Below are 281,996 nucleotides of genomic sequence, written 5' to 3' on the forward strand. Positions count from 1 at the left end.
TTTACTTTACCAAAAACAAACTCCCACAGCAAGAGCTTGTTTTTGGAAATGTAAAAACTAATGGCCTAAGCACCATTGGACCTGACCACCGTACTATGGCGGAGTCTTTTTTTTATTTTTACTGGGCCTCATTTCTAGGATTTTCCTGGCGGTTATGGATAGTAAAAAAAGTCACAAGACTGCCCGCTCGGAATAGGGCAGACAGTCAGATGGATTACTTCTGATGGACCGTACTCCCTCGAGCCATCAGAGGAAAGTTTCTGCAGTTGCAGAAAATTTTATTCTGGCAGAATAAACCTGGTAATCAATACAAGTCAAAATTAGGTTGGCGGACTGAGAGTTTGGTGGATGGGGTAATCTATTGCTATTGCGACTGTGTACCCTGTCCATAAAAATTCTAAATCAGGCCCTTTATCCCAATACAACCCCTTAAGCAACTTGACATCACCCTATTGGCACCCACTAACTGCACCTAAACTATCTTGTGCAGCATCCTTATTCCAGCTTCTTGGACCCTCGCATTGCAACATTCTGCCTCAGCAAATCAGAGTCAGTCCAACATTCACCACTAGAAAACCTTATGCTGTAGAAGTTAAATATTCTCACCATGACCATACATAGAAAATATATCATTTGTTTGTCAAGCCAGTAAGCATTTGTCCCTTTCTTCTGGTCGATTGTATATGATTTGCATTGTACTCTATACAGATATCTGTTAGTACTTGCTGGGTTCTGGCTCTAATATAACGACCCATATAACACATGTCATCTATAACCACACTTGGGGGCATATTTACAAGCCCCTATCGCCACAGGAACGTCACTTTTAAAGATGTTCCTGTGCGGATACGGGCTTCACCTTATTAACGAGGCAGTGTTAAGCCACTTAACATGGCTTAACACTGCCTTGTAAATAAGGCACCCTTTCACGCTATACTTAGTGTGAAAGGGGTGGGCAATGAGTGTTGCGGTGGGCGTTCCACCGCAACACCTATTCATTTTGATGCTGCCCCCTATATTCAATGGTGGCGTAAACAGGAGGCAGCACAAAAAATTAAGACAAAAAAAAGCTGGTCTAAACACGGCGAAATGAGGAGAAATGTTTTATTTCCCCACATTTTTGTTGTTTCTATGTGTGCTGCATTGTGCTGCACACATATAAATAGCAAAAATACCATGCATGATTCTTTATGTGCAGGAAGATATGCCTTCCTGCACGTAGACAATCATTTTAAAGCTGACGAGTTGTAACTTATATGTGTGCTGCCATTTAAGATTGTTTATGTACAGGAAGGGGCACCTTCCTGCACATAATCATTCCCCCCAACGCAGGCACCCTTGCACTATGGTGATAGGCAGCTGAAATTAGTTATTAGATATTGTTGTAAATACGGTGCAGCCCTGCGTTTCAGAAGGGGTCGAGCACGGCGTTAAGCACAGAAGGCTAACGCTGCGCTCCGCCACGTCTTTGTAAATATGCCCCTTGGTTTTGTACTATCACATCATCCACCTATTGCCCAGGTACTGAAATGAAAAGCTTTTTTAATGTACATTTGTGATTATAATCATTGTGATGCGTCTTTTTGCCATCAGGACTGCAACTGCCAAGCATTCTATATAGATAATTCATAAAAATAATAATATGCAGACTAGACAACAAACTGAATTGTTTTACGTATCTTATATATGGATATTACCAAACTTGACATTACTAATTTCATGGGCTTAAAGAGGGTGAACGGCTGATGAGAAATCAAGGTCATTCAAGCATACTACTTGCTTCTAACAGAAAAAGTACTAATAGGTTACTAAAAAAGCCACATATACATTGTCTGTGAAAAAAGTTGCACGTCAAAATAGTGTAATGAAAATAGTGCATTTGAAAGAATTGAGGAGGTAGTTTTATATAGGATACAGATATCAACATTGTCACAGGAAAACTAGTATATTATCTTCTCCTAGAATGTCCTTTGTAAGCCTGTATTTTAACCTATAAGAATTATAGACTGTGAGCATTGTTTACAAATCTATTTGCAAGTCACTTAGTTAATATGTAAATGTCTTACTACATACTGTTTTTCAATACGCTGTCTAGGTCAGCTGTTTTAGGTGTAAACTATTAACACAACAACCATCACAACTCACCAAGCTATCTCACAGGCTATCTTCAGTGGCGGCTGGTGACATTTGAAGTGGTGAGCGTAAAAGTTCAGGATGAATGCCCTGTGGTGAGCAGGAGTAGGGAGAAGATCTGAGCATCAGAAGGGGGAAACGTTTGTAAAAGAAGTGGGCAAATGGAGCATTTTTAATCAAATTTTAGGAAGCAAAAAGTGACTGTGCCACTGAAGTAGGCCTCAAATTCATATGTGATTCATGTGCTTTTCCACCAGGCCATTTCAAACTGTCACCAGGCCATTTCAAACTGTCATGAAAAGGAAAGGCTCAAAAACAGCTGTGTTTGTCTTGGCAAGGGGATTTGAGTAAGTGGACCTTATCTGAAAGGTATACTGGAATAGAAGGTCCTCCTATGCATGTCCATGTTGATATGTATTTATTTGCTTTTTCAGATAATTACCTACAAATGAAGCGGGATGAATCTGATTATCCCAATAGAATTGTAAGGATCTGTTAAGAGACCTGAAAAGTAGATTTGGTCAAATGGCAAAAACAGCCAACTTTGAAACTAAAAACCCAGTTCGTGTGCCGGGGTGAGATTCTGGGTGAGTCACTTGGGGAGGGAATGCGGTCCGTCGGCTTAAACTGCCGACTTTGGTGCTGGAACCCAGGGTTCGAGCCTCGGGCTCGCGTCCACATCCTGTGATTCTGGGCAAATTTCCCGTGCCTGAATGTGTAATGTAAATACGGTGCTCGTGTAAAGCGCTCCAATACCTTCGGGTCGAATTTGCGCTATATAAATATGCAACAAAAACAACAACAACAAAAAAACTTAATCTTTCATCATCCCGCGTCTAAAAAAATAAAATATGTAATGAAACTGGTTCTCATGTTCAGCACCCTAATGCCCTTGGACCAAGTTTGTGCAATAACAGTGTGAAGTCTACAAACTTTTTCTTAATCCTATTTTTTGTGCTGCAGGCCCGTAGGTCTGTGGGCACAGTTGCAGTTCTGTGTGTAACCTTTCGGCGTATATACTTGTCACTTCCCCCCAGTACCGCAGTGGCACAAACAGCTTTGGAAAATGCGTGGATGAGAATAAGGGAATACATCAGGATAAAGTGTCATTAAATATTATGGTGATGTGTGAAATAAATGAAAAAAACTACTCTTTAAAGAACACTGCAGGCCAAATACTACTAAAAAAAAAAGAGCAAACCTAGTAATTGGATTCGTAGTCAAATCCCAAAAGTAAACTTTAGCACTGTGTGTTTAGCAATCACAAGTAGTTATTTCTTTCCCAGGACATTTTGTCAAAGAAAATCAAAAAGGACAGTTATTTGTTGTTTACCGAACTGAAAACGCAGCGTTATGAAGAGTAGGGCCAGGGTGGGAGGAAAGATAGCAAAAAAAACATAGGAGGAGTTTAATCCAGTCAATTTATACAGAGAGAAACAAAATCCTGTCAACTCATACAGAGAGAAACAAAATCCTGTCAACTCATACAGAGAAAAACAAAAGCTTGTTCACCTTGGCAGAGACGAGAAAGTCCAAAGCAAGGACATCTGTGTATAGGTTCCTTGCAGGGCCGTTTCTAGGTGCTTTGCTGCCCTAGGCGAGAATGGAAAAATGCCACTCCCTCCCTTTTACTACCATCACTCTCTCCCCCTGTCATCCAGGCTAGAAGAATTAATGCATTAGATATTCCCAAACTCATGTTTTTTGCCGCCCACCCCCTTTTGCCACCCTAGGCAGCCACCTAGCCTTGCATAATGGTAGAAACGGCCCTGGTTCTTTGAAACCAGTACCTTGAGAAGTTGGGCAATGTGTGTTAGGCAGTGGCTTCAGTAACCAACTAAAAACAAATCTTGACGGGCCAATGGAGAGCTGCTGTCTGGCGGTGAGGAGAAAGGTCACATGACGCAAGCCACATACACAAAGGACCGTCTGAGAATCCAAGCCACTTCCACAAGGAGGGAGGGAGAGGGGGCTGGTAAAGGCACAGTTCTCTCTACTGCTTGCTTCTGAGTTATGAACAGCCCAACAAGGGACCTGCTCATTCAGTACCAGGCAGGTGTCTGTGGGGATTCATCTGTATAATTGCAAAGCAGGGGCACGCTCTAGAGCCTATAGGGCAAGTTGGCGGTAGAATGGCTGAGAATTTTGTGCGTTTCTACTTGACTTCTGTTACACTGAGGGGTATTTTGCGATGCAGAACAAAAAGTTATGTGGTCACCGAAAGTGGACATTTCACACTTGAGTAGGAAGATGCATTTCTATACGTGGAGATTAATTCTTACCAAACTCAAAGATGCATACTCTCCTCCCACCGAAACAATACACCAATCGAAGCAAACATAAACTAAAATAGTGATCATGCAATTCAGTGCAGTGTGTATAGCTATGGAGGGGAAAAGGCAATCTTTTATTAAGAAGAAGTTTCCACAACAATTTCAGTCTAACACAGCAGGAAGACATAGCAGAAACCCAGTCACTCTTAAATGGTGTACGCAACCTCTACCTCCCCCTCACTGACAGTGTCCCTGAAAAAATGTAAATAAAACTTACCTGCTGCCTCGCCGCCTCAGTGCTCTGCTTCTCTGCTGGTGCACAGTTCCCAAGACTCCCGACCCCTAGGCCAATCTAGACACTGCTCTCATTCTGGTAATACTATTACCCAGCATTAGAGAAGCGCCAACATTGATCCGAGCAGCCTGGTTTGATGCTCAGTCAGGCCTTGGAAGCCTGTGCCTCTTCTCCACCCGGCTGTGCAGCACAGCTTGGGTGGAGAAATCTAAGTGCACATGTCAGTTTAGCTGTCCTACGACGGCCGGCCAAACCGACATGCGCACTTACAGTGCCTACGACTCCTCCTTCCTGCTGCTGTTCATCAGGATGGCCTGCCCCTCCTTGAACTGTGATGGAAAAAAAATTAATAACATATTTTTATTTTTCATGTTTGCACTGCTGAAAGAGCAGTGGGGCAATGCTCCTCCGCCTTAACAGAGGGGCCGCCGCTGGCTATCTCACCAGGATTCATCCTTGAGCCCTGCAGCATACACACACCTAAGCAACTGATAATTGATGATATTTCAAACATGTGAGCGGCAGTTTATACACAGATATCTGCATCAGGTAATCAACCAATGGAGCTATCACACTCAGGCCCTCATTATGAGCAGCCTATTAAGATCCCTTTTAATTCCCTGCCATGGAATTACCTATTCTGGGCATCCCAGTAATTCCTAGGCAGGGAAACAACAGACATAAGGCAGCTAAAATCTCCTTGTGAAAAAACTAGACTTGTAATTTGGATGGGCCTGTTTACTCCTTCTACCAGGGCCATCAGAATTTTAGGACCACGTTGTGGTGTAGTTCCTAGATCCCTGATAGGCTCTGCGCATTGGAATAATATACACTATAGATTTTGACATAGGACTGAGGTCAGTATGTCTCTATCGAGTACATTAAACCTAATTACTTGTGTGTGCCAGCTAACTCAGAGGTCACTAGAAACTTCTCAAATAAACAAGAAGGGATTAGTCTCTGGCAACCGCATAAACATGACAACTTTGTTTCCCTTAGAATCGGAACAATCTCTTCAGAGTCGTGGAAACAATAGATTACAGTTTCACTCAGTCAATGGTGCATGCTTCGTTTCTACAGAGTTGCACAGAAATAGTGAGACGGGCGTTTCAATAAAAGGGTTTATTGAGCAGTCTTATTTCTCATGCAAGAGATATGAACTGCTACAATCGTAAGACAGAATGCGAAGTATAAAACATACAGCGTTAGCAGTAAGATAAAATAATACTGTAATATCATGGCTTGTAGCTATGACATATATTCATAAAAATACATACATAAATAACATCGGCTAAAAATACTTATCTGATGCTTCTAGAATGATCCTACCCCAGTGTACCTAACTTAAGTTCAGTAAGAGGGAAGAAGTAGATGCTGTTTTAGCTATAGTCTAGTTTAGTTTTGCCAAGAGTTGCCAAAAGTTTCTCTAGGTTCTAATCAGCTCCATACCTTAGAATGAGATAGGTTGGTATCTCCTTCAGGGACTCGATCTCTAGCACCCCGCAGGGGGAGTCAGAAACACTGGAGCTGGATTCTCAGCGAGGAGGATGACTGTGTCTGGTCAGTGCGCCAGTTGGGGACTTGACTTCCTTCCGGACTTGCTGTGGCGAGCCGTTTCGTGCAAGTAGGTAGCCGAACCGCACTGTGGTTTGCCATAGCAAGTGAAGGTATATTTATACCTTGAATCTGTTTAGAAGTGCCAGTATTTACGTACAAGTCAGGCATAAGAACGTAAGGAATAGATGTTCATGCATAATAAATGAGTTCTTGGAGAAATCAATATCCAGGCAAGGGGAAGTCCTAAAGGCTTAAGAGTCTGGTTTTCCAATAACTCGTTGTGACAAAGATGAACGGATGTAGTTGACCATGCCTGTATTTGGTTAGCATGAGCAATGCCTAAACAAGGGCTTGATTTCTATGCCTAAATAAGGGCAATGTGGATTGTACCTATATAAGGGCATATATCGTTAAATATATATACGGTGTCTAAATCGACGCACAACACCCACTCCACTTTCGTATGAACGACATTACTAAATCCTAAACATGATAAACATATCTAAAATAGCTACACACAAAGTGACAAAAATATGTTCTAATATACATCATAGAAATGCAGTAAAACCGTTGCGCATGCATAAAATGCAATGGTGCTGTACATATTAAAGCAATGTATCATTCCAAGCATATATTTACAGTGAATGCTAAATGAATTAACACGCATATATATACATGATGAAATGGCTCGTAAATACAGAATAAAAAAGGCCGAAACCATTTCATGTCAAGTTTCATAAAACAATTGATAAGGTGACATAATGTCTCTGAAAATGTTTCAAAGAATTCTGGTCTCTACAAATAGTTCTACTATAAACAGATTACTGTGGCAAAAATGAAAAATACAAATTTGGAGAAAAAAAAATAATCATAGGAAGAAAGTTCCAAAATTAGTCTCTTGTTTTGAAAAATGAAGGCCAAATTCAGAGTCTTCCCGGAACACTGTGTGCTGAATCAAAAGTCAGTGTATGGGGATGGAGAAAACATAAAATCTTCTAATCCTGTAGACAAAAAGGCGTCTACCGTTGTAGGTGAAAGTTGGATTACCTTGTTTAGAAGATTACCCGCACATAGATGAAAAGCATCGCCTTCAGCATTGGTCGCATCAGCAATGTTCGAATCGGATGTTACTTGCGTGCCTGTGCCTCAGCAGTAGCAATTTGCATCTGTGAGATCTCAATGAATGCCGTCATCAGGATTGGTAGCCGCTGGGGTCAACACCGAGCATGGGCCGTTACACGGTCCAGCAGAGTATCGATATCTGTAGGCATGACTGATGGGAGTGTTAGACAGATGTCTAGCACACATTCTTCACCGCATAGCAGGCAGCGTAGAACAGGTAAGATACAATCTTGCCAGACTGGTCTGAATGACAGAAACCATGTGGTATTTAATTCCCGTAGACGAGGTAAACCCAAAATTTGGACGCTGCGCTCACGACACTTCATCCCCATTAGAGCTCTCTCCATGGTGAATTGGGTATCACTGGTGATTTGGCTTGCCATATCGTAGCAGTAGGAGCAAAAATAGGATCCCTGCAACGAGTGCTAAAAGGAGCGGCAGTCCGCCAAACACAGAGTGCATGAAGTTGGGAAATATTCCGAGGACTGCTTGAAAAGGTGCTAACAGTCCCAAACACACGTTCTTAAATACATGTACAATACCGCTCGTATCAGACATGTTTAAGATACGACCTAAAATTTCTGAGAAATGTGTAGGGCAGTTTGTATTAAAAAGGGCATGTATCTCGGCAGAAGTCCTTGCGACTTGTAGATCATAGGTTTCTTTGGCCGAGGTCAGTGGCACTGTTTTTTGAAAAAGAATGGCTTTCATTCTGCTTAGAGTATCAATTTGTATCGAAGAGATGATCAGTGAAGGCCATAAAGGCAACTCCCTGGCTGTCTTAGTTTGTGGAAACAATACTTGCAGACAGCAATTGACCCTGGATGTAACAGTCACTAGATATGGGATACCTGGCAAAATGCCACAGCAGCTGTGATTGTTCAACATGAGGTAACTTCCATTTGAAAGTTGTCCAAAAATTGGATCAATCACTGCAGCTGGTGAACCTTGCAGGTGACAGGATAAGTTGGTAGTGAAACCATCACAGGCCCCGTGTAAATTAATACCCTGACAAAGGAGAAAACCGCTTAGTGCATTTTCACAGTTAGTGCCGCAAAGAAACACTTCACGTCCTCCACTCCAACATCTGTGTGTGTATGGTAAAACCCAGGATGTTTTGATGTATTCTTTAGCCAACCTTTCATATTTGCCTGCTGGTATGTGTTTTAGGCAATACTGAAAATGGAAAATTGTAACAGGCAGAGTCCTTTTACCATGTATTATCCACTCAGTAGCTGGTTTTTCTGCCACTGAGAATGGTAATTTTTCCAGTTTTTTAATGCTTAGCACCATACAGTCTGCTCCCCTTTGTGTCAGTTTGATCTGTTTTTCAGTGAGATTGAATTCTGAAAACAGTGACGTAGTGCTGATTAAAAGCCAAGGCACATAGCCTGAACACAAGTTTTGTAGTGTCCAGCCGAATAGCATGATAGAAAGCATTTGAGACTGACCATGTTGCAACATGACCAAGTCTTGTTCCATGATGTCTATGGCAGAAGACACAATGCTGTCCAAAGAATATATCCTGGATGACAGAGTCGTTAACCCATTGTCTACTACAGAGAGAGATTTCTCTAAATTAATATGATCAATTTCTCGTATTCGTTCTGCAGTCTCTGCTTGGGTAATCTTCCATACTTCGTTATATGCAGCATAGATACCGGCATCTATGAAACGTTTTTGACGCTGTTTTCTTGGTCCTAGCAAGAATTCCCTAAGGTCTGCGCCATCTTTAAGTAAAGATAAGTGTTGCTTTACATCCTCAAGTGTAGATTTCTGTAGCCAATCAAGGCAGAGTTTCCCTACACTGTATGTTGTTACTACCCCTGGATGCTGTCTTTGAACATATTTTGGGTCTGGCCTATTGATTTTAAAACCTTGTGTTTTATTCAGGAATCGATCTTGACAGTTGTTTGTGTCTGTGGGCCAGAGCAACCATTTGTTCCAATCTGGATCTGTTCTGTTGTGATGCAAAATAGTATATGCGTCGACCTCCCCCTGTGTAGCGCTATCACTTGTAGGTGCAGGTATGGACAGAGTGTTCATATATTTGATCTTGGCTATACCAAGGCAAGATGTTTGTTGGACAGTGTCATTCAAAAACATAATTTGCTCAGGGATGATACAGGCTCTAAACATAGCTTCTACCCCCTGTGCTTGCCAATCTTTTGTACCCCAGACAGATTTTGTCTCAATGTTGTATTTCTAAAAGTCAAAACCCTGTCTAGACAGTTGGGCAATAAAGGCTGCAGAATAAATCTGTTTTGTATTGGTTAACATATTTTTCGTTCCTGTCTTGTTCAAATTTTCAAAGCAAAACGTTTCTGGATTTGACAAATTGAACCCTGAAAAATATGGAAATTTCATTGCAAAAGTTTTTGAGCTACCCTTCGGAGGTGCAGGACAATGTTCCCATTGGTTATACATAAATACATTTCTAGGCATTGCAGTCTTGTGCAAGAAATGATGACCAGAATGGTTATAACAATACATTTGTTCATAGTCTGATGAACCCTCTAAATATTCATGGTTTGTGAATACTGCAGACATTTCTAGATCAGACATCATGTTCTTAACAGTCTCGAAGTCCCAATCATCAGAAAAGGTACTAGAGGTAATAAAGTCCCTTAATGAAATCTGGAACAAGTGTGGAATCTTCAAAAGCTCAGACGGGCCAAAAATGTCATATTCGGTTTTGTCCCAAACTATACCATCTGGTATTGGAACGGCTGTGATGTTCACTGCTGACATGTTTTCGTTCACGATGGGATGATTTGTGTGGCTAGAGAAGTAAGTTGACTTTTTTACTTGCTGTGTCCATTTGAATGTATCTTCCATTTATCAGCATACCCAGAGTTATTACCAGAGTTAACCAAAGTAGAAAGAAATATATTCCCAACACAATTCATAGTTCGATCCATGGTGAAACAAGATAAGTCTTTTTCAGGTAATGAAAAAAGTATTTTGCTTGTTCTTTGAAAGTTCATTGTGCTGGCGTCGTTTCAGGTTCGCTGGGATCCTCAGAAAACATATCAAAGTTAATGAAATAGCCAGAGGCAGTTCTGTCAATGGTTGGAATTGCTTCAGGATCCGTTGAAATCGCTGGAACCAGTTGATCACTTGTTACTTCGTTGTAGCTTTGATGCTTAGACCTTCATTTCTCACTGTAGAATCTTCAAAGGTGATGAGTCTCTCAGTTTGAACCTCTTGGATTGTAGCTAGAGGAGTGCGTCTGCGCCTACTGCTTAGTATCGGCCACATTGTGTGGTTTGATCAGGTGAATAGACAAAATCTTCTCTACTTTTTACCAGCAAGGGGCGGCAGTAGTACTGTTCTTGATCTGTGGATTGCTAGGACAGGTACTGGTTGTCTGTAAGAAGGCTTAAATACCTTCTTGTCCATGATCTTTTCTCTGACTAGATCACCAAGCTTTGGGATCCAGACAGGCCTTGCTGGGACGGTTGTTTTTCCCAGTGGTGGTTGGCTTCAAGAACACGTTGCTTTGTTTCGATCTTAGTTCATTTAAGTCCTGTAAACCAGCCAAACGATCTTTGATATCAAATTTCTTATTTTCCACCACTGCTCCATGACAATCAAGATCCGGAACCAACATTCTTGTCCCAAATAGGACCTCATATGGAGTGACACTCCCTAGAGAACTTCTTGGCAAGTTGTTTAAAGCACGTTGAACCCCATAAAGATGTTTGACCCACCCATCACCCAAACCTAATACCCTAGCTTTTATATACTGCTTTATTACCTGTTTTTTTCTTTCCACAACAGAATTTCTCTCAGGATGGAATGGAGAAGAATACTGCAATGCTACGCCCAAACTGGCCATGGCTTCTTTGTAAGCTCGAGAGCTATACGCAGGGCCCTGGTCAGAGTGTAGTGTGCCTATTGCAGATGTGCCGATAAAGACTCGCAAATCTTTTATAACAGTTTGAGCGTCAGCCGAGCGCTGAGGCCACATCCAAATGAACCTTGAACACGAATCCACTGCGACCATGATATATTTGCAGTTACCATCCCTTTGTAAGGGACCGCAGTGGTCCAGGTAAACACACGCTAATGGTTTATCTGAGATTAACAGGGGCGTCTGCGCAGGACGTTTCACAGTAGAAACTTTCATCTTTTGAGATATTTCACAGTCCAAAACATAGTTTCTGGTCTGTTTCTTAATGCCTGGCCACCATTACCTCTGTTTTAGTAAGGATACTGTGGCGGAAACACCTGTATAAACAGAGGCGAGCCCTTCATGTGCTGCTAGGATTAGTCCTAATCTATGTTTCATGTTTGGAATTACCCTATCCCCCACTCCAGGGATTTGAGCAAACGGAACATTGTTTGTATGAGTTATATATGAATATTTGAGTGGAAACCCTTTAGGTAATGCTGCACTGCTGCCTTTGCTTGAAGCATTGACAGCCAGTATTATTTCACTGTCTATTTTCATTTTTGAACGAGTGATTGCAGCTACGGAAGCCGTTTGCACAGCCCCCTTCACGGCTTCATCAGCCAATGAATTCCCTTCAACGTGAACGTCATCACGTTGGTGACACAGCGTGTGTATCATATGGCTGTTTTGTAGTCCGTTTCGCAACTGAAATACTTGTTCCCAAAGCATTTTATGCTTGATTGTGCCACCTTTTACATCTTTGAAACCGTTTTGAAGCCAATTCTGCAAATATTCATTGTAAGATTGTACACAGTAAAAGGAATCGCACACTATGAGTGTGGGGAATTCATGATCTGTATTTTCAAGTGCCATCTTGAATGCTTGTAGTTCAGCTCGCTGAGCTGTACAATCTCCTAGAGATTGCGTTTTAGTGACCATAGGTCAGAATTTGCCTTCGCGCATACGACCTTTAACGATCATGCATGCAGCACTATAAGCTTGTTTACCCCCCGTAGCGGGTTGTGCTGATCCATTAGTATAAATTATACATTCATATTGATCCAGAGGGAGAATTTCAGTAGGCAGAGGACATTCTTGTTCGTATTGCAGGAATGCTTGTGTTTTCAAATAAGGATCAAAAACATATTCAACATCAGTTGCAGCAAGTGAATTAACCCATTGTATCCATCTCGGATGTAAAGCTTTTGCATTCGTAATGCTCGCTTTTGTCACTGCCTCTAAGGCTGATATAGGAGTTACGACCATTATGCGTTTCCCCTGTGCCAGGGCTCTTTCTTTTGCTACAGCTGTTTGAACTGCTGTCAGAATTTTTTCTGTAGAAGTGAATTTCATTTCTGCTTGTGTGTACAAATGTGATTTGTAAGCAGTTGGTACTTTTTCACCTTCATTAAAAGCTAAGTAGGTGAATCCGCATTGACCCGGAATAATTCGAATCACTAAGCTGCGTATGTTTACGCATGTTTGCAAATCTTTCGTTGCTAACATGTCTGTTTGAAGTTAACACAAAATTTCTGTGTATTCTTGTGTCCAATTTGTGTTTTTAAAATCAGGTTTGATTAATTCGTAGAGAGGTTAAACCCTCTCGGCGTAGTTTAGAATGTAAGTTATTCCAAAATTCAGGAAACCTAGAATCAACTGTAAGTTTTTCAGCGCTTTTGGTGGTTGGAGCAGCACACACTTTTCTAAAATGTTGACTGCCAGGCTTTTGCCTTCACTTGATAACTCATATCCTAGGAAAAGGACGTTGAAATGGGCAATTCTTGATTTTTTAAAATTGAATTTATAACCCTCAGTGGCAAATCCCTGTATAATGGGGCTCACCCTGTTCAAGTGCCTGTCCAGGTCATCGTCTGTCAGATAAATATAATCGACATATGACAATGCCTCATCAGCATAAGTTTGTAGTAACTGTTACCCGAGCTGAGAATAACCCCGGGCTGTTCTTGAACAAAATTGACGCTGGGTCCCCATTATTGAGAAAGTGGTCAAATATCTACTTTCAGGTGCAATGTTTTGACAAAAGAAACTGTTAGAAATATCTAATGTGGTTTTATATTTTTTACGCAAAATGGTATTCATTAATGCTGTACTGTGTGCATTTTGTACTGCAAATGTTTTGCAACAAGAGTTTAGGTGTCTGTAATCCAAAACTAGACGTTGTCTGGTTTGGAGACAGTAAACAAAGGATTGTTCATTGATGAGATGCATGTTTCAAACACCCCCTGGTATTCAAGTTGATCTAAGATCTCCCTGACCTGTTTTTTAGCTTTTTGCTTAACTGGGTACTGCCTTTGTGCAGTTGGTTGATTTTTTAACTGGATTTTATGGTGAGGTGAGTCCTCATCCCATCCTAAATGATTTTTATATAATGCTGGGGCTTGGGCCACTGCCCATTTCCTGGCATAAGTATATTTTAAATGTACTGGAACATGGTTGGAGAAGGCTGGCATAATGATGTCTTCACCATGTGGGCACTCCCTGACAAATTCTGGTGGCCAGACCCGTTCTGCTAGAAGTATGTCATAACCCTTTGAAAGTCGCTCCCAAAAGAGAGCTTTCATTTTCCTTGGTATGTTTCCCTCCATCCGGAGTGTTATTTCATATAACCTTTGTGGAGAACTTCTCCTGGTATCTGCAGCTTCAACTTGAATGTCTTCATTCAGGTTCACTGTCTCCAGAAGTCCCTTCAGGTTCTGGCGAGCTATTGTTACTTCTGCTGCGCTGTCCAACATTGTCTGAGCCCATTCTCCGGTCTTGAGCTGAGTTCTCAATATCCTCGGCATGTCTGATTTTTAGACCTGCTACTTTCTTCTTAGAGAATTGAGGTTTTGGTTTGTTTTTCTGAACGTGTTGATCGTCTTCGGACTTCACGCGTTCTTCTTTATTTTCTGACCGTCCTCTTCTTTCGGATGTCTGTGACGATATCTAAAAGGTACGAGAGGAACGTGTATCAGTATCTTGATATCTATCAGGTTTTCTCAAATTATCCCTATTCCTGAGGTTGTACCTCCTTTCAGAGCGCTCCTTTTGAGGAGACCTAACATAAGTGTAGTACGAGGGAAGAAGTAGGTGCTGTTTTAGCTATAGTCTAGTTTAGTTTTGCCAAGTGTTGCCAAAAGTTTCTCTAGGTTCTAATCAGCTCCATACCTTAGAATGAGAGAGGTTGGTATCTCTTTCCGGGACTCGATCTCCAACACCCCGCAAGGGGAGTCAGAAACACTGGAGCTGGATTCTCGGCGAGGAGGATGACAACGTCTGGTCAGTGCGTCAGTTGGGGACTTGACTTCCTTCCGAACTTTCTGTGGCGAGCCGCGTCGTGCAAGTAGGTAGCCGAACCGCACCGTGGTTTGCCATAGCAAGTGAAGGTATATTTATACCTTGAATCTGTTTAGGAATGCCAGTATTGACTTACAAGTCAAGCATAAGAACGTCATGAATGAACCCCTAAGGAATAGATGTTCATGCATAATAAATGAGTTCTTGGAGAAATCAATATCCAGGCAAGGGGAAGTCCTAAAGGCTTAAGAGTCTGGTTTTCCAAGAACTCGTTGTGACGAAGATGAACGGATGTAGTTGACCATGCCTGTATTTGGTTAGCATGAGCTATGCCTAAATAAGGGCTGGATTTCTATACCTAAATAAGGGCAATGTGGATTGTACCTATATAAGAGAATATATTGGGAAATCTATATACGGTATCTAAATCGACACACAACATAATAAGGAATTAAGATTCAAGTTCATGAGCTGAAGATTATGCAGACTGGCAGGTAGCTGCTGCATTAAAACAAGGGGAGGGCGAAACTTTTTTTTTATAAACAATTTTTATTGAACATTTCGTGTTTCAATGACAGTTCGGTTCACCTGATATGCAGACATATATCCAGCATTGCATAGACATTCGATCTTACATTTCCTGCGTATATACCTATCAGTTCTATCCCATGCGCCCGGGTAGTTCCCCAGGGTGGACTCACCAAAGAACCCTTGGCAGGGTGTGTTCACTCACTAGCGTCAAACTCGGACTCTTCCGAAGGGCGGGGCTTGCAGATGTTTCCACGGTAGGCGTTCCAACCTCCCCAGACCCTACCCCACTTTTTAGGACACCCTCGGTGAATATACACTGACTTTTCCGCCATCATTGCCATGTCCATATCTTTGCACCATTGATTGAGAGTAAGGCTAATCCTGGATCCCCAGCGTTGTGCAATATTTCGCTTTGCCACTGTCATGCCTAAAGTTACCCAGTCCTGAGCAACCCTGTTCATATCTGTGGGTTCCCAGATGTTGAGGAGACAGCATCTCGGGTCTGGTAGTATTGTGACTGTCATGTGTGACCTGGGAGAGTGTGCGCATCACCGCCTTCCAGTAGTGTACCATTTTCGGGCAGAGCCAGATTCTATGGTTGAATGTGCCTGTTTCACCGCATTGCTTGAGACAGAGTGACGTATCTGCGCGGTGTATTTTATGCAGGAGTGTCCTAGTGTAATATGTGCGGTGTAGATTTTTTAACTGCACTAATCTTAGTCGTGATGGAATTGCAGCATCCCTGGGGGACGCAAGTGCCTCCCGCCAGTCAGCTCCATCAATGTCTCCCAACTCCAGCTCCCACGTGGCCTTCAGTGTTTCTGTGGAATCCGAGCGGTTATTCACTATTTTACGGTAAGTCAGCGAAATTGCCTTTTTGTGGAGATGGTCAGTTAAAAGCCTATCCTCTAACGGGGAGGATTCTTCAGGCCGCGCACCTGCTGGCAGGAGGGACTGAAGTGCATACCTGATCTGCATGTACCGAAATAATTCTGTCTGCGCTAAGCCGTATGTGTCCTGGAGGTAAGCAAAGGTAACCACTCCTCCCCTCTGCCACAAGTCCCCAACTTTCAATATTCCTATTAAATCCCAGCTATGGAAGCCCTTGGTATTACCCAGCATCCCAAGTCGCTGAGTATCCCATAACAGCATTGCTAGTGTGACCACCCCTTCCCAGCCCAATGTTCGTTGCGCCTCAAACCATATGCGTAGTGTGTGCAATGTTGGACCTGTAAGATTGCGTCTTTTCTTTTTGTTGTAGAGTGCCCCCATGATCCCAGACGGGGCCAGAAGGTGTCTATCCATCCGGAATGCCGGATCCGCTTGGGGGACATGAAGTCATTGGTTGATAGCCACCAGCTGGGAGGCCCAATAGTATACTTTGATGTCCGGGAGTGCAATCCCGCCATCATACCAGCTTCTGGTGAGCTTGTGCATTGCTATACGGGGTGCTTTTCCATCCCACAGCAGCGTCGTCACTTCCGCATTTATTGCTGCAAAGTAAGTAGAGGGGACACGGGAACGGTGTGTTCTGTAACGCGTATAAAAACCTGGGCAGCGCCATAATCTTAAAGAGGGCAGTCCGTCCCAGTAGCATTAATGGTAATGTACGCCAAAACTTGACGTCTTGTTTTAATCTCGCCAGGGGCTGTGTCAAGTTTTTTTCAGTAAACTGTGCATGGTCATGTGTGACGAATATCCCAAGGTACCTAAACCCGTCTGTGACTACCTGAAGCGTGCTCCCACACAGGAGTCGCGGTGGGGAGCCACGCAATATAGAGAAGCGACTTGTCCCAGTTGATGGTGTATCCTGATACACATCCATAAGCAGCGCAGATATCCAAGAGGCAGTTGATGGATCGTGCTGGGGACCCTAAGTATAGTAATATATCATCCGCGTATAGCGAAATACGGTCCTCCCAGTCACCGGCCCACCGCATCCCTCGTATCGTCAGGTCCTGCCTGATCCAAGCCGCCAGAGGTTCCAGTACAATTGCAAATAGGAGTGGCGATAGCGGACAACCTTGTCTCGTCCCTCTACCCAGTGGGAATTCAGCCGATAGATGGCCGTTTACTACTACCTGCGCTATTGGTTGCGTATACAATAGCTGAATCCATGCACAGAATTTTGGCCCGAAACCCATATGTTTAAGAACAGCAAACAGGAAGGGCCACTCCACCAAGTCAAACGCCATTCGCGCGTCTAGTGAGAGTATGGCTGCATCCTCTACTAAAGTCGATATGCGCTCCATCACGCCATGCAGTCTTCTGAGATTAAGAGCTGTGTTGCGGTGGGGCATAAATCCGGATTGATCCGGATGTATCACCACTGATAAGTGTGGTTGCAGCCTCAGCGCTAGTGTCTTGGCAAGTATTTTTACCTCCGCATTAAGGAGGGAAATCGGTCTGTAAGATGTACATTCTGCCGCCGGCTTGCCAGGTTTATGTATTGTAACGATAGTGGCAAGACGCTGGTCTCTCGCTAGGGTCCCTTTGTCTAAGCTCTTCGCGTACATGGCCAAGAGATGTGGCACGAGTTGGGGAGCTGAACGTTTATAGAATTCGATCGGAATCCCATTGGGTCCTAATGCCTTCCCCGTGTGTAGCGCTCTGATTGCTTGCGTAAGTTCCTCCGGTGTGATGTCCGCCTCTAGGGCTGTTGTGGCATCTGCGCCTAAGGTGGGCATGTGTATGTTGTGTAGAAACTCGAGTGTCTCATCCACCGTTGCAGTGGCAACTGGTGTGTAAACCGCCCTGTAATGCTGTGCAAGTGCTTCAGTAATTTGCTACGGTGCAGTAACTAGGCCTTTGACCGTTGTTCTGACCTGAGTTATCCAATTATTCGCCCTTTCCTTCTTTCCCAACCATGTCAATAAACGGCCTGCTTTATCTCCCTGCTCATAAATCATATGTTGTGTTTTGGTCAACCTATTAGAGGCCTCTTCACGCGTAAATGCTCTATATTCCTGCAGTGTCAGGTGTAGTCTGTGCGTCGTCTCGTCGGTAGTGTCTGCTGCCTGGGCCGCCGCCGCTAACAAGACCTCGAATTCTAGCCCATCAAGGTGTTTTGGGCTTTCCCTCCTCTGTCCCACAATTAAGGAAATGGCATGCCCACGGAGTACAGTCTTATATGCCTCCCATAGGGTTGTTGGAGAGGAAACTGAGTGTTTATTTTCTTGAAAATAGCATTCTGTCGCCTTAATGACGCCCTTACTTATTTTTCGATTTGTAAGATGCCCTGGGCGTATTGGAAACAACCTTTGGTTTTGGGGACAAACAGTGCATATGCAACAAGGACTAGGGAGTGGTCCGATATACCTCTAGGCAAATGCCTGATCTCTGTCATGCCTAGTAGCCCTGTGGCTAAAGTGAAAATGTAGTCGAGCCTGGAAAGGCTATTATGTACCTCCGAATGAAATGTGTATTGTCTGTCCTCTGGGTATCTAGTCCTCCACACATCTAGCAGTCCCAGCGCCTCCACAAATTCCTGAAGCCTATGGGTGGGTCCCCCGGGGTCTCTAGGGGGATGCCGGTCTATCGATGCATTCATGGTGGCATTAAAGTTCCCGCCGATAATTAGTTCTCCATATGGAAGTGCGAGTAAGAATTTCCCAAGATCTGAAAAGGCAGACTGATGTAGTGTCGGAGGTATGTATACTGATATAATATTGTATAGCCTACCATCCCATTGGCATGTGATTGCGGCAAATCTACACTGATCGTCTTTGTGTGACCCAGTTACTATCAAAGGGAAGCGCTTGTTTATGAGGATACCCACCCCTCTGGAACCAAACGGTAAAATCAGAGTGGATTACCATTCGAAAGCCCCACCGGTCCAGGGCCTTAGCAGTCGTTCCCTGCAGCTGCGACTCCTGGAGGAGAGCCACCGCCGGATTTTTCCATCTAAGATAGCACTAGTCCACGTTTAATTTTGTCCCCTAGCCCATTCACGTTCCATGAGATCACTGTCAGTGGGGGGGCCAAGCCGCTGGGCGGTCTGTATCTGCGGGACAGTGTCCTCATCGTCTTCTTGTCTTGTGTCTGTCATAGTGATCCCTTTTTGTCAGTCCATCTACCTTTGTCTGCTGTGTAGTATCCTATATTGATCCTTGCAGTACCATCACGAAATAAGACTTCAACCTTAACGAAAAACCCCAAAGATAACTGATCCCAGCCCTCCACCCCCCACCCTGCCTCCCTGCCTAGCGGATTTAAAACTACCTGCCACCCCAACTCAGCAGAGTGCTTTGGTCCCATGACTGTGTACTTGTGTAAGGGGAGGAGAGTCGCTCCGTGACCTTCACGCACCCCCGAGAATGTCCTCGTAGTCTGCGATGTGCGATCTGCACCTTGCTACTGTCCCATCTGTGGTATGGTATTCAGGCACCGCCTCTCCAAGTCCATTATAGTCTTTGTTTATATCCTACAAGCGCGTAGACCCTTCCGCCGCCTGGTATCCTGTCTGTAGATCCTTAGTGAAATCCTGGCGTGATGCAAAGGTATACACTGCCACGACAACTTAGTTTGGATCACATCTCATGGCCTTGGAATTCTTCCCCCGAATGCAAATCAGCGTCACTTCTGGTCTCTGCGCCAGTGCTTGTCCCTGTTGATCCCTCCGTCACCACGGGCAGGGCAGTGTGTGAAGGTTGTTGTCCTCGGCTCGCCCCCTGTCTATTGCTTCCATTGGCCGGGTGCCAGCCCTCCAGCCAGTCCTGCGCCTCCTCCGGCAACGCAAAGAACCAGCTTCTGCCTTCTGCTTCGACTCTCAGCTTTGCCGAAAAGAGCATTGCATATTTAAGTTCTCTATTGCGGAGCTCCCGTTTGACATCTGTAAAATTCCGCCGTTGTTTCGTGACTGCCGCTGTGTAGTCCAGATAGAGGGACACCTCGCTGTTGTCAATCCGTAAGGGTGGTGCAACGCGGGCCGCCTGCAGGATCACGTCTCGGTCCCTGAAATTGAATAGTCGCGCCAGGATAGGTCGCGGGTTTTGGTCGTCCACCCGGGACACGATGGGCCCTTTCCACCGAAAAGAATTTGGATAGTCCACGAGGCTGTAGTTGTGCTGGCCCTTTGATGATTTCCGGCACACCTACCAAGCACACGTTATTGCACTGCGAGTGCCCTTCTTGGTCGTCCAGTTTCTATGCCATTTGCTTGGTTGTAAGTTCTAGGTAGCGTACCGGCCGCTGCAGGGTTGCTGTGTCTGTCGAGAGGGCCGCCGTGGTGGTTTCGACCTCTGCCATTCTCGTGCTCATTTTGGAAATGTCCACTCTGAGCAGCGTTATGTCGCAAGATATAGTCCCAATGGAGGTTTGCATTTGCTGAAGCATGGTCATCACGTCATGTAGGGTGATCTCTTTTGGGTGTCCTGGCTGTTGACTGTTTGTAGCGCTTAATGTGGTGCCGGGTGTCTCCTGCTGGTCTCTAGCGATAGCATACTTGTCTATTCGGTTGCTCTGCACCGACCTCTGTCCTTTGCCGCTCATGGCGCTCTGAAGTGCAGGAGGGTGGATCGTTCTCAGGTGGCTTGAAGAAGACAGCATATGTCACCCACCGCCCGCGCTTGACCAACCTTGGGGATAAGTATCTGTCCCTCTCTGTCACTGACGTCTGGCTGCGCTTCTAATCACCTGTAAATTGTGCCGCGTTTATGTGGCTTAGTGTCTCCCGGCTTAGAGTCTACTGTTTGCCCGCTGGGGAGCAGCCTGCAAGGGCGAGAGAAAGGGTCCTCAGAGCCCAGCAGACTGGCACTGTAAATTTATTCTATGCAGCCTCCAAGTGTCTCTGCGGCTGTATCTGTAGTTGCTGTCTGGTGAACTACTGGTCCCCCACTACCGGGGATCTCCTTTTTTGGCCATAAACCATTGTTACACTGCTCCCTGAGGCAATTGTACAGTTCTGTGGCTTCTCCTCATTCGCCGTCAATGCGGGGCCCCAGCTGCCCGCAGCGCTAATTATCTCGTGGTAGACGCGATCCCCCGCAGGCAGTCGTCCTTAATTAATACTGGGCCGCCGATCTCTGCCTCCCTCCACCATGCGGCGCCGTACGCCGCTTTGTGTCCGCCATATCAGATCTTCCAGGGGGTCTCCGTCACTCCTCTTGGCCCTCGGCTCTCGGCCCGGACCCGCCGCGACCCGGGCCCCCCGCGCCACCTCACCTCCGTGTTTATTTGTGGTCCGGGCAGTCGCAGCGGCGGTCCCATTGCTCCTGGGTCCCGTATCCGCACCACGTCCCCAGTCGACGTGCAATCTTCCGATCCCGCCCTTTACGTGCGCGGCCGTTTCTGCCACGTCAGGTCCCCGCCTCACCGCAGGATCCAGGCCTCAGAGCCTCCCCTCCATCTTCGGCGTCTTCCCTGGCGCGTTTTTCTCTGAGACTTCAGCAGCAGCTGTCGGAGGTGTAGCGGTGCCCTCGTCGTCTATTTCCAATGGTGCAGAGTGCGGATTGATGCCAGGATTATCGGGGCATGCCTGGCGGTCTCAGGAGCCCTCTTAGGCTGTGGCCATTTTCGTAGGTCGCAAGCCACGCCCCCCGGGAGGGCGAAACTTGCGGAATTTCACTCCGCAGAATTCAGTAGACTTAAAATAAATTTCTGTGAGTTCCGCCAATGGGTGGAAATAGGTCCATCGTGCAGCTCGCTCAGTGATCAGTGTGAAGGGCACCACACGGTGTGCAAGAACAAGCAGCTATTTGAGTTGATTTTGCTGCTGCTCAAGTAGAAAATCTACTCAAGAAGTAGCTCTCTGACCACAACCGTTCGCAACCACTTGCATTAGAAAATCATGGGAAATCCTCTCAGTGATCGAGAATCGTGCTATGGGATGCCAGCTCTCACTCGCACTAGCCAGTAGAGCCTCGCATGAGCAAAAATTCCACCATGCGGCAATTTAAAAATGTGTCCAGAACTCCGTGTTACAGCGGAGTTGCCAAATTCTGTCAGTTCTGCAATCGGAACAAAACGTTGCACCGTGGCCTAATTAAAATGCTGACCTACCTCTATGGTACAATGACCTCAGCAGCACTCAACCAACATTGCACATGCACAAGCATTCACACACACATACCCATTCCAACTAGGACAGTGCATTCACTCATGTGATTCTCTTTGCACTGGGTACATTCCACATAAACTGTGAACATATCACATAGACATTACTCACGGCTAGCTAAAGCAGGTGAATTATCTCCTTGAGATTTCTTATTGTTATTTATCCTGCGATAGGATGGTTAAACAAACTATAGGCTCAGGTTTTATCACAAGGGCTGTGCTCTGCATCAGGCAGATATCACTTCTCTCTCTGCTGCAAGTACAGTCATCTCTTGAGCTGTACTGTGGTGATTGAAGAACTTAGCAAGGCGAAAAAATTGTTTTGAGGGTTCATGTACTAAAGGCATGAGAATGTGTGGAAAGTAACCGATTGGTGAAAGGAAGATCTGCCCCTCTCAGAGCTGAGCTATAAAGCACTGAGCATCTGCACTTCTGCATCTGACAATGTGTGACAGATCAACAAGAAAACAGAACTGTGACTAAATAATTCAAAGAGAATATGGAGTGAAGAGGCTTGAGCCTCGGTATCCGAAACCACCACTGTCAGATCAACTCAGACAGCCAGAGAAGAACCCTGTCCTGTGGGTCAGAAGAGAGGAGAATGGCTGGACCAATGGCAGCTCTCCTCATCTTGCCGCTGATGCTACACACAGCCACAGGTAAAAGAAGGGAAGCATCACTGCTTGTTCAGACGGACTGTGGGGAAAGGTGTGGCTTAAAAGAAATACGTGTTCCTGAATATGGGAACATATTCCTGTCAGTTAAATGTTCTCATGACACAAGTTACTACCATTTTGAGGCTGGCTTTACCTGTGGTGAGATGTTCTTATCAGGGGATCGTTTATTTAAGAAGTTGTATATCTTTGTTTCTGGGTGAAACTTAAATTATGCCAGCGTAATTCATGTAATTTTGAGAATTCCATGTTATGCTTCTTAAGCGAAATTCCCAAAACTGCACCATAACGGCAGTTACATATTGATTGCTCTAGTTGCTCTATGTTTTTAGTGCAAAATGTATCCTCATTTTGAGGACACATTTCGTGCTAAATGCAGCACTTCATGGATTTGCAATTCACGTAATTACAAGTCATTTTCCTGGAATTTTACACAAGTGGATTAAGTGAATTTTGCACACTCCTAGCTTTGGGTAGAACTGGGTCAGAGGTTGGAGTCACATGCAGATCTCTGTGAGTATGTTGACAATATGGCACCTTCAGGAATGTTTGATGTTACAACGCAAACATTTACAATGCATGCCTTTACAACGCAGTTTTTACCTCGCAACATCCATTACAATGCATGATTTTACATCGCATGCCATCACCACGAAATTTTAGAAACTACATTTACAGCGCATTCCATTACATCGCATTATACCATTACAACGCATACCATTACAACCTATACCATTACATTGCATTTAAGGTAAGTGTTGGATAGTGTAGGGGTAAAATTACTATTCCCACTCCAGTGAGTGCAACAGTAGGGTAAGTGTTGGATAGTGTAGGGGTATAAATTACTATTCCCACTCCAGTGAGTGCAACAGTAGGGTAAGTGTTGGATAGTGTAGGGGCAAAAATTACTATTCCCACTCCAGTGAGTGCAACAGTAGGGTAGGTGGTGGATAGTGTAAGGGTAAAAACTTTGCATTGTAAGGGTATGCGTTGTAATGGTATGCGTTGTAGTGACATGCGTTGTTATGACATGCATTGTAGTGACATGCGATGTAAAGGATGTTGTGTTGTAATGACTGCGTTTTAAAGGTAGTGCGATGTAATGACTGCATTGTAGAGGTTGTTTCCCCACCTTCATTGGTGAGTGCACACCTTTCACAAGGGCTCAGGCACTTATTCCTTTACAAATTATGCCTTGATATGGGGTCCATCGGGTGACTGTGCCACCAGATGACGCCGCCGCACTTTTGTTGTCCCCTTCCCCCTTTTTCACCCAAGTTGTCTTGTCTCTATTCCTGATTTGGTGGGCTCTCACTTTCACGATATGGGCTTGAGTTTAGGGCAGTGGTGCTGCTATTGGGGGGGGGAGGGGAGAGACCTTCATTGGAATGTTTGGTTATCCCAACTCCTCACGTGAATGTACGGTGGGGGACTCAAGTCTCCCATATCTTATATTTAAGCGTGGTGCCTGTTTGTCCCTCCGAACAGGGAACCAGCACAGAATATCTGCAGCTGTAAGGAAATGTGCATGCAACCATGATCTTGGGATTAATGATCAGCAGGGTTGGGTCATGGGGCGGGCGGTCTGATCTTTCATGAGCTCGCGTTCGCTTTACACGCTGTTATCAGAAATCATACACTTCCTGCCTGCCTCCTACAATTATAGCATGGGCAAATGCTTTGAGGGGATGTTTTAGCACATACGAGTAGTGAAGAGTAACTCCAAGGAGAGACCAAAAATCATAAGGAATAGAAAGGTATACAATCAACCTGGGTCGCCTGTCCCCTATTTGGATCAACTTTGTGTTTGTACAGGACGACTAGCTCATTCAATCTTCTACATATTATTATTTGCTATGCCAGTGGAAAGGGAAAGCTCAGAGGGGGGACCCACAATTTTCACCCCTGCCTCAAAAAAAAAAAAGTTTCAGTGATCCACACTTTTAATAGTTGCATCAAGCTTTATATGTACAGCCTCCTTGAGTTAAAACCTCTAGGGATTATGTACCACCCCGGAACTTTTTAAAGTGCTGCAATTGTCCACTACTGCTAAATTACCTGTGCAATATTTGACAGGGTGGTTCCGGGCGCTCGGCACCGTCACTTAATGTTAACACCGGCGCTTGGGGACAGTCTGTCACAAGTTGGCGCTGTCTGTCTTTTGAGACAACCACAACAGGTGTTGTGATGTGATATGAGTGGCAGCACGACAGGAGCAACGTGTGGTGCGAATGAATGGGGCCGCCTGCCGCCAGCCCTGGCATACAGTTGTCTACAATGCAAGCACTTGACGTTTGGAATCTGTGGGGCTGTGGGCACAGCTGGGCTGTGGGTAGTTCAACGATAGTGGGGTGTGCCGCATGTCCTCTCCTGCTCAGGTCTCAAGACAAGGGGCAGCTACAGGGGCATAGCTCCTTGCTGAAATCAGTGCGCCAATCTAACACAAGTTTATGTAAGGGCATAGCATAGCACAAGAATTGCAAAATTACATACACCCTTCAGTACCTTCAATATACAAGCACGTCCATTTCTCACACTTCATGTGGAGGGCTAGCATTCTGGGGGATACTAAGCGAACCGGGGCCATTGTTGGTTCAGCACCAAGGGTCACTGTTGGTCAGCAGGTAGGGTTACCTGGGATAGGACTACAGCAAGTAAACAGGATGGGCTGTGTAAGGGTCACCCCACATCGGGTGCCGTGCCTGCAATAGTGGGCGCATTACGAACCTTCCCTCAATCCAGATTGACTCCATTCATGAGTTCGCCAAGTTACAGGATGCTTCAGTTAAACAACATTCCCTTCCGGGACAACCATAGACATAGGTGGGGTAGGAAGTTGAATTCTAGCAGTGGGGCTGCTGTCCCACAATGGGGGAAACAAGGTGTTTAAAGCACTAATGGCTACAATGTTGAAGAACTGGTGGCATGGCCATTATTCAAGCGAAGTTAGGTAGCTGGAATTATAGTCCCCCCCTGTCCCCACATACTGGTCTGCGACAGGGTTCTCACTGGCAGAAGTTTGAAAGTGCATGACTTGCACAAGGAAGGGATATCAGCCTGGAATCACAGCAGTTACATTCACAGGCAGAAGGTGAGTGGGTAACATGCATTATGGCCATGCTAAGGAGCAGGTCTATAGGTATACATAAGCTCAGGTCTCAGATTTGAATACTAGTACATTTCTTAAGGGTCCTTGCATTTGGCATAGAGATTGAGGTGTAATCTCCAGGTCAAAGATCCTTTCTCTTTGAGTGTGATAAAGTTATTACCAGAATGCTGCATTACAATTAACAGCTTTTATTAAGCATCAAGGAAAAAATACGATTGTACTAGGTGTACTTTGCACAGATTAGTGTTATGATTCCTCTAGACCTGCACAACATCACATATATTGTGCATTCAGGACACTTGCACTGGCAATTGGGTTTGAGCCAGAGTAATACCGGTTGGGACAGCAATTTTGCACATGAATGGAAAGAAACGCCATGGCTTGCCGGGCGCTCTACACCACCTCATGGTGGTAGACGGGGCGGGCCATAGAGTGTTGCCGCCGCACGGGGCACAGACGTCAGGCAACACGGGCATGTCACTGATCGCCTCAGCTAGGCATATTCACCCGCGCTGTAGCCAGGGCAGCAGGCGGGTTTTGGTAGAGGTCATCTTCAAGTGGACTGCAAGGCAAAAGTTGGTAAATACATCATTAGAGGACATAAGACGACAAGGTATTAGAGACCATTTGGCATTATCAATATCCAGACAAGGGCAGTTTCTTGCACATACTGTTCCCTTCCAGATTCCACAGACTTATCTGCCTCAGGGATATCCTTCCTTGGGCTAATACTGAAAGGGGCATCTTCTGCGACCTGTGTCCCAAATATGTCAGTATTCTACGCTGGGGTGGATGTTCCATAAGGGCATGGTTACTAAGGTTGTCCTAATGCTTTGTGGTCAAATTGGGTTGGAGCAGCAAGTCTACAGTCCTTAGGAAGCAATTCAACATGCGGTCGATCCAGTAGGGCAGTTAGCTTGCATAGTATCAGCAAGTGCGCCTCTCAGCATCTGTTTTCATCCAGAAGGGTGCCAAGTGGCAAAAACCAGGAAATAGGTTTAATATGTGCCTCTGGCCTTACAGCTGTGTGAAGCCAGTCTCATTGAGAGGTGCGCCTAGGTGGAAATTGGGTGCTTTTTAAGGTTCTCATGACCTTTGCGGTTTGTGGTATCTCCCAGCGGATCCATTGTAGGTGTACTGCGGCCTACATGAGACTGGGAATCTGGGATGAGTTAAGCAAGCGGGGTGCACTGCATAAGTTCGCACTACACGAAAGGGAGAGGTGTCGCCAACAGTGGGGGTCAGGTGCGATGCCATGGTATTACTGGGCCATGCAAGGGCAGATGGGTACAGTGCCAGGAACCGCGTGATCTCTGAAGCTAGCTATGGGCATTCAGCAGCGAAGCAGGGGGGACTATGAGAATCCCAAGGTTTTATAAGGTACAGCTGTATGCAGCCATCCTGGGGAGTGGCCGGAAGATAAGTTAAGGTATCATGTGCGGGCAAACTTGGAGCATTCCACAGGCACACTGTGAAGCACCAGAGGTTTGAGGGAGTGCAGTGTTATTGTGCAACTATGTGCCAGCTGGAGTAGTTGTTTATACTGGTGTGCGGTTGTCAATAAGGTTGTCAATAAGGTTGTTAGCAACCTAGTTTCACCTGCTAAAGGTGGCCTTGGACTTGTTTGCTGGACCGGGGAGAGGCTCAGGTGTCAGCTGGATGTAGGTCAAGATGCCTACTCCTGTTAGAGGGGGCATGGACAGGTTTGCTGGACCCGGAGAGGGGCTCGAGCAGCAGGATGTAGGTAAAAAGGCTTAGGTGCAAACTGGAGCAAATAGAAAGGTGTGTAGTGCTCAATTAAGGGTGTTAAGCAAGCCAGCATTTCTTTATTTTGCCTGGACCAATGGTTAGGGATATGGCCTTTTGTGAGTCTTCAAGGTGGCACGAGGGGCGGAATGCAGGAATCAGAGACAGGTTTTCACCACTGAGTTAATTCGGTTTGGGGGCCTAGGCTAGCACTGGGACAGCTTGCTGAAGATAGCTGCGGCACTGACCGGGGGGGGTTGTCACCCCTCCTAACAGCGGGACATACGGGGCTATGAGTTGTCTTTCCTGGGTAGGCAGGCACTGCTGTAAGAAATTACGTTCTCCATGCGTAAGAAAGCAACTATTGAGGGACATGTGAGTTATAGGGGTCAAGGATAACCCCTTGCTTAGTGAAGCAAGGAGCCCGGTCTAGGGAGGCCCGGAACCTCGCGCAAATGAGCTAACCACGTTATGCGGAAATTCACTGTTCAAAGTAGACTTTATTTGGCTAGGATACCCAGGCATTCGCTGGGCCGGCTTGATGAAGAAGCAACAACAGAGTCTTGGGGGGGGTTCCTCCTCCTAATGTGCTGGTCATACACTTGGGAGGGAAAAATCTGGCATCTCTGGGGAGAAGGGCACTGCTTCAAGCATTGACGGTCACCATGTGTAAGTTGAGCAACTGGCAGGGGACCTATGAGATATGGAGGGCTGAGAATACGCCCCAGCAGGTGTGGCGGGCGCACAATCATGGGAAGCCAGGGAGGTCTCTTGCAGGAAGAGAACAACGCCATGAGGAAATTCTCTGAGCTAAGGGGGTTTTTCTTCATCCGTCATGGGTTACAGCACACTAAGGCCACAAGGTGTTTTGATGAAGATGGGGTACACCTGTCCAGAATGGGTTTGGACCTGTTCTTACTTGTTCTGGGTGAGGCCTCAGAGACATCAGGGTGTAAGTAAGGAAGCCTATCTTGGTGGGGGGCTTTGGGGTGACGGTAGCCACACCCAGAGCTGTGGCAGAGTTACAGGGCGATCCAGAGGCTGTAAAGTACAGAAGGGTACCCTCTGCACGAGCACAGTCAGGGTGCTAAAGCCAAATATCCTCAGGGAGGTCCTCGCATTGGACCCTGGAGGAGCGACGGCGCCCCGTTAGTCTTACGGGCGGTTGTGGACCTGGGGTTGCCTGGAAGGCTCCGCCCCCTCTGGGGCGTGAGCAAGGGAGTGGACTGGCGGTCCACCGGTGGGAGAGGTCGCCCCTCCCCCAAATCTGACTGACACCGATTGGATTGGCCACGGTGTAATTTGGCTCATTAAGTGGCAGGCGGCGAGGGGCTGCCTGCCTTGGGATCGCCCGTGAGCTGACAAACCAATCTTGGCATTGTGTAATGCTAAGAAACCAGCAGCAATTTTCTCCACAAAGAAAGTGTCTTGTCATTTCGCTGAGAGATTGCTGTATGGGGGGATAGTGAGTGTTGCCGATATTGGCACTATGCTCTGCCTCTAATCTGACGAGACGTCAGGGCTTTGAAACATTCTCTATAGTTTTCATTCACACTCTCAGAGCCCTGTAACTGCAGATGCCACATTCTGTATCAGCATCTCTAAAGGGGAACATGTTCCTGAAGCTGAGTTGTGCAGGACTCTACCTGTGGGCAGCTGCCCCCTCCCTCCAGTCATGCAGTGAACACATGCTAGCCACCAATAGGGACCTCTTTAGCAGCTGATAGTGGGACATTCAACCAGGTCACTCAAGGCGTGCTGTTGTGCAGCTCAGATCATTCCGACGAGCTTTTCTCTTCCTTGCCCTGAAAGTCCAAAAAAGTGGGACATTTGGCACCCTGTAGAAACTTAGGGCGGGGAGCAGGACTACCCATGCAAAAGGAGGGGTAACCTGCAGGAAAAGGGACACTTGGCCACCCTATTATGCATAAACTGCCTTTGTTTACAACTCCCTTCCTTATTTAAGAGTCTGATTTTATGTGTTCTAAATTTTCATGAGCTAATTGAAAATATGTATAGATGCATGTGCACCATTGGGACTGCTCTTGTTTTTGATGCAAATTCCATTAGTACTGAAAAACGGCCCTAGTTGTAATTTTTCAGGAGTAGACAATATTTAAACGAATGCATGCACAATTTTACCAAGGGGAAAATTCTGCATAGAAAAATGGGAATTTGCACATCTAACTTTATTTTTGCTTCTTCACAGGGAAAGTGTCTTTCCTAATGAATAAAGCTTTTCCCAATATAACACCGTTAGTTTTGGCGAAACAACTGCATCTGTGAAGGGGAAAAATACACTCTCATTAACGATAGGGCTGTTCCTTGCATATTGTTATCCTGGAAACATGCTCAATCCCTGTCATTAACAGGAGTAAATTTACATGTGCTTCTAAAGGTGCAAAACTACTTGAAGAGAAATACGAATAATCACAAACTTATGGGTGTGTGTGTGTTCACCTGCTTCATTTACTTTAATAATACGCCTGAACCAGTGGTATATTTGTGGAATTCAGCCACACTGCTAACATTTCCGCATTCACAAATGCCATTGGCAAAGGCAACAGATTGCCAATCCCGATTGTGGCTTTATTTAAGCAGATGGCTTTCTTATACACCCCCGTTGATCTTAGATGAATTAAAACCGGGGCCTCTTAATCTCTCGATGCCTCCTTCCTTTTTCAATTCTATTAAATGTGATTCCACCCACCAGGGATGCTGCCAATCCCTGAGCAAACAGAGGTACTACCTTACGGGGCACGCAAAGATGAATAGATGTGTGGATGGTGAGCTCCTACATTGCCATGGAACTGATTGTAGCGAGGCGGGCACCAAAAGTCACTCACTTATGTTCACCTGTCTGATATGGGAGTTAAGGCAAGGAAGCCCCTTCTGAGAGGGGACGTCATGGTTAGGCGCTGAGCACGAGGGTAAATCGTATATGGGTTGCTGACAAGATACCTCAATGGTTACGGGAAGGGGGTGGGAAGGATGTTGGGGTTGTTCATGTATTAAGTAGGAAAATGTGTGCCCCCCTGTGGGGTAAATGGCTACAAGAAATGACATACAAGATTGCCAACCTGGCTAGACATGTTAAAATGCAACTTTTGAGCGCAGCGATGCCCGGCCTCCGGGATGTGGGATAAGCTGTGATGCAACGTGCTTATAAGTGACAATGCCGCCGGCCTTAGGGTTGTAGGCGCACAGTACTGTATGTCAGCATGTGTTGTCAGTTACAAAATAAATTAATAAAAAAAAAAAAACTGTGATTCCACCTTCAACCTGTAGACTTTTTCTCAGACGTGTCTCTTGCTCTGCTGCAGCTTGCTCTACGCTCTAGCAGCCCCACTCCCTTCTTGTTTGGCCAATGTACAAGACACAGCTCTGAATGTAGGAGCTAAACTAACTGAGCTGTTTCATGTATCTCCTCTTTATCTGGCTTGTATACCTCCCCACTAGAACCCAACTTGTACCTAAGCGCTCTAGCAGAATGAGGCAGGGCTCCTACGAAGACAAAGGAAGAAAAGAGGGCAGAGTTTGAAATTTTAAACGCCAATTCTAGACGTACTGCAATAGAGATTTGTGCGCCTGTAAATATTTTAGAAAAGTTTGGCTTCATTTTTTAATATTTTCCAAATATTACTGCTCCTTGAAATGGCTCGTAGTGTGACCGAGGCACCTGCCTGTTCAGGGTTCCAAATTGTTCAGGTTCTGTCTTCACCTGGGATAAAAGCCATCAACTCAGCTGGCAATGACGTCAGCTGCCTGGCACTTCTTCATAGCCACTACATAGTCTTTGGCCTCTACTTCCACTTAACATTGCAGAACCAGGACAGATTTACTATTGTAACTCCAGAACCAGGACTTTGGACATTAGAGTAACGTTGTGGACCCTTTACATTCCACAGCTCAACAGTTCACTGTATGTCACCATCTCGGTGGAGCTGGGCAGGCGGGTTAGTGAGTGCTAGTCTCGGCATTCTCCATACATGCCAACATTTTGAAGCTGGTAGGGGGATGATTTCGGAAAAGAAATGGGTGAATATTCTTGTTTGCGAATTGATACAGGCAACCTCAGTGATGGGTGGAATCATAGCATTTGCAAAGCAAGGGCCATGCACATGCGTTGAGACAATCAAAATAAATATTGCAAAACATATAATCTAAATAAACAGAAGGGACCTTGTTTTTCCTAAGTCTCGAGCCAGGTCTTCCACAGACTAGGTCAAAGAGAAACTGTGGATCAGATTATGTGTACAGCAGTCCATTGGCCCACCTATCCATGGTGGCGGTCTGATGACCGCCACACTGCGTGACTGGCCGCAGTATTACAACTGCAGCGGTCGGATCGCCACAGACCACCGGCATTACTGGGACCAAGGATCCCGCTGGGCGGGCTGTCTTTCACCAGCAGGAAGATGCTGGCAGTGCTGTAGCCACATGTAGTCCTCCCCGGATTTGCGCCCTCCCTTCCTGCATGGTGTGGCATATATGCCACACCGTGCAGGAATCTGCAGTCGGTATCAGTCTGCATGATAGGCTTTTGTATGAGCCTAGCAGACCACTTCCATAAACCGCTGCAGGCCCGCTTGCCAGAGCAAGATTTTTTATTTGTTTAACTTTATTTTCCAGTTTACATCATTTCAAAGGATACATACATGCAAATCTGTTCACGAGTGATTACAATGTCATTGTTGCATAAGAAAACATTTCAACAATTTAGAATTGCAATAGGTACTATGCCTGACAAGGCTGGTACAAAGAATACGGTAATGCAATAACGTCGTCATTCCGAAGGCCATCCCCTGCCCCCCAACCATCTTTGTTCCCCAGCGCCGTAAGTATCCGAACATAGTAAACAACAAGGACCAGCCATTCGGGACATGCCATTTCTGTCGAGTGTTACTTGTTACTAAGTTAGCCCAACATATTGAAATTTGTTACCCCACTCCCTCTGGGACAATACCATTTTCCAATTGAGAGTTAGAGGGCCGCCGTAGATCCTCCATATAGGCACGATATGGGCCCCATATGCCTTTAGGATGGGAAGAACTGGGCATTATGCCGGCATAGATCTCGCTATTTACATTACAATAGGCTAAACTGTTCAGCCAACTCTGAATTTTAGGTGCGGTTTTTCTGCCCCAATGTATTGCGACCTCTCTTTTCGCCAGTAGCAGACCCAGTGATGCGAACCATCTGACCCCCCTGTGGAAGTTTACAGTGTATCTCAATAGGGCCCCTTCCGGAGTTGGAATGAGGGGCAAGTTAATCATTTTCCTTAGAGTGTAGTGAATGTGTTCCCAGTAGGACTGTAGCGGAGGACATGTCCATGCTAGATGTGCAAAGTCAGCATGGGGTGCAGCGCATTTCTGGCAAGTTTGTGGTCTGGATGGATGTATCCTGTGCGCTTTAGCCGGGGTGAAGTAAACGCGGCGTAAACATGTTAAATGAAGAAGTTTGTGCTTACTGTTGAGTGAGGCTCCTTTTGTGACTGCGCAACACTTGGCCCACTGATCATCGGTTATGGGGCGGCCCAAGTCTATCTCCCAGTCATTGCGGACTTTGTTGTCACTTACAGGCCTCACGTTAGCACATGCTTTGTACAATTTAGAAATTAGATGCGCACCGTTTGTGTTCTCAATTGTCATTGTAAGAGGAGGGAACGACTCTGGTTCAATCGGGAAAGTAGGCAGTGTGGCACGTAAAGCGGACCGGATGCGTCCTAGGACAAATCTATCCATAAAGCTTCTGTCTTGGTAACGTGTATCATCCACTAGCAAGAAGACGTGGCCCCCAGGATATAAGTCTCCCAGTTTGGTCATATTGAATGTCATCAAGGTGCGCTGCACCAGTCGTTCACCCGATATCGGGAATCAGCAAGCGTTTGGAAGAGGAAGGGCAAAAGAATACAGTACCCCGGTGCCGGTTAGCCATCTCAGATTATCCCATGTCCAACTTGTAGTGGAAACAGTTTATATGTCATGGGGGTCCCTAGGGATGCCCTTGGGCAGGACAGTGGATAACCGCTCCGGAAGAACTAAGTCAGAGTGAGGCCAAAGAAACGGTATCCTGGGATCAGGATGAAACCATGCATGGGCATAGCAGCATTGGGCCACCAGGTAGTACAATTGTAGATCTGGTACGCCGTACCCTCCCCTGTCATATGGCAGTGTGAGCACAGGCCACCAAACACGTGGCTGTTTCCCTTCCCAGACCAATCGCGTAAAGTGTGTGCGCAAGGTCCGAAAAAAAACATTAGTGAGGGTTTGGGGATAATATTAAATAGGTATAAGAATTTGGGAAGTACCACCATCTTTAGAATTGCCACTCGGGCACCTGTGTCTCAAGTGTGCTGATGTCCTGCCCATAGTTTAAGCGAATGATCAGTGTAGTGTCTAGATGGATGTGGATCCCCAGGTATTTGAACGAGTCCGTGCACCCTTCAAGTGGATATTCACACTCGCATGGCTTCGTTCTCAAAGTTAAAGGAAAAATTAATGACTTTTTCCAATTGATGCCTAGTCCAGAGAAATGGCCAAATCTGAGTATCTCTCTAATGAGAGGTTCTAAATTTACCTGGGGTTCCCTGACATATAGGATTGTGTCATCCGCGTAGAGCGAACCCAGGAGAGGACCAGTGTTAAATTGTAACCCCTGCTGCAGATGTCACTCCTGAAAGTGGCGTATCAATGGATCCATAGCCAGGATGAACAAGAGAGGGGACAGAGGGCATCCCTGGCGGGTACCGCAGGAAAGCTTGAAGGGTCGGGAGAGCGTGCCGTTCAAGCGGAGTCTTGCCGTGGGTTTGCTGTATAATAAGGCAGTGGTAGCAATAAATGCCATAGGCATGCCCATACGCTGCATCACTGAAATAAAAAATGGCCACTCCAAGGAGACGAAGGCCTTCTCCGCATCTAGAAGGATTGCAGCAGCAGGGACCTCTGGATCAATCCTGCGAAGGACTGCAAATATTGTCCTGAGATTAAGCGCGGTGGACCAGTGGGGCACGAAGCCAGATTGGGCTGGAGATATTATAAACTTCATTAATTGAGACAGGCGATTAGCGATGACCTTGGCTAAGATTTTATAGTCTAAATTTAGAAGGGACAGAGGTCTGTATGATTTGCACAGAGATGTATCTTTGCCAGGTTTGGGGAGCAGGATAATAACTGCCTTGCGAAGTGTGGGGGGAAGCACTTGTTTCTCCAAGTCCTCCGCGTATACCTCGATCAGCTGCGGGGCAGGTGGGTCTTTGTATTCCTTATAAAAGTCACCTGTGAAGCCATCTAACCCAGGGGCTCTAGAGCCATGGAGGGTGTGGATGGCTCCAAATACGTCCGCAACAGAAATAGGTTCAGCTAAAAAATCTTGCATGTGTTTTTCAAGGTACACTAGTGCGATCTCAGACAGGTACTCTTCCTGTGCTGTGTGGTCACGCCCTATTTTTGTGGTGTATAGTGCAGTGTAATAGTCTAGAAATTCATTTCGAATTTCCGATGTGGAGGTGAGGGTTTGGTTAGTAGCAGAGCGTATCTCAGTGTTGTATGCCTTGCTATACGGTGTCCGCAGCATCTGCGCCAGCACCCGGCCAGGCCAATCACCCTCTCCGTATCGCCGGGCTGTCTGGTGTTTGCCCAAGTACAGTATCTCCCGGTCTGCAGTATCCCTATATTCAGTCAGGAGGGCCAGGCGCTGTCTCTCCACAGCAGAGTTTGATGAATGCAGAGAGGCATCATCTAGCGCTGTGAGGTCACGCTCAATACGCAGTAACGTGTTACGGAGATCCTTGAGTACCCCAGCATGTTTGGAAATCCAAACGCCCCTGATGACTGCCTTAGAACCTTCCCATAGGATTGCCCAGGAGTCCACTGAGCCAGTGTTGATAGCAAAGTAGTCCTCAATGGCTTTGCGTATTTCTGCCTTAAAAAGGCCGTCGTGTAGAGCGCGGCTCGGGAAGCGCCATTGCCGTTCAAATCCCTCGAGACGAGGGACTTTCAAGTGGGACACTACCGGGGAGTGGTCGGAGTCTCAAGCGTGCGAAACAAGCCTGCAACGTCAGGGGAAAGTAGCCAAAAACCAATTCTAGTCCAGGTGTTGTGCTGGCAGGAATAATGTGTGTAATCTGTAAGGGTGGGATTGCGCTCACGCCAAATATCTAGAAGCGAAAACTGTTCACAGAGTTCTAAGAGGGCACGACGTGACCGTGGTTTAGTGTCAAGAGACACGGAAGTGCTGTCCAGCCTGGGGTTAAGTAGCAAGTTAAAGTCCCCTCCCACTAATAGTAACTGTGGCTCCAACTTCGCCAGCTGGGCATTAAATCTGTGAAAGAAATCGGGGGAGTCCATGTTTGGGGCATACACGCACACCAGGACAGCACTGTAACCCACCAGAGATCCCGTGACAATGATGTATCTACCCTCGGCATCCCGCACAACAGCGCCAAGACTAAAGGGGACCCTTTTGTGGATGAGAATGGCTGTTCCCCTGGCATAGCTGCTATAGTTGGCTAAGTATCTATGTGCACCCCTGCCTGACCATGATTTAACTCTTAATCTGGCAGGCGGTCACACCACGGCTTTAGCGGTCCTACAGCGGACGGTGCCTTGCACCGTCCACTGTAGGACTGCCAAACTCGGAATCTGGCCCTTAGTCCTTGAGACTACAAGACAGGGAGACCAATGAAAAATCTCCTGACTCAAAGTGAACCAAATGTGTGTTCTTTAGGAATGCTAATTGCATTTCAGGAAGTCTCAGTGCTTCAGGGACTGTTGACAAAAAGCAAAAAGACATAGGAACCTTCATGGGCAAAAGAAAAAATGCAAAATTAGCACTGAGGCACAGGTCATCGGAGGCTTTCATCCCTACAGCATGAACGTCATAAAAAACTAAAACAGAAATGTAGTCATCTGCAGAGTAAACTGGCCAGATGGCAAATTTGGTAAGCTAAAGGTGAGCATATGTTCTATAAATTGTAAGCCAAAACATGTTGTATAAGAAACAACATTTTTGGATCTCATTAAAGATTGATCCCTTTTTGACCATCCATCACAAAATGTCTTCAATAAATTCTGAAATGGACATTTTTTTTCCTTGGAAACTTTGGTGAGAACTATGTAGATGAGGCCCAACTATTAGGTCTCTTGGAGTAGCCTCACAGATCAAATGTATGATGTAATCATATTTAATAAGTAAATATTTTGTTTAGAACCCTAACAGGACTTACTGAGCTTTCTTTTCTGGGGCAAATGAAATTTGAGAATGGTTTTAATATTTACCTGTTTATTTCTGAACCACATTTGTGGATCACTTAGTATCCTTGATGTCTGTGCTTTGGTGCAGCGGGGAAGGTTGTGGAGCAGGTTCATCTGGAGATCCCTAAACTATGTCAACAAGGGCCTCAATACTGGTGCCAGAGTGACAAGACAGCCTCATTATGCATGAAAGAAGATTTCTGCATGGAGCTCTGGCAGAATGCTGCTGCCGAGGTAAGTGTTTCAAAAAAAGATTATCTCCTTGAAGAAAAATTCTGTTGGTACTTGGGTTGACTTAAAAAGGATGCAGAAAAATGGAACAGGGATCTTCTTTTCTGATCTTTAGGTCCAGCCTGGAGAAGGCTTTAGCTATATGTCAGATTATTTTAATTAATACAACATAATGATACACGCTCGTGATCCTCCCATCATGCTGGCTTACCTCACAGCGCTGTAGGAAACCAAGGTCACAGTGGCTATGCCTTCAAGCAACGGGAATCTGACACTGGCAAAGCAAACTTCATCCAGTTTAGGAAGCACTATGACAATCAAAAGTGCAACACACTCCTCTTGGTAGCAGTACCGGAATTGGCAGCAGCGAACCATTCTAAACACGGACGATTACAACACACATAACAAAACTATATGCTCAAAATCAGCTCATTAACCGCATCCACACAGCTCATTAAGACAGAATCCTCAACACTTGAGTGTGAATGTTCTTGAACTCCTACAGTGTTGCAAGTGTATGAGGATGAAAATGGACAAGTGTACAAGCAAATCTGTTGCGAACCCCATTTTTCGGGGGCAGACCCAGGTGGAGGAATGAGACACAGCATATGCTCTTCAGAGAATAGGAGAATGGATAGGTGTCTCTCGTGTTTCACCATAACAAGTTACTCTCATATAGATATGAAATGTTAGGAGTGAGACAGCCCTGAGAGTAACTCTTATCTACAGGGAAGCATTGTATATAGGTATGGATCCCCATTCTGGCACCTGGAGACAGTAGAAATGCACAGTTGTTCAGATTTCACATAAACGGTTATTTATTATGCACAATTCCTACAAAATGTTTATGTACCAGAATGGCGGTAATTATCACGATAATCTCAGTAGTCATGTTACGAAACAAGGTACATATGAGAAATATTTCAAACATGAACACTCCTGCTCTCTTCATTAGAGCAGTCTAGTCCCTACATAATATTTACATATATATCATCAGGTTATTGCATTGACTGAATGGTTATTAGAATTCTATAACTATTACTATAACAAGCCACTCAAGTATCCCCGCATACCTCAGAAACCTGTTGGGTCCGCAGCCCGATAGCAGTGCTTCGGCATCAGCTATGAAAATAAATGTGACCTTGCACACACTGTTAACATTACCATTCCAAAAAACAATTTTCTAGGCCGCAAGCCTGACACACACAAACACACACACAAACACACACAGTAAAGTAATGCTCTTATGCTGGCATACAATCAGGCCTGACTTGTATGTAACATGTATGTATTACCACGAACGCCCTGCCACACATGACAAATCAATGTAACATTACATAGCATTTTAGCACGTGCTGCAGAGCAGCATTCTGCTCTGTTGCCCATTGCCGACACTATAGTCCTGCTCGGGGGCATGACCAGCTGCTGCACATGATTGTTTAAATTGATGTTTTAATGTATGCTTTCTCTGCGTTACTTATAAAATGTCAGGGGGCCTAACTGCAGGCAACCCAATTGCCATATGAGCTTTAATGTAAACTGAGAAGTATAATTTTCTGTTAAATTCAACTGTGTTAAAAAAAAAAAAGCAACTTCCTATTAACCCTCTCAGGCCCCTGCCCTAGTGACTCTTGGATTGTGCCGTCACTCACAAAAGAAGTGGCTGAGTGACACACTGGAAGGCCTCTGTTTTGATAAAAAACGGTACACAATCATTCAATCAGGGTTTTTAAAGCGTGCTACTCACCCGTGAGGGTCACCTCTCAAGGCGCTGCAGGGTGGAGGGGGGTTGCAGCTCCGGTCATAAACTCACTTTATTCTTTTTAAAAAAAACAAATTTTTAAGGAATATAGGAACGTCTTAATATCATAGCAAGACAAACTATTAGGCAATTTACCCAGATTTTCTCCTGTGTAGTTTCCATAATATGACCCAACAGGCATTTAATTTACAGTCCAAGCACACCTTTTTCCCTTTTTATTCTAGCTCTGCCCCTCTTGTCCAACCACCAACTTCTAAAAAGTTGTTACTCAATATCCTGGAATCTGGGGATTGCAGATTTTAGATTTCATGCCTGTCATTCTCCTAGCAAGTGGAAGGTTTTCTCTCACATTTAGTGCAACTTTGAAATTTGCAACATGGCCTGTCAACTGCCAGTTGGTCTTATGGTGGACAAATACATCAAATATCAGAGGACCCTGAAATGAGTCCTTAACCCCTTCAGTGCCCATGACGAGCTGGACTCGTCATGGGCTGCGGTGGCGCTGTGCCCATGACGAGTCCAGCTCGTCATGAACTCCGCCCGCTAATGAAAGGCGCGGCACTGGGCGGGGAAAGGGGCGGGCATGCAAGGGGTTAAAGCTTGTGGCAGGCTTCTTGTTGGCAAAGGTACGGAATGGGTACTTCCTGATCATTAAATTGTACTTAATTTTGACAAAAATGAAAAATATATTTTCAAATTGAAAATGTGTAAAACTAAAAAGAGATTAAATGTTATCAAGCAAAAAAAAACAAGTACCTTTGCTCTTGTTGTCTATTTGTTATCACTCAGGACAACAGGTTATTCGCTGTTACCCTCTATAATTCTATATGTAATAATTAAGGCTCCCTGTTTTCCATTTTTAGTGGTTTTTACAGATAATTAGAGACAGAAAAACATTTATTTTCATATCTGTATTCCTTTTAAATATGGATAAATTCAGAAATGGGGTTGCTTTTTGAGTTATTCTAAATACTGTCTGCCTGGAGTACCAGATCAATATCTGTGTGGATTGATAGGTAAGGGGGTTAAAAAGAAAGGATTTTTAGAAAATAGGCTTAAACAGCAGTAGATATGCACAAGGCTGATACTGAAATCAGCATATTTTCTTGTAAGTGCATTGATGTATCTTCTGCTGGTGTTCATAGCATTAAAACCTGATAGGCATTTAAGCATGAGTGCAACTTTATTGGTTAAATAAATGTGGAAATATACTAATTTCAGTTTCATTTTTCACAAAACCCAAAATAAAGATGGATAAATACAGATAAGATTAGAAAAAAATAAATATGGATGACTACAGATGGAAATGTAGAAAAATAAATAGCATAATCCCCGGAGCCTTCGAAATAATTAACATTCTATTCAGGATTGCAGTAAACTATTGATTCAAACTAAAGTGGAGCTAAACAAAACCATTTTTACTGTTCCCTGTCCATCTTTAATATTTCCTTTACCCATGGTTTTTAGCTGCTTGTTTCTTGTTGTATTGTGGGGGATTCGTACTCATGGAGTGTGGTGTTGCTCCTTTCAACTTCACTTTACACCTCCTTCATCTGTTTAATTGTTTTAATTTTCTTACCTTTTCACTGAAACACCCCTGTCTGGTCGCCAAAGTAGTCGACACAGAAAACACACTGCAGCAATGGTACACTTACATAGGAGCCCTGTCTTTTATTTATTTTTGCCTAATTGTTGTTACAGTACTTAATATTCAATTGATTACAATATGATTTGGCTTTTTTTTTTATATACCTAACCTGGGATTTCACCCTATGTCCTGTTTCATTTTTCCCTGTACTTAGTTATTTTTCATGAAAATGGTTTGTCTATGGAAATCATTTAGTAAGAAAATTGGTTATTATTTAAGGAGGATGTGAGTCATTCCTAAGTAATAAATCCCAAAATCCTGTAAGATAAAAAAAACAGCTTCAATTATTTAAAACTGTCCCCCACCATTTTAGCTGTGGCACAGAACAAACAGGCTTAGTTTTGAAAATTGTGCAAGCATTTTGCAACACTAATAGAGTTAAGAACAGACCCTCCAGGATTTCGCGATTTCACGATTTGCCGCAAAATCGGCACTTTTGTAAAAATGCCGCGATTTTTACATAAGTGCCCGCGAAATCGGCACTTTCGTAAAAATTCCGCGATTTTTACAAAAGTGCCCGCAAAATTGAAGGGTAGCGGCTGCTGGCCCAGGCTGGAGGAGGGGCGATTACGTCCAATTTGGTCTTACTTGGTTACATCATGCAGTGTGCTAGTACAGCCAAGAAGGTGAGCCAAACTTGAACATCTAACGTTAACGTCGGTGATCTCGCTCTTCCCCTCACAATCACTTAAAAAAATACATCTAAATTGGATAGGAAAGTTAGTTGAGCACACAGCACGCCACACGGAGTTTTCAGGATGGTGTCAGTTTTCAGAAGCGCTTGCGTTCCTTGATAAAGGCAATAATAATAAACTTTATTTTTCAGAAATAGTTTTGGAGCGGCTAGCAGCAATCGCCTAACTATACAGAAAAAATAGCTCATAGTGCTGTAAATGCTCAGGCTATATGGTTTAACGCACAGTATGCCCAAAAGAACCATGATATTTAATAAATGAGGAAAGTACCCAGTTCATTTATTTGAGCTATCCATGTCACTATTTAAAAAAAACAAATCTGTTTTACCTTCCATGCTGGCGACTAGCGCCTTTCGTAGCTTGTTATGAGTGTGCAACAGAGACAATAATTTAATACAGTTACTTGCCTGGTTGTAGTTACTTTAACACTTGTTGAAACGTATGTAGAATTGTACATTTACATACATTTACATACGTTTTAATTTTGGGATTCACTTTTTAACCTACATGAAATAAATTATATTTAGCTTGAACAGTAACTTGGTCAGCTAGATACGCAGTGCTGATCCCGAGAGCCAGCATCAAGCACGAGTACCGCTGTCAATAGTCATTGTCTTACTTCCCCATACAGACCCTCAAGGATTTCGCGATTTCAGGCTGAAAATGAATGATTATGAGTAAAATAAAGCGCCGCAAAAATACCGCTAAATTTCCATATTTGTGCCGCTAAATTTCCATATTTGTGCCGCTAAATTTGCTAAGCCATGCCGCTATATCCTGGGGGGTCTGTAAGAAGTCTAAACACAACACAACTAAAATAATCTCACAGCCAATTTCTAAGAATTATGAAAAATAATAATTACAAAAATAAACCAAAACCACTATAATCCTGTTTTGGGGGCAGGAGATATGAATGTAAAAATATTTTAGGACAGAAAAGCACCCAAAAACAGTAAAGTTTTCATCAGAAATCACTGTTCCTGGTTGACTGGGACCTAGGCGCAGCTTCAGGCTGATTGTGATGGAGCCAATCGGGTCAGGCTGGTCAAAGTTTTTACTTTCTAACTTGGCCAATTTTGCCATGTTTTAGGTGTCAGAGCACATACACTCGAGAGTGAGCAGCAGTGCCTTACTACACAGAGCTAAGGTTGTGTGAGTTCAAGTACCAGGATGATCAGCCCTCAAAACATGTGGGGACCGAGCAAAAAGGGGCATGTTCTCGCACATTTGTATTTTGTGGACATGGTTTTCCAAGCCTTGGCATTTCGCCAAATGGAATGTGACTAGCCAGCAGTCGTTGCAGTTGAATTTTCCATTTCAGAGTTTTATCAGTTTGACGTAGGCCTGTGAAGCAACACTGCTTATTGCGACAACCAACCTCATGGCAGCATTTCTAATCCCTTTTATTTTACTTACGCCATTTATAAAAGAGACCAACCTTACGCAGACAAGTCAGCCCTGCTGCGAAGCTGCCAGGCCACATACTCTATGGAATAAAACATCTCCAGATTTATTTTGTGATAGTGAAAATACAGGCTTGAAGAGTTTATTAGATATTTACATCACAATATTTCCCTCTTTTCTCCAACTACTAGCTGTTTACAAGTTCTGTCTCGCATGGGTTTCAATTGGCTTTGCCAGCTTTTCAGAATTACCAATCTGTGACTAACTCTCCTATCGCAGCCCATCTAGTCTCCAAAAAACAGACCCAGAATGCCACTTATTCTTCCCTCTCCTACCAGCCTATTAAAGCCACTGGCATGACATACAGCTGATTTGTTCCCAGTCCTGGAGGCCTCTGATTGACACCAACCTGACAGAACTGAGACTGTCCCAAAAACCCAGAATTTTTGAGCCCCCAGGACAACATATACCTGAATTCTCCTGCTTGCACAGCGTTTGAGTGGCACCCCAGTGTCATGTGACTGACTCTACCCCAGGCTTAAAGGGCCTTCAGTAGCAGCATCCTCCTGCAGGGAAATCTCTCAGTTTTCTTTTAGACTGGTCGGCCTAGTGGGCACTGAAAGCAGCGCCCCACCCCCAGTCCTGGGTCTGTAGAATGAACTCTTATGCACTTTTATTATTATTTCATTTTGCCCCAGACGCTGATTGGCTCCGGTGCTGAAGAGTCTGCTGGAAGTCTGAAGGACTGGAGGAGAAAAGACGGTACAAACCCGCTGAGTGCTGACTGGGGATTCCGGTGCACTGCCTGCAAATCCATATTCGGCTTTTTGAAAAAAAACGTGACTAATGATCAGAGCGATGTGAGTTTCAAAGCATGAGGCTGTGCGTGAAGTCCCCAAGTGCCCTCAAAAACCCCACTGTAGGAGCGCCTGAATGTTTCCCATCCCGGAGTCATGCAGGCCTCGGGGTGACTGGCCCAGTATTCCTGTGGACGCAGCACAAGGATTTTTGTGGGGTTTGGAAAGACACATTTTAAAGTTTTTTGTGAGAATCCCTTTCTGAAAGTTTGTTTGACATCATGAAGGCTTCGATTAGAAGTAAAATTATGAACAGAGACCTCCAAATATGTCCTGCCCAGGGCCCCAAAAATTGTTAAAACAATACTGGTTCCATGTGTGTGTCCAGCTTTCGCAGTGACTGGCTCAATAGCCGTGTTCCGACCCTGTCAGCCATACAGCCCTATAGGATATAGGGCATAGGTTCTGTACCCCAGGACCTTGGGCTCATACAGTCTAAGAAGGCAGGCTCTGTTCACCTCTATCAACCCAGGAGCAGCCTTGTTCTAGAGGTGGCTTTTTAACCCAGCGCCAGTCACTTCAGCAATTCTGCCCAGGGTCTGCCTCCCTTCTCTTAATCTTAGCCCCATCCCTTTCAGTGTGCAATAAATAAAATTCATATTTCACAAATAAACACATGCATGTGATTAAACCCACCTTTTGTTTTCTGTCTCCTTGTTCCCCCGACTCCCCCTCACCTGCTGCAGGCAGAGATCAGTAGAGCACTGGACCGCGTGTGCGACTCGTTTTCTTTTTTTATTAGGTGGCCCTGCAGGTGGGTGATCAGGAGATTCAAGACAGCGATTATGAAGGCTTTCGAAGGCCACCAGGATTCAGCAACATTCTGTGCGAACGTGCGCCTGTGCAGCAGAGCAGGTGAGCACCATTCAGGGGCCTTAGATGTGATTCTACTCCAGCAGTCACAGGTGGGTTACTCAAAACATTGACCAGGTGGGTAGTGCCACAAGCCGATTTCCCTGAGGTAACAGGTGCCTGTTTTCTTTGGCTCAATTTCTAGGTATGCTAATAACAACTTAAAGATGATGACAGAGGTAGGTGCAGTGTGCACAAGTATCTACTCAGTTGCCTTAAGCACTACAAAACCTCTGGGTTCTGATGACATTCTCAAACCGCTTGACTTTTGGCTATGTGGCTTATGAAGGGCTTTAAGTGGGATGAAATAAGCAAGGTGTATATATATTGGGCATGGCCTATATAATTAAGAGCATGGCTTAAACATGTGAACTCATTTTCTGTGTGCTCCCAACGGTATTTTGGTTCCTCTCTGAGCTTTCTGTTATTGCTTCCAGATATATATCACAACAACTACATATACCTAAAACCGGCCAGAGTTATTGGCTTTGTCATTGGTCGGTAGCTGTTGAAATTAAATGAGTAATTGATATTGAAAATATTTCAATTCTGTAATCATGAGACTGTAAATTAAACATTAATGAGGCCTAACAATTGTAACACATAACATTTTTATGTCAATGAAAACATATTAAAATACGATATTTGTAACCACTATATTAGTGAAAACTATATTAAAAGCATCAATAATATTTGCAACTATATTACTTACATCAAACAACGACAATCTTGTCAACTATATTTGTGCATCATGATATTAGTTTGTCCCGATATTTAATTCATGATATTTCTGTGTCCCGATATTTTTCAACCAAATTTTGCCCAAACACTGGTTGAGATGCTGTGCCAGTGCAGCAACTATGTCTAGCTTTTGCTCTTATAGGTAATATAGGTTTTTGGTTAAATTAATTTTATAATTCCAGAACCGCTGTGTTTGAATGGGAAATGTGCTGCTCTGTTAAAGGGCATAACCCAGGGGTGAAATGCTGAGCCCCCTAAAAGACACATCTATAAGCTTTAGGGAGGGATACTACTAAAGCGATATTCACATATTGCATTTTGAAGTATGTGAAGTAGTACTACTCACGTACTTCAAAATGCTAGTATCATATGCAGGGATCTCCTTCAAAGCGGCGAAGATCTCTGCACACGTAAGGTTTTCATTTACGTGTAAATGCGGGCGTGACCAGGGGAAGTGATAGAAAAATGGGACATATTTACTCGAAAATAGGAGGACTTTGGGGAAGCATAGAGCAAAGGTTATGGAGGGACATGTAAATAAAAACACACACCCATAAAAGAGTAAGGCTATTGCTATTCACAGACTACACTTCCAAAGCTACTACAGTCTTAAAACAATGTGTGAATATACAGCAGCCTAGCATTGAGGTAGGCCTAGCACCACAGATGGCCACTCGCAGGTACTGCAACACACTCCCATAGAAACTAATGCATTCAGGGGCTTGAAATATAACACCATGGGAAATAATGTTGCAATCAATAAGGTATTTTGACTTTTAAATGTAAAGAGTATTTATTAGTGTTAAAAATGATATACATTTATGATGAAATGTTTTAAATTGTAAATTGTTAAAATAAACACACGTGAAATTATATCATGGAGTAAAACATAAATGCAGATGTGTAGAGGCTTCATATCCCATAAATCCTGGCTCCTCTCCACACACTCAACAATGGTAATAAGCTTATTACACTCTACTCATCTGCATATAGTATTTAACCCCATATTTCACAGGGAACTGCAAATTATGGGAAATATTTCACCATTACCTGTGAAATATGGATCCCAAAGATGAACAAGATGGCGGCGAGTTGGAGAGGAGCTTGAGGAACAGTCTCCCAGGCTGGGGATTGCTTTTGGTGAAACTCCCTGCGAGATTCGCTCACACATGCTCCCATAGCAGCAAGGAGGAACTGTAAAACTCTACTCACCATTCTTGGCTTCGAGGAGTTTGCGGGGACGGTCCGGATAGGCGAGGCTTGAATCGAGTCGACAAGGAGAAGAGTGGGAGAGGAGGAGCCAGCCTGGAGTCAAGGTCTGCCCTGGGCAAGGGGCCGGTTCTTGGTGATATAAAAAAAAATGAAAGGTGTATATAAAAGGGAAATTCTCATCGCTGAGATCCTAAGCATTGGTTCGCAGCGGGTACTGGGGAGATCGGATCGTTCCTCCACCCCCGCTCCCAGCACACAAAACTTGATGGAGAGAAGGTGCTCATTTGACTCTTCTCGCTTTGATAAATGTGGTTGCTGTTGCTCGGGTGCGGGCTGAAAAAGTACGGGAAGAAGGATCAGAAGAGGCGCAGCGGTGCACGGCAGCTAGGTCGTATCAGGATGGCAGGAGTCACCACACTGTCAGTGTGGCTATGTTGGCGGGTCCGCCCACCGTAGGGCTTGTGAACCGGAGGATCGGTACGTTGGTGGTTGTTGGATGATTTAGGATCCTCAGTCTTGATCGCTACCATAGACATTTTGGTGGGGTTTGCTCTAAGGGAGACTTTTCATTTTCACCAACAAGACAATTGAAACAAGAAAAATGACCAGTCAACGGGTATGATTGTAATTGCCCCACCTTGCAATAGACACAGAAAGAGGACGAAGATTATTGTGAGGTTGGGTGAGAGAAATCAAAAAAGGACTAGGTTTAAGGGAGGTAGGAGAAGAGAAAATGAAAGAGGACAGGAAGCAAATGAAACAGACAGAGGAAATATTTTATCCAAACCTTGGATAAAAATAGATGATGTTTTAGGGCTTCGAAGATAGTTAGGATGATCCAGTATAATTAATCAGACACATAAATAATTACATAAAGAATTTATGAAGAGCGTCACTAGTTGATTGAATTATATAATTAGATTAAATAAACTAAAATGAATAGTGTCACTAGGGATTTAGGATTCAAATCTATAAACAAAATAGGAACACATATGAGTACAATTCTCGAGTAAATTAGGGAGGTTTGTTTAATGTAAATAGTCGGTCATGATTTGATACTTATTTAAGGGCTGCCATACTTCATGCTAAGGACAGTGATTAACGTCTGAGATAATAGCACCAACCGCTGTACACCCAAGGTAGTTTTTACGCCCTATTATTCGGCCTTGAACATTAGTCTCAGTCAAGGTGTTGGAGGTAACCTCTAAGCAGCAATAGTACATTCTAAATACACAATGATAGGGTCAAATCTGTTACCTGTAACAAGCAACTCTCACTCTATATCATACACTTCCAAGCTCTCTAGGGATGCAACCAAAACCTTTAAATACAACTTGCTCAGGAAGAACCCTGAAACACTCATCTCAGATCCCTCCTTTAATTCTAAAAAAGGTGTAATCATTAACGTCTTAATTTTCTTCACCAGATCTCCGGCCAAATGGTGCACTGCGATCTTTAACCTGCTATACGTTAAGGAGTCAAAAAACATCCCAAACAGCACTAAGTTGCTTATAACACCATCTAAAAATGCTAGGGCTACACTGAATATATCATTCTACAAAAATGGCACGGTACTCGTGCAAGAGGCCAACAAAGATCTGGAAGTATTTGATGATTATTATTCCAGCTTAAAAGATCATTTTCATAACATAACTCGGGTAAACCACCGCCAGGGCAACACGCCAAACACTATCACCCACTCTCCTCGGAGTGCTCTGGTTATAAGTGAATGGAGTACTAATCAGGATAGTTATCATGCACAAACCCCAAGTACTAGTGATCAGGAGAGTCAGCAACCTTGGCAGCACCCATCTACCCCCAGTACAAGTCACAACTCAAGGCCAGGACACATAGCCATGAATCCGTTACTGGGCATTCACAAAACAGTTAGTACTAATATTCCAAAATCAAACCAAGCATATTCTAGAGTGCCGTCCATTCTTCAAACACCGGGAATAAACACCCTTACAACTGTTCAAACCGCTGATCTTGGGGATGAAGCATCCATCGACCAGAACCTTAGGAGGATAAAGAGCAATACCCCTAATAATTCAGGGCTAGCCCTTCAGTCTAAAATAAAACGACAGATAGAACTAAGGTTATCCACAAGCCTGTTGATCGTGAAACAGCCAGCTTACTGTTCCACAGTACAGAGCTCACACTACACAATCCTCATCTATCGCCTCCTTTGAATAAGGAGTTAGAAAATCTCATTGCCCAGACAGATAGGTTAGCTATGGATTTACAAAATGCCACTAAGAAAATGAAAAATGTTTTAACTCTCTCAGAAAGCTATCTCTCCAAAACTATCCACATAAAAAAATTCAGTTAACACACTCCTCATTAATCATCATTATTCGACCCCCCTGCCTTTGTCTAACAGGATTTATGATCCTCGTAAGTTCCTGAGATACCTGACGGACATTGAAACACTGGCATTACTACTATCCAATGAGACATCACCCACTTTCACCGCCAATATAATTGATCAGAAAATTAAAGTTGTCCTAATTGATGTTAACAGAACAACTCAATCAAATGGCAGGAAGCTAAACCCCAGTAACCTGAAAGAATTCAAGAGAATCCCAGTGTGGCAGGACACTAACCGAGACAACCCTCTTAAATCGATTTCTTGCCTTTGACTTGATTGCCTTTCAGCAGTAAAACATGAGGCTGACATTGCAGACCTAAAATTGAACCATAACATATACGTGGCTATTCTAACAGAATCGTGGCTCACTGAATCCTCTTCACCGAGCCTTGACTTAATTGTGCCCCCAAAGTACAACATTGTAAGACTAGACAGGCTAAACAATACGGGTGGAGGGGTGGCTTGTATCCACAGATCGGACATAGTCATCTCCAAAGGGCTCACAGACCCCATGGAATCTTGTGAATACCTCATGCTCTCATTAAGATCTTTGAACAGTCAACTCTACAAATTGCACACGTTCTGCCACCCCCCAGGAAAAAACATAAACTTCATAGACCAGCTAATGAAAGTCACTACAGCAAATTCTGATCCTCACTCTATTGACATTTTCCTTGGAGACTTCAAGCTGCATTGGAATGACCTCAAGGACAATCAGATCAATATTCTTAAAGAATTCCTAGCTGTTCATGATCTAAGGCAAGCGTGTGCCCTCCCAACTCACTGTAACTGCTCAATTTTAGATTGTATCATCTCTAAAGAAAACGTGGTGGAATCAATTTCAATTGTACCTTATGACTGGTCAGATCACTGCATCATCAATTTCCGAATATCTTACAGAAAGAAGAAAACAGTGTCACAATTTGTCAAATCCAAGCAGTGGATTAGAGACAATAAAGTCCTGAACATGGAGAGTCTGTCAGCGTAGTGCGAGATTGAATTTATACCGCCTTCTGAAATGGAAAACATCAGTGATCTTACGGAGCATTACAATCTTATGATGTCAAAATGAATTGATAATTTAGCTTTGCTAAAACTTAGAAGAATACAGATTAGGGATACAAATCCATGGTTCAACGGTTCTCTGAATGAAGAAAGGCGGATTCTCAGACTTTCTGAACTGAATTGGAGACTACATCCATCATGCCACCATCTAACACAGTTAAGGAAGACCAGGAAAGCATACAATAAAAGCGTTCTTAATTCAAAAAGAGAATTTTATGAGAAGTTAACTGGATAACGCAAAGAACAGTCCAAGAAAGCTATTTGAATTGCTAAAAGATCAATCGAACAAGCGGGCTAAATCCTCACTTCTAACTAATAAATCTGAATTGAGCTGCGATGATTTTTCATCATTTTTAACAGCTAAAGCCAGTTCACTGGAGAGTGAACTCTTGAATACCACCGACATAACCTTTAATTCAAGGAGTACACTAGAGGAGCAACCAGCACTCACAGCACCATCACGGCCTAAAATAATGTGCAATGGTCAACATTCAAACTATACGACCAGGAGGACATAGCCAACATTATAATAACTTTGAAACTGTCCAACCATTACAATGACATCTTCCTACAAAATGCTGGCCCTCATTCAATCATAAGGTCAGACCAATTTGGACTAAGATAATTAATGCTTCGGTAATACAAGGATCTGTTCCGGAATGTCCAAAAATGGGCAAAGTCATCCCTCTACTGAAAAACCCCACTGAGAACCCTTTGGATCCTAACAATTTTCGGCCGGTAACAAACTTTCACTTACTGGCCAAAGTTCTGGAAAATGTGCTCATCATCAATTGGGACAACACATTACGGACTTTAAGTTACTAAACGACTGCCAATCGGGGTTCGGACCAGATCATAGTACAGAAACTGCGATTCAGCATATAATGGATGATGCTCTTCTCGCTCCTGACCGTAATGAAACTTGTCTCCTTGTCCTTTTAGAACTATCATCTGCATTTGACACTGTGAATCATGCCAAACTTTTAGCTCATCTGGAAAACAGAATGGGCCTATTAGGAACAGTCTTATAATAGTTCTATTCCTTCTTAGAGAACAGATCTCAGAGATTCATAGTGAACCACAAGCTATCTCCGACTACCTCGATTGAAATTGGAGTTCCTCAAGGATCAACTCTATCACCTTCCCTTTTCAATCTATACATTGAACCATTAACAGAAGTACTACAACACGCTAACATTTCCTTCCGTATGTATGCAGACGACACTCAGCTGTATTTGAAGAATACATTAAAGGAAGAGATCCTCATAATGAACCAAGCTCTTCAGAAGACTGTTCTCAATCTTAACCCACAAAAAACATAATTCCTTCTGATCTCCACTCCCAAAAGTGACACCAGGATTAAGGAATGGACCAAGATGATTACTGCGCCAAACGTCTCCCCGATTATAGTAGAGTCATCTAAGTCTCTAGAAATCACACTGGATAAGGAGCTAAACATGCATACCCACATCAACACAATGGCAAAAAATGCCAGCTTCCATCTGAGCTACCTTAGGAAGTTGAATGCATTCATTGACTCAGAGGACCTGAAATCGTCAGTCCAGGCATTGGTCATTTCTAGAATTGAGTACGGTTGCTCAACTTTATCTGGTCTTCCTCAGATTTCAACAGGTCCCCTTAAAGCTTGTCTCAATGCGGCAGCAAGACTTATATCAGGATCCAAAATATTTGACCATATTACTCCTCACCTGAAAGCTCTCAATTGGTTACAGTTTGAGGCGAGAATACAGCTAAAGATTGCATGTATAACACACAAGGCTATTCACCACTCAACTCCTCGTTACCTGGCCCAGAAAATTACATTATCTGGAGGTAGTAGATCCTCTAGAGGGGCGGGAGATTTTTTTTTACTGAAACCAGCTTTCTTCCAGAAGAAGAGATCATATGATAGAGCGTTCACAGGAGCTGCACCTAGGATTTGGAACTCACTATCGCCGAATATCAGAAGGATTACCCACGCAACATGATTCAAGAAGGAGACTAAGTCCTTTCTGATGAGTAAATTCCTCCTTTAATAATGGAGCGTTATAAGGTCAATTCATAGGACGTGCGTCAGGTTCCTTGACCAATCTATTGTCGTTCTGGTCTTCTACTGTACCTGTCATACAATACGTCACCATTGTGTATTCCTAGTAATGCTTACCATTGGTTTTGGTTTGTAAATAAGGGTTATGTGATTTGTTTTAAGGTTGGCTAATACTATTAAGTGAGTGTTACTGTAACTATTAGAACATGCAAAAGGGTTAAAACTCCTATTCACGGACGTAGGGGTATTAAAAAAACTGATTTTATCTGAAAATGTAGTGTGATCTAACTGTAAAGTGCTCAGACACTCAGTTTTTTGGGCCATGGTTGCGCTACAGAAAACACTGAATAATTAAATAAATAAATAAATAAACCACTCTGCGGAGCGTAAACATTGCCAGAGATAGTAGGATTATACAGCATGGAGGATCAAATTATACAGCAAGGTTATCAAAATTATGTAGCAAAACATAGAACTTATGTGGTACATTATCTCTCAGTATTATTTTACTCATTTGAGATGGATACAAAATGTCAGTGAATTCTCCATATTTGGCGAATTATGTGGCAAACAAACAGAATTCATAATTAAACATTCAATACCTTTAGCCTTAGAATCACCTATATCCACTGAAGATCACCGTTACCCACTGAATTATTATTAGTTTATTCAAGAAAGGTAACCAAAGCCTGACTATTATAATTCCAATAAGTGATCATTGCTAGCTGGACTTTGAAAAAACAGACTTTTAAACCTTTGAAATAGGCACATCATGCAGCTCGCTCTGTAATCAGTGCGAAGGGCACGACCCAGTGCGCAGGAATGTGCAGTCATTTGAGTCGATTTTGTTGCTGCCCAAGTAGAAAATCTACTGAAAAAGCAGCTCTCTCACCACGACCGCTTGCAACTACCCACCGTAGAAATTCACAGAAACTCCTCCTAGTGACCGAAATTCATGCTACGGAATGTCAAAATCTCACTCACACTAGTCACACAGGAGTATCGCGGAGTCGCCAAATGCCACCAGTTCGGTGATTGGAACAAAAGGTTACTCCTGGGCCTAATTAAAACACTGACATAGCTCTATTAAATCAAAGCAGGTGTTCTACAGATAGCACAATGACCTCAGCAACACTCAACCAACATTGCACTTGCACAAAAATTCACACACACATATCCATTCCACCTCTGACAGGTGCATTCATCATGTGATTCTCTTTGCACTGTGCACATTCCACATAACCTGTGAACATATGACATGGACATTACTCACGGATAGCTAAAGCAGCTGCATTATCTCCTTGAGATTTCTTATTGCTATTTATCCTGTGATAGGATGACTAAACAATGTGTAGGCTCTGGTGTTATCACAGGGACAGCAGTCAGCAACAGGTAGATATCACTTCTCGCTCTGCTGTAAGTACATTTACCTCTTGAGCTGTACTGCTGACATATTGAGCCCTGTAGAGAGATGATGGTGGAAGAACTTAGCAAGGCGAGAAAAGTGTTTTGAGGGTTCCTGTACTAAAGGCATGAGAATGTGTGAAGAGTAACAGATTGGTGAAAGGAAGATCTGCCCCTCTCAGCGCTGAGCTATAAGAGGCTGTCCATCACCCCCTTGCGTCTGACAATGTGTGACAGATCAACAAGAAAACAGAACTGTGACTAAATAATTCAAAAAGAATATGGAGTGAAGAGGCTTGAGCCTCGGTATCCAAAACCACCACTGTCAGATCGACTCAGACAGCCAGAGAAGAACCCTGTCCTGTGGGCGAGAAGAGAGGAGAATGGCTGGACCAATGGTAGCTCTCCTCATCTTGCCGCTGTTGCTACACACAGCCACAGGTAAAAGAAGTGAAACATCACTGCTTGTTCAGACGGACTGTGGGGAAGGTGGGGCTTAATAGAAATACGTGTTTCTGAATATGGGAACATATTCCTGTCAGTTGAATGTTCTCATGTCATGAGTTACTCCCATGGTGAGGCAGGCTTTTGCTATGGGGAGATATTCTTATCAGGGGAATGCTTGTTTAAGAAGTTGTATATCTTTGTTTCTGGGTGAAACTTAAATTACGCCAGCGTAATTCATGTAATTTAGACAAGTTCAGGGGCAAACGTTTGTTTGGAGCTTCTAGCAAATTTGAACTGTTCCTACTTCCCACACTTCTCTAAACACAGGCATATGGTTTTGCAAATGAGTTTAGCTGAGCTCTGGTTTTCTGGTTTACAAATTGTTGTAGTCATGTTTGCCCAAGAAACAGCACCGCAGGAAATCCAGCCCACCATACAGCTGACCATTTGTTCATCTACTACCAGTGTAGTCATTCCTGCTGCAGCATTTACGTAGGTCTGCGATTTAGGGCGTCCATTAACTTTACAAGCATCGCTCCCAGAACCCTAAATCCTAAACCAACCACCTTGTCGTCTCTGTGGGTAAGTGTGATGTGCTGCTCCTCTGCATTCACCCATTGAAGAAAATAGCCCTTCCCAGCTTGGATCTCCGGCGCCCAAGGCACCTTAGATCAGATGGCAATTCATCATCGCGCCAGAACAACCCAAGCGTCAGCATCAGGGCTGGCATTTTCGGTACACTACTCCGCAGGAGTACTCCCAGCATGCAAAGTTTCACCGTTCCCATCCAGGTAACCACAACTACATGAGACAGTAGAGTGACTACTTCTTTTCAAAAGTCCATGAGCCGGGTGCAGGAGCATGTCATATGCAAAGAGTCTGCCAAAGGCTGGCTGCACCGGCCGCACTTGGCCAGAGTTGCGGGATATATTTTAGGGAGATTCTCAGGGGTTTTATAGGTTTGATGCAGAAAGTTAAACAGAATAAGTTTGAAATGGCCATTGTGCCGGACTTGCACACATACCCTCTGCCACGTTGTATCTGGCAAAACATCCAGGCAATCTGCATGTCACCTATCCAGGTGCCTGACTGGTCGTAGTGGGCATCGGGTGTTTCCCCGGGAGGCTGGAAGGGTGCAATATCAGCCACCCAGTAACAAAATCAGCAGCGCTTCATGCTTGCACCCCCTTCCCCTATGGGCTGGTCTAACAAAACTGCCAGGGCTGTTTGAGTTCCCAGTCCGCCCCTGTCCTTGGCAAATGTCTCCCCCCTTTATCTGCGAGCAGGGCCACCTGCAGGTGTGTAGTGAGTTTCCTGAAGCCTTCCAAACCTACCAGCTGTGTCATCACGGCATGATCCTGTGGCTCCTCCAGGAATGAGGTCCAGAGCCCTCACTGTATAAGCCAGGTTACTATATGCAGGAATTGTCCCGAGCCCTCCCCAAACCGGTTTTGACCCTTCTCAAAGGAGAGGAACTGCTTGTTAAGATAGAGATGCACTCTGTTCATGTAGCCTCGCTCCCTCCATCTCACAAAGGACATATCTTATAGGAGCGTGGAGAACAGCCTCAGGGCCCATAGGGGCATACCTTCAGCAGTTTCGGATTACCAACTAGGTAAAGCAGGCACCGGTTTATGGGCCCCACTCCTTTCAGGGGCCCCACAGCAACTGATTAAAATAATATTAATTTGATCTTGAAAGAAAATTAAAATCAAACTTTCTTAAATATTGTTTCCAAAGATAGAAAAAACATTGTCAACTCAAAGAAATGAAAACTTTCCATTAAAGACTTTATAGAGAAAATACTGTATTAAAGTAATGTCTCCATTACCAACTTAAAGTACATAAACCAGAGACATCAGATTCACATAACAGTTTCTCTCTTAAATGCTCATCTTCTGGCAGCTGACAGTTTGTAAAAAATTTGGTGCATTTGGTACTAGGAGATAATTTGCGAGGGGGCCCTGAAATTTCGACAACCTAGGGACCTCCACAAGGTTTAATCCTGCACTGAGCTTATATGTAAGATGCTCTTCCCAGGATCACAGCCATCACCCTATGCCACACACAGCTGCCTGTTTCAGTAAGTATGCGAGGGAGTTCCGAATTTCCCCATCATGATTACGTCTAGTAGGGTATGCGGTTCATGTGTGCTCGGCAGCAGAGTTTTTTCCTAAGTCGGGTCCTGATCGAGCCATTGCGCCACATATTGTAGTTGTGTAGCTGCATAGTATAAGAGGAGATCTGGTAGCCCAAGGAAGCTTCAGTGTATCCATTTTCTCACCCACACCAATGTCTCCAGCATCTTATCCGACTGTGCTAATGTGGAAGGTAGGTCCCGGCACATTACATTCTGTAGTACGTATAGGCAGAGTGGCAAAAACACAATTTTAGCTATAGAGATTTGTCCTAACATGGAGACCGTGAGAGTTTTCTGAAATCGACAGACCAAGTCAGTGCCCCCAGCATCCTTCCCACTTTAAGGTCGAAGTGGGTTGCAGGGCATTGCATGATCTAGATCCCGAGATAGTGGAAGGTGTCTCACTCCCCCTTGCAGGCTTGTTTCACTCAGCTTTATAGAGGTTGGGGAAGGCTCATAGTTCAGCTTGTGAGTTGTAGATGAGTGCCGGACTTGCGGAGCACCGTCTATACCATGTGGCATCTCTGGCACTTGTTACATTAACAGAGGGAGTATTTTGGCTGCTTGTTCAGTTCTGAAAAACACCTGCTCTCTTGGTTGTGGTCCTTATACGAGAGGTGGTCTCAAACATAAAATCTTGAATCCTACAAAACAGAAATGGTGTAGTGACTGTAAATGTAGGCCCCAAGGGATTCTCACACACATGGTCCGCATTGCACTGCAGTTCTCATTCACACACTCTTCATTAGTAGTTCGCCATGATGGCATCATTGGTCCCTTCACATTCCACAGCTCCACAGTTCACTCTATGTCATCATCTCGGTGGAGCTGGGCAGGCGTGTTAGTGAGTGCTAGTCTTGGCATTCTCCGTACATGCCAACATTTTGAAGCGGGTAAGGGGATGAAATGGGGGAATTGATTTTCCCCATTGACTTAAATTGAAGCAGAGGAGATTTTAGATGGGAGACACCTAAAATTAAGCCATGTTTGGCTTAACACATTGGGAGTCTCCTGCCTGAAATGAGTCTTTTGTCATGTATGAGTCTCTGTAGAGCAAGACTCTTCACTGCAGCATTAGGGTGAGCAGATGTCACGGATTAGCACAGACAGTTCTTTTCAAGGACTATCCCTGCATCCAAACACTTTTTGCGAAAATTAATACATGTCCCTGTTTTAAGAGAGGGTCGGTTGAGCACTCGCATTTATCGCAGTGCTGTGAAGGGTCACATTCACACCAGACCTCTGTTTGCAACAGGGCTGCCTAGCCTCAGTCATGCAGCACAAAAGGATCTATTGAGGGCTGAATGAGCCTCCTCAGGTGGTGTGTTTGTATGCATAAACATCTGATGCAGAATACATATATATATATATATATGGTCAGGGCAGTGCACGTCAATGTCTGTCCCGGTTTTTGTGATGAAAATCTGGTCACCCTGTGCAGGATGCTGGACAGCTATGCATAAGGCATTCTATCTCCTACTCTCCGTCAGGTTGCAACTGTTGCTTGAGTATTATCTCCACAAAGCCATGGAAAAAAAGAACCATAGCAGAAAGATGTAGGAGATGAGATTGTCATCTGTGGGCAGTGTCCGTACTCTATCTTGCAATCATTATTTCTAGAAAAATTCTTGTTTGCGAATAGATACGGGCAACCTGAGTGATGGGTGGAATCATAGTATTTGCAAAGCATGGACCATGCCCACACGTTGGGACAATCACAATGAAAATTGCTAAACATATACTCTTAATCTAAATAAACATAAGGGACCCTGTTTTTCCTAAGCCTCTCGCCAGGTCTTGCACAGACTAGGCCAAAGAGAGACTGTGGGTCAGATTATGTGTACAGTGGACCATTGGCCACCACACTGCGGGACCGGCTGCAGTATTACAACTGTCGGTCGGATCGCCACAAGACCACCGGCATTACTGGGATCAAGGATCCCGCTGGGCTGGCTTTCTTTCACCAGCCGGAAGATGTAGTCACTCCCTGGATTTGCGCCCCCCTTCCTGCATGGTGTGTCATATATGCCACACCGTGCAGGAATCTGCAGTCAGTATCAGTCAGTATCAGTCTGCATGATGCCGCAGGACCACTTGCCAGACCATGATTTAAATCCTAATCTGGCAGGCGGTCACACCACGGCTTTGGCGGTCCTACTGCAGACGGTCCATTGCACGGTCCACTGTAGGACTGCCAAACTCGTAATCTGGCCCTTAGTCCTTGAGACTACAAGACAGGGAGACCAATGAAGAATCTCCTGACTCAAAGTGAACCAAATGTGTATTCTTTAGGAATGCTAATTGCATTTCAGGGAGTCCCAATGCTTTAGGGACTGTTGTCCAAAAGCAAAAAGACATAGGAACCTTCATGGGCAAAAGAAAAAATGCACGGTTAGTACAGAGGCACAGGTCATCGGAGGCTTTCATCCCTAAAACATGCATGTCATAAAAAAACTAAAAAATAAATCTAGTCATATATAGAGTAAACAGGCCAGATGGCAAATTTGGTAAGCTAAAGGTGAGCATGTGTTCTATAAAGTGTGAGCCAAAACATGTTGAATAAGAAACTACATTTTTGGATCTCATTAAAGTTTGATCCCTTTTGACCATCCATCACAAAACTTCTTCAATAAAAACCTTCCCATAGGATAGCCCAGGAGTCCCCTGAGCCAGTGTTAATCGCAAAGTAGTCCTCAATGGCTTCGCGTATTTCCGCCTTAAAAAGGTTGTCGCGTAGAGCGCAGCACGGGAAGCGCCATTGCCGTTCAAATCCCTCGAGGCGAGGAACTTTCAAGTGGAGCTCTACCGGGGAGTGGTCGGAATATGTCAGAGGGAGAGTCTCAAGCATACGAAACCAGCCTGCAACGTCAGGGGAAAGTAGCCAAAAATGAATTCTAGTCCAGGTGTTGTGCTGGCCGTAATAATGTGTGTAATCTGTAAGGGTGGGATTGCACTCACGTCAAATATATAAAAGCGAAAACTGTTCACAGAATTCTAAGAGGGCCCGATGTGACTGTGAATCAGAATCAGAATAAGCTTTATTCGGAAAGTTAATTTCTATCCATAAAAGCATGTACAATTTAACAGAACGTCTTAAACATTTAAAAACAGGTAGTTTAAGAAAAATATATATTTACACACCATATGCCGACATAAACTCATTTACAAGGCTCTAATTAATATTAATACAGAGTATAGCAGCAAGTAAATACAAAAGGACGACATATCATTTTAGTTGTTAGAGAATTAAAATGATGAGTGGGCAACGACGATGATAAAAATACATAAAATTAGTCCCATACTTAGCATTAATTTTCCTTGGGCAATAAGGTTAGATTACAACTTTAGAACAAAAGAAAGAAACAGGCGCCCCCTACTGCATTATTATGGTGCTTAGGGGGATAATCCAAAGCAACATTTGGTTTTGTTTGTGTGACGTTCTACTTTTGTCCTTGTCACAATGATCCTGCATCAATATTATTTCGACATTTGATCAAACTTTTTAAAAAAACAATGATATTGTAATTTACGCAATCATTGTCGAGACATTGAAGGGCCAGAAATGCTGGGCGGCATTGGCGGATACCCCAAATTTTGAGTATTGGTTTTATCCATTTCCTTCTCAAATCTTCATAAAATTTACAGAATAAAATTACGTGAATAGTTGATTGCGTGGAGACAGAATCACATGGGCAGAGTGGTAGTTCATTTGACCAATTATTAATAGTTGGAAATGTCACCAGCCTATGAAAAATGTTCAATCGAAAGCGAGTGAGAACAAATCTATCGTATCTTCTATCGGATTTGTATAGGTACGATTGCATACCAAATGAAGATGATATCATGAGATTTTGGTAAACAGATGGTTTTGTGGCTTCACTCGTAAATCTCAGGCTCTCCATGTGATACATACAACGTTTCTTAAAATCTTTCCTTGAGATAGGTAACATAGAAGGAGGATTATTAAAATATTCAGGGTTGCCAATGTCTGTCATAAAGTCCTTCACATATTTGATCCATTTTATATCGAGACAATGGTCCAATTTAAGGGTGTCGAGAAGGACTGCCTGATTAAGGCGGTTTGACTCAGACTTCCAAATTCGATGCCAGAGAATCGGGGGTTGGATTTTTATAATATCCGTGATATATAAAACTCCCAGCTCAGCATGGCAAACGTAGGTGGACGTGGAAGCCGGAACCGCCAATAGGTATCTAAGGAAAGCATTTTCCACTTTTTGCAATTCGGAAACATTCCGATGGCCCCATATCCCTGCCCCATATGTTGCTACACTTGTACATTTTACTTTGTATATTTTTATCAGTTCCAGGGGCGGTCTTCTTCCTAATTTTTGGGCAAAATTAACAAGGGCGGTTGTGGCTCTAACAAAAAGAAGTTTTCTTGTTGCAATTGCTTGGCCCCATAGGCCCTTGTCATCTATTAGGATTCCTAGATATGAGTAGGTGGATGTAGTAGCCAATCTGCTTCCATTTAAATAGACATCTTTACTCTTTTTGCTGCCTTTCCCACATTTCATCACGAAGGTTTTTGAAGCATTGATTTTTAAGTCAATGTCTTGCATATAATTGTTATACGAGTCCAACGCCTGTTGGAGGGCTAAAGGGGTCCTGGCTAAAATGACAGCATCGTCCGCGTATAACAATGCTGGTATGCGTCTTAGGGCCTGATCTTGTTGGACCTGGGGAACGTCCTGGCTTCCTTCTAATAGGGCCTTCTCAAGGCCATTAGTATATAATGTAAAGAGAAATGGAGCCAAGACGCACCCCTGTCTTACCCCTCTAAGAACTTTAAATGAAGAAGTGCATTCACCAGCTCTGCCAAATCGGACTTGCGCTGTGGCGTTACTATATAGGGCCTTCAGAAAATCAATTAGTGAGTCTTCTACTTGCATTTCTTTTAGTGTATGCCATAGTTTCCCATGGGAAACGCAGTCGAAGGCCGAAGAGAGATCGACAACTGCTAAATAAATTTTCCCTCTTTTCGCTCTCGTGTATTTGCCCATCAGGATCGCCAGGTTGAGCCCCTGGTCTATTGTCCCCAGACCTTCCCTAAAGCCGAACTGTAGGTCGGACAATACGTTCTTTTCTGTGGCCCAAGATTGTAACCTTGTGAGAAGAATCCTTCCTGCTACTTTACCTAGTGAATCTAGGAGGGAAATTGGTCTGTAGCAAGAAGGATCCTGTCTGTTGCCCTTTTTAAAAATAGGGACCATGATGGATTCTGACCAGGTGTTAATAAGGCCTTGTGAAGAGGTTGCGTTAAGGACGCGAGTCAGAATTGGGGCCCATAGATCAGTATTATATTTATATATATCTACGGGAACCCCATCAGGTCCTGGGGCCTTAGAACCTTTACTTTCTTTTAGTGCTTTTAAAACCTCATCAAGTGTGAAAGATATCTCTATGGGGAAAGAGATGTTATGTACGTATACTGCTGATGGTGAGAGGGCTGTCGTGTCTATTGGCTCTTGAAGGCCAAAAATTTTTGTGTAATGACTCACCCATTGCGCCTCATCTATTGCTATCTCTATAGAAGGAGAATCATCGGAGAGAAGAAATGGGGACCTGATTACTCTCCAGAATGCCTTGCTGTCATTCTGGTTACTAGCCCTGTGTAAATCTTCCCACAGGGATTTTTTTATTGACTTTTTCCTAGTTGTGAGTGCTTGGTTATATAATTTCCTTGCCTGTTGCACTCCTAAACCAGCTCCATCCCTGTTGTATATTGCTTTTTATAATATACGGTGGGCATTCGTACAATTGCTATCAAACCATCTTGGTTTTTGAGGATCACCATTTTTCCTCTCAACGGATAAGGAACTTTTTATGATTGCCGTGATATGATTAAAACTTTCAAGAATTAACGAGGGCGCAGAGTTCTCATTCAAAGAGGAGAGGATATGCGGTAGGGCTTTAGCCACTACAGAATGTGTAATAGTGTCTGGATCAACTAATTCCCATTTCAATGAGTACCCATTCATCTTATCCATAATGAGATTTGGATGGGTATAATGTAATTTATTCTTTTTATACTTTTTATTGGGAATGGAATGTTTCTTCTTAATTGTTATAGTTTGTGGAAAGTGATCGCTTATGGCTATCTTGTGGGTGGAAAAGTGCTTTACCCTGTTACCGAGGTTATTTGATGCCAGAATAAAGTCTATCACCGAACCTGTCCCATTCCCATTATAGGTCGGTGAAAAGGCAATTTGTGGATTTGCTAATTCATTCGTGAAACTCAAATTCAGCATGAGTATAGTCTCGTTCAGGGCACTCCCAAGGATATTATGTGGGAAGTGAGTTAAGTTGCAATTTTCCTCATCATTCATGCCGCATATATAGTTATTATTGTTTGAACACAAATTAATATTAAAATCCCCTCCCCAGATGATTTGAGTATTACCTGGATTAGTCATCTGGATCTTGTATACCATATGTCTGAGTTGATCGATGACTTCAGGTTCGTTCTCTTTAGGGATGTTATTATAAAAATTCACAAATGTTATAGTGTTGTTCCTATCCATAGTAAGAGTGAGGATTTGATAATAGGGGTTAAGTGGCTCAAATACAAATTTTTTCACTATTATTAAATTGGAGACATATATACATAGGCCTCCCTTAGCCCTTCCATGGATTGAAGGAGTGGCTGGTGTGTGAAATGTTTTGAAGCCATTAATATTGATAGCTTTTTTCAACCAGGTCTCTTGGAGACAGAGTATGTCCGTATTCTTAACAAAATCAAGAAACATGTCATTATGCAGTTTAGAGTGTAGGCCCCATATATTCCAATATGTAATTTTTATGTCTTCTTCCTCTATTCGAGATAGAGGATTGTTATCCTCCCTAATATAGCGAAAGACAGGACTAATCAACCGCGTTACACCATTCTGTATTTGCCCCAGTGGACAATTAGATTTAACTGCTGGTTCGATCTCGGGCTCAGGTAAGCCCCTATGTGAGGAAATAGATGAGCTTATGTCAGGATTCCCGGCCTGACTCGTTGTTCTTGTTATTGTTGTTGGGGGTAGTCAATCTAGATCCTCTAGGGAGGTAAGTGCACTAAAACGGTTGTGTGTGGGAATGTTAAAAATTTGGCTGGGCGTAAGCCGGTGGTAGGTTGGTTTCATTAATTCAGGAGGAGGATGATAAAAGAAGCCCAAGGGAAGTATCTTAATTCCTGGATCAAGGATATTTTTGGGCATTAACCCCAAATGTGACTGTGGTTTAGTGTCAGGAGACACAGAAGTGCTGTCCAGCCTAGGGTTCAGTAGCAAGTTAAAGTCCCCTCCCACTAATAGTAACTGTGGCTCTAACTTCGCCAGCTGGGCATTAAAATTGTGAAAGATATCGGGGGAGTTCATGTTCGGGGCATACACGAACACCAGGGCAGCACTGTAACCCACCAGAGATCCCGTGACAATGATGTATCTACCCTCGGCATCCTGCACAACAGCGCCAAGACTAAAGTGGACCCTTTTGTGGATGAGAATGGCTGTTCCCCTGGCATAGCTGCTATAATTGGTGAAGTATCTATGTGCACCCCTGCCAGACCATGATTTAACTCCTAATCTGGCAGGCGGTCACACCACAGCTTTGGCGGTCCTACAGCGGACGGTGCCTTGACTGTCCACTGTAGGACCGCCAAACTCGTAATCTGACCCTTAGTCCTTGAGACTACAAGACAGGGAGACCAATAAGGAATCTCCTGACTCAAAGTGAACCAAATGTGTGTTCTTTAGGAATGCCAATTGAATTTCAGGGAGTCCCAATGCTTCAGGGACTGTTGTCAAAAAGCAAAAAGACATAGGAACCTTCATGGGCAAAAGGAAAAAATGCAAGGTTAGCACAGAGGCACAGGTCATCGGAGGCTTTCATCCCTACAGCATGCATGTCATAAATAACTAAAACAGAAATCTAGTCATATTCAGAGTAAACAGGCCAGATGGCAAATTTGGTAAGCTAAAGGTGAGCATGTGTTCTATAAATTGTGAGCCAAAACATGTTGAATAAGAAACTGCATTTTTGGATCTCATTAAAGATTGATCCCTTTTTGACCATCCATCACATAACTTCTTCAATAAATTCGGAAATGGACATTTTTTTTTCTTTGGAAATTTTGGTCAGAACTATGTAGATGAGGCCTAACTATTAGGTCTCTTGGAGGTGCCTCACAGATCAAATGTTAGATGTAATCATATATAATAAGTCAACATTTTGTTTAGAACCCTAACAGGGCTTATTGAGCTTTCTTTTCTGGGGCCAATGAAATTTGAGTATGGTTTTAATATTTACCTGTTTATTTCCAAACCCCATTTGTGGTTCACTTAGTATCCTTCTTGTCTGTGCTTTGGTGCAGCGGGGACTGGTCTGGAGCTGGTTGATCTGGAGATCCCTAAGCTATGTCAGCAAGGCCCTCAATACTGGTGCCAGAGTGACGAGACAGCCTCATTATGCATGAAAGAAGATTTCTGCATGGAGCTCTGGCAGAATGCTGCTGCTGAGGTAAGTGTTTCAAAAAAAGATTATCTCCTTGACATTTTTTTTTCTGTTGGTACTTGGGTTGTTTTTAGCTATATGTCAGATTATTTTAATTGATACAAAATAATGATACACGCTAGTGATCCTCCTATCATGCTGGCTTACCTCACAGCGCTGTAGGAAACCAAGGTCACAGTGGCTGAGGCTTCAAGCATCTGGAATCTGACACTGGCAGAGCAAACTTCATCCGGGTTTAGGCAGCACCATCACAATCATAAGCGCAACACACTCCTCTTGGTAGCAGTACCGGAATTGGCGGCAGCGAACCATTCTAAACACGGACGATTATAACACGCATACCAAAACTATATGCTTAAAATCAGCACATTAACCACATCCACACAGCTCATTAAGACAGAATCCTCAACACTTGAGTGTGAATGTTCTTGAACTCCTACAGTGCTGCAAGTGTATGAGGATGAAAATGGACAACTATACAAGCAAATCTGTTGCGAACCCCACTTCTCGGGGGCAGACCCAGGTGGAGGAATGAGACACAGCATATGCTCTTCAGAGAATAGGAGAATGGATAGGTGTCCCTCGTGTTTCACCACAACAAGTTACTCTCGTATAGATATGAAATGTTAGGAGTGAGACAGCCCTGAGAGTAACTCTTATCTACAGGGAAGCATTGTATATAGGTATGGATCCCCTTTCTGGCACCTGGAGACAGTAGAAACGCACAGTTGTTCAGATTTCACATAAACGGTTATTTATTCTGCACAATTCCTACAAAACGTTTATGTATCAGAATGGCGGTAATTATAATGATAATCTCAGTAGTCATGTTACGAAAAAAGGTACATATGAGAAATACTTCAAACATTGAACACTCCTGCTCTCTTCATTAGAGCAGTCTAGTCCCTGCCTAATATTTACACATATATCATCAGGTTATTGCATTGACTGAATGGTTATTATAATGCTATAACTATTACTATAACAAGCCACTCAAGTATCCCCGCATACCTCAGAAAGCTGTTGGGTCCGCAGCCAGATAGCAGTGCTTCGGCATCGGCTATGAAAATAAATGTGACCTTGCACACACTGTTAACATTACCATTCCAAAAAACTATTTTCTAGGCCGTAAGCCTGACACACACAAACACACACACAAACACACACAGTAAAGTAATGCTCTTATGCTGGCATACAATCAGGCCTGACTTGTATGTAACATGTATGTATTACCAGGAACGCCCTGCCACACATGACAAATCAATGTAACATTACATAGCATTTTAACATGTGCTGCAGAGCAGCATTCTGCTCTGTTACCCATTTGCCCCACTATAGTCCTACTCGGGGGCATGACGAGCTGCTGCACATGATAGTTTAGATTGATGTTTTAATGTATGCTTTCTCTGCGTTACTTCTAAAATGTCAGGGGGCCTAACTGCAGGCAACCCAATTGCCATATGAGCTTTAATGTAAACTGAGAAGTATAATTTTCTGTTAAATTCAACTGTGTTAAAAAAAAAAGCAACTTCCTATTAACCCTCTCAGGCCCCTGCCCTAGTGACTCTTGGATTGTGCCGTCACTCACAAACGAAGTACACAATCATTCAATCAGGGTTTTTAAAGCGTGCTACTCACCCGTGAGGGTCACCTCTCAATGTGCTGCAGGGTGGAGGGGGGTTGCAGCTCCGGTCATAAACTCACTTTATTCTTTTTAAAAAAAAATTTTTTAAGGAATATAGGAACGTCTTAATATCATAGCAAGACAAACTATTAGGCAATTTACCCAGATTTTCTCCTGTGTAGTTTCCATAATATGACCGAACAGGCATTTAATTTACAGTCCAAGCACACTTTTTTCTCTTTTTATTCTAGCTCTGCCCCTCTTGTCCACCCACCAACTTCTAAAAAGTTGTTACTCAATATCCTGGAATCTGGGGATTGCAGATTTTAGATTTTATGTCTGTCATTCTCCTAGCAAGTGGAAGGTTTTCTCCCACATTTAGTGCAACTTTGAAATTTGCAACATGGCCTGTCAACTGCCAGTTGGTCTTATGGTGGACAAATACATCAAATATCAGAGGACCCTGAAATGAGTCCTTAAAGCTTGTGGCAGGCTTCTTGTTGGCAAAGGTACGGAATGGGTACTTCTTGATCATTAAATTGTACTTAATTTTGACAAAAATGAAAAATATATTTTCAAATTGAAAATGTGTAAAACTAAAAAGAGATTAAATGTTATGACGCAAAAAAAAAACAAGTACCTTTGCTCTTGTTGTCTATTTGTTATCACTCAGGACAACAGGTTATTCGCTGTTACCCTCTATAATTCTATATGTAATAATTAAGGCTCCCTGTTTTCCATTTTTAGTGGTTTTTACAGATAATTAGAGACAGAAAAACATTTATTTTCATATCTGTATTCCTTTTAAATATGGATAAATTCAGAAATGGGGTTGCTTTTTGAGTTATTCTAAATACTGTCTGCCTTGAGTACCAGATCAATATCTGTGTGGATTGATACGTAAGGGGGTTAAAAAGAAAGGATTTTTAGAAAATAGGCTTAAACAGCAGTAGATATGCACAAGGCTGATACTGAAATTAGCATATTTTCTTGTAAGTGCATTGATCTATCTTCTGCTGGTGTTCATAGCATTGAAACCTGATAGGCATTTAAGCATGAGTGCAGCTTTATTGGTTAAATAAATGTGGAAATATACTAATTTCAGTTTAATTTTTCACAAAACCCAAAATAAAGATGGATAAATACAGATAAGATTAGCAAAAAATAAATATGGATGACTACAGATGGAAATGTAAAAAAATAAATAGCATAATCCCGGGAGCCTTCGAAATAATTAACATTCTATTCAGGATTGCAGTAAACTATTGATTCAAACTAAAGTGGAGCTAAACAAAACCATTTTTACTGTTCCCTGTCCATCTTTAATATTTCCTTTACCCATGGTTTCTTAGCTGCATGTTTCTTGTTGTATTGTAGGGGATTCCTACTCATGGAGTGTGGTGTTGCTCCTTTCAACTTCACTTTGCACCTCCTTCATCTGTTTAATTGTTTAAATTTTCTTACCTTTTCACTGAAACATCCCTGTCTGGTCGCCAAAGTAGTCGACACAGAAAACACACTGCAGCAATGGTACACTTACATAGGAGCCCTGTCTTTTATTTATTTTTGCCTAATTGTTGTTACAGTACTTATTATTCAATTGATTACAATATGATTTGGCTTTTTTTTTATATACCTAACCTGGGATTTCACCCTATGTCCTGTTTCATGTTTCCCTGTACTTAGTTATTTTTCATGAAAATGGTTTGTCTATGGAAATCATTTAGTAAGAAAATTGGTTATTATTTAAGGAGGATGTGAGTCATTCCTAAGTAATAAGTCCCAAAATCCTGTAAGATAAAAAAAACAGCTTCAATTATTTAAAACTGTCCCCCACCATTTTAGCTGTGGCACAGAAAAAACAGGCTTAATTTTGAAAATTGTGCAAGCATTTTGCAACACTAATAGAGTTAAGAAGTCTAAACACAGCACAACCAAAATAATCTCACAGCCAATTTCTAAGAATTATGAAAAATAATAATTAAAAAAATAAACCAAAACCACTAAAATCCTGTTTTGGGGGCAGGAGATATGAATGTTAAAATATTTTAGGACAGAAAAGCACCCCAAAACAGTAAAGTTTTCATCAGAAATCACTGTTCCCGGTTGCCTGGGACCTAGGCGCAGTTTCAGGCTGATTGTGATGGAGCCAATCGGGACAGTCTGGTCAAAGTTTTTACTTTCTAACTTGGCCATGTTTAATATGTCAGAGCACATACACTCGAGAGTGAGCAGCAGTGCCTTACTACACAGAGCTAAGGTTGTGCTAGTTCAAGTACCAGGATGATCAGCCCTCAAAACATGGGGGGACTGAGCAAAAAGGGGCATGTTCTCGCACATTTGTATTTTGTGGACATGGTTTTCCAAGCCTTGGCATTTCGCCAAATGGAATGCAACTACCCAGGAGTCGTTGTAGTGGAATTTTCCATTTCAGAAATTTATCAGTTTGACGTAGGCCTGTGAAGCAACACTGCTTATAGCGACAACCAACCTCATGGCAGCATTTCTATTCCCTTTTATTTTACTTACGCCATTTATAAAAGAGACCAACCTTACGCAGACAAGTCAGCCCTGCTGCGAAGCTGCTAGGCCACATACTCTATGGAATAAAACATCTCCAGATTTATTTTGTGATAGTGAAAATACAGTCTTGAAGAGTTTATTAGATATTTCCATCACAATATTTCCCTCTTTTCTCCAACTCTACTAGCCGTGTAGAAGTTCTGCCTGGCATGGGTTTCAATTGGCTTTGCCAGGTTTTCAGAATTACCAATCTAACTTGTGACTAACTCTACTATCGCACCCCAGCTAGTCTCCAAAAAACAGCCCCAGAATGCCACTTATTCTTCCCTCTCCTACCAGCCTATTAAAGCTACTGGCATGACATACAGCTGATTTGTTCCCAGTCCTGGAGGCCTCTGATTGACACCAACCTGACAGAACTGAGACTGTCCCAAAAACCCAGAATTTTTGAGCCCCCAGGACAACATATACCTGAATTCTCATGCTTGCACATCGTTTGAGAGGCACCCTAGTGTCATGTGACTGACTCTACCCCAGGCCTAAAGGGCTTTCAGTAGCAGCATCCTCCTGCAGGGAAATCTCTCAGTTTTCCTGTAGACTGGTTGGCCTAGTGGGCACTGCAAGCAACGCCCCACCCCCAGTCCTGGGTCTGTAGAATGAACTCTTATGCACTTTTATTATTATTTCATTTTGCCCCAGACACTGATTGGCTCCGGTGCTGAAGAGTCTGCTGGAAGTCTGAAGGAATGGAGGAGGAAAGACGGTACAAACCCGCTGAGTGCTGACTGGGGATGGCGGTGCACTGCCTGCAAATCCATATTCGACTTTTTGAAAAAAAACGTGGCTAATGATCAGAGCGATGTGAGTTTCAAAGCATGAGGCTGTGCGTGAAGTCCCCAAGTCCCCTAAAAAATCCCACTGTAGGAGCGCCTGAATGTATCCCATCCCTGAGTCATGCAGGCCTCGGGGTGACTGGCCCAGTATTCCTGTGGAAGCAGCACAAGGATTTTTGTGGGGTTTGGAAAGACACATTTTAAAGTTTTTTGTGAGAATCCCTTTCTGAAAGTTTGTTTGACATCATGAAGGCTTCGATTAGCAGTAAAATTATGAACAGAGACCTCCAAATATGTCCTGCCCCAAAAATTGTTAAAACAATACTGGTTCCATGTGTGTGTCCAGCTTTCGCAGTGACTGGCTCAATAGCCGTGTTCCAACCCTGTCAGCCATGCAGCCCTATAGGATATAGGGCATAGGTTCTGTACCCCAGGAGCTTGGGCTCATACAGTCTAAGAAGGCAGGCTCTGTTCAGCTCTATCAACCCAGGAGCAGCCTTGTTCTAGAGGTGGCTTTGTGACCCAGCGCCAGTCACTTCAGAAATTCAGCCCAGGGTCTGCCTCCCTTCTCTTAATCTTAGCCCCATCCCTTTCAGTGTTCAATAAATCAAATTCATATTTCACAAATAAACACATGCATGTGATTAAACCCACCTTTTGTTTTCTGTCTCCTTGTTCCCCTGACTCCCCCTCACCTGCTGCAGGCAGAGATCAGTAGAGCACTGGACCGCGTGTGCGACTCGTTTTCTTTTTTTATTAGGTGGCCTTGCAGATGGGTGATCAGGAGATTCAAGACAGCGATTATGAAGGCTTTCGAGGGCCACCAGGATTCAGCAACATTCTGTGCGAACGTGCGCCTGTGCAGCAGAGCAGGTGAGCACCATTCAGCCTTAGAAGTGATTCTCCTCCAGGAGTCACAGGTGGGTTACTCAAAACATTGACCAGGTGGGTAGTGCCACAAGCCGATGTCCCTGAGGCAAAAGGTGCCTGTGTTCTTTGGGTCATTTTCTAGGTATGCTAACAACAACTTAAGGATGATGACATAGGTAGGTGCAGTGTGCACAAGTATCTACTCAGTTGCCTTAAGCACTACAAAACCTCTGGGTTCTGATGACATTCTCAAACCGCTTGACTTTTGGCCATATGGTTTATGAAGGGCTTTAAGTGGGATGAAATAAGTAAGGTGTATATATATGGGGCACGGCCTATATAATTATGAGCATGGCTTAAACATGTGAACTAATTTTCTGTGTGCTCCCCAATGGTATTTTGGATCCTCTCTGAGTTTTCTGTTATTGCATCCAGATATATATCACAACAACTACATACACCTAAAACCAGCCAGGGTTATTGCCTTTGTCAATGGTTGGTAGCTGTTGAAATTAAACGAGTAATTGATATTGAAAATATTTCAATTCTGTAATCATGAGACTGTGAATTAAACATTAATGAGGCCTAACGATAGTAACACATAACATTTTCATATCAATGAAAACATATTAAAATACGATATTTGTAACCACTATATTAGTGAAAACTATATTAAAAGCATCAATATTATTTACAACTATATTACTTACCTCAAACAATGACATTCTTGTCAACTATATTTGTGCATCATGATATTAGTGTGTCCCGATATTTAATTCATGATATTTCCGTGTCCTGATATTTTTCAACCAAATTTTGCCCAAACACTGGTTGAGATGCTGTGCCAGTGCAGCTACTATGTCTAACGTTTGCTCTTATAAATAATATAGGTTTTTGGTTAAATTAATTTTATAATTCTAGAACCGCTGTGTTTGAATGGGTAAATGTGCTGCTCTGTTAAAGGGCATAACCCAGGGGTGAAATGCTGAGCCCCCTAAAAGACACATCTATAGGCTTTAGGGAGGGATACTACTAAGGCGATATTCACAAACTGCATTTTGAAGTATGTGAAGTAGTACTACTCACGTACTTCAAAATGCTAGTATCATATGCAGGGATATCCTTCAGGGCGGCGAAGATCTCTGCACATGTAAGGCTATGATTTACGTATAAGTGAGGACTTGACCAGGGGGAGTTGTAGAAAAATGGGAAATAATTACTTGAAAATAGGAGGAGTTTGGGGAAGCATAGAGCAAAGTTTATGGAGGGACATGTAAATAAAAACACACACCCATAAAAGAGTAAGGCTATTGCTATTACAGACTACACTTCCAAAGCAACTACAGTCTTAAAACAAGGTGTGAATATACTGCAGCCTAGCATTGAGGTAGGCCTAGCACAACAGATGGCCACTCGCAGGTACTGCAACACACTCCCATAGAAACTAATGCATTCAGGGGCTTGAAATATAACACCACGGGAAATAAATATAATGTTGCAATAAATAAGGTATTTCGACTTTTAAATGTAAAGAGTATTTATTAGTGTTAAAAATGATATACATTTATGATGAAATGTTCTAAAATGTAAATTGTTAAAATAAGCACACATTAAGTAATATCATGGAATAAAACATAAATGCAGATGTGTAGAGGCTTCATCTCCCATAAATCCTGGCTCCTCTCCCACACTCAACAATGGTAATAAGCTTATTCCACTCTACTCATCTGCATATAGTATTTAAATCCATATTTCACAGAGAACTGCAAATTATGGGAAATATTTCACCATTACCTGTGAAATATGGATCCCAAAGATGACCAAGATCGCCATCTTGGTCATCTTTGGGATCCATATTTCACAGGTTGGAGGCAAGTTGGAGAGGAGCTTGAGGAACGAGCTCCCAGGCTGGGGATTGCTTTTGGTGAAACTCCCTGCGAGATTCGCTCACACATGCTCCCATAGCAACAAGGAGGACCTGTAAAACTCTACTCACCGTTCTTGGCTTCGAGGAGTTTGCGGGGACGGTCCGGATAGGCTAGACTTGAATCGAGTCGACAAGGAGAAGAGTGGGAGAGGAGGAGCCAGCCTGGAGTCAAGGTCTGCCCTGGGCAAGGGGCTGGTTCTTGGTGAAATAAAAAAAAAATGAAAGGTGTATATAAAAGGGAAATTCTCATCGCTGAGATCCTAAGCATTGGTTCGCAGCGGGTACTGGGGAGATTGTATCGTTCCTCCCCCCGCTCCCAACACACAAAACTTGATGGAGAGAAGGTGCTCATTTGACTCTTCTCGCTTTGATAAATGTGGTTGCCGTTGCTCGGGTGCGGGCTGAAAAAGTACGGGAAGAAGGACCAGAAGAGGCGCAGCGGTGCACGGCACCGAGGTCATATCAGGAGGGCAGGAGTCACCACTCTGTCCGTGTGGCTATGTTGGCGGGTCCGCCCAAGGTAGGGCTTGTGAACCGGAGGATCGGTACGTTGGTGGTTGTTGGATGATTTAGGATCCTCGGTCTTGATCGCTACCATAGACTTTTTTGTGGGGCTTGCTCTAGGGGAGACTTTTCATTTTCACCAACAAGACAATTGAAACAAGAAGAATGACCAGTCAACAGGTATGATTGTAATTGCCCCACCTTGCAATAGACACAGAAAGAGGACGAAGATTATTGTGAGGTTGGGTGAGAGAAATCGAAAAAGGACTAGGTTTAAGGGAGGTAGGAGAAGAGAAAATGAAAGAGGACAGGAAGCAAATGAAACAGACAAAGGAAACATTTTATCCAAACCTTGGATAAAAATAGATGATGTTTTAGGGCTTCGAAGATAGTTAGGATGATCCAGTATAATTAATCAGACACATAAATAATTACATAAAGAATTTATGAAGAGCGTCACTAGTTGATTGAATTATATAATTAGATTAAATAAACTAAAATGAATGGTGTCACTAGGGATTTATGATTCAAATCTATAAACAAAATAGGAACACATATGAGTACAATTCTCGAGTAAAATAAGGAGGTTTGTTCAATGTAAATAGTCGGTCATGATTTGATACTTATTTAAGGGCTGCCATACTTTATGCTAAGGACAGTGATTAACGTCTGAGATAATAGCATCAACCGCTGCACACCCAAGGTAGTTTTTACGCCCTATTATTCGGCCTTGAACATTAGTCTCAGTCAAGGTGTTGGAGGTAACGTCTAAGCAGCAATAGTACATTCTAAATACACAATGATAGGGTCAAATCTGTTACCTGTAACAAGCAACTCTCACTCTATATCATACACTTCCAAGCTCTCTAGGGATGCAACCAAAACCTTTAAATACAACCAGCTCAGGAAGAACCCTGAAACACTCATCTCAGATCCCTCCTTTAATTCTAAAAAAGGTGTAATCATTAACGTCTTAATTTTCTTCACCAGATCTCCGGCCAAATGGTGCACTGCGATCTTTAACCTGCTATACGTTAAGGAGTCAAAAAACATCCCAAACAGCACTAAGTTGCTTATAACACCATCTAAAAATACTAGGGCTACACTGAATATATCATTCTACAAAAATGGCACGGTGCTCGTGCAAGAGGCCAACAAAGATCTGGAAGTATTTGATGATTATTATTCCAGCTTAAAAGATCATTTTCATAACATAACTCGGGTAAACCATCGCCAGGGCAACACGCCAAACACTATCACCCACTCTCCTCGGAGTGCTCTGGTTATAAGTGAATGGAGTACTAATCAGGATAGTTATCATACACAAACCCCAAGTACTAGTGATCAGGAGAGTCAGCAACCTTGGAAGCACCCATCTACCCCCAGTACAAGTCACAACTCAAGGCCAGGCCACATAGCCATGAATCCGTTACTGGGCATTCACAAAACAGTTAGTACTAATATTCCAAAATCAAACCCAGCATATTCTAGAGTGCCGTCCATTCTTCAAACACCCTTACAACTGTTCAAACAGCTGATCTTGGGGATGAAGCATCCATCGACCAGAACCTTAGGAGGATAAAGAGCAATACCCCTAATAATTCAGGGCTAGCCCTTCAGTCTAAAATAAAACGACAGATAAAACGACAGACAGTGGAGAAGTGTGGCTCAATGGTTAGAGTGGCAGACCTCGATGCAGAGCACTGGTCTGGGACCAGGGTTCGATTCCCGACGCGGCAGGGTCTCAGGCTATAAATTCCTCAGACCTGATATTCTCGCATCAGTGCCTATTCTAATCATGGGTCCCACGCTGCAACTCTGGGCAATAGCTTGCTTAGTCTCCACAACGGCCCCAACAGCGCTGGGATGCCTGGCTTCACCATGGGGGTGCCCAGGAGTGGACACTTCACACGGATAGCCAGGAAGGGTTCCTACAGCGGTATGAGTACAGCGCGGAGATACCCCCAGGGGTGATTTGGCGCTATATAAGCACATACACATTTACACACATTTACATTTATCCACAAGCCTGTTGATCGTGAAACAGCCAGCTTACTGTTCCACAGTACAGAGATCACACTACACAATCCTCATCTATCGCCTCCTTTGAATAAGGAGTTAGAAAATCTCATTGCCCAGACAGATAGGTTAGCTATGGATTTACAAAATGCCACTAAGAACATGAAGAATGTTTTAACTCTCTCAGAAAGCTATCTCTCCAAAACTATCCACATAAAAAATTCAGTTAACACACTCCTCATTAATCATCATTATTCGACCCCCCTGCCTTTGTCTAACAGGATTTATGATCCTCGTAAGTTCCTGAGATACCTGACGGACATTGAAACACTGGCATTACTACTATCCAATGAGACATCACCCACTTTCACCGCCAATATAATTGATCAGAAAATTAAAGTTGTCCTAATTAATGTTAACAGAACAACTCAATCAAATGGCAGGAAGCTAAACCCCAGTAACCTGAAAGAATTAAAGAGAATCCCAGTGTGGCAGGACACTAACCGAGACAACCCTCTTAAATCGATTTCTTGCCTTTGACTTAATTGCCTTTCAGCAGTAAAACATGCGGCTGACATTGCAGACCTAAAATTGAACCATAACATATACGTGGCTATTCTAACAGATTCGTGGCTCACTGAATCCTCTTCACCGAGCCTTGACTTAATTGTGCCCCCAAAGTACAACATTGTAAGATTAGACAGGCTAAACAATACGGGTGGAGGGGTGGCTTGTATCCACAGATCGGACATAGTCATCTCCAAAGGGCTCACAGACCCCATGGAATTTTGTGAATACCTCATGCTCTCATTAAGATCTTTGAACAATCAACTCTACAAATTACACACGTTCTGCCACCCCCCAGGGAAAAACATAAACTTCATAGACCAGCTAATGAAAGTCACTACAGCAAATTCTGATCCTCACTCTATTGACATTTTTCTTGGAGACTTCAAGCTGCATTGGAATGACCTCAAGGACAATCAGATCAATATTCTTAAAGAATTCCTAGCTGTTCATGATCTAAGGCAAGCGTGTGCCCTCCCAACTCACTGTAACTGCTCAATTTTAGATTGTATCATCTCTAAAGAAAACGTGGTGGAATCAATTTCATTTGTACCTTATGACTGGTCAGATCACTGCATCATCAATTTCCGAATATCTTACAGAAAGAAGAAAACAGTGTCACAATTTGTCAAATTCAAGCAGTGGATTAGAGACAATAAAGTCCTGAACATGGAGAGTCTGTCAGCGTGGTGCGAGATTGAATTTATACCGCCTTCTGAAATGGAAAACATCAGTGATCTTACGGAGCATTACAATCTTATGATGTCAAAATGAATTGATAATTTAGCTTTGCTAAAACTTAGAAGAATACAGATTAGGGATACAAATCCATGGTTCAACGGTTCTCTGAATGAAGAAAGGCGGATTCTCAGACTTTCTGAATTGAATTGGAGACAACATCCATCTTCCCACCATCTAACACAGTTAAGGAAGACCAGGAAAGCATACAATAAAAGCGTTCTTAATTCAAAAAGAGAATTTTTTGAGAAGTTAACTGGATAACGCAAAGAACAGTCCAAGAAAGCTATTTGAATTGCTAAAAGATCAATCGAACAAGCGGGCCAAATCCTCACTTCTAACTAATAAATCTGAATTGAGCTGCGATGATTTTTCATCATTTTTAACAGCTAAAGCCAGTTCACTGGAGAGTGAACTCTTGAATACCACCGACATAACCTTTAATTCAAGGAGTACACTAGAGGAGCAACCAGCACTCACAGCACCAGCACGGCCTAAAATAATGTGCAATGGTCAACATTCAAACTATACGACCAGGAGGACATAGCCAACATTATAATAACTTTGAAACTGTCCAACCATTACAATGACATCTTCATACAAAATGCTGGCCCTCATTCAATCATAAGGTCATACCAATTTGGACTAAGATAATTTTTTTTTTTTTTTTTATTAGAAACCGTTAGTACACAATAAAATACAGACAAGGGCCTACAACGACCAAGGCCGGCCGCTATAGAGCCCGAGGGCCCGCAATGCAACGCCACACATTCAAACGAACCAGAGGCAAAGCTCCCGGCCGTCCGTGAGCACATATAGCAGGCCGTGGCCATAGGCCAGGAGCAATCGGAAAAAACAGTTTCATTTTCTATTAAATACAAAACACACTCAAGGCACTGAGAGTCCGAAATAGCAGCGTGCTCTTCCCAGGACGGGGAACTACGTACAGTGTCCATAGCAGTTCTTGTCTGGAAGCGGTAGTGGGGGGCAACGGGAAGACAAAGCATGGAACACACCTCACACAATCCTGCAGAATGCGTAGCTAGGGGGACAAAGCGATATCGACCTCTAATGGCAGAGACGGGGTGCAGATACGTCCACGATATAAATTCCATGGACCCCATACCTTAGTCCATTTCCCTGGCTTGCCTCTCGCCACATACACCGTCTTTTCCCTAAACATACACCCGTCCATATTCTCCTTCCATACCTCGATCGTGGGCGGCCTCGGGGAACCCCACAACTGTGCAATGTTACGCTTAGCCACCATGTACCCCAAAGTCACCCACAGCGTCTGTGCAGCATTATGATCATTCGGTTCCCAGACATTCAACAAACACCTCCTAGCCTCTGGCAACAGAGCAACGTGCGTGACCTCTTCCATTACGGTGTGGATACCGTTCCAAAATCGCACAACCTCCGAACACTCCCATAAGATATGAAGAAAGGTACCCGGCAGGCCACATCCACGCTTACACAGTCCATCCCCCGAGTAGCCCATACGCAGCAAACCGGGCCCCGTAACATACACTCTATGAAGAATCTTCAGCTGTACGAATCGTAAGCGGGCCGGGATCGCCACCTCTTTTGGGGATGCCACCGCCGATACCCAGTCCTCATCGTCCAGTTCCAAGCCATCGCCCGTCCATGCCTCCCGCAAACGGAGAAGCAAGCCCACACGATCATTAATGAGTTTCTTATAAATCAGGGAAATAGTGCTGTCGGGCACGTAGCCATCCAACACTCTATCCTCCAATGGGGAATACTCGGGTATAGCAGCAGTGTCCGGAAAAACCGAACACAGCGCATGGTATACTTGCGCATACCGGAAGTACTCTTTATCATTTAATTTGTATTCAGTTTTAAGCATGTCAAACGTTTTGAAAGACCCCTTCGCCCAAAGATCACCCACCTTACATATACCAATCATATCCCATTTCTCAAAGCCTTTCGATCTCCACAGACAGCCCAACCGCCCGGAGGCATACAACGGCGTCGCCCGAGTCAAGCGATCCCTCCACCCCATCGCAGCACCTGCGTGGGTCCTGTCAACCGCGTATCCGGGGTCACCGAGTACAGCGCCCTATTATAATCCCCACCCGGGAGCAGAAATTTATCCATCTCGAAGGCCGGATTCAAGGCAGGACCGTATATCCCGTGGTTCACCGCCGCCAGCTGAGACGCCCAATAGTATCGTTTAATATCGGGGAGGGCGACCCCCCCATCGTACCAAGGGAGCGTCAACTTAGCGAGAGCGATCCGCGGCCGCCCGTCCCAAAACAGTTGGAGCTGAAGACCCTCCACCTCACGGAAATAACGGGCTGGCACGACATCTAGAGTATTTTGCAAAGCATACAAGAAGCGAGGTAGCGACATCATTTTAAACAATGCCACCCTGCGAGCGGCGAAAGCGGAAGTCGTCGCCACCTCGCGACGTCGGCCTTCAATCGCTGGAGGGGAGGGAGAAGGTTTCGCTCATAGCGGACCGCGGGATCCAGAGAGTTAAAGATTCCCAAATATTTGAACCCCAGTGTAGCAATCTGGATGGGGCAATCCCGTGGCAGGAGGGGGGCCTCGCCCGAGAGGACGTAAACACACGACTTGGCCCAGTTGATGATTAGGCCAGAGTTGCGACCAAAGGAATTCAGTACGTCCACCAATACAATAAGCGACTGTCGGGGAGAGGTGAGATACAAAAGGATGTCATCCGCGTAAAGGGAGACACGGTCTTCAAACTCCGGCGTCCATCTGATGCCTCGCAGCGACGGCTCCCAACGCAACCAGGCGGCGAGAGGCTCCAAAGAAAGTGCAAAGAGAAGGGGTGACAACGGACATCCCTGCCGCGTACCTCTCCCCAGTGCGAAGGGAGCCGACACCCTACCATTCACCACCACTTGAGCCAATGGGCCAGCATATAGTAATTTTACCCAACCAATAAACTCAGGGCCGAACCCAAATTTCGCCAACACGGCCCAAATATACGGCCACTCCAAAGTGTCGAACGCCATAGTAGCATCTAATGATGCCAAGATGGCCGGCTCACGTATAAAGTTCGCTCTAGCAAGCACGCCATGCAACTGCCTCAAATTCAGAGCGGTATTCCGATGGGGTATGAAACCGGACTGATCCTGATGAATCAAGTCGCCCACGACCCGAACCAGTCGATTAGCCAATACCTTCGCCAGAATTTTGGGCTCTGCGTTCAACAGCGAAATGGGCCTATAGGAGGTGCAGCGATCTCGCGGCTTCCCCTCTTTGTGTATCACAACTATGTTGGCGAGGCGTTGGTCAGGGGGGAGGAAGCCCACCGCATGTGCCGCGAAAAACATGTCCCGAAGATACGGCGCTATCTTATCGGGACGCAACTTATATAGTTCGATGGGAAGACCATTAGGACCCACAGCCTTACCCGATGCGATCGAGCGAATGGCCAGAGCGATCTCATCTGACGACAACTTCGCCTCCATCAATACTGCATCAGCCTCCGATTGGGTTGGCAATGCAATGTCTCTAAGCAACAGATGAGAATCCTCCTCCGAACGCACAGAAACCGGAGAGTATACCCCGCGGAAATAATCCGCGAAGCAGTCAACGATCTCCACCGGGTCAGTCACACGCATTCCATCCATTCTCTCCACAACGGGCACCACCCTGCTCGCTCTCTCCTTCTTGTCCAACCAAGCAATCAACTTTCCGGCCTTATCCCCCACATTATACAATCGTCCTTGCTGCTCTCTACTCATCCCTTTAGCGGCTTCCGTGACCAGCGCTCTATAATCTGATTGTTTGAGGCTGAGAACGTGCAATTTCTCATCAGTAACTCCCCGCTCCAAGTCCTCCTCCAGTTCAGCTATGTCAGTTTCCAAGCGAACCACCTCTGCTCTCTCGCACCTCTTAGTATGGGAGATAAGGGACAAGGCCTGCCCCCTGATCACCACTTTGTAAGCCTCCCATAGGGAGACGGCCGATGACACCGACCCCACATTATCATTAAAGTAGTGATCAGTGGACTTGACCAGTTCCGTGCGGATCTTAGGGTTACGTATATACCAGGAGCTAATGGGTGCTACTCTCCCCTCTGCCCCAGGGACAACCTTCAATTGCATCCATATGGGGGAATGGTCAGAAATACCCCGGGCTAAATGACGCACCTCCCCAATCATACCAGCTTGGATCGCCGGCATAAGCATGTAATCAAGTCTCGAGAGACTCCCATGGGCCCCCGAGTGAAAGGTATATTGCGCCTGTCCCGGGTGCATCAATCTCCAGCAATCTACAAGTCCCAAAGTGTCCAAAAAGCCACCCAACCAGGCCTGAGCCCTAGGGAGATCCCTGGGTGGGTGACGGTCCTCCAACCCGGAGACAACAGCATTAAAGTCACCCCCCACCACCAGAACCCCCCCAGGGAGTAACAGGACCAAACGCCCCAAATCGGCAAAGGTAGCCGTCTGTAACCCCGGAGGTGCATACACAGCAACGAGCGAAACAGTCCTACCCTCCCATCTCCCCACCAGTGCCACATAGCGCCCCCTATCATCGTGAAGCACCTCGTCCACCTCCAATGGGAGAGAGGCCCTAACCAAAATGCCCACTCCCCTAGAGCCAGAAGTGAAACCAGAGTGAGCGGCAAGGCGATAGCCCCTCCTATTGAGGGCATGGAAGGAGTTCCCAATCAGATGTGTCTCCTGCAGGAAAACAATGTCGGGCGAAATACGTTTCAAAAACTGCAACACCACCCCGCGCTTGATCCTGTCCCCCAGTCCATTCACATTCCACGAAAGGATTCTCAATCCCCTATCCCCCATCCCACTCCCATGCATGATACCCACATCCCGGAAAGCACAAACCGGATAAGTCAGCAGAGAACTTCACATTGCCTTGCGAAACAAACAAACAATCCCCAACAACCCCCCTCCCCCACAATCCCAAAACCACAACTCCCCCCTCCCTGCACCCCTGCTTGAGCCCAAACAGCCCCCCCAACTCGCAGCGTGCCTGTCGCCCTAACATATACCACAAAAAGAACCCCAGAAGGAGGAAAGGACCCCAATAAGCTCCCCACAACCCCCAGGCATTTAAAGGGCATATCGTGCCAAACTATGGTCCAGTTGAGCCAAGGTACAAAACGTCACCAGTCCAGTCCATCACCGGGAACCAAGTTCTAGTCCTGCGCCACCAAATCCTGTCCGCTCTCCGTCGTCCGACTGTCTCGATCCTGTCCCCGAGGCAGGGCATCCAACCAGTCTCCAACCGCCTCCGGCCGGTCGAAAAAGTGTGAGCGACCCCGGAACTCAACCCGCAGCCTAGCCGGGAATAACATCGCATATTTCAGCTCCATGGCCCTCAAGCGCCGTTTGACACCCAAAAATCCCAGCCGTTGTTTTTGGACCGCTTGCGTGAAGTCCGGGTAAAAGCTGACATTAGAGTTCTCAAACTTCAGCGGCCCGGCCACCCTCGACGCCTGAAGGATAGCGTCTCTATCCCGAATAAATAGTCGGGCGATGATAGGCCGCGGGGGAGGACCCACTTTGGGCGCACCACCCGGAATCCTGTGGGCCTGCTCCACCGCAAAGAACTTGCTCAGTCCCTTGGGCGCGAGACGATTGGTCACCAGATCCTCCACAAAAAGATCCGCAGCAGATTCCTCCGATCTTTCCGGCACTCCAATGATACGGACATTGTTCCGTCGAGCCCTGCTCTCGGAGTCCTCAAGCCGACGGTCCGTCAGGTCACTAGCTAGCCGCAACCTACGGACCTCCGTCTGCAGGGCAGCCACGTCCACAGTTAGGCTCGACGCCGCTTGACTCAAGGAGTCGACCCGCTTGTTAGTTTTGGACAGGTCTGCCCTGACCAAATTCACATCGATCAGAACCGCGTCCAATTTATGAGCCAGGGTATCACACTGCTGACCCACAGAGGTCTTCATCTCCTCAATGGCGCCCATGACGTCCAGCAAAGTCAATTCTGACGATGTATCTGAGACCTCTTTAGACCTCTCAGGCGATTTATGCGAGCCGCTAGGGGATCCCTTTGCCTGCGCGTATGGATCCATATTATTGACCTGGGTGTAGGCACCCCTCCGGGTTGACTTGGGTTTCGACTTGTCACCGTCTAGTCTCGCCGCCATCGTCCGGAGGCCACCAAGGTTGGCACCCGCCCGCACCAGGAAAAAAGGGACCAGGTAGCTAATTCACTTGAACACAGCCGTCGCCGACAGTAAGCCCATGTATAGTCCGAGAGTCAGGCCAGACACTCCGCCGTCCGCGCCCCCCTGGAACACCAAAGTCTCTCAGCCGATATCAGGAAACAAGCTTGAAAACGAAAGTGAAAGTGCGGGGTCCGCGACAGGGCAAGCCCAGCCCGCCGCTGTTGTTCACTTCGTACCCGGGCACTTCACCGGCTCGAGATCGGCACCAAGGCAAGAGCAGGCCGCAAACTTCGGAGTGCAACCATTCCGGTTCCCAGCGTCCGATCTGACTTTGGAAAATGGGTGACACCTCAGCGCAAGTTGATCTGCAAAAGCCCGTCAAATAAACCAGGATGAAGTCAGGATAGACGTGGGAGGTTGCGGAGGCCCTCGAGAGCCGTAAGCCTACGCGGCCATCTTGGTTGCGCTGGACTAAGATAATTAATGCTTCGGTAATACAAGGATCTGTTCCGGAATGTCCAAAAATGGGCAAAGTCATCCCTCTACTGAAAAACCCCACTGAGAACCCTTTGGATCCTAACAATTTTCGGCCGGTAAAAAACTTTCACTTACTGGCCAAAGTTCTGGAAAATGTGCTCATCATCAATTGGGACACCACATTATGGACTTTAAGTTACTAAACGATTGCCAATCGGGGTTCGGACCAGATCATAGTACAGAAACTGCTATTCAGCATATAATGGATGATGCTCTTCTCGCTCCTGACCGTAATGAAACTTGTCTCCTTGTCCTTTTAGAACTATCATCTGCATTTGACACTGTGAATCATGCCAAACTTTTAGCTCATCTGGAAAACAGAATGGGCCTATTAGGAACAGTCTTATAATAGTTCTATTCCTTCTTAGAGAACAGATCTCAGAGATTCATAGTGAACCACAAGCTATCTCCGACTACCTCGATTGAAATTGGAGTTCCTCAAGGATCAACTCTATCACCTTCCCTTTTCAATCTATACATTGAACCATTAACAGAAGTACTACACCATGCTAACATTTCCTTCCATATGTATGCAGACGACACTCAGCTGTATATGAAGAATACATCAAAGGAAGAGATCCTCATAATGAACCAACCACTTCAGAAGACTGTTCTCAATCTTAACCCACAAAAAACATAATTCCTTCTGATCTCCACTCCCAAAAGTGACACCAGGATTAAGGAATGGACCAAGATGATTACTGCGCCAAACGTCTACCCGATTATAGTAGAGTCATCTAAGTCTCTAGGAATCACACTGAATAAGGAGCTAAACATGCATACCCACATCAACACAATGGCAAAAAATGCCAGCTTCCATCTGAGCTACCTTAGGAAGTTGAATGCGTTCATTGACTCAGAGGACCTGAAATCGTCAGTCCAGGCATTGGTCATTTCTAGAATTGAGTACGGTTGCACAACTTTATCTGGTCTTCCTTAGATTTCAACAGCTCCCCTTAAAGCTTGTCTCAATGCGGCAGCAAGACTTATATCAGGATCCAAAAAATTTGACCATATTACTCCTCACCTGAAAGCTCTCAATTGGTTACAGTTTGAGGCGAGAATACAGCTAAAGATTGCATGTATAACACACAAGGCTATTCACCACTCAACTGCTCGTTACCTGGCCCAGAAAATTACATTATCTGGAGGTAGTAGATCCTCTAGAGGGGCGGGAGATTTTTTTTTACTGAAACCAGCTTTCTTCCAGAAGAAGCGATCATATGATAGAGCGTTCACAGGAGCTGCACCTAGGATTTGGAACTCACTATCGCCGAATATCAGAAGGATTACCCACGCAACACGATTCAAGAAGGAGACTAAGTTCTTTCTGATGAGTAAATTCCTCCTTTAATAATGGAGCGTTATAAGGTCAATTCATAGGACGTGCGTCAGGTTCCTTGACCAATCTATTGTCGTTCTGGTCTTCTACTGTACTTGTCATACAATACGTCACCATTGTGTATTCCTAGTAATGCTTACCATTGGTTTTGGTTTGTAAATAAGGGTTATGTGATTTGTTTTAAGGTTGGCTAATACTATTAAGTGAGTGTTACTGTAACTATTAGAACATGCAAAAGGGTTAAAACTCTTATTCCCGGACGTAGGGGTATTAAAAAAATGGATTTTATCTGAAAATGTAGTGTGATCTAACTGTAAAGTGCTCAGACACTCATTTTTTTGGGCCATGGTTGCGCTACAGAAAACACTGAATAATTAAATAAATAAATAAATAAACCACTCTGTGGAGCGTAAACATTGCCAGAGCTAGTAGGATTATACAGCATGGAGGATCAAATTATACAGCAAGGTTATCAAAATTATGTAGCAAAACATGGAACTTATGTGGTACATTCTCTCTCAGTATTATTTTACTCATTTGAGATGGATACAAAATGTCAGTGAATTCTCTATATTTTGCGAATTATGTGGCAAACGAACAGAATTCATAATTAAACATTCAATACCTTTAGCCTTAGAATCACCTATATCCACTGAAGATCACCGTTACCCACTGAATTATTATTAGTTTATTCAAGAAAGGTAACCAAAGCCTGACTATTATAATTCCAATAAGTGATCATTGCTAGCTGGACTTTGAAAAAACAGACTTTTAAACCTTTGAAATAGGCACATCATGCAGCTCGCTCTGTAATCAGTGCGAAGGGCACGACCCAGTGCGCAGGAATGTGCAGTCATTTGAGTCGATTTTGTTGCTGCCCAAGTAGAAAATCTACTGAAAAAGCAGCTCTCTCACCACGACCGCTTGCAACTACCCACCGTAGAAATTCACAGGAACTCTTCCTAGTGACCGAAATTCATGCTACGGAATGTCAAAATCTCACTCACACTAGTCACACAAGAGTATCGCGGAGTCGCCAAATGCCACCAGTTCGGTGATTGGAACAAAAGGTTACTCCTGGGCCTAAGTAAAACACTGACATAGCTCTATTAAATCAAAGCAGGTGTTCTACAGATAGCACAATGACCTCAGCAACACTCAACCAACATTGCACTTGCACAAAAATTCACACACACATATCCATTCCACCTCTGACAGGTGCATTCATCATGTGATTCTCTTTGCACTGTGCACATTCCACATAACCTGTGAACATATGACATGGACATTACTCACGGATAGCTAAAGCAGCTGCATTATCTCCTTGAGATTTCTTATTGCTATTTATCCTGTGATAGGATGACTAAACAATCTGTAGGCTCTGGTGTTATCACAGGGACAGCAGTCAGCAACAGGCAGATATCACTTCTCGCTCTGCTGTAAGTACATTTACCTCTTGAGCTGTACTGCTGACAGATTGAGCCCTGTAGAGAGATGATGGTGGAAGAACTTAGCAAGGCGAGAAAAGTGTTTTGAGGGTTCCTGTACTAAAGGCATGAGAATGTGTGAAGAGTAACAGATTGGTGAAAGGAAGATCTGCCCCTCTCAGCGCTGAGCTATAAGAGGCTGTCCATCACCCCCTTGCGTCTGACAATGTGTGACAGATCAACAAGAAAACAGAACTGTGACTAAATAATTCAAAAAGAATATGGAGTGAAGAGGCTTGAGCCTCGGTATCCAAAACCACCACTGTCAGATCGACTCAGACAGCCAGAGAAGAACCCTGTCCTGTGGGCGAGAAGAGAGGAGAATGGCTGGACCAATGGTAGCTCTCCTCATCTTGCAGCTGATGCTACACACAGCCACAGGTAAAAGAAGGGAAACATCACTGCTTGTTCAGACGGACTGTGGGGAAAGGTGGGGCTTAATAGAAATACAAGTTTCTGAATATGGGAACATATTCCTGTCAGTTGAATGTTCTCATGTCATGAGTTACTACCATTGTGAGGCAGGCTTTTGCTGTGGGGAGATATTCTTATCAGGGGGAATGCTTGTTTAAGAAGTTGTATATCTTTGTTTCTGGGTGAAACTTAAATTACGCCAGCGTAATTCATGTAATTTAGACAAGTTCAGGGGCAAACGTTTGTTTGGAGCTTCTAGCAAATTTGAACTGTTCCTACTTCCCACACTTCTCTAAATACAGGCATACGGTTTTGCAAATGAGTTTAGCTGAGCTCTGGTTTTCTGGTTTACAAATCGTTGTAGTCATGTTCAAACATCACCGCCGGAAATCCAGCCCACCATACAGCTGACCATTTGTTCATCTACTACCAGTGTAGTCATTCCTGCTGCAGCATTTACGTAGGTCTGCGATTTAGGGCGTCCATTAACTTTACAAGCATCGCTCCCAGAACCCTAAATCCTCAACCAACCACCTTGTCATCTCTGTGGGTAGGTGTGATGTGCTGCTCATCTGCATTCACCCATTGAAGAAAATAGCCCTTCCCAGCTTGGATCTACGGCGCCCAAGGCACCTTCCATCAGATGGCAATTCATCATCGCGCCAGAACAACCCAAGCGTCAGCATCAGAGCTGGCATTTTCGGTACACTACTCCGCAGGAATGCTCCCAGCATGCAAAGTTTCACCGTTCCCATCCAGGTAACCATAACTACATGAGACACTAGAGTGACTACTTCTTTTCAAAAGTCCACAAGCCGGGTGCAGGAGCATGTCATATGCAAAGAGTCTGCCAAAGGCTGGCTGCACCGGCCGCACTTGGCCAGAGTTGCGGGAAATATTTTAAGGAGATTCTTAGGGGTTTTATAGGTTTGATGCAGAAAGTTAAACAGAATAAGTTTGAAATGGCCATTGTGCCGGACTTGCACACATACCCTCTGCCACGTTGTATCTGGCAAATCATCCAGGCAATCTGCATGTCACCTATCCAGGTGCCGGACTGGCCGTGGTGGGCATCGGGTGTTTCCCCGGGAGGCTTGAAGGGTGCAATATCAGCCACCCAGTAACAAAATAAGCAGTGCTTCATGCTTGCGCCCCCTTCCCCTATGGGCTGGTCTAACAAAACTGCCAGGGCTGTTTGAGTTCCCAGTCCGCCCCTGTCCTTGGCAAATGTCTCCCCCCTTTATCTGCGAGCAGGGCCACCTGCAGGTGTGTAGTGAGTTTCCTGAAGCCTTCCAAACCCACCAGCTGTGTCATCACAGCATGATCCTGTGGCTCCTCCAGGAATGAGGTCCAGAGCCCTCACTGTATAAGCCAGGTTACTATATGCAGGAATTGTCCCGAGCCCTCCCCAAACCGATTTTGACCCTGCTCAAAGGAGAGGAACCGCTTGTTAAGATAGAGATGCACTCTGTTCATGTAGCCTCGCTCCCTCCATCTCACAAAGGACATATCTTATAGGAGGGTGGAGAACAGCCTCAGGGCCCAGAGGGGCATACCTTCAGCAGTTTCGGATTACCAACTAGGTAAAGCAGGCACCGGTTTATGGGCCCCACTCCTTTCAGGGGCCCCACAACAACTGATTAAAATAATATTAATTTGATCTTGAAAGAAAATTAAAATCAAACTTTCTTAATTATTGTTTCCAAAGATAGAAAAAAAATTATCAACTCAAAGAAATGAAAACTTTACATTAAAGACTTTATAGAGAAAATACTGTATTAAAGTAATGTATCCATTAACAACTTAAAGTACATAAACCAGAGACATCAGATTCACATAACAGTTTGTCTCTTAAATGCTCATCTTCTGGCAGCTGACAGTTTGTAAAAAAAATCTGGTGCATTTGGTACTAGGAGATAATTTGCGAGGGGGCCCTGAAATTTCGACAGCCTAGGGGCCTCCACAGGGTTTAATCCGGCAATCAGCTTATATGTAAGATGCTCTTCACAGGATCATAGCCATCACCCTATGCCACACACAGCTGCCTGTTGCAGTAAGTATGTGAGGGACTTCCGAATTTCCCCATCATGAGTACGTCTAGTAGGGTATGCGGGTCATGTGTGCTTGGCAGCAGAGTTTTTTCCTAAGTCGGGTCCTGATCGAGCCATTGCGCCACATATTGTAGTTGTGTAGCTGCATAGTATAAGAGGAGATCTGGTAGCCCAAGCCCCCCCTCCTTCCAAGGAAGCTTCAGTGTGTCCATTTGCTCACCCACACCAATGTCTCCAGCATCTTATCCGACAGCGCTAATGTGGAAGGTAGGTCCCGGCACATTACATTCTGTAGTACGTATAGGCAGAGTGGCAAAATCACAAATTTAGCTATAGAGATTTGTCCTATCATGGAGACCGTGAGAGTTTTCTGAAATCGACAGACCAAGTCAGTGCCCCCAGCATCCTTCCCACTTTAAGGTCGAAGTGGGTTGCAGGGCATTGCATGATCTAGATCCCGAGGTAGTGGAAGGTGTCTCACTCCCCCTTGCAGGCTTGTTTCACTCAGCTTTATAGGGGCAGGGGAAGGCTCATAGTTCAGCTTGTGAGTTGTAGATGAGTGCCGGACTTGCGGAGCACCGTCTATACCATGTGGCATGTCTGGCACTTGTTCCATTAACAGAGGGGGTATTTTGGCTGCTTGTTCAGTTCTGAAAAACACCTGCTCTCTTGGTTGTGGTCCTTGTATGAGAGGTGGTCTCAAACATACAATCTTGAATCCTACAAAACAGAAATGGTGTAGTGGCTGTAAATGTAGGCCCCAAGGGATTCTCACATACATGGTCCGCATTGCACTGCAGTTCTCATTCACACACTCTTCATTAGTAGTTCGCCATGATGGCATCATTGGTCCCTTCACATTCCACAGCTCCACAGTTCACTCTATGTCACCATCTTGGTGGAGCTGGGCAATGTGTTAGTGAGTGCTAGTCTCGGCATTCTCCGTACATGCCAACATTTTGATGCGGGTAAGGGGATGAAATGGGGGAATTGATTTTCCCCATTGACTTAAATTGAAGCAGAGGAGATTTTAGGTGGGAGACACCTAAAATTAAGCCATGTTTGGCTTAACACATTGGGAGTCTCCTGCCTGAAATGAGTCTTTTGTCATGTATGAGTCTCTGTAGAGCAAGACTCTTCACTGCAGCATTAGGGTGAGCAGATTTCGTGGATTAGCACAGACAGTTCTTTTCAAGGACTATCCCTGCATACAAACACTTTTTGCGAAAATTAATACATGTCCCTGTTTTAAGAGAGGGTCGGTTGAGCACTCGCATTTATCGCAGTGCTATGAAGGGTCACATTCACACCAGACCTCTGTTTGCAACAGGGCTGCCTAGCCTCAGTCATGCAGCACAAAAGGATCTATTGAGGGCTGAATGAGCCTCCTCAGGTGGTGTGTTTGTATGCATAAACATCTGATGAAGAGTATATATATATATATATATATATATATATATATATATATATATGTGTGCTCCTTTTGCCGTTTCCCCTCGATTGAGAGCACTCAAAAACAGACCAAGGTGGCAAGCCTTTTAATTCAGGGTATGAGCAAGACGTGGCAAGCAGTTGCAATCAGACAGTCATGCACGCGATACGCCTGACGCGTTTCGAGGATCATCCCTCTTTCTCAAAGGCAGTCGCGTTTGTGAATACGTGCTCCGGTCTCGGTCCATTAAAGCCTGTATACGCCCCCAGATGGGCGGGTCAGTTGGCCCAAGGCATCATGGTACTCAGAGTCCTGTAATAAATCCATGTATGGTGCACTAATTTCTGTCACCAATGAAAAGCCCATAGATGGGCCACTGTCCGCTGTATCATCTCTCATCCCAGGTCTGTGATCCACTTGTCGGCTCCAGGCATATCGCCCGCCATGTGGCCCCCTCACTTCGCGGGGTGGTGCTGCTCAGCTGACAGTGGCCCATCTATGGGCTTTTCATTGGTGACAGAAATTAGTGCACCATACATGGATTTATTACGGGACTCTGAGTACCATGATGCCTTGGGCCAACTGACCCGACCATCTGGGGGCGTATACAGGCTTTAATGGACCGAGACCGGAGCACGTATTCACAAACGCGACTGCCTTTGAGAAAGAGGGATGATCCTCGAAACGCGTCAGGCGTATCGCGTGCATGACTGTCTGTTTGCAACTGCCTGCTACGTCTTGCTCATACCCTGAATTAAAAGGCTTGCCACCTTGGTCTGTTTTTGAGTGCTCTCAATCGAGGGGAAACGGCAAAAGGAGCACACATATCTGGCGGCGATCCGGCCGTCGAGCAGCACCACCCCGCGAAGTGAGGGGGCCACATGGCGGGCGATATGCCTGGAGCCGACAAGTGGATCACAGACCTGGGATGAGAGCTGATACAGCGGACAGTGGCCCATCTATGGGCTTTTCATTGGTGACAGAAATTAGTGCACCATACATGGATTTACTACGGGACTCTGAGTACCATGATGCCTTGGGCCAACTGACCCGCCCATCTGGGGGCGTATACAGGCTTTAATGGACCGAGACCGGAGCACGTATTCACAAACGCGACTGCCTTTGAGAAAGAGGGATGATCCTCGAAACGCGTCAGGCGTATCGCGTGCATGACTGTCTGATTGCAACTGCCTGCTACGCCTTGCTCATACCCTGAATTTAAAGGCTTGCCACCTTGGTCTGTTTTTGAGTGCTCTCAATCGAGGGGAAACGGCAAAAGGAGCACACATATCTGGCGGCGATCCGGCCGTCGAGCAGCACCACCCCGCGAAGTGAGGGGGCCACATGGCGGGCGATATGCCTGGAGCCGACAAGTGGATCACAGACCTGGGATGAGAGCTGATACAGCGGAGAGTGGCCCATCTATGGGCTTTTCATTGGTGACAGAAATTAGTGCACCATACATGGATTTATTACGGGACTCTGAGTACCATGATGCCTTTGGCCAACTGACCCGCCCATCTGGGGGCGTATACAGGCTTTAATGGACCGAGACCGGAGCACGTATTCACAAACGCGACTGTCTTTGAGAAAGAGGGATGATCCTCGAAACGCGTCAGGTGTATCGCGTGCATGACTGTCTGATTGCAACTGCCTGCTACGTCTTGCTCATACCCTGAATTAAAAGGCTTGCCACCTTGGTCTGTTTTTGAGTGCTCTCAATCGAGGGGAAACGGCAAAAGGAGCACACATATATATATATATATACATATTACCTACTGGCGGTCGCCAGTAGGTAGTTATAGTTAGGACCCTGTTTCCATAGGAAAACTGCAACATTCTATTTTGAATAACTTTGGCGCCGGTCGACGAATCCTCGCGAAATTTTCAAAATAGGTGGGGCGCTACGCTCCGCTCCTACCCTGAAAGTCTCGGGGGGATTCGTCAAGTGGGGGCTGAGATAAAAGGGGGGTCCCAAAACGCGTTTTTCCCATGCATTTTTCCATAGGACCTTTAGACACAGCTACAGCCCGAACGGCTGAACAGAGTTCCTTTAAATTTGGCAGAGAGGTAGTCTACAGGTCAAGGAAGTGCCTTTTGTAGGTTTGGTGTAAATCTGTTCAGTAGACTCTGAGAAAATAGCCTTTAAATCAATATATATATCTGAGCCAGCTTACGGTGCGCTTACGGTGCGCTTACCGTACGCGTACGGTGACGTGCGCGAGCGCGATTCTGATTGGCTGTTTGATCTAAGTAAACATTCGAATCGGTCGAAACCAGGAAGCGGCGGCCGCCATTTTCTCTCTCGCACTCTGAGGGGGGCAGCAAAAACAAAGACAAAAAACATCTAAAGGGGCAATATATTCAGTTCTTAACCACCCAGCATTGATATAGGTGTCCCCAAACAACCCCCAAGGCCAAAAAAACAATTTAATTTTTTTTCGAAAAATCGCCGATTACGCTTACCGTACGCGTACGGTTAAAATTATTAAAAAAAAAAAAAATATTCACACTATCCCCACCCCGTGTGCAAATGGTGCCCGAAGTGCACCATTTGTGCGCGGCATATCACTCAGCGAAAAGTACAAATGAATACCTTTCACAACGATGCGCATAATATATCCCCCATGTGCGCATGGTGCGCGAAGCGCATCGTGCTTACATGGCCCATCCCGCGTAACGTGGGCATGCGGTGCGCGCAGCGCACCGCGTGACCACCGTGCGTGCACGGCACTAACTGCGTAAAGTGGGCGCGCGGTGCGCGATGCGCACCGCGTGCTCACTGTGCGCGCACGGTGCACGAAGCGCACCGTGCGCGCACGGAACGAACTGCGTTCACAGGGCGCGCACGCCACGAATGGCGTAAAGTAACTTAGCATTTAAAAAAACGTACAAATTCACTGAAAAAACCATAGGTTTCACACATGTTATAGTTAGGAATTAGCATTTAAAAAACCTTGCAAATTCACTGAAAAAAACATAGGTTTCACACAAGTTATAGTTAGCTGTACATTTCACTCGTAAAAAAACAATGAAATTCCCCCGTTATAGTTAGTGCAGGCAACTATAACTCACGCGACCGCAATCCTCTGCTGATGACATATGTGTCTTTATGAAAAAAAAATATTTGTAATATATGTATAGCTAAAATTTAATGGAAGAAGACATGGGCAAATAAGTGTCTAAATACAGTATTAGCATCAGCAGAGGATTGCAGTCGCGTGAGTTATAGTTGCCTGCACTAACTATAACGGGGGAATTTCATTGTTTTTTTACGAGTGAAATGTACAGCTAACTATAACTTGTGTGAAACCTATGTTTTTTTCAGTGAATATATATATGGTCAGGGCAGTGCACGTCAATGTCTGTCCCGGTTTTTGTGATGAAAATCTGGTCACCCTATGCCGGATGCTGGACAGCTATGCACAGGCTCCTAGTCTGAAGCCGGTATATTCTCTATACATGAGGCATTCTGTCTCCTACTCTCCGTCAGGTTGCAACAGTTGCTTGAGTATTATCTCCACAAACCCATGGAAAAAAAGAACCATAGCAGAAAGATGTAGGAGATGAGATTGTCATCTGTGGGCAGTGTCCGTACTCTATCTTTCAACCATTATTTCTAGAAAAATTCTTGTTTGCGAATAGATATGGGCAACCTGAGTGATGGGTGGAATCATAGTATTTGCAAAGCATGGACCATGCACACACGTTGGGACAATCACAATGAGTATTGCAAAACATATACTCTTAATCTAAAAAACATAAGGGACCCTGTTTTTCCTAAGCCTCCCGCCAGGTCTTGCAGACTAGGCCAAAGAGAGACTGTGGGTCAGATTATGTGTACAGCGGACCATTGGCCACCACACTGCGGGACCGGCTACAGTATTACAACTGCAGCGGTCGGATCGCTACAAGACCACCGGCATTACTGGGATCAAGGATCCCGCTGGGCCAGCTTTCTTTCACCAGCCGGAAGATGCTGGCAGTGCTGTAGCCACATGTAGTCCCTCCTTGGATTTGCGCCCCATTCCTGCATGGTTTGGTATATATGCCACAACGTGCAGGAATCTGCAGTCAGTATCAGTCTGCATGATAGTCTTTTCTATGAGCCTAGCAGACCGCCGCCATTGGACCACCGCAGGACCGCTTGCCAGACCATGATTTAAATCCTAATCTGGCAGGCGGTCACACCATGGTTTTGGCGGTCCTACAGCAGACGGCACGTTGCACTGTTCACTGTAGGACCGCCAAACTCGTAATCTGGCCCTTAGTTCTTGAGACTACATGACAGGGAGACCAATGGAGAATCTCCTGACTCAAAGTGAACCAAATGTGTGTTCTTTAGGAATGCTAATTGCGTTTCAGGGAGTCCCAATGCTTCAGGGACTGGTGACAAAAAGCAAAAAGACATAGGAACCTTCATGGGCAAAAGAAAAAATGCAAGGTCAGCACAGAGGCACAGGTCATCGGAGGCTTTCATCCCTACAGCATGCATGTCATAAAAAAACTAAAACAGTAATCTAGTCATATTCAGAGTAAACATGCCAGATGGCTAATTTGGTAAGCTAAAGGTGAGCATGTGTTCTATAAATTGTGAGCCAAAACATGTTGAATAAGAAACTACGTTTTTGGATCTCATTAAAGATTGATCCCTTTTTGACCATCCATCATATAACTTCTTCAATAAATTCGGAAATGGAAGAAAATTTGGTGAGAACTATGTAGATGAGGTCTAACTATTAGGTCTCTTGGAGTAGCTTCACAGATCAAATGTTAGATGTAATCATATACAATATGTCAGACTTTTGTTTAGAACCCTAACAGGGCTTATTGAGCTTTCTTTTCTGGGGCCAATGAAATTTGAGTATGGTTTTAATATTTACCTGTTTATTTCCAAACCCCATGTGTGGTTCACTTAGTATCCTTCTTGTCTGTGCTTTGGTGCAGCGGGGACTGCTCTGGAGCTGGTTGATCTTGAGATCCATAAGCTATGTCAGCAAGGCCCTCAATACTGGTGCCAGAGTGACGAGACAGCCTCATTATGCATGAAAGAAGATTTCTGCATGGAGCTCTGGCAGAATGCTGCTGCCGAGGTAAGTGTTTAAAAAAAAGATTATCTCCTTGACATTTGTTTCTGTTGGTTCTTGGGTTGTTTTTAGCTACATGTCAGATTATTTTAATTGATACAAAATAATGATATGATACATGCTAGTGATCCTCCATTCATGCTGGCTTACCTCACAGCGCTGTAGGAAACCAAGGTCACAGTGGCTGACGCTTTGAGCATCTGGAATCTGACACTGGCTAAGCAAACTTCATCCGGTTTAGGCAGCACCATCACAATTGGTAGCAGTCTGGGAACCGGTGGCACCAAACCATACTAACCATAGACGATTACAACACACATAACACAGCTAAATATTTAAAATCAGCACATTAACCACACAACACAATGAGACAAAATCCTCAACACTTGAGTGTGAATGTTCTTGAACTCCTACAGTGAGGCAAGTGTATAAGGATGAAAATGGACAACTATACAAGCAAATCTGTTGCGAACCCCAGGTCTCGGTGGCAGACCCTGATGGAGGAATGAGACACAGCATATGCTCTTAGGAGAATGGATAGGTGTCTCTCGTGTTTCACCACAACAAGTCACTCTCATATAGATAAGAAATGATAGGAGTGAGACAGCCCTGAGAGTAACTCTTATCTACAGGGAAGCATTGTATATAGGTATGGATCCCCATTCTGGCACCTGGAGACAGTAGAAATGCACAGTTGTTGAGATTTCACATAAAAGGTTATTTATTATGCACAATTCGTACAAAAAGTTTATGTATCAGAATGGCGGTAATTATCACGATAATCTCAGTAGTCATGTTACGAAACAAGGTGAATATGAGAAATACTTCAAATATTGAACTCTCCTGCTCTCTTCATTAGAGCAGTCTAGTCCCTACCTAATATTAACATATATATCATCAGGCTTGTGGTTATTGAATTGGCTGATTGGTTATTAGAATTCTTTAACTATTACTATAACAAACCACTCAAGTATCCCCGCATACCTCAGAAAGCTGTTAGGTCCGCAGCCAGATAGCAGGGCTTCGGTATCAGCTATGAAAATAAATGTGACCTTGCACACACTGTTAACATTACCATTCCAAAAAATAATGTTCTAGGCTGTAAGCCTGACACACACAAACACACACACGAACACACACAGTAAAGAGTTAATGCTCTCATGCTGGCATACAATCAGGCCTGACTTGTATGTAACATGTATGTATTACCAGGAATGCCCTGCCACACATGACAAATCAATGTAACATTACATAGCATTTTAGCACGTGCTGCAGAGCAGCATTCTGCTCTGTTGCCCATTGCCCACACTATGGGCATGACCAGCTGTTGCACATGATAGTTTAGATTGATGTTTTAACGTATGCTTTCTCTACGTTACTTCTAAAATGTCAGGGGGCCTAACTGCAGACAACCCAATTGCCATATGAGCTCTAATGTAATCTGAGAAGTATCATTTTCTGTTAAATTCAACTGTGTTAAAAAAAAAAAAACTTCCTATTAACCCCCTCAGGCCCCTGCTCTAGTGACTCTTGGATTGTGCCGTCACTCACTAAAGAAGTGGCTGAGTGACACACTGGAAGGCCTCTGTTTTGATAAAAATGGTACCCAATCAATCAATGAGGTTTTTTTTAAAGCGCGCTACTCATCCGTAAGGGTGTGAAGAAGCTGGGGGGTGGGGTGCAGCTCCAGTCATAAACTTACTTTATTATTATTGTTTTATTGAAAAAGAATATAGGAACCTCCTAAAATCATAGCAAGACAAACTAATAGGCAATTTACCGAGATTGTCTTCTGTGTCGTGTCCATAATATGACCCAACAGGCATTTAATTTACAGTCCAAGAACGCTTTTTTCTTCTTTATTCTAGCTCTGCCCCTCTTGTCCACCCACCAACTTCTAACAAGTTGTTACTCAATATCCTGGAATTTGGGGATTGCTGATTTTATATTTCATGTCTGTCATTCTCCTAGCAAGTGGAAGGTTTTCTCCCACATTTAGTGCAACTTTGAAATTTGTGACATGTCCTGTCTACTGCCAGTTGGTCTTATGGTGGACAAATATATCAAATATCAGAGGAGCCTGAAATGAGCCCTTAAAGCTTGTGATAGGCTTCTTGTTGGCAAAGGTTGGGTACTTCCTGATCATTAAATTATACTTAATTTTGACAAAAATGAAAAATATATTTTCAAATTGAAAATGTGTAAAACTAAAAAGAGATTAAATGTTATAAAGCAAAACAAAAAACAATTACCTTTGCTCTTGTTGTCTATTTGTTATCACTCAGAACAACAGGTTATTCACTGCTACCCTCTATAATTCTATATGCAATAATTATGGCTCCCTGTTTTCCATTATTACTGCTTTTAACAGATAAATAGAGACAGAAAAACATTTATTTCCATATCAGTATTCCTTTTAAATGTGGATAAATACAGCAACAGGGTTGCTTTTTCCAGTTATTCTAAATACTGTCTGACTTGACTACCAGGCCAATAGCTGTGTGGATTGATAGGAAAGGGGGGTAAAAAGAAAGGATTTTTAGAAAAACGGCTTAAACAGCAGTAGATATGCACAAGGCTGATACTGAAATTAGAATATTTTCTTTTAAGTGCATTGATTTATCTTCTGCTGGTGTTGATAGCATTGAAACCCGACAGGCATTTAAGCATGAGTGTGGATTTATCAGTTAAATATATGTGGAAATATACTCATTTCAGTTTAATTTTTTACAAAACTCAAAATAAATAGGGATAAATACAGAAAAGATTAACAAAATATAAAAATGGATGAATACAGATGGAAATGTTAAAAAATAAATACCATTATCCCGGGAGTCCTAAAAATAATTAACATTCTATTCGGAATTGCAGTAAGCTATTGATTCCAAACTAAAGTGGAGCTAAAGAAAACCATTTTCACTGTTCCCTGTCCATCTTCAATATTTCCTCTACCCATGGTTTCTTAGCTGCTTGCTTCTTGTTGTATTGTGGGTGATTCCTACTCGTGGAGTGTCGTGTTGCACCTTTCAACTTCACTTTGCACCTCCTTCATCTGTTTGATTGTTTTAATTTACTTAACTTTTCACTGAATCCCCACTGTCTGGGCTCCAAAGTAGTCGACACAGAAAACATGCTCCAGCAATGGTACACTTACATAGGAGCCCTGTCTTTTATTTATTTTTGCCTAATTGTTGTACTTATTATTCTTTCTTTCCAATCTTTATTTCGGCCATTTGGCCATAAAAGAAAAACAATGCACATATACAATCACAATAAATCCAAACATTAAAACATTGGAAGTACATATTTTAAAAATACAATAAAAACTGTGCATCTAAAATTTTAAGGGGGACCCAACACCTTTAAAATGCGGTTGCGCGTATGCCAAACATTAGTAAGAAATTTTGATAATGCGAGGACAGTTGGACCAGAGAGATCAGATTTTAAAATCCTATACATTGGGGCATATTCCCTGCCGCCCATATTCCTAATCAAGGGAAGAAGCCAGTATTTCCGCGCTGCCCTGTAGGCTGGGCAGAAGAAGGCCACGTGTAAATCGGTTTCCTCCAAGGCATCACAAGCCGGGCACTGCGTCGTAGTGGGGGGCGATGACCAAGTACTTGTAAAGGACCGAAAGGGCAGTGAGCCGTATCTCCATTGGAGAAACAGCTTCCTAGCAAGTACCGGAAAGATAGGATCCAATACCCTCTCAAACCTATAAAGGTCCTTGCTTTGGAAAAACACAGATGATAGAGACCCTTCTGCCTGGGTAACTCGGGCCCTAGCTAATTTGCGTTCGTGGTATACGTTAGTCAGGGACCTTTTAGAGATATTCAGTGCGGCATTCGCAGGGTCAGTCCATAAGTCGGGGAGCCCTAGTTCCATGCAGGTGGATTGGATGTTTTTGACCCAGGGGATACGGAGCGCTTTTGGGTGGTTCAATAATTCTGCCAGTTCCGCCCTGTATGCTGCAAGATCATTACTGCTCCACAACCTACGCCAGAAGGCTATTGGTCTCAGGCTTATTTCATCAGATAATGGTCGTAGACCGAGGTCAAGCCTCAAGGGGAGGAGCAGGGTACTGGGGGGAAGCGCGGTTATCTGTCTTATAAACTTGTTTTCTGTTAATGACAGGCTATGGCATGGTGTGTGTCCCCACAGTTCCGCCCCATACATGATCGCTCCCCTGGCCTGGGCCTTGTATATCTGAATTAGGGCCCCCAGCGGGCGGTATGAGGAGCCGGTCATCATCCGGGCGATACCCCCAGTAATTTGTGTAAGTTTGAGGTTCGCCCTAATCTGGTGGGATCCCCAAGTCATGGTTTCATTGAGAGTCACACCTAGATATTCAAAGGTGACAACCCTCTCGAGCCGTGCTACTCCCAATTGCGGATTCGGCCGCAATTTTTGGCTCGGATTTAAAACCATGAATTTAGTTTTGGCCGCATTGATTTCTAGCCCTCTGTCCGTACAGAAGGCTACAAATGAATCAAGGATCCTCTGTATCCCCATGGGGGTTTTAGATAGCAGCAGGGTGTCGTCCGCAAACATGATTGCGGGCACCCTGCTGCCATTAAGTTTGGGGGCGTCAGTATAATCGGTGGCATTTAGGTGGGCGATTATCCCGTTGACGAAGAGGCAGAACAGGGTCGGTGCCAACACACAACCCTGCCTTACCCCTCGGTCAACGGGGAATCTATCGGTCAATTCCCCCGACCTCCCACACCTCACTCGGGCATAATTATTATGGTGAAGCCTCTGTAAGATTACTAGGATGTCCGGGGGGACGCCCATCTCTGCCAAGACGCTCCAGAGTTTTCCCCTGGGCACCAGATCGAAGGCGGCCCGTAAGTCCACAAAAATTGTGTACAGACTGCCGCCCTCGAATATTGCTGCCCTCCAATAGATGAGATTCAACCTAAAAGCCTGGTCCACTGTGGATACCCCCTTCCTAAATCCCGCCTGATAGGGACTAAGGGCACCCACCTCTTCCATCCAATCCTGGAGGCGATTCAGCAAAACCCTGCCAAACAGCTTCTGTGCTACGTCGATTAAGCTGATGGGTCTGTAGTTGGCCGGGAGGAGAGGCGAGCCCTTTTTAAAGATAGGGACCACCTCTGCCCCCAGCCAAGTACCAGGGATTTCCATGCCGCTTAGAACTCCATTGAAAAGGGCAGTAAGGTAGGGGGCCCATACAATGGGCTCCTGTTTGAACATATCCCCAGGTAAGCCATCCAGTCCTGGCGCCTTTCCAGAAGCAAGACCTGAGATGGCAGCGGTGACCTCACCCAGCGTTATCAGCTCTCCTTCATAGCCTGGCCAACCAACCTCGGTGACAGTAGGAGATTCTCCCGGCTCAGAACTGTAAAGAGACTGAAAGTGAGCCTGCCACACCCCTGGGGCAATATTGGGCTCTATTGCCGATTGAAGATGCCCCGACCCCCCATTCACTATCCTCCAGAACAGACGTTGGTTTTGGGTCGCTAGGGCCTTGCTAAGTTCTTCCCACTGATTTTCCTCCCACTCGGCCTTAGCGTGGGTAACTAGTTTCTTGTAAGCCCGCCTGCTTTGTCTTAGGCTATCCCCCCCTAGTCCCTCCTTAATAAGTCTGAGGAGTTCTGCTTTTGCCCTTCTGCATGCCGGACTATACCATGTTGTTTTGCCTTGTCGCCCCTGTCTAGGTTTTCGTGAGCTACTAGAGAGATGAGGGGCCGCAGCCTTTATAAGGTCCTCATGAGCCTTGTACAATTTAGCCAGGGAATCATTATTGCTTGCCTCGTTGTCCAAACTCCCCACAGTTTCCAAGATGGGAGTTATCCCGTCATAGAGCATGGGGAGTTTGTTCTTACTTGTAACCAAGTGCTCCCACTTGATTCTTCTCCTACTATTTTCCAGGAGAAGCGCAGGTTTGTTCCCTTCTACATTGGTCACAGGAGCATGAGGGCCAGGGGTGACCAGGTCGAGCTCGAGCGCATTATGGTCGCTATCTGACCGTTCCATAACCCTAAAATCCTGAATGGTCGGCCACTTCACTATTTGGGCCAGGACATAATCCAGGCAGGACTCTCTTCCCAGTCTGTTGTAGGTGGTTTTACTGGGTATATCTGATTTCATTCGCCCGTTACAGGCTCTGATTCCGAACTTTAGGGTTAGAGCTGTGATTTGTAATGCAAGTGGGGTCCAAGCCTTCGGGGGGGGAGCTTCCACTGGGGGGACTGCCCATCTGGCCTCTTCTTCCGATGAGAACCCCTCCCAAAGACCAGGAAGTGGCTCAAAATGAGAATTAAAATCCCCTCCCACCACATAAAATAAATCACTCGGTAGTTCAGATATAAAGTTCGTGAGTTCATCTATGGTCGGTGATTCCTTTGCAATTCCCACTGGCCTAGAATAGATGTTAATTAACACAAGTTTGGCTTGGTTAGGCCAGGATAATGAAACCACAAGAATGTCTTCTGAGTTAGCCGGCAGCCGTGTTGCCGTGCAGCCTAGATGAGATGCAACCCAGATTGTCAGCCCCCCTGACGGACGGCCCTTGCCTTCCCACCTAGCTGGGATGGAAAAGGACATGTAGCCTTGATGACCATAATTCTCTCTAGCCCAGGTTTCCTGGAACATACATACATCTCCAGACTCGATGTAATTTACCCAGTCCGGGTCACCCAGTTTGTTGGCCAGTCGAGCAACATTCCAGCAGATTAGCCTTAGGTGTTCGGAGGTGTCAGTTGCCGTGCCAGAAGGGTTGGAGGAGAAGGTTACAGGTGCCGCTTCGATCAATAGTTCTGGGACATTACCGACGGTGGGGGCAGATGGCTCAGGGAGACTGCAGGGGCCATTATCCAGGAGCTCTGGACCATTTAATAGTTCAGGAACATTGCCAGCACTACGGGCGAGTGGATCAGAGGGTCTGCAAGAGCCATTGTCCGGGGTCACCGTGACATTCAATAGACCAGGAATTTTACCATCGATCGGGGGAGATGGATCAGGAAATCCGTCGGTGCCATTATCCAGAGTCACTGGGCTGTGAGCAGAGAGTCAGTCAACCCCATCCAAGCTGTTCAAGCAGTTAAAACGATTGAAGTGGAAATAGGGTGTATCAGGCACTTGGAAGTTAGGGTGCTGTGCATAAGCTTTGTGTCCGCGTCTACGTTCCACCCTTATCCATTCATCATGCATAGGAGCATAGTGCATGCGAATAGGAGGGAAGAAAAAGGATACTGGGCGGGTCTGGATGGTGGAATCCAATGAACGATTTACTCCTTCACAAATATGCAAAACGGTGCCCGGATCTTTAAAAGTTACCAGAATGCAGTCCCCTATTATTGTTTTTCTGGTCTTCCCTAGCCAAGGGACCCTTCTAACCATAATATTCTCGTTGTTAAAATGAGATGGTAAGGGTCGGTTCCAATTTAGCCACTTGATCACCTTTTTCTTTAGGGATTGGTAATCTTCATTTTCGCCAGTTCTTAGTTGAGGAGCACCTGCTAACACCACCGTTAGATTATTAGCTTCTGGCGGCAGATCTGGTCTCCGTGGTCATGGGACTGGTCGCCCCGGGGGAAGAAGGAGGGTGCTTCCAGCTTCGGGGAGGCCATCATTGGTCCCTGTCTGATAGCTTTGAGGGGCAGAGTCTGTTGGTTGTAAAGGCCTATAAGTTGGATTATTACGCGGTGGCTGGACTGGAATAGCCATTAGTTGCTGCAGGGGGTGAGCAGTAGAAGCACCCCGGGAGGGGACTATGTTGGTACCCTGTAAAGCTCCTGTTTTAGGGGCGTTTCCTACAGGGAGATGAGGTCCCACATTCTTGGATTGCTTACTAACTAAGGTATTTAGGGATGTCTCTAGTATAGTCAGCCTTATCTCAACCTTTTTCAGGCTGTCACTAATAGGCTGCAAGAGGGAACGAAATAAGAATTCTATACTCCCTATAGATGTGAGAGGGGGGTTTGTGTTGGATGTGTTGGCCACTGGATCGCTGTTAATAGCAGCTGTGTTGGGGCTTGGATCTTTGGGGGGGACAGCGATAGGCGCAATCTCATTGTCCTTCCCAGATTGGAGTGCATTTTTATGTTTTTTGCCAAAATCTTGGTGAGATAGTTTGGTTTTCCCCCGCCCCCCCATGGACTTCCTACTGCGTTTGCTAGGTGGAGGCATGTGCATCTCCACCACAACACTTTGCTTTGGCTTGCTCTTCTTATTTATATTCGAGGGGGGAGATTGGATAACCAGGTTAACTGGAGTGTCAGATGACAAGAGTGGAGTTGTGTCTACGACTTTTTCAGGCAGCATGCCAGGGGTGCTTGGGATTTCCCGAAGTAAGAGGGGGAAGTCCTCAAGGGTCGTCGGATTCAAGCTATTGGGGGGAGTACCCTCCTCTTGAGAGATAGGATACGGGATAATTTCAGTCAGGGGTCTACTCTTCATTGATTCAATGGATCGCCGACGGTCCGCCCTACGTCTCTCTAGGGAGTTTTCTTTGCCCCCATCTCCTTTGGCGGGTTTGAAGTAATTGTCCAGCGTCCCAGTATTGCTACCCCCCTCCCTTGCTGGAGTTTCACGTACTGCAGGTGAGGGCATCACCTTATGCACAAGCAGAGTTCAACCAGAGTTTGGGTGGAAAGGATAAGGGGTATGGCCCAGCCCGGCCTCCTTTGGCCCCTGACGGCCACAGACGGTCCCGCCCTTGTCCCGGGCTTCTCCCGGCGAGCTCCCGCGCGCTCCCGCGCAGCGGTACTCACGCGTTAGTTTATAGCTGTGGTGGAGGTGAGCAGGTTGTTGGGGGCGGGGCGGGGAGGGAGAGCAGCCCAGGTGGAGCGGGCGCGGGTTGCTGGGGCTCCTGGGAAATGGAGTCCCAGCCCTCTTGCTTGCAGCCCTCGGCCCCTGGTGTACCCCCGCAGCAGCTTCAGCCCAGGAAAGCGCCCCTCTGCGAAGCGAGACCCGCGCAGCGGGTTCCGCGAGGCGTGGACAAAGTTTCACAGAGTGTCCTCAGGAATCCAAAACGGCAGAGGCAAGTTTGTTGGAAGGTCCCACGAACTGCAGGGCAAGCCGGTATTTAATTCACCTGGTCGTTGGGGGCGGGGCGGGGCGGGGAGGGAGAGCAGCCCAGGTGGAGCGGGCGCGGGTTGCTGGGGCTCCTGGGAAATGGAGTCCCAGCCCTCTTGCTCGCAGCCCTCGGCCCCTGGTGTACCCCCGCAGCAGCTCCAGCCCAGGAAAGCGCCCCTCTGCGAAGCGGGACCCGCGCAGCGGGTTCCGCGAGGCGTGGACAAAGTTTCACAGAGTGTCCTCAGGAATCCAAAACGGCAGAGGCAAGTTTGTTGGAAGGTCCCACGAACTGCAGGGCAAGCCGGTATTTAATTCACCTGGTCGTTGGGGGCGGGGCGGGGAGGGAGAGCAGCCCAGGTGGAGCGGGCGCGGGTTGCTGGGGCTCCTGGGAAATGGAGTCCCAGCCCTCTTGCTCGCAGCCCTCGGCCCCTGGTGTACCCCCGCAGCAGCTTCAGCCCAGGAAAGCGCCCCTCTGCGAAGCGGGACCCGCGCAGCGGGTTCCGCGAGGCGTGGACAAAGTTTCACAGAGTGTCCTCAGGAATCCAAAACGGCAGAGGCAAGTTTGTTGGAAGGTCCCACGAACTGCAGGGCAAGCCGGTATTTAATTCACCTGGTCGTTGGGGGCGGGGCGGGAGAGCAGCCCAGGTGGAGCGGGCGCGGGTTGCTGGGGCTCCTGGGAAATGGAGTCCCAGCCCTCTTGCTCGCAGCCCTCGGCCCCTGGTGTACCCCCGCAGCAGCTTCAGCTCAGGAAAGCGCCCCTCTGCGAAGCGGGACCCGCGCAGCGGGTTCCGCGAGGCATGGACAAAGTTTCACAGAGTGTCCTCAGGAATCCAAAACGGCAGAGGCAAGTTTGTTGGAAGGTCCCACGAACTGCAGGGCAAGCCGGTATTTAATTCACCTGGTCGTTGGGGGCGGGGCGGGGCGGGGAGGGAGAGCAGCCCAGGTGGAGCGGGCGCGGGTTGCTGGGGCTCCTGGGAAATGGAGTCCCAGCCCTCTTGCTCGCAGCCCTCGGCCCCTGGTGTACCCCCGCAGCAGCTTCAGCCCAGGAAAGCGCCCCTCTGCGAAGCGGGACCCGCGCAGCGGGTTCCGCGAGGCGTGGACAAAGTTTCACAGAGTGTCCTCAGGAATCCAAAACGGCAGAGGCAAGTTTGTTGGAAGGTCCCACGAACTGCAGGGCAAGCCGGTATTTAATTCACCTGGTCGTTGGGGGCGGGGCGGGGAGGGAGAGCAGCCCAGGTGGAGCGGGCGCGGGTTGCTGGGGCTCCTGGGAAATGGAGTCCCAGCCCTCTTGCTCGCAGCCCTCGGCCCCTGGTGTACCCCCGCAGCAGCTTCAGCCCAGGAAAGCGCCCCTCTGCGAAGCGGGACCCGCGCAGCGGGTTCCGCGAGGCGTGGACAAAGTTTCACAGAGTGTCCTCAGGAATCCAAAACGGCAGAGGCAAGTTTGTTGGAAGGTCCCACGAACTGCAGGGCAAGCCGGTATTTAATTCACCTGGTCGTTGGGGGCGGGGCGGGGAGGGAGAGCAGCCCAGGTGGAGCGGGCGCGGGTTGCTGGGGCTCCTGGGAAATGGAGTCCCAGCCCTCTTGCTCGCAGCCCTCGGCCCCTGGTGTACCCCCGCAGCAGCTTCAGCCCAGGAAAGCGCCCCTCTGCGAAGCGGGACCCGCGCAGCGGGTTCCGCGAGGCGTGGACAAAGTTTCACAGAGTGTCCTCAGGAATCCAAAACGGCAGAGGCAAGTTTGTTGGAAGGTCCCAGGAACTGCAGGGCAAGCCGGTATTTAATTCACCTGGTCGTTGGGGGCGGGGCGGGGAGGGAGAGCAGCCCAGGTGGAGCGGGCGTGGGTTGCTGGGGCTCCTGGGAAATGGAGTCCCAGCCCTCTTGCTCGCAGCCCTCGGCCCCTGGTGTACCCCCGCAGCAGCTTCAGCCCAGGAAAGCGCCCCTCTGCGAAGCGGGACCCGCGCAGCGGGTTCCGCGAGGCGTGGACAAAGTTTCACAGAGTGTCCTCAGGAATCCAAAACGGCAGAGGCAAGTTTGTTGGAAGGTCCCACGAACTGCAGGGCAAGCCGGTATTTAATTCACCTGGTCGTTGGGGGCGGGGCGGGGAGGGAGAGCAGCCCAGGTGGAGCGGGCGCGGGTTGCTGGGGCTCCTGGGAAATGGAGTCCCAGCCCTCTTGCTCGCAGCCCTCGGCCCCTGGTGTACCCCCGCAGCAGCTTCAGCCCAGGAAAGCGCCCCTCTGCGAAGCGGGACCCGCGCAGCGGGTTCCGCGAGGCGTGGACAAAGTTTCACAGAGTGTCCTCAGGAATCCAAAACGGCAGAGGCAAGTTTGTTGGAAGGTCCCACGAACTGCAGGGCAAGCCGGTATTTAATTCACCTGGTCGTTGGGGGCGGGGTGGGGAGGGAGAGCAGCCCAGGTGGAGCGGGCGCGGGTTGCTGGGGCTCCTGGGAAATGGAGTCCCAGCCCTCTTGCTCGCAGCCCTCGGCCCCTGGTGTACCCCCGCAGCAGCTTCAGCCCAGGAAAGCGCCCCTCTGCGAAGCGGGACCCGCGCAGCGGGTTCCGCGAGGCGTGGACAAAGTTTCACAGAGTGTCCTCAGGAATCCAAAACGGCAGAGGCAAGTTTGTTGGAAGGTCCCACGAACTGCGGGGCAAGCCGGTATTTAATTCACCTGGTCGTTGGGGGCGGGGCGGGGAGGGAGAGCAGCCCAGGTGGAGCGGGCGCGGGTTGCTGGGGCTCCTGGGAAATGGAGTCCCAGCCCTCTTGCTCGCAGCCCTCGGCCCCTGGTGTACCCCCGCAGCAGCTTCAGCCCAGGAAAGCGCCCCTCTGCGAAGCGGGACCCGCGCAGCGGGTTCCGCGAGGCGTGGCCAAAGTTTCACAGAGTGTCCTCAGGAATCCAAAACGGCAGAGGCAAGTTTGTTGGAAGGTCCCAATATGGTTTGACATTTTTTTGTGTATACCTAACCTGGGATTTCACCCTATGTCCTGTTTCATTTTTCCCTGTACTTAGTTATTTTTCATGAAAATGGTTTGTCTATGCAAATCGGTTATTATTTAAGCAGGATGTGAGTCGTTCCTAAGTAATAAGTCACAAAATCCTGTCAGATAATAAAAACAGCTTCAATTATTTAAAACGGTCCCCCACCATTGTAGCTGTGACACAGAACAAACAGGCTTATTTTTGAAAATTGTGCAAGCATTTTGCAACACTAATAGAGTTAAAAAGTCTAAATAGAACACAACCAAAAAAATCTCACAGCCAATTTCTAAGGATTATGAAAAATAATAATAAGAAAAAATAAACCAAAACCACTCAAATCCTGTTTTGGGGGCAGGAGATATGAATGTAAAAATATTTTAAGACAAAAAAGCACCAAAAAACAGTAAAGTGTTCATCAGAAATCACTGTTCCTGCTTGACTGGGACCTAGGCGCAGTTTCAGGCTGATTGTGAGGAAGCCAATCGGGTCAGCCTGGTCAAAGTTTTTACTTTCTAACTTGGCCAATTTTGCCATGTTTTAGGTGTCAGAGTACATACACTCAAGAGTGAGCAGTAGTGCCTTACTACACAGAGATAAGGTTGTGCGAGTTCAAGTACCAGGATGATCAGCCCTCAAAACATGGGGGGACCGAACAAAAAGGGGCATGTTCTTGCACATTTGTATTTTGTGGACATCGTTTTCCAATCCTTGGAATTTCTCCAAATGGAATGTAACTAGCCAGGAGTCGTTGCAGTGGAATTTTCCATTTCAGAGTTTTATCAGATTGACGTAGGCCTGAGAAGCAAAACTGCTTATAGTGACAACCAACCTCATGGCAGCATTTCTATTCCCTTTTATTTTACTTACGCCATTTATAAAAGAGACCAACCTTACGCAGACAAGTCAGCCCTGCTGCGAAGCTGCTAGGCCACATACTCTACGAAATAAAACATCTCCAGATAAATTTTTTGATTGTGAAAATACAGTCTTGAAGAGTTTATTAGATATTTCCATCACAATATTTCCCTCTTTTCTCCAACTCTACTAGCCGTGTAGAAGTTCTGTCTGGCATGGGTTTCAATTGGCTTTGCCAGCTTTTCAGAATTACCAATCTGACTTGTGACTAACTCTACTATTGCTGCCCATCTAGTCTCCAATAAACAGCCCCAGAATGCCACTGATTCTTCCTTCTCCTACCAAACCTAGTAAAGCCATTGGCATGACATACAGCTGATTTTATCCCAGTCCTGGAGGCCTCTGATTGACACCAACCTGACAAAACTGACTGTCCCAAAAACCCAGAAGTTTTGAGCCCCCAAGACAACATATACCTGAATTCTCCATCTCTAACATTCCATAGGTGGTATATTTACCGGTTGGAGGGTTTAGTACTCTCATACTTCTCATTATTTTTTTAGTTAGTAAATTCTGACCCACAGAAACACAGTTAACTAAAGAGTGACCTGCAGATATAGCAGATCTATAAACATTGATGGTTCTGTATGACAGGCCTGATGTAAACAATTCTGAAAGATAGTTAACGACATGCACTAAATCAGTTGAAACGGGATCAAAACATTGTTGAAGACACCAGCAAACCCATTTGTTCCATGCCAGTCGATATGCTTTCCTTGTGCCAGATGCCCATGACTCGGATATGAGTCTGAAAGCATCTGTCGAAATCCCTGGGATTCGCCACTGTCTCCTGCTCAGCAGTAACAATGAAGAGAATATAGAACTCAAACAACATTTCAATACAGTATATAGGGCGTGAGCACACATCCATCTTCCTTCTTTCTTTAGACCAGTCCTGCGAACAAGGAACATAACTTTGAAATGACGTGAAGAATTTTCTTAAAACAATCGAAATCCAAAGGTGACTTATTCTGAAAGAAAAGGAGACACAATAGGTCAAAAGGAATAAACCCAGGGCGGGTTAATAAGAGTGGGATAATCTTAGTCTCCGTATCCTTAATAAAATCCAGATTTTCTGCCGACCAGGCTGTGAAAAATCAAAATGTTATGGCATTACCCAGAGGCCAACATTATGCAAGTTTAAAGTGATTTGAGCAAATTATTGATTGGTCTAAAATAAACAATTTTAAACATACTTTCATTTGACCAGTCAGCGGCTCTAAGAAAATCTTGGAGCCCTCCACCTAACAAAGGCTTTGGAAGCCAAAGCACCTCTGAGGGAGTGTGCACCGAAGATAGACACATCCACACCATTCTCATTCATCACTTCTTTCACCCATCTTGCAAGTGTGGGGGATGAGACAGCTTTATGAGGGGATCTGTGAGAGATCAGAAGTTGAGTTTCAATACCTCTCCATAAGGGGCAGTCCTTTTTCATTACTCTTTTAGGCACTTGACAACACATAGACTTTCATTCAAAGAGAAGGAAGGGTTAAAGATTGAAGATGACATAGTTTTTGTCCTTTTTTAAGATAAAAACAAACTCCTTCAGGCTGATAAGCTCTGCTAGTAACGTCTAAAGCCTTAACATCAGACGTTTGTCTAAAAGAAACTAAGCAAAGTAAGACAGTAAGTTTATAAGAGATACGTTTAAGAGAGAGGTTAATGTTATCACCCCAAGAGGATAAAACTTGTAAAACATTTCTTACGTCCCATAAGGCCGTGTATTTAGGAGTTGGAGGATTAAGAACCCTCATACTTCTCATAATTTTCTTTGTCGGATGGTTTTCTCCCACCTAGACACCATCAACTAAGGAATGACCCGCAGCTATCGCTGATCTATAGACATTAACTGTTCTGTAAGATAGGCCAGAAGCGAAGAGTTCCGATTAATTAAAATTAACTACGTGAACTAAATCAGTTGAAACAGGATCGTAGTGTTGAATACACCAGCGAACCCATTTATTCCACGTCAGTCGATATGCCTTTCTTGTTCCAGATGCCCAAGACTCAGATATGAGCTGGAAAGCATCTTGCGAAAGTCCTGAGATTTCCCATTGTCGCCTGAAATCTTCCATGCCATCAAAACCAATAGGCCTTGGTCTATGAGAGGATGAGATTCGCCCTCTGGACCCAGAAGTATTTCCCTGAAAGGTGGTATGAGAATTGGGAAGTCTACAGACATCTCTAGAATGACTGGGAACCATGCCTGCGACCTCCAAAGAGGGGTTATCACTACCATGTTCTGCACGTAATGACGGGCATGCAAGAGAAGGCGTGGAAGCATGACAAATGGCGGGAAGGCATATGGCTTTAAGCCCCACCGGTCTGGAGGAAGGCATCCACCCCCGAAGCTTGAGGATCCGGCTTCCAGCTGAAGAAGCTCTTCAACTGAGTATTCAACCTGTCTGCGAAAAGATCTTTCCCGAACAGGCCCCATCTGTCTTGAATTGCTATAAATACTCCTCTGTCTAGTTTCCAGTTGCTGGAATCCTTGAAATTCCTTGAGAACCAATCCGTTACACCATTGTTCAAACAGGAATGTGCTCTGCTGTAACTGAGAGTCCCTTGTTCAAACAATAGCTCCAAAACCCTTTCGCTATTTCCGTAAGACCCTTTGAGTGTGGACCCCCCATCTTTTTGACGTATTTCACTGCAGAAACATTGTCCATGCGCAGCATAATGCAGCATTTCACGGAATTCTGAGTGAAATTTCGAACCGCAAAGGAACCCGCCAGGAGTTCCTAGCAATTGATGTGAAGATCCTTCTCGAGTTGTGTCCAGCGACCCCCTATTGATGTGTCGCCACATGTGGCACCCCAACCTTCTAGGCTTGCATCTGATTCTATTACTAACTCTGGGGCTTCCTCAAAGATTGCCCTGCCATTCCAGGCTTCCGCGTTCTTGAGCCACCAAGTCAGTTCCTTCTTGGAATCCTGATCTAGGCAAATCAATTGTGAGTAGGAGAGATTGGTCTTGAGAGCTTTCGCTTTCAGTCTCTGAAGGGCCCTGTAATGTAGAGGTCCCGGAATAATTGCCTGGATGGTTGAAGAAAGAAGACCCAGGATTCTTGCCAAAAGTTTCAATGGAATGAATTCCATTGATAGCATTTTTCTGAGCTCTCTCCAAAGTTTTTTTATCTTTTCCCTTGGTAATTTCAATTCCGCATTCAGAGTGTTGACCATAAAACCCAGAATTTGCGTTTCTTGGTTTGGTATTATACAAGATTTCTTTGTGTTTATTACGAAGCCTAGATGTTGAAGTAGGCGGATGGTAAGATCCGTGTGACGAGCTACCGTTGCTTTGGACTGACCCATTATAAGGATATTGTCCAGATAAATAATTAACCTTATGCCCCTTTCCCTTAGCCATGTTACTACCGGACGAAGTATCTTGGTGAAACACCAAGGGGCTGAAGAAAGGCCGAATGGGAGGGTGCAAAATTCCGAATGTTTTCCTTCCCATGTGAATTGCAGGAATTTCCTGTGTGGCTGCCAAATCGGGATGGTCAGGTAGGCATCCTTTAAATCTAGACGAGTTAACCAGTCTCCCTTTCTCAAAACATCCCTCAGGAGGTATATTCCCTCCATTTTGAAGTGGTGGTATGTTACCCATTCGTTTAAGCTTTTCAGATTTATGACAGGTCTCTGTCCTTTGTCTTTATTTTCTACTAGGAATATGTTGCTTACAAAGCCTCTTTGCGAGCTCTCTTTTATTGCCCCTTTGGCTAACAGTTCTTTTACTTCTTGGGAGACTAGTTTCTTCTGTGGTTGAGAAAAGGTTATTTCTTGTGGTTTTTTGGTTTGGATGAGGGTAACTGCAAAATATAATTTTGTAACCCTTGACTGTATCTAGAACCCATGGGTCTTGAGTTATCATAGTCCAATTCCCAGAGAAAAGGGCTAGTCTCCCTCCCACATTTATAGGGGTTTTTAAAGGTCTTTCAAAGTTCTTACCTGTGGAAAAACCTCTGTTTTTTCTCTCTCTCCGGAATGGTCTTGTACGGTTTCTCTGCCTTTGCGGTTAGAAAAATTGGTCTCCATAAAAGGATGTCTGCTAGAATTTAGAGGCTCGTCCAAGAAAGGGTCTTGAGGATGATTGTCTGCGACCGGGGAACAGACCCCGCATTCTCTTGGCCCTTCCAAAAATTTTGTCTCGAAAAAATACTTTATGTTGCAGTGCGACTTTTGGATTGAGCTGAAGGCCCGACGTATTTAGCCATATCCCGAATAAACTCCTCTCCAAAGAGGAGTCCTTGACAAGAGGGGCCTCCATCTTTATTCGCTAGTTCAATTAGTTTTGGGACAATTTTTAGGAGAATTCCTTTTCTCCGTTCATTAGAAATAGCAGTATTAGCGTTGCCAATCAGGCAGATGGTCCTAGTCTGGACCCATTGGCGTAACACTTTCGGGTCAACAGGTATGCCACCAACGTAGGCATTTTCTGCTAGTTCAAAGATGATGGTTAATGGGCCAATTGTGTCTAAGAGGCGATCCTGACACTATCTTAGGCTTTTGTCAATCCATTTCCTACGGTCTTTGGCACCCTTGGCTATAAAGGCCACAACTTTAGGGTCAAGTTCAGGGGTCATAGCGATTTTATCAGGAAGGGATGGGCGCGGGCACTCAGACCTCAGTCTTGATCTGACCTCCTTAGGGATTTCTCTTCTTTGCCCCTTCTTTTGCGCCCAAAGAATGCGCAGTACTGGTAGAGGGCCATGCCCTTGTCAGTATTTTAAATTTTTTATTGATTGTCTCGTTAAAAGAGTCCATAGATTTGTCCATGGCCTTAGAGACCATTGATTCAAGCTTACGTTCAAGGTTGGAGTCTGGGTTAAGAGACATTGTAGGGGAATATAAATCAGTAATTAAATAAGAAATAATCTACCTTATGTCTATATTAATCCCCCTTTTTTTTTTTTTTTTTTTAAATAAGGGCTCAAAGGATTAGGTAGGTAACAGTCTTTTTTTTTTGTTTGATTTATGATTAATCGGTATAAAAAATAAGGTAGATGGGAAGGGGTTAAATTTGGTTTGTGGCCATAGAAAAAGAAGGTGGGAAGGGGTTAATATACTGGTTTTATGCTCGAGGAGAAGCAGGTCGTGTCACGTTGAAACAACAGCAGCAACTGCCAAGGGTTGTCTGCTGTTGAAATGGCAACCTTGCACGTCCTCTGCGTGCGTGGTTGCTCCTTATGGCCTTTCCTTTAAGCAGTCTCCCCCTGCGATGCACAATAGAAAAGTGTACCGCGGTGGGGAAGAAAAGACATGAGAGTGAAGCGGGGAAGTGTGTTAAGGCCGCAGTCGCCGAAGGAAACAGAACAACATGACCGCGCAGGGTGCGGGCAGAGAAGAGAAAACGGAGAAGAAATAGACACATTTGTTTGCAGGCCTGGCTCGCGCTCACAGCGCTGAAGAAATATACGTGTTAGGCTGCAGGCCTGGCTCGCACTCACAGCGCTGCCAGGCAATGGTAAGAGATTGGGTCTTTCAAAGGACGCGTGTGTCTATTTCATGATTATTGAAAGAAAGGAATTAAGCGTTTGCAGGATTAATGAGCACTGCATTAGCAAGATAAAGTCCCAACATGGGAAGTTGAAAGAATGGTAAAGTACACATAGTTTTAAATAAGATGAAATACACACACAGTCTAGCTTTAAATAAAATGGCATGCAAGAAAAAAACATTTTTAGAGAAGAGATATCACACAGTAGGATCAATAGGACCTAGTTATGTGAAAAGAGTACAAACAGGTAGAGAAATAAACTGTATAACACAAATGTAATGAGGGTACTTATCTTGTTGAGCAGCAGCAACAAAGAAGGAAGATGGATGTGTGCTCACGCCCTATATACTGAATTGGAATGTTGTTTGAGTTCTATATTCTCTTCATTGTTACTGCTGAGCTGTGGCAATAAAGGAGATTTGCATAATCTTAGCCTCCGTGTCCTTAATAAAATCCAGATTTGAGAGGGACCGTAGTGTCATGTAACTGACTCTACCCCAGGCTTAAAGGTCCTTCAGTAGCAGCATCCTGCGGGGAAAGCTCTCAGTTTTCCTGTAGACTGGTCGGCCTAGTGGGCAGTGAAAGCAGCACCCCACCCCAGTCCTGGGTCTGTAGAATGAACTCTTATGCACTTTTATTATTATTTCATTTTGCCCCAGACGCTGATTGGCTCCGGTGCTGAAGAGTATGCTGGAGGTCTGAAGGAATGGAGGATGAATAACGGAACAAACCCGCTGCGTGGTGACTGGGGATTCCGGTGCACTGCCTGTAAATTCGTATTCAGCTTTTGGAAAAAAAATGTGGCTAAGGATCAGAGCGATGTGAGTTTTAAAGCATGAGGCTGTGCGTGAAGTCCCCAAGTCCCCTCAAAAGCCCCGCTGTAGGAGCACCTGAATGTATCCCATCCCTGAGTCACGCAGGCCTCGGGGTGACTGGCCCTGATTTCCTGTGGACCCAGCACTAGGATTTTTGTGGGGTTTGGAAAGACACATTTCAAAGATTTTTGGTGAACCCCTTTCTGAAAAAGAAAGTTTGTTTGACATCATGAGGGCTTTGATTGGTAGTAAAATTACAAACAGAGAGCCCCAAATATGTCCTGCCCAGGGCCCCAATAATAGTTAAAACAATACTGGTTCCATGTGTGTGTCCGGCTTTCGCAGTGACTAACTCAATATCCTTGTTCCGACCCTGTCAACCATACAGCGCTATAGGATAGAGGGCTTAGGTTCTGTACCCCGGGACCTTGGGCTCATACAGTCTAAGAAGGCAGGTTCTGTTCACCTATATCAACCTAGGAGCAGCCTTGTTCTAGAGGTGGCGTTGTAACCCAGCGCCAGTCACTTCAGCAATTCAGCCCAGGGTCTGCCTCCCTTCTCTTAATCTTAGCCCCATCCCTTTCAGTGTGCAATAAATAAAATTCATGTTTCACAAAGAAACACATGCATTTGATTAAACCCACCTTTTGTTTTCTGTCTCCTTGTACCCCCGACTCCCCCTCACCTGCTGCAGGAAGAGATCAGTAGGGCACTGGACGGTTTGTGCAACACGGTATTTTTTTTAATTAGGACGCCCTGCAAAATGGGGATCAGGAGATTCAAGACAGCGATTTTGAAGGCTTTCGAGGCCCACCAAGATTCAGCAACATTCTGTGCCAACATGCAGCTGTGCAGCAGAGCAGGTGAGGATCATTCAGGGGCCTTAGAAGTGATTCTCCTCCAGGAGTTACAGGTGGGTTACACAAAACATTGACCAGGTGGATAGTGCCATAAGCCGATGTCTCTGAGGCAACAGGTGCCTGTTCTTTCGCTCAATTTCTAGGCATGCTAACAGCAACTTAAGGATGATGACAGAGGTAGGTGCAGTGTGCACAAGTATCTATTCAGTTGTCTTAAGCACTGCAAAACCTCTGGGTTCTGATGACATTCTCAAACCGCTTGACTTTTGGCCATGTGGCTTATGAAGGGCTTTAAGTGGGATGAAAAAAGTAGGGTGTCTATATATGGGGCGTGGCCTATATAATTTTGATCATGGTTTAAGCATGTGAACTTATTTTCTGTGTGCTCCCCAACAGTATTTTGGTTCCTCTCTGAGCTTTCTGTTATTGCATCCAGATATATATCACAACAACTACATACACCTAAAACCAGCCAGGGTTATTGGCTTTGTCAATCGTTGGTAGCTGTTGAAATTAAACGAGTAATTGATATTGAAAATATTTCAATTCTGTAATCGTGAGACTGTGAATTAAACATTAATGAGGCCTAACAATAGTAACACATAACATTTTTATATCAATGAAAACATATTAAAATACGATATTTGTAACCACTATATTAGTAAAAACTACATTAAAAGCATCAATATTATTTACAACTATATTACTTACCTCAAAAAACTACATTCTTGTCAACGATATTTGTGCATCATGATATTACTGTGTCCCGATATTTAATTTATGATATTTCTGTGTCACGACATTTTCAACCAAATTTTGCCCAAACACTGGTTGAGATGCTGTGCCAGTGCAGCTACTATGTCTAACTTTTGCTCTTATAAATAATATAGGTTTTTGGTTAAATTAATTTTATAATTCCAGAATCGCTGTGTTTCAATGGGTAAATGTGCTGCTCTGTTAAAGGGCATAACCCAGGGGTGAGATGCTGAACCCCCCAAAAAGACACATGTAGAGGCTTAAGGGAAGCATTCTGCAGTGGTTTGTTCAAACTACTAAGGATCGTAATCACAAACTGCATTTTGACATATGTACAATACTACACACGTACTTCAAAATGCTAGTAACATATACCGAGGTCTCCTTCAAGGCGGCGAAGATCTCCGCATTCGTAAGGTTTTAATTTGCGTGTAAATGCGGGCTTGACCAGGGGAGTTGTATAAACATGGGAAATAATTATTCAAAAATAGGAGGAGTTTAGGGAAGCATAGAGAAAAGTTTATGGAGGGACATGTAAATAAAAACACACACCCATAACAGAGTAAGGCTATTGCTATTCACAGACTACACTTCCAAAGCTACTGCAGTCTTAAAACAAGGTGTGAATATACTGCAGCCTAGCATTGAGGTAGGCCTAGCACCACAGATGGCCACTCGCAGGTACTGCAACACCCTCCCATAGAAACTAATGCAGTCAGGGGCTTGAAATATAACACCATTGGAAATCATGTTACAATAAATAAGTTATTTCGACTTTTAAATGTAACGAGTATGGTATACATTTATGATGAAATGTTCCAAAAATGTAAATTGTTAAAATAAGCACACATGAAATAATATCATGGAATAAAACATAAATGCAGATGTGTAGAGGCTTCCTCTCCCATAAATCCTGACTCCTCCCCACACTCAACAATGGTAATAAGCATATTACACTTCACTCATCTGCATATGGTATTTCAACCCATATTTTACAGGTAACTGCAAATTATGGGAAATATTTCACCATTTCCTGTGAAATATGAATTCCAGACCACTCTGCATGTGTGCTTATTTAACAACATTGCCAGAGCTAGTAGGATTATACAGCATGGAGGATCAATTTCTACAGCAAGGTTATCAAAATGATGTAGCAAAACATGGAAATTATATGGTACATTCTCAGCCAGTAATATTTAACTCATTTGAGGTAGATTCAAAATGTTGGTGAATTCTCCAAATTTGCCAAATTATGGGGCAAATGCACAGAATTCATAATTAAACATTTAGACTAAGAATCACCTGTGTCCACCGATCCTCACCGTTACCCACTAATTTATTAACAGTTTATTCAAGAAAGGTAAACAAAGCCTGACTATTATAATTCCAATAAGTGTTCATTGCTAGCTGCCCTTTGAAAAAACAGCCTTATAAACCTTTGAAATAGGCACATCATGTCGCTCACTCTGTAATCAGTGCGAAGGGCACCACCCAGTGTACAAGAACGTGCAACCATTTGAGTCAATTTTGGTGCTGCCCAAGTTGAAAATCTACTGAAAAAGCAGCTCTCTAACCACGACCGCTTGCAACCAGCCACGTTAGAAAATCATGGGAACTTCTCCTAGTGGCCGAAAATCGTGCTACGGGATGCCAATTCTCACTCGCACTAGCCAGTAGAGCCTTGCACGAGAAAAAATTCGGCCATGTGACAATTAGCAGAATTTGTCCAAAACTCTGCTTCACAAGAGTAACGCGGAGTTGCCAAATTCCACCAGTTCTGCGATTGAAACAAAATGTTACGCATGGGCCTCATTAAAACACTGAGCTAGCTCCATGGGTTCAAAGCAGGTATCCTATAGATAGCGCAATGGTAGCAGATGGTCCTACAGATAGCACAATGACCTCAGCAGCACTCAACCAACATTGCACATGCACAAGCATTCACACACACACATACCTAATCCACTTCGGACAGGTTCATTCACTCATGTGATTCTCTTTGCACTGGGCACATTCCACATAAACTGTGAACATATCACATAGACATTACTCACGGCTAGCTAAAGCAGGTGAATTATCTCCTTGAGATTTCTTATTGTTATTTATCCTGCGATAGGATGGTTAAACAAACTATAGACTCAGGTGTTATCACAAGGGCTGTGCTCTGCATCAGGCAGATATCACTTCTCTCTCTGCATCAAGTACATTCATCTCTTGAGCTGTACTGCTGACAGATTGAGCCCTGTAGAGAGATGATGGTTGAAGAACTTAGCAAGCCGAGAAAATTGTTTTGAGGGTTCATGTACTAAAGGCATGAGAATGTGTGGAAAGTAACCGATTGGTGAAAGGAAGATCTGCCCCTCTCAATGCTGAGCTATAAAGCACTGAGCATCTGCACTTCTGCATCTGACAATGTGTGACAGATCAACAAGACAACAGAACTGTGACTAAATAATTCAAAGAGAATATGGAGTGAAGAGGCTTGAGCCTCGGTATCCAAAACCACCACTGTCAGATCGACTCAGACAGCCAGAGAAGAACCCTGTCCTGTGGGCCAGAAGAGAGGAGAATGGCTGGACCAATGGCAGCTCTCCTCATCTTGCCGCTGATGCTACACACAGCCACAGGTAAAAGAAGGGAAGCATCACTGCTTGTTCAGACGGCCTGTGGGGAAAGGTGGGGCTTAATAGAAATACGTGTTTCTGAATATGGGAACATATTCCTGTCAGTTAAATGTTCTCATGTCATGAGTTACTACCATTGTGAGGCTGGCTTTAGCTGTGGTGAGATGTTCTTATCAGGGGAACGTTTGTTTAAGAAGTTGTATATCTTTGTTTCTGGGTAAAACTTAAATTATGCCAGCGTAATTCATGTAATTTTGAGAATTTCATGTTATGCTTCTCACTCGAAATTCCCAAAACTGCACCATGACGGCAGTTACATATTGATTGATTGCTCTAGTTGCAGCAGAAGGTTTAGCATGTAGCATGGGTACAACCAGAACTCAAGTGGCTGATGTTGGAGTCAATTCTTCTTTGCGTGCTATGTTTTTAGTGCAAAATGTATCCTCATGTTGAGGACACATTTCGTTCTAAAATGCAGCACTTTATGGATTTGCAATTCACGTAATTACAAATCATTTTCCTGGAATTTTACACAAGTGGATTAAGTGAATTTTGCACACTCCTAGCTTTGGGTAGAACTGGGTCAGAGGTTGGAGTCACATGCAGATCTCTGTGAGTATGTTGACAATATGGCACCTTCAGGAATGTTTGACGTTACAACGCATGCCTTTACAACGCAGTTTTTACATCGCAACATCCATTACAATGCATGATTTTACATCGCATGCCATCACAACGCATTTTTAGAAACTACATGTACAACGCATTCCATTATATCGCATTATACCATTACAACGCATACCATTACCACCCATACCATTACATTGCTTTTAAGGTAAGTGTAGGGGTAAAATTACTATTTCCACTCCAGTGAGTGCAACAGTAGGGTAAGTGTTGGATAGTGTAGGGGTAAAAATTACTATTCCCACTCCAGTGAGTGCAACAGTAGGGTAAGTGGTGGATAGTGTAAGGGTAAAAACTATGCATTGTAAGGCTATGCGTTGTAATGGTATGCGTTGGAGTGACATGCGTTGTAATGACATGCGTTGTAGTGACATGCGATGTAAAGGATGTTGTGTTGTAATAACTGCGTTTTAAAGGTAGCGCGATGTAATGACTGCGTTGTAAAGGTTGTTTCCCCACCTTCATTGGTGAGTCCACACCTTTGTTAGGCTGCTATGACCAGTGACTCATTGCCTGATCCATAGAGTGGACAACTTTTTGTCATCACTTTGGATGGCGCTTTGCGCGTGGAAACACTTTGCACACTGGAGGCATGAGAAGGTGTTTGTTTAGGAGCAAGGGGCCTATGAATCAGGGAGCACATTTTTGGTCTTTCATTTCATAACCTCATTTATCTAAATCGGGCTTTTGATATAATTCAGCCAGATATTTGGCGTATTGAGTGTGATGACCGTGTCACTCTGTGTTTGAGTTCTATTCTCTTTACCGCCATTTGAGTAAACCTTAACAGCTCTTATTGCCAGCTTTTGAGATTTATATTTACACACTAAATAACTCTGTCTTATAAATGTACTGAAATAGTATTAGACCCTTAAATGCAACTGTTAACAGTATACATCACGGATACTGCTCAGTAGCCATATACTGCTTAAGGACCCACAGAAAAGGTCTCAAAATCTACTTCTGCCTTTTACCCATTACATTAAAATATTTGTTGTAAGGGCCAGAAACAAATAGCTTGTCAGGACCCCAAACACGTGGAGCAGTTCACTAGGGTGGGCAGGCATCACTGCTAGAAGTGGTCCAGGGAGTACATTTTGGCCATGGACCGAGGAACATTGCCATCTAATCTTGGGTTTAGCACTTTGCCTAAATATGCTGGAAATAAACACTGAATTATACACCTTGGCAAGGTCGACTACACCCTGACTTTTTTATCCGAATAGGGTGGATCCTGGACCATATCACAACAAAACAGGAGACATGATTTTTAATCCTTACCTTTACATTTGATGAAATTGTGTGCGCTTGTCCAAACACCTTTTGAACTTATTCCTCAACTACCATATTTTGTTAAGATTGAGATATTTTATATCCATTCTAAAAGCAGTGAGTAAAAAAGAAACATCACTATAAATTACCTTGAAGTAGGCAGCCTCCAGTCTCATGGTCTATGAGCCAAAATGCAATATGGTGCTAAAGATATAGTCTTTGGAGCAAGCAGTACTGCGTGGCCGTCTCAGATCTTTAACTTTTTCAAGCCATTTGATCTTGGGCAAATCTCATGTTCTCTGCCTCTAATCTGACGAGACGTCAGGGCTTTGAAACATTCTCTGTGGTTTTCATTCACATTCTCACGGCCCTGTAACTGCAGATGCCCCATTCTGTATCAGCATCTCTAAAGGGGAACATGTTCCTGAAGCTGGGTTGTGCAGGACTCTACCTGCGGGCAGCTCCCCCTCCCTCCTGTCATGCAGTGAACACATGCTAGCTACCAATAGGGACCTCTTTAGCAGCTGAAAGGCTGATAGTGGGACATTCAACCAGGTCACTCAAGGCGTGCTGTTGTGCAGCTCAGATCATTCCGACGAGCTTTTCTCTTCCTTGCCCTGAAAGTGCAAAAAGTGGGACATTTGGCGCCCTGTAGCAGCTTGGGGCGGAGAGCAGGACTAACAATGCAAAAGGAGGGGTAACCCGCAGGAAAAGGGACCCTTGGCCACCCTATTATGCATAAACTGCCTTTGTTTACAACCCCCTTCCTTATTAAAGAGTCTGATTTTATGTGTTCTAAATTTTCATGAGCTAATTGAAAATATGTATAGATGCATGTGCACCCTTGGGACTGCTCTTGTTTTTGATGCAAATTTCGCAAGTACTGAAAAACGGCCCTAGTTGTAGTTTTTCAGGAGTAGACAATATTTAAACGAATGCATGCACAATTTTACCAAGGGGAAAATTCTGCAAGCAAAAGTGTGAATTTGCACATCTAACTTTATTTTTGCTTCTTCACAGGGAAAGTGTCTTTCCTAACGAATAAAGCTTTTCCCAATATAACACCGTTAGTTTTGGCGAAACAACTGCATCTGTGAAGGGGAAAAATACACTCCCATTAACGATAGGGCTGTTCCTTGCATATTGTTATCCTGGAAACATGCTCAATCCCTGTCATTAACAGGAGTAAATTTACATGTGCTTCTAAAGGTGAAAAACTACTTGAAGAGAAATACGAATAATCACAAACTTATGGGTGCGTGTGTTCACCTGCTTCATTTACTTTAATAATACGCCTGAACCAGTGGTATATTTGTGGAATTCAGCCACACTGCTAACATTTCCGCATTCACAAATGCCATGGCAAAGGCAACAGATTGCCAATCCCGATTGTGGCTTTATTTAAGCAGATGGCTTTCTTATACACCCCCGTTGATCTTAGATGAATAAAAACCGGGGCCTCTTAATCTCTCGATGCCTGCTTCCTTTTTCAACTCTATTAAATGTGATTCCACCTTCAACCTGTAGACTTTTTCTCAGACGTGTCTCTTGCTATGCTGCAGTTTGCTCTGCGCTCTAGCAGCCCCACTCCCTTCTTGTTTGGCCAATGTACAAGACACAGCTCTGAATGTAGGAGCTAAACTAACTGAGCTGTTTCATGTATCTCCTCTTTATCTGGCTTGTATACCTCCCTACTAGAACCCAACTTGTATCTAAGCGCTCTAGCAGAGTGATGCAGGGCTCCTACGAAAACAAAGGAAGAAAAGAGGGCAGAGGTTTGAAATATTAAAGGCCAATTCTAGACGTACTGCAATAGAGATTTGTGCGCCTGTAAATATTTTAGAAAAGTTTGGCTTATTTTCCAAATATTACTGCTCCTTGAAATGGCTCGTAGTGTGACCGAGGCACCTGCCTGTTCAGGGTTCCAGATTATTCAAGCTCTGTCTTCACCTTGGATAAAAGCCATCAACTCAGCTGACAATGACGTCAGCTGCCTGGCACTTCTTCATAGCCACTACATAGTCTTTGGCCTCTACTTCCACTTAACATTGCAGAACCAGGACAGATTTGCTATTGTAACTCCAGAACCAGGACTTTGGACATTAGAGTAACGTTGTGGACCCTTTACATTCCACAGCTCCACAGTTCACTCTATGTCACCATCTCGGTGGAGCTGGGCAGGCGGGTTAGTGAGTGCTAGTCTCGGCATTCTCCATACATGCCAACATTTTGAAGCTGGTAAGGGGATGATTTCAGAAAAGAAATGGGGGAATATTCTTGTTTGCGAATTGATACAGGCAACCTCAGTGATGGGTGGAATCATAGCATTTGCAAAGCAAGGGCCATGCACATGCGTTGAGACAATCACAATAAATATTGCAAAACATATAATCTAAATAAACAGAAGGGACCTTGTTTTTCCTAAGGCTCGAGCCAGGTCTTCCACAGACTAGGTCAAAGAGAAACTGTGGGTCAGATTATGTGTACAGCAGTCCATTGGCCCGCCTATCCATGGTGGTGGTCTGATGACCACCACACTGCGTGACTGGCCACAGTATTACAACTGCAGCGGTCGGATCGCCACAAGACCACTGGCATTACTGGGACCAAGGATCCCGCTGGGCGGGCTGTCTTTCACCAGCAGGAAGATGCTGGCAGTGCTGTAGCCACATGTAGTCCTCCCCGGATCAGCGCCCTCCCTTCCAGCACAGTGTGGCATATATGCCACACCGTGCAGGAAGCTGCAGTCGGTATCAGACTGCATGATAGGCTTTTGTATGAGCCTAGCAGACCGCCTCCATAAACCGCCGCACGCCCGCTTGCCAGACCATGATTTTTTATTTGTTTAACTTTATTTTCCAGTTTACATCATTTCAAAGGATACATACATGCAAATCTGTTCACGAGTGATTACAATGTCATTGTCGCATAAGAAAACATTTCAACAATTTAGAATTGCAATAGGTACTATGCCTGACAAGGCTGGTACAAAGAATACAGTAATGCAATAACGTCGTCATTCCGAAGGCCATCCCCTGCCCACCAACCATCGTTGTTCTCCAGCGCCATAAGTATCCCAACATAGTAAACAACAAGGACCAGCCATTCGGGACTTGCCATTTCTGTCGAGTGTTACCTGTTACTAAGTTAGCCCAACATATTGAAATTTGTTACCCCACTCCCTCTGGGACAATACCATTTTCCAATTGAGAGTTGGAGGGCCGCCGCAGATCCTCCATATAGGCACGATATGGGCCCCATATGTCTTTAGGACGGGAAGAACTGGGCATTATGCCGGCATAGATCTCGCTATTTACATTACAATAGGCTAAACTGTTCAGCCAACTCCGTATTTTAGGTGTGGTTTTTCTGCCCCAATGTATTGCGACCTCTCTTTTCGCCAGGAGCAGACCCAGTGATGCGAACCGTCTGACCCCCCTGTGGAAGTTTACAGTGCATCTCAATAGGGCCACTTCCGGAGTTGGAATGAGGGGCAAGTTAATCATTTTCCCTAGAGTGTAGTGAATGTGTTCCCAGTAGGACTGTGGCGGAGGACATGTCCATGCTAGATGTGCAAAGTCAGCATGGGGTGCAGCGCATTTCTGGCAAGTTTGTGGTCTGGATGGATCTATTGTGCGCTTTAACCGGGGTGAAGTAAACGCGGCGTAAACATGTAAAATGAAGAAGTTTGTGCTTACTGTTGAGTGAGGCTTCTTTTGTGACTGCGCAACACTTGTTCCACTGATCATCGGTTATGGGGTGGCCCAAGTCTATCTCCCAGTCATTGCGGACTTTGTTGTCACTTATAGGCCTCATGTTAGCACATGCTTTGTACAATTTAGAAATTAGATTTGTGTTCTCAATTGTCATTGTAAGAGGGGGGAACGACTCTGGTTTAATCGGGAAAGTAGGCAGTGTGGCACGTAAAGCGGACCGGATGCGTCCTAGGACAAATCTATCCATGAAGCTTCTGTCTTGGTAACATGTATCATCAACTAGCAAGAAGACGTGGCCCCCAGTATATAAGTCTCCCAGTTTGGTGATATTGAATGTCGTCAAGGTGCGCTGCACCAGTCGGTCACCCAATATCGGGAATCAGCAAGCGTTTGGAAGAGGAAGGGCAAAAGACAGTGCCCCGGCACCGGTCAGACGTCTCAGCTTATCCCATGTCCAACTTGTAGTGGAAACAGTTTATATGTCATGGGGGTCCCTAGGGATGCCCTTGGGCAGGACAGTGGATAACCGCTCCGGAAGAACTAAGTCAGCTTCAGGCCAAAAAAACTGTATCCTGGGATCAGGATGAAACCATGCATGGGCCACCAGGTAGTACAATTGTAGATCTGGTACGCCGTACCCTCCCCTGTCATATGGCAGTGTGAGCACAGGCCACCAAACACGTGGCTGTTTCCCTTCCCAGACCGATTGCGTAAGGTGTGTGTGCAATGTCCGAAAAAAACCATTAGTGAGGGTTTTGGGGATAATATTAAATAGGTATAAGAATTTGGGAAGTACCACCATCTTTAGAATTGCCACTCGGGCACCTGTGTCTCAAGTGTGCTGATGTCCTGCCCATAGTTTAAGCAAATGATCTGTGTAGTGTCTAGATGGATGTGGATCCCCAGGTATTTGAACGAGTCTGTGCACCCTTCAAGTGGATATTCACACTCCCATGGCTTTCTTTCTCAAAGTTAAAGGAAAAATTAATGACTTGTGCCAATTGATGCCTAGTCCAGAGAAATGGCCAAATCTGAGTATCTCTCTAATGAGAGGTTCTAAATTTACCTGGGGTTGCCTGACATATAGGATTGTGTCATCCGCGTAGAGCGAAACCAGGAGAGGACCAGCGTTAAATTGTAACCCCTGCTGCAGATGTCGCTCCTGAAAGTGGCGTATCAACGGATCCATAGCCAGGATGAACAAGAGAGGGGACAGAGGGCATCCCTGGCAGGTACCGCAGGAAAGCTTGAAGGGTCGGGAGAGCGTGCCGTTCAAGCGGAGTCTTGCCGTGGGTTTGCTGTATAATAAGGCAGTGGTAGCAATAAATGCCATAGGCATGCCCATACGGCGCATCACTGAAATAAAAAAGGGCCACTCCAAGGAGTCGAAGGCCTTCTCCGCATCTAGAAGGATTGCAGCAGCAGGGACCTCTGGATCAATCCTGTGAAGGACTGCAAATAATGTCCTGAGATTAAGCGAGGTGGACCAGTGGGGCACGAAGCCAGATTGGGCTGGAGATATTATAAACTTCATTAATTGAGACAGGCGATTAGCGATGACCTTGGCTAAGATTTTATAGCCTAAATTTAGAAGGGACAGAGGTCTGTATGATTCGCACAGAGATGTATCTTTGCCAGGTTTGGGGAGCAGGATAATAACTGCCTTGCGAAGTGTGGGGGGAAGCACTTGTTTCTCCAAGTCCTCCGCGTATACCTCGATCAGCTGCGGTGCAAGTGGGTCTTTGTATTCCTTATAAAAGTCACCCGTGAAGCCATCTAACCCAGGGGCTCTAGAGCCATGGAGGGTGTCGATGGCTCCAAATACGTCCGCAACAGAAATAGGTTCAGCTAAAAAATCTTGCATGTGTTTTTCAAGGTACACTAGTGCGATCTCAGACAGGTAGTCTTCCTGTGCTGTGTGGTCACGCCCTTTTTTTGTGGTGTATAGTGCAGTGCAATAGTCTAGAAATTCATTTCGAATTTCCGATGTGGAGGTGAGGGTTTGGTTAGTAGCAGAGCGTATGTCAGTGTTGTATGCCTTGCTATACGGTGGCCGCAGCATCTGCGCCAGCACCCTGCCAGGCCGTTTACCCTCTCCATATCGCCGGGCTGTCTGGTGTTTGCCCAAGTACAGTATCTCCCGGTCTGCAGTATCCCTATATTCAGTCAGGAGGGCCAAGCGCTGTCTCTCCACAGCAGAGTTTGATGAATGCAGAGAAGCATCATCTAGCGCTGTGAGGTCACGCTCAATGCGCAGTAACGTGTTACGGAGATCCTTGAGTACCCCAGCATGTTTGGAAATCCAAACGCCCCTGATGACTGCCTTAAAACCTTCCCATAGGATTGCCCAGGAGTCCACTGAGCCAATGTTGATAGCAAAGTAGTCCTCAATGGCTTTGCGTATTTCTGCCTTAAAAAGGTCGTCGTGTAGAGCACGGCTCGGGAAGCGCCATTGCCGTTCAAATCCCTCGAGACGAGGGACTTTCAATTGGGACACTACCGGGGAGTGGTCGGAATATGCCCGAGGGAGAGACTCAAGCGTGCGAAACAAGCCTGCAACGTCAGGGGAAAGTAGCAAAAAAAACAATTCTAGTCCAGGTGTTGTGCTGGCAGGAATAATATGTGTAATCTGTAAGGGTGGGATTGCGCTCACGCCAAATATCTAGAAGCGAAAACTGTTCACAGAGTTCTAAGAGGGCACGACGTGACCGTGGTTTAGTGTCAAGAGACACGGAAGTGCTGTCCAGCCTGGGGTCAAGTAGCAAGTTAAAGTCCCCTCCCACTAATAGTAACTGTGGCTCTAACTTCGCCAGCTGGGCATTAAAATTGTGAAAGAAACCGGGGTAGTCCATGTTCGGGGCATACACGCACACCAGGGCAGCGCTGTAACACACCAGAGATTCTGTGACAATGATGTATCTACCCTCGGCATCCCGCACAACAGCGCCAAGACTAAAGGGGACCCTTTTGTAGATGAGAATGGCTGTTCCCCTGGCATAGCTGCTTTAATTGGCGAAGCATCAATGTGCACCCCTGCCTGACCATAATTTAACTCCTAATCTGGCAGGTGGTCACACCACGGCTTTGGCAGTCCTACAGCGTACGACGCCTTGCACCATCCACTGTAGGACCGCCAAACTCGTAATCTGGCCCTTAGTCCTTGAGACTACAAGACAGGGAGACCAATGAAGAATCTCCTGACTCAAAGTGAACCAAATGTGTATTCTTTAGGAATGCTAATGCTTCAGGGACTGTTGACAAAAAGCAAAAAGACATAGGAACCTTCATGGGCAAAAGAAAAAATGCAAAATTAGCACTGAGGCACAGGTCATTGGAGGCTTTCATCCCTACAGCATGTATGTCATAAAAAACTAAAACAGAAATGTAGTCATCTGCGGAGTAAACTGGCCAGATGGCAAATTTGGTAAGCTAAAGGTGAGCATATGTTCTTTAAATTGTGAGCCAAAACATGTTAAATAAGAAACTAAATTTTTGGATCTCATTAAAGATTGATCCCTTTTGACCATCCATCACAAAATGTCTTCAATAAATTCGGAAATGGACATTTTTTTCCCTTGGAAAATTTCGTGTGAACTATGTAGATGAGGCCCAACTATATGGTCTCTTGGAGTAGCCTCACAGATCAAATGTATGATGTAATCATATTTAATAGGTCAACATTTTGTTTAGAACCCTAACAGGACTTACTGAGCTTTCTTTTCTGGGGCAAATGAAATTTGAGTATGGTTTTAATATTTACCTGTTTATTTCCGAACAACATTTGTGGATCACTTAGTACCCTTCTTGTCTGTGCTTTGGTGCAGCGGGGACGGGTGTGGAGCAGGTTCATCTGGAGAACCCTAAACTATGTCAACAAGGGCTTCAATTCTGGTGCCAGAGTGACGAGACAGCCTCATTATGCATGAAAGAAGATTTCTGCATGGAGCTCTGGCAGAATGCTGCTGCCGAGGTAAGTGTTTCAAAAAAAGATTATCTCCTTAAAAAAAAATTCTGTTGGTACTTGGGTTGACTTAAAAAGGATGCAGAAAAATGGAACAGGGATCTTCTTTTCTGATCTTTAGGTCCGGCCTGGAGAAGGCTTTAGCTATATGTCAGATTATTTTAATTAATACAAAATAATGATACAAGCTAGTGATCCTCCCATCATGCTGGCTTACCTCACAGCGCTGTAGGAAACCAAGGTCACAGTGGCTATGCCTTCAAGCAACTGGAATCTGACACTGGCAAAGCAAACTTCATCCAGTTTAGGCAACACTATCACAACACACTGCTCTTGGTAGCAGAACGGGAATTGGCAGCAGCGAACCATTCTAAACACGGACGATTACAACACACATAACAAAACTATATGCTCAAAAAATCAGCACATTAACCACATCCACAAAGCTCATTAAGACAGAATCCTCAACACTTGAGTGTGAATGTTCTTGAACTCCTACAGTGATGCAAGTGTATGAGGATGAAAATGGACAACTATACAAGCAAATCTGTTGCGAACCCCACGTCTCGGTGGCAGACCCAGGTGGAGGAATGAGACACAGCATATGCTCTTAGGAGAATGGATAGGTGTCCCTCGTGTTTCACCACAACAAGTTACTCTCATATAGATAAGAAATGTTAGGAGTGAGACAGCCCTGAGAGTAACTCTTATCTACAGGGAAGCATTGTATATAGGTATGGATCCCCATTCTGGCACCTGGAGACAGTAGAAATGCACAGTTGTTCAGATTTCACATAAAAGGTTATTTATTATGCACAATTCGTACAAAACTTTTATGTACCAGAATGGCGGTAATTATCACGATAATCTCAGTAGTCATGTTACGAAACAAGGTGAATATGAGAAATACTTCAAACATTGAACACTCCTGCTCTCTTCATTAGAGCAGTCTAGTCCCTACCTAATATTTACATATATATCATCAGGTTATTGCATTGACTGAATGGTTATTAGAATTCTATAACTATTACTATAACAAGCCACTCAAGTATCCCCGCATACCTCAGAAAGCTGTTGGGTCCGCAGCCAGATAGCAGTGCTTCAGCATCGGCTATGAAAATAAATGTGACCTTGCACACACTGTTAACATTACCATTCCAAAAAACTATTTTCTAGGCTGTAAGCCTGACACACACAAACACACACACGAACACACACAGTAAAGTAATGCTCTCATGCTGGCATACAATCAGGCCTGACTTGTATGTAACATGTATGTAATACCAGGAACGCCCTGCCACACATGACAAATCAATGTAACATTACATAGCATTTTAGCACGTGCTGCAGAGCAGCATTCTGCTCTTTTGCCCATTGCCCACACTATGGGCATGACCAGCTGCTGCACATGATTGTTTAAATTGATGTTTTAACGTATGCTTTCTCTGCGTTACTTCTAAAATGTCAGGGGGCCTAACTGCAGACAACCCAATTGCCACATGAGCTCTACTGTAATCTGAGAAGTATCATTTTCTGTTAAATTCAACTTTGTTAAAAAACAAAAGCAACTTCTTATTAACCCTCTCAGGCCCCTGCCCTGGTGACTCTTGGATTGTGCCGTCACTCACAAAAGAAGTGGCTGAGTGACACACTGGAAGGCCTCTGTTTTGATAAAAATGGTACCCAATCATTCAATCAGGGTTTTTAAAGCGTGCTACTCACCCATGAGGGTCTCAAGGCGCTGGAGGGTAGAGGGGGGGTGCAGCTCCTGTCATAAACTCACTTTATTATTATTTTTTTATTGAAAAAGAATATAGGAACATCTTAATATCATAGCAAGACAAACTATTAGGCAATTTACCCAGATTTTCTCCTGTGTAGTTTCCATAATATGACCCAACAGGCATTTAATTTACAGTCCAAGCACGCTTTTTTCTCTTTTTATTCTAGCTCTGCCCCTCTTGTCCACCCACCAACTTCTAAAAAGTTGTTACTCAATATCCTGGAATTTGGGGATTGCTGATTTTAGATTTCATGTCTGTCATTCTCCTAGCAAGTGGAAGGTATTCTCCCACATTTAGTGCAACTTTGAAATTTGTGACATGGCCTGTCTACTGCCAGTTGGTCTTATGGTGGACAAATATATCAAATATCAGAGGTACCTGAAATGAGCCCTTACAGCTTGTGGCAGGCTTCTTGTTGGCAAAGGTATGGAATGGGTACTACCTGATCATTAAATTATACTTAATTTTGACAAAAATGAAAAAATATATTTTCAAATTGAAAATGTGTAAAACTAAAAAGAGATTAAATGTTATCAAGCAAATAAAAAAACAAGTACCTTTGCTCTTGTTGTCTATTTGTTATCACTCAGGACAACAGGTTATTCGCTGTTACCCTCTATAATTCTATATGTAATAATTATGGCTCCCTGTTTTCCATTTTTAGTGCTTTTTACAGATAAATAGAGACAGAAAACCATTTATTTTCATATCTGTATGCCTTTTAAATGTGGATAAATTCAGAAATGGGGTTACTTTTTGAGTTATTCTAAATACTGTCTGCCTTGACTACCAGGTCAATATCTGTGTGGATTGATAGGTAAGGAGGTTAAAAAGAAAGGATTTTTAGAAAAGAGGCTTAAACAGCAGTAGATATGCACAAGGCTGATACTGAAATTAGCATGTTTTCTTGTAAGTGCTTTGATTTATCTTCTGCTGATGTTCATAGCATTGAAACCTGACAGGCATTTAAGCATGAGTGCAGATTTATTGGTTGAATAAATGTGGAAATATACTAATTTCAGTTACATTTTTCACAAAACCCCAAATAAAGATGGATAAATACAGATAAGATTAGCAAAAAATAAATATGGATGAATACAGATGGAAATGTAAAAAAATAAATAGCATAATCCCGGGGGCCCTCAAAATAATTAACATTCTATTGGGGATTGCAGTAAGCTATTGATTCAAACTAAAGTGGAGCTAAACAAAACCATTTTTACTGTTCCCTGTCCATCTTTAATATTTCCTTTACCCATGGTTTCTTAGCTGCTTGCTTCTTGTTGTATTGTGGGGGATTCCTACCCGTGGAGTGTGGTGTTGCTCCTTTCAACTTCACTTTGCACCTCCTTCATCTGTTTAATTGTTTTAATTGTCTTACCTTTTCGCTGAAACACCCCTGTCTGGTCGCCAAAGTAGTCGACACAGAAAACACACTGCAGCAATGGTACACTTACATAGGAGCCATGTCTTTTATTTATTTTTGCCTAATTGTTGTTACAGTACTTATTATTCAATTGATTACAATATGATTTGGCATTTTTTTTATATACCTAACCTGGGATTTCACCCTATGTCCTGTTTCATTTTTCCCTGTACTTAGTTATTTTTCATGAAAATGATTTGTCTATGGAAATCATTTAGTAAGAAAATTGGTTATTATTTAATGAGGATGTGAGTCGTTCCTAAGTAATAAGTCCCGAAATCCTGTAAGATAAAAAAAAATCTTCAATTATTTAAAACTATCCCCCACCATTGTAGATGTGGCACAGAACAAACAGGCTTAATTTTGAAAACTGTGCAATCATTTTGCAACTCAAATACGTGCCAGGATGGGTGCTGCGCTCAGCAGAAGCCAGTAGACTAATATGTCCTCGTTTTAACCTTGCATCTAAAGGAGGGAGAGCCTTTTCGATCCTCCTGCCTCAACTCTGGAATCAGTTGCCCGGAGAGCTACGGAAGGAATCTAGACTTCTTCCCTTCCGTGGAAAACTTAAAACCCTCCTTTTCAGAGAAGCGTTTGATCTGGTTGTGAAATCTTTCAGTATCTAAGGACCCAGCCTGTTTCGCTGTCTTGTTTTTTCCTCTGTCTGAGCGCTATGAGACCTGCTGGTATATATGCGCTATACAAGATTGAATTAACAATAACAATAACAATAACAGTTAAGAAGTCTAAACACAACACAACCAAAAAAATCTCACTGCCAATTTCTAAGGATTATGAAAAAAATTAATAAAAAAAATAAACCAAAACCACTAAAATCCTGTTTTGGGGGCAATGAGATATAAATGTAAAAATATTTTAAGACAAAAAAGCACTCAAAAACAGTAAAGTTTTCATCAGAAATCACTGTTCCTGGTTGACTGGGACCTAGGCGCAGTTTCAGGCTGATTGTGATGGAGCCAATCGGGTCAGTCTGGTCAAAGTTTTTACTTTCTAACTTTGCCATGTTTAATATGTCAGAGCACATACACTCGAGAGTGAGCAGCAGTGCCTTACTACACAGAGCTAAGGTTGTGCTAGTTCAAGTACCAGGATGATCAGCCCTCAAAACATGGGGGGACTGAGCAAAAAAGGGCATGTTCTCGCACATTTGTATTTTGTGGACATTGTTTTCCAAGCCTTGGCATTTCGCCAAATGGAATGTAACTACCCAGGAGTCGTTGTAGTGGAATTTTCCATTTCAGAGTTTTATCAGTTTGACGTAGGCCTGTGAAGCAACACTGCTTATAGCGACTACCAACCTCATGGCAGCATTTCTTTTCCCTTTTATTTTATTTACGCCATTTATAAAAGAGACCAACCTTACGCAGACAAGTCAGCCCTGCTGCGAAGCTGCTAGGCCACATACTCTATGGAATAAAACATCTCCAGATTCATTTTGTGATAGTGAAAATACAGTCTTGAAGAGTTTATTAGATATTTACATCACAATATTTCCCTCTTTTCTCCAACTCTATTAGCTGTTTACAAGTTCTGTCTCGCATGGGTTTCAATTGGCTTTGCCAGCTTTTCAGAATTACCAATCTGACTTGTGACTAACTCTACTATCGCAGCCCAGCTAGTCTCCAAAAAACAGCCCCAGAATGCCCCTTATTCTTCCCTCTCCTACCAGCCTATTAAAGCCACTGGCATGACATACAGCTGATTTGTTCCCAGTCCTGGAGGCCTCTGATTGACACCAACCTGACAGAACTGAGACTGTCCCAAAAACCCAGAATTTTTGAGCGCCCAGGACAGCATATACCTGAATTCTCCTGCTTGCACAGTGTTTGAGAGGCACCCCAGTGTCATGTGACTGACTCTACCCCAGGCTTAAAGGGTCTTCAGTAGCAGCATCCTCCTGCAGGGAAATCTCTCAGTTTTTCTGTAGACTGGTCGGCCTAGTGGGCACTGAAAGCAGCGCCCCACCCCAAGTCCTGGCTCTGTAGAATGAACTCTTATGCACTTTTATTATTATTTCATTTTGCCCCAGACGCTGATTGGCGCCGGTGCTGAAGAGTCTGCTGGAAGTCTGAAGGAATGGAGGAGGAAAGACGGTACAAACCCGCTGCGTGCTGACTGGGGATGGCTCTGCACTGCCTGCAAATCCGTATTCGGCTTTTTGAAAAAAAACGTGGCTAATGATCAGAGCGATGTGAGTTTCAAAGCATGAGGCTGTGGGTGAAGTCACCAAGTCCCCTCAAAAACCCCACTGTAGGAGTGCCTGAATGTATCCCATCCCTGAGTCATGCAGGCCTCGGGGTGACTGGCCAAGTATTCCTGTGGACGCAGCACAAGGATTTTTGTGGGGTTTGGAAAGACACATTTCAAAGTTTTTTGTGAGAATCCCTTTCTGAAAGTTTGTTTGACATCATGAAGGCTTCCATTAGCAGTAAAATTATGAACAGAGACCTCCAAATATGTCCTGCCCAGGACCCCAAAAATTGTTAAAACAATACTGGTTCCATGTGTGTGTCCAGCTTTCGCAGTGACTGGCTCAATAGCCGTGTTCCGACCCTGTCAGCCATACAGCCCTATAGGATATAGGGCATAGGTTCTGTACCCCAGGCCCTTGGGCTCATACAGTCTAAGAAGGCAGGCTCTGTTCACCTCTATCAACCCAGGAGCAGCCTTGTTCTAGAGGTGGCTTTGTAACCCAGCACCAGTCACTTCAGCAATTCCGCCCAGGGTCAGCCTCCCTTCTCTTAATCTTAGCCCCATCCCTTTCAGTGTGCAATAAATCAAATTCATATTTCACAAATAAACACATGCATGTGATTAAACCCACCTTTTGTTTTCTGTCTCGTTGTTCCCCCGACTCCCCCTCACCTGCTGCAGGCAGAGATCAGTAGAGCACTGGACCGCGTGTGCGACTCGTTTTCTTTTTTTATTAGGTGGCCCTGCAGATGGGTGATCAGGATATTCAAGACAGCGATTATGAAGGCTTTCGAGGGCCACCAGGATCCAGCAACATTCTGTGTGAACGTGCGCCTGTGCAGCAGAGCAGGTGAGCACCATTCAGGGGCCTTAGAAGTGATTCTCCTCCAGGAGTCACAGGTGGGTTACTCAAAACATTGACCAGGTGGGTAGTGCCACAAGCTGATGTCCCTGAGGCAACAGGTGCCTGTGTTCTTTAGCCCAATTTCTAGGTATGCTAACAGCAACTTAAGGATGATGACAGAGGTAGGTGCAGTTTGCACAAGTATCTACTCAGTTCTCTTAAGCACTGCAAAACCTCTGGGTTCTGATGACATTCTCAAACCGCTTGACTTTTGGCTATGTGGCTTATGAAGGGCTTTAAGTGGGATGAAATAAGCAAGGTGTATATATATGGGGCATGGCCTATATAATTTCTGATCATGGGTTAAGCATGTGAACTAATTTTCTGTGTGCTCCCCAACAGTATTTTGGTTCCTCTCTGAGCTTTCTGTTATTGCATCCAGATATACATCACAACAACTACATACACCTAAAACTGGCCAGGGTTAATGGCTTTGTCAATGGTTGGTAGCTGTTGAAATTAAACGAGTAATTGATACTGAATTTTTTTTAATTCTGTAATCATGAGACTGTAAATTAAACATTAATGAGGCCTAACAATAGTAACACATAACATTTTTATATCAATGAAAACATATTAAAATACGATATTTGTAACCACTATATTAGTGAAAACTATATTAAAAGCATCAATATTATTTACAACTATATTAATTACCTCAAACGACGACATTCTTGTCAACTATATTTGTGCATCATGATATTAGTGTATCCCGATATTTAATTCATGATATTTCTGTGTCCCGATATTTTTCAAACAAATTTTGCCCAAACACTGGTTGAGATGCTGTGCCAGTGCAGCTACTATGTCTAACTTTTGCTCTTATAAATAATATAGGTTTTTGTTTAAATAAATTTTGTAATTCCAGAACCGCTGTGTTTGAATGGGTAAATGTGCTGCTCTGTTAAAGGGAATAACCCAGGGGTGAAATGCTGAGCCCCCTAAAAGACACATATATAGGGTTTAGGGAGGGATACTACTAAGGCGATATTCACAAACTGCATTTTGAAGTATGTGAAGTAGTACTACTCACGTACTTCAAAATGCTAGTATCATATGCAGGGATCTCCTTCAGGGCGGCAAAGATCTTTACACACGTAAGGCTATGATTTACGTATAAATGAGGACTTGACCTGGGGGAGTTGTAGAAAAATGGGAAATAATTACTCGAAAATAGGAGGAGTTTGGGGAAGCATAGAGCAAAGTTTATGGAGGGACATGTAAATAAAAACACACACCCATAAAAGAGTAAGGCTATTGCTATTACAGACTACACTTCCAAAGCTACTACAGTCTTAAAACAAGGTGTGAATATACTGCAGCCTAGCATTGAGGTAGGCCTAGCACCAAAGATGGCCACTCACAGGTACTGCAACACACTCCCATAGAAACTAATGCAGTCAGGGGCTTGAAATATAACACCATGGGAAATAATGTTGCAATAAATAAGGAATTTCGACTTTTAAATGTAAAGAGTATTTATTAGTGTTAAAAATGATATACATTTATGATGAAATGTTCCAAAATGTAAATTGTTAAGATAAGCACACATGAAATAATATCATAGAATAAAACATAAATGCAGATGTGTAGAGGCTTCATCTCCCATAAATCCTGGCTACTCTCCCCACACTTAACAATGGTGATAAGCTTATTACACTCTACTCATCTGCATATAGTATATAAACCCTTATTTCACAGGGAACTGCAAATTATGGGAAATATTTCACCATTACCTGTGAAATATGGATCTCAAAGATGACCAAGATGGCGACGAGTTGGAGAGGAGCTTGAGGAACGAGCTCCCAGGCTGGAGATTGCTTTTGGTGAAATTCCCTGCGAGACCCGCTCACACATGCTCCCATTGCAACAAGGAGGAACCGTAAAACTCTACTCACCGTTCTTGGCTTCGAGGAGTTTGCGGGAACGTTTCAGATAGGCGAGGCTTGAATCGAGTGGACAAGGAAAAGAGTGGGAGAGGAGGAGCCAGGCTGGAGTCAAGGTCTGTCCTGTGCAAGGGGCTGGTTCTTGGTGAAATAAAAAAACAAAGAAAGGTATAAATAAAAGCGAAATCTCATCGCTGAGATCCTAAGCATTAGTTCGCAGCGGGTACGGGGGAGATCGGATCGTTGTTTCTCCCCCCGCTCCCAACACACGAAATTTGATGGAGAGAAGGTGCTCATTTGACTCTTCTCGCTTTGATAAATGTGGTTGCCGTTGCTCGGGTGCGGGCTGAAAAGTACGGGTAGAAGGACCAGAAGAGGCGCAGCGGTGCACGGCACCTAGGTCATTTCGGGAGGGCAGGAGTCACCACTGTGTCCGTGTGGCTAGGTTCACGGGTCCGCCCACGGTAGGGCTTGTGAACCGGAGGATCGGTACGTTGGTGGTTGTTGGATGATTTAGGATCCTCGGTCTTGATCGCTACCATAGACATTTTGGTGGGGTTTGCTCTAGGGGAGACTTTTCATTTTCACCAACAAGACAATTGAAACAAGAAGAATGACCAGTCAACGGGTATGATTGGAATTGCCCCACCTTGCAATAGACCCAGAAAGAGGACGAAGATTATTGTGAGGTTGGGTGAGAGAAATCGAAAAAGGACTACGTTTAAGGGAGGTAGGAGAAGAGAAAATGAAAGAGGACAGGAAGCAAATGAAATAGACAAAGGAAACATTTTATCCAAACCTTGGATAAAAATAGATTATGTTTTTGGGCTTCGAAGATAGTTAGGATGATCCAGAATAATTAATCGAACACATAAAAATTAAATAAGGAATTTATGAAGGGCGTTACTAGTTGATTGAATTATATAATTAGATTAAATAAACTAAAATGAATAGTGTCACTAGGGATTTATGATGCAAATCTATAAACAAAATAGGAACACATATGAGTACAATTCTCGAGTAAATTAAGGAGGTTTGTTTAATGTAAATAGTCGGTCATGATTTGATACTTATTTAAGGGCTGCCGTGCTTTATGCTAAGAACAGTGATTAACGTCTGAGATAATAGCACCAACCGCTGCACACCCAAGGTAGTTTTTACGCCCTATTATTCGGCCTTGAACATTAGTCTCAGTCAAGGTGTTGGAGGTAACCTTTAAGCAGCAATAGTGCATTCTAAATACACAATGATAGGGTCAAATCTGTTACCTGTAGCAAGCAACTCTCACTCTATATAATACCCTTCGAAGCTCTCTAGGGATGCAACCAAAACCTTTAAATACAACTCGCTCAGGAAGAACCCTGAAACACTCATCTCAGATCCCTCCTTTCATTCTAAAAAAGGTGTAATCATTAACGTCTTAATTTTCTTCACCAGATCTCCGGCCAAATGGTGCACTGCGATCTCTAACCTGCTATACGTTAAGGAGTCAAAAAACATCCCAAACAGCACTAAGTTGCTTATAACACCATCTAAAAATGCTAGGGCTACACTGAATATATCATTCTACAAAAATGGCACGGTGCTCGTGCAAGAGGCCAACAAAGATCTGGAAGTATTTGATGATTATTATTCCAGCTTAAAAGATAAACCCCAAGTACTAGTGATCTGGAGAGTCAGCAACCTTGGCAGCACCCATCTACCCCCAGTACAAGTCACAACTCAAGGCCAGGACACATAGCCATGAATCCGTTACTGGGCATTCACAAAAAAGTTAGTACTAATATTCCAAAATCAAACCAAGCATATTCTAGAGTGCCATCCATTCTTCAAACACCGGGAATAAACACCCTTAAAACTGTTCAAACAGCTGATCTTGGGGATGAAGCATCCATCGACCAGAACCTTCGGAGGATAAAGAGCAATACCCCTAATAATTCAGGGCTAGCTCTTCAGTCTAAAATAAAACGACAGATAGAACTAATGTTATCCACAAGCCTATTGATCCTGAAACAGCCAGTTTACCGTTCCACAGTACAGAGATCAAACTACACAATCCTCATCTATCGCCTCCTTTGAATAAGGAGTTAGAAAGTCTCATTGCCCAGACAGATAGGTTAGCTATGGATTTACAAAACACCACTAAGAACATGAAGAATTTTTTAACTCTCTCGGAAAGCTATCACTCCAAAACTATCCACATTCAAAATTCAGTTAACACACTCCTCATTAATCATCATTATTCGACCCCCCTGCCTTTGTCTAATAGGATTTATGATCCTCGTAAGTTCCTGAGATACCTGACGGACATTGAAACACTGTCATTACTACTATCAATGAGACATCACCCACTTTCACCGCCAATATAATTGATCAGAAAATTAAAGTTGTCCTAATTAATGTTAACAGAACAACTCAAATGGCAGGAAGCTAAACCCCAGTAACCTGAAAGAATTAAAGAGAATCCCAGTGTGGCAGGACACTAACCGAGGCAACCCTCTTAAATCAATTTCTTGCCTTTTACTTAATTGCCTTTCAGCAGTAAAACATGCGGCTGACATTGCAGACCTAAAATTGAACCATAACATATACGTGGCTAGTCTAACGAAATCGTGGCTCACTGAATCCTCTTCACCGAGCCTTGACTTACTTGTGCCCCAAAAGTACAAGATTTTAAGACTAGACAGGCTAAACAAAACGGGTGGAGGGGTGGCTTGTATCCACAGATCAGACATAGTCATCTCCAAAGGGCTCACAGACCCCATGGAATCTTGTGAATACCTCATGCTCTCATTAAGATCTTTGAACAATCAACTCTACAAATTACACACGTTCTGCCACCCCCCGGGGAAAAACATAACCTTCATAGACCAGCTAATGGAAGTCACTACAGCAAATTCTGATCCTCACTCTATTGACATTTTCCTCGGAGACTTCAATCTGCATTGGAATGACCTTAAGGACAATCAGATCAATAATCTTAAAGAATTCCTAGCTGATCTAAGGCAAGCGTGTGCCCTCCCAACTCACTGTAGCTGCTCAATTTTAGATTGGATCCTCTCCAAAGAAAACGTGGTGGAATCAATTTCAATTGTACATTATGACTGGTCAGATCACTGCATCATCAATTTCCGAATACCTTACAGAAAGAAGAAAACAGTGTCACAATTTGTCAAATCCAAGCAGTGAATTAGAGACAATAAAGTCCTGAACATGGAGGGTCTGTCAGCGTGGTGCGAGATTGAATTTATACCGCCTTCTGAAATAGAAAACGTCAGTGATATTACGGACCATTACAATCTTACGATGTCAAAATGAATTGATAATTTAGCTCCGCTAAAATTTAGAATAATACAGATTAGGAATACAAATCCATGGTTCAACGGTTCTCTGAATGAAGAAAGGCGGATTCTCAGACTTTCTGAACGAAAGTTGAGACAACACCCATCATGCCACCATCTAACACAGTTATGGAAGACCAGGAAAGCATACAATGAAAGCGTTCTTAATTCAAAAAGGGAATTTTTTGAGAAGGTAGCTGGATAACGCAAAGAACAGTCCAAGAAATCTATGCGAATTGCTAAAAGATCAATTGAACAAGCGGGCCAAATCCTCACTTCTAACAAATAAATCTGAATTGAGCTGCAATGATTTTTCATCATTTTTAACAGCTAAAGCCAGCTCACTGGAGAGTGAACTCTTGAATACCACCGACATAACCTTTAATTCAAAGAGTACACTAGAGGAGCAGCCAGCACTCACAGCACCAGCACGGCCTAAAATAATGTGCAATGGTCAACATTCAAACTATACGACAAAGAGGACATAGCCAATATTATAACAACTTTGAAACTGTCCAACCATTACAATGACATCTTCCTACAAAATGCTGGCCCTCATTTAATCACAAGGTCATACCAATTTGGACTAAGATAATTAATGCTTCGGTAGTACAAGGATCTGTTCCGGAATGTCTAAAAACAGGCCAAGTTATCCCTCTATTGAAAAAACCCACTGAGAACCCTTTGGATCCTAACAATTTTCGGCCGGTAAAAAACTTTCACTTACTGGCCACAGTTCTGGAAAATATGCTCATCATCAATTGGGACAACACATTACAGACTTTAAGTTACTAAACGACTGCCAATCGGGGTTCGGACCAGATCATAGTACGGAAACTGCTATTCAGCATATAATGGATGATGCTCTTCTCGCTCCTGACCGTAATGAAACTTGTCTCCTTGTCCTTTTAGAACTATCATCTGCTTTTGACGCTGTGAAGCATGCCAAACTTTTAGACCATCTGGAAAACAGAATGGGCCTATTAGGAACAGTCTTAAAATAGTTCTATTCCTTCTTAGAGAACAGATCTCAGAGATTCATGGTGAACCACAAGCTATGTCCGACTACCTCGATTGAAATTGGAGTTCTTCAAGGATCAACTCTATCACCTTCCCTTTTCAATCTATACATTGAACCATTAACAGAAGTACTACAACACGCTAACATTTCCTTCCACATGTATGCAGACGACACTCAGCTGTTTAAGAAGAATACATCATAGGAAAAGATCCTCATAATGAACCAGGCTCTTCAGAAGACTGTTCTCAATCTTAACCCACAAAAAACATAATTCCTTCTAATTTCCACTCCCAAAAGTGACACCAGGATTAAAGAATGGACCAAGATGATTACTGCGCCAAACTTCTCCCCGATTATTGTAGAGTCATCTAAGTCTCTAGGAATCACACTGAATAAGGAGCTAAACATGCATACCCACATCAACACAATGGCAAAAAATGCCTGCTTCCATCTGAGCTACCTTAGAAAGTTGAATGCGTTCATTGACTCAGAGGACCTGAAATTGGCAGTCCAGGCGTTGCTCATTTCTAGAATTGAGTACGGTTGCTCAACTTTATCTGGTCTTCCTTAGATTTCAACAGCTTCCATTAAAGCTTGTATCAATGCCGCAGCAAGACTTATATCAGGATCCCAAAAATGTGACCATATTACTCCTCACCTGAAAGCTCTCAATTGGTTCCCGTTCGAGACGAGAATACAGCTAAAGATTGCATGTATAACACACAAGGCTATTCACCACTCAACTCCTCGTTACTTGGCCCAGAAAAAAATTACATTATCTGGAGGTAGTAGATCCTCTAGAGGGGCGGGAGATTTTTTTACTGAAACCAGCTTTCTTCCAGAAGAAGAGATCAAATGATAGAGCGTTCACGGGAGCTGCACCTAGGATTTGGAACTCACTATCGCCAAATATCAAAAGGATTACCCACGCAACACGATTCAAGAAGGAGACTAAGTCCTTTCTGATGAGTAAATTCCACCTTTAATAATGGAGCAGTATAAGGTCAATTCATAGGACGTGCGTCAGGTTCCTTGACAAATATATTGTCGTTCTGGTCTTCTACTGTACTTGTCATACAATACGTCACCATTGTGTATTCCTAGTAATGCTTACCATTGGTTTTGGTTTGTAAATAAGGGTTATGTGATTTGTTTTAAGGTTGTCTAATACTATTAAGTGTGTGGTACTGTAACTATTAGAACATGCAACAGGGTTAAAACTCTTATTCCCGGACGTAGGGGTATAAAAAAAAAACGGATTTTATCTGAAAATGTAGTGTGATCTAACTGTAAAGCGCTCAGACACTAATTTTTTTGGCCCATGGTTTGCGCTATAGAAAACACTGAATAAATAAATAATTAAATAAACCACTCTGCGGAGCTTTAACATTGCCAGAGCTAGTAGGATTATACAGCATGGAGGATCAAATTATACAGCAAGGTTATCAAAATTATGTAGCAAAACATGGAAATTATGTGGTACATTCTCTCTCAGTATTATTTTGCTAATTTGAGATGGATACAAAATGTTGGTGAATTCTCCATATTTGGCGAATTATGTGGCAAACAAACAGAATTCATAATTAAACATTCAATACCTTTAGCCTTAGAATCACCTATATCCACTGACGATCACCGTTACCCACTGATTTATTAATAGTTTATTCAAAGGTCAACAAAGCCTGACTATTATATTTGCAATAAGTGATCATTGCTAGCTGGACTTTGAAAAAACAGACTTTTAAACCTTTGAAATAGGCACATCATGCAGCTCGCTCTGTAATCAGTGCGAAGGGCACGACCCAGTGTTTAGGAATGTGCAGTCATTTGAGTCGATTTTGGTGCTGCCCAAGTAGAAAATCTACTGAAAAAGCAGCTCTCTGACCACGACCGCTTGCAACCACCCACCGTAGAAATTCACGGGAACTCCTCCTAGTGACCAAAAATCATGCCACGGAATGTCAAAATCTCACTCACACAAGCCACACAAGAGTAACACGTAGTCGCCAAATGCCACCAGTTCGGTGATTGGAACAAAAGGTTATGCCTGGGCCTAATTAAAACACTGACATAGCTCTATGGGATCAAAGCAGGTGTTCAACAGATAGCACAATGACCTCAGCAAAACTCAACCAACATTGCACTTGCACAAAAATTCACAGACACATATCCATTCCACCTCTGACAGGTACATTCATCCTGTGATTCTCTTTGCACTGGGCACATTCCACATAAACTGTGAACATATGACATGGACATTACTCACGGATAGCTAAAGCAGGTGCATTATCTCCTTCAGATTTCACAATGACCTCAGCAGCACTCAACCAACATTGCACTCTCACAAGCATTCACACACACACACATACCCATTCCACTTCGGACAGGTGCATTCATCATGTGATTCCACATAACCTGTGATCATTTGACATGGACATTACTCACGGCTAGCTAAAGCAGGTGCATTATCTCCTTGAGATTTCTTATTGTTATTTATCCTGTGATAGGATGACTAAACAAACTATAGGCTCAGGTGTTATCACAGGGACAGCAGTCAGCAACAGGCGGATATCACTTCTCGCTCTGCTGCAAGTACATTCACCTCTTGAGCTGTACTGCTGACAGATTGAGTCCTGTAGAGAGATGATGGTGGCAGAGCTTAGCAAGGCAAGAACAGTGGTTTGAGGGTTTCTGTACTAAAGGCCTTAGAATGAAGAGGGACTGATTGGTGAAAGGAAGATCTGGCCCTCTCAGAGCTGAGCTATAAGAGGCTGAGCATCTGCACCTCTGCATCTGACAATGTGTGACAGATCAACAAGAAAACAGAACTGTGACTAAATAATTCAAAGAGAATATGGAGTGAAGAGGCTTGAGCCTCGGTATCCAAAACCACCACTGTCAGATCGACTCAGACAGCCAGAGAAGAACCCTGTCCTGTGGGCCACAAGAGAGGAGAATGGCTGGACCAATAGCAGCTCTCCTCATCTTGCCGCTGATGCTACACACAGCCACAGGTAAAAGAAGGGAAACATCACTGCTTGTTCAGACGGACTGTGGGGAAGGTGGGGCTTAAAAGAAATACGTGTTTCTGAATATGGGGACACATTCCTGTCAGTTAAATGTTCTCATGTCATGAGTTACTACCATTGTGAGGCTGGCTTTTGCTGTGGGCAGATATTCTCATCAGGGGAATGCTTGTTTAAGAAGTTGTATATCTTTGTTTCTGGGTGAAACTTAAATTACGCCAGCGTAATTCATTTAACTTTGACAAGTTCAGGGGCAAACTTATGTCCGGAGCTTCTAGCATATTTGCACTGTTCCTACTTCCCACACTTCTCTAAATATAGGCATACGGTTTTGCAAATGAGTTTAGCTGAGCTCTGGTTTTCTGGTTTACAAATCATTGTAGTCATGTTTGCCCAAGAAACATCACCACCGAAAATCCAGCCCACCATACAGCTGACCATTTGTTCATCTACAACCAGTGTAGTCTTTCCTGCTGCAGCATTTACGTAGGTCTGCGATTCAGGGCGTCCAATAACTGTACAAGCATCTCTCCCAGAACCCTAAATCCTCAACCAACAACCTTGTCGTCTCTGTGGGTAAGTGTGATGTGCTGCTCATCTGCATTCGCCCATTGAAGAAGATCGCCCTTCCCAGCTTGGATCTCCGGTGCCCAAGGCACCTTCCATCAGATGGCAATTCACCATCGCGCCAGAACAACCCAAGCGTCAGTATCAGGGCTGGCATTTTCGGTACACTACTCCGCAGGAGTGCTCCCAGCATGCCAAGCTTCACCGTTCCCATCCAGGTAACTCCAACTACATGAGGCAGTAGAGGGACTACTTCTTTTCAAAAGTCCACGAGCAGGGTGCAGGAGCATGTCATATGCAAAAAGTCAGCCGAAGACTGGCCGCACCGGCTGCACTTGGCCAGAGTTGCGGGATATATTTTAGGGAGGTTCTCAGGGATTTTATAGGTTTGATGCAGAAAGTTAAACAGAATAAGTTTGAAATGGCCGTTGTGCCGGACTTGCACACATACCCTCTGCCACACTGTATCTGGCAAATCATCCAGGCAATCTGCATGTCACCTATCCAGGTGCCGGACTGGCCGTAGTGGGCATCGGCTGGAAGGGTGCAATATCTGCCACCCAGTAACAAAATCAGAAGTGCTTCATGCTTGCACCCCCTTCCCCCATGGGCTGGTCTAACAAAACTGCCAGGGCTGTTTGAGTTCCCAGTCCGCCCCTGTCCTTAGCAAATGTCTCCCCCTTTATCTGCGAGCAGGGCCACCTGCAGGTGTGTAGTGAGTTTCCTGAAGCCTTCCAAACCCACCAGCTGTGTCATCACAGCATGATCCTGTGGCTCCTCCAGGAATGAGGTCCAGAGCCCTCACTGTATAAGCCAGGTTACTATATACAGGAATTGTCCCGAGCCCTCCCCAAACTGGTTTTGACCCTTCTCAAAGGAGAGGAACCGCTTGTTAAGATAGAGATGCACTCTGTTCATGTAGCCTCGCTCCCTCCATCTAATAAAAGGACATATCTTATAGGAGGGTGGAGAACAGCCTCAGGGCCCATAGGGGCATACCTTCAGCAGTTTCGGATTACCAACTAGGTAAAGCAGGCACCGGTTTATGGGCCCCACTCCTTTCAGGGGCCCCACAACAAGTGAGTAAAATAATATTGATTTGATCTTGAAAGAAAATTAAAATCAAACTTTCTTAAATATTGTTTCCAAAGATAGAAAAAAAATTGTCAACTCAAAGAAATGAAAACTTTACATTAAAGACTTTATAGAGAAAATACTGTATTAAAGTAATGTATCCATTAACAACTTAAAGTACATAAACCAGAGACATCAGATTCACATAACAGTTTGTCTCTTAAATGCTCATCTTCTGGCAGCTGACAGTTTGTAAAAAAAATCTGGTGCATTTGGTACTAGGAGATAATTTGCGAGGGGGCCCTGAAATTTCGACAGCCTAGGGGCCTCCACAGGGTTTAATCCGGCACTGAGCTTACATGTAAGATGCTCTTCACAGGATCATAGCCATCACCCTATGCCACACACAGCTGCCTGTTGCAGTAAGTATGTGAGGGAGTTCCGAATTTCCCCATCATGAGTACGTCTAGTAGGGTATGCGGGTCATGTGTGCTCGGCAGCAGAGTTTTTTCGGGTCCTGATCGAGCCATTGCGCCACATATTGTAGTTGTGTAGCCCAAGGCCCCCTTCCTTCCAAGGAAGCTTCAGTGTGTCCATTTGCTCACCCACACCAATGTCTCCAGCATCTTATCTGACTGCGCTAATGTGGAAGGTAGGTCCCGGCACATTACATTCTGTAGTACGTGTAGGCAGAGTGGCAAAAACACAATTTTAGCAATAGAGATTTGTCCTATCATGGAGACCGTGAGAGTTTTCTGAAATCGACAGACCAAGTCAGTGCCCCCAGCATCCTTCCCACTTTAAGGTCGAAGTGGGTTGCAGGGCATTGCATGATCTAGATCCCGAGGTAGTGAAAGGTGTCTCACTCCCCCTTGCAGGCTTGTTTCACTCAGCTTTATAGAGGCAGGGGAAGGCTCATAGTTCAGCTTGTGAGTTGTAGATGAGTGCCGGACTTGCGGAGGACCGTCTATACCATGTGGCATCTCTGGCACTTGTTCCATTAACAGAGGGGGTATTTTGGCTGCTTGTTCAGTTCTGAAAAACACCTGCTCTCTTGGTTGTGGTCCTTGTACGAGAGGTGGTCTCAAACATACAATCTTGAATCCTACAAAACAGAAATAGTGTAGTGGCTGTAAATGTGGACCCCAGGGGATTCTCACACACATGGTCCGCATTGCACTGCAGTTCTCATTCACACACTCTTCATTAGTAGTTCGCAATGATGGCATCATTGGTCCCTTCACATTCCACAGCTCCAAAGTTCACTCTATGTCACCATCTCGGTGGAGCTGGGCAGGTGTGTTAGTGAGTGCTAGTCTCGGCATTCTCCGTACTTGCCAACATTTTGAAGCGGGTAAGGGGATGAAATGGGGGAATTGATTTTTCCCATTGACTTAAATTGAAGCAGAGGAGATTTTAGATGGGAGACACCTAAAATTAAGCCATTTTTGGCTTAACAAATTGGGAGTCTCCCGCCTGAAATGAGTCTTTTGTCATGTATGAGTCTCTGTAGAGCAAGACTCTTCACTGCAGCATTAGGGTGAGCAGATGTCATGGATTAGCACAGACAGTTCTTTTCAAGGACTATCCCTGCATCCAAACACTTTTTGCAAAAATTAATACATGTCCCTGTTTTAAGAGAGGGTCGGTTGAGCACTCGCATTTATCGCAGTGCTATGAAGGGTCACATTCACACCAGACCACTGTTTGCAACAGGGCTGCCTAGCCTCAGTCATGCAGCACAAAAGGATTGATTGGGGGCTGAATGAGCCTCTTCAGGTGCTGTGTTTGTATGCATAAACATCGTTCAAACCATTGCCAGATAACTACTGCCACTGCCACTGCGGGGGAATTGACTCACCTGCCTCCAGCCCTGCTTTCAGTCCACCGAAGCTCTGCTGCCTGCCCTTTGCGCCGCAGAGTGAAGGCTGTCCTGGGGTTGCTCCCGGGCCACACGGGACTCCAACTCCCGGCACCCTCGAGTGGCACTCACCGCCCGCGTCACCTCATAGCGCCCGGAGGTGCTTAAATCAGCTGTGCGCCTCCCGCAGCGCGGGCATGCCCGTCCGCGCCCGTCGGAGGCCAGAGGAGGCCGGGCTGGGCCACGATATCGACATTTGTGTGCCGAATTGTAGCATCATATTCCCTTTTTCAAGGGTTTACTTTCTTTGTAAGCTTGACTGGCCTGAGACATAACTCCTCCTAGTCTGTCATTCGAAGCGTCTTTGTCCTACGGGCAATCTGCAAGCCCAGGTTGGCATACAGAGCCCTGTTATGGTAACAGCTAGGGGGAAGAAAGCCAAGGGTGGTCAAACGGCTGAACCACCAACTAATAAAAGGAAAGGCCAAACATTACCCAAACCCAACTCACTAGCGATCACAAAAGGACTTAATGGGGTACATGTCTTTGGGAAGCCGGGTGCTATCACCTCGGTTGTTAATCCTGCCACTAATCTAGCATCAACTCCACTAACTTCCCAATCTAAGCAGGTAACTTGTTCCAATATTCAGCCTAATGTAGAGGAACTTTGTTCACTAATAAGTGAACAAATAGCAGCTCTTATCGACCCAATATCTAAGAGATTAGATTTAGTGGTTGAAAGGCTAGCTTATATCGAACAAAGTCTATTCCTTACCAACCCAAGGAATACCGCCCAACCCTCTACCCATGCTAATGGGAACGTCCGAGGTTTCACCACAGGGGCTGTATCAAGTATGCAGCCGGGAAGCTTGGTAAATGTACAACCAAGCCCTGGTATGGTACAACCTGAGACATTTCCAGCCTGCCTCCCCGTTCCTAGTTCAAATAACGGTACCCATGCATCGGTGTCACTGCAAAGTGGGGATGAAGTTAATAGAAGGAGACAGGCTGCTCAGGGAACGTAGGGGGGGGGATATTAATATGCTGCCCAGTCTCCATCTACCCCCCGAAACCACCCCTTATACAGTTGTTTTAGCCAATGTGCCCCCTCTTCCCACGGGTACCCGCGAGCATTGGTCTACACTTAAAAATAAGGCTCTCCACTTAGTGATTAAAAAGACAGGAATCAGACACCAACTGTTCGACGAATTTAAAATGGTGCGTCAAATCCACTGGGTAGGTTACTCACATAAATCTATGGCTGGTGACTGTGTGGTTTTGAGTTTCAGGTCACCCTCCTTGGTCCAATATATTCTTGAGATGTCTGGACACTACTCTCCAGTAGCCGAGAATATTAGAATACTTCCCCTAGGGTACTTTCATAATCCTCGGAACATGCCTAGACACAAAGAGCTGAGGGCTCATAATGGTGGCTTCAACCCGGTTAACAATCCGGTACTAACTAACAACCGGTTCATTCCTAGAAGCTAATGACTGACTGAGAGGGAGGAATAATATACCACGGGTTAGAGGCAGAAGGGCTAAAAAAGTGGGAGATGGGAACCAGGCTAAAAACCGTGGTAATTTGCTGGGAAGTGACAGTGTACTCCCATGCGTTACGCCGTTAGCTGGCAGAAGGAGCGTCTGCATGGGCAATGTTCTGTGGGACACTCTCACCAATTCTAAGGCCCAGCCCTCTGTAGGTACACCCAGTTTAGGCGTGCTCCCACCAGCTAATGGGAACACTGAGAAGGGTCAGATAAACTATAGGATTAATGGTCCCAGCCTCCCGAAGCCATGCCTGACCCTATCCTCCTGGAACGTAGCAGGTTTAGGAACAAAAACAATGTCTACAGATTGGTCACTATATATTGAGTCTACAGATGTGTGGGCTTTTCAGGAGACTTGGTCAGTGGAAGGAGTTTATCATCCAGGCTATTTAAACTTTTTTAAAGCTGCGACCAGGGGTTTGAGGGGTCGGCCGGTTGGGGGGTTGACCTGTTGGGTGAGATAAATTGAGGGGGTAAGGGTTGAGGAGCTAACTATCGATTGCCCGGATATAATGGCTATCCGGGTTAGTTCATCAAAAGGGCTAGACCTCACACCATATAACGTTTATTCGCTGGGCCAACCGGGTGGTAGGAGCTCGAATGTAATTACAACTCTTGAAAGGTATCTTATTCCCGATACAAATGCTAGTAGTTTGATTATAGCTGGGGATTTTAACACATGCTTCGAACCCTTAGATCGCGAAGACGGAAGGCTGAGTGAAGAGGTGGATGCAAAATGGGCCATCCCACAGCTGGACCTTGAACCAATAAGGAAATGGTCTGAGGCCGCCCTCCAGCTGATGGGGCTTTGTCTGGTAAGGGGCCTGAGGGCGGTTAACAGGAGGACTCGGTCTGATGGGCAGGGAGTAAAGACATTTGGCAATGGAAGAACAGGTAGTCGTATAGACTACATTCTTGTCAATGTGGAATTATGACCATCAGTTTTAGATATGGAGGTTCAGACGAGGCCTGAGAGCGATCACAACCCCCTGATTTTAAAAATTAATGATAGAAGTTTTTGTTGTTTTTTACAGAGGGAAGGTGATACAATCCAAGAAACGGCATTTATTGCAAACAATCAAAGAAGGGTTCGGTGGGCTAGGGTAGTTAATAATGATAGTAATGTTAAGCAGATTAGGGTCTTGGTTTCGGGTTCCTTGACATTACTCTCTGGCTGCAAGTCTCAGGAGGAGTTAAACTCAACTTTATTGGGTGTTTATAACGAACTCTTTATGGGTTTGAAAAAGTTCCTTATTAAGAATAGCCCTTGTAATAAGAGTCGTCCTCTCAAGCTAAGTTCATGGTACAATAATACCTGTAGGTTGGCGTACAAAGCCCTTGTGGTAGCTATTAGGTCGAGGTCACAGGGTGATATCAGACAGTGTAGAGCCAACTATCAAGCCTCGCAGAGACAAGTCGAGAGAGTGGGACGAAGATAGATGGAAGGACCTGCTGCAGGCATGTAATGGGAGAAACATGACACAGTTTTGGCACCTACTTAAATGGGGGAACAATCAACTGCAACAGATCCCATGCAATTATGTCGAACCTGAACAATGGGTGTCGTTTTTTGAAGCTCAGTTTAGGGCATCTAATAGTAGTGATGTGATTGTTCCACTCAGCTTATCTGTAGAACCACTGAACTTCACCTGCAGAGAGGTGGAGTCTGTGTTGAAAATAGTCCCAAGTGGAAGGGCCCCAGGGCCAGACTGCATCCCTGCAGATCTGTTCAAAGAAAATCAAGATTTATGGGTTCCCCTATATACATCTACTAGCAAATGCTATAGCTAGTGGTGCCCCGCTCCCAGCATCCTGGTCAGGTGCAGAGATTATACCAATTTATAAGAAGGGGGATCGCTCTGCACCTAAAAATTATAGACCCATTAGTCTAATCGACGCTGTCCAAAAGATAGTGGCGAGATTAGTTCTGGGGAGGATCCAGGGATGGATAACTGAAGGGGATATTTTAACATTGTTACAGGCAGGGTTTCGGTCTCATATAGGGACTCTTGACCAGGCCTTCAGATTTGTGTTAATCTACTGGAAGGAGGTGGTTTTAGGGGGGGGGGAGCTTGCTTTTTGCGGCGTTTGTGGATCTAAAATCGGCATTTGATCTCGTTCCAAGGGAGAAACTGTGGAGGGCATTATTGAAAATGGGGATGCCTCACTGTCTGGTTGTTATTTTGGTCAAACTACATGAACGTACATACGCGCAGGTTCGATGGGGCAAACCAGGTGAAACCACAGAAAGGTTTAAGGTTAGTAAAGGGGTTCGTCAGGGGTGCGTGCTGGCTCCCACCCTGTCTTCCTTATTTATAAACGGGGTGGTTCAGTACTTTGAAAATCACCCAACTGATGCCTAAAACATTGGCTGGTATGAAAGTACCACTGCTCATGTTCGCGGACGATACCTTGCTTATTTCTAAAACAAGACAGGGTCTACAGCTGGCTCTGTCCCGCTTCGAGGTGTTCTGCCGCACACATGAGCTGGTGGTCAATGTAGGGAAGACAAAGTTTATGGTGCTCCATAGGTCCAAGCCAGTCAAGGCGAGTGTTTATATGGACGGCGCCTTATTGGAGCAGACAGATGTCTTTACCTACCTGGGCGTTACATTTAATGATAAACTAAGTTGGAAGGTCCAAGTGGAAATGCTAGCACTAAAGCATGCCCAGCTGGCCAGTGCCCTGGTAAAGGAGCATAGGCTGTCTTTAACTAAACCTATAGCCCCTATTGTTAAGATATATACAACCAAAATTAGTCCAGCCATACTATATGGTGCTGACATTTGGGGTTTTAGTAATTTATCTCCACTTTCTACAGCCCAAAATAAGTTTATGAGATTGTTAATAGGATTGCCACAATCGTCCCCCCTTTTACCACTGTTTCTTGACCTCGGCTGTCACGCATTCGCAGATGTAGCACGATATAGGCCACTTGCTTTCTGGAGGCGTCTCTGGACCACCCCAGAACTTTTTTTGTACGCTAAGGCTTTATTGGAAGTGAGGGGGATGAGTCGATCACATAAGATCCCATGGTTGTCTGCAATAAGGTCCTTGCTGGTTGATATGGGGATGAAGACTCTATGGGAAAACCCAGATGCTGCAGAATTTCCCCCGAAAAGGTCCTTTAAAGCAGCTTACTGGGAGGTGGTTAAAATCAAGAGATTCTCCTCCCATATCTCCCAGTCACTGTCTAGGGATTTTCTCGAATTAAAGGATGAAACACTCTTGGAAGGATACTGGGTTCTTATTACGAAGCCCCATGACCGCAAATTGTACCACCAGTTTAGGATAGGTACTCTACCCCTGCGCAGGTTTACAAGTAAATGGAATTCTACAAGTAGTGATAAGTGCGCATTTTGTCATGATCTTAGCGAAAGTATTGATCATTTTTTGTTTGTTTGCCCTGTTAATCACCAGCTGAGGAGCATCTGGTTGAAACCAGTATGCGTGGCTTTGAATACAAGATCGGCAATGGTTGCTAAGAGAATACTGAAATCAGACACTAAAAACCTTGTCGTAATTGGTGTAACAAAGTTTTTGAGCTGGGTATGGGCTTTACGTAATAAAAAGGGGGGGGAAAGTAGCTGGTCAATGATGAAACTTGGGACCTCTTAGCAGCGGGTAAAGTTTGAACATTAACTTCTGTGTGGTTTACAAGTTGATTAACCCCTGTAAATTAATCGATGAAGATTAAGACTTTTTGCTGAGCTATATATTTAATCTTTTTTAAAATACTTTTTAACATGTATTTATTTATATATTAACCTATTAATTATTGTTGCTGTGATATAGTTTAAGTCTTAGATTTAGCATATGATGGTGTATTTTAAAAAGGATGAAATCTGTTTTATCTTTGGAAACTCTTGTCTTTTATGATGAAAAATCGCAATAAAGACTTAATGAACTGAACTGCATAAACATCTGATGAACAATATTTATCTATATGGTCAGGGCAGTGCACGTCAATGTCTGTCCCGGTTTTTGTGATGAAAATCTGGTCACCCTATGCCGGATGCTGGACAGCTATGCACAGGCTGCTAGTCTGAAGCCGGTATATTCTCTATACATGAGGCATTCTGTCTCCTACTCTCCGTCAGGTTGCAACAGTTGCTTGAGTATTATCTCCACAAAGCCATGGAAAAAAAGAACCATAGTAGAAAGATGAAGGGGATGAGATTGTCATCTGTGGGCAGTGGCCGTACTCTATCTTGCAACCATTATTTCTAGAAAAATTCTTGTTTGCGAATAGATACGGGCAACCTGAGTGATGGGTGGAATCATAGCATTTGCAAAGCATGGACCATGCACACATGTTGGGACAATCATAATTAGTATTGCAAAACATATACTCTTAGTCTAAATAAACATAAGGGACCCTGTTTTTCCTAAGCCTCCCACCAGGTATTGCACAGACTAGGGCCAAAGAGAGACTGTGAGTCAGATTATGTGTACAGCGGTCCATTGGCCACCACACTGCGGGACTGGCTGCAGTATTACAACTGCAGCGGTCGGATCACCACAAGACCACCGGCATTACTGGGATCAAAGATCCCGCTGGGCCGGCTGTCTTTCACAAGCCGGAAGATGCTGGCAGTGCTGTAGCCACATGTAGTCCCTCCTTGGATTTGCGCCCCCTTCCTGCATGGTGTGGTATATATGCCACACCGTGAATGAATCTGCAGTCAGTATCAGTCTGCATGATAGGCTTTTCTATGAGCCTAGCAGACTGCCGCCATCGGACCACTGCAGGACCGCTTGCCAGACCATGATTTAAATCCTAATCTGGCAGGCGGTCACACCACGGCTTTGGCGGTCCTACTGCAGACGGCACGTTGCACTGTCCACTGTAGGACCGCCAAACTCGTAATCTGGCCCTTAGTCCTTGAGACTACAAGACAGGGAGACCAATGGAGAATCTCCTGACTCAAAGTGAACCAAATGTGTGTTCTTTAGGAATGCTAATTGCCTTTCAGGGCGTCCCAATGCTTCAGGGACTGTTGTCAAAAAGCAAAAAGACATAGGAACCTTCATTGGCAATAGAAAAAATGCAAAATTAGCACTGAGGCACAGGTCATTGGAGGCTTTCATCCCTACAGCATGTATGTCATAAAAAACTAAAACAGAAATGTAGTCATATTCAGAGTAAACAGGCCAGTTGGCAAATTTGGTAAGCTAAAGGAAAGCATGTGTTCTATAAATTGTGACCCAAAACATGTTGAATAAGAAACTACATTTTTGGATCTCATTACAGATTGATCCCTTTTTGACCATCCATCACATCACTTCTTCAATAAATTCGGAAATGGACATTTTTTTGTGTGGAAAATTTGGTGAGAACTATGTAGATGAGGCCCAACTATTAGGTCTCTTGGAGTAGCCTCACAGATCAAATGTAAGATGTAATCATATAATAAGTCAACATTTTGTTTAGAACCCTAACAGGGCTTATTGAGCTTTCTTTCTGGGGCCAATGAAATTTGAGTATGGTTTTAATATTTACCTGTTTATTTCCAAACCCTATTTGTGGTTCACTTAGTATCCTTCTTGTCTGTGCTTTGGTGCAGCGGGGACTGGTCTGGAGCTGGTTGATCTGGAGATCCCTAAGCTATGTCAGCAAGGCCCTCAATACTGGTGCCAGAGTGACGAGACAGCCTCATTATGCATGAAAGAAGATTTCTGCATGGAGCTCTGGCAGAATGCTGCTGCCGAGGTAAGTGTTTCAAAAAAAGATTATCTCCTTGACATTTTTTTCTGTTGGTACTTGGGTTGTTTTTAGCTATATGTTAGATTATTTTAATTAATACAAAATAATGATACACGCTAGTGATCCTCCCATAATGCTGGCTTACCTCACAGCGCTGTAGGAAACCAAGGTCACAGTGGCTGCGGCTTCGAGCATCTGGAATCTGACACTGGCAGAGCAAACTTCATCCGGTTTAGGCAACACCATCACAACACACTGCTCTTGGTAGCAGAACGGGAATTGGCAGCAGCGAACCATTCTAAACACGGACGATTACAACACACATAACAAAACTATATGATTAAAATCAGGACATTAACCACACCCACACAACTCAATGAGACAGAATCCTCAACACTTGAGTGTGAATGTTCTTGAACTCCTACAGTGCTGCAAGTGTATGAGGATGAAAATGGACAACTATACAAGCAAATCTGTTGCGAACCCCACGTCTCGGGGGCAGACCCTCGTGGAGGAATGAGACACAGCATATGCTCTTCAGAGAATAGGAGAATGGATAGGTGTCTCTCATACTTCACCACAACAAGTTACTCTCATATAGATAACAAATGTTAGGAGTGAGAAAGCCCTGAGAGTAACTCTTATCTACAGGGAAGCATTGTATATAGGTATGGATCCCCATTCTGGCACCTGGAGACAGTAGAAATGCACAGTTGTTGAAATTTCACATAAAAGGTTATTTATTGTGCAGAATTCGTACAACAAGTTTATGTAACAGAATGGCGGTAATTATTACGATAATCTCAGTAGTCATGTTACGAAACAAGGTGAATATGAGAAATACTTCAAACATTGAACACTCCTGCTCTCTTCATTAGAGCAGTCTAGTCCCTACATAATATTTACATATATATCATCAGGTTATTGTGTTGACTGAATGGTTATTAGAATTCTATAACTATTACTATAACAAGCCACTCAAGTTTCCCCGCATACCTCAAAAAGCTGTTGGGTCCGCAGCCAGATAGCAGTGCTTCGACATCAGCTATGAAAATAAATGTGACCTTGCACACACTGTTAACATTGCTATTCCCAAAAATAATTTTCTAGGCTGTAAGCCTAACACACACAAACACACACACTGACACACACAGTAAAGAGTTAATTCTCTCATGCTGGCATACAATCAGGCCTGACTTGTATGTAACATGTATGTATTACCAGGAACGCCCTGCCACACATGACAAATCAATGTAACATTACAAAGCATTTTAGCACATGCTGCAGAGCAGCATTCTGCTCTGTTGCCCATTGCCCACACTATGGTCCTACTCGGGGGCATGACCAGCTGCTGCACATGATAGTTTAAATTGATGTTTTAATATATGCTTTCTCTGCGTTACTTCTAAAATGTCAGGGGGCCTAACTGTAGACAACCCAATTGCTATATGAACTCTAATGTAATCTGAAAAGTATCTTGTTCTGTTAAATTCAACTTTGTTTTTAAAAAAAAGCAACTTCCTATTAACCCTCTCAGGCCCCTGCCCTATTGACTCTTGGATTGTGCCGTCACTCACAAAAGAAGTGGCTGAGTGACACACTGGAAGGCCTTTGTTTTGATAAAAATGGTACCCAATCAATCAATCAATGAGGTTTTTTTTAAAGCGCGCTACTCACCCGTGAGGGTGTGAAGAAGCTGGGGGTGGGGTGCAGCTCCGGTCATAAACTCACTTTATTATTATTGTTTTATTGAAAAAGAATATAGGAACATCTTATTATCATAGCAAGATAAACTAATAGGCAACTTACCTAGATTTTCTCCTGTGTAGTGTCCATAATATGATCCAACAGGCATTTAATTTACAGTCCAAGCACGCTTTTTTCTTCTTTATTCTAGCTCTGCCCCTCTTGTCCACCCACCAACTTCTTACAAGTTGTTACTCAATATCCTGGAATTTGGGGATTGCTGATTTTAGATTTCATGTCTGTCATTCTCCTAGCAAGTGGAAGGTTTTCTCCCACATTTAGTGCAACTTTGAAATTTGTGACATGTCCTGTCTACTGCCAGTTGGTCTTATGGTGGACAAATATATCAAATATCAGAGGAGCTGAAATGAGCCCCTAAAGATTGTGGCAGGCTTCTTGTTGGCAAAGGTACGGAATGGGTACTTCCTGATCATTAAATTATACTTAATTTTGACAAAAATGAAAAATATATTTTCAAATTGAAAATGTGTAAAACTAAAAAGAGATTAAATGTTATCAAGCAAAAAAAAAAAACTACCTTTGCTCTTGTTGTCTATTTGTTATAACTCAGGACCCCAGGTTATTCACTGTTACCCTCTATAATTCTATATGTAATAATTATGGCCCCCTGTTTTCCATCATTACTGCTTTTTACAGATAAATAGAGACAGAAAAACATTTATTTCCATATCTGTATTCCTTTTAAATGTGGAAAAATTCAGAAATAGGGTTGCTTTTTGAGTTATTCTAAATACTGTCTGCCTTGACTACCAGGCAATAGCTGTGTGGATTGATAGGTAAGGGGGTTAAAAAGAAAGGATTTTTAGAAAAAAGGCTTAAACAGCAGTAGATATGCACAAGGCTGATACTGAAATTAGCATATTTTCTTTTAAGTGCATTGATTTATCTTCTGCTGGTGTTGATAGCATTGAAACCTGACAGGCATTTAAGCATGAGTGCGGATTTATCGGTTAATACTAATTTCAGTTACATTTTTTACAAAACCCAAAATAAATATGGATAAATACAGATAAGATTAGCAAAATTATCTACTGGCGGTCGCCAGTAGATAGTTATAGTTAGGACCCTGTTTCCATAGGAAATCCGCAACATTCTATTTGGAATAACTTTGGCGCCGGTCGACGAATCCTCACGAAATTTTCAAAATAGGTGGGGCGCTACGCTCCGCTCCTACCCTGAAAGTCTCGGGGGATTCATCAAGCGGGGGCTGAGAAAAAAGGGGGGTCCCAAAACGCGTTTTTCCCATGCATTTTTCCATAGGACCTTTAGACACAGCTACAGCCCGAACGGCCGAACAGAGTTACTTGAAATTTGGCAGAGAGGTAGTCCTCAGGTCAAGGAAGTGCCTTTTGTAGGTCTGGTGTAAATCTGTTCAGTAGATCCTGAGAAAATAGCATTTAAATCAATATATATATCTGAGCCAGCTTACGGTGCGCTTACTGTAAGCTTACCTGCGCGAGCGCGATTCTGATTGGCTGTTAGATCTTAGTAAACATTCGAATCGGTCGAAACCAGGAAGCGGCGGCCGCCATTTTCTCTCTCGCACTCTGAGAGGGGGTGGAAAAACAAAGGCCAAAAACATGTAAAGGGGTTGTTGTGACAGGTCCTAACCACCTAGCCTTGATGATGGTGTCCCCAAAGAACCCCCAAGGCCAAAAAGTCAATTTTTTTTTTTTTGAAAAATCGCCGATTACGCTTACCGTACGAGTACGGTAAAAATAAGTAAAAAAAAAATCATCCATACTCTCCCCACCCCGTGTGCCAATTGCGCCCAAAGGGCACCATTTGTGCATGGCATATGTTATAGACAAAAAAATTAAAAGATAACCTTTCACAACGAAGCGCATAATATGTCCTCCATGTGCGCACGGTGCGCGAAGCGCATCGTGCGTACATGGCCCATCCAGCGTAACGTGGGCACGCGGTGCGCGCAGCGCACTGCTTGCCCACCGTGCGTGCACGGCACTAACTGCGTAAAGTGGGCGCGCGGTGCGCGAAGCGCACCGCCTGCTCACTGTGCGCGCACGGTGCGCGCACGGAACAAACTGCGTTAAGTGGGCGCGCACGCCACGAATGGCGTAAAGTAACTTAGCATTTAAAAAACCGTACAAATTCACTGAAAAAACCATAGGTTTCACACACGTTATAGTTAGGAATTAGCATTTAAAAAACCTTGCAAATTCACTGAAAAAACCATAGGTTTCACACATGTTATAGTTAGCTGGACATTTTACTGATAAAAAACCAATGAAATTTCCCCGTTATAGTTAGTGCAGGCAACTATAACTCACGCGACCGCAATCCTCTGCTGATGACATATGTGTCTTTATGAAAAAAAAATATTTGTAATATATGTATAGCTAAAATTTAATGGAAGAAGACATGGGCAAATAAGTGTCTAAATACAGTATTAGCATCAGCAGAGGATTGCGGTCGCGTGAGTTATAGTTGCCTGCACTAACTATAATGGGGGAATTTCATTGGTTTTTTATCAGTAAAATGTCCAGCTAACTATAACATGTGTGAAACCTATGGTTTTTTCAGTGAATTTGCAAGGTTTTTTAAATGCTAATTCCTAACTATAACGTGTGTGAAACCTATGGTTTTTTCAGTGAATATAAATATGGATGAATACAGATGGAAATGTAAAAAACATAAATAGCATAATCCCGGGAGCCCTAAAAATTAATTAACATTCTATTTGGGATTGCAGTAAACTATTGATTCCAAACTAAAGTGGAGCTAAAGAAAACCATTTTTACTGTTCGCTGTCCATCTTCAATATTTCCTCTACCCACGGTTTCTTAGCTGCTTGCTTCTTGTTGTATTGTGGGAGATTCCTACTTGTGGAGTGTGGTGTTGCTCCTTTCAACTTCACTTTGCACCTCCTTCATCTGTTTAATTGTTTTAATTTACTTAACTTTTCACTGAATCTCCACTGTCTGGGCTCCAAAGTAGTCGACACAGAAAACATGCTCCAGCAATGGTACACTTACAGAGGAGCCCCGTCTTTTATTTTTTTTGCCTATTTGTTGTTACAGTACTTATTATTTAATTGATTACGATATGGTTTGACTTTTTTTTTTTTATATACGTAACCTGGGATTTCACCCTATGTTCTGTTTCATTTTTCCCTGTACTTCGTTATTGTTCATGAAAATGGTTTGTCTATGGAAATCATTTAGTGAGAAAATTGGTTATTATTTAAGGAGGATGTGAGTCGTTCCTAAGTAATAAGTCCCAAAATCCTGTCAGATAAAAAAAACAGCTTCAATTTTTTAAAACTGTCCCCAACCATTGTAGCTGTGGCACAGAACTAACAGGCTTAATTTTGAAAATTGTGCAAGCATTTTGCAACACTAATAGAGTTAAAAAGTCTAAACACAACATAACCCAAAAAATCTCACAGCCAATTTCTAAGGATTATGAAAATTAATAATAAGAAAAAATAAACCACAACCACTAAAATCCTGTTTTTGGGGCAGGAGATATGATTTAAAAATATTTTAAGACAAAAAAGCACCACAAACACTAAAGTGCTCATCAGAAATCACAGTTCCTGGTTGACTGGGACCTAGGCGCAGTTTCAGGCTGATTGTGATGAAGCCAATCGGGTCAGCACGGTCAAAGTTTTTACTTTCTAACTTGGCCAATTTTGCCATGTTTTATGTGTCAGAGCACATACACTAGAGAGTGAGCAGTAGTGCCTTACTACACAGAGCTATGGTTGCGCGAGTTCAAGTACCAGGATGATCAGCCCTCAAAACATGGGGGGACCGAGCAAAAAGGGGCATGTTCTCGCACATTTGTATTTTGTGGACATGGTTTTCCAAGCCTTGGCATTTCTCCAAATGGAATGTAACTAGCCAGCAGTCGTTGTAGTGGAATTTTCCATTTCAGAGTTTTATCAGTTTGACGTAGGCCTGTGAAGCAACATGCTTATAGCGACAACCAACCTCATGGCAGCATTTCTATCCCCTTTTATTTAACTTACACCATTTATAAAAGAGACCAACCCTACGCGGACAAGTCAGCTCTGCTGCGAAGCTGCTAGGCCACATACTCTATGGAATAAAACATCTCCAGATTAATGTTTTTGATAGTGAAAATACAGTCTTGAAGAGTTTATTAGATATTTCCATCGCAATATTTCCCTCTTTTCTCCAACTCTACTAGCCATGTAGAAGTTCTGTCTGGCATGGGTTTCAATTGGCTTTGCCAGCTTTTCAGAATTACCAATCTGACTTGTGACTAACTCTACTATTGCTGCCCATCTAGTCTCCAATAAACAGCCCCAGAATGCCACTGATTCTTCCTTCTCCTACCAAACCTAGTAAAGCTACTGGCATGACATACAGCTGATTTTTTCCCAGTCCTGGAGGCCTCTGATTGACACCAACCTGACAGAACTGACTGTCCCGAAAACCCAGAATTTTTGAGCCCCCAAGACAACATATACCTGAATTCTCCATCTTTAACATCCCATAGGGTGGTATTTTTACCGGTTGGAGGGGTTAGTACTCTCATACTTCTCATTATTTTTTTAGTTAGTAAATTCTGACCCACAGAAACACAGTTAACTAAAGAGTGACCTGCAGATATAGCAGATCTATAAACATTCACGGTTCTGTATGACAGGCCTGATGTAAACAATTCTGAAAGATAGTTAACGGCACGCACTAAATCAGTTGAAACGGGATCAAAACCTCGTTGAAGACACCAGCAAACCCATTTGTTCCATGCCAGTCGATATGCTTTCCTTGTGCCAGATGCCCATGACTCGGATAGGAGTCTGAAAGCATCTGTCGAAATCCCTGGGATTCGCCACTGTCTCCTGCTCAGCAGTAACAATGAAGAGAATATAGAACTCAAACAACATTCCAATACAGAATATAGGGCGTGAGCACACATCCATCTTCCTTCTTTGTTTAGACCAGTGCTGCGAACAGGGAACATAACTTTGAAATGACGTGAAGAATTTTCTTAAAACAATCGAAATCCAAAGGGGACTTATTCTGAAAGAAAAGGTCAAAAGGAATAAACCCAGGGCGGGTTAATAAGAGGTGGGATAATCTTAGCCTCCGTATCCTTAATAAAGTCCAGATTTTCTGCCCACCAGGCTGTGAAAAATCCTTACCCGGAGGCCAACATTATGCAAGTTTAAAGTGAATTAAGCACATTATCAATCACATTATTGATTGGTCTAAAATAACATTTTTTAAACATACTTTCATTTGACCAGTCAGCTGCTCTAAGAATATCTTGGAGCCCTCCACCTAACATAAAGGCTTTAGAAGCCAAAGCACCTCTGAGGGAGTGTGCACCGAAGATAGACACATCCACACCACTCTCATTCATCACTTCTTTCACCCATCTTGCAAGTTTTGGGGATGAGACAGCTTTATGAGGGGATCTGTGAAGTTGAGTTTCAATACCTCTCAAAGGGGCAGTCCTTTTTTCATACTCTTATAGGCACTTGACAACACGTAGACTTTCATTCAAAGAGAAGGAAGGGTAGAAGATTGAAGATGACAGTTTTTGTCCTTTTTTAAAGATAAAAACAAACTCCTTCAGGCTGATAATCTCTGCTAGTAACGTCCTAAAGCCTTAACATCTGACGTTTGTCTAAAAGAAACTAAGGAAAGTAAGACAGTAAGCTTATAAGAGATACGTTTAAGAGAGATGTTAATGTTATCACCCCAAGAGGATAAAACTTGTAAAACATTTCTTACGTCCCATAAGGCCGTGTATTTAGGAGTTGGAAGATTAAGAACCCTCATACTTCTCATAATTTTCTTTGTCAGAAGGTTTGTCCCACCGAGACACCATCAACTAAGGAATGACCCGCAGCTATCGCTGATCTATAGACATTAACTGTTCTGTAAGATAGGCCAGAAGCGAAGAGTTCCGATAGAAAATTAACTACGTGAACTAAATCAGTTGAAACAGGATCGTAGTGTTGAATACACCAGCGAACCCATTTATTCCACGCCAGTTGATATACCTTTCTTGTTCCAGATGCCCAAGACTCAGATATGAGCTGGAAAGCACCTTGCGAAAGTCCTGAGATTTCCCGTTGTCGCCTGAAATGTTCCATGCCATCAAAACCAATAGGCCTTGGTCTATGAGAGGATGAGATTCGCCCTCTGGACCCAGAAGTATTTCCCTGAAAGGTGGTATGAGGGTATGAGAATTGGGAAGTCTACAGACATCTCTAGAATAACTGGGAACCATGCCTGCGACCTCCAAAGAGGGGTTATCACTACCATGTTCTGCACGTAATGACGGGCATGCAAGAGAAGGCATGAAAGCATGACAAACAGCGGAAAGGCATATGGCTTTAAGCCCCGCCAGTCCTGGAGGAAGGCATCCACCCCCAAAGCTTGAGGATCCGGCTCCCAGCTGAAGAAGCTCTTCAACTGAGTATTCAACCTGTCCGCGAAAAGATCTGTCCCGAACAGGCCCTATCTGTCTTGAATTGCTATAAATACTCCTCTGTCTAGTTTCCAATTGCTGGAATCCTTGAAATTCCTTGAGAACCAATCTGCTATGCCATTGTTCTAACCAGGAATATGCTCTGCTGTAACTGAGAGTCCCTTGTTCAAACAATAGCTCCAAAACCCTTTCGCTATTTGCGTAAGACCCTTTGAGTGTTGTCCCCCCATCTTGTTGACGTATTTCTCTGCAGAAACATTGTCCATGCGCAGCATAATGCAGCATTTCACGGAATTCTGAGTGAAACCCGCCAGGAGTTCCAAGCAGTTGATGTGAAGATCCTCCTCGAGTTGTGTCCAACGACCCCCTATTGATGTGTCGCCACATGTGGCACCCCAACCTTCTAGGCTCGCATCTGATTCTATTACTAACTCTGGGGCTTCCTCAAAGATTGCCCTGCCATTCCAGGCTTCCGCGTTCTTGAGCCACCAAGTCAATTCCTTCTTGGTTCCTGATCTAGGCAAATCAATTGTGAGTAGGACAGATTGGTCTTGAGAGATTTTGCTTTCAGTCTCTGAAGGGCCCTGTAATGTAGAGGTCCCGGAAAAATTGCCAGGATGGTTGAAGAAAGAAGACCCAGAATTCTTGCCAAAAGTTTCAATGGAAAGAATTCCATTGATAGCATTTTTCCGAGCTCTCTCCGAAGTTTCTGTATCTTTTCCCTTGGTAATTTCAATTCCGCATTCAGTCTCTGAAGGGCCCTGTAATGTAGAGGTCCCGGAAAAATTGCCAGGATGGTTGAAGAAAGAAGACCCAGAATTCTTGCCAAAAGATTCAATGGAAAGAATTCCATTGATAGCATTTTTCCGAGCTCTCTCCGAAGTTTCTGTATCTTTTCCCTTGGTAATTTCAATTCCGCATTCAGAGTGTTGACCATGAAACCCAGAATTTGCGTTTCTTGGTTTGGTATTATACAAGATTTCTTTGTGTTTATTACGAAGCCCTTGATGTTGAAGTAGGCGGATGGTAAGATCCGTGTGACGAGCTACCGTTGCTTTGGACTGACCCATTATAAGGATATCGTCCAGATAAATAATGAACCTTATGCCCCTTTCCCTTAGCCATGCTACTACCGGACGAAGGGGCTGAAGAAAGGCCGAAGGGGAGGGTGCAAAATTCCCAAAGTTTTCCTTCCCATGTGAATTGCAGGAATTTCCTGTGTGGCTGCTAAATCGGGATGGTCAGGTAGGCATACTTTAAATCTAGATGGGTTAACCAGTCTCCCTTTCCTCAAAACATACCTCAGGAGGTATATTCCCTCCATTTTGAAGTGGTGGTATGTTACCCATTCGTTTAAGCTTTTCAGATTTAAAAGGTCTCTGTCCTTTGTCTTTCTTTTCTACTAGGAATATGTTGCTTACAAAGCCTCTTTGCAAGCTCTCTTTTATTGCCCCTTTGGTTAACAGTTCTTTCACTTCTTGGGAGACTAGTTTCTTCTGTTGTTGAGAAAAGGTTATTTCTCAAGTTTTTTTGGTTTGGATGAGGGTATCTACAAACTTTATTTTGTAACCCTTGACTGTATCTAGAACCCATGGGTCTTGAGTTACCCTAGTCCAATTCCCGGAGAAAAGGGCTAGTCTCCCTCCTACCTTTATAGGGGTATCTAAAGGGTCTTTCAAAGTTCTTACCTGTGGGGAAACCTCTGTTTCTTCTCTCTCCCCGGAATGGTCTTGTACGGTTTCTCTGCCTTTGTGGGAAGAAAGATTGGCCCCATAAAAGGATGTCTGCTAGAATTTAGAGGCTCGTCCCAGAAAGGGTCTTGAGGATGATTGTCCGCGGCCGGGGAACCGACCCCGTATTCGCCCGTCCCTTCCAAAAATGTTGTCTTGAAAAAATACTTTATGTTGCGTTGCGACTTTTGGATAGAGCTGAAGTCCCCAACGTATTTAGCCATACCCTGAATAAAATCCTCTCCAAAGATGAGTCCTTGACAAGAGGGGCCTCCATCTTTATTCGCTAGTTCAATTAGTTTTGGGTACATTTTTAGGAGAATTCCTTTTCTCCGTTCATTAGAAATAGCAGTATTAGCGTTGCCAATCAGGCAGATGGACCTCTGGACCCAATGGCGTAACTCTTTTGGGTCAACAGGTATGCTACCAACGTAGGCATTTTCTGCTAGTTCAAAGATTTTGGTTAATGAGCTAATTGTGTCTAAGAGGCGATCCTGACACTATTTTAGGCTTTTGTCAATCCCTTTCCTAGGGTCTTTGGCACCCTTGGCTATAAAGGCCACAACTTTAGGGTCAAGTTCAGGGGTCATAGCGATTTTATCAGGAAGGGATGGGCGCGGGCGCTCAGACCTCAGTCTTGATCTGACCTCCTTAGGGATTTCTCTTCTTTGCCCCTTCTTTTGTGCCCAAAGAATGCGCAGTACTGGTAGAGGGCCATGCCCTTGTCAGCATTTCAAATTTTGTATTGATTGTCTCATTAAAAGAGTCCATAGAATTGTCCATGGCCTTAAAGACCATTGATTCAAGCTTACCTTCAAGGTTGGAGTCTGGGTTAAGAGACATTGTAGGGGAATATAAATCAGTAATTAAATAAGAAATAATCTACTTTATGTCTATATTAAACCCCTTTTTTTTTTTTTAAATAAGGGCTCAAAGGATTAGGTAGGTAACAGTCTTTTTTTGTTTGATTTATGATTAATTGGTATAAAAAATAAGGTAGATGGGAAGGGATTAAATTTGGTTTGTGGCCGTAGCAAAAGAAGGTGGGAAGGGGTTAATATACTGGTTTTATGCTTGAGGAGAAGCCGGTCGCGTTGCATTGCATCAACAGCAGCAACTGCCAAGGGTTGTCTGCTGTTGATATGGCAACCTCGTACGTCCTCTGCATGCGTGGTTGCTCCTTATGGCCTTTCCTTTAAGCCGTCTCCCCCGCGATGCACAATAGAAAAGCGCACTGCGGTGGGGGAGTAAAGACATGATAAGAGGAGCGGGAAAGTGTGTTAAGGCCGCGGTCGCCGAAGGAAACAGAACAACATGACCGCGAAGGTTGCAGGCAGAGAAGGGAAAACGGAGAAGAAATAGACACGTTCGGTTGCAGGCCTGGCTCGCACTCACAGCGCTGAAGAAATAGACACGTTAGGCTGCAGGCCTGGCTCGCGCACACAGCGCTGCCAGGCAATGGTAAGAGATCGTGTCTATTTCATGAATATTGAAAGAAAGGAATTAAGCGTCTGCTGGATTAATGAGCGCTGCATAAGCGAGATAAAGTCCCAGCATGGGAAGTTGAAAGAATGGTAAAGTACACATAGTTTTGAATAAGATGAAATACACACACAGTCTAGCTTTAAATAAAATGGCATGCAAGAAAAAACATTTTTAAAAAGGAGATATCACACAGTAGGATCAATAGGACCCAGTTATGTGAAAAGAGTACAAACAGGTAGAGAAATAAACTGTATAACACAAATGTAATGAGGGTACTTATCTTGTTGAGCAGCAGCAACAAAGAAGGAAGATGGATGTGTGCTCACGCCCTATATACTGTATTGGAATGTTTTTTGAGTTCTATATTCTCTTCATTGTTACTGCTGAGCTGTGGCAATAAAGGAGATTTGCATAATCTTAGGCTCCGTATCCTTAATAAAATCCAGATTTTCTGCCCACCAGGCTGTAAAAAATCAAAATTCTCCTGCTTGCACAGCCTTTGAGAGGCACCCTAGTGTCATGTAACTGACTCTACCCCAGGCTTAAAGGTCCTTCAGTAGCAGCATCCTACGGGGAAAGCTCTCAGTTTTCCTGTAGACTGGTCGGCCTAGTGGTCAGTGAAAGCAGCGCCCCACCCCCAGTCCTGGGTCTGTAGAATGAACTCTTGTGCACTTTTATTATTATTTCATTTTGCCCCAGACGCTGATTGGCTCCGGTGCTGAAGAGTATGCTGGAGGTCTGAAGGAATGGAGGATGAATAACGGAACAAACCCGCTGCGTGGTGACTGGGGATTCCGGTGCACTGCCTGCAAATACGTATTCAGCTTTTTGAAGAAAAATGTGGCTAATGATCAGAGTGATGTGAGTTTTAAAGCATGAGGCTGTGCGTGAAGTCCCCAAGTCCCCTCAAAAGCCCCTGAATGTATCCCATCCCTGAGTCACGCAGGCCTCGGGGTGACTGGCCCTGTATTCCTTGTGGACCCAGCACAAGGATTTTTGTGGGGTTTGGAAAGACACATTTCAAAGTTTTTTGTGTGAACCCCTTTCTGAAAAAGAGTGTTTTTTTGACATCATGAGGGCTTTGATTAGTAGTAGACTTTCGAACAGAGAGCCCCAAATATGTCCTTCCCAGGGCCCCAAAAATTGTTAAAACAATACTAGTTCTATGTGTGTGTCCAGCTTTCGCAGTGACTAGCTCAATAGCTGTGGTCCGACCCTGTCAGCCATACAGCCCTATAGGATATAGGGCTTAGATTCTGTACCCCTGGACCTTGGGCTCATACAGTCTAAGAAGGCAGGCTCTGTTCACCTATATCAACCCAGAAGCAGCCTTGTTCTAGAGGTGGCGTTGTAACCCAGCGCCAGTCACTTCAGCAATTCAGCCCAGGGTCTGCCTCCCTTCTCTCAATCTTAGCCCCATCCCTTTCAGTGTGCAGTAAATAAAATTCATATTTCACAAATAGACACATGCATTTGATTAAACCCACCTTTTGTTTTCTGTCTCCTTGTACCCCCGACTCCCCCTCACCTGCTGCAGGAAGAGATCAGTAGGGCACTGGACGGTTTGTGCAACACAGTATTTTCTTTAATTAGGACGCCCTGCAAAATGGGGATCAGGAGATTCAAGACAGCAATTATGAAGGCTTTCGAGGCCCACCAAGATTCAGCAACATTCTGTGCCAACATGCAGCTGTGCAGCAGAGCAGGTGAGGATCATTCAGGGGCCTTAGATGTGATTCTCCTCCAGGAGTCACAGGTGGGTTACACAAAACATTGACCAGGTGGATAGTGCCATAAGCCGATGTCTCTGAGGCAACAGGTGCCTGTTCTTTCGCTCAATTTCTAGGCATGCTAACAACGACTTAAGGATGATGACAGAGGTAGGTGCAGTGTGCGCAAGTATCTACTCCGTTTTGTTAAGCAATGCAAAACCTCTGGGTTCTGATGACATTCTCAAACCGCTTGACTTTTGGCCATGTGGCTTATGAAGGGCTTTAAGTGGGATGAAAAAAGTAGGGTGTTAATATATGGGGCATGGCCAATATAATTTCTGATCATGGGTTAAGCATGTGAACTAATTTTCTGTGTGCTCCCCAACAGTATTTTGGTTCCTCTGTGAGCTTTCTGTTATTGCTTCCAGATATATATCACGACAACTACATACACCTAAAATCAGCCAGGGTTATTGGCTTTGTCAATGGTTGGTAGCTGTTGAAATTAAACAAGTAATTGATATTGAAAATATTTCAATTCTGTAATCGTGAGACTGTGAATTAAACATTATTAAGGCCTAACAATAGTAACACATAACATTTTTATATCAATGAAAACATATTAAAATACGATATTTGTAACCACTATATTAGTGAAAACTATATTAAAAGCATCAATATTATTTACAACTATATTACTTACCTCAAAAAACGACATTCTTGTCAACGATATTTGTGCATCATGATATTACTGTGTCACGATATTTAATTTATGATATTTCTGTGTCCCAATATTTTTCAACCAAATTTTGCCCAAACACTGGTTGAGAAGCTGTGCCAGTGCAGCTACTATGTCTAACTTTTGCTCTTATAAATAAAATAGGTTTTTGGTTAAATTAATGTTATAATTCCAAAATCGCTGTGTTTCAATGGGTAAATGTGCTGCTCTGTTAAAGGGCATAACCCAGGGGTGAAATGCTGAGCCCCCAAAAAGACACATGTAGAGGCTTAAGGGCAGCATTCTGCAGTGGTTTGTTCAAACTACTAAGGATCCTAATCACAAATTGCATTTTGAAGTATGAGAAGTAGTGCTACTCACGTACTCCAAAATGCTAGAAACATATAAAGAGATCTCCTTCAAGGCGGCGAAGATCTCTGCACATGTAAGGTTTTAATTTGCGTGTAAATGCAGGCTTGACCAGGGGAGTTGTAGAAAAATGGGAAATAATTACTCAAAAATAGGAGAAGTTTAGGGACGCATAGAGCAAAGTTGATGGAGGGACATGTAAATAAAAACACACACCCATAACAAAGTAAGGCTATTGCTATTACAGACTACACTTCCAAAGTTACTACAGTCTTAAAACAAGGTGTGAATATACTGCAGCCTAGCATTGAGGTAGGTCTAGCACCACAGATGGCCACTTGCAGGTACTGCAACACACTCCCATAGAAACTAATGCATTCAGGGGCTTGAAATATAACACCATGGGAAATAATGTTGCAATAAATAAGTTATTTCGACTTTTAAATGTAACGAGTATGGTATACATTTATGATGAAATGTTCTAAAATGTAAATTGTTAAAATAAGCACACATGGAATAATATCATGGAATAAAACATAAATGCAGAAGTGTAGAGGCTTCCTCTCCCATAAATCCTGACTCCTCCCCACACTCAACAATGGTAATAAGCATATTACACTTCACTCATCTACATATGGTATTTCAACCCATATTTTACAGGTAACTGCAAATTATGGGAAATATTTCACCATTACTTGTGAAATATGGATTCCAGACCACTCTGCATGTGTGCTTATTTAATAACATTGCCAGAGCTAATAGGATTATACAGCATGGAGGATCAAATTCTACAGCAAGGTTATCAAAATGATGTAGCAAAACAGGGAAATTATATGCTACATTCTCAGCCAGTATTATTTTACTCATTTGAGGTAGATTCAAAATGTTGGTGAATTCTCCAAATTTGCCAAATTATGGGGCAAATGCACAGAATTCATAATTAAACATTCAATACATTTAGCCTAAGAATCACCTGTGTCCACTGACCCTTACAGTTACCCACTGATTTATTAACAGTTTATTCAAGAAAGGTAAACAAAGTCTGACTATTATAATTCCAATAAGTGTTCATTGCTAGCTGCCCTTTGAAAAAACAGCCTTATAAACCTTTGAAATAGGCACATCATGTCGCTCACTCTGTAATCAGTGCGAAGGCACCACCCAGGGTGCAAGAACGTGCAGCCATTTGAGTTGATTTTTATGCTGCCCAAGTAGAAAATCTACTGAAAAAGCAGCTCTCTGACCACGACCGCTTGCAACCAGCCACGTTAGAAAATCATGGAGACTTCTCCTACTGGCCGAAATCATGCTACGGAATGCCAATTCTCACTCGACTTGCCAGTAGAGCCTTGCACAAGAAAAAATTTGGCCATGTGACAATTAGCAGAATTTGTCCAAAACTCTGCTTTACAAGAGTAACGTGGAGTTGCCAAATTCCACCAGTTTTGCGATTGGAACAAAATGTTACGCTTGGGCCTTATTAAAACACTGACCAAGTTCTATGGGATCAAAGCAGGTGTCCTACAGATAGCACAATGACCTCAGCAGCACTCAACCAACATTGCACTCTCACAAGCATTCACACACACACACATACCCATTCCACTTCGGACAGGTGCATTCATCATGTGATTCCACATAACCTGTGATCATTTGACATGGACATTACTCACGGCTAGCTAAAGCAGGTGCATTATCTCCTTGAGATTTCTTATTGTTATTTATCCTGCGATAGGATGGTTAAACAAACTATAGGCTCAGGTGTTATCACAAGGGCAGTGCTCTGCATCAGGCAGATATCCCTTCTCTCTCTGCTGCAAGTACATTCACCTTTTGAGCTGTACTGCTGACAGATTGAGCAATGGAGAGAGATGATGGTGGAAGAACTTAGCAAGGCGAGAACAGTGGTTTGAGGTTTCCTGTACTAAAGGCCTGAGAATGTGTGAAGAGGAACCGATTGGTGAAAGGTAGATCTGCCCCTCCTAGAGCTGAGCTATAAGAGGCTGAGCATCTGCACCTCTGCGACTGACAATGTGTGACAGATCAACAAGAAAACAGAACTGTGACTAAATAATTCAAAGAGAATATGGAGTGAAGAGGCTTGAGCCTCGGTATCCAAAACCACCACTGTCAGATCGACTCAGACAGCCAGAGAAGAACCCTGTCCTGTGGGCCAGAAGAGAGGAGAATGGCTGGACCAATGGCAGCTCTCCTCATCTTGCCGCTGATGCTACACACAGCCACAGGTAAAAGAAGGGAAACATCACTGCTTGTTCAGACGGACTGTGGGGAAGGTGGGGCTTAAAAGAAATACGTGTTCCTGAATATGGGAACATAGTCCTGTCAGTTGAATGTTCTCATGTCATGAGTTACTACCATTGTGAGGCTGGCTTTAGCTGTGGGGAGATATTCATATCAGGAGAATGCTTGTTTAAGAAGATGTATATCTTTGTTTCTGGGTGAAACTTAAATTACGCCAGCGTAATTCATGTCATTTTGAGAATTTCATGTTACGCTTATTAGAAGAAATTCCAAAAGTTACACCAGAAGGCAGTTACATATTGATGCCTCTGTTTTGCAGCAGAAGTTTTACTGTGGCGCGCGGGTACAACCCAAACACCAGAACTTTAGTGGCTGAAGTTGGGGTCAGTTCTGTTTTGCATCCTACATTTTTAGTGCAAAATGTATCCTCATGTTGAGAAAACTTTCGTGCAAAAAAGTAGCACTTAATGATGGATTTGCAATTCACTTAATTACAAGTCATTATCTTTGAATTTTGCATAAGTGGATTAAGCGAATTTTGCACACTCCTAGCTTTGGGTAGAACTGCGTCAGAGGTTGTAGTCACATGCAGATCTCTATGAGTATGTTGATAGTATGGCACCTTCAGTGGTGAGTGCACACCTTTGTTAGGCTGCTTTGACTAGTGACTCATTGCCTGGTCCATAGAGTGGAGAACTTTCTGTTATCACTTTGGATGGCGCTTTGCGTATGGGGACTCTTTGCACATGTGGAAACACTTTGCATGCATGGAGGCATGAGAAGGCATCTGTTGAGGAGCAAAGGGCCTATGAATCAGGGAGCACATTTTTTGGGTTTCATTCCATAATCTTATTGAACTAATTCGGGCTCTTTTATATGATATAATTCAGCAGGATATTTTGGGTATTGAGTAAGGGTAGGCCGAGTGCCACTTTGCGGAATTCCAAGGAGTTGGCTGAAATCTCAGTGGAATTCGGCTCCTCCCCTTGCCATCCAACCTGAGGCTGCCGCAGGCTTACCTGGTCATGGTGCTTCTCCGCTTCCGTGCCGTGCCCAGGCTGTCCTCCTACTCCTCTTCGCTGTCTCCTTTCCACTCCAGGCTCGTCCCCAGGCAAAAAGAAACTCCTATTTTCTACGTCTTGGGAGGACTGTGCATGTGCCCGTGTGTGCATGCGCAGTTGTCTCAAGAGTGACTTAGAGCATAGGGGTTTCGTTTTACCTTGGGACGAGCCTGGAGAGGAGAGGAGACAGCCAGGAGGAGGAGGACAGCCCGGGCAGGGCACGGAAGCACCGTGACCAGGTAAGCCTGTGTCGGACTCGGGGTGGGTGGCAGGGCAAACTCCGCTATGCCGCGGAGTCTGAGTTTTTTGCTGAACTCTGCGTTCCCAGTGGAGTGCGGAGTTGGCATAACTCCGTAAACACTGCTAGCGGAGGGGAGTTCACCACCCACCGTTAGTATTGTGTGTGATGACCGTGTCACTCTGTATTTGAGTTCCATTCTCTTTACTGCCCTTTGAGTAAACCTTAATTGCTCTTATTGCCAGATTTTTGAGATTTAAGTTTACACACTAAATAACTCTGTCTTATAAATGTACTGAAATAGTATTAGGCCCTTAAATGCACATGTTAATAGTATACATCACCGATACTGCTCAGTAGCCATATACTACCTTAGTTCCCACAGGAAAGTTCTCATGGTCTACTTCTGCCTTTTACCCATTAAATTAAAATATTTTCTTGTAAGTGCCAGAAACAAATAGCTTGTCAGGACCCCAAACACGTGGAGCAGTTCACTGGGGTGGGCAGGCATCACTGCTAGAAGTGGTCCAGGGAGTACATTTTAGCCATGGACCGAGGAACATTGCCATCTAATCTTGGGTTTACCACTTTGCCTAAATATGCTGGAAATAAACACTGAATTATAAACCTAGGCAGGGTCTACTACACACTGACATTTCTCCGAAAAGGGTGGATCCTGGACCATATCACAACAAAACAGGAGACATTATTTTTAATCCTTGCCTTTACATTTGATGAAATTGTGTGCGCTTGTCCAATCACCTTTTGAACGTATTCCTCTATAACTACTATCTTTTGTTAAGCTTGAGATATTTTATATCCATTCTAAAAGCAGTGAGTAAAAAAGAATTGTCACTATATATTACCTTGGAGTAGGCAGCCTCCAGTCTCATGGTCTATGATGCAATATGGTGCTAAAGTTATAGTCTTTGGAGCAAGCAGTACTGCGTGGCCGTCTCAGATCTTTAACTTTTTCAAACCATTTGATCTTGGGCAAATCTCATGCTCTCTGCCTCTAATCTGACAAGACGTCAAGGCTTTGAAACAGTCTTAATGATTTACAATCACACTTTCAGGGCCCTGTAACTGCAGATGCCACATTCTGTATCAGCATCTCTAAAGGGGAACATGTTCCTGAAGCTGGGTTGTGCAGGACTCTACCTGCGGGCAGCTCCCCCTCCCTCCAGTCATGCAGTGAACACATGCTAGCTACCAATAGGGACCTCTTTAGCAGCTGAAAGGCTGCTAGTGGGACATTCACCCACCTCACTCAAGGCGTGCTGTTGTGCAGCTCAGATCATTCCGACGAGCTTTTCTCTTCCTTGCCCTGACAGGTGCAAAAAAGTGGGACATTTGGCACCCTGTAGCAGCTTGGGGCGGAGAGTAGGACTAACCATGCAAAATGAGGGGTAACCTGCAGGAAAAGGGACACTTGGCCACCCTATTATGCATAAACTGCCTTTATTTACAACTTGCTTATTTGAGTCTGATTGTATGTGTTCTAATTTTTCATGAGCTAATTGATCGTATGCATGGATTTATTTGCACTATTTGGACTACTGCTGTTTTTGGTGCAAATTCTGCTAGTACTGAAAAACGGCCCTAGTTGTAATTTTTCAGGAGTAGACGTGTTTAAATGAATACATGCACAATTCTACCAGATGGGAAATTCTGATTCCACCTTCAACCTTTAGCCTTTGTCTCAGACGTGTGCTCCTGTTACGTTGCAGCTTGCACTTTGCCCTAGCAGCCCCCCTTCCTTCTTGTTTGGCCACTGTACAAGATAGAGCTCTGACTGTCGGAGCTAAACTAACTGAGCCTGTTTAATTTATTTCCTATCCATTAGAAACCAACTTGTATCTAAGAATGATGCAGGGCTCTTACAAAGACAAAGGAAGAAAAGAGGGCAGAGGTTTGAATTATTGAACACCAGTTTTAGGCGGACTGCAGTAGAGTTTTGTGCACCTGTAAATATTTTAGAAAAGTTTGGCTTTATTTTTTAATAATTTCCTAATATTTCTGATCCTTGAAATGGCTCGTAGTGTGACCGAGGTGCCTACCTGTTCAGGGTTCCAGATTATTCAGACTCTGTCTTGCCCTGGGATAAAAGCCATCAACTCAGCTGACAATGACGTCAGCTGCCTGCCATTTCCTCCATAGCAACCACATGGTCTTTGGCCTTTACTTCCTCTTAACATTGCAGAAACAGTTCAGATTTACTATTGTAACTCCAGTCCTAGAACATTGGACACAGGGCCGGACTGGGAACGCAAACCGGCCCTGGCAAGTAAGTCTGCCTGGTCGCAGGAAGGGGGCGGTGCAACGGGGTGGACGAGGTGCCGGCGGGTTCTGGCTTTTTGGCGCCGGCTGCTTCTGGCTTTTGGTACAGGTGGATGATATTGCAGCACTGCTGCAAAATCGGGCGCCTGTACAAAAAACGGACCCCACCAGTCCAAAACCGGCCCCCACCCTTGCAGCCCTCCAGGAAAACACCCGGTGACCGCAACAGCCAGTCCGGCCCTGATTGGACATTAGAGTAACATTGTGCTCCATGTGATGTCCCCGGTCAAGCATTGGTGATATGAAGTATTGGCAGTCAATGGGGTTGTAGAAGGGCAGTATTGGAGATGTGCTTGTTCCTATTACTTTGACTTTCCTTTAGTGCTGAGATTTTTGTGAGGCATGGTAAGGTAGCAGACTCAAGGTGCCACCAATAGGTGGTTCCAAATAACAAGGAAAGGCCTAAAACAACTGTATTTTTAGGTTTCGCCTACACATCCCTTGCGCTGTGCTTGAGAAATCTATTGTTTTTAATATAAACTTAAAAGAGACTTACTCTTCTCCTTTTGGCTTCTCATTGGTTCCTGTGCTTGCCACATACCTTTCCGCCATTTCACTGTAACATCTTTTCCAGCATTTACCAATGCTTGTTCCTTGTCTGCTTCTCTTATCAGTTTCCTGCTGCCAAAATACTGTTAATATTCGCTTTGGTGGAACTATATTTTCATAAAGTTTTGCCTTTCACTCTTGCAGCATATTTATATATCAATTTATCACCTGGAGAGATTAAGTGATTTGCATAGAATCACAGGACTTTGCGCGGCGCCACCGAGGCTCAAACCAGGATCCCCAGCTCTTGAGTCAGCAGCTCTGGCCACTGTGCCACATCCTCTCCACACCCGTGTTATCTGTCAAGGACTCTTTCCTTCTCCCGGATGATGATTGATGAAAACAGCTCTTTATTCATTACATAGGGAAACCGATGCATTACCAATGCTTGTTCCTATTGGAAGGGTAGCATTTCAGGGGCAAATTTTTGTTTGTCCGGAGCTTCTAACATATTTGCACTATTCCTACTTCCCACACTCCTGTAAATACAGGCATAAGATTTTGTAAATGAGTGTAGCTGAGCTCTAGTTTTCTTTGAGACGTAAAGTTTGCAGGCTTTTTTTTTTGTTTTTTTTGTTAAAGATATGTTTATCAACATTTTTTTTTTAAAGCACAAATCCGTGTCACAAGCGTAACCATGTTACAGGATGTATCTCTTCAAATCGTTGTAGTCATGTTTGCCCAAAACACATCACCACCCGCAATCCAGCCAATCATACAGCTGCCCATTGGTTCATCTACAGCCAGTGTACATTCCTGCTGCAGCATCTACGTAGGTCTGCGATTCCATGGGTCCATTAACTTTTCAAGATTCTCTCCCAGATCCCTAAATCCTTAACAACCTTGTCATCTCTGCGGGTAAGTTTGATGTGCTACTCATCTGCAATGCTACCCATTCAAGTAAATTGCCCTTCCAAGCTTGGATCTGTGGCGCCTGGGGGCACCTTCCGTCAAATGGCAATTCACCATTGCGCCAGAACACCCCAAGCATCAGCATCCGGGTTGGCATTTGCGGTACGCAACTCCGCAGGAGCGCTCCCGGCAGGCAACGTTTCACCATTCTCATCCAGGTAACCTCAACTACATGAGACAGTATCGGGAAAACTTCTCTCCAAAAGTCCACAAGCCGGGTGCAGGAGCATGTCATATGCAAAATGTCTTCCAAAGACCAGGGGCGTAGCTTGGTCCTTAAGAATGGGGGCGGAGGGGCTAGGGGGAGAGAGGGGAGCATCAGTTTTTCTGACAATGAGACTGGCATATAATGTTTCAATACATTATATGACAAGCAGGGCGCATGAGAGGGGATTAAGGGGCAGTAGAAAGGGAGAGGAATGCGGATTGATAGGAGTACTGAGAGAGAAAATACCATATTTTGTCAAATAACCACTATTTTGAGGACTTTTAAAACAGGGAGGGAGAAAGTCTGTGTGTGTATTTTATCTGTGTATGTAAACATCCCTGATGAATCCCGACTGACATCTCACTATACCTAACTGAAAGCACCTGTACCCAACTATTTTCCAGAATAAACTTGAAATGGCCGTTGGGTGATACCAGACGGACTTGCACGCATAACCTCAGCCAGGCTGCATCCGGCAGCTCGTCCAGGCACTCTGCATGTCACCTATCCTTGGCACACGTTGTCTCCCCTCCTAGAGGTGTGTAATTAGGTACCGAAAGCCTGCCAAACCCACCAGCTGTGTCATCAGGGCATGATCCTGTGGCTCTTTCAGTAATGAGGTCCAGAGCCGTCTCCGTATGAGCCAGCCAAATAGATGCAGGAATTGTCCCGAGCCCTCCCAAAGCCCCTCTTGACCCTGCTCACAGGAGAAGATCCGCTTGTTAAGACAGAGATGTACTGCGTTCCTGCAGCCTCTCTCCCACCATCTCACAAAGGACATATCTTATAGGAAGGTTGCGAACGGCCTCAGGGCCCATAGGGGCATGTCTTCTGCGTAGGGTTCACTTCTCAGGACCGTGACCCTCACCCTATGCCACACACAGCTGCCTGTTGCAGTAAGTATGAGAGGGAGTTCCGAACCAATTTCCCCATCATGAGTATGTCTAGTAGGGTATGGGGGTCATGTGTGCCCGCCAGCAGAGTTTTTTCCTAAGTCAGGTCTTGATCAAGCCATTGCACCACATACTGCAGTTGCCTGGCCTCATAGTATAAGAAGAGATGGAGTAGCCCAAGGCACCCTCCCTCCAAGGAAGCTTCAGTGTGTCCAGTTTTACACAGGCTCTGTGTGCTCGCCCACACCAGTGTCCCCAGCATCTTATCCGACTGCGCTAATGTGGAAGGTAGGGCCTGGCACATTACGTTCTGTAGTACGTATAGGCAGCGTGGCAAGAATACCCTTATAGCTATAGAGGTTCATCCCATCATGGAGAGTGGGAGCGTTTTCCAGAAATTGACAGACCAAGTCATTCCACCCAGCATCCTTTCCATTTTAAAGTCATAATGGGCCACAGGTCATTGAGTGATGCAGACCCCAAGGTTTGCATCGCTCCCCCTTGCAGGCTTGAGTTCACTCAGCCTTGTAGAGGCTCATAGTTGAGCTTGTGAGTTGAAATTGAGTGCCGGGCTTGCCGAGCACCGTCTGTACCTCATGGCATCTCTGACGCTTGTTCCAGTAACCAAGGGGGTATTTTAGCTGCTTGTTCAGTACTGCAAGACACCGGCTTTCTTGGTTGTGATCCTTGTACAAGAGGTGGTCTCAAACATACCGTCTTGAATCATACAAGGCAGAAATGGTGTTGTGGCTGTAAATGGAGAGCCCCAGGGTTTCTCATGCACATGGTCCGCATTGCACTGCAGATCACATTCACACACTCTTGATTAGTAGTTCACCATGATGGCATCATTGATCCCTCTACAGTCCCACAGTTCACTCTATGTCACCAACTTGGTGGAGCTGGGCAGGAGGGTTAGTGAGTGCTAGTCTTGGCATTCTCCATACATGCCAACATTTTAAAACTGGTAAGGAGAAGCTTTCGAAAAAGAAATGGGGGAATTGATTTTCCCCATTGACTTAAATTGAAACAGAGGAGACATCAGCTGGGAAACACATAAAATTAAGCCAATTATGACTTAATAAATTGAAAATCTCCTGCCTGAAATGGGTCTTTTTTCACGCATGAGTCTCTGTAGAGCAAGTCTCTTCAATGCGGCGTTAGGGTGACCAGACATCATGGATTAGCCCAGATAGTCCTTTTCGAGAACTATTCCAGCACCCAAACACTTTCTGCAACAACAAAAAAATACATGTCCCTGTTTTAAGAGAGGGTCAGGTGAGGATTCACATTTATCCAGGTGCTGCGCAGGGCCACATTCACACCAGCCCTCTGTTTCCAACAGAGCTGCCTGGCCTCAGTCATGCAGCACAAAAGGATTTAATGAGGGCTGAATGAGCCTCTCCAGGTGGTGTGTATGTGTATACAAACCCCTGTGTTTGTGATGAAAATCTGGTCACCCTATCTATGCAGCATGCTGGAAAGCTGTGCAGAGGCTGCTGATCTGAAGCAGGTATATTCTTTATTCATTAGGCATCCTACCCCCTACACTCCTTCAGGTTGAACTAATGCTTTAGTATTCCCTCCACAAAGCCATGGAAAAAAAGAACCATAGTTGAAAGATGTAGGGGATGAGTTTGTCCTCTGTGGGCTATGTGGATCCTCTATCTTGCAACCATTATTCGAGGAAAAATTCTTGTTTACGAATAGCTACAGGTAACCTGAGTGATGAGTGGAATGATAGCATTTGCAAAGCATGGGCCATGCACACACGTTGAGATGATCACACTTAGTATTGCAAGACATGTACTCTTAATCTTTGTGATCATCTCACACACACAAGAACAGTAAACATAAGGGACCTTCTAAGCCTCTAGCCAGGTCTTGCATAGACTGGGTCAAAGAAAGACTACGTCCTGGAGACTACAAGACAAGGATACCAATGAAGAGTCTCCCGGCTCAAAGGGAACAACAGGTGTGTTCTTTAGGAATGCTAATTGCATTACAGGGAGTCCCACTGCTTCAGGGACTGTTGTCAAAAGACCATGTGATGCGCAACAAAACTCCCGGTCCGGATGGGCTCCCAGTAGAGTTCTATGCTGCGTACTCCGCTGAGCTGACACCTAAACTCGCAAAGCTCTATGAGACGGCAAAAGACATTGGCTCCCTCCCAGACACCCCGAGAGAAGCGGTAATAGTCCCCATTTTAAAACCAAACAATGTGGCACATGACAGATCGGCATACTGGCCATAATCGATGCTTTACATCAACTACAAAATCCTAAGCCGGATTCTGGCCACCCGATTATTGCCTTTCATACCTGCACTGATACACGAGGAACAAGCCGGGTTTATCCCGACCCGTAGCACAGTAGGGGACATTAGGCAGCTGTTCAATATCATGGAGCTGGACAAGGAGGACCGAGGAAACACAGCAATCTTCGCTGTAGACATAGAAAAGCATTTGACAGCCTGGGGTGGAGTTATTTATATGAAGTAATGACATACATGGGATTGGGAGAGGGCTTTATCAAATGGACCCTACTGTTATACACCAGGCCTACAAACAGAGTGCGCACAGGAAGAATAATATCGCAGAGTTGGTCAGTAGAGCAAGGCACAAGACAGAGATTCCCACTTTCCCCCCTATTATTTTCGCTTGCCATGGAACCACTTGCGATTAAACGGGGCAATTCTACAGGGGACTCAGCATGGGACATATTAATCATCAAATAGCACACTATGCTGCTGACCTGTTACTCTACCTTCCTTGGGAGTCCAAATATTTCATACCTGGCCGAACCTCTAAGAGGGAAATGTGGAGTGGGCCATCCGAGAGCTGCGGACGTCCAGAGCTTTCTGGCGGACCCTGTCGCTCTCGGTGGCTGGCAGGATCACACTCCACAAAATAGTGGCGCATTCCCGCCTATTATATTATTTTAATACACTCCCACTATGGATTCCTATAACATTTTTCAAAGAGCTGGACTCACTGATCCGGACTTTTGTATGGCGTGCAGGATGATGCAGGGTAGCTCTGAGAAGCAATACAACGACCGGTAAATGCGGGTGGGCTAGTGGTCGCCGACTTTGAGAATTATTACATAGCAGCTCAGCTGCAAAGGCTGATTTGGGACATAGCACAGAGATGGAAACCGATTGGGGCTCCATGGGCAGCTGCGTCACCACTGCCTGATCTCTTGCGGGTGCTCCTCAGAGTGGGCAGACCGACTGTGGAGATTCCCATGAACTTAAAGTACAAACCAAATGCTGGCATCGAGGGCTGCAGAAAATGAAGGTTAGGGTCCCATATTACCCGGATATAACGCTAGATACGCTGAGGGCACTCCCACATGGGGGCAACTGGCAGGATATGGAGGTTTGAGTGGAAGCCGGGGCGACAAAGATGGGAGATCTTAATAGAGACGCGGAGCTGCTCCCCTTTGAAGAGTTCCGCATAGAGTTCTGTCTACCCCATGGGCACTTCTGTTGCATAACGCCCTCACAACAGTGATCCTCAAGCACTGGCAGGCGGACCCCCACCACAATGGAGCAGTTATTATATGGCCTTGTAGTCTGGCACTATAAGGCAGTGTCCTGTCTGTACAGAGCACTGCACGCAGATAAGCAGCGCCCATTGGAAAAACTACAAATCCAGTGGGAAACGGATCTAGCTAATGAAGAACTGGGACAACATACTAGCTGGGGTAACCAGAGTATCTAGAAATGCACGCTTTACACTTATTCATTATTATATCCTGCACAGATCCTACTTGACTCCGGACTGCATAAGCAGATATTTCCTAGTAGAAGAGGTGGCTTGTACTCGCTGCAGAGAAGAAAGGGTACATATGCTCCATATGTTCTGGGCTTGCCCAGGCCTGCACGAGTTTTGGGAGAAAAGACAATTGACAAAGAGCTCCTGCACACTCCAGCCCACTGTCTATTGGGATGATTCCCCCACACATCCAAGACCTAAGTGGCCAGCAAATTTCAATATCTAGCGTTCGTCCTTGCCAAACGTGAAATAGCCAGAAACTGGAAATCATCAGGGGGCCCTAGGCTGGCTACCTGAAAAAGTGAACTGCTGAAGTGGGCGGGATGTGAGGGACGAATACTGCACAGAGAAGCTAAGATAGTGTTGGGGAATATGGAGGTGGCCAGGTAGAGGTAGGCCCTCCTGAATGATTTCAACCCACCCTGACCAGGAAACCCCTGAAGAAACACATAGAGACTTTAATGAGCGCTTTCTGGAGCATGCGCCCCTTTACAAATCAGTCCTGCCAAATCAGACCTTCTCAAACTACCCCTAGTAAGTTATTGATTGATCTAGTAATGCCCCAGCCCATTCCATGCACATGACACCAAAGTTTAACACACTCAATATGCACACAATCCACACATTTTCCACAAAGTTGACTCGCAGGGGGCAGGGAGGGATCAGTTCAAAGTTTGTGTTGTAAACAGACATTGGGATTGCAATATTGCAGAACGAGCTCTGTATACGAGTACATTGAAAATATGTAATCCTGATCTGGCCGGTGCAATAACTATTGTAATGATGACGAAAATCACTAAAATCTGTTTACAAAAAAAAAGCAAAAAGACATTGGAACCTTCATGGACAAAAGACTAAGGGTCAGATGTACAACCCTATTTTGCATGTGCAAATGGGTTTGCGACCCTTTTGCGTATGCATAATGTGAAAGGGCTATGTAAAATTCCTAAATAGCCAGTTGCAATTTATTTGCGAGTCGCTATTTAGGAATTGCAAGTCGCTATTAGAAAGGGGCGTTCCCTTCCTAATAGCGATCGCAACCCCATGTATGAATGTTTTGCAACCACAATTGCGGTTGCAAAACACTTGCAAATTACCACCCTCTTCAAGAAGATGGTAATACAGTCACAATTTGGAAGGGGCACCCCTTGCACTTTGTGACTTTCTCTAAAAAAACATTTTTAAGGGCAGACAGTGGTCCCAGGGACCACTACCTGCCCTTGAAAAATGAAACAAACTGTTTCTTTTTTTTTTTTTTTTTTTTTAAATGAATCCCATTTTTCTTTAAGGAAAATGGGCTGCATTTTAAAAATAACTGCTTTACTTAAAAGCAGTCCCAGACATGGTGGTCTGCTGAGCCCAGCAGGCCACCATCCCTGGAAGGGCCTGTCTTTCCCAATGGGCTCGCAAATTGCGAGAGGTTCATTAATATTCATGAGCCTCGCAATTTGCGACCCCATTGGGAATCGCAAACAGTGTTAAACACACTGTTTTACTTGCCAAATAGTGCCTCGTAAATTGCGAGTCGCAATTTGTGAGGCGCTATTTTGCACGTCGTACATCTGGCCCTTAATGCAAGGATAGCACAGAGGCACAGGTAATTGGAGACTTTCATCCCTACAGTGTGTATATCATAAAAAACTTAAACCACCTCTTTAGAAAGGTAGTTATGTTCAGAGTAAACTAGCCAGATGGCAAATTTGGTAAGCTTAAGGTTGGCATTTTTTCTACAAATTGTGAGCCAAAACGTTCTAACTAAGAAACTCCATTTTTGGAACTCATTAAAGATTGGTCCCTTTTTGAACATGCACCAAATAACGGAAATGGGTATGGAAAATTTGTCGAGAACTATGTAGATGAGGCCCAACTATTAGGTCTCTTGGTGTAGCCTCACAGATAAAATTTAAAATGTAATCCTATTTATTAAGGCAACAGTTTGGTTAGAACCCTAACAGGGCTTCCTGAGCTTTCTTTTCTGGAACCAATGAAATTTTTGTTTGGTTGCAATACTTACCTGTTTATTTCCAAACCACATTTGTGGTTCACTTAGTACCCTTCTTGTCTGTGCTTTGGTGCAGCGGGGACTGGTGTGGAGCTTCGTCATCTGGAGATCCCTAAACTATGTCAACAAGGCCCTCAATACTGGTGCCAGAATGGCGAGACAGCCTCATTATGCATGAAAGAAGATTTCTGCGAGGAGCTCTGGCAGAATGCTGCTGCTGAGGTAAGTATTTCAAAAAAAGATTATCTCCTTGAATTGTTTTTGTTGGTTCTTTGGTTGACTTAAAAAGGATGCAGAAAAATGGAACAGGGAGCTTCTTTTCTGATCTTCAGGTCCGGCCTGGAGAAGGCTTTAGCTGTATGTCAGATTATTTTAATTAATACAAAATAGTGATACACACTAGTAATCCTCCCATCATGCTGGCTTACCTCACAGCGCTGTAGGAAACCCAGGTCACAGTGGCTGAGGCTTCGAACAACTGGACTCTGACACTGGCAAAGCAAACTTCATCCGGTTTATGCAGCACCATCACAATCATAAGCACAACACAATCCTCTTGGTAGCAGTCTGGGAACTGGTGGCAGCGAACCATACTAAACATAGACGATTACAACACACATAACAAAACTATATGCTTAAAATCAACACATTACCCACACCCACACAACTCAATGAGACAGAATCCTCAACACTTTGGTGTGAATGTTCTTGAACTCCTACAGTGCTGCAAGTGTATGAGGATGGAAATAGACAACTATACAAATAAATCTGTTGCGAACCCCACTTCTCGGGGGCAGACCCAGGTGGAGGAATGAGACACAGCATATGCTCTTCAGAGAATAGGAGAATGGATAGGTGTCTCTCGTGTTTCACCACAACAAGTTACTCTCATATAGATAAGAAATGTTAGGAGTGAGACAGCCCTGAGAGTAACTGTTATCTACAGGTAAGTATTGTATATAGGTATGGATCCCCATTCTGGCACCTGGAGACAGTAGAAACGCACAGTTGTTGAGATTTCACATTAAAAGGTTATTTATTATGCACAAATCCTACAAAACGTTTATGTACCAGAATGGCGGTAATTGTCACAATAATCTCAGTAGTCATCATACGAAGCAAGGTGAAGACGAGAACTACTTCGAACATTGAACACTCCTGCTATCTTTATTAGATCAGTCTAGTCCCTACCTAATATTTACATATATATATATATATATATATCTCTCTATATATATATATTACCTACTGGCGGTCGCCAGTAGGTAGTTATAGTTAGGACCACGTTTCCATAGGAAATCCGCAACATTCTATTTTGAATAACTTTGGCGCCGGTCGACGAATCCTCGCGAATTTTTCAAAATAGGTGGGGCGCTACGCTCCGCTCCTACCCTGAAAGTCTCGGGGGGATTCGTCAAGCGGGGGCTGAGATAAAAGGGGGGTCCCAAAACGCGTTTTTCCCATGCATTTTTCCATAGGACCTTTAGACACAGCTACAGCCCGAACGGCTGAACAGAATTACTTGAAATTTGGCAGAGAGGTAGCCATAAGGTCAAGGAAGTGCCTTTTGCAGGTCTGGTGTAAATCTGTTCAGTATTTCCGGAGAAAATAGCATTTAAAAGCATATATATATCTATATGCGCGCAGGGTGCGCGCACCGTGCAAGCACCGTGCGAGCACCCTAACGTGCGCGAGCGTAATTCTGATTGGTGGTTACATGTTAGTCAACGTTCGAATCGGTCGAAATCAGGAAGTGTCGGCCGCCATTTTGTTTGTTTTCAGTGCGAGAGTGAAAAAGGAAGGTGGCGAACGTGAAAAGGGGGCAGGGTAGAGAGTTCCTGACCCCCTAGCCTTTGTCAGGGGGTCCCTGAAGGACCCCGAAGGCAAATCGCGCACAGTGCGCGCACCCTGAAAAACACAAAAAAAAAAATTTTTTTTACAAAAAAAATAATAATAATTCGCAGGGTGAAAACCAAAAAAAAAAAAAAAAAAAATTTTTAATACGTAGTTTATTGTAAAATAAATATATAAAAAAAATAATACATAAATAAATTAGCATTTAAAAAACCGTACAAATTCACTGAAAAAACCATAGGTTTCACACACGTTATAGTTAGGAATTAGCATTTAAAAAACCTTGCAAATTCACTTAAAAAACCATAGGTTTCACACATGTTATAGTTAGCTGGACATTTCACTCATAAAAAACCAATGAAATTCCCCCGTTATAGTTACTGCAGGCAACTATAACTCACGCGACCGCAATCCTCTGCTGATGACGTCAGATATTACATCACTGATGACATATGTGTCTTTCTGAAAAATAAATATTTGTAATATATGTATAGCTAAAGATTAATGGAAGAAGACATGGGTAAATAAGTGTCTAAATACAGTATTAGCATCAGCAGAGGATTACGGTCGCGTGAGTTATAGTTGCCTGCAGTAACTATAACGGGGGAATTTCATTGGTTTTTTATGAGTGAAATGTCCAGCTAACTATAACATGTGTGAAACCTATGGTTTTTTAAGTGAATATATATATATCTCTATATATATATATATATATATATATATATATATATTACAAGGGTTTGTGGCTATTGCATTGGCTGAATGGTTATTAGAATTCCATAACTTTTACTATAACAAGCCATGCAAGTATCCCTGCATACCTCAGAAAGCTGTTGGGTCCGCAGCCAGATAGCAGTGCTTCGGCATCAGCTATGAAAATAAAATCGGAAAATAAATATGGTGACCTTGCACACACTGTTAACATTACCATTCCCAAAAATAATTTTCTAGGAAGTAAGCCTGACACACACAAACTCGCACAAGGCAAAGAGTCAATGCTGTCATGCTGGCATACAATCAGGCCTGACTTGTATGTAACATGTATGTATTACCAGGAAATCCCCGTACACATTACAATCAATGTAACATTACATAGCATTTTAGTGTGTGCTGCAGAGCAGCATTTTCCTCTGTTGCCCATTGCCCACACTATGGTCCTACTCAGGAGCATGACTGTTTAACTTGATGGTTTATCCTATGTTGTCTCTGCATTACTTCCAAAATGTCAGGTGGCCTAACTGCAGAACATCCAATGGCCATACAAGGTTTAATGTAATCTGAGAAGTATAATTTTCTGTTAAACTCAACTTTGTTTAAAAAAAAAGAAACAGCTTCCTATGAACCCTCTCAGGCCCCTGCCCTTTTGACTCTTGGGTTGTGCAGTCACTCACAAAAACAATTGGCTGAGTGACACACTGCAAAGCCACTGTTTAGATGAAAATGGTACCCACTGTCAAAACTGACTTTATTATTATTATTGTTTTATTGAAATAGAATATTGGAACATCTTAATATCGTAAAAAGACAAACTATTAGGCAATTTACCCTGATGTTTTCCTTTGTAGTGTCCATAGAATGACCCAGCATACTTAATTTATAGTCCAAGCACACTTTTGTCTTCTTCATTCTAGCTCTGCCCTTCTTGTCCACCCGGAAACGTCAACAAGTTGTTATTGTTACTCAATATCCTGGAATCTGGGGATTGCTGATTTTAAATTTTATGTCTGTCGTTCTTCTAGCAAGTGGAAGGGTTTCTCCCACATTTAAGTACAACTTTGGAATTTGCGACATGGCCTGTTTACTGCCAGTTGGTCTTAGGGTGGACAAATATATCAAATTTCAGAGGAGCTTGAAATGAGCCCTTAACCCCTTCCATGCGCATAACGGAACCACGCGTGTGCTCATGATGGCGTGGTTCCGTCATGCTGTAGCCGCTCCGCCCACGCGGCACTGATTCCTGTGCGGGCAAAATAATGAGTGGGCGGAGTCGTGATGGAACCACGGCGTCATGAGCACAGCTCGCCCGTGACTCATGACGGCGTGGTTCCGTCACGAGCATGGTGGCGCCGCGCTCACCCCGCACCCCCCCAGCGCCGCGGCAGAATTCGCGGCGCGGCGAAGGAGTTAAAGCTTGTGGCAGGCTTCTTGTTGGTGAAGGTACGGAATGGGTACTTCCCGACTGCCCACACCCACAAGCTGCTTTGATAAAGTTCATTAACATTGCTATATTGGTTACAACTCATTTCAGTAAATGTTAATAACAATCGATCATTAAATTATACTTAATTTTGACTAGAATGAAAAATATATTTTCAAATTAAAAATCTGTAAAACTAAAAAGAGATTAGAGTTATCAAGCAAAAAAAAAACAATTACCTTCGCTCTCGTTTTCTATTTGATATCACTCAGGACCCTGGGTTATTCACTGTTACCCAGCTATAATTCTATATGTACTAATTATGGCTCCCTGTTTTCCATTTTATTGATTTTTACAGATAAATACAGACAGAAAAACATTCATATTCATGTCTGTATTTATTTTTGAAAATGGATAAATACAGAACTTGGGTTGCTTTTTGAGTTATTCTTAATATTGTCTGCCTTGACTGCCAGGCCAATATCTGTGTGGATTGATAGATAAGGGGGTTAAAAAAGAAAGGAACTTTGGAAAATAGGCTTAACCAGCAGTAGATATTCACAAGGTTGATAGTGAAATTAGCATATATTCATGTAAGTGCATTGATTTATCTTCTGCGGTGTTCATAGCATTGAAACCTGACAGGCATTTAAGCATGAGTGGAGATTTATCGGTTCAATAAATGTGGAAATATACTAATTTCAGTTTAATTGTTCACAGACCCCAAAATAAATATTGATAAATACAGATAAGATTAGCAAAAAAATAAATATGGATAAATACAGATGGAAATGTAAAAAAAAAAATACCATAAAACCTGGAGCCCTAGACATTATTAACATTCTATTCAGGATTGCAGTAAGCTATTGATTCCAAATTAAAGTGGAGCTAAACAAAACCCTTTTTACTGTTCCCTGTCCATCTTCAATATTTCCTTTACCCATGGTTTCTTAGCTGCTTGTTTCTTGTTGTATTGTGGGGGATTCCTACTCGTGGCGTTTGGTGTTGCTCCTTTCACCTTCACTTTGCACCTCCTTCATCTGTTTAAATGTTTGTATTTACTTACCTTTTCACTGAATCGCCCGTCTGGGCTCCAAAGTAGTTGACACAGAAAACACACTACAGCAATGGTGAATACCTTACATAGGAGCCCTGTCTTTTGTTTATTTTTGTCTCATTGTTGTTACAATACTTATTATTCTATTAATTATAATATGTTTTGTCATATTTTTGGGCTATACCTAACCTAGTATTTCACCACGTGCCCTGTTTCATTTTTTCTCTGTACTTATTTATTTTTCATGAAAATGGTTTGTCTATAGAAATCATTTCATAAGAAAATTGGTTATTATTTGAGGAGAATGTGAGTCGTTTCTAAGTAAAAAGCCCCCAAATCCTGTCAGGTCAAACACACAGATTCAATACTTTAAAACTGTCCCCAACCATTGTACCTATGACACAGAATAAACATGCTTAATTTTGAAAATTGTGCAAGCATTTTGCAACACAGAGTCAAAAAGTCTAAACACAATACAATAAATAGCTCACAAACACTTCCTAAGGATTATAAAAAAAACAATAATGAGAAAAAATAAACCAAAGCCACTAAAATCCTGCTTTGGGGGCAAGAGATATGAATTTAAAAATATTTTAAAACAAAAAACACCAAAAAACAGTAAAGTGTCCATCAGAAATTACTGTTACTGGTTGACTCGGACAATGGTGCAGTTTCAGGCTGATTGTGATGGAGCCAATCGGGTCGACCCGGTCAAAGTTTTTACCTTCTAATTTGGCCGATTATGCCATATTTTAGGTGTCAGAGCACATACACTCGAAAGTGAGCAGCAGTACCTTAGTACACAGAGCTAAGATTGTGCGAGTTAAAAAAACAGGATCATCAGCCCTCAAAACATGGGGGTGACCGCGCAAAATGGGGCATGCTCTTGCACATTGGTATTTTGTGGACATGGTTTTCCACGCGTAGACATCACTCCAAATGGAATGTAACTAGCCAGGAGTCGTTGGAGTGGTATTTTCCATTTCAGAGTTTCATCAGTTTGAGGTAGTCCTGTGAAGTAACACTGCTTATAGCAACAACCAACCTCATGGCAGCATTTCTAATCCCTTTTATTTTACTTACGCCATTTATAAAAGAAACCAACCTTACGCAGACAAGTCAGCCCTGCTGCGAAGCTGCTAGGCCACATACTCTTTGGAAGAAAACATCTCCAGATGCATTTTAGGATAGTGAAAACACTATTTTGAAGTGTTTTTTTTAGATATTTCCATCACAATATTTCCCTCTTTTCTCCAACTCTACTAGCCATATAGAAGTCCTGTCTGGCATCGGCTTCAATTGGCTTTTCCACAGCTTTGTCAGCTTTCCAGAATTACCAATCTGACTTGTGACTGACTATCGCTGCCCATTTAGTCTCCAAAAAACAGTCCTAGGATGCCACGGACTCTTCCCTGTCCTACCAGCCTATTAAAGCCCCTCGCATGACAAACAGCTGATTTGTTTCCAGTCCTGGAGGCCTCTGATTGACACCAACCTGACAGAACTCACTCTGTCCGAAAAACCCAGAATTTCTGAGCCCCCAGAACAACATATACCTGAAATCTCCTGCTTGCACAGCCTTTGAGAGGCACCCTAGTGTCAAGTGACTGACTCTACCCCAGGCCTAAAGGGCTTTCAGTAGCAGCAGCCTGCGAGGTAATCTCCCAGTTTTCCTGTAGACTGGTCGGCCTAGTGGAACGTGAAAGCAGCGCCCCACCTCCAGTCCTGGGTCTGTAGAATGAACTATTATTTACTTTACTTTCATTTCTATTTTATTTTGCCCCAGACGCTGATTGGCTCGGGTGCTGGAGAGTCTGCTGGAAGTCTAAAGGCTCCCTTCGGGGAGAACAAGGAATGGAGGAGGAAAGATGGAACAAACCAGCTGCGTGGTGGCTTTCAAATCAAGTGCAAGGCCTGCAAATACGTATTCACGTATTTGAAAAAAAAGGTCTTTGATGACCAGAGCGATGTGAGTATTCAAGCGTGAGACTGTGCGTGAAGTACCCAAGCCCTCTCAAAGACCCCGCCTTAGGAGCGGCTGAATGTATCCCATCCCTGAGTCACGCAGGCATGGGCGTGACTGGTTCTGTATTCCTGCAGCCATGGTGCATGGATTTTTGTGGGGTTTGGAAAGACACATTTCAAAGTTTTTTGTGTGAACCCCTCTCTGAAAGTTTGTTTGACATTATGAGGGCTTCGATTAGCAGTAAAATTTCGAACAGAGAGCCCCAAAATATATCGTGCCCAGGGCTCCATAAATTGTTAAAACAATACTAGTTCCATGTGTGCGTCCAGCTCTCGAGGTGACTGGCTCAATATCCGTGTTCTGACCCTGTCAGCTATACAGTCAGGGGCGGCTCCTCCGCAATTGCGGAGAAGCGTCACCTTACTAGCTCAGAGCCAGCAGCTGAAAAATAAAACGATATTCTATCATCGTTTTATTTTTCAGCCGTTGGGTCAGCCAGCGTGTGTAGGAGGACAGAGCCAGGGCCATGGGAGTGGGAGGTAGACTGATTGCGCACTTCTAAGTGTGCACGTGTGTTTGGCCGGCCGTCTCAAGCCAGCCAAACACATATGTCCACTTAGGTTTCTCCAACACAGCTGTATTGTGCAGCCGGGTTGGAATAACAGCACAGATTCCCTAATCTGAGCTGAGTGTCAAATGAGCCCGCTCAATACAATTACAGCGCAGATCACATAGCATGAGAGCAGCATGGGGATGGCACAGGGAGTCTGTGATGCTGTCCTAGGCAGAACACGAGGCATGACGTGGGAGGTGGCCGTCCGTTTCAGATAAGCCTTTTAATGAAAATTATTATCAAACTTCCCCCTCCCCATGCTCTCCCTCCTGCGCTCCCCTCGTGTTCCCTCCACCCACCCTACCACTTTTTGTATGTGGCGGCCGCCACTACATACCATACAGCCCTATAGGATATAGGACATGGTTCTGTACCCCAAGACCTTGTGTTCATACAGTCTAAGAAAGCAAGCTCTGTTGACCTATATCAACCCCAGGAGCAGTCCAGTTCTAGAGGTGGCTGTGCATCCCAACGCCAGTCACTTGAGCCATCCAACCCAGGTTTTGCCTCCCTTCACTTAATATCAGCCCCCCTCCCCTTCAGAGTGAAAGCAATACAATTAATATTTTACAAATAAACACATGCATGTGATTAAACCTATCTTTTGTTCATTGTCTGCCTGTTCCCCCGATTCTCTTTCACCTGCTGCAGGTAGAGATCAGAAGCGCACTGGACAAAGTGTGCAACAAGGTAGTATTTCTTCTTAGGAGTCCCTGCAAAATGGTGACAAGGAAATACAGGGATGCGATTATACAGGCTTTCGAGAATGAAGAGGATTCAGCAACGTTCTGTGGCAAGTTGAAGCTGTGCAGAAAAGCAGGTGAGGATCATTCGGGGGGCCTTGGAAGTGATTCTCCTCCAGGAGTCACAGGTGGGTTACACAAAACATTGACCAGATGGGTAGAGACAGAAGCTGATTTCTCTGAAGCAACAGGTGCCTGTGTTCATTCGCTCAATTTCTAGGCATGTTAACAACCACTTAAGAATAATGACAGAAGTAGGTGCAGTGTGCACAAGTATCTACTCACTTGTCTTAAACACTGCAAAACCTCTGGGTTCTGATGACATTCACAAACCGCTCAACCTTTGCCCATGTGGATTATGTAAGGCTTTAAGTGGGATAAAACAATGGGGAGTCTATATAAAGGGCGTGGCCTATATAATTAGGAGCATTGCTTAAACATGTGCACTAAGGGCCTCATTACGATGCCGGTCTAACGAGCATCCGACCAGCATCTTTTCTGAAACGGGACCGCTTGACAAGGAGTCGGAGGTCCCACTTCCCAAATTATGATGCAACCGCCTTCAAGGCGGACGCAAAGTGTATCTTTCCTATTGCGACTTGTGATGCAGGCCACAGCACAAGCCACAATAGAAAAAATACACGGTTGAAACATCCATGCGCTGTGTGGCAGAAACCATGCGGTGCCTCCCACACAATGCACGGATGTTTCATGGGCACTACTGGTGCCCTCCAGGGTCCATATCGGAGTCCCATGAGGTTCAGGGGCCCTAATAGGGGCCCCTAAAGTCCTTTTCCATCTGCCTTTCTATGGCGGTCGGGCTGCCATAGAAAGGAAGAGGGAAAGGGACATAGTAATCCCTATGGCAGTGCCTGAGCAGGCACTGCCACTATTGTAGGGATTATGGTCCGTTCAATGGTCCGAAGGGCTCCTTGAGCCCGTCGGAAAGTGACGGTCAGTCCCTACGCCAGCTGTTTCCACCCACCGCACAAGCTCCAATTGAGAAATGGAAGTTTCTAACCGTATTAGGGCCTCATTCGATGGCGATCGGAGGCCGTTTCGGTGGAGGAAGCGCCAGACCATAGGTCGGCGGTTCCGCACATTGAATTACGATGCACGGTCGGAAAGTCCCATTTCTCAATGGGAGTTGTGCAGCGGGCGGAAACTGTCAGTTGTGGTTCAAACTGCAGCGTAATGAGGCCCTTTGTGCGGTCGTAATCTGGTGTGCGTAACCGGCGATTTATGGTCAGGTGGTTCCTCCACCGAAACGGTGTTGGTCGGAGGCAACTCGGGTCTTAACCAGTCTGGTAGGGAAGGGAACCACATTGGATTTTCTGTCTGTTCACACATATTCAGGTATTGAATGAAGATATACCATGGGGGGAAATCAACAGGTAGCCTTCACTAAACATTTGATGATCTCTATCTGGTAATATGCTATTTCACACATTATGTGTGTTCTCCTTACTAGCAACACTTTCCACCTCTGCAATGGAAGTAATCATGACACAAGCGTTCTACCTCTGGCTACTGGCGAGAACCCAGTGGGTTATTAGACTCTGTAAAGACACCACATGGTTAATACTTGACTACCTCCTTCAGTTAGAGTTAGCTCTATTTGTCCCTGTCAATTCTCTACTGCATTTGATTTGCTGTTAACATAATTCACACAAACTCTTAGGACCACCTTAGGATCCTTTGACCCTTAACTTGTGAGAAATTATTTCTTAGGTTTCACTAGCCTCTTTCATTGCATCGATTCCTATGATAGGTTGCGCGCTCTCCAAGGAATATTAGTGAGTGACTGCTATCCTGGAAAATTGAATTTTTTTCATTGACTCTCCTATTTACTACAGGGTAAGTAAAGGAGACCGCACACCACATTGTGGCCGACACACAATGCAGCTAGCATACTTCGGATAGAATTTTCACTCCGATACTTGGGCAACGCGGGTTTGGGCCCGTCCCTCTCACTGCCACCGCAGACCCCTGTTGGTTGCAGTGACGGGGGCGCGTCAGAATTCAGACAAGCACCTCCCCTCCAGTCGGCATGGCATGCCACTGGGTCGGGGCTGCCGGGGTACTGCCCACCGATCCTGGTGATTAATCCCGACTCGGGCTGTCTCGCTACCTGCCTTTCCACAATGGAATTCCCACATAGGCGCATACACACCCACATTCAATGGGAACTCTCCAATGATTTTTAACCCTGGCACGTTAATTGCTAGCAACAATCCATGTGATACATGAGCTCCTAACCCACTACAAGATGGTGCCCACGATCCCCAGCTCATCACTGCAGAACTTTGATCAGCAATTAATCATGCCGTGCCGCCTGCCTTTCCACAATGGGATTCCCACATAGGCGCATACACGCCCACATTCAATGGGAGCGCTCCAAAGATTCTCAACCCTGTTACATCAATTACTAGCAACAATCCATGTGTTATATATGCTCCTAACCCATTACATGATGGCGCCCACGATCTCCAGGCCATCACTGCTGACCTTTGATCAGCAATTAACCACTTCATATGGACCACCTGTCACCAATTAGTGCCGGATGGAGTGTTTATGTACCAAACGACCACCTCCAAGTCCACACTGCCGAGGCACATGAGAAGGAGTAGGGCATTGGTGAAGTTCTCCAATGGATGACTTGAGTACTGGATCTTTTGCTGTCCACCATGTGAACGGAGGTTATAATTCCTCCCCCGGGGCTCGCTTACAATATTTAAATTTAAGTTTTACATCCCAACAGCACGTTACATTTTTTTGCGTTTATCTCAGTGTTTCTCTTGATGAGGTGATGACATCACCCTCATTGAGTGAGTGTTTTCCTCTTTTGACCACAGTGTATGAAACCACCACCTATATGATTTTATATGTGTGTTACGTTTCTTGTCTAACTTGGTTTCTATCAGTACTTGTTACTAATCACGAATTCACGCATGCTAGTATTGCATGCCTCTACAAGTACTATACAAGACTGCTCTGTATGGCGCTATTTTGTGATTTCTTTTCATAACTTCCTCCCACAGGTGAGTGATTTTACATTTTGCAGGTACACTTAGAGGGTACTTAGTGTTTGGACACTACTTGTTGCATCCTTGGTCCCAGACACTGTGTAGATTAGTTATTAAATTTTATGGTCCTAAAGAATTGCCCTAGATCATTTCTTGACCAATTGACGGCATGAAACATTTTGACCTTATAAGTCACCAGGGATCATTGCCCCCACTGATGGCATCACGTTTTTAATAAGTCAGACATACTCATGGATTAAAATTTGATTTGAGACTTACCTAACCTTTTTTAATTCACTAATCACTACATCCACACCCACGTTTCCTCAATCTACACAAAGAGCCCTTAAGTTGCACTTCACATTACAGCTTTATTTATTTATTTACTTGAGTTTTATATAGCGCTGGCTAGACACTGGAGGTATCAGAGCGCTTTACATGAGGAGCGTTATATAGGTTACAAGTTACACATTGTTACAGAAGGTACGTCAATTACAAGTTACATTCGTTGGTTCAAGGCATGTAGAGGGTAAGGGGTAATATAAAAGGGCGCCAGGGAGGGAGATTAAGCGGAGAATTGGCACAAGGAAAAACAGAACAAGTAGGGGGAGAGAGATTCAGGGGAGAGAGGAAAGGAATGGGGGAGGCAAGCAAAGAATGAAGGAGGGAAGGGGTGGGGAGTAGGAGACACAGCAAGGAGACGAGGAAGTAACTGTGTCTGATGTCCGGCTGGGTGGGAGACGGCTCCCCGCGGTAAAGGGATCATTCCCAGTCTTCCATTTTGAGTGATTCCCTTGTCGCTGTGGACTCTCTCAGTGGGGTCGCTGAGACTCCAGGGCATAGATGCTGGATTACCCCCAACAAGGGGAGAGGAGTGCTTTGGTCATGAGCACATTTAGAAGAATGAAAGAGGGAGGAGGAGGGGGAGGGGGTAGGAAACCCAGCGTGAACACAGTGTCCGACTTCCGGCAGGGTAGGAGACAGTTTCCAGTGGTAAGGGGATCAATCCCAGAACTCCACTAAGTGAGACTCCCTAGTCACTGTGGACTCTCTCAGAAGGGTCTCTGAGACTCCAGGGCAAAAATGCTGGATCCATCCCCAACAAGGGGAGTAGGAGTGCTTTGGACAAGGGCATACTAGAGGGGGCCATAATAGGGAGTCAGGCTGGCAGGGTTACATAGGTTTCAAATTAAACATTATTACAGAAGGTACGTCAATTTCGTGTTAAATCCATTTGTTCAAGGCGTGTAGAAGGGTAAGGGGATAACGTAAAAGGGCGACGGGGAGGAAGTTTGAGCGGAGCATAGGCACGAGGATGAACAAAGCAGGTAGGGGGAAAGAGATTCAGGGGAGAAAGGAAAGGAATAGGGAAGGCAAGCAAAGAATGAAGGAGGGAAGAGGTGGGGGAGGGGGTAGGAGACACAGCGAGGAGACAAGGAAGTCCAGGCTAGACCCAGAGGTATCAGAGCGCTTTACATGAGGATTAAGGTGTGTTACAGCGTTAAATCAATTGCAGTTACATTACAGTTAGATCCGTTGCTAGTGCATTCAATAAACATAGAAAAACCAAGATGAGGAAGAAAACAATGTTTCATGTCCAGTCGGCCCCTCTGCTCACCTTTGCGGACCACACAGGGCGTAGAGCTGAAATCGCCTGACCGGCGCCATTTTGAATATAGGGACATCACCCAGTATGTGATATTGGGCAAACATACTGGGGACCAGGAGTGTGAGTATAGGTAAAGTGAATGACCACTCCAAGATGGCCACTATAGTTTGTGAAGGGAGCAGGCGCATTTCTGTTTCAATGCTCAGCAGATCATCAAAACCTGGGAAAGGAGCAGGCCCATTTCTATTTCCATGCTCAGCAGATCCTCCAGATCAGGGAAGGGGGCGCCATCTATGGGATCGAGAATCATTATAGTTTAGTGGTGCAAGCGACCAAGCCCTGCGTTCTCTGAAGCTGTGGTGTGGAGCTAGGCCTGGCAATCTGCTTGCAGTGATCTCTGGGTCTTTTGTGACCACTCTAGTGTCCTCCAGGGCCGGACTGGCCGTAGCGGGCACCGGGCAATCCCCCAGTGGGCCGCATGGGTGGGGGCCGGTTTTGGGCCCCTGGGGGCCGTTTTTGTTACAGGGCCGTTTTTTGCAGCTTAACTGCAAAATCGGCCCTGTGACAAAATCGGCCGAAAACCGGCCCCGGCAAAGAGCTCGACGACACCCCCAAACCCCAGGGGGGCCGGCCGAGCACTTTGCCAGGGCCGGTTTTGGTTCCCAGTCCGGCCCTGGTGTCCTTATCCCGCTGACGGGGTAGCACGGCCTCAAGGGGGGCCCTCACCGTGCAGCGTTAATGTCCCATCCTTTTCCCCCCAGATAAGTGCCTCGGCTCTCCAGTGGACTTCCAGCTTGCTTCTTGGTCGTTGGGCCTCTATGGCCGCAATAGCCCTCCCGTTGGGAGCAGCTGGGTCTCTTACTGATTACGCCGCTGAGAGCTATGCAGGGCGGCCGTGTCCTTGAGGAATTCAATATCAGGCGCGGCCTGAGCGTCAGGACAGCCCGAGCTATTTCTGCTGTCCTTCCCTGCCACCTCACTTATCTCGGCTAATGCCTTCTAGGCTGCACTTCTCCCCAGGGGGTGGGCTTGCTTCGTTTACCCCTGTCAGGCACTCACCCGTGGCAATAACATAATTCTTACATCAAGGTAAAGACATACCATGCCATAGGGCATTTTATTTGTGCTCCCAGTGGTACTACAGCACCTTTATTAGCTCAACATCTGCACATTACTATATTCAGTGTTTTAATCAGAAACATACCCACCTCCCCCACACCCACAACCACCACGCCCTACCTTAACCATTCCTAGTAGCGCCACTATGCCCATACACAGGTTTAATTTTAACAGGTGTGTGCTGGAATACTTTTCAACAAAAAGTATTCAAACATGCAAATTTGCGGGAAAAAAATAAACAATACCATAGCAGGGTTAATAAATTGGCCCAGTGAAACTACATTACCTTTACTAACAACACATACCCACGTTACAAATGTCCGTCTTATAATCAGCAACATATGCACATCCCCCACCCCCACCCATACCATGCTTAACCTTACGAAATCAAAAAACGAGCCCCTGCACTCCCGTTACCACCACTATAGTCATAGATAGCGTTAATGTCAACAGGTGTCTGCCGGAACGCTCATCAGCAAAAGCTATTAAAACTTACAATTTTGCAACTCAAACATACACCATACCATAAGACGGTTTATAAATAGTCACAGTAAATGTAAATTGAAATTGTAAATTGATACTTGTATAGCGCACTACTCACCCGCAAGGGTCTCAAGGCGCTTGTACGAATACCGCTGTGGAACCCATCCTGGCTTTCCCTGTGAGGCGTCCACTCCTGGGCACCCCCAAGGTGGAGGCCAGGCATCCTTAGCGTTGTGGGGGCCATTGTGGAGATTAAGCAAGCTATTGCCCAGAGTTGCAGAGTGGGACTCCATGATTGGAATGGCACCGAGGCGAGAATTATCAGGTCCGTGGAATTTTTGAGCCCAAGACCCGCCGAGGCGGGGAATTGAACCCTGGTCCCGGGCTAGACTTCTGCATCAGGGTCTGCCGCTCTAATCATTGAGCCACACTTCTCCACCAGTACCAGTACACCACCTCAACACCCGCCCTTGCTTAACTGTACACAATAAAAGAAAGAGCCCAAGCAAACGTAGAAGCGCCACTAAAGCCATACACAGCCTTAACTTCAACAGATGTCTCCTGGAAAGCTCATCAGCAAACCATATTAAAACATGCAAATATGCGGGTAAAACGTATACCATGCCATAGGGAGCTTTATAAGTGCTCCCAGTGGTACTACATCACCTTTAGTAACTCCACATCTCCATGTTACTATATTCTGTATTTCAAACAGCAACATAACTACCTCCCCCACACCCACCCCGCCCTTGGTTAACAGTACGAAATCAAACAGAAACCCCTCATTCCTAGTAGCGCCACTATGCCCATACACAGGCTTAATTTTTACCGGAACACTTATCAGCAAAAACTATTCAAACATGCAAATTCGCGGGTAGAACATAAACCATCCCATAGCACTGTTTATAAATGGGCCCAGTGAAACTACATTACCTTTAGTAACTACACATGCCCATGTTACAAATATCTGTCTTATAATCAGCAACATACGTACCTCCCCCACCCCCACCCACACCCATCCCTTGCTTAACCTTACGAAATCAAACAACGAGCTCCAGCACTCCCGTTACCACCACTATAGCCATACATAGACTTAATGTCAACAGGTGTCTGCTGGAACGCTCATCAGCAAAAGCTATTAAAACCTGCAATTTTGCAAATCACACATACACCATACCATAAGACGCTTTATAAATAGTCACAGTACCACTACACCACCTCAACACCCGCCCTTGCTTAAGTTTACGCAATAAAAGAAAGAGCCCCACAAACGTAGAAGCGCCACTATAGCCATACAGAGGCTTAATTTCTCCCGAAAAGGTCATCAGCAAAACGTATTGAAACATGCAAATTTGCGGGTAAAACATATACCATGCCATATGGCACTTTATAAGTGCTCCCAGTGGTACTACATCACCTTTAGTACCTCCACATCTCCACGTTACTATATTCTGTGTTTCAAGCAGCAACATAACTACCTCCCCCACACCCACCCCCGCCCTTGCTTAACAGTACGAAATCAAACAGAAACCCCCTATTCCTAGTAGCGCCACTATACCGATATACAACATTAATTTTAACAGGTGTCTGCCGGAACACTTATCAGCAAAAACTATTCAAACATGCAAGTTGGCGGGTAAAACATAAACCATCCCATAGCACTGTTTATAAATGGGCCCCGTCGAACTACACCACCTTTACTAGCTAGACATCTGTATGTTACGAAAGTTGTTTAAAGTTAGAGTGTATAGCAGGGTATGGGGAGTGTAAACAAAGTTCTAATTCCCAAACTTTTCATATAAAGTCCCTTTACTGTATCTATATTAAAGATATTAAATGGAATGAATAAATTGACGAGTGTCTCAAAAGTGATAGTGAAGCTCACCATCAGTAAAACACTTCAACACCTACATATATCCGCGACAGCGACACAGCCTGACAAATAGTATCACTTATAATCACATGTAGTTCTCTACTGTCAACAAATTCATACAGAAAATATACCGCACATTTACATTTTTTTTTATCTCACACATTTATAAAGCATCTCTTCTAAAGAAGCACTCCCCAACAGACAATAATTAATATGTTTACTACCATATATTTTAGTATATCTACCTTTTTATTATTCACTAGTCAGAAACAAAAAAAATGATTAACTATACCCAAATGCAAACCAGAAACCATATTCTTATTATATCTCAACTTAGTATCACATGATTCAAACTATGCATACATATAAAAGGAACGTATCACTTTTCCTATCTCCATCTCCTCTCCATGTAATCTCCAAACACTGTACACGGCCCCACTGTACAACAAACTACCCTGAGTTACATTCAAACCTACCTCTCAGTGTCAAAAATAAGACCACAACCTGCATTTCGTTGTATCGCTTTTAACTGAATAACACATACGTCTCCTACCACCACCCCCACCCCACTATTTCCACAAAAAGTATCAGTTCAAAACGTGCGACATTTTCTTTATCTCCCCAAATACATTAAAAAGTCAAATTAACGCTGTACCTCATTTTCAAAACAATACAGTCCTATAAAGATGACAAACTGCACTTCTTCTCTGTGAAAAATTCCTAAACATATATAAAAAAATACTTATATAACAAGAGCTCAAATTTTATGCATATTTTATGACCAATATGAAACACCACACTTTACTAACACTATATTACTTTCAAATAAAATATACTTTCAAAATTAAAAACATCACCTCAAATACTTAATCAAAACTATAAAACACAGAACACACCTTGTTCATTTCTAACTCACCTTTGTAGTTGTTATCCAGATTTCAAATGACACACACATACAATTCTCACTTTCTCACATAGTACATGTAAAGCTCTGACTTCATCAAGAATGAAACCAGGAATGGCACAATTTCTCTGTGGCTCCACACATAAATACATGTAAAGAACAAATCAGAATACTTAATTCCTTCAACGACATTCCAAAACTTACCTCCGTTGGTTAATTTTGACTTTTCCTTCCGAAAAGCTACTTATTATTCTGCGCCACATATAGGTCACAAGTTCAACCTATTTTATCACCACACTTTCTGGAACCTTCTACGACACCTGCAGGTTAAAAGTTCATCATTTTTTTTTAACCTAACAATATACTTTGCAACATTTTATCGAACATTTAACGGCACGTGCACGTTAAAAGTTCACACTAGGGGTCAGTAGTTCATCAGCTTTATTCCCAACTCCAGCAGCACCTCACCTTACGCCCCCAGCGCTATCAGACCCATAGGAGTCAGTGCTTTCCACTTTCCAAATACCAAATTCATTTCATACACACAAATGTACCTTTGCACTCCCTATATAACACCCCCTAAGCACCATACACAAGTTACAATGTTCGAAACAAAAGTTCCTCCAAGTAGCTATAACTACATGCTGACACTACTTGCACAGATGTGGCACAGAGGCCAGAGCACATGACTGCACAGCATATGACACACAGTTTGGGCTCATGCTTTCATCCCCGAGTCCGGCAGCATCTCAGCTTAGCAGCATGAGACCCTACACATTACCTCACATATTTTCCATACCCCAGAACTTTCAGACCAGTACGGGTCAGTAGTTCGTCCTAGTAGTTATAAACACATGCTGACACTACATCCACAGCTGTACTGCAGCGGCCACGGCATATGACTCCACAGCATAAGACACACAATTTAGACTCACTCTGTAATCCCCGAGTCCTGCACCACCTCACCTTAGCAGCATCACACTCTAGGCAATTCCTCACTTAATTTTCGTAGCCTAGCACTTTCACACCGGTAGGTATGATTAGTTCACTTAGTTCACTTTGCACCCCTTCTATAGCACACCCTAAACACCCCACAGAGGTTACAGTGCTCCTACCCTCCTATTTCCCACTTTTTGCACCCTTTTCCCCCTTACTCGCTTCAACGGAATCACAAAATGGCGGCCAATACTTCCTCCTTCCATGAGACTCTAGACAATAACTCACATATATTCCGTACCCCAGGACTTTCACACCACTACGGGTCAGTAGTTCATCCTAGTAGGTATAAACACATGCTGACACTACTTCCACAACTGTACTGCAGCGGCCAGGGCACATGACTTCACAGCATAAGACACACAGTGTGGGCTCACGTTTTAATCCTCGAGTCGCGCACAAGCTCACCTTAGAAACATCACACACTAGCCAATACCTCACTTAATTTGCGTAGCCTACAACTTTCACACCGGTAGGTATGATTAGTTCACTTCGCACCCCCTCTATAGCACACCCTAAACACCCCACAAATATTACACTGCTTCTACCCTCCTCTTTCCCACATTTTTTGCCCTTTTTTCCCCTTACTCGCTTCAACGGAATCACAAAATGGCGGCCAACACTTCCTAGTTGCAAATGCTCACAGCGCTCGCAGCCAATCAGCAGCAACTTGTGCTCGTAACTGTAAATTTCGATATTTCTCAAAAACTACAAACGGATTTACACCAAATAAACAAAAGCGTGGTTTCTAGACCAAGACCCTTCTCCCTGCCAAATTTGGGGTAATTCTTGTCTAAAGTTTCCTATGGAAATTAACATTGAAAAACAACGTTTTGGGACCCCCTTTTTTCTCGGCCCCTCCTGGACGAATCACCCCCAAACTTTCAACATAGGAGCTGATCTCAACAAAGAATTAGTTTTGAAAATAAATCTTTTACGAAGATTCATCAATTGGCGCCAAAGTTATTGCGAATAGAATGTTGCCATTTTCCTATAGTTACTAGGTCCTAACTATACCTCCTACTGGCAACCGCCAGTAGGATATATATATATATATATATATATATATATATATATATATTATCTACTGGCGGTCGCCAGTAGATAGTTATAGTTAGGACCGAGTTTCCATAGAAAATCTGAAAATTCTATTTTGAATAACTTTGGCGCCGGTTGACGAATCCTCGCGAAATTTTCAAAACTAATGGGGCGCTCCGTTCAGCTCCTACCCTGAAAGTCTCGGGGTGATTCGTCAAGCGGGGGCCGAGAAAAAAGGGGGGTTCCAAAACACGTTTTCCCCATGCATTTTTCCATAGGACCTTTAGTCGAAGGTACATCCCGAACGGCTGAACAGAATTACTTGAAATTTGGCAGAGAGGTAGTCCTCAGGTCAGGGAAGTGCCTTTTGCAGGTCTGGTGTCAATCTGTTCAGTAGTTCCTGAGAAAATAGCATTTAAAAGCATATAAATATCTATAAGCGCGCACCGTGCGCGCACCGTGCAAGCACCCTAACGTGCGCGAGCGTAATTCTGATTGGTGGTTACATGTTAGTCAACGTTCGAATCGGTCGAAATCAGGAAGTGTCGGCTGCCATTTTGTTTGTTTTCAGTGCGAGAGTGAAAAAGGAAGGTGGTGAACGTGAAAAGGGGGCAGGGTAGAGAGTTCCTGACCCCCTAGCCTTTGTCAGGGGGTCCCTGAAGGACCCTGAAGGCAGAACATTTAAAAAAAAAAAAAAATTTAAATCGCGGGGGTGCGCGCACGGTGAAAAACCATAACTAAATTAGCATTTAAAAAACCGTACAAATTCACTGAAAAAACCATAGGTTTCACACACGTTATAGTTAGGAATTAGCATTTAAAAAACCTTGCAAATTCACTTAAAAAACCATAGGTTTCACACATGTTATAGTTAGGTGGATATTTCACTCGTAAAAACTATAAGTCGCGCGACCGCCACTCTATCACAAGGATGATGTCATCAGTGATGTCATGAGTGATGCCACTGACCATGTCATGAGTGATGTAATATGTGACGTCATGAGCAGTGGATTGCGGGCGCGCGAGTTATAGTTATCTGAACTAACTATAACGGGGGAATTTCATTGGTTGCATAACTGACTAAGATGAGTGCTGGAGTGTCAATGTTGATATTGGTGTATGAGTGCATTTGATAGTGTTCTATTGATCAGTGACAGCATGTATGATTGATTCTATGGGTGAGTGAGTAGTTGTGTGTGTAGACCTATGAATCAGATCCTTTTTTCTTATTTCGTGTCAGCTGCGTATTGCTAGGTTTTGCAAGAATTGATACACTTGGTTTTGTTTTTGTATCGAATAAGATGTTTGTAAGATTTTCAGGCTTCCATTAGTTGTGCCTCACCCTCCTGGGATATTCTTCTATTTCTGAGGGTGACGGTAAGTGCTTTCTGTTTTTCAGCACATTTGTCGTCATACCAGTCGTGATAAGAGTCTTGGACTATCATCTTTCTTACTTGTGTTTCTTGGTCACTATAAGTGGTTATAAGTCTCATAGTGTTAGTACTGGCTGAGTTCGTAGGTTGAGTGGTGACTGAATTGGATTCACTGATTGTTGCAGATAAAACCCCGTTACTGTTAGCCTTTAGTAGCGCAGTATCTAAATCTTTGTTGTTGTAACCTCTTTTCAAAAATCTTTGTACCGCGTCAGCTTGGCATTGTCTAAGATCAGTTTCAGTACTACAGATTATTTTTATCCTTAAAAATTCTCCGTAGGTATACTCCTGATGAGGTGTCTGGGGTGGGCGCTGAGGGCGTGTAATGTGGAATTTCCAGCTGTGACCTTCCTGTGCAAGTTGGTCTGTATTCCATCATCATTGATATAGATCTCAACGTCTAGGAACTGAACACTATGACTGCTGATTTGTACTGTGAACTGTAAATTTAAATTATTATCATTGATGTTATTGACAAAGCTCTCAGCTGATTCCATAGTTCCATGCCAAATTACACAGATGTCGTCAATGAAGTGCCACCATTTAATAACGTGTGCATCATACAGCTGTTTATGGGTATGCCTGAGGACATGCTCCTCTCACCAGCCGACATGCAAGCATGTGTAGCTAGGAGAGAAACATGCCCCCATGGCCACCCCACGCAACTGGTGATACACTTCCTTATTAAATAGGAAAAAGTTGTTTAGTAAACACAGTTCAATCATTTGCAGTATCATTGCATTGTGTTGATGACATTGGATGTTTCTAGAGTCTAGATATTATTTAACAGCTCTCAGTCCATCGCTGTGTCTGATGCTTGCATATAAAGAACAAATGTCCATCACAATCAGTAGATATTCATTCTTCCAGGTTACCTTCCTTAGTTTAGTGAGAAAATGCCCAGTATCTTTAACTAAAGAAGGTAAATTCTCTACGAAGTCTTGCAAATAGTAATCTACATATTTAGAAGTAGCTTCGAGCAAACCTTTCTGGGCGGAAATAATCGGGCGGCCTGGCAAGGGGTTACATTTTTGTGAACCTTCGGGATTAGGTAAACAACAGGAGTGATTGGATGGTCATTTTTCAAAAAGTTGTACTTGTTCTTGCTGAGCAAACCTTCACATTTCCATTGTGCTAAGTGTCCAAAGAACAGTTCTTTTGTGTTTTTCAAGACTTGTTGTGTAACCTTTTTATAACCTGCAGTATCAGTAAGGTGGCGTTTCGCTTCCTGCATATACATTTGTCTCGGCCATAATACTATATTTCCACCTTTGTCTGCATTATTAATGATGATATTGTCAGCCTCTTTAAGTTTGCACATTAATTTAGAATATTGAATATATATATATATATATATATATATGTGCGTACATATATAGCCAACGGTGAATGGCAGTTGTCTGTGGGCTCCAAAACACTATTGGTGCTTGGTGAATTGCGAGACTACCACCAATGCCACCAAATATCCTGAGACTCTTGAAATTTCCCATAGAGACAAATTCCTTTATTCAGGCCAAAGTACAAACATTGATGTGTTTCGGACGCAACTAGCCTTGGTCACAATAAGTGACGCCATTTTTCCTTGGTGTATATACAACTTTAGTGCAACATCCATCACCTTGTCTGTCCCTACACATCAGCTAGGTTCAGCTCAATCTCATAATCTGGTGATCCCCAGGTACAAGAAACGTGCTTGGGGTGGTAGACGTTTGTTGGTTGGGACAACTAAACTCTGGAATTCTCTTCCCCAAAGGTTAAAAGACGAGAATCACCTGTTGGCTTTCAGGAAGGTACTAAAGACTAGGCTGCTTAACCAACTTTAGCCAAGATCTTGTGACTTTCGTTTGATCTGTTGAGACTAGCGCCTTGACACCTTCCGGTAATTGGTTTGCGTTTTATAAATCTCTTTTTCATTTAATTTCATAGACATAAAAGACATGCTTCCTGCTCTGATAAATATAAAGATAATTCATCCTCCAATATATACCTTTCTAAATTTTATTTTATAAAGTCAATCATAATTGTCTTGAGGTTGTCAAATTTATGATCACTCACTCATTTGCAGGGTAATCCTCCCAGGCCAGAATCACACATAAGGGTAACTTGGATTCAAGTGCTCCCACTAACTCCTATATCACTGGGCCAATTAATTCAAATCATGCTCCGTACATATCATACTGACCATTTTAAAACAAAGTGGCTCATGTCTCAAAACATTGAACAAAAATAATGTAAAGCTTTGTAAATTACAATAGCTCAAAAATATCTAATTGTACATTGAACTTCTACATCATGCATTTAAATGGTGCGCCTCCAAATTTCTTCTTTAGCTCTCAATCCCACCCAATAGGGCAAAGAAGAAATATATTATTTCCGTTCAATGTTTTCAGCCATGAGCCCCTTTTTTTATGGTTGATGTTGCAATAAAGCTGGATATACACCACTGGAAAATGGTGTCACTCATTGTGAACAAGGCTAGTTTAGCTGAAATGCTTCATTGTTTGTACCCCTTGACCTGAATAAAATGATGAATTTGCTGAACCACTTCTGGAGTGCAGGTCTTTTTTTGGAAAAAATTGAGAGAAACAGTATGTATATACATCTATCTATCTATCTATCTATCTATCTATCTATCTATCTATCTATCTATCTATCTATCTATCTATCTATCTATCTATCTATCTATCTATCTATCTATCTATCTATCTATCTATCTATCTATCTATCTATCTATCTATCTATCTATCAGCATATTTTAATACAGTTATGTTCAATTAGTTGGTGAAATGTATTAGCTTACTTATGTTTATCTTTGCCAACTATATTCATATTATATATAATAATGCTGTAAGCATTCCGTACCTTGATACTTAGGACCTGACTTGGGGATCGGCGGATGGGTTCTCCATCACAAACGTGACAGATATCCCATCTGCCGAATTACCAGTGTCATTGTATATAATGCATGTGTAATTCGGCGGACGGGATATCCGTCAGACTTCTGATGGAATGTCCCATCCGGCGAACTCTAAATCAGGCCCTTAGTCTTAAAACTATGCTAACCATCCCACCTCACCAATCTATGTATGGTTATTGCTGCTAGATAAACATTTCTGATCCAGGTCTTCCTTTGTTAAATAAATATTAAATTAATTTGTCTGATAATAATGCTGTTTATTTCTGCGTCCTCATTCGTGGATCGCTTATGCGTGTTCCTTTCTGGTTTGGCGCAGAGGAAACTGATGTGGAACTCTCCTATCAGGAGGACCCAAAGCTGTGCCTGCAAGGCTCCGAATACTGGTGCCAGAGTGAAGAGACGGCCTCTCTATGCATGAAAGAAGATTACTGCATGGGTCTCTGGCAGAACGTCCCTGCAGAGGTAAGTGTTCACAAAATAATTCTCACCCTGAAAAGTTCTGCTTCGTTATTTTTTCCTTTGGCACAGAGGCTGACTTAAATGTTTTGCACAGACCAGTGCTTAATTTGAGCCACTGGTATCCGGTGCTCAGCACCAGCACTTAATCATCGCACTTGTGTTTTTCATGAGCAGTTAAGGACACATTTATGGTAGGTAGGGAGGAGTAAGTAATTTGCCCAGAATCACAGGATGTTGAGCCAACACCAAGTCAGCAGCTCGGGCCATTATGCCACAAACCCTCCCAACTTTCATGGTTAGTAGTTGGTTCTGTTTATGGCGCCGCTAACAGGAGAAATGGGCTGGTGCAAGCTGCCACCTGACGAAAGCCCCCGGCACTTTGTTTTTTTTTAAACAAATTAACCACTGGCACAGCTGTATAACTGGGTTGTTTTCTGATATTTTATATGGTCATTCACAATTTGTTATAGTGACGTTGTCTATTTTTCATGCGGTCTGATTTAAAGATGGGGGGGTCAATTAAAGATTCTGACGTGTTGCCTACTCTGTGCTGCTTGTGAATGAAATGCAGTATCACAAAGGAAATGGTCTCAGAGGCATGAAAAAGTACTCCTGTCACCATTATTTGTCAAGGTGGGAATATTTCAAGATGGCGACCAAAACTTCAAACGGTGGTTAGATGTAGGGAAATACGTCAGAGGCACACAGTGTGTCCTGTAGAAGTGCTTTTGTTTGGCCTTACTATAAGGTATCAAATGATCAGACAATATATTAAAATATGTAATTCTTATATTGACAATAATGGCACAGTAAGCAAATAACAAAGCATGCTACCATTTTTTTCATAGGCACAAAACAAGCACTGTTTGATTTTGGCATGTCACAACCATATACTTTTGAAAACCACTGTCATCACAAGCTGCACGCTGATGTACACCACAGGCAATATTCAACTGAACTGCTTTCTGTTTATTTTCATTAAGCCATTTATATGTCATATGATGCATCAAAACTTTCTAATGAGCGTAGCTGATACACTGGCCAAGGAAATTCTTTAGGTCTCGTGCTAGCTGCGACTTTTCGATTTTACCAATATTATATGTATAATATACTTACTTATAGGGACTTTCAAACAGCCTTCTTCATAGATTGGTTTGCTGGTGTGTCATTCACAGTTTCCTTCTGCCCAGTACAGCATGGGGCAGTGGGTCAGCCCACTGGATCTATTGTCTAATAGTGTGAGTGACAGAATTCTGCCTTTTTACAAAGAGCACTTCCAAAACCACACAAAGTAGTAGTAGTAGTAAAGCTTTATTTCGATATAGAAACATATCATAAAAGCAAAACATGACAGCATAAAAACAATGGTCGAAACAAAGCAATTTACAATTCATATTACCATTAAAAACATTTCATATTTACACGGGATAATCTTAAAATTTATGAAAAATGAAAAAGGGACACTTTACTGTATCGTCAGTTGTTTAGCAGATCTTATGCGCCAAGCCCAGCCTAGGAATTTAGCCAAACAAATGGCAAAAAAGGGTCTTGTATCTGAGAGCAGTATTCTTATAGCTTCCAGATGTGAGCGAGTTCCCAGGCTCCTACAAAGAGGCTTCAACCACCTCCGTCTAGGGGCCATATAGACTCGACACTCAAATAGAAAGTGTGCGACAGATTCGATTTTTAGCTCGCAGAATGGGCAATAGGGTACAGTTTGCAGTGGTGGTTTCCAGGTAGAGGTAAACTGACATAAAGGTAAGACCCCAACCCTGAATTTAAAATATAATGCCCTATCATGTGAACTGTGAATCAAGTCCAAATATGGTTCTCTGGAGGGGATATCTTTGACCATCAAGAAGTTGGCAACAGATCTTGGGTGATTTGATTTACCAAGTCTCTCGTTATCCACCCAAGACCAGTAAGCCTTCTTCAGTTCTTGTTTAGGAGGTGCTGTTTTATTTTCCCACGCAGCTCCCAGACCGAGCTTGTATAATGCCCTCTTGACCTCTCTGAGCCAGGCGATCTTATGCCAGCCAGGTAAGGACAGTACATCTTTTAGGGCGTCTGCATAGCTGTGGAGTTCGGGGACGTTCCAAATTCTAGACCATAGTAGTAAGGGGCGTAATTTAGCTTGCTCGCAGATTGGACGGGTACCTGCGTCCAGCAAGAGGGGGATTGTGGGGGTGCTCTGGGGTAGCCTCATCAGATCTTTGTGAAATTTATTTTCTAGGTGGACCAAAGTATCCACTCTCTGGGTACCCCAAAGTTCTGCGCCATACAGTGCTGCACTCACAACCCTACCCCTATAAATATCAAGAAGTGCCCCAATAGGTTTTATGGAGGAAGCACGCTGCTCTTTAAGTAAAGCACCAACAACCCTCTTATGGGTTAGAAACACTTTTTGGTGATGGGCCTTCCAGCTCATACTATCACAAAGACGTATGCCTAGATAGTCAAATTCTTTGACCCGTTCTAATGTGACAGAGTCTAGAGTGGGGGGTTTAACAGATTTCTTAGGGGGGTTGAGGACAAGAAATTTGGTCTTGCCAATATTTATGGCCAGTCCCTTGGTGTCACAGAAGGCCTTGAAGCTGGAAAGTAGTGACTGTATGCCTGCAGGTGATTTCGAAATCAGGAGGGTGTCGTCCGCAAACAGGAGCGTCGGGATTTTCCTTCCAGCCAGGGATGGTGCATCTGCAGGATGTTGAAGAAGGTGCTCCACCACTCCATTGACGTAAAGCGAAAACAGAGTGGGGGCAAGCACACACCCCTGGCGGACGCCCCTGTCTACTGGAATACACAGGGTTTTTTCTCCCTGGGCACCCCATCTGATTTGGGCAAAGTTGTTTTCATGGAATTTTATCAGCAAGGCCAACAAATAGGGAGGTAGACCTAACTCGTCAAGGACCTTCCACAATAATGCTCTTGGAACCAGGTCGAAGGCTGTTTTTAAGTCTATGAAGACTAAGTATAAGCTGCCCCCTCCTAGCACCACTACCTTCCAATAGAGCATTAAAAGGCGGAATGTCTGCTCGACGGTGCCTGTCCCTGATCTAAAACCCGCTTGGAAATCAGACAATATCTGATTTTCATCCACCCACTCCAGAATCCTGCCCAATACCACTTTCCCCGCTACCTTTTGCGTCGAATCCAGAAAACTGATGGGGCGGTAATTGGCTGGGTCTTCCCTGCTACCCTTCTTGAAAATGGGGACTACTTCAGCGCCCCTCCAAGAGTCAGGGAAAGACCCCCCCAACATAACCTCATTAAGAAGAGCAGCAATTAATCTGCTCCAAAATGGGGGATTATTTTTTATCAAGTCGCCCGGGATCCCATCAGGTCCTGCCGCTTTGTTAGAAACAATACACCTGATTGCCTTCTCTACTTCCAAGGTGGTAAATAGGACTTCATTTGGTGGGAAATCTGTGAAACTGAGCCTTGGGAGCGGGTCTGGTTGCGGAGGCCCTGTCTGAGCCGAATACAATTTCGAAAAGTGGGCAAACCAGGCAACACCAGGGATATTACAAGTCAGTTGTTGATCAATGGGCTTGTCTCTTGATCTTAGCAAGTCCCAGAACCCCTTAGCATCTTTCCTTGTGCTCGCCTCCGTTAGGTCACGCCAAAAGTTGAAATCATATGTCCGCTTGGCCTCAGTCACAGTTTTCCTATAAAGTTTCCTTGCAGACCTGATGGTAACTTGGTCTTTTCTTTTTACTGCAGCAACAAGATCACCCTTAGCAAGTCGACACTTGGCTGTGAACCACTTTTCACTTGTTCTCAGGGCCCCCTTTGAAGCAGTTCTGGAGCTGGATTTGGGAATGATGAACAGCCCACTTAGTGCCGTTACAGTCTCCGTAAATAACGATAAAAACATCTTGCTATCGCTATTCGTGCTATCAAGCCTAGATTCAGCCTCTAGTAAGATGGTTTCAGCTTGTGACATCCTAGCCTCATCCGCTGAGACTCTTGCCCATTTAAGACGTCTGCCACAGTTTGAGGGAAGAATCTCATGTGAAGCTTTCCATAACTGATTAGTAGCTTCTTGAGACCCAGTTTGCCAGGGGACAGAAATGGTTAAAGCGAGAGGGTTGTGGTCGCTGTCACAGGTCTCTATAACCTCCATGTCTTGATGATATGGCCAGAGGTTATAGTTGAGCATAACAAAGTCAATTCTGGATGAGTGGCCCGTCCTATTGTATGTATGGGCACCCATGGGATCTGATTTAGAACGCCCATTCGTTGCTCTCAAGTTATGCTCCATGCAAAGAGCATTTATATCGATCGCCTTTTGTGTCCATTTAGGGATCGGTTCGAGGTTCAAAATAGGGATGCCCCTCCTGTTATCCTCCTCGTTGGTATCCAGAATATCTTCTTTGGCTAAAGGCTCAAAACAGCAATTAAAATTGCCTGCCAGCAGGACGAGAGAGTCGGCGTCACAGGCAGACAGGTAGTTACTTAAGCCTAAAGAGTTTAGAGATCCTCCGTTCCTATTGCCCCTTAAGTAGAGATTAAATAGTTCTAGTTTCCTTCCCCCTTTGTAGTGCACTGTTAGCCATTGAAGGTCAGGTGTTTCGATGGTCCTTTGAGAAACACTGAGGTCTAGTGCTATGTTGATCCAGATGAGAAGACCACCGGATGGGCGTCCTTTAGAACCTTGGTGACATACAGCCGGAACATAGAAGGTCGAAAACCCCACTCTATGTCTAGGTTCCTGGCACCATGTTTCCTGTAGCAAGCAAATGTCATAGGGTGCCAGGAAGGTGTTCCATTCCGGGTTATCAAAGTTACGTGCAAGGCCAGCCACATTCCAGCTTAAGACCCTCAGTGAAGAATCGCCTGGGGAGGCAACTCTATCAGGCAGGTCGATCTCCATTGGATTAGATTGTACTGGAGGAGGGGGGATCGAACAGGGGCTGTCTGGCCTCGTTTCCACTCTTTTGCAATCTAAAATGGCCATTTTGATCGGTTCCATGGCCCGGGGCAAGAGAGTCAGAAGCCCGGCTTGGCTAGTTGGAGGGCCGTTGGTTGGATTTCCAATTATATCTATAACATGCGGAGACAATGCTTTTTCTAGTTGTGGGCATGCTAGGAACATAGAAAGTCAATCGACCTCCTCCAGGCCTCCAAATCTATTGTAGGTTGAAAGGCCATTCCAGTGTAAAAGAGTATTCTTTTGCCTCATGGGATGGGTGTTCCATGGGTGGTGCTGCACCAAGGACCAGTTGTCCGCTTGGGTATGCAATTGGCGTGGGGGGTAAAAATAGGATAGCGGCCTTGGTATGACTAAAGAATCTTCACTAGTTGGCCAGGAACAGATATGGTACGCCGTATGTGGGTCTTCAAAAGTTACAACTACACAGTCCCCTTGCTTAGATTTCTTGGTTGGGCCCACCCAGGGTATTCTACGGACCATCATTACTCGGCTTCTTTTGCCATTGGGAATCGGTCTGTTGACGTTAAGCCAGTGCATAGTTTTATTTTTCAATGACCAGTGGTTTTCGTGTTGGTCAGTGCCAATCACAGGGACACCTGTCAACACGACCACATAGTCATTGGCCTCTGGTGGAAGGTCTATATAGCCTCCTCTAAAATTTTCTTTTGGACGAGGACCCTGGGTTTCGGCAGGCTGGGGTCTGGCGGATGCTACCAGGTTTGGATTTACTTTTCCAGGCTTAGAGTTCCGTGTGGGAATCTGCGGTTTGGTAGCCTGAGGTTTAGCGGTTATGGAAACTTGATCCACAGCCACAGTCCTCGGCTTAGGAACAGGCCTTACAGCAACAGGTACTGGTGGGGGGTGCTGCTCAGCTTGCAAAACAGGGGCTGGCGAAAGTGGGTCAGATAAGGACACGCCCTGGTTTTCGAGACTTCTCAGGCCAAGAGTGGCCAGAGCAATAATGCTCTTCTCCATCTCGAGTAGATTGTTTTCTATCCTAGACAATCTTAAGTCGAGTGGTGAGAGAAGTTTTTTTAATGTTTCCCAGACTTGATCTATAAATTCCTTATCATTCCTTCCCTGGTCTTGTACCTGCGCCCCCTCGTCTAGTGGGGTGGTGTTGGCTGGACCCTCTCCCATACTTTGGCATACTGACTGTGTGCTCAAGGAACCCTCAGGTAAAGCATTACGTGCCTGAGTGTTGGTCATTGTGAGCTGATGGGAGACTGCGACCTTTGCCTTTTTACGAGAGTAGGCTGAGCGTAATTGGCGTTTTCTTTTGGGTTGTGCACCACTAACACGGGAAGTAGTTGGGAATGCTTGGGAAAGGGGATTAAGGGTGGGGGTCTGGGCGTGAGAAGGTGCAGCGAAACTTAGCTCTTCTGTAATGCGTGATTGTTCTAAGGGCGGAGTGAGGGTGGAAGTAATCGGGGGCTGGTGTAAATCAACCTGGGTGGTAATACTATTTGGGCGGGCAGGGAGTGCTGGAGTAACAGCAGAGGCTATATGTCCTAGGGATGATTTTTTCGAGAGGGCAATTACCTCGGACAGCCTACGTGCAGCTACCAATTCTAGGGATACCCGGGTTTGAAGTTTAGATATTTCTTCATCGATGGCTACATTTGTGCGGGTGATGAAGTCGTCCATAGGGCCACAAAATTGTGAACCACCTTTGGAGGCTTTGCTACGTGTCATCCTAGTACTCATGGTGCTTACGATGAGATCAGGGTCGTCATTCGACTTACTAACTAGGGAGCTTCAGTTTAAGCTAACCTGTCTCAGCACGATGATACAATAACAAGCAGGTTAGGAGCAATAAAGGGGGTGGGCCTGGGCCGTCCTCTGCCGGCCTCAAACGGCCCGCTCTTAGCCCGGTCTTCGCCCCGGCCGTTGCCCCGCGCGCGTCCTGCGTGCGCGTTGTCCACACAAGCTATGAAGGAAAAACAAGAGGAGGGGGCGGGAAGAGGACCAGCTGCGGCCGATCCACGCCGCTAGGAATGCTGGTCCTCGCAGTCCCGCCTCTACCCCTGTTGACCAGATGACAGCTTGCAAGGGGCGCGTTGGTGCTCAAAGCACGTGAAGGGAGGCAGAAAGGATGTTCCCCAGAGAGAGTCTAAGCCTACGAGCGGCTCCCGCGAAGCGGGGGCCGCGAGGCGTGGCGAAGTGGCCAGACAGCAACAACACAGGAACAGCGCTTCTTTGCAGGAAGGGTCCCAAGGCTCACTCACTCCACACAGATTTTAAAGAGGAGGAGGAGGGGGCGGGAAGAGGACCAGCTGCGGCCGATCCACGCCGCTAGGAATGCTGGTCCTCGCAGTCCCGCCTCTACCCCTGTTGACCAGATGACAGCTTGCAAGGGGCGCGTTGGTGCTCAAAGCACGTGAAGGGAGGCAGAAAGGATGTTCCCCAGAGAGAGTCTAAGCCTACGAGCGGCTCCCGCGAAGCGGGGGCCGCGAGGCGTGGCGAAGTGGCCAGACAGCAACAACACAGGAACAGCGCTTCTTTGCAGGAAGGGTCCCAAGGCTCACTCACTCCACACAGATTTTAAAGAGGAGGAGGAGGGGGCGGGAAGAGGACCAGCTGCGGCCGATCCACGCCGCTAGGAATGCTGGTCCTCGCAGTCCCGCCTCTACCCCTGTTGACCAGATGACAGCTTGCAAGGGGCGCGTTGGTGCTCAAAGCACGTGAAGGGAGGCAGAAAGGATGTTCCCCAGAGAGAGTCTAAGCCTACGAGCGGCTCCCGCGAAGCGGGGGCCGCGAGGCGTGGCTAAAGGCCACGGCGTGGCGTGGCGTTAGGCATCCCTAAATGTACTCCTGCTCACGGGTACACATGTATAACTTATGGGAATTTACACAAGTTCCCAGATGCAGATCTGGAAAGCTGTACCAGTTAAAGCTTCACAAGTATAGTACTTTGATAGTAATATGGCATTTTTAGGTTTCATATTCCCTATCTATGTGAAATTGTACATTAATTTCTTGTATTGTTTTTATCTTAGATGGAAACAATTATTCCTAGTGTAGAAACCCCTTTCCTACATCACCATGAAGCTTGAGGGTGCTCGGCTCGAATATACGACGTTACAACGCAAACAATTACAACGCATGCTTTTACAATGCAGTATTTACAGCTCAACTACCATTACATCGCATGATTTTACAACGCATATTTTTAAAGCTACCATTACAACGCATTCCATTACAATGCATACCATTACAATGCATACCATTACAACGCATAATACTTTTAGGGCAACAGCTGGGTAAGTGTTGGATAGTGTAAGGGTAAAAATTACTATTCCCACTCCAGTGAGTGCAACAGTAGGGTAAGTGTTGGATAGTATAGGGGTAAAAATTATTATTCCCACCCCAGTGAGTGCAACAGTAGGGAAAGTGTTGGATAGTGTAGGGGTAAAAATTACTATTCCCATGTACCCCAAAACCCATACCCACCCTAAAACTAAAAAAATCTCAATTACTTATAATGCATTGTAATGGCATGCGTTCTAATGGTATACCTTGTAATGGCATGTGTTGTAGTGACATGCGTTGTAATGGCATGCGTTCTAATGGCATGCAATGTAAAGGCAATCGCGTTGTAAAGGTATTGCGTTATAATGGCTGCGTTGCAATGGTTGTTTCCCGCTCAGCCCCCTTCCTACCCTGAAAAGGGACATAAGTAGTCTTTGACCATTTTGTGGGTGAGAAAGGGCTTGAGAAGACCTTTTGAATGCTTTCAAACTTTGAGTATTGGGCGTCCACTAAGTTGAACCGCGCCTTGTGATATTCGCTTTCCACCCCTCACAGACTAGCTATTAAAGTGTTATTGCATGAAATGATAGTGTATTTATATAGCTCATACTCTCCTGACGAGGCATTGAAGCACTTCACTCTGGGCAGCACACTGCTCCAGACCCAAGGTTAGTGGCTATTCAAGTGGTATTGGTTATTGTTATCTACAAAAGAGTAAAAAGATTTACACCTCCATAGTGTTACCCTAGCAGGAATACATTCAGCCATTTTCAGACTCATATGTTCATGACCAAAAATTACTTGGCAAATTGGGCCCATTGTGTACAATTGATCTGGGTGAATCTCTGCAGAGAGGTGTGTGCTCACCACCACTGCCTAAACATGAAGGGGATCACAGAGAGAGAGAAGGCCAGTGAGTATTGAAGTTATTTTAGGACCTTATTATGAGTCTGGCAGTCCACGGACCACCTGACTCATGGTGGTGGTCTCCTGACCACCCTATTACGACTAGGGCGGTCGGGCCGCCCTGAGACCACCGGAGCCGTCGCAACCGACAGGGAACGGCCATTACCTGGCAGTTGTGCTGGTGGTTGCACGGCGGTCCTGAGGCTACAATATGGTTGGCGGGGCCGCTATGGCCCCTCCAAGCATATTACGAGTTTCCTCACTACCACACTTTTCATGGAGGTGCGACTGTCATGAAAGTGTGGCGGTGAGGAACAAAGGAAACAAAGGTGGTCCCTCACGCCATGTGGATGCACACAGGAGGGGATCATCACGCACACCAGACCCTGCACGGTATGGACAGCAGCAGTCTATGTCATGCAGGTGCTGCCTTTGACGTTTCCATTGCGGTGCCTATGTCAGTTCCTACATGGGTTTGGCGGTGCAGGAGCGTGGCACCAAAACTCATAATAAGGCCCTCAGGGTGGACTGGATGCGACCATTCCGGTGAGAAAAACATATGACATTGCTAGGTCATTCGTTGCAACTTGGCCAGACTGTAAGGGGCAGGACACTGGTATGGAAGACCCTAATGCAAGTTCAATCGGGCTGGAAAGGTTGAAGACTGTGTGCATGTGACATATCCAGTTCATCAAGTACAAATTGTACAAGTTTTCAAACAAATGCATGACAGGGTCCTGTACTGCATAATTGCCCTTCACCTCAGTTCCTCATTTTAAGCCCGCCCACTGACTTCTGTAAGGGGTTATTTCCTAATGTTTTGCGTGTAGAACAAGTGGCAGGAAGCAATGAAAAGTGATGCCAACCATTAGGGCTACTTACAATTAAAAATGCCTGCAACACCGCGCAAAATTCTGCAACACAGTGCAAGTTGCTGCACAGCCTAGTTCAAGTTCCTTCCACAGCACTTACTAGATCGAGGTCCATGTCTCAGTGATTTGAACTCTTCTTTCTTCTTTCCATCACTTCCCCAGCTCGAGGCCTCTTCACATGGCGCTCCTGAAGATGCTACCGAGGAGGAGGAGGAGAAAAGGAAGAAGAAGAAGAAGAACAACAAGAAAAAGAAGAAAGACAAGAAAGGAAAGAAAGGGAAGAAAGGGAAGAAAAACAAGAAGAGAAAAGACAAAACTGACATTAAATGCTCAGGCTGCACCCAGATTGTGACAAACTTGAAGAGTTGCGTTGGTGAAAATCTTGATGACGTGAGTGCTCTTACCTTGATGTCAGACAGATCTGGGCATGAGGTCTAGACTAAAGTAGACAAAAGCATATAGTTTCACTTCTAACACTTTGTTCTCGGTGTTTGGAAGCCACCCTCACCAAGTACACCAATCCGCCTCTACTACCCTTTTTTCTGTAGCCAGAGACCAAGGGCACCCCATTTCTACTCCATTCTACTCGAGGCCCAGTAACTACACAGAGCTTCAGGTGGGTGAGGTGGAGAGGAAAGCAGAATGAAAGTTGTTCGAGAATTCATAGATGGTCTATGAGCCATGCATAAAGTTGAAGTTTGGTTTACAGAATGTTATGGTCAAATGGATGAATAGCTGATTCCTGGAACACAAGAGAAATCCTTTATTCTTTAAAGACTAATGCCCTGGATCACTAGAAATCATACCTTAACTTTGGCCATCAATCACTTTAATTCAGTAAGGTAAATATGTTGTCATAGTCCAACCTAAGGGGCATATTTACAAGCCCCAATCACCACCGGAGCATCACTTTTTCTGATGCTCCGGTGGCGTAGCACCATTTCCCATATTTACATGGTGGCGCTAAGCTACTTAACGTGGCTTAACACCACCTTGTAAATATATGCCCCTTTCCGCCTCAGTCTTCTGCTGCAAAGGGGCATGCAATGGGTGCTGCTGTGGGCGTTTCACGGCAACACCCATTGCTTTTTGACACTGTCCGAGATTTACAAGGGCGAGGCAGTGCCAAAAAGAGCACCATTCTAATGCCATAGATTACCAGGCATTAGAATGGTGATGCAAGGAGATATCATTAATTTCTCCTTGTATTTTGCTCTGAAAGAGCAAATCGTCATGACTGATTCTTTATGTGCAGGAAGGTGTTCCTTCCTGCACATAAACAATAGCTCCTGCAGTACAGGCACCGTTACAACATGGCGGCAGGTTTCCTGCACTGGCGCTAGGCAGCTTATTTTGCACCAGCGCTAGGGGAAACACAGGGGTGCACCATATTCTTGTGAATACATCGCATCCCCGCGTTTAAAAATGTCAGAGCGCCGCATTGCCGATTTTGGCGCCACCCGCACTCCGACATTTGTTTCGGAAATATGCTCCTAAATTTATGATAGGTATTTATGTCAGATAGTCCATTACCTATGTCTATGCCTTTTCCCTTCTCTGTTGAAAACAACACAGTGCTTATAAAATGTCTAAAGTAATGCAACCTAATATAAGTATCAAACTTTGCAAAGCTATCAGCAGGGTCTAAAAAAATTATTTTTAAGGTCACAATGAGAAGTCCCATAAGGAGATTTCTCAAGAAACCACTGAACGAAAATCTACTAAAATTGAAAGTACAAAGAACTGATCCTCATTCAATACGTTTTTGAAATGTGGTGAATTTCAGTCGAGTCATATTTGAGAAGAATCAAAAGAATTAGCTGTTCAATACACATGCATGAGTTGTAAATCTGCAAGAAATAGCCAACGGTGGGGGGAATCAGTGACAGAATGATAGGTTTTGTGCTATTGATGGGTTCTTATTACTCTTTGTATGTTTTCCCTCGTTCACTCTTCAACTTGTGGAAAGTCTTTTATACACTCCACGTTTCTTTTCATTTGTGGGTTTCTTACCCCATCCTTTGTTTTGATAGGACACCATCAACGGAGCTGTTGATTCCATGTGCGATGAGGTGGATGACAGTATCGCTGAAATCTGCACAACCATGAAGGAGAACAACAGGGACGACATTATAGCAGCTGTGAAGAATGAGGATAGCCCCAAAGACATCTGCACACAGATTCAGATGTGTGAGGGCCAAGAGTTGGAAGACAGTGAGGGTAAGGCCATGAGGTGGGCTGCCTCCAGCATTTCGGGGTGCTAAGTCAAACCTATACCTCAAAGTGATAAGTCAGAACCATTGGTCTTACATCAGTCTCACATCATCGTGCATTTCACCTATGGAGCCTGGTCTCCAGAGATAGGCCATTTACTACGGAGCGAGTCCATTCTCATGGACATTTAGCTATTACGTTGGCGCTTTTAGAAATGTAAATTCATCCATCTATCTGTCTGTCTGTCTGTCTGTCTGTCTGTCTGTCTGTCTGTCTGTCTGTCTGTCTGTCTGTCTGTCTATCTATCTATCTATCTATCTATCTATCTATCTATCTATCTACCTACCTATCGATCTACCTATCTATCCTACTAGCTAAGTACATATCTATCTTTCCATCAGTCTATAGTTACCTATAATGTTTTGGTATATAGCTATGTAGATATCTACCTATATATTGATAGGTAGCTATCTATATAAATACATGCATAAACACACATACTTCATCTATATATCTATATACAAGGATAGATAGACAGACAGACAGACAGACAGACAGACAAGGATATGTAGGAAAAAGACTTTTCAATGTAAATCCTCATGGGACCACTTGCAAGGAGGGGACCTGCCTTGTGGGCAGTTTATGTTTTTCACAGGATTTTCACTTGGAATGGTCCTTATGTTTCCTGTCCCAGGTACTCCAGTTCCTGCTCCAAGTGTCGGTCCGACATGCATCTTTTGCCAAGCATTCATCAGCTTTGTGAAACCTCTGCTTACAGACAACTTGCACAAGAAAGACATTGGGCAGGTGCTGGCAGATTTCTGCATGGAACACTTTGGCAATTCGACTACGGTAAGTGTTTTTGCAAATGTGTTCCCTTTCAGTATTTCAAGAGAAATGGGCTTGTTGGTGGTAAGTGATGGCTTGGCGACTCAATTTGGGAATAATTCCTCATACATACAGAATGCCAGTCATGTTGTCCATATGCCTGTTTGACTTGAGATTTCACCTCTTGTGGGAAGTATTCAAAGAGTAAATGGAATCCTGTAAACCCCAGGCCAGGTAGTACACATCAATGTTCAATTTTCCCATTGAGAATGGTGTAATTTCATTAGCCATCTAAAAACTTTTCACAGAAGAATTATGGTGTGTGATAGGTACGTTCAAAACATATTCCTTCTTAATAACTTTGAAAAACAAGCTATTTCTGAATCAAATCTGATACATTTACTTTTAAAACTTTTCATGAATAGAAGTGATATGCTCTACAAAAATATAAATATATAGATGTACATAATACACAAATGTAAAACAAAAAGAGATATCCACAGACATGAATTTGAAAATCTGTAACTGACTAAAGAAGTCTGAACAATATAGGTGCAGGAAGAAATAAGGAGGAAATATGAAAGCTAGATTACAGATTTATCTGGAAGTGTTCTGGTGGTGGGTCTGACAACTCTATGGAACACTGTTAGAACATCATAGACAGTGTACTTCCATTTAATCTGGTAGTCACACTACAACATCCAAAAACGTGTATAATAATGTCAATGGGTTTTGTGTTAGCATTAGCAAAGCCTTCATCAGAACAATGAAGAAAATTAAGTAATTTGCATGTAGATCAGATAGGATTCTCGTGAAAATGCCAAAGTTAGATATTTTGGTACTTGAGGAAAACACGTCCACAGTTAGTGTACGCTGTAGTCTTAGGATACCACAATCTTTTTCTGCCTAGAAGAACCTGAGAGTGGGGAATAAAACCACTGAACAAAGATAATGATTATGGAGACTTGTGCTAATTTACTGGGGACCTGGTCAGGATTAGGCTCCCTGAGACCAGGGAGTGTAGTTTGAATAAGCGCCTCTTGGGGGAGTCCTTAGAAGAAGCAGCCCAAAGATGGGCAAAGTGGGCCAGGTTAAGGAGATTTTGAAAATGGTTAGACTGTGGTCCGAATAAGGTTCTCTGAGCCTGGGGTGTATGTACAGGTTGGCGGGCATTGAGAAGGGTGTATAGGTGCCAGAATAAGAGTTTATGATACTGATTGTGTGGTCAAGTTGAAGTGCTCATAGATGGGTATCTGTGGTCAGAATAAGGAGTTCAGAGATGCAGGTCTGTGGGCAGGTTAAGTGGCTCTTAGATGGGTGTGCAGGTCAGAATATGTGACTCTGAGACTGGGATTTCTGACCAGGCTGAGGAGCTCAGAATGGGTGCATGCTACAGAAAGGATTCCAGGTCAGGAGACTTATGAAGTGCTGTTCAACTGAGATTCACTGAGTCTGTAGTGTGCAGTTAGACACATTCACTGAGCCCCTCCATGTTTTGCTCTGTATGTTACACACCTCTTGTGCTTCTTATGTATATAGGCTCCTCCATTCGTCTAGATACTAAAGTTTAATTCTACCGCTTATATTTCCCTAACAGTGCAACAACTTCCTGTCAACCTATGGCCCAATGGTGAAGCATGTCCTTCTAAAGCCCTGGGATGAAGTCACCACCTGCCAGGTGAGTGGTAGGGTCCAGAAAGGGGGCAGCATGGCACTGGTGTATGCTTTAGACTCCTGGAACCCCAGAGACAAACAGCACAAGGAAATGGCCAGTGAGCTTCTCATAATTGATGAAGCCAGCCTCAGAAACATGGCCTGTTATGGAGGCTGCCTGGGTGGTCCCACCTCCCAAGCAATGCATCATTCATCTGTTACTAAGGGTCCAGCCACCATTTCAGTGCTGTTTGCATTTCCCAGGCTGTTTGGATCAAGACATCATACCTTAGTGACTTTGGGGATCATTGGCCTGGAATGTACTGTACCCGCAGGTTGAAATAAAAGGTTGCTTACTTATGGCATAACATATGCAGCCCCGAATCTGTCAATTAACTGACCAGAGACTGCACCGTATGAAATAGGTTTACCAGCAGAAACTGTACTCTGATCATTATGGAATAAAGACCATATTCTGGTCCATGTGTAACTGAGAGCTGATGTGTTCCAGATATAGTGTTAGTTCCAGCTTGCACTTTTCTAACTCGATGACAGCAAAGTCATTCTCATATTTACGAAACCTACTGTGGTAACAACCATCCATTTGGCGTTTGCTCATGTTGGCAAGGGTGTTAAGAATAATGTCAGAGAATCTCTCATCTTCGGGTGAAAATGTGGACTTCCTGCTCCTACTCCCAACAGCAAATGAAAAAAAGAAATGATTATAAAACTGTTTTATTATCATTTTATCTTTCACTTACTTGGCCAAGTCCGCCGAGTCTGGGGAGCAGTGGGGCCATGCTCTGCAGCAGCCTGGCCCGTGGAGGAGGAGTGGTAGGTCCACTGTATGTGTGTATGTCGATTTTGCCAGCCGTCTTAGGATGACCAAACCGACATGCACACTTACATTCCTCCAACCTAGCTGTCTTGTATAGCCAGGTGGAAGAAGAGGTGCATGCTCCTTGTCCCTAACTGAGCGACATTTCAGCCCACTCAGACCAATATCTGCGCGTCTCTCATGCTTAGTAATAGCATGAGAGCAGTGTCTGGATTGGGTGGGGAGGAAAGGGGAGCAGAGGAGCACCAGAAGCACTGAGGCGGTGCCCAGGAGCGGCAGGTACGTTCTTATTTGTTTGATTGTCACCCCGCACTGCCCTACCAAGTTTTAGGGGCAGCAGCCGCCATGGCTATAGCATCCACCGGTTGTTTCTCTGGTGCTTCACCCATTTCACTATGGTTACCTTTGGAGAACCTCCTATGATTCTTCTCGCTCTGTGTTTTGTGCTTGTACAGTTCCTTAAACGAACGTTATCACACCAGTGTTCTTCCTTCACTGGTCAATTGCCTGAGCTACCAGAATCAAATCCCTCTTATTGAGAGAGCAGACTTAGGGGCTTATTTGCGAGCCCTCTGCGCCACCAGTAAGTCACTTTTTACCAAATGTATGATGTTACAACGCAAACATTTACACCGCATGCCTTTACAACACAGTTTTTACATCGCAACATCCATTAAAATGCATGATTTCACATTGCATGCCATCACAACGCATTTTTAGTAACTACATTTACAACACATTCCATTACAACGCATTCCACTACAACGCATACCATAACAACGCATATTACTTTTAGGGCAACAGTAGGGTAAGTGTTGGATAGTATAGGGGTAAAAATTATTATTCCCACTCCAGTGAGTGTAATAGTAGGGTAAGTGTTGGATAGTGTAGGGACAAAAATTACTATTTCCCATTACTTTCCTTATATTGCGTTGTAAGGGCATGTGTTGTAGTAACATGCGTTGTAATGACATGCATTGTAGTGACATGCAATGTAATGGCTGCGTTGTACTGGCATGCGATGTAAAGGATGTTGCGTTGTAAAGACTGTGTTGTAAAGGTAGTGGGATGCAATGATTGCGTTGTAAAGGTTGTTTCCCCTTTTTACCATATTAAAAGTGACACAACGGCAGCGTAAGGGGCTTGTAAATAAGCCCCCTTGTAAAAAAAAGCATTCTAAATCCTTATTTCTCTAGGACATCCGGAAACATTCTAATCACAACCTATTCCCAACACCACCTAATCACCACAGGGTGGTATGCAGTTTAAGTTGGATGGGTAAAAGGGTGGCATGGGAAGAGGAGATGATTGCATGCTTGATCCGGCCCTGCTCCTGATTGCCCAGCAACTGACATCTATGGCTCTTCGGGTTGACTGGTTGATGGCTCCAAGAGGCTGCTGGTCACGCCCCTATTGTAGATCATTTTTTGGTCCACTATGTAAGTCTAGCAAGCTTTATAAGACATAATGGTATGACAACAACAAACAGAAACATAAACGTTTCTATAAACAAGAGGCATTATGATTACCCTTGCCCAACAAAGACAGGCAAATTTATAGGAACATTCCAAAGCAGTCACAGTCGGCATGACTCGCGGGTGAGGAGTGCGGGGGGTCACACGTGGGGTGTGGGTTAATTTTACATAAATTAATAAACAACTTACCTTCGGCGTTCTGGTCCAGCGTCGCGTCAATCTTGCAGGAAGCGGTCGCAGGCAGCCTCCCTCCCCTCCCCTAAGCCTATCCCAACACTGCAATAGTATAGAGAAGAATCTATAACTAGACAAGATCACGATTATGTTGGGGATTAAAGGAGAAATGAATCCTTTGATCTTTGTGGCTAGGAGAGGAATATGGCTAGGATTGTTATCGCCCGCCATTGAAAAGATACGCCCACTCTGCTATTAAGAACTCTGTGGGGTCCACTGTTTTGATAAGGCTCTTGGTAGCAAAACGGGTAGCCTCTGTTGTTGCACTTGAGTTTGGGCTGGGTGTAATAAAGATCGTCAACTAAAATTTGGAAGTAAACGTAACCCCAAACATTACCTGAAGATGCAGTGAATTAGGAATTTTGATGTTATTTCTCTGTGGTTTTTTTGGGGGGGTGTTGCTGTATTGGAATGATTGGTTTTTATTTCATCACAGATAATTTAATAGATAATTTATTGTACCTCTGGAATGCAACTTTTTCAAACATACTCTCAATGCAATTTGTTGTTGTTGTCATTAATAGCAATAATGTACAAATTGGCAATGGGCACATTTTATGTTCAAGATCTAATTGAATGTTTTAAGCACAAGACAATATGGGTGGGAGTTAAGGTTAAGTGGCTACATCCATGATGAAAGCTGAGAGTGAGCACATGCCTTAATATTTAAATTACCTCCCTTTTTACTTTTTTGAGGAGTAGCCACTGTTGACCAATCAGCTGAACTTAACTCCCCTTTAAATGTGCTTTATTTGAGGAATGGATATATGCAGCGTAAGATCCATAGTAAAAAGGTGCTTATTCATGAATGGTTCCATCATTTGAGTGTAGCACTCCTCTATGTTTGACCCAATTGCACAATCTTCCTTCAGCAGAGCTCACCTGTCATCTGCATGCCTCCCATATAGACATGGAGATGCTGTCCACAGCAGGGGGACACGCGCATTAAATAGGCATTTCTAAATAGAAGGTTGCAAGGTAGGGGGCAGCGCTGGCATAATGTGTAGATCCGATAGGAACTACAGGGTAATCTACCCCAGACTCACAGAGGCCTAGGTGTTGTTCTCCATCACTGATCTAGGACCTGCTCCCTCCACTACTCAAAGCTAAAATCATGGAGATCATATTTGGCTTAAAACTTACATTCAGCCCTCAACTCAATGCCTGGATGAAGGCTATCAACATACAACTAGTCTCACTTTGCAGAGTCTTTCTCCTACAAAGCTTTCATTGAATTGTTCTCACAAGATATCTCGAATTGAGATAGGTAACCTACCACCTTTAGTGGTAGGGTTGGCAATTATGTGGCGGGCGAGGTGTGAACGCTTTGTTGAAGATCATTCTGTTAACATGGTTCAGCTCTCACTCCTGCTCTCCTGATCATTACCTTGCCTGTGTCCATCCTGTCCAGCCCACCTCACTCCCATTCATGCGACAGCCACAATTCTCCTTGGACTTGGAGGCAGCGTCAGGATTGCTTTACAAGCTATTAAATTATACCATAGCACAACCCTTTAGATGCATTGCACCAAAGTTGCAAAATAATGAGAGCAATTACTTTGTAAAAAGCAACTTAAAGTAAAATGGGCAGAAGCTACCTTATATATGATAGTAGTGACCATTCTATATGGGCAAATCACATTTAATACAAATATATTGTTGGGGTAAAGAGGTTATGGTCTTTGATGGATTGCAGCCAGGGGTGTTCTTTCCCTTGAGTACCACAATATGTCATTCTACTAGTTCTCCATTTCATATTTGAAAGGCTGTGAACAAAATCAGAATTGAGCCACCCTCTCGTCTAACTCCCCCATCCACCAAGGCTCTATTGCCCTCATTGGCTTCTAGTGAGGGAGTGCACTTGCCAAGCTGATGGCCTAATTTTTGCTTTTACAGGAGGTTCGTGCATGTGAGGCTGGAATCCCGATGCCACAGTTTGGTGTGAAACGTAAGTAATACAAGCCGTAAACATGTACATACACTCTTCAATTTATTGCTTATTCGAAGCTAGCAAACAGCACTCCTTCTAGGCTACCGCGGTATATAAATGATGAAGTAAAAGGTGGGATTCTTAATTGTATTGTATCTGCATTCATACATCTCTACCCCTGATGAGGCGTTAAGCACTTAATGCCAGGTCGGCAGCATACTGCTCCAGAACCCAAGGTTTAGTAGTTAATCCAGGGGTTCTTGGATATTGGGATAATTCTTCTGCACTCAAGCAAACCATTCCATGCACTCACTCCAGTTCCTTTATAGTAGATTAAAGTAATAGGTGTTATGTATGATCATTATTGGGGAAAAGTGAATATGTGAAGTTCATGCAGATGTTTGGTGGTGTTAATAGAAAAGCTAGAGGAGATTAGGCAGCCCTAGTTTGCATGGGTTTGACTTTCAAAATTGTAGTCTAATTTCACCTCAACTGAACCAGAGTTCTCAGTTACAGTGAGATAAAGATAGGAAACTTGATATGGAACTAAATGCCCTGATGACATGTTACATTATAGGCCTTGATATAGCAAACCTGACCCTTACTGATGACTATCTTTTTTCCATGTGTCAATAGGTGCTGCCTCACGGCGTAAAGACCTGGAAGATACGCCTTCCACTCAGCTAGTAATGGTCAATGCCTGAGGTCTACAGGCTCTGCCATGAGCTTCATGAATGGCTGCGCTCAAGCTTCGCAAGGGGCCTCACATGTTGTCACCTGCAATGCTGCTGATGCTTTTACAATGGAGAGGAATAAAGTTTCTTCTTGACCACCTGTATTGTGGTTCCTGTTATTCGATGTAGTCCGTGTGAGGAGGGTACCGGTGGTGCACATCATGCACATCAGTTAATGGGACTAAGAAGTTCTATTTTGACAGCTCTTTAAATGATACAATAGCCAGGTCTCCTTGAACACTTCTCGAATGTTGATATTGACCACAGATTTCTCACAGTGGTAAAAAATGATCCAGTATGCTCTTCAATTACTCAAAAATCACCCCATACTACAAAAATGAAACACAAATAGTCACATCTAAGGGGTAAATAAATGACACTATTTTTTCCATAAACATTTAGACATTGACTCAAAAATCTCTAGAAATGTAATAGAGTTACCCACATCCTCCTGAAATGCTAATTAGTTAGCCACATTTTACTGAAATATCTATATAAATGGCCATGTCTTTGCATTTTAAAATCATTACCAACATGCTATCGATATTTAGAAAAAGCGCTAAATATCCCCCTTTATCCTACCATTTACACATAAAATATTTGACATAGTGCTGAAGTGTAAATTAATTACAACATGCTGAAAACCACAGAAATTATCCTCTCGTGTTCTTAATTAAATAAAGATGACAAAATGTATCCCTGACATGTGGGTAGGAGAATTCAATTCACCCCAAAGCAAATCGTACTGAACACAGTTCAAAATTAAAGATCGCAGCAAATTGTGAATTGCCCTTAATGTTCCATACAGAATCACAAAAATGTATGATTTGGAATTTTATGAAAACAAAATAATATATGATAAAAATCAAAGTTACTCGTAAAAATAATCGCTATTTTGTAACAATACAAATACGTTAACATACAAATTATGTCACTTGATGGGTTATTTTTTATTTTTTATTTTAAACTTTTTATATAGCGCTGGCTAGACCCAGAGGTATCAGAGAGCTTTACATGATTAGGATAGTATAAGGCAAACATGGTATAAAAGCATATAAAAGGTAATGAAACAACAATGTGAAATATACAAATTAAAAACAACATGAGCATTATACAAATCAAGATAGATGAACAGGAGCTGGAGCTATACATTTCAAGTAATTGGGTAGAATGGAGTACAGGAAGAAGGACATATATTACTGAACAAATATAGTATAGTGATAAGAGATCAGGAGTAGGGCACAGGTTAGGATCCCCAATAGTAATTGAGGAGGTGGGTTTTGAGGTCTTTTTTGAAACTGGAATATGAGGGATTACAGCTCAGGTTTTTGGGGAGGGCATTCCAGATAGTAGGGGCATTGCCAGAGTAGGAGCGAGATTGTGTGGCTTTCTTTTTATTCAGAGGTGGGATTAGGAGGAGGCTGTTGGTGCTTCTCAAAGGTCGAGTGGTGCCAGCAATGAGGAGTTTCTTGGAGAGGTACTGCGGAGTGTTTTGGTGGAGGGCTTTATGAGTAATGCAGGCAGTTTTGTAAGCAGATGTGCCTTCGATAGGGAGCCATTTAAGAGATTTGAGAGCTGGGGAGATATGAGCAAAGCGTTTGCAGTCTGTGATGAGCCTGGCTGCAAGGGTGAGCACAGCTTTGATTGGAGCAAGGTGGACCTTGGGGATTCCGTTGAGAATGGCGTTAACATAATCAATACGTGAAATAACAAGTGACTGAACTACAAGTTTACAATCATCGGTGGGTATGAATGGTTTGATTTTCTTGAGGTGACGGAGAGTGAAGAGGGCTCCTTTGGCAGAGTTTTTGATGTGAACGTTAAGGGTTAGGGTGTTGTTGATAGAAATGTCAAGAGATTTGACGGAGTTGGACAGGGTGAATGAGCAGTTGAGTGCATTAAGGTCAGAAATCCATGATTGAACGGGGAGAGGATTATTTTTAGGGGAGAAGAGAATGATTTTGGTCTTATTAGGATTAAGTTTGAGATGATTTGAATGGAACCAGGTTTGGATCTTGGTAAGGGTGTTGTTCAGGTGTAAGATGTCAGCATGAGTTTTAATCTTGTAATAGATTTGGGTGTCATCGGCGTAGAGGTGGTAATTGATGCCTGCTTGTTTAAAAATGAGGGTGAGAGGTTCCATAAAGAGGTTAAAGAGGGAGGGAGAGAGAATAGATCCTTGGGGGACTCCACAGGAGACGGGAGTGGAGTTTGAGAGACAATTTTGATTTGCTGAGTTTGGTGTTGTAGGTAAGAGATGAACCATTTGTAGGCGGTATCATTAAGGCCGAAACGGGTCCTAAGTACATTAAGTAGGGCTGAATGGTTGACTGTATTGAACGCTGCGGAGAGATCAAGATGGATAAGAAGGCAGGTCTCGCCATTATCAAGGGATTGATGGATGTCATCTATGACATTGAGCATTGCCGTTTCGGTGCTGCAGACTTTCCTGAAGCCAGATTGAAGGGGGTCGAGTAGGTTGAAGTTTTCGATGTGTTTGTCTAGTTGTAGTAGGACACATCTTTCAAGGACCTTTGAGAGAAGGGGGAGGTTAGTGATGGGGCGGAGATTATTTAGGTCATTGGGGTCAGCATTGGTGTTTTTGATTATGGGCGAGATTTGTCCAAGTTGAAGGGATGTGGGGACACAGTCCGTGGAGAGAGAGGTGTTGATGATTGTGGTCCAGAATGGGGCGATGATGGGCTTAAGGGTAGAGACAAGGTTAGAGGGTACGGGGTCTTTTGTGTGGGAGGACGGTTTAAGATTGCCAATTATTTAAGGACTTCTAGCTCAGTGACGGGGGGGAAGTTGAGCAAGGAGGCATTGTTCTTTAGTTGTGAGTTAGGGGAGTTAGTTTCCAGTGATGTGGTAGGTGAGAGGCCAGTGGGGGGGTTGGGGGTAGGGAAATGGGTAGGTAAGAAGGGTTGCTAAGGGAGCGAGTTGGAGCGTAGTTGTGTGGGAAGGAAGGATTGCTCAATTTTGGCATTTTTTTCCGAGAAGAAGTGGGCAATTTCTGAGGAGGCTGTCATATTTGGAGGTGCGGGGGAAGTTTGGTTTCGAATGATTTTGAAGAGTTCCCTGGGTCTGTTTTTGGCACGATCAAGTTGAGTGCGGACGAGCGATGCCTTTTCTTTGAGGATATGTTTTTTGTATGTGGATCTAGCACATCTGGGAAGTGCAAGATGGATGGGTGAGGGATGGTGTCTCCAGGTTCTTCCCGACAGTCTGAGTGCCCGTCTTTCATTATTTATCTCGGTATTAAACCAAGAGTTTGAGGGGGTGTTTCTTTGGTTTTTTAGTTTAGGCCAGTTGGTCAAGAATACCAGTGACAGTATTATTAAAGAGTTCAGTGAGCTCATTCGCATTTTGTGAGGGGGGAATGAGAAGAAGTTGAGCTTGGAGTTTATATTGGAGAACATCTGGGGGGATACATTTTAGGTTTCTGGTCAATTTCTTAGATCTGTTAATTTTAGAGGCGGGGAGGCCTGCTGAGGTAGCAATGGTGAACAGTATAAGGTGACGGTCAGACCAGTCAATGGGGGTGATATTGGTCACGGAGGTCAGATCTTCGTTGGACAGAATGACGTCAAGTATGGTTCCTTTAGTGTGTGTTGGGGATAGGCAAAGTTGTTTGAGTTCACTGATCTCAAGAAGAGTAGTAAGGAGGGAGATAGTGGAGTCATTGGTATCATTACAATGGAGGTTAAGATCCCCAAGAAAGAGATTTTTTGAGTTGGATAATGCAGATTGCGTCAGGAGCTCAGATGAGTCCTCAATGAAGGGCTGTGGTGGTCCCGGAGGGCGATAGATGTTGTGTAGGCGAATTAGGAGGGCGTTTTGAGTTGACAGTTCAGCTTCTAGGTATTCGCAGGCGGAGTAGCCTGGGTTAGTGACAAGGGATATCTGAAATTCATTTTTAAAGATAATGGCTAGCCCACCTTCAACTCTGTCAGGTCTATCTTTTCTAAGAATAGAGTATCCCGGAGGGGAGAGTAGGTCAAGTATGCTCGTTGAGTGGTCATTTAGCCAGGTTTCTGTGAGGAATGCAATATCAATGGATTCACTCAGGATTGTTTCCGAAATTTCCGTGGCATGTAGGACAGCGGAGCGACAGTTGACGAGCATGCACTTCAGTGGTGTGGGGTTGTATATGGAGGGTGGGCAAGAGTGGATCGATGTGAGTTGGGGCGGTGGAGTGGGTTCTATTTGTCCCTATGATAACAGGGATGGGGGCATAGGGGAGTGGAGGGTTGGTGGTTGGTACATTAGGAAGGTAGGAGTTGCAGAGGTCGGTGAGGTCGGACGGGGAGAGATGGTTAGAGGTGCGGAGAGGTCTATGAGTACAGCAGCGGAGAGGGAGCGTTTGGTGTTAAGGATTTTTGAGGGAGGGTGGGTGGGGATTTTATGGTGAGGGAGGGTTCTGGAGCTGAGGAAGAAAAAATCTTTCCTGAGTTGGGCAAATTCAGTAGTTAAATTAGAAAGGTCACGTTCAATTTTGTGTAGGATCTGGGCAATTAAGGTGAGGGGAGGTACCGAGAGGGCGCGGTCTGAGTTATTTGCGGAGGGTGGACTAGTGTGTGAGGGGGGAGATGGGGTAGATGGTGTGGGGTGAGGGGTGACAGGGCTGGGAGGAGTGAGGGGTTCGGTAGTCAAATTAGATAGATTGAGTTTGATGTTGTGTAGGCTCGGGGCCATCGGGTACAGGAAGGGATTGAAGGGGTGTAGGGGAAGGGAGGAAAATGATCTGGGGATAGGGAGTGGTCTTGATTAGTTGCGGATGGTGGCCTGCTGTGTGAGGGGGGAGATAGGGTGGTTGGTGTGGAGTGAGGGGTGACGGAGCTGTTAAGTGTGAGTGGTGGGGTTAGGTTATCCAGGGGGCACAGACTTTCAGGTGATGTGGCCAGATAGGATAAAAGGGCATAAAGCGAGTGAGCAACGGATATATTGGTGTGCGGGGATGCGTGTTTATTGGGTGTTGGGGTGAGGGGTTGGGAGGTGGAGTAGGTAGGGCCTGATGGGGGAGAATAGAAGGGATGGCTGGGAGAAGAGGGTGTACGGGATGGGTAGAAGTAGAGGGGTGGGGAGTTGTGTTAGGTGATTGAAGGGAAAGGACGGTGGAGTACGTGAGTGGTTGGGTTGGGGGGAGGGAGGTTGGGGGGTCAGTGGGAGGGGAATGATCAGTGGGTGACCGGGATTGGGGGCTACCGTGATTCAAGGAGGGGTCCGAGGAGTGGGAGTTCAGGAGGTTAGGGGGAGAGGGGGAGATTAGAGGGGATGGGAAGTAGGTAATTGGGGATAGGGGATGTCATTGGCAGTAGAGAGATCCAAGGAGGGAGATGGTGAAGTCCATTGTTGGAGGATGGTGTTAGCTGGTTGCTTGAGAATGGAGGTAGAGTGTGGGGAGAGGGGAGGAAGAGGTTTGAGGGGAGCTATTCGTTTGGGGAGGGGGAGTGTTAGGCACCGAGTGGTCAAGGAGGAGAGACATAGTGCTGAAGTGGTGTTCGAAGATGGAAAGGTTGCATATTTAAAGCCAGTGCATACACTCTTTTTCAGTGTTGCAAATCGGCACATTTTTTCTGCTATTTAAAGAAATTAGCAAATTCCAAAACATGTACTAAAACTTCACTGTGGTGTCCTTGCAATAGGTAGGAAGTATATGCTCCATAGATAGTAAATATATACTTAGAAATGTCCAGTAACTACATGAAACATATTGAAGGTGCCCACTGCCTTCCTAAAATGTTTGGAGCTGGCCATCAATTTTCTGAAATCTATAAAAATGGCCCCATATGGTCTATAAATGTCTTCATGTGTCTGAGAGGAGCATCAAATGACAGTCTAGTTCCCTGATCTATATAACCTTTTATCACCCCATAACTTGTAGCAATTACTGAATTCGTCCTTGCAGGTTATAGAAATAAACTACTCTTGTTGAAAGGTATAAACAAATCTCTCCTGCCATACTGTGGAAAATCTGATATTTCCCTGAAATGCACATGAATCATTTCATCTATCCTTGAAATATATAGAAAGTAATGAGTTCCTGAACTTTGTGGATCATCTTCATAAAAAGTATACAAGATTGTTTCACATGTTGTTGAACTTTTTTAAATTAAACTACTTATCCTGAAATAGAACCTATGACCTCTAATCATCTGAGTGCAATGCAGTGACGTTTTCTTTTGATTGATTAAACTGGTAGCAACTTGGAGAAGCACATTACATTTTGAGGACAGGCAATTTTCTTCTTCAGAGGTAAAAGTGTTTAACTGAGAAAAAGAATTTGAGTAAAATCGAAGGAATTTCGTGTGTTTAAAATATGGGTTTTGTCTTTTTGAAGCTTCGTAAATTGAGTATGTATGTTAAATTTACACCTGAGAGCATCGCAAATCACAAGCAGACACCTACAGCATTACCAAGTTCATATTGCCAAATTTTAGGCAATGAATCCTATGCCACAATTTAGCCAATGACGTCAATCTCAAACTACTTTCCTCAAACCCTTCAAAATTCAGCAGCAACATTGCTGTCTGAAACTTCTCGCTTCAAGCTATATTTCCCTACGTCTGCTAGATGTCACTGAAGCAATGTGTAAAATTCATAGCAGCACGTGACGGGGATAAACCTGTGTGGAGCAAACGACTGAACACACTCTCTTCCCCTACAAACGTGTTCTTGGGCGATTTCAACCTGCAATGGGGAGCAAAAATAAGACCTGTAACTTGCCCATTGGCCTATCTTCCTGCTAAGCAGTGATCTTGTGCAGCAAGCACTCCTTGCTCCGAACCACAGAAAGGGATTGATCCTGGACCTGGTGATTGCAAAATGTGGTTTAATCAAAATGATTTACCCAATCCCGGTAGACTACTCTGACCAATTCCTTGTCCCAATTGTCCTCACACCAACAAGAACTATGATCAAAAGACAAGGCAGAAAGCCCATACAATGGATCAGAGTCTACAAAAACATCGACCTAGTGGTTCTCTCGGATAAGGTAGCCTATTCCCTCCATAAAAAGTGCTTGCATTATTCAAAAATCGCTCTATTCCAAAACTCCAAATGGTCTCTCAATGAATCTTGTCATCTCAGGCAGACCATGTCGTCAATGCAGTACAAATTTTCTCCAATTGGAGCTCTTAGTCTGTAAAAAGAGGAGGACTCTCTGGATCTTCTCCAAAACTATACCTGTATTCCCCACTGTGTCAGGTGGCTTTTTTTACTACCAAACCAGGGATGGGGTAGTTTCCTTGCTTGCATCATGGCCCATGGCACATTTGCTATTCTGCTAGCCAAACCGCAGCCCCTTATTCCAGACCCCCTCCCCACTCTTAAATCCCAACTGTACACTTAGTCCTGAGATCTTCAAATTGGAGATCACTCATGGCGTCATCTCCTTGGGGCTGGCGCAAGGTTCGGCAGCAGTGTTGGGCCATAAGGTCAGGGGAGGGACAGGAGGAGGTTTAGTGTACCGATGCCTGTCAATGAGAATAGGCTGGAAGCGTGTCCTTGCTTGGGGGTTTCCAGGCTGCCTTTGTTCACACATGGAGCTGTTCAGTTATACGCCGGAACAACATAGGGAAATACATTGCATTCCTTACCATACATTTCCTATCCTGCATTTTTTTGCAACGCTTATGCTTTTACAACGTATGCCATTAACGCGCATTGTTTCTATATATAAAAACAATGTATTTGTGGTGAGAGACCCCCACACCCTCCAACTTACCTCAAATGTGTGGTAAAGGCATGTGTTGTAAAAATACACATGCGGTAAAAACATGCGTGCTAAAAATGCGTGGTAAAGCATAACATGGTAAATACCTCGTTGTAAAGGCTGTTTCCCAGCTGTTCAAGAGTAGTGGAAGCATAAGGGGAAGTGGCTGTTGGGCTGATGGGTTGCAGCCTGGGTGGCAACCTTCAGAGAGAAAGACATTTTTGTGGGCTGTGTTTTAAAGTTTGAGTTGAAAACTTTAAAAAAATAGCTTTTCATTGTATGACATGAATAGACATATCTGCACTGCCTGTAAAGTACTAACCAGGTACCACCCCTAGCTACAACATGGGCTAGCAAAATGGCTTAGTGTCTGGACTCCTTGGTGCCTCTGAACAATGGGCCAGGGCAGGGAACAAAATGTAGGAATTATTTAACCTCTTTTCTTTACATTATATAGAAATGGTTGGCAGTGTGTAGAGCTATGTAGAACAGAATTACAAAGGAGCTGAGAACAGCTTATAGGGAACCCTAGAGTAATGGCATAGGGGAGAGAGCGGAGGCAAAAAAAGAAAGCATTTTTTATAAGTTATTTACAGTGCTTAAAAATGGTAGACAGGATGTAGCGCTGAATGGAACATGATTATAAAGCGGCAGAAGGAGAACCTACTTGGGACCTTGGCGCGCTAGCACAGAGGAGAGTAAAATGGCACAGACACACTATTTTTAATTTTTGTGCAGGGTAATTGCTATAAATAATGCAGATTGTGCGGTGGCACCAAGAGTGCAAAGGATGTGCTGCACTTCCCTTGTGGCTTTTTTTTTGTGTCTGAACATGGGGATGGAGGACCCATTTTCCTTGCTTGTGGTAGGGCCAGGGGCAGTCTTTGCATGCCACCACATCTGTTATCTACAGTGCTTAGACATGGGAGGCTGTATGTAGCTCTATATAGAACATTATTATAAAAAGAGTCCTCGCTACACCTCACCAGACATATTGGTTGGCATTTCCACACATTACCAGTTTTCTTTTGGTACTATGTCCTTGTGTAGTGCCTAAGATTCTTTTTCCATGCCATTCCATTGATCCCTTTTCTTGAACCTCTGGAATAGACTCCCGTTGCAGTTTTCCAGGTAGTTCTGGTGAGTTAACATTCATCACTTACGTCTGCTGGGATATGCATGTCGTGAGTTTGAATTCCGGCATGCCTATCTTACTCCTGCATCCTTTTGAGCTCAGTAACCACAGACTGAATGCTGAAAGACCAGATCCTCTTGCGCCTCACCCTTCAATTGCCAAGTGGGAATATTGGGGTGTGCCATCTCCCAGTTCAGGTACAGCACCACCGGATTATTATTCAAAAGTGTTCTTGTTAAGTATTCAAAATCCTGTACCATCCCATGGATCTCAATAGAGCACAGGAAGGCATCAAGGTGCACATGGAACTGGTGTGTCTCGCAGTGGTGGCTGCTATAGCGTTGACTCTGTTCTCCATGGCTGTAAGCAATTCCTTCAGGGTATCTACCTTCGGGGGTATCTCCTGCAGAGCACGTTCCACTGTATTAATCCGTGTCCTTTCCTCTTCTCTCCGCTAGTCCTGCCTTATGGGAAGGACTGGGTGTTCTCACTCGCCGTGCCTGGGGGAAGCCTTGCCCTGGGTCACTTACTTGCTGACGAGACGAGGCGCTCATCTTCACCACTGGCAGCCATCCATCCACAGCTACTGCAAAATCTTCACATGGTCTGTAATGGGCCCAGTGACTGTCCACTGCACATACACTGCGGCCGAGACCCCAGGGTGTTCAGTGTGAACCTCTCGGGAACTGACCCAGGTGGGGGGAGCCAGGTCCCAATATTGACACTCACGGGCTGTTACAGTACAAGTTCCGCCAATCAGCGATGGTACACACTCGAGTTGCTGCGCTAGGGGCCCCAACAACAGATTCAAAGCTGGACCCCTACACTTATTAATAGTCACACCAGCTCTACTCCATATTGTGTCTCGCCACTGGATCGCGTACCTTGGAGTTCCCCCAAAGGCCTGGCTGCTCCAACGCCAGCCCGTTAGACTCAGGTAGGGGTCTTCTGCATGAGGAGGGTACTGAGGCTGCCACTGGTGACTTTCAGGCCCTCTGCATATGGGAAATGCACTTCACAGTGTTGGAACACTACACGTGTGTGCTCCTCACTGCTTTCCTCGCTGTAGACTGCAGGGGTGAGCCCTGCTTGTGTTCGGGGTCTCTCCAGCTCTCCTACGCAGTAGGGGCTGGGCTACCCCTACTTCTTGCTACTGCACTGTCCACCAGGCCCCGACTCTGCAGCTCCGTCACTCCACAGGACCATGGCTGCACAGCCTCCAGTGTGTCCACTGCCACTAGGGGATAGCTCATGCCATCACTTTTGAGTCGATTTTGGTGCTGCCCAAGTAGAAAATCTACTGAAAAAGCAGCTCTCTCACCACAACCGCTTGGAACCATCCACCATAGAAATTCACAGGAACTCCAGCTAGTGACCGAAAATCATGCTACGGAATGTCAAAATCTCACTCACACTAGTCATACAAGAGTATCGCGGAGTCGCCAAATGCCACCAGTTTGGTGATTGGAACAAAAGGTTACTCCTGGGCTTAATTAAAACACTGACATAGCTCTATTAAATCAAAGCAGGTGTTCTACAAATAGCACAATGACCTCAACAACACTCAACCAACATTGCACTTGCACACAAATTCACACACACATATCCATTCCACCTCTGACAGGTGCATTTATCATGTGATTCTCTTTGCACTGTGCACATTCCACATAACCTGTGAACATATGACATGGACATTACTCACGGATAGCTAAAGCAGCTGCATTATCTCCTTGAGATTTCTTATTGCTATTTATCCTGTGATAGGATGACTAAACAAACTGTAGGCTCTGGTGTTATCACAGGGACAGCAGTCAGCAAAAGGCAGATATCACTTCTCGCTCTGCTGTAAGTACATTTACCTCTTGAGCTGTACTGCTGACAGATTGAGCCCTGTAGAGAGATGATGGTGGAAGAACTGAGCAAGGCGAGAAAAGTGTTTTGAGGGTTCCAGATCAACTCAGACAGCCAGAGAAGAACCCTGTCCTGTGGGTGAGAAGAGAGGAGAATGGCTGGACCAATGGTAGCTCTCCTCATCTTGCCGCTGTTGCTACACACAGCCACAGATAAAAGAAGGGAAACATCACTGCTTGTTCAGACGGACTGTGGGGAAAGGTGGGGCTTAATAGAAATACATGTTTCTGAATATGGGAACATATTCCTGTCAGTTGAATGTTCTCATGTCATGAGTTACTACCATGGTGAGGCAGGCTTTTGCTGTGGGAAGATATTCTTATCAGGGGAATGCTTGTTTAAGAAGTTGTATATCTTTGTTTCTTGGTGAAACTTAAATTACGCCAGCGTAATTGATGTAATTTAGACAAGTTCAGGGGCAAACGTTTGTTCGGAGCTTCTAGCAAATTTGAACTGTTCCTACTTCCCACACTTCTCTAAACACAGGCATATGGTTTTGCAAATGAGTTTAGCTGAGCTCTGGTTTTCTGGTTTACAAATTGTTGTAGTCATGTTTGCCCAAGAAACATCACCGCCGGAAATCCAGCCCACCATACAGCTGACCATTTGTTCATCTACTACCAGTGTAGTCATTCCTGCTGCAGCATTTACGTAGGTCTGCGATTTAGAGCGTCCATTAACTTTACAAGCATCGCTCCCAGAACCCTAAATCCTCAACCAACCACCTTGTCATCTCTGTGGGTAAGTGTGATGTGCTGCTCATCTGCATTCACCCATTGATGAAAATAGCCCTTCCCAGCTTGGATCTCCGGCGCCCAAGGCACCTTCCATCAGATGGCAATTCATCATCGCGCCAGAACAACTCAAGCGTCAGCATCAGGGCTGGTATTTTCGGTACGCTACTCCGCAGGAGTGCTCCCAGCATGCAAAGTTTCACCGTTCTCATCCAGGTAACCACAACTACATGAGACAGTAGAGTGACTACTTCTTTTCAAAAGTCCACGAGCCGGGTGCAGGAGCATGTCATACGCAAAGAGTCTGCCAAAGGCTGGCTGCACCGGCCGCACTTGGCTAGAGTTGCGGGAAATATTTTAGTGAGATTCTTAGGGGTTTTATAGGTTTGATGCAGAAAGTTAAACAGAATAAGTTTGAAATGGCCGTTGTGCCGGACTTGGACACATACCCTCTGCCACGTTGTATCTGGCAAATCATCCAGGCAATCTGCATGTCACCTATCCAGGTGCCGGACTGGCCGTAGTGGGCATCGGGTGTTTCCCCGGGAGGCTGGAAGGGTGCAATATCAGCCACCCAGTAACAAAATCAGCAGTGCTTCATGCTTGCGCCCCCTTCCCCCATGGGCTGGTCTAACAAAACTGCCAGGGCTGTTTGAGTTCCCAGTCCGCCCCTGTCCTTGGCAAATGTCTCCCCCCTTTATCTGCGAGCAGGGCCACCTGCAGGTGTGTAGTGAGTTTCCTGAAGCCTTCCAAACCCACCAGCTGTGTCATCACAGCATGATCCTATGGCTCCTCCAGGAATGAGGTCCAGAGCCCTCACTGTATAAGCCAGGTTACTATATGCAGGAATTGTCCCGAGCCCTCCCCAAACCGGTTTTGACCCTTCTCAAAGGAGAGGAACCGCTTGTTAAGATAGAGATGCACTCTGTTCATGTAGCCTCGCTCCCTCCATCTCATCAAAGGACATATCTTATAGGAGGGTGGAGAACAGCCTCAGGGCCCCTAGGGGCATACCTTCAGCAGTTTCGGATTACCAACTAGGTAAAGCAGGCACCGGTTTATGGGCCCCACTCCTTTCAGGGGCCCCACAACAACTGATTAAAATAATATTAATTTGATCTTGAAAGAAAATTAAAACCAAACTTTCTTAAATATTGTTTCCAAAGATAGAAAAAAAATTGTCAACTCAAAGAAATGAAAACTTTACATTAAAGACTTTATAGAGAAAATACTGTATTAAAGTAATGTATCCATTAAAAACTTAAAGTACATAAACCAGAGACATCAGATTCGCATAACAGTTTGTCTCTTAAATGCTCATCTTCTGGCAGCTGACAGTTTGTAAAAAAAATCTGGTGCATTTGGTACTAGGAGATAATTTGCGAGGGGGCCCTGAAATTTCGACAGCCTAGGGACCTCCACATGGTTTAATCCGGCACTGAGCTTATATGTAAGATGCTCTTCCCAGGACCATAGCCATCACCCTATGCCACACACAGCTGCCTGTTGCAGTAAGTATGTGAGGGAGTTCCGAATTTCCCCATCATGAGTACGTCTAGTAGAGTATGCGGGTCATGTGTGCTCGGCAGCAGAGTTTTTTCGGGTCCTGATCGAGCCATTGCGCCACATATTGTAGTTGTGTAGCTGCATAGTATAAGAGGAGATCTGGTAGCCCAAGGCCCCCCTCCTTCCAAGGAAGCTTCAGTGTGTCCATTTGCTCACCCACACCAATGTCTCCAGCATCTTATCTGACTGTGCAAATGTGGAAGGTAGGTCCCGGCACATTACATTCTGTAGTACGTATAGGCAGAGTGGCAAAAACACCATTTTAGCAATAGAGATTTGTCCTATCATGGAGACCGTGAGAGTTTTCTGAAATCGACAGACCAAGTCAGTGCCCCCAGCATCCTTCCCACTTTAAGGTCGAAGTGGGTTGCAGGGCATTGCATGATCTAGATCCCGAGGTATTGGAAGGTGTCTCACTCCCACTTGCAGGCTTGTTTCACTCAGCTTTATAGAGGCAGGGGAAGGCTCATAGTTCAGCTTGTGAGTTGTAGATGAGTGCCGGACTTGCGGAGGACCGTCTATACCATGTGGCATCTCTGGCACTTGTTCCATTAACAGAGGGGGTATTTTGGCTGCTTGCTCAGTTCTGAAAAACACCTGCTCTCTTGGTTGTGGTCCTTGTACGAGAGGTGGTCTCAAACATACAACCTTCAATCATACAAAACAGAAATGGTGTATGGGCTGTAAATGTAGGCCCCAAGGGATTCTCACCGACATGGTCCGCATTGCACTGCAGTTCTCATTCACACACTCTTCATTAGTAGTTCGCCATGATGGCATCATTGGTCCCTTCACATTCCACAGCTCCACAGTTCACTCTATGTCACCATCTCGGTGGAGCTGGGCAGGCGTGTTAGTGAGTGCTAGTCTTGGCATTCTCCATACATGCCAACATTTTGAAGCGGGTAAGGGGATGAAATTGGGAATTGATTTTCCCCATTGATTGAAATTGAAGCAGAGGAGATTTTAGGTGGGAGACACCTAAAATTAAGCCATGTTTGGCTTAACAAATTGGCAGTCTCCCGCCTGAAATGAGTCTTTTGTCATGTATGAGTCTCTGTAGAGCAAGACTCTTCACTGCAGCATTAGGGTGAGCAGATGTCATGGATTAGCACAGACAGTTCTTTTCAAGGACTATCCCTGCATCCAAACACTTTTTGCAAAAATTAATACATGTCCCTGTTTTAAGAGAGGGTCGGCTGAGCACTCGCATTTATCGCAGTGCTGTGAAGGCTCACATTCACACCAGACCTCTGTTTGCAACAGGGCTGCCTAGCCTCAGTCATGCAGCACAAAATGATCTATTGAGGGCTGAATGAGCCTCTTCAGGTGGTGTGTTTGTATGCATAAACATCTAATGAAGAATACATAGATATATATATATATATATATATATATATATATATATATATATATATATATATATATATATATATATATATATTACCTACTGGCGGTCGCCAGTAGGTAGTTATAGTTAGGACCACGTTTCCATAGGAAATCCGCAACATTCTATTTTGAATAACTTTGGCGCCGGTCGACGAATCCTCGCGAATTTTTCAAAATAGGTGGGGCGCTACGCTCCGCTCCTACCCTGAAAGTCTCGGGGGGATTCGTCAAGCGGGGGCTGAGATAAAAGGGGGGTCCCAAAACGCGTTTTTCCCATGCATTTTTCCATAGGACCTTTAGACACAGCTACAGCCCGAACGGCTGAACAGAATTACTTGAAATTTGGCAGAGAGGTAGTCCTCAGGTCAAGGAAGTGCCTTTTGTAGGTTTGGTGTAAATCTGTTCAGTAGATTCTGAGAAAATAGCCTTTAAACCAATATATATATCTGAGCCAGCTTACGGTGCGCTTACGGTGCGCTTACCGTACGCGTACGGTGGCGTGCGCGAGCGCGATTCTGATTGGCTGTTAGATCTTAGTAAACATTCGAATCGGTCGAAACCAGGAAGCGGCGGCCGCCATTTTCTCTCTCGCTCTCTGAGTTGGGCAGCAAAAACGAAGCCCAAAAATGTGTAAAGAGGCAGTTTCTTGAGATCCTAACCACCCAGGATTGATATAGGGGTCCCCAAACAACGCCCAAGCCCAAAAAATTTTTTTTATTTTTTTCGGAAATTCGCCGATTACGCTTACCGTACGCGTACGGTAAAAATTAAAAAAAAAAAAAATTATCCACATTCTCCTCACCCCGTGTGCAAATGGTGCCCGCAGGGCACCATTTGTGCATGGCCTATCACAACTAAGAAATTAACAAAAAATACATTTCACAAAGATGCGCATAATATGTCCTCCATGTGCGCACGGTGCGCGAAGCGCATCGTGCGTACATGGCCCATCCCGCATAACGTGGGCACGCGCTGCGCGCAGCGCACCGCGTGACCACCGTGCGTGCACGGCACTAACTGCGTAAAGTGGGCGCGCGGTGCGCGAAGCGCACCGCGTGCTCACTGTGCTCGCACGGTGCGCGAAGCGCACCGTGCGTGCACGGAACGAACTGCGTTAACTGGGCGCGCACGCCACGAATGGCGTAAAGTAACTTAGCATTTAAAAAAACGTACAAATTCACTGAAAAAACCATAGGTTTCACACACATTATAGTTAGGAATTAGCATTTAAAAAACCTTGCAAATTCACTGAAAAAACCATAGGTTTCATACATGTTATAGTTAGCTGTACATTTCACTCGTAAAAAAACAATGAAATTCCCCCGTTATAGTTAGTGCAGGCAACTATAACTCACGCGACCGCAATCTTCTGCTGATGACATATGTGTCTTTATGAAAAAAAAATATTTGTAATATATGTATAGCTAAAATTTAATGGAAGAAGACAGGGGCAAATAAGTGTCTAAATACAGTTTTAGCATCAGCAGAGGATTGCGGTCGCGTGAGTTATAGTTGCCTGCACTAACTATAACGGGGGAATTTCATTGGTTTTTTACGAGTGAAATGTACAGCTAACTATAACATGTATGAAACCTATGGTTTTTTCAGTGAATATATATATATATACGGTCAGGGCAGTGCACGTCAATGTCTGTACCGGTTTTTGTGATGCAAATCTGGTCACCCTGTGCAGGATGCTGGACAGCTATGCATGAGGCATTCTATCTCCTACTCTCCGTCAGGTTGCAACAGTCGCTTGAGTATTATCTCCACAAAGCCATGGAAAAAAGAACCATAGCAGAAAGATGTAGGAGATGAGATTGTCATCTGTGGGCAGAACCGTACTCTATCTTGCAACCATTATTTCTAGAAAAATTCTTGTTTGCGAATAGATACGGGCAACCTGAGTGATGGGTGGAATCATAGTATTTGCAAAGCATGGACCATGCACACACGTTGGGACAATCACAATGAGAAGTGCAAAACATATACTCTTAATCTAAATAAACATAAGGGACCCTGTTTTTCCTAAGCCTCCCACCAGGTCGTACAGCGGACCATTGGCCACCACACTGTGGAAATATGGATTTTTCTGATCAGTTATGTCCCCTATCTTGGACCCCAACGGTTCCATGTATAAATCACAAGTACATGTATGTTCCCTCCAGTTCCAGTTATGAAGACGCAAATACATGTGCGTCCACCGTTAACATGTCCTCTTTCAGATCCGCCATGAATGGGCCGGATATTCCATCCCTAAGTACGAAAGGCCACCGGCTTTATATGGTTCACTTATGCCATTTTACAGTTCAGGCGAGTAGGCCCTGATTCTGCCATCAAGCTTTCCCTGCCTTCTGCCTCTGAGAGCTCCAGTCTGAGCCTGCATCTGTATCCATGAACTTTGTCCTCATTCTCTGCGCGGCTCACGGTGCCTGACGTCAGCTTGCTGCCTGCCAAAAACTGTATTTCACCTTCGAAATTATCTGCTCCGCTCCCTGCCCAATGCATTCCTGTCTAGTAGTTTAAGTAAACAGTCTTCCAGCTACCGAGCAAAGGCCCGGCTTCTCTGTCTTTATGCAAGTAATTCATAGCCTTATTATTATGGAAGACTTCTGCCCTCGCATCTAGTGTAGACACTTAGACGCTTGTACACGCACTAACAGTCAGTATAGTCAGTATAGAATAAGATTCTACTCTAAGAGACCTCTCTTTTGGATAACATAGTTCTTTAAACATAGGATGTTAGATATGATTTGGGATTAGGTTGACTTGACCCTCCAGACATCTGTCGCCACATGTAGAGTTAAATGTCAAATCCCCTTCACCCCCTAGTCGCACGTCAATCATACGTCATGCTGCTGCGCGCGCATCTCTGCCAAGTATTTCTGCTGACATTGCGAAATTATTTCATAGGTCCACCCATATGTGACATCACAACCAATGACGTTTCCTTGTTACTCCCAATTACGCCTCCTTCAGCTACGCATGTGAAATGTTATCTTTGCTATCAATTGTTACGCCTCTTACATTGGTTTCATTGTAATGTCTGTTCTATAAAAATGATTACTTATCAATAAAGTATTGTACTCCACTTCCTGAACCCCCGTGGTGATGGAACTTGGAGGCCACGATTCGAATCGTCCATTGAAATAAAGCCCATTCTGAAACCTCTTATACCACGGATTCTGCCTCTTATTTTACTGAGCTATTTTACTAAGATTCCGTATCAAATTCAGTCCCGGTAATTAAATTATTTACCACATGACTGGCGCCCGAATAGGGACACTTTCTCATCTCACGGGCCGGTGGTGCGTTGCAGGCCCGGTCCTCTGCCACAGCTGGACGGACAACAACGCGTACCAGCAGGATTTCCTGTATCTCCCTCCGGTCAAGCGGGGGCGACTGAGGCTGCGATCAACACCCAGACGAGGCAGTGAGAAGTGCGAAGTATCCCAACCAGAGCCTAGCTGAGAGAGCAAGATCCGAGGTATACAGAGGCCCACCAAGTTCCGAAGTTTCCGATGATCCGAAGTGCCGAGGTTTTCGAGTCGAGTCCAGTTCAAGTTCAGTTCCGTTCTGAGGCCTTCCGTTCCGAGCTACCCGGTGAGTACCATTGCTGGGGAGGCGTTCTGACGTGCACATAGGTTGTGCCGGTCAAGACGGATTTGGGTACACAAATCCGGTCTGCACTGTTTCAGCAGTGTATATGTACTGTTTAGCAGTATATCGAGTATGTCTAGTATATGAAGTCAGAATTATCTAGTTAGTATCGAGTATTATGCTTAGTGAACGGCCATCATTGTTGCTCATTTAAAACGTTAAATGTTAAATGTGTTAATACGTCCTGCATATTGTGGTATGAATGACTGTTCATTATTGTGTTTTATTGTATTAAGTTTGTTCAAGACCAAGTATCAGATCAGTTCTCAATATGCCGCTCTTTTCGAAACTAAGACAGATCACAACTAGAAAAGGGGTACTCGAAGAAGCTGTTCCCATTCCTCCTAGGGACACTCCAGGGTACTTCATGTATCATAAACATGGCCTAGACGCCATATTATTTCTTGATCTATGGGTAGACTACACTAAGGAATTACCAGAAAGTCAGAGGTGGCCCGCAGCTGGGACCTGGGATGCAGATTGCATCGTGAAAGTAGAGGAAGAATTATGGAAAAGGAAAGCCAGACAGTCACAGAAAGACGCCATTGAATTATGGCGTAAAGAATCGTATAGACGTACAGAAAAAGCACGTAGACAGGAAGAGAGGAGTAAGGAAAATTCAAATAAAGTTCGAGAAAATCTGTTAATTGAAGAAGGTACACGAGTAAAATCAGAACAAGTAGACAGACAAAGAAATGCCCTTATGAAGGGTATGTATCCCCTTCTGGCCGAGGGATTACCTAAGGCTACTCCGGGGATACCAAAAGACTTGCCACCCCCATTGTTCCCAATAAAAATGCATCCTAAGGGGCATCCTAGAACAGCAGAAGATGTTTTTCTTTCCTCATATTTAGATGAAGCAGCTCCCGAGTATGCTAACCCCGCCCCACATAGACCGTCTGCCGGGGAGGTTCAACGCCAAGACCCTGTATCTGTATCCCTACAGCATCAAATCCTGACACCAGTTCCGGCAAGCACATCTGTTTCCACGTCTGTTCCTACAGCTACTCCTACAGCTGTGTCCACACCTATAGTTGCTGTATCACGTTCAACGAATCCTTTCACGTCCGATACCCCAGACGGGGCTACCGGAGGTGCTACCAACATTTTTTCTACGCCACCCAGAATAAATAAACTTACTTTTCAAGAATCAGCACATCCATGTACCCCCAAACTTATAAATACCCGCACACTTAAGGAACTTCTAGTAGATTGTAGATATGACCCTGTGCCCGGCAAAGAGGACGAAATGGTCCTGGCATCATTACGTATCAGACGAGCTGCGATGTTTTTAGGGAAACTACCAGGAATGACTATGCATCTAGATAATATATATCATTTTGTCCAAACAGGGCGAGATTCTGAATGTATTAATAGAGCTATGGAATACCAGAAAGTGGAAATACAGGGGGAACTGTTACGTTTCCTCATAAATTGTGTGATCAGAAATCAAGACCGACCGGGGGTAGACCCGGAAGCAATGCAAATTCTTACCAGATGGAGCCAGAATATATCAGAAGGGAGACATGATAAGCAAAAATGTATAATAGCCATGTGTCGAAAGATCCGTAAAGAAATAGAACGCCTACATGAAGAGAGATTAACGGTAGATCAGTTCGAACAAAGCGAGGAGGAAGGATCAGGACTGCCCACAGGACAGTCAGAAACCATAGCCTATGTAGGTAGAGGAAGATCTTGTAATAGTACTAGATGTTTCACTGACCCGATACGTCCGATATGTCCAGAAAATAACAGGAATTTCCAAACACCTATAATAAATATAAGGTCCCCCGAGCAGTCGTTCCAAGCCGCTGACAAATTACTCCGAGAACGAAGGGGTTATCATTTACTCGATTCTATGGATGAACAAGAATTAGCCAGGTCAGCCGTTCATTGGGCTGACAGTCCCGGAAAATATGGTGATGATACAGTAGCACACACATTTTTGAACCTCACCCCAGATGAACAGCGTTTAGCTGGGATTTATATGATTCAACAACTTCTTATACTTTATCAAAGTCAACATTCAGACCCTGGTCCGTTACCTGATATATTGACTGAATTACTCACGAATAGATGGAGAGGTTCAGGTACTAAATTAATTAGAGAAATACTAGAATCAAGAAAGCAGTACAGTCTTTTTGTATGCCCAGAACATGTCTCACTGCCCATCAAGGAAAGAACGACGTATTACATGGACAGACAGAACCCCTTACGAGAAGTACACCCAATAAAGGGCGAGGACAATCAGTTTAAACGTGTATATGTATATACGCCCATATTGAAAATAGAATTGTTAGAAATGAAGAAAGTAGTACCCAGTCATGACAAAGACCCAGCGGGTTTCCACCGAGAAATTAAAGACATGTTACTCATGGGAGAATATACCTATCCTGACATTATGACAATATTAAAGGTATTAATGCCTGCTGGCATTTATGAAAAACTTAAGGAAAAAGAGTGGGAAGTGGGAGACCAAAAGATAGACTGGACAGCATTAGAAGCAGAAGAAAGGGCCCGAGGTCCAGGTTCGGGGCTTGGGGATAAAGTTAAAGCACTACCAGGTTTACTAGTACAGGTACTGCCACGTTTATTAACGACGAAAAAGGAAGACTGGGGTGCAATCTCAGCCTGTAAACAAAAGCAAGATGAAGACACTAGTGATTTCTATGCCCGATTCGAAAAATGTTTTGGTATAAATAGTGGTATAAAAGCAAGTAGCGAGTCATACCCACATCTGTTTGTGACAAAATTAGTTGAAAATTCCTTGCCCCAGGTGAAGAATAGAGTATTAAAATTCGAGAGTACCTGGCAAGGTAATACCCCATCACAAATGTTACAAATGTTACAGTACCATTACAATAGAATTAGAGAGGAACAAGAACATGAACAGAAACGCATGAAAGACACAAAAATGAAAATGCTAGTCTCCCAGACAGTTCCAGCTGAAGGTCATAAAAGGGGTACGACACAGTCCGGTGATTCAGCAGGACCTGTAAAAGGGACATGCAACTATTGTAAACAACCAGGTCATTACATACACGATTGCCCAGTCTTGAAGCGTAATATCGCCACAGGTAAAACACAAGAAAGACCACGGCCACCTAGACAGGATCAGAATGAACAAGGAGCACCACAGCATGCACAGTCCATGCCAGCTCCACAACAGTCTATACAGTTTGTGCCAGCTGCACCAGCGTTGCCTGTTGCTGCCACACAAACCACGACACGACAGCTGTACCAGACCGCACAGTATGACTATCCTGATTATCAACGATACGCATGAACCAGCCTAGAGAGGGAAGTTGACTTACCCCTTATCGAGGTCCCTGTAGACCAAGAAGGACCTTATGTACATAGTGAACTATTAGGCCAAGATAGAAAATGTTTACTTGATACAGGGGCAAGTCGAACAACTATAAAACGTAGTGAAGTTCCAGGGGCACCCCTCTCAGGCTCACAGAATATTTCCCTTGGTTTTTCAGGAAAACCTATTGTTAATGAAGTATCACAGCCTCTTCCACTTACGATAGGACCTTTGACCCGAACTACAGATTTATTGCTTACTAAATCATGTCCAGAAAACTTGTTAGGTATAAAAACTTTGAAAGCTCTAGGAGCTATAATATGTTGTTCTCCGGAAGGAGTAAGATTGTTTTTACGAGATTTCAAAGGGCACTATGTGTCCCGAGACATGGATTCCCGACTGCAGACTTTACCCACACATTTATGGGCACAAGGCCCTACTGATGTGGGTTGCATGAATATTACACCATATCGGGTTACATTAAAGGCAGGAGTGGTACTACCACGAATGCGACAATACAAGTTACCCCCAGATGCTGTAATGGCTTTACTGCAAATCATTGACGAGCTCATTGTCCAAGGAGTGGTTGTGGAGACCGACTCCAATGTATGTAATTCACCGATAATTCCGATTCTTAAACGAACTGATCCAAAGGCTCCACCAGTATATCGATTGGTTATTGATCTGCGCGAATTAAATAAATGTATTGTACCACAATACCCCGTAGTTCCAGACATCTCTTCATTACTGACAGCTATTGATTCCGAAGCAACATTCTTTACTGTAATTGATCTCAAGAATGCCTTTTTCAGCGTCCCAATAGATCCAGAAAGTCAATACTTGTTCGGATTTAGTTTAAATGGACGTAGCTTTAAATTCACACGCGCACCTCAAGGATTTACAGAAAGCCCCAGCATCTATAGCCAAGCACTGAAACGAGAACTCGACAGTATCCACATGCCAGTCAACACTGCCCTGCTTCAATATGTCGATGATCTGCTGATCACCGCTAGAAACGAACATGAATGTGAGAAAGCATCACTGACAGTTTTACAATTTCTAGCCGAAAAGGGGCACAAGGTGTCCCCTTCTAAGCTGCAATTCTGTGTCCAGCGAGTTGTTTACCTTGGTCACTCGCTGTCCAAGGAGGGAAGGCAGCTTACACCAGATCGCATCCAGCTAATTGCAAATATGCCAATACCCAAGACACAAAAGGAGGTGCGGGCTTTTATAGGCCTCACTTCATATTGTAGGCAGTGGATCCCTCAATATGCATTTTTAGCAAAACCACTCATTCAATTGACAACACAGGAGGTAGCCACATCGACTGTTCTCCCTTGGACTCAGGAACATACACACGCTTTTGAAAGTTTAAAGAAAGCTTTATGTCAAGCACCTGTCCTAGCAACACCATGTTACAGCAAACAATTTACGCTCTTTGTTACAGAACGCGAAGGTACTGCCTTGTCAGTACTCACACAGGAACAAGCAGGATCACACAAACCGTGTGCTTATTTCTCTAGTACATTAGATCCCGTAGCTCAGGCTCTGCCTGCGTGCCTGAAATCAGTGGCAGCAACAGCTTTAGCAATTAGACAAAGCGATGCCATAGTGTTAGGACATCCATTGACAGTACAAGTACCACATGCAGTAGAGGTTCTCTTGAACCGCACACAAACACAACACTTGACCATAGCAAGACTTACAGGGTACGAACTAACACTGTTTCAGCCACACATAGAAATCAGACGCTGTAATACATTAAATCCTGCTACACTTTTACCTGTAATCGGAACAGACCCACTAGCTCATGATTGTATTGAAGTTATTACAATAACGACGAAACCCAGACAAGATTTGACAGATGTTCCATTATCAGACCCAGACCTGACGTTGTATGTAGATGGTTCATGTATGAGAACAGGTACAGGAGAGTTAGTGGCCGCTTATGCAGTCACAACAGACGCTGAAATCATTGAAACAAATTGTATAAATACCTTGTCCGCTCAAGCAGCAGAGCTCATCGCTCTGACACAAGCCTGTATTCAAGCCACAAATAAAAAAGTCAACATATACACTGATTCACGTTATGCATTCGGAGTTGTACATGACTTCGGCGTGCTGTGGCGAGAGAGAGGTTATTTAACTTCTCACGGTGCCCACATTCAGCACGGATCCCTCATTCATGCTCTGTTAGATGCAATACATTTACCCACTGCAATATCGATTATGAAATGCAAAGCTCATACGAAAGTTACTGATATCATTTCTCAAGGCAATGATTTAGCTGACAGAACAGCTAAACAGACTGCGCAAACTCGCACATCCGACATGACAAAGACAATAGTCCAGACACCAACACATTGTATGACGATTAAGGATCCCGCTATTGATATAATTGACATACAGACACATGCTACACCAGACGAAATAAAGAAATGGACGGAATTAGGAGGGATCCAAACGGACCAGGGATGGATGACGAAGGAGAAATCTGTATGGTTTCTTCCTGACTCTATGGTCCAAGCTATCATAAATACAATACACAGTCCAGCGCATCTAGGAGAGAAAGCTATGCTAGACAGCATTCAACACATTTGGTTCAACAAACATTTACGAGCAGCAGCAAAGCAAAAAGTCCGTACCTGTATGATATGTTGTCAGTTTAACCCAGGTAAAAGCATCCCCGTAGAGCAGGGTGGATTTCAGCCTCCTGATCACCCTTTTGAAGCCCTTCAGATGGATTATATCCAGATGGAACGATGTCGAGGATTCAAATATGTTCTCGTAGTTGTCTGCGCTCTTTCCCGTTGGACCGAAGCGTACCCAGTATCAGATTACACTGCCCCGACCACTGCCAAGCAGCTAGTTCGAGAATTCTTCCCACGGTACGGTTTACCACGTGTTGTCTATTCAGATAACGGCCAGCCGTTCTCATCCGAACTGATGAAACATGTTTCACTTCTGCTAGGATATCAGTGGAAGTTTCATTGTGTCCGACACCCCGAGGCAGCAGGTCTCGTGGAACGACATAATCAAACTTTGAAAATCAGATTGTCCAAAATATGTAGAGAAAAAGGTGTTGACTGGGTAGTAGCTTTACCAGTTGCACTCTTTTACATGAGAATGGTAGCACACTCTCGAACAGGGCTATCCCCTTATGAGGTGATCTTTGGAAGACCACCGAATATGTGGGGGACGCCTATACCCCGTAAAATAACTGATGTTGACTGTAATATGCTGACAGATTACTTGGCTTCCTTGATGTCTGCACTACAATCTTGTCGTTCACAGGTAGCTGCAGCCTTTCCTGACAACACTGAGGTGAAACCCCATGACGTAATTCCGGGGGATCTCGTTTTAGTGAGGAACTTTGATCGAAAGACTCAGCTGGATCCTAGGTGGAAGTCGCCGCAATTGGTCCTGCTCACCACAAGGACAGCCGTGAAGATCGAGGGCAGAAAAGGCTGGATACATTCAAGTCATATCAAGAAATTTCATGGACTACCATCGGATGTAAATGCCACACCTCGTGTGTCTTCACCCATTGACTCAAAGCTTCCTTTGGTTGAACTTAGTAGTCCGGAACAATATAAATTAAAACTCAGGTCTGATAAGTCAGACAATTTGATTGTTTAAGTCCTCTCCAAGGTGAAGCGGTTGAATTTGTCTCTGACATGTATCCCTTAGACCTGAATAGAGAAAAAACCCGAAAAATGTTGAAACGACATGCATACTGTAAATCACTGCGTAGTCATTGCACAGTGACGTTATTAATTTTGTTTTTCTTAAGTCTTTTAATAATTACTGCAAGTATATTGTTGCATATATATTATCCTATTTCTAGATATGTTTATAATGTTACTGCTGAACATTCTTTTAGTGAATTACCTCCGCATGAATTGTCATATAGATTTGCGCTGCGCAATAACACTTTTATTAGTATGTTACATCATTCCCATCAGGTTAGCAATGCTACAAATTGTTGGATATGTGGCCGACTCCCTCCCTATCAGAATTATAAAGGAATTCTACCTCTCTTTCCATACCCGTTCACACACAACGGCTCCTGTGGAGCATGGTTTAGTTTAATTAATTCCTTAGACTCAAACACAGCAGTTTATCAAGACAATTGGGTATGGGGAAATCTGAACTTAGTTTTACTCAAAGTCTGCTACCCCGACAAGGAGGGTCGTCCCAAGAGAACAGGAACTGATCTAGAAAATGAAGTATATAGATTAGGTAATTTTACACTTAATCTCATGATCCTGAATGTCGAATCCGAAGTTGCACCAATTTTGCCTGCCATGTCAGTGTTCCCAGCTAAGGGTGAATTGTGTGTAAGAAAGAATGGTTCCATACATATGGGCCATAGTAGGTGCACCACTGTAATAGAATTTAGTGATCAAGGCAAGTCGACATTTAGAGCTTACCGCCATTCCTATTTTATATGTGGTCAGACCGCATATATACGCTTACCTCTAGATTGGGATGGTACCTGTTATATAGCATTCCTTTTGCCACCTGTTTTCCTAGCTCCTCCTGATTATCACAGAAATACTCAGTTAGTACACAATAGAGAAAGGAGAGATCTCCCAATAGTCGATTACACTGAAACAGCATGGGAAAAATACACAGATTTCAATAAAGGTCTCTTTCCCTATATAGGTACCGTTACTAATAGTAAGCTGATACGTAGATTAACTAGAACCCTTGAAGCAGTAGTGAATGAAACTATTTCCGCCTTAGGCAATTTAACAGAAGAGCAGTCTGCTATGCGGATTGTTGTGCTTCAAAATCGTCTTGTCCTTGACGTCATCCTGGCCGATAGGGGCGGAGCTTGTAGGGTCATCAGATCAAGTTGTTGCATTTTCATACCAGAAAATTCGCCATCTGTATATAAAGCCATAACCCGCCTTCATAAGATTGTAAGCCAGATACATCAGAGCCCAGGCACCTGGACTTGGTCCGGTTGGTTTTGGAGTGTATTATCTACCTTTGGATGGAAGGTCCTATCCTTCCTAGGTATTGGCTTTCTCATACTATTCAGTTGCTGTCTATGTCTACAATGTGGACCAGCGATCTGTGGTCTGTGTGCCACATCGTGTATTCCACCACCAAGATTTCGTTCGTCCCAGAAGAAAAAAGAAGAACAAATGATGCTATATGAACAGATCAATGGATTGATGAAGATTGATATCTCTTGACGGGCAAGTAGGGGACAAGGAGGGAATGTGGAAATATGGATTTTTCTGATCAGTTATGTCCCCTATCTTGGACCCCAACGGTTCCATGTATAAATCACAAGTACATGTATGTTCCCTCCAGTTCCAGTTATGAAGACGCAAATACATGTGCGTCCACCGTTAACATGTCCTCTTTCAGATCCGCCATGAATGGGCCGGATATTCCATCCCTAAGTACGAAAGGCCACCGGCTTTATATGGTTCACTTATGCCATTTTACAGTTCAGGCGAGTAGGCCCTGATTCTGCCATCAAGCTTTCCCTGCCTTCTGCCTCTGAGAGCTCCAGTCTGAGCCTGCATCTGTATCCATGAACTTTGTCCTCATTCTCTGCGCGGCTCACGGTGCCTGACGTCAGCTTGCTGCCTGCCAAAAACTGTATTTCACCTTCGAAATTATCTGCTCCGCTCCCTGCCCAATGCATTCCTGTCTAGTAGTTTAAGTAAACAGTCTTCCAGCTACCGAGCAAAGGCCCGGCTTCTCTGTCTTTATGCAAGTAATTCATAGCCTTATTATTATGGAAGACTTCTGCCCTCGCATCTAGTGTAGACACTTAGACGCTTGTACACGCACTAACAGTCAGTATAGTCAGTATAGAATAAGATTCTACTCTAAGAGACCTCTCTTTTGGATAACATAGTTCTTTAAACATAGGATGTTAGATATGATTTGGGATTAGGTTGACTTGACCCTCCAGACATCTGTCGCCACATGTAGAGTTAAATGTCAAATCCCCTTCACCCCCTAGTCGCACGTCAATCATACGTCATGCTGCTGCGCGCGCATCTCTGCCAAGTATTTCTGCTGACATTGCGAAATTATTTCATAGGTCCACCCATATGTGACATCACAACCAATGACGTTTCCTTGTTACTCCCAATTACGCCTCCTTCAGCTACGCATGTGAAATGTTATCTTTGCTATCAATTGTTACGCCTCTTACATTGGTTTCATTGTAATGTCTGTTCTATAAAAATGATTACTTATCAATAAAGTATTGTACTCCACTTCCTGAACCCCCGTGGTGATGGAACTTGGAGGCCACGATTCGAATCGTCCATTGAAATAAAGCCCATTCTGAAACCTCTTATACCACGGATTCTGCCTCTTATTTTACTGAGCTATTTTACTAAGATTCCGTATCAAATTCAGTCCCGGTAATTAAATTATTTACCACAACACTGCGGGACCGGCTGCAGTATTACAAATGCAGCAGTCGGATCGCCACAAGACCACCGCCATTACTGGGATCAAGGATCCCGCTGGGCCGGCTTTCTTTCACCAGCCGGAAGATGATGGCAGTGCTGTAGCCACATGTAGTCCCTCCCTGGATTTGCGCCCCCTTCCTGCATGGTGTGGTATATATGCCACACCGTGCAGGAATCTGCAGTCAGTATCAGTCTGCATGATAGGCTTTTCTATGAGCCTAGCAGACCACCGCCATCGGACCGCCGCAGGACAGCTTGCCAGACCATGATTTAAATCCTAATCTAGCAGGCGGTCACACCATGGTTTTGGCGGTCCTACAGCAGACGGCACGTTGCACTGTTCACTGTAGGACCGCCAAACTTGTAATCTGGCCCTTAGTCCTTGAGACTACATGACAAGGAGACCATTGGAGAATCTCCTGACTCAAAGTGAACCAAATGTGTGTTCTTTAGGAATGCTAATTGCCTTTCAGGGAGTCCCAATGCTTCAGGGACTGTTGACAAAAAGCAAAAAGACATAGGAACCTTCATGGGCAAAAGAAAAAATGCAAGGTCAGCACAGAGGCACAGGTCATCGGAGGCTTTCATCCCTACAGCATGCATGTCATAAATAAACTAAAACAGTAATCTAGTCATATTCAGAGTAAACATGCCAGGTGGCTAATTTGGTAAGCTAAAGGTGAGCATGTGTTCTATAAATTGTGAGCCAAAACATGTTGAATAAGAAACTACGTTTTTGGATCTCATTAAAGATTGATCCCTTTTTGACCATCCATCATATAACTTCTTCAATAAATTCGGAAATTGAATTTTTTTTTCCTTTGGAAAATTTGGTGAGAACTATGTAGATGAGGTCTAACTATTAGGTCTCTTGGAGTAGCTTCACAGATCAAATGTTAGATGTAATCATATACAATATGTCAGACTTTTGTTTAGAACCCTAACAGGGCTTATTGAGCTTTCTTTTCTGGGGCCAATGAAATTTGAGTATGGTTTTAATATTTACCTGTTTATTTCCAAACCCCATGTGTGGTTCACTTAGTATCCTTCTTGTCTGTGCTTTGGTGCAGCGGGGACTGGTCTGGAGCTGGTTGATCTTGAGATCCCTAAGCTATGTCAGCAAGGCCCTCAATACTGGTGCCAGAGTGACGAGACAGCCTCATTATGCATGAAAGAAGATTTCTGCATGGAGCTCTGGCAGAATGCTGCCGCCGAGGTAAGTGTTTAAAAAAAAGATTATCTCCTTGACATTTGTTTCTGTTGGTTCTTGGGTTGTTTTTAGCTACATGTCAGATTATTTTAATTGATACAAAATAATGATATGATACACGCTAGTGATCCTCCATTCATGCTGGCTTACCTCACAGCGCTGTAGGAAACCAAGGTCACAGTGGCTGAGGCTTTGAGCATCTGGAATCTGACACTGGCTAAGCAAACTTCATCCGGTTTAGGCAGCACCATCACAATTGGTAGCAGTCTGGGAACCGGTGGCACCAAACCATACTAACCATAGACGATTACAACACACATAACAAAGCTAAATATTTAAAATCAGCACATTAACCACACAACACAATGAGACAAAATCCTCAACACTTGAGTGTGAATGTTCTTGAACTCCTACAGTGATGCAAGTGTATAAGGATGAAAATGGACAACTATACAAGCAAATCTGTTGCGAACCCCACGTCTCGGTGGCAGACCCTGATGGAGGAATGCTCTTAGGAGAATGGATAGGTGTCTCTCGTGTTTCACCACAACAAGTTACTCTCATATAGAGTAGAAATGATAGGAGTGAGACAGCCCTGAGAGTAACTCTTATCTACAGGGAAGCATTGTATATAGGTATGGATCCCCATTCTGGCACCTGGAGACAGTAGAAATGCACAGTTGTTGAGATTTCACATAAAAGGTTATTTATTATGCACAATTCGTACAAAAAGTTTATGTATCAGAATGGCGGTAATTATCACGATAATCTCAGTAGTCATGTTACGAAACAAGGTGAATATGAGAAATACTTCAAATATTGAACTCTCCTGCTCTCTTCATTAGAGCAGTCTAGTCCCTACCTAATATTTACACATATATCACCAGGCTTGTGGTTATTGCATTGGCTGAATGGTTATTAGAATTCTTTAACTATTACTATAACAAGCCACTCAAGTATCCCCGCATACCTCAGAAAGCTGTTGGGTCCGCAGCCAGATAGCAGTGCTTCGGCATCAGCTATGAAAATAAATGTGACCTTGAACACACTGTTAACATTACCATTCCAAAAAATAATGTTCTAGGCTGTAAGCCTGACACACACAAACACACACACGAACACACACAGTAAAGAGTTAATGCTCTCATGCTGGCATACAATCAGGCCTGACTTGTATGTAACATGTATGTATTAACAGGAATGCCCTGCCACACATGACAAATCAATGTAACATTACATAGAATTTTAGCACGTGCTGCAGAGCAGCATTCTGCTCTGTTGCCCATTGCCCACACTATGGGCATGACCAGCTGCTGCACATGATAGTTTAGATTGATGTTTTAACGTATGCTTTCTCTACGTTACTTCTAAAATGTCAGGGGGCCTAACTGCAGACAACCCAATTGCCATATGAGCTCTAATGTAATCTGAGAAGTATCATTTTCTGTTAAATTCAACTGTGTTAAAAAAAAAAAAACTTCCTATTAACCCCCTCAGGCCCCTGCTCTAGTGACTCTTGGATTGTGCCGTCACTCACAAAAGAAGTGGCTGAGTGACACACTGGAAGGCCTCTGTTTTGATAAAAATGGTGCCCAATCAATCAATCAATCAATGAGGTTTTTTTTAAAGCGCGCTACTTATCCGTGAGGGTGTGAAGAAGCTGGGGGGTGGGGTGCAGCTCCAGTCATAAACTTACTTTATTATTATTGTTTTATTGAAAAAGAATATAGGAACCTCCTAAAATCATAGCAAGACAAACTAATAGGCAATTTACCGAGATTGTCTTCTGTGTCGTGTCCATAATATGACCCAACAGGCATTTAATTTACAGTCCAAGCACGCTTTTTTCTTCTCTATTCTAGCTCTGCCCCTCTTGTCCACCCACCAACTTCTAACAAGTTGTTACTCAATATCCTGGAATTTGGGGATTGCTGATTTTATATTTCATGTCTGTCATTCTCCTGTCCTGTCTACTGCCAGTTGGTCTTATGGTGGACAAATATATCAAATATCAGAGGAGCCTGAAATGAGCCCTTAAAGCTTGTGGTAGGCTTCTTGTTGGCAAAGTTTGGGTACTTCCTGATCATTAAATTATACTTAATTTTGACAAAAATGAAAAATATATTTTCAAATTGAAAATGTGTAAAACTAAAAAGAGATTAAATGTTATCAAGCAAAACAAAAAACAATTACCTTTGCTCTTGTTGTTTATTTGTTATCACTCAGAACAACAGGTTATTCACTGCTACCTTCTATAATTCTATATGCAATAATTATGGCTGTCTGTTTTCCATTATTACTGCTTTTAACAGATAAATAGAGACAGAAAAACATTTATTTCCATATCTGTATTCCTTTTAAATGTGGATAAATATAGCAATAGTGTTGATAGCAATGGTGTTGATAGCATTGAAACCCGACAGGCATTTAAGCATGAGTGCGGATTTATCAGTTAAATATATGTGGAAATATACTCATTTCAGTTTAATTTTTTACAAAACTCAAAATAAATAGGGATAAATACAGAAAAGATTAACAAAATAGAAAAATGGATGAATACAGATGGAAATGTTAAAAAATAAATACCATAATCCCGGGAGTCCTAAAAATAATTCACATTCTATTTGGGATTGCAGTAAGCTATTGATTCCAAACTAAAGTTGAGCTAAAGAAAACCATTTTCACTGTTCCCTGTCCATCTTCAATATTTCCTCTACCCATGGTTTCTTAGCTGCTTGCTTCTTGTTGTATTGTGGGGGATTCCTACTCGTGGAGTGTCGTGTTGCTCCTTTCAACTTCACTTTGCACCTACTTCATCTGTTTAATTGTTTTAATTTACTTAACTTTTCACTGAATCCCCACTGTCTGGGCTCCAAAGTAGTCGACACAGAAAACATGCTCCAGCAATGGTACACTTACATAGGAGCACTGTCTTTTATTTATTTTTGCCTAATTGTTGTTACAGTACTTATTATTCAATTGATTACAATATGGTTTGACATTTTTTTGTGTATACCTAACCTGGGATTTCACCCTATGTCCCGTTTCATTTTTCCCTGTACTTAGTTATTTTTCATGAAAATGGTTTGTCTATGCAAATCATTTAATTAAGCAAATTGGTTAATATTTAAGCAGGATGTGAGTCGTTCCTAAGTAATAAGTCACAAAATCCTGTCAGATAATAAAAACAGCTTCAATTATTTAAAACGGTCCCCCACCATTGTAGCTGTGACACAGAACAAACAGGCTTATTTTTGAAAATTGTGCAAGCATTTTGCAACACTAATAGAGTTAAAAAGTCTAAATAGAACACAACCAAAAAAATCTCACAGCCAATTTCTAAGGATTATGAAAAATAATAATAAGAAAAAATAAACCAAAACCACTCAAATCCTGTTTTGGGGGCAGGAGATATGAATGTAAAAATATTTTAAGACAAAAAAGCACCAAAAAACAGTAAAGTGTTCATCAGAGATCACTGTTCCTGCTTGACTGGGACCTAGGCGCAGTTTCAGGCTGATTGTGAGGAAGCCAATCGGGTCAGCCTGGTCAAAGTTTTTACTTTCTAACTTGGCCAATTTTGCCATGTTTTAGGTGTCAGAGTACATACACTCAAGAGTGAGCAGTAGTGCCTTACTACACAGAGATAAGGTTGTGCGAGTTCAAGTACCAGGATGATCAGCCCTCAAAACATGGGGGGACCGAACAAAAAGGGGCATGTTCTCGCACATTTGTATTTTGTGGACATCGTTTTCCAATCCTTGGAATTTCTCCAAATGGAATGTAACTAGCCAGGAGTCGTTGCAGTGGAATTTTCCATTTCAGAGTTTTATCAGATTGACGTAGGCCTGAGAAGCAAAACTGCTTATAGCGACAACCAACCTCATGGCAGCATTTCTATTCCCTTTTATTTTACTTACGCATTTATAAAAGAGACCAACCTTACGCAGACAAGTCAGCCCTGCTGCGAAGCTGCTAGGCCACATACTCTATGGAATAAAACATCTCCATATTAATTTTTTGATAGTGAAAATACAGTCTTGAAGAGTTTATTAGATATTTCCATCACAATATTTCCCTCTTTTCTCCAACTCTACTAGCCGTGTAGAAGTTCTGTCTGGCATGGGTTTCAATTGGCTTTGCCAGCTTTTCAGAATTACCAATCTGACTTGTGACTAACTCTACTATTGCTGCCCATCTAGTCTCCAATAAACAGCCCCAGAATGCCACTGATTCTTCCTTCTCCTACCAAACCTAGTAAAGCCATTGGCATGACATACAGCTGATTTTTTCCCTGTCCTGGAGGCCTCTGATTGACACCAACCTGACAGAACTGACTGTCCCGAAAACCAAGAATTTTTGAGCCCCCAAGACAACATATACCTGAATTCTCCAACTCTAACATTCCATAGGGTGGTATATTTACAGGTTGGAGGGTTTAGTACTCTCATACTTCTCATTATTTTTTTAGTTAGTAAATTCTGACCCACAGAAACACAGTTAACTAAAGAGTGACCTGCAGATATAGCAGATCTATAAACATTCACGGTTCTGTATGACAGGCCTGATGTAAACAATTCTGAAAGATAGTTAACGACATGCACTAAATCAGTTGAAACGGGATCAAAACATTGTTGAAGACACCAGCAAACCCATTTGTTCCATGCCAGTCGATATGCTTTCCTTGTGCCAGATGCCCATGACTCGGATATGAGTCTGAAAGCATCTGTCGAAATCCCTGGGATTCGCCACTGTCTCCTACTCAGCAGTAACAATGAAGAGAATATAGAACTCAAACAACATTTCAATACAGTATATAGGGCGTGAGCACACATCCATCTTCCTTCTTTCTTTAGACCAGTCCTGCGAACAAGGAACATAACTTTGAAATTACGTGAAGAATTGTCTTAAAACAATCGAAATCCAAAGGTGACTTATTCTGAAAGAAAAGGAGACACAATAGGTCAAAAGGAATAAACCCAGGGCGGGTTAATAAGAGGTGGGATAATCTTAGTCTCCGTATCCTTAATAAAATCCAGATTTTCTGCCGACCAGGCTGTGAAAAATCAAAATGTTATGGCATTACCCAGAGGCCAACATTATGCAAGTTTAAAGTGATTTGAGCACATTATTGATTGGTCTAAAATAAACAATTTTAAACATACTTTCATTTGACCAGTCAGCGGCTCTAAGAAAATCTTGGAGCCCTCCACCTAACAAAGGCTTTGGAAGCCAAAGCACCTCTGAGGGAGTGTGCACCAAAGATAGACACATCCACACCATTCTCATTCATCACTTCTTTCACCCATCTTGCAAGTGTGGGGGATGAGACAGCTTTATGAGGGGATCTGTGAGAGATCAGAAGTTGAGTTTCAATACCTCTCCATAAGGGGCAGTCCTTTTTCATTACTCTTTTAGGCACTTGACAACACATAGACTTTCATTCAAAGAGAAGGAAGGGTTAAAGATTGAAGATGACATAGTTTTTGTCCTTTTTTAAGATAAAAACAAACTCCTTCAGGCTGATAAGCTCTGCTAGTAACGTCTAAAGCCTTAACATCAGATGTTTGTCTAAAAGAAACTAAGCAAAGTAAGACAGTAAGTTTATAAGAGATACGTTTAAGAGAGAGGTTAATGTTATCACCCCAAGAGGATAAAACTTGTAAAACATTTCTTACATCCGATAAGGCCGTGTATTTAGGAGTTGGAGGATTAAGAACCCTCATACTTCTCATAATTTTCTTTGTCGGAAGGTTTTCTCCCACCTAGACACCATCAACTAAGGAATGACCCGCAGCTATCGCTGATCTATAGACATTAACTGTTCTGTAAGATAGGCCAGAAGCGAAGAGTTCCGATTAATTAAAATTAACTACGTGAACTAAATCAGTTGAAACAGGATCGTAGTGTTGAATACACCAGCGAACCCATTTATTCCACGTCAGTCGATATGCCTTTCTTGTTCCAGATGCCCAAGACTCAGATATGAGCTGGAAAGCATCTTGCGAAAGTCCTGAGATTTCCCATTGTCGCCTGAAATCTTCCATGCCATCAAAACCAATAGGCCTTGGTCTATGAGAGGATGAGATTCGCCCTCTGGACCCAGAAGTATTTCCCTGAAAGGTGGTATGAGAATTGGGAAGTCTACAGACATCTCTAGAATGACTGGGAACCATGCCTGCGACCTCCAAAGAGGGGTTATCACTACCATGTTCTGCACGTAATGACGGGCATGCAAGAGAAGGCGTGGAAGCATGACAAATGGCGGGAAGGCATATGGCTTTAAGCCCCACCGGTCTGGAGGAAGGCATCCACCCCCGAAGCTTGAGGATCCGGCTTCCAGCTGAAGAAGCTCTTCAACTGAGTATTCAACCTGTCTGCGAAAATATCTTTCCCGAACAGGCCCCATATGTCTTGAATTGCTATAAATACTCCTCTGTCTAGTTTCCAGTTGCTGGAATCCTTGAAATTCCTTGAGAACCAATCCGTTACACCATTGTTCAAACCAGGAATGTGCTCTGCTGTAACTGAGAGTCCCTTGTTCAAACAATAGCTCCAAAACCCTTTCGCTATTTGCGTAAGACCCTTTGAGTGTGGACCCCCCATCTTTTTGACGTATTTCACTGCAGAAACATTGTCCATGCGCAGCATAATGCAGCATTTCACGGAATTCTGAGTGAAATTTCGAACCGCAAAGGAACCCGCCAGGAGTTCCTAGCAATTGATGTGAAGATCCTTCTCGAGTTGTGTCCAGAGACCCCCTATTGATGTGTCGCCACATGTGGCACCCCAACCTTCTAGGTTTGCATCTGATTCTATTACTAACTCTGGGGCTTCCTCAAAGATTGCCCTGCCATTCCAGGCTTCCGCGTTCTTGAGCCACCAAGTCAGTTCCTTCTTGGAATCCTGATCTAGGCAAATCAATTGTGAGTAGGAGAGATTGGTCTTGAGAGCTTTCGCTTTCAGTCTCTGAAGGGCCCTGTAATGTAGAGGTCCCGGAATAATTGCCTGGATGGTTGAAGAAAGAAGACCCAGGATTCTTGCCAAAAGTTTCAATGGAATGAATTCCATTGATAGCATTTTTCTGAGCTCTCTCCAAAGTTTCTTTATCTTTTCCCTTGGTAATTTCAATTCCGCATTCAGAGTGTTGACCATAAAACCCAGAATTTGCGTTTCTTGGTTTGGTATTATACAAGATTTCTTTGTGTTTATTACGAAGCCTAGATGTTGAAGTAGACGGATGGTAAGATCCGTGTGACGAGCTACCGTTGCTTTGGACTGACCCATTATAAGGATATTGTCCAGATAAATAATTAACCTTAAGCCCCTTTCCCTTAGCCATGTTACTACCGGACGAAGTATCTTGGTGAAACACCAAGGGGCTGAAGAAAGGCCGAATGGGAGGGTGCAAAATTCCGAAAGTTTTCCTTCCCATGTGAATTGCAGGAATTTCCTGTGTGGCTGCCAAATCGGGATGGTCAGGTAGGCATCCTTTAAATCTAGACGAGTTAACCAGTCTCCCTTTCTCAAAACATCCCTCAGGAGGTATATTCCCTCCATTTTGAAGTGGTGGTATGTTACCCATTCGTTTAAGCTTTTCAGATTTATGACAGGTCTCTGTCCTTTGTCTTTCTTTTCTACTAGGAATATGTTGCTTACAAAGCCTCTTTGCGAGCTCTCTTTTATTGCCCCTTTGGCTAACAGTTCTTTTACTTCTTGGGAGACTAGTTTCTTCTGTGGTTGAGAAAAGGTTATTTCTCGTGTTTTTTTGGTTTGGATGAGGGTAACTGCAAAATATAATTTTGTAACCCTTGACTGTATCTAGAACCCATGGGTCTTGAGTTATCATAGTCCAATTCCCAGAGAAAAGGGCTAGTCTCCCTCCCACATTTATAGGGGTATCTAAAGGTCTTTCAAAGTTCTTACCTGTGGAAAAACCTCTGTTTCTTCTCTCTCTCCGGAATGGTCATGTACGGTTTCTCTGCCTTTGCGGTTAGAAAAATTGGTCTCCATAAAAGGATGTCTGCTAGAATTTAGAGGCTCGTCCAAGAAAGGGTCTTGAGGATGATTGTCTGCGACCGGGGAACAGACCCCGCATTCGCTTGGCCCTTCCAAAAATTTTGTCTCGAAAAAATACTTTATGTTGCAGTGCGACTTTTGGATTGAGCTGAAGGCCCCGACGTATTTAGCCATATCCCGAATAAAATCCTCTCCAAAGAGAAGTCCTTGACAAGAGGGGCCTCCATCTTTATTCGCTAGTTCAATTAGTTTTGGGTCAATTTTTAGGAGAATTCCTTTTCTCCGTTCATTAGAAATAGCAGTATTAGCGTTGCCAATCAGGCAGATGGTCTTAGTCTGGACCCATTGGCGTAACACTTTCGGGTCAACAGGTATGCCACCAACGTAGGCATTTTCTGCTAGTTCAAAGATGATGGTTAATGGGCCAATTGTGTCTAAGAGGCGATCCTGACACTATCTTAGGCTTTTGTCAATCCCTTTCCTACGGTCTTTGGCACCCTTGGCTATAAAGGCTACAACTTTAGGGTCAAGTTCAGGGGTCATAGCGATTTTATCAGGAAGGGATGGGCGCGGGCACTCAGACCTCAGTCTTGATCTGACCTCCTTAGGGATTTCTCTTCTTTGCCCCTTCTTTTGCGCCCAAAGAATGCGCAGTACTGGTAGAGGGCCATGCCCTTGTCAGTATTTTACATTTTTTATTGATTGTCTCGTTAAAAGAGTCCATAGATTTGTCCATGGCCTTAGAGACCATTGATTCAAGCTTACGTTCAAGGTTGGAGTCTGGGTTAAGAGACATTGTAGGGGAATATAAATCAGTAATTAAATAAGAAATAATCTACCTTATGTCTATATTAATCCCCCTTTTTTTTTTTTTTTAAATAAGGGCTCAAAGGATTAGGTAGGTAACAGTCTTTTTTTTTTTTTTGATTTATGATTAATCGGTACAAAAAATAAGGTAGATGGGAAGGGGTTAAATTTGGTTTGTGGCCATAGAAAAAGAAGGTGGGAAGGGGTTAATATACTGGTTTTATGCTCGAGGAGAAGCAGGTCGTGTCACGTTGAAACAACAGCAGCAACTGCCAAGGGTTGTCTGCTGTTGAAATGGCAACCTCGCACGTCCTCTGCGTGCGTGGTTGCTCCTTATGGCCTTTCCTTTAAGCAGTCTCCCCCTGCGATGCACGATAGAAAAGTGTACCGCGGTGGGGAAGAAAAGACATGATAAGTGAAGCGGGGAAGTGTGTTAAGGCCGCAGTCGCCGAAGGAAACAGAACAACATGACCGCGAAGGGTGCGGGCAGAGAAGGGAAAACGGAGAAGAAATAGACACATTTGTTTGCAGGCCTGGCTCGCGCTCACAGCGCTGAAGAAATATACGTGTTAGGCTGCAGGCCTGGCTCGCGCTCACAGCGCTGCCAGGCAATGGTAAGAGATTGGGTCTTTCAAAGGACGCGTGTGTCTATTTCATGATTATTGAAAGAAAGGAATTAAGCGTTTGCAGGATTAATGAGCACTGCATTAGCAAGATAAAGTCCCAACATGGGAAGTTGAAAGAATGGTAAAGTACACATAGTTTTAAATAAGATGAAAAACACACACAGTCTAGCTTTAAATAAAATGGCATGCAAGAAAAAACATTTTTAGAGAAGAGATATCACACAGTAGGATCAATAGGACCCAGTTATGTGAAAAGAGTACAAACAGGTAGAGAAATAAACTGTATAACACAAATGTAATGAGGGTACTTATCTTGTTGAGCAGCAGCAACAAAGAAGGAAGATGGATGTGTGCTCACGCCCTATATACTGAATTGGAATGTTGTTTGAGTTCTATATTCTCTTCATTGTTACTGCTGAGCTGTGGCAATAAAGGAGATTTGCATAATCTTAGCCTCCGTGTCCTTAATAAAATCCAGATTTGAGAGGGACCGTAGTGTCATGTAACTGACTCTACCCCAGGCTTAAAGGTCCTTCAGTAGCAGCATCCTGCGGGGAAAGCTCTCAGTTTTCCTGTAGACTGGTCGGCCTAGTGGGCAGTGAAAGCAGCACCCCACCCCAGTCCTGGGTCTGTAGAATGAACTCTTATGCACTTTTATTATTATTTCATTTTGCCCCGGACGCTGATTGGCTCCGGTGCTGAAGAGTATGCTGGAGGTCTGAAGGAATGGAGGATGAATAACGGAACAAACCCGCTGCGTGGTGACTGGGGATTCCGGTGCACTGCCTGTAAATTCGTATTCAGCTTTTGGAAAAAAAATGTGGCTAATGATCAGAGCGATGTGAGTTTTAAAGCATGAGGCTGTGCGTGAAGTCCCCAAGTCCCCTCAAAAGCCCCGCTGTAGGAGCACCTGAATGTATCCCATCCCTGAGTCACGCAGGCCTCGGGGTGACTGGCCCTGATTTCCTGTGGACCCAGCACTAGGATTTTTGTTACAGGTGGGTTACACAAAACATTGACCAGGTGGGTAGTGCCACAAGCTGATGTCCCTGAGGCAACAGGTGCCTGTGTTCTTTAGCTCAATTTCTAGGTATGCTAACAGCAACTTAAGGATGATGACAGAGGTAGGTGCAGTTTGCACAAGTATCTACTCAGTTCTCTTAAGCACTGCAAAACCTCTGGGTTCTGATGACATTCTCAAACCGCTTGACTTTTGGCTATGTGGCTTATGAAGCGCTTTAAGTGGGATGAAATAAGCAAGGTGTATATATATGGGGCATGGCCTATATAATTTCTGATCATGGGTTAAGCATGTGAACTAATTTTCTGTGTGCTCCCCAACGGTATTTTGGTTCCTCTCTGAGCTTTCTGTTATTGCATCCAGATATACATCACAACAACTACATACACCTAAAACCGGCCAGAGTTATTTGCTTTGTCAATGGTTGGTAGCTGTTGAAATTAAACGAGTAATTGATATTGGTTTTTTTTAATTCTGTAATCATGAGACTGTAAATTAAACATTAATGAGGCCTAACAATAGTAACACATAACATTTTTATATCAATGAAAACATATTAAAATACGATATTTGTAACCACTATATTAGTGAAAACTATATTAAAAGCATCAATATTATTTACAACTATATTAATTACCTCAAACGACGACATTCTTGTCAACTATATTTGTGCATCATGATATTAGTGTATCCCGATATTTAATTCATGATATTTCTGTGTCCCGATATTTTTCAAACAAATTTTGCCCAAACACTGGTTGAGATGCTGTGCCAGTGCAGCTACTATGTCTAACTTTTGCTCTTATAAATGATATAGGTTTTTGTTTAAATAAATTTTGTAATTCCAGAACCGCTGTGTTTGAATGGGTAAATGTGCTGCTCTGTTAAGGGGCATAACCCAGGGGTGAAATGCTGAGCCCCCTAAAAGACACATGTATAGGCTTTAGGGAGGGATACTACTAAGGCGATATTCACAAACTGCATTTTGAAGTATGTGAAGTAGTACTACTCACGTACTTCAAAATGCTAGTATCATATGCAGGGATCTCCTTCAGGGCGGCAAAGATCTTTGCACACGTAAGGCTATGATTTACGTATAAATGGGGACTTGACCTGGGGGAGTTGTAGAAAAATGGGAAATAATTACTCGAAAATAGGAGGAGTTTGGGGAAGCATAGAGCAAAGTTTATGGAGGGACATGTAAATAAAAACACACACCCATAAAAGAGTAAGGCTATTGCTATTACAGACTACACTTCCAAAGCTACTACAGTCTTAAAACAAGGTGTGAATATACTGCAGCCTAGCATTGAGGTAGGCCTAGCACCAAAGATGGCCACTCACAGGTACTGCAACACACTCCCATAGAAACTAATGCAGTCAGGGGCTTGAAATATAACACCATGGGAAATAATGTTGCAATAAATGACTTTTAAATGTAAAGATTATTTATTAGTGTTAAAAATGATACACATTTATGATGAAATGTTCTAAAATGTAAATTGTTAAGATAAGCACACATGAAATAATATCATGGAATAAAACATAAATGCAGATGTGTAGAGGCTTCATCTCCCATAAATCATGGCTCCTCTCCCCACACTTAACAATGGTGATAAGCTTATTACACTCTACTCATCTGCATATAGTATATAAACCCTTATTTCACAGGGAACTGCAAATTATGGGAAATATTTCACCATTACCTGTGAAATATGGATCCCAAAGATGACCAAGATGGCGGCGAGTTGGAGAGGAGCTTGAGGAACGAGCTCCCAGGCTGGAGATTGCTTTTGGTGAAATTCCCTGCGAGACCCGCTCACACATGCTCCCATTGCAACAAGGAGGAACCGTAAAACTCTACTCACCATTCTTGGCTTCGAGGAGTTTGCGGGAACGTTTCGGATAGGCGAGGCTTGAATCGAGTGGACACGGAAAAGAGTGGGAGAGGAGGAGCCAGGCTGGAGTCAAGGTCTGTCCTGTGCAAGGGGCTGGTTCTTGGTGAAATAAAAAAACAAAGAAAGGTATAAATAAAAGGGAAATCTCATCGCTGAGATCCTAAGCATTAGTTCGCAGCGGGTACGGGGGAGATCGGATCGTTGTTTCTCCCCCCGCTCCCAACACACAAAATTTGATGGTTGCCGTTGCTCGGGTGCGGGCTGAAAAAGTACGGGAAGAAGGACCAGAAGAGGCGCAGCGGTGCACGGCACCTAGGTCATTTCGGGAGGGCAGGAGTCACCACTGTGTCCGTGTGGCTAGGTTCACGGGTCCGCCCACGGTAGGGCTTGTGAACCGGAGGATCGGTACGTTGGTGGTTGTTGGATGATTTAGGATCCTCGGTCTTGATCGCTACCATAGACATTTTTGTGGGGTTTGCTCTAGGGAAGACTTTTCATTTTCACCAACAAGACAAGAAGAATGACCAGTCAACGGGTATGATTGGAATTGCCCCACCTTGCAATAGACCCAGAAAGAGGACGAAGATTATTGTGAGGTTGGGTGAGAGAAATCGAAAAAGGACTACGTTTAAGGGAGGTAGGAGAAGAGAAAATGAAAGAGGACAGGAAGCAAATGAAATAGACAAAGGAAACATTTTATCCAAACCTTGGATAAAAATAGATGATGTTTTTGGGCTTCGAAGATAGTTAGGATGATCCAGTATAATTAATCGAACACATAAAAATTAAATAAGGAATTTATGAAGGGCGTTACTAGTTGATTGAATTATATAATTAGATTAAATAAACTAAAAGGAATAGTGTCACTAGGGATTTATGATGCAAATCTATAAACAAAATAGGAACACATATGAGTACAATTCTCGAGTAAATTAAGGAGGTTTGTTTAATGTAAATAGTCGGTCATGATTTGATACTTATTTAAGGGCTGCCGTGCTTTATGCTAAGAACAGTGATTAACGTCTGAGATAATAGCACCAACCGCTGCACACCCAAGGTAGTTTTTACGCCCTATTATTCGGCCTTGAACATTAGTATCAGTCAAGGTGTTGGAGGTAACCTTTAAGCAGCAATAGTGCATTCTAAATACACAATGATAGGGTCAAATCTGTTACCTGTAGCAAGCAACTCTCACTCTATATCATACCCTTCGAAGCTCTCTAGGGATGCAACCAAAACCTTTAAATACAACTCGCTCAGGAAGAACCCTGAAACACTCATCTCAGATCCCTCCTTTCATTCTAAAAAAGGTGTAATCATTAACGTCTTTATTTTCTTCACCAGATCTCCGGCCAAATGGTGCACTGCGATCTCTAACCTGCTATACGTTAAGGAGTCAAAAAACATCCCAAACAGCACTAAGTTGCTTATAACACCATCTAAAAATGCTAGGGCTACACTGAATATATCATTCTACAAAAATGCCACGGTACTCGTGCAAGAGGCCAACAAAGATCTGGAAGTATTTGATGATTATTATTCCAGCTTAAAAGAAAAACCCCAAGTACTAGTGATCTGGAGAGTCAGCAACCTTGGCAGCACCCATCTACCCCCAGTGCAAGTCACAACTCAAGGCCAGGACACATAGCCATGAATCCGTTACTGGGCATTCACAAAACAGTTAGTACTAATATTCCAAAATCAAACCAAGCATATTCTAGAGTGCCATCCATTCTTCAAACACCGGGAATAAACACCCTTACAACTGTTCAAACAGCTGATCTTGGGGATGAAACATCCATCGACCAGAACCTTAGGAGGATAAAGAGCAATACCCCTAATAATTCAGGGCTAGCCCTTCAGTCTAAAATAAAACGACAGATAGAACTAATGTTATCCACAAGCCTGTTGATCCTGAAACAGCCAGTTTACCGTTCCACAGTATAGAGATCACACTACACAATCCTCATCTATCGCCTCCTTTGAATAAGGAGTTAGAAAGTCTCATTGCCCAGACAGATAGGTTAGCTATGGATTTACAAAACACCACTAAGAACATGAAGAATTTTTTAACTCTCTCGGAAAGCTATCTCTCCAAAACTATCCACATTCAAAATTCAGTTAACACACTCCTCATTAATCATCATTATTCGACCCCCCTGCCTTTGTCTAATAGGATTTATGATCCTCGTAAGTTCCTGAGATACCTGACGGACATTGAAACACTGTCATTACTACTATCAATGAGACATCACCCACTTTCACCGCCAATATAATTGATCAGAAAATTAAAGTTGTCCTAATTAATGTTAACAGAACAACTCAAATGGCAGGAAGCTAAACCCCAGTAACCTGAAAGAATTCAAGAGAATCCCAGTGTGGCAGGACACTAACCGAGGCAACCCTCTTAAATCAATTTCTTGCCTTTTACTTAATTGCCTTTCAGCAGTAAACATGCGGCTGACATTGCAGACCTAAAATTGAACCATAACATATACGTGGCTAGTCTAACGAAATCGTGGCTCACTGAATCCTCTTCACCGAGCCTTGACTTACTTGTGCCCCAAAAGTACCACATCGTAAGACTAGACAGGCTAAACAAAACGGGTGGAGGGGTGGCTTGTATCCACAGATCAGACATAGTCATCTCCAAAGGGCTCACAGACCCCATGGAATCTTGTGAATACCTCATGCTCTCATTAAGATCTTTGAACAATCAACTCTACAAATTACACACGTTCTGCCACCCCCCGGGGAAAAACATAACCTTCATAGACCAGCTAATGGAAGTCACTACAGCAAATTCTGATCCTCACTCTATTGACATTTTCCTCGGAGACTTCAATCTGCATTGGAATGACCTCAAGGACAATCAGATCAATAATCTTAAAGAATTCCTAGCTGATCTAAGGCAAGCGTGTGCCCTCCCAACTCACTGTAGCTGCTCAATTTTAGATTGGATCCTCTCCAAAGAAAACGTGGTGGAATCAATTTCAATTGTACATTATGACTGGTCAGATCACTGCATCATCAATTTCCGAATACCTTACAGAAAGAAGAAAACAGTGTCACAATTTGTCAAATCCAAGCAGTGAATTAGAGACAATAAAGTCCTGAACATGGAGGGTCTGTCAGCGTGGTGCGAGATTGAATTTATACCGCCTTCTGAAATAGAAAACGTCAGTGATATTACGGACCATTACAATCTTACGATGTCAAAATGAATTGATAATTTAGCTCTGCTAAAACTTAGAATAATACAGATTAGAGATACAAATCCATGGTTCAACGGTTCTCTGAATGAAGAAAGGCGGATTCTCAGACTTTCTGAACGAAAGTTGAGACAACACCCATCATGCCACCATCTAACACAGTTATGGAAGACCAGGAAAGCATACAATAAAAGCGTTCTTAATTCAAAAAGGGAATTTTTTGAGAAGGTAGCTGGATAACGCAAAGAACAGTCCAAGAAAGCTATGCGAATTGCTAAAAGATCAATTGAACAAGCGGGCCAAATCCTCACTTCTAACAAATAAATATGAATTGAGCTGCGATGATTTTTCATCATTTTTAACAGCTAAAGCCAGCTCACTGGAGAGTGAACTCTTGAATACCACCGACATAACCTTTAATTCAAAGAGTACACTAGAGGAGCAGCCAGCACTCACAGCACCAGCACGGCCTAAAATAATGTGCAATGGTCAACATTCAAACTATACGACAAGGAGGACATAGCCAATATTATAACAACTTTGAAACTGTCCAACCATTACAATGACATCGTCCTACAAAATGCTGGCCCTCATTTAATCACAAGGTCATACCAATTTGGACTAAGATAATTAATGCTTCGGTAGTACAAGGATCTGTTCCGGAATGTCTAAAAACAGGCCAAGTTATCCCTCTATTGAAAAAACCCACTGAGAACCCTTTGGATCCTAACAATTTTCGGCCGGTAAAAAACTTTCACTTACTGGCCACAGTTCTGGTAAATATGCTCATCATCAATTGGGACAACAGATTACGGACTTTAAGTTACTAAACGACTGCCAATCGGGGTTCGGACCAGATCATAGTACGGAAACTGCTATTCAGCATATAATGGATGATGCTCTTCTCGCTCCTGACCGTAATGAAACTTGTCTCCTTGTCCTTTTAGAACTATCATCTGCTTTTGACGCTGTGAAGCATGCCAAACTTTTAGACCATCTGGAAAACAGAATGGGCCTATTAGGAACAGTCTTAAAATAGTTCTATTCCTTCTTAGAGAACAGATCTCAGAGATTCATGGTGAACCACAAGCTATGTCCGACTACCTCGATTGAAACAGGAGTTCTTCAAGGATCAACTCTATCACCTTCCCTTTTCAATCTATACATTGAACCATTAACAGAAGTACTACAACACGCTAACATTTCCTTCCACATGTACGCAGACGACACTCAGCTGTTTAAGAAGAATACATCATAGGAAAAGATCCTCATAATGAACCAAGCTCTTCAGAAGACTGTTCTCAATCTTAACCCACAAAAAACATAATTCCTTCTAATCTCCACTCCCAAAAGTGACACCAGGATTAAGGAATGGACCAAGATGATTACTGCGCCAAACTTCTCCCCGATTATTGTAGAGTCATCTAAGTCTCTAGGAATCACACTGGATAAGGAGCTAAACATGCATACCCACAATGGCAAAAAATGCCTGCTTCCATCTGAGCTACCTTAGAAAGTTGAATGCGTTCATTGACTCAGAGGACCTGAAATTGGCAGGCCAGGCGTTGGTCATTTCTAGAATTGAGGACGGTTGCTCAACTTTATCTGGTCTTCCTTAGATTTCAACAGCTTCCATTAAAGCTTGTATCAATGCCGCAGCAAGACTTATATCAGGATCCCAAAAATGTGACCATATTACTCCTCACCTGAAAGCTCTCAATTGGTTCCCGTTCGAGGCGAGAATACAGCTAAAGATTGCATGTATAACACACAAGGCTATTCACCACTCAACTCCTCGTTACCTGGCCCAGAAAATTACATTATCTGGAGGTAGTAGATCCTCTAGAGGGGCGGGAGATTTTTTTACTGAAACCAGCTTTCTTCCAGAAGAAGAGATCATATGATAGAGCGTTCACGGGAGCTGCACCTAGGATTTGGAACTCACTATCGCCAAATATCAAAAGGATTACCCACGCAACACGATTCAAGAAGGAGACTAAGTCCTTTCTGATGAGTAAATTCCACCTTTAATAATGGAGCAGTATAAGGTCAATTCATAGGACGTGCGTCAGGTTTCTTGACAAATCTATTGTCGTTCTGGTCTTCTACTGTACTTGTCATACAATACGTCACCATTGTGTATTCCTAGTATTGCTTACCATTGGTTTTGGTTTGTAAATAAGGGTTATGTGATTTGTTTTAAGGTTGTCTAATACTATTAAGTGTGTGTTACTGTAACTATTAGAACATGCAACAGGGTTAAAACTCTTATTCCCAGACGTAGGGGTATAAAAAAAAACCTGATTTTATCTGAAAATGTAGTGTGATCTAACTGTAAAGCGCTCAGACACTAATTTTTTTGGCCCATGGTTTGCGCTATAGAAAACACTGAATAAATAATTAAATAAACCACTCTGCGGAGCTTTAACATTGCCAGAGCTAGCAGGATTATACAGCATGGAGGATCAAATTATACAGCAAGGTTATCAAAATTATGTAGCAAAACATGGAAATTATGTGGTACATTCTCTCTCAGTATTATTTTGCTAATTTGAGATGGATACAAAATGTTGGTGAATTCTCCATATTTGGCGAATTATGTGGCAAACAAACAGAATTCATAATTAAACATTCAATACCTTTAGCCTTAGAATCACCTATATCCACTGACGATCACCGTTACCCACTGATTTATTAATAGTTTATTCAAAGGTCAACAAAGCCTGACTATTATAATTGCAATAAGTGATCATTGCTAGCTGGACTTTGAAAAAACAGACTTTTAAACCTTTGAAATAGGCACATCATGCAGCTCGCTCTGTAATCAGTGCGAAGGGCACGACCCAGTGTTTAGGAATGTGCAGTCATTTGAGTCGATTTTGGTGCTGCCCAAGTAGAAAATCTACTGAAAAAGCAGCTCTCTGACCACGACCGCTTGCAACCACCCACCGTAGAAATTCACGGGAACTCCTCCTAGTGACCAAAAATCATGCCACGGAATGTCAAAATCTCACTCACACAAGCCACACAAGAGTAACACGTAGTCGCCAAATGCCACCAGTTCGGTGATTGGAACAAAAGGTTATGCCTGGGCCTAATTAAAACACTGACATAGCTCTATGGGATCAAAGCAGGTGTTCAACAGATAGCACAATGACCTCAGCAAAACTCAACCAACATTGCACTTGCACAAAAATTCACAGACACATATCCATTCCACCTCTGACAGGTACATTCATCCTGTGATTCTCTTTGCACTGGGCACATTCCACATAAACTGTGAACATATGACATGGACATTACTCACGGATAGCTAAAGCAGGTGCATTATCTCCTTCAGATTTCACAATGACCTCAGCAGCACTCAACCAACATTGCACTCTCACAAGCATTCACACACACACACATACCCATTCCACTTCGGACAGGTGCATTCATCATGTGATTCCACATAACCTGTGATCATTTGACATGGACATTACTCACGGCTAGCTAAAGCAGGTGCATTATCTTCTTGAGATTTCTTATTGTTATTTATCCTGTGATAGGATGACTAAATAAACTATAGGCTCAGGTGTTATCACAGGGACAGCAGTCAGCAACAGGCGGATATCACTTCTCGCTCTGCTGCAAGTACATTCACCTCTTGAGCTGTACTGCTGACAGATTGAGTCCTGTAGAGAGATGATGGTGGCAGAGCTTAGCAAGGCAAGAACAGTGGTTTGAGGGTTTCTGTACTAAAGGCCTGAGAATGAAGAGGGACCGATTGGTGAAAGGAAGATCTGGCCCTCTCAGAGCTGAGCTATAAGAGGCTGAGCATCTGCACCTCTGCATCTGACAATGTGTGACAGATCAACAAGAAAACAGAACTGTGACTAAATAATTCAAAGAGAATATGGAGTGAAGAGGCTTGAGCCTCGGTATCCAAAACCACCACTGTCAGATCGACTCAGACAGCCAGAGAAGAACCCTGTCCTGTGGGCCAGAAGAGAGTAGAATGGCTGGACCAATAGCAGCTCTCCTCATCTTGCCGCTGATGCTACACACAGCCACAGGTAAAAGAAGGGAAACATCACTGCTTGTTCAGACGGACTGTGGGGAAGGTGGGTCGAAATAGAAATACGTGTTCGTGAATATGGGGACACATTCCTGTCAGTTTAATGTTCTCATGTCATGAGTTACTATCATTGTGAGGCTGGCTTTTGCTGTGGGCAGATATTCTCATCAGGGGAATGCTTGTTTAAGAAGTTGTATATCTTTGTTTCTGGGTGAAACTTAAATTACGCCAGCGTAATTCATTTAACTTTGACAAGATCAGGGGCACACTTATGTCCGGAGCTTCTAGCATATTTGCACTGTTCCTACTTCCCACACTTCTCTAAATATAGGCATACGGTTTTGCAAATGAGTTTAGCTGAGCTCTGGTTTTCTGGTTTACAAATCATTGTAGTCATGTTTGCCCAAGAAACATCACCACCGAAAATCCAGCCCACCATACAGCTGACCATTTGTTCATCTACAACCAGTGTAGTCTTTCCTGCTGCAGCATTTACGTAGGTCTGCGATTCAGGGCGTCCAATAACTGTACAAGCATCTCTCCCAGAACCCTAAATCCTCAACCAACAACCTTGTCGTCTCTGTGGGTAAGTGTGATGTGCTGCTCATCTGCATTCGCCCTTTGAAGAAGATCGCCCTTCCCAGCTTGGATCTCCGGTGCCCAAGGCACCTTCCATCAGATGGCAATTCACCATTGCGCCAGAACAACCCAAGCGTCAGTATCAGGGCTGGCATTTTCGGTACACTACTCCGCAGGAGTGCTCCCAGCATGCCAAGCTTCACCGTTCCCATCCAGGTAACTCCAACTACATGAGACAGTAGAGGGACTACTTCTTTTCAAAAGTCCACGAGCAGGGTGCAGGAGCATGTCATATGCAAAAAGTCGGCCGAAGACTGACCGCACCGGCTGCACTTGGCCAGAGTTGCGGGATATATTTTAGGGAGGTTCTCAGGGATTTTATAGGTTTGATGCAGAAAGTTAAACAGAATAAGTTTGAAATGGCCGTTGTGCCGGACTTGCACACATACCCTCTGCCACGCTGTATCTGGCAAATCATCCAGGCAATCTGCATGTCACCTATCCAGGTGCCGGACTGGCCGTAGTGGGCATCGGCTGGAAGGGTGCAATATCAGCCACCCAGTAACAAAATCAGCAGTGCTTCATGCTTGCACCCCCTTCCCCCATGGGCTGGTCTAACAAAACTGCCAGGGCTGTTTGAGTTCCCAGTCCGCCCCTGTCCTTAGCAAATGTCTCCCCCCTTTATCTGCGAGCAGGGCCACCTGCAGGTGTGTAGTGAGTTTCCTGAAGCCTTCCAAACCCACCAGCTGTGTCATCACAGCATGATCCTGTGGCTCCTCCAGGAATGAGGTCCAGAGCCCTCACTGTATAAGCCAGGTTACTATATGCAGGAATTGTCCCGATCCCTCCCCAAACTGGTTTTGACCCTTCTCAAAGGAGAGGAACCGCTTGTTAAGATAGAGATGCACTCTGTTCATGTAGCCTCGCTCCCTCCATCTCATCAAAGGACATATCTTATAGGAGGGTGGAGAACAGCCTCAGGGCCCATAGGGGCATACCTTCAGCAGTTTCGGATTACCAACTAGGTAAAGCAGGCACCGGTTTATGGGCCCCACTCCTTTCAGGGGCCCCACAACAAGTGAGTAAAATAATATTGATTTGATCTTGAAAGAAAATTAAAATCAAACTTTCTTAAATATTGTTTCCAAAGATAGAAAAAAAATTGTCAACTCAAAGAAATGAAAACTTTACATTAAAGACTTTATAGATAAAATACTGTATTAAAGTAATGTATCCATTAACAACTTAAAGTACATAAACCAGAGACATCAGATTCACATAACAGTTTGTCTCTTAAATGCTCATCTTCTGGCAGCTGACAGTTTATAAAAAAAATCTGGTGCATTTGGTACTAGGAGATAATTTGCGAGGGGGCCCTGAAATTTCGACAGCCTAGGGGCCTCCACAGGGTTTAATCCGGCACTGAGCTTATATGTAAGATGCTCTTCACAGGATCATAGCCATCACCCTATGCCACACAAAGCTGCCTGTTGCAGTAAGTATGTGAGGGAGTTCCGAATTTCCCCATCATGAGTACGTCTAGTAGGGTATGCGGGTCATGTGTGCTCGGCAGCAGAGTTTTTCGGGTCCTGATCGAGCCATTGCGCCACATATTGTAGTTGTGTAGCTGCATAGTATAAGAGGAGATCTGGGAGCCCAAGGCCCCCCTCCTTCCAAGGAAGCTTCAGTGTGTCCATTTGCTCACCCACACCAATGTCTCCAGCATCTTATCTGACTGCGCTAATGTGGAAGGTAGGTCCCGGCACATTACATTCTGTAGTACGTGTAGGCAGAGTGGCAAAAACACAATTTTAGCAATAGAGATTTGTCCTATCATGGAGACCGTGAGAGTTTTCTGAAATCGACAGACCAAGTCAGTGCCCCCAGCATCCTTCCCACTTTAAGGTCGAAGTGGGTTGCAGGGCATTGCATGATCTAGATCCCGAGGTAGTGAAAGGTGTCTCACTCCCCCTTGCAGGCTTGTTTCACTCTTTATAGAGGCAGGGGAAGGCTCATAGTTCAGCTTGTGAGTTGTAGATGAGTGCCGGACTTGCGGAGGACCGTCTATACCATGTGGCATCTCTGGCACTTGTTCCATTAACAGAGGGGGTATTTTGGCTGCTTGTTCAGTTCTGAAAAACACCTGCTCTCTTGGTTGTGGTCCTTGTACGAGAGGTGGTCTCAAACATACAATCTTGAATCCTACAAAACAGAAATAGTGTAGTGGCTGTAAATGTGGACCCCGAGGGATTCTCACACACATGGTCCGCATTGCACTGCAGTTCTCATTCACACACTCTTCATTAGTAGTTCGCCATGATGGCATCATTGGTCCCTTCACATTCCACAGCTCCAAAGTTCACTCTATGTCACCATCTCGGTGGAGCTGGGCAAGCGTGTTAGTGAGTGCTAGTCTCGGCATTCTCCGTACTTGCCAACATTTTGAAGCAGGTAAGGGGATGAAATGGGGGAATTGATTTTCCCCATTGACTTAAATTGAAGCAGAGGAGATTTTAGATGGGAGACACCTAAAATTAAGCCATTTTTGGCTTAATAAATTGGGAGTCTCCCGCCTGAAATGAGTCTTTTGTCATGTATGAGTCTCTGTAGAGCAAGACACTTCACTGCAGCATTAGGGTGAGCAGATGTCATGGATTAGCACAGACAGTTCTTTTCAAGGACTATCCCTGCATCCAAACACTTTTTGCAAAAATTAATACATGTCCCTGTTTTAAGAGAGGGTCGGTTGAGCACTCGCATTTATCGCAGTGCTATGAAGGGTCACATTCACACCAGACCACTGTTTGCAACAGGACTGCCTAGCCTCAGTCATGCAGCACAAAAGGATTGATTGAGGGGTGAATGAGCCTCTTCAGGTGCTGTGTTTGTATGCATAAACATCGTTCAAACCATTGCTGGATAACTACTGCCACTGCCACTGTGGGGGAATTGACTCACCTGCCTCCAGCCCTGCTTTCAGTCCACCGAAGCTCTGCTGCCTGCCCTTTGCGCCGCAGAGTGAAGGCTGTCCTGGGGTTGCTCCCGGGCCACAGGGGACTCCAACTCCCGGCACCCTCGAGTGGTGCTCACCGCCCGCGTCACCTCATAGCGCTCGGAGGTGCTTAAATCAGCTGTGCGCCTCCCGCAGCGCGGGCGTGCCCGTCCGCGCCCGTCGGGGGCCAGAGGAGGCCGGGCTGGGCCACGATATCGACATTTGTGTGCCGAATTGTAGCATCATATTCCCTTTTTCAAGGGTTTACTTTCTTTGTAAGCTTGACTGGCTGTAGTTAATTGTTTGGCACTGAGGTCCCTTGAAATATGAGTAAAAGAAAGGCTGGGGACAGGGTGGTGGGCACTTTAGATGCTTTTTTAAGTCGAGCAGAAACGGTTCTATTGCATGAGATTCAGGCTACTGAGCGAAGGCTCTCATTGGAACCTCTACTTCCCTGGGGAAGCTCTCTGCCCTGTGCCCAGTAACCACAAAATCTGATCAGTAATGACGCAGAACCAGCCTGTGACACAACTCCTCCTAGTCTGTCATTTGAAGCGTCTTTGTCCTACGGGCAATCTGCAAGCCCAGGTTGGCATACAGAGCCCTGTTATGGTAACAGCTAGGGGGAAGAAAGCCAAGGGGGGTCAAACGGCTGAACCACCAACTAAAAAAAGGAAAGGCCGAACATTAACCAAACCCAACTCACAAGCGACCACAAAAGGACTTAATGGGGTACATGTCTCTGGGAAGCCGGGTGCTATCACCTCGGTTGTTAATCCTGCCACTAATCTAGCATCAACTCCACTAACTTCCCAATCTAAGCAGGTAACTTGTTCCAATATTCAGCCTAATGTAGAGGAACTTTGTTCACTAATAAGTGAACAAATAGCAGCTCTTATCGACCCAATATCTAAGAGATTAGATTTAGTGGTTGAAAGGCTAGCTTAGATCGAACAAAGTCTATTCCTTACCAACCCAAGGAATACCGCCCAACCCTCTACCCATGCTAATGGGAACGTCCGAGGTTACACCACAGGGGCTGTATCAAGTATGCAGCCGGGAAGCTTGGTAAAGTACAACCAAGCCCTGGTATGGTACAACCTGAGACATTTCCAGCCTGCCTCCCCGTTCCTAGTTCAAATAACGGTACCCATGCATCGGTGTCACTGCAAAGTGGGGATGAAGTCAATAGAAGGAGACAGGCTGCTCAGGGAACAGAGGGGGGGGGATATTAATATGCTGCCCAGTCTCCATCTACCCCCCGAAACCACCCCTTATACAGTTGTTTTAGCCAATGTGCCCCCTCTTCCCACGGGTACCCGCGAGCATTGGTCTACACTTAAAAATAAGGCTCTCCACTTAGTGATTAAAAAGACAGGAATCAGACACCAACTGTTCGACGAATTTAAAATGGTGCGTCAAATCCACTGGGTAGGTTACTCACATAAATCTATGGCTGGTGACTGTGTGGTTTTGAGTTTCAGGTCACCCTCCTTGGTCCAATATATTCTTGAGATGTCTGGACACAACTCTCCAGTAGCCGAGAATATTAGAATACTTCCCCTAGGGTACTTTCATAATCCTCGGAACATGCCTAGACACAAAGAGCTGAGGGCTTATAATGGTGGCTTCAACCCGGTTAACAATCCGGTACTAACTAACAACCGGTTGGAGCCATTATCATTCCTAGAAGCTAATGACTGACTGAGAGGGAGGAATAATATACCACGGGTTAGAGGCAGAAGGGCTAAAAAAGTGGGAGATGGGAACCAGGCTAAAAACCGTGGTAATTTGCTGGGAAGTGAGAGTGTACTCCCATGCGTTATGCCGTTAGCTGGCAGAAGGAGCGTCTGCATGGCTAATGTTCTGTGGGACACTCTCACCAATTCTAAGGCCCAGCCCTCTGTAGGTACACCCAGTTTAGGCCTGCTCCCACCAGCTAATGGGAACACTGAGGAGGGTCAGATAAACTATAGGATTAATGGTCCCAGCCTCCCGAAGCCATGCCTGACCCTATCCTCCTGGAACGTAGCAGGTTTAGGAACAAAAACAATGTCTACAGATTGGTCACTATATATTGAGTCTACAGATGTGTGGGCTTTTCAGGAGACTTGGTCAGTGGAAGGAGTTTATCATCCAGGCTATTTAAACTTTTTTAAAGCATCGACCAGGGGTTTGAGGGGTCGGCCGGTTGGGGGGTTGACCTGTTGGGTGAGATAAATTGAGGGGGTAAGGGTTGAGGAGCTAACTATCGATTGCCCGGATATAATGGCTATCCGGGTTAGTTCATCAAAAGGGCTAGACCTCACACTATATAACGTTTATTCGCTGGGCCAACCGGGTGGCAGGAGCTCGAATGTAATTACAACTCTTGAAGGTATCTTATTCCCGATGCAAATGCTAGTAGTTTGATTATAGCCGGGGATTTTAACACATGCTTCGAACCCTTAGATCGCGAAGACGGAAGGCTGAGTGAAGAGGTGGATGCAAAATGGGGCATCCCACAGCTGGACCTTGAACCAATAAGGAAATGGTCTGAGGCCGCCCTCCAGCTGATGGGGCTTTGTCTGGTAAGGGGCCTGAGGGCGGTTAACAGGAGGACTCGGTCTGATAGGCAGGGAGTAAAGACATTTGACAATGGAAGAACAGGTAGTCGTATAGACTACATTCTTGTCAATGTGGAATTATGACCATCAGTTTTAGATATGGAGGTTCAGACGAGGCCTGAGAGTGATCACAACCCCCTGATTTTAAAAATTAATGATAGAAGTTTTTGTTGTTTTTTACAGAGGGAAGGTGATACAATCCAAGAAACGGCATTTATTGCAAACAATCAAAGAAGGGTTCGGTGGGCTAGGGTAGTTAATAATGATAGTAATGTTAAGCAGATTAGAGTCTTGGTTTCGGGTTCCTTGACATTACTCTCTGGCTGCAAGTCTCAGGAGGAGTTAAACTCAACTTTATTGGGTGTTTATAACGAACTCTTTATGGGTCTGAAAAAGTTCCTTATTAAGAATAGCCCTTGTAATAAGAGTCGTCCTCTCAAGCTAAGTTCATGGTACAATAATACCTGTAGGTTGGCGTACAAAGCCCTTGTGGTAGCTATTAGGTCGAGGTCACAGGGTGATATCAGACAGTGTAGAGCCAACTATCAAGCCTCGCAGAGACAAGTCGAGAGAGTGGGACGAAGATAGATGGAAGGACCTGCTGCAGGCATGTAATGGGAGAAACAT

At 44.1% G+C, this 281,996-nt stretch overlaps 1 protein-coding gene across 1 annotated transcript; it reads left to right on the forward strand.

The window, feature by feature from the left end:
• The first annotated feature begins 22,595 nt into the window (after positions 1-22,595).
• Positions 22,596-226,572, forward strand: LOC146784279 (uncharacterized). The gene is made up of 26 exons (XM_085635303.1): positions 22,596-22,818; positions 37,031-37,176; positions 43,381-43,542; positions 44,226-44,394; positions 64,193-64,338; positions 69,179-69,340; positions 70,017-70,185; positions 94,296-94,441; positions 113,527-113,688; positions 114,377-114,545; positions 127,419-127,564; positions 132,816-132,977; positions 133,661-133,829; positions 153,777-153,922; positions 166,033-166,194; positions 166,871-167,039; positions 182,452-182,597; positions 189,210-189,392; positions 190,654-190,822; positions 206,460-206,605; positions 216,731-216,958; positions 218,602-218,788; positions 219,477-219,634; positions 221,208-221,288; positions 225,707-225,758; positions 226,377-226,572. Exons 1-26 carry the CDS (start codon positions 22,761-22,763, stop codon positions 226,442-226,444), a joined length of 3,861 nt encoding a protein of 1,286 aa, XP_085491429.1. The 5' UTR covers positions 22,596-22,760; the 3' UTR covers positions 226,445-226,572.
• The last annotated feature ends 55,424 nt before the right edge of the window (positions 226,573-281,996 follow it).

This window comes from Triturus cristatus, chromosome 11 (genome assembly GCF_964204655.1).
Source record: "Triturus cristatus chromosome 11, aTriCri1.1, whole genome shotgun sequence".
Taxonomy (NCBI): Eukaryota; Metazoa; Chordata; class Amphibia; order Caudata; family Salamandridae; genus Triturus; species Triturus cristatus.

Excerpts from the sequence above, each read along its gene's own strand:
- LOC146784279 (XM_085635303.1), top strand. The coding sequence starts at position 22,761 with ATGGCTGGACCAATGGCAGCTCTCCTCATCTTGCCGCTGATGCTACAC. Across the intron at positions 133,830-153,776 it reads GCGCCTGTGCAGCAGAGCAG|CGGGGACTGGTCTGGAGCTG; the intron begins GTGAGCACCATT and ends GCTTTGGTGCAG. Across the intron at positions 219,635-221,207 it reads ACTTTGGCAATTCGACTACG|TGCAACAACTTCCTGTCAAC; the intron begins GTAAGTGTTTTT and ends TTTCCCTAACAG.